This window comes from Misgurnus anguillicaudatus, chromosome 10 (genome assembly GCF_027580225.2).
Source record: "Misgurnus anguillicaudatus chromosome 10, ASM2758022v2, whole genome shotgun sequence".
In the NCBI taxonomy this organism is placed as follows: Eukaryota; Metazoa; Chordata; class Actinopteri; order Cypriniformes; family Cobitidae; genus Misgurnus; species Misgurnus anguillicaudatus.
The window spans coordinates 7,549,501-7,823,101 of record NC_073346.2 but is presented as its reverse complement, the minus strand read 5'-3'; the positions used below and the strand labels follow the sequence as shown (position 1 = coordinate 7,823,101).

The 273,601-nt window shown below is 40.6% G+C and overlaps 173 non-coding genes across 173 annotated transcripts; 76 read left to right on the top strand and 97 right to left on the bottom strand.

The window, feature by feature from the left end:
- Positions 1–128,169: 128,169 nt before the first annotated feature.
- Positions 128,170–128,284, bottom strand: LOC129449375 (U5 spliceosomal RNA). The gene has a single exon (XR_008646123.1). It is a non-coding gene; the product is annotated as a U5 spliceosomal RNA (small nuclear RNA).
- Positions 128,285–129,203: 919 nt separating this feature from the next.
- Positions 129,204–129,275, bottom strand: trnag-ucc (transfer RNA glycine (anticodon UCC)). The gene has a single exon. It is a non-coding gene; the product is annotated as a tRNA-Gly (tRNA).
- Positions 129,276–129,476: 201 nt separating this feature from the next.
- On the top strand, positions 129,477–129,548 carry trnad-guc (transfer RNA aspartic acid (anticodon GUC)). The gene has a single exon. It is a non-coding gene; the product is annotated as a tRNA-Asp (tRNA).
- Positions 129,549–130,014: 466 nt separating this feature from the next.
- LOC141367530 (U5 spliceosomal RNA) lies at positions 130,015–130,129 on the bottom strand. The gene has a single exon (XR_012371882.1). It is a non-coding gene; the product is annotated as a U5 spliceosomal RNA (small nuclear RNA).
- Positions 130,130–131,054: 925 nt separating this feature from the next.
- Positions 131,055–131,126, bottom strand: trnag-ucc (transfer RNA glycine (anticodon UCC)). The gene has a single exon. It is a non-coding gene; the product is annotated as a tRNA-Gly (tRNA).
- A 201-nt stretch (positions 131,127–131,327) lies between these two features.
- Positions 131,328–131,399, top strand: trnad-guc (transfer RNA aspartic acid (anticodon GUC)). Its single transcript has one exon. It is a non-coding gene; the product is annotated as a tRNA-Asp (tRNA).
- Positions 131,400–132,250: 851 nt separating this feature from the next.
- Positions 132,251–132,365, bottom strand: LOC141367529 (U5 spliceosomal RNA). The gene has a single exon (XR_012371881.1). It is a non-coding gene; the product is annotated as a U5 spliceosomal RNA (small nuclear RNA).
- Positions 132,366–133,290: 925 nt separating this feature from the next.
- trnag-ucc (transfer RNA glycine (anticodon UCC)) lies at positions 133,291–133,362 on the bottom strand. Its single transcript has one exon. It is a non-coding gene; the product is annotated as a tRNA-Gly (tRNA).
- Positions 133,363–133,563: 201 nt separating this feature from the next.
- On the top strand, positions 133,564–133,635 carry trnad-guc (transfer RNA aspartic acid (anticodon GUC)). Its single transcript has one exon. It is a non-coding gene; the product is annotated as a tRNA-Asp (tRNA).
- An 874-nt stretch (positions 133,636–134,509) lies between these two features.
- LOC141367528 (U5 spliceosomal RNA) lies at positions 134,510–134,624 on the bottom strand. Its single transcript, XR_012371880.1, has one exon. It is a non-coding gene; the product is annotated as a U5 spliceosomal RNA (small nuclear RNA).
- A 925-nt stretch (positions 134,625–135,549) lies between these two features.
- Positions 135,550–135,621, bottom strand: trnag-ucc (transfer RNA glycine (anticodon UCC)). Its single transcript has one exon. It is a non-coding gene; the product is annotated as a tRNA-Gly (tRNA).
- Positions 135,622–135,822: 201 nt separating this feature from the next.
- Positions 135,823–135,894, top strand: trnad-guc (transfer RNA aspartic acid (anticodon GUC)). Its single transcript has one exon. It is a non-coding gene; the product is annotated as a tRNA-Asp (tRNA).
- Positions 135,895–136,745: 851 nt separating this feature from the next.
- On the bottom strand, positions 136,746–136,860 carry LOC141367527 (U5 spliceosomal RNA). The gene has a single exon (XR_012371879.1). It is a non-coding gene; the product is annotated as a U5 spliceosomal RNA (small nuclear RNA).
- Positions 136,861–138,058: 1,198 nt separating this feature from the next.
- On the top strand, positions 138,059–138,130 carry trnad-guc (transfer RNA aspartic acid (anticodon GUC)). Its single transcript has one exon. It is a non-coding gene; the product is annotated as a tRNA-Asp (tRNA).
- Positions 138,131–138,981: 851 nt separating this feature from the next.
- LOC141367544 (U5 spliceosomal RNA) lies at positions 138,982–139,095 on the bottom strand. The gene has a single exon (XR_012371896.1). It is a non-coding gene; the product is annotated as a U5 spliceosomal RNA (small nuclear RNA).
- A 926-nt stretch (positions 139,096–140,021) lies between these two features.
- On the bottom strand, positions 140,022–140,093 carry trnag-ucc (transfer RNA glycine (anticodon UCC)). The gene has a single exon. It is a non-coding gene; the product is annotated as a tRNA-Gly (tRNA).
- Positions 140,094–140,294: 201 nt separating this feature from the next.
- On the top strand, positions 140,295–140,366 carry trnad-guc (transfer RNA aspartic acid (anticodon GUC)). The gene has a single exon. It is a non-coding gene; the product is annotated as a tRNA-Asp (tRNA).
- Positions 140,367–141,217: 851 nt separating this feature from the next.
- Positions 141,218–141,328, bottom strand: LOC141367573 (U5 spliceosomal RNA). Its single transcript, XR_012371925.1, has one exon. It is a non-coding gene; the product is annotated as a U5 spliceosomal RNA (small nuclear RNA).
- A 703-nt stretch (positions 141,329–142,031) lies between these two features.
- trnad-guc (transfer RNA aspartic acid (anticodon GUC)) lies at positions 142,032–142,103 on the top strand. Its single transcript has one exon. It is a non-coding gene; the product is annotated as a tRNA-Asp (tRNA).
- Positions 142,104–142,221: 118 nt separating this feature from the next.
- trnag-ucc (transfer RNA glycine (anticodon UCC)) lies at positions 142,222–142,293 on the bottom strand. Its single transcript has one exon. It is a non-coding gene; the product is annotated as a tRNA-Gly (tRNA).
- Positions 142,294–142,494: 201 nt separating this feature from the next.
- Positions 142,495–142,566, top strand: trnad-guc (transfer RNA aspartic acid (anticodon GUC)). Its single transcript has one exon. It is a non-coding gene; the product is annotated as a tRNA-Asp (tRNA).
- Positions 142,567–143,417: 851 nt separating this feature from the next.
- LOC141367543 (U5 spliceosomal RNA) lies at positions 143,418–143,531 on the bottom strand. Its single transcript, XR_012371895.1, has one exon. It is a non-coding gene; the product is annotated as a U5 spliceosomal RNA (small nuclear RNA).
- A 926-nt stretch (positions 143,532–144,457) lies between these two features.
- Positions 144,458–144,529, bottom strand: trnag-ucc (transfer RNA glycine (anticodon UCC)). Its single transcript has one exon. It is a non-coding gene; the product is annotated as a tRNA-Gly (tRNA).
- A 201-nt stretch (positions 144,530–144,730) lies between these two features.
- Positions 144,731–144,802, top strand: trnad-guc (transfer RNA aspartic acid (anticodon GUC)). Its single transcript has one exon. It is a non-coding gene; the product is annotated as a tRNA-Asp (tRNA).
- An 851-nt stretch (positions 144,803–145,653) lies between these two features.
- LOC141367572 (U5 spliceosomal RNA) lies at positions 145,654–145,764 on the bottom strand. The gene has a single exon (XR_012371924.1). It is a non-coding gene; the product is annotated as a U5 spliceosomal RNA (small nuclear RNA).
- Positions 145,765–146,467: 703 nt separating this feature from the next.
- trnad-guc (transfer RNA aspartic acid (anticodon GUC)) lies at positions 146,468–146,539 on the top strand. The gene has a single exon. It is a non-coding gene; the product is annotated as a tRNA-Asp (tRNA).
- Positions 146,540–146,657: 118 nt separating this feature from the next.
- Positions 146,658–146,729, bottom strand: trnag-ucc (transfer RNA glycine (anticodon UCC)). Its single transcript has one exon. It is a non-coding gene; the product is annotated as a tRNA-Gly (tRNA).
- A 201-nt stretch (positions 146,730–146,930) lies between these two features.
- Positions 146,931–147,002, top strand: trnad-guc (transfer RNA aspartic acid (anticodon GUC)). Its single transcript has one exon. It is a non-coding gene; the product is annotated as a tRNA-Asp (tRNA).
- Positions 147,003–147,861: 859 nt separating this feature from the next.
- On the bottom strand, positions 147,862–147,976 carry LOC141367398 (U5 spliceosomal RNA). The gene has a single exon (XR_012371751.1). It is a non-coding gene; the product is annotated as a U5 spliceosomal RNA (small nuclear RNA).
- Positions 147,977–148,711: 735 nt separating this feature from the next.
- On the top strand, positions 148,712–148,783 carry trnad-guc (transfer RNA aspartic acid (anticodon GUC)). The gene has a single exon. It is a non-coding gene; the product is annotated as a tRNA-Asp (tRNA).
- Positions 148,784–148,901: 118 nt separating this feature from the next.
- On the bottom strand, positions 148,902–148,973 carry trnag-ucc (transfer RNA glycine (anticodon UCC)). Its single transcript has one exon. It is a non-coding gene; the product is annotated as a tRNA-Gly (tRNA).
- Positions 148,974–149,174: 201 nt separating this feature from the next.
- Positions 149,175–149,246, top strand: trnad-guc (transfer RNA aspartic acid (anticodon GUC)). Its single transcript has one exon. It is a non-coding gene; the product is annotated as a tRNA-Asp (tRNA).
- Positions 149,247–150,097: 851 nt separating this feature from the next.
- On the bottom strand, positions 150,098–150,208 carry LOC141367571 (U5 spliceosomal RNA). The gene has a single exon (XR_012371923.1). It is a non-coding gene; the product is annotated as a U5 spliceosomal RNA (small nuclear RNA).
- A 703-nt stretch (positions 150,209–150,911) lies between these two features.
- On the top strand, positions 150,912–150,983 carry trnad-guc (transfer RNA aspartic acid (anticodon GUC)). The gene has a single exon. It is a non-coding gene; the product is annotated as a tRNA-Asp (tRNA).
- A 118-nt stretch (positions 150,984–151,101) lies between these two features.
- Positions 151,102–151,173, bottom strand: trnag-ucc (transfer RNA glycine (anticodon UCC)). Its single transcript has one exon. It is a non-coding gene; the product is annotated as a tRNA-Gly (tRNA).
- Positions 151,174–151,374: 201 nt separating this feature from the next.
- On the top strand, positions 151,375–151,446 carry trnad-guc (transfer RNA aspartic acid (anticodon GUC)). The gene has a single exon. It is a non-coding gene; the product is annotated as a tRNA-Asp (tRNA).
- Positions 151,447–152,297: 851 nt separating this feature from the next.
- On the bottom strand, positions 152,298–152,412 carry LOC141367525 (U5 spliceosomal RNA). The gene has a single exon (XR_012371877.1). It is a non-coding gene; the product is annotated as a U5 spliceosomal RNA (small nuclear RNA).
- A 735-nt stretch (positions 152,413–153,147) lies between these two features.
- trnad-guc (transfer RNA aspartic acid (anticodon GUC)) lies at positions 153,148–153,219 on the top strand. The gene has a single exon. It is a non-coding gene; the product is annotated as a tRNA-Asp (tRNA).
- Positions 153,220–153,337: 118 nt separating this feature from the next.
- Positions 153,338–153,409, bottom strand: trnag-ucc (transfer RNA glycine (anticodon UCC)). Its single transcript has one exon. It is a non-coding gene; the product is annotated as a tRNA-Gly (tRNA).
- Positions 153,410–153,610: 201 nt separating this feature from the next.
- trnad-guc (transfer RNA aspartic acid (anticodon GUC)) lies at positions 153,611–153,682 on the top strand. Its single transcript has one exon. It is a non-coding gene; the product is annotated as a tRNA-Asp (tRNA).
- An 851-nt stretch (positions 153,683–154,533) lies between these two features.
- Positions 154,534–154,648, bottom strand: LOC141367524 (U5 spliceosomal RNA). Its single transcript, XR_012371876.1, has one exon. It is a non-coding gene; the product is annotated as a U5 spliceosomal RNA (small nuclear RNA).
- A 735-nt stretch (positions 154,649–155,383) lies between these two features.
- On the top strand, positions 155,384–155,455 carry trnad-guc (transfer RNA aspartic acid (anticodon GUC)). Its single transcript has one exon. It is a non-coding gene; the product is annotated as a tRNA-Asp (tRNA).
- Positions 155,456–155,573: 118 nt separating this feature from the next.
- On the bottom strand, positions 155,574–155,645 carry trnag-ucc (transfer RNA glycine (anticodon UCC)). Its single transcript has one exon. It is a non-coding gene; the product is annotated as a tRNA-Gly (tRNA).
- Positions 155,646–156,769: 1,124 nt separating this feature from the next.
- On the bottom strand, positions 156,770–156,884 carry LOC141367534 (U5 spliceosomal RNA). Its single transcript, XR_012371886.1, has one exon. It is a non-coding gene; the product is annotated as a U5 spliceosomal RNA (small nuclear RNA).
- A 925-nt stretch (positions 156,885–157,809) lies between these two features.
- Positions 157,810–157,881, bottom strand: trnag-ucc (transfer RNA glycine (anticodon UCC)). Its single transcript has one exon. It is a non-coding gene; the product is annotated as a tRNA-Gly (tRNA).
- A 201-nt stretch (positions 157,882–158,082) lies between these two features.
- On the top strand, positions 158,083–158,154 carry trnad-guc (transfer RNA aspartic acid (anticodon GUC)). The gene has a single exon. It is a non-coding gene; the product is annotated as a tRNA-Asp (tRNA).
- Positions 158,155–159,005: 851 nt separating this feature from the next.
- Positions 159,006–159,116, bottom strand: LOC141367570 (U5 spliceosomal RNA). The gene has a single exon (XR_012371922.1). It is a non-coding gene; the product is annotated as a U5 spliceosomal RNA (small nuclear RNA).
- Positions 159,117–159,824: 708 nt separating this feature from the next.
- On the top strand, positions 159,825–159,896 carry trnad-guc (transfer RNA aspartic acid (anticodon GUC)). Its single transcript has one exon. It is a non-coding gene; the product is annotated as a tRNA-Asp (tRNA).
- A 118-nt stretch (positions 159,897–160,014) lies between these two features.
- On the bottom strand, positions 160,015–160,086 carry trnag-ucc (transfer RNA glycine (anticodon UCC)). The gene has a single exon. It is a non-coding gene; the product is annotated as a tRNA-Gly (tRNA).
- Positions 160,087–160,287: 201 nt separating this feature from the next.
- trnad-guc (transfer RNA aspartic acid (anticodon GUC)) lies at positions 160,288–160,359 on the top strand. Its single transcript has one exon. It is a non-coding gene; the product is annotated as a tRNA-Asp (tRNA).
- Positions 160,360–161,210: 851 nt separating this feature from the next.
- Positions 161,211–161,321, bottom strand: LOC141367569 (U5 spliceosomal RNA). Its single transcript, XR_012371921.1, has one exon. It is a non-coding gene; the product is annotated as a U5 spliceosomal RNA (small nuclear RNA).
- Positions 161,322–162,024: 703 nt separating this feature from the next.
- Positions 162,025–162,096, top strand: trnad-guc (transfer RNA aspartic acid (anticodon GUC)). The gene has a single exon. It is a non-coding gene; the product is annotated as a tRNA-Asp (tRNA).
- Positions 162,097–162,214: 118 nt separating this feature from the next.
- Positions 162,215–162,286, bottom strand: trnag-ucc (transfer RNA glycine (anticodon UCC)). Its single transcript has one exon. It is a non-coding gene; the product is annotated as a tRNA-Gly (tRNA).
- Positions 162,287–162,487: 201 nt separating this feature from the next.
- On the top strand, positions 162,488–162,559 carry trnad-guc (transfer RNA aspartic acid (anticodon GUC)). The gene has a single exon. It is a non-coding gene; the product is annotated as a tRNA-Asp (tRNA).
- An 851-nt stretch (positions 162,560–163,410) lies between these two features.
- On the bottom strand, positions 163,411–163,525 carry LOC141367523 (U5 spliceosomal RNA). Its single transcript, XR_012371875.1, has one exon. It is a non-coding gene; the product is annotated as a U5 spliceosomal RNA (small nuclear RNA).
- Positions 163,526–164,260: 735 nt separating this feature from the next.
- trnad-guc (transfer RNA aspartic acid (anticodon GUC)) lies at positions 164,261–164,332 on the top strand. The gene has a single exon. It is a non-coding gene; the product is annotated as a tRNA-Asp (tRNA).
- Positions 164,333–164,450: 118 nt separating this feature from the next.
- trnag-ucc (transfer RNA glycine (anticodon UCC)) lies at positions 164,451–164,522 on the bottom strand. The gene has a single exon. It is a non-coding gene; the product is annotated as a tRNA-Gly (tRNA).
- Positions 164,523–164,723: 201 nt separating this feature from the next.
- Positions 164,724–164,795, top strand: trnad-guc (transfer RNA aspartic acid (anticodon GUC)). The gene has a single exon. It is a non-coding gene; the product is annotated as a tRNA-Asp (tRNA).
- Positions 164,796–165,646: 851 nt separating this feature from the next.
- Positions 165,647–165,761, bottom strand: LOC141367522 (U5 spliceosomal RNA). The gene has a single exon (XR_012371874.1). It is a non-coding gene; the product is annotated as a U5 spliceosomal RNA (small nuclear RNA).
- A 1,198-nt stretch (positions 165,762–166,959) lies between these two features.
- trnad-guc (transfer RNA aspartic acid (anticodon GUC)) lies at positions 166,960–167,031 on the top strand. The gene has a single exon. It is a non-coding gene; the product is annotated as a tRNA-Asp (tRNA).
- Positions 167,032–167,882: 851 nt separating this feature from the next.
- On the bottom strand, positions 167,883–167,997 carry LOC141367532 (U5 spliceosomal RNA). Its single transcript, XR_012371884.1, has one exon. It is a non-coding gene; the product is annotated as a U5 spliceosomal RNA (small nuclear RNA).
- Positions 167,998–168,922: 925 nt separating this feature from the next.
- Positions 168,923–168,994, bottom strand: trnag-ucc (transfer RNA glycine (anticodon UCC)). The gene has a single exon. It is a non-coding gene; the product is annotated as a tRNA-Gly (tRNA).
- A 201-nt stretch (positions 168,995–169,195) lies between these two features.
- On the top strand, positions 169,196–169,267 carry trnad-guc (transfer RNA aspartic acid (anticodon GUC)). Its single transcript has one exon. It is a non-coding gene; the product is annotated as a tRNA-Asp (tRNA).
- Positions 169,268–170,118: 851 nt separating this feature from the next.
- LOC141367521 (U5 spliceosomal RNA) lies at positions 170,119–170,233 on the bottom strand. The gene has a single exon (XR_012371873.1). It is a non-coding gene; the product is annotated as a U5 spliceosomal RNA (small nuclear RNA).
- Positions 170,234–171,158: 925 nt separating this feature from the next.
- trnag-ucc (transfer RNA glycine (anticodon UCC)) lies at positions 171,159–171,230 on the bottom strand. The gene has a single exon. It is a non-coding gene; the product is annotated as a tRNA-Gly (tRNA).
- A 201-nt stretch (positions 171,231–171,431) lies between these two features.
- trnad-guc (transfer RNA aspartic acid (anticodon GUC)) lies at positions 171,432–171,503 on the top strand. Its single transcript has one exon. It is a non-coding gene; the product is annotated as a tRNA-Asp (tRNA).
- Positions 171,504–172,354: 851 nt separating this feature from the next.
- Positions 172,355–172,469, bottom strand: LOC141367520 (U5 spliceosomal RNA). The gene has a single exon (XR_012371872.1). It is a non-coding gene; the product is annotated as a U5 spliceosomal RNA (small nuclear RNA).
- A 925-nt stretch (positions 172,470–173,394) lies between these two features.
- On the bottom strand, positions 173,395–173,466 carry trnag-ucc (transfer RNA glycine (anticodon UCC)). Its single transcript has one exon. It is a non-coding gene; the product is annotated as a tRNA-Gly (tRNA).
- A 201-nt stretch (positions 173,467–173,667) lies between these two features.
- On the top strand, positions 173,668–173,739 carry trnad-guc (transfer RNA aspartic acid (anticodon GUC)). The gene has a single exon. It is a non-coding gene; the product is annotated as a tRNA-Asp (tRNA).
- An 851-nt stretch (positions 173,740–174,590) lies between these two features.
- Positions 174,591–174,705, bottom strand: LOC141367519 (U5 spliceosomal RNA). The gene has a single exon (XR_012371871.1). It is a non-coding gene; the product is annotated as a U5 spliceosomal RNA (small nuclear RNA).
- Positions 174,706–175,630: 925 nt separating this feature from the next.
- trnag-ucc (transfer RNA glycine (anticodon UCC)) lies at positions 175,631–175,702 on the bottom strand. Its single transcript has one exon. It is a non-coding gene; the product is annotated as a tRNA-Gly (tRNA).
- A 201-nt stretch (positions 175,703–175,903) lies between these two features.
- Positions 175,904–175,975, top strand: trnad-guc (transfer RNA aspartic acid (anticodon GUC)). Its single transcript has one exon. It is a non-coding gene; the product is annotated as a tRNA-Asp (tRNA).
- Positions 175,976–176,826: 851 nt separating this feature from the next.
- LOC141367518 (U5 spliceosomal RNA) lies at positions 176,827–176,941 on the bottom strand. Its single transcript, XR_012371870.1, has one exon. It is a non-coding gene; the product is annotated as a U5 spliceosomal RNA (small nuclear RNA).
- A 925-nt stretch (positions 176,942–177,866) lies between these two features.
- On the bottom strand, positions 177,867–177,938 carry trnag-ucc (transfer RNA glycine (anticodon UCC)). The gene has a single exon. It is a non-coding gene; the product is annotated as a tRNA-Gly (tRNA).
- Positions 177,939–178,139: 201 nt separating this feature from the next.
- Positions 178,140–178,211, top strand: trnad-guc (transfer RNA aspartic acid (anticodon GUC)). The gene has a single exon. It is a non-coding gene; the product is annotated as a tRNA-Asp (tRNA).
- An 851-nt stretch (positions 178,212–179,062) lies between these two features.
- LOC141367517 (U5 spliceosomal RNA) lies at positions 179,063–179,177 on the bottom strand. The gene has a single exon (XR_012371869.1). It is a non-coding gene; the product is annotated as a U5 spliceosomal RNA (small nuclear RNA).
- A 735-nt stretch (positions 179,178–179,912) lies between these two features.
- Positions 179,913–179,984, top strand: trnad-guc (transfer RNA aspartic acid (anticodon GUC)). Its single transcript has one exon. It is a non-coding gene; the product is annotated as a tRNA-Asp (tRNA).
- Positions 179,985–180,102: 118 nt separating this feature from the next.
- Positions 180,103–180,174, bottom strand: trnag-ucc (transfer RNA glycine (anticodon UCC)). The gene has a single exon. It is a non-coding gene; the product is annotated as a tRNA-Gly (tRNA).
- Positions 180,175–180,375: 201 nt separating this feature from the next.
- Positions 180,376–180,447, top strand: trnad-guc (transfer RNA aspartic acid (anticodon GUC)). The gene has a single exon. It is a non-coding gene; the product is annotated as a tRNA-Asp (tRNA).
- An 851-nt stretch (positions 180,448–181,298) lies between these two features.
- On the bottom strand, positions 181,299–181,413 carry LOC141367516 (U5 spliceosomal RNA). The gene has a single exon (XR_012371868.1). It is a non-coding gene; the product is annotated as a U5 spliceosomal RNA (small nuclear RNA).
- A 735-nt stretch (positions 181,414–182,148) lies between these two features.
- trnad-guc (transfer RNA aspartic acid (anticodon GUC)) lies at positions 182,149–182,220 on the top strand. Its single transcript has one exon. It is a non-coding gene; the product is annotated as a tRNA-Asp (tRNA).
- A 118-nt stretch (positions 182,221–182,338) lies between these two features.
- On the bottom strand, positions 182,339–182,410 carry trnag-ucc (transfer RNA glycine (anticodon UCC)). The gene has a single exon. It is a non-coding gene; the product is annotated as a tRNA-Gly (tRNA).
- A 201-nt stretch (positions 182,411–182,611) lies between these two features.
- Positions 182,612–182,683, top strand: trnad-guc (transfer RNA aspartic acid (anticodon GUC)). The gene has a single exon. It is a non-coding gene; the product is annotated as a tRNA-Asp (tRNA).
- Positions 182,684–183,534: 851 nt separating this feature from the next.
- LOC141367514 (U5 spliceosomal RNA) lies at positions 183,535–183,649 on the bottom strand. The gene has a single exon (XR_012371866.1). It is a non-coding gene; the product is annotated as a U5 spliceosomal RNA (small nuclear RNA).
- Positions 183,650–185,770: 2,121 nt separating this feature from the next.
- LOC141367545 (U5 spliceosomal RNA) lies at positions 185,771–185,885 on the bottom strand. The gene has a single exon (XR_012371897.1). It is a non-coding gene; the product is annotated as a U5 spliceosomal RNA (small nuclear RNA).
- Positions 185,886–186,810: 925 nt separating this feature from the next.
- trnag-ucc (transfer RNA glycine (anticodon UCC)) lies at positions 186,811–186,882 on the bottom strand. The gene has a single exon. It is a non-coding gene; the product is annotated as a tRNA-Gly (tRNA).
- Positions 186,883–187,083: 201 nt separating this feature from the next.
- On the top strand, positions 187,084–187,155 carry trnad-guc (transfer RNA aspartic acid (anticodon GUC)). Its single transcript has one exon. It is a non-coding gene; the product is annotated as a tRNA-Asp (tRNA).
- An 851-nt stretch (positions 187,156–188,006) lies between these two features.
- On the bottom strand, positions 188,007–188,121 carry LOC141367513 (U5 spliceosomal RNA). Its single transcript, XR_012371865.1, has one exon. It is a non-coding gene; the product is annotated as a U5 spliceosomal RNA (small nuclear RNA).
- Positions 188,122–189,046: 925 nt separating this feature from the next.
- On the bottom strand, positions 189,047–189,118 carry trnag-ucc (transfer RNA glycine (anticodon UCC)). Its single transcript has one exon. It is a non-coding gene; the product is annotated as a tRNA-Gly (tRNA).
- A 1,124-nt stretch (positions 189,119–190,242) lies between these two features.
- LOC141367538 (U5 spliceosomal RNA) lies at positions 190,243–190,357 on the bottom strand. Its single transcript, XR_012371890.1, has one exon. It is a non-coding gene; the product is annotated as a U5 spliceosomal RNA (small nuclear RNA).
- Positions 190,358–191,087: 730 nt separating this feature from the next.
- trnad-guc (transfer RNA aspartic acid (anticodon GUC)) lies at positions 191,088–191,159 on the top strand. The gene has a single exon. It is a non-coding gene; the product is annotated as a tRNA-Asp (tRNA).
- Positions 191,160–191,277: 118 nt separating this feature from the next.
- Positions 191,278–191,349, bottom strand: trnag-ucc (transfer RNA glycine (anticodon UCC)). The gene has a single exon. It is a non-coding gene; the product is annotated as a tRNA-Gly (tRNA).
- A 1,124-nt stretch (positions 191,350–192,473) lies between these two features.
- Positions 192,474–192,588, bottom strand: LOC129435423 (U5 spliceosomal RNA). The gene has a single exon (XR_008641300.1). It is a non-coding gene; the product is annotated as a U5 spliceosomal RNA (small nuclear RNA).
- Positions 192,589–193,513: 925 nt separating this feature from the next.
- trnag-ucc (transfer RNA glycine (anticodon UCC)) lies at positions 193,514–193,585 on the bottom strand. The gene has a single exon. It is a non-coding gene; the product is annotated as a tRNA-Gly (tRNA).
- A 201-nt stretch (positions 193,586–193,786) lies between these two features.
- On the top strand, positions 193,787–193,858 carry trnad-guc (transfer RNA aspartic acid (anticodon GUC)). Its single transcript has one exon. It is a non-coding gene; the product is annotated as a tRNA-Asp (tRNA).
- Positions 193,859–194,709: 851 nt separating this feature from the next.
- LOC141367512 (U5 spliceosomal RNA) lies at positions 194,710–194,824 on the bottom strand. The gene has a single exon (XR_012371864.1). It is a non-coding gene; the product is annotated as a U5 spliceosomal RNA (small nuclear RNA).
- Positions 194,825–195,559: 735 nt separating this feature from the next.
- trnad-guc (transfer RNA aspartic acid (anticodon GUC)) lies at positions 195,560–195,631 on the top strand. Its single transcript has one exon. It is a non-coding gene; the product is annotated as a tRNA-Asp (tRNA).
- A 118-nt stretch (positions 195,632–195,749) lies between these two features.
- On the bottom strand, positions 195,750–195,821 carry trnag-ucc (transfer RNA glycine (anticodon UCC)). The gene has a single exon. It is a non-coding gene; the product is annotated as a tRNA-Gly (tRNA).
- A 201-nt stretch (positions 195,822–196,022) lies between these two features.
- trnad-guc (transfer RNA aspartic acid (anticodon GUC)) lies at positions 196,023–196,094 on the top strand. Its single transcript has one exon. It is a non-coding gene; the product is annotated as a tRNA-Asp (tRNA).
- Positions 196,095–196,945: 851 nt separating this feature from the next.
- Positions 196,946–197,060, bottom strand: LOC141367558 (U5 spliceosomal RNA). Its single transcript, XR_012371910.1, has one exon. It is a non-coding gene; the product is annotated as a U5 spliceosomal RNA (small nuclear RNA).
- Positions 197,061–197,795: 735 nt separating this feature from the next.
- trnad-guc (transfer RNA aspartic acid (anticodon GUC)) lies at positions 197,796–197,867 on the top strand. Its single transcript has one exon. It is a non-coding gene; the product is annotated as a tRNA-Asp (tRNA).
- Positions 197,868–197,985: 118 nt separating this feature from the next.
- On the bottom strand, positions 197,986–198,057 carry trnag-ucc (transfer RNA glycine (anticodon UCC)). Its single transcript has one exon. It is a non-coding gene; the product is annotated as a tRNA-Gly (tRNA).
- A 201-nt stretch (positions 198,058–198,258) lies between these two features.
- On the top strand, positions 198,259–198,330 carry trnad-guc (transfer RNA aspartic acid (anticodon GUC)). Its single transcript has one exon. It is a non-coding gene; the product is annotated as a tRNA-Asp (tRNA).
- Positions 198,331–199,181: 851 nt separating this feature from the next.
- Positions 199,182–199,296, bottom strand: LOC129435418 (U5 spliceosomal RNA). Its single transcript, XR_008641294.2, has one exon. It is a non-coding gene; the product is annotated as a U5 spliceosomal RNA (small nuclear RNA).
- Positions 199,297–200,031: 735 nt separating this feature from the next.
- Positions 200,032–200,103, top strand: trnad-guc (transfer RNA aspartic acid (anticodon GUC)). Its single transcript has one exon. It is a non-coding gene; the product is annotated as a tRNA-Asp (tRNA).
- Positions 200,104–200,221: 118 nt separating this feature from the next.
- trnag-ucc (transfer RNA glycine (anticodon UCC)) lies at positions 200,222–200,293 on the bottom strand. Its single transcript has one exon. It is a non-coding gene; the product is annotated as a tRNA-Gly (tRNA).
- Positions 200,294–200,494: 201 nt separating this feature from the next.
- trnad-guc (transfer RNA aspartic acid (anticodon GUC)) lies at positions 200,495–200,566 on the top strand. The gene has a single exon. It is a non-coding gene; the product is annotated as a tRNA-Asp (tRNA).
- Positions 200,567–201,417: 851 nt separating this feature from the next.
- Positions 201,418–201,532, bottom strand: LOC129435421 (U5 spliceosomal RNA). Its single transcript, XR_008641298.1, has one exon. It is a non-coding gene; the product is annotated as a U5 spliceosomal RNA (small nuclear RNA).
- A 735-nt stretch (positions 201,533–202,267) lies between these two features.
- Positions 202,268–202,339, top strand: trnad-guc (transfer RNA aspartic acid (anticodon GUC)). The gene has a single exon. It is a non-coding gene; the product is annotated as a tRNA-Asp (tRNA).
- Positions 202,340–202,457: 118 nt separating this feature from the next.
- Positions 202,458–202,529, bottom strand: trnag-ucc (transfer RNA glycine (anticodon UCC)). Its single transcript has one exon. It is a non-coding gene; the product is annotated as a tRNA-Gly (tRNA).
- Positions 202,530–202,730: 201 nt separating this feature from the next.
- trnad-guc (transfer RNA aspartic acid (anticodon GUC)) lies at positions 202,731–202,802 on the top strand. The gene has a single exon. It is a non-coding gene; the product is annotated as a tRNA-Asp (tRNA).
- Positions 202,803–203,653: 851 nt separating this feature from the next.
- On the bottom strand, positions 203,654–203,768 carry LOC129435422 (U5 spliceosomal RNA). The gene has a single exon (XR_008641299.1). It is a non-coding gene; the product is annotated as a U5 spliceosomal RNA (small nuclear RNA).
- Positions 203,769–204,503: 735 nt separating this feature from the next.
- On the top strand, positions 204,504–204,575 carry trnaa-ggc (transfer RNA alanine (anticodon GGC)). The gene has a single exon. It is a non-coding gene; the product is annotated as a tRNA-Ala (tRNA).
- Positions 204,576–204,693: 118 nt separating this feature from the next.
- trnag-ucc (transfer RNA glycine (anticodon UCC)) lies at positions 204,694–204,765 on the bottom strand. The gene has a single exon. It is a non-coding gene; the product is annotated as a tRNA-Gly (tRNA).
- Positions 204,766–204,966: 201 nt separating this feature from the next.
- On the top strand, positions 204,967–205,038 carry trnad-guc (transfer RNA aspartic acid (anticodon GUC)). The gene has a single exon. It is a non-coding gene; the product is annotated as a tRNA-Asp (tRNA).
- An 851-nt stretch (positions 205,039–205,889) lies between these two features.
- Positions 205,890–206,004, bottom strand: LOC141367511 (U5 spliceosomal RNA). Its single transcript, XR_012371863.1, has one exon. It is a non-coding gene; the product is annotated as a U5 spliceosomal RNA (small nuclear RNA).
- Positions 206,005–206,739: 735 nt separating this feature from the next.
- trnad-guc (transfer RNA aspartic acid (anticodon GUC)) lies at positions 206,740–206,811 on the top strand. Its single transcript has one exon. It is a non-coding gene; the product is annotated as a tRNA-Asp (tRNA).
- Positions 206,812–206,929: 118 nt separating this feature from the next.
- trnag-ucc (transfer RNA glycine (anticodon UCC)) lies at positions 206,930–207,001 on the bottom strand. Its single transcript has one exon. It is a non-coding gene; the product is annotated as a tRNA-Gly (tRNA).
- A 201-nt stretch (positions 207,002–207,202) lies between these two features.
- trnad-guc (transfer RNA aspartic acid (anticodon GUC)) lies at positions 207,203–207,274 on the top strand. The gene has a single exon. It is a non-coding gene; the product is annotated as a tRNA-Asp (tRNA).
- Positions 207,275–208,125: 851 nt separating this feature from the next.
- Positions 208,126–208,240, bottom strand: LOC141367559 (U5 spliceosomal RNA). The gene has a single exon (XR_012371911.1). It is a non-coding gene; the product is annotated as a U5 spliceosomal RNA (small nuclear RNA).
- Positions 208,241–208,974: 734 nt separating this feature from the next.
- On the top strand, positions 208,975–209,046 carry trnad-guc (transfer RNA aspartic acid (anticodon GUC)). The gene has a single exon. It is a non-coding gene; the product is annotated as a tRNA-Asp (tRNA).
- Positions 209,047–209,164: 118 nt separating this feature from the next.
- Positions 209,165–209,236, bottom strand: trnag-ucc (transfer RNA glycine (anticodon UCC)). The gene has a single exon. It is a non-coding gene; the product is annotated as a tRNA-Gly (tRNA).
- A 201-nt stretch (positions 209,237–209,437) lies between these two features.
- trnad-guc (transfer RNA aspartic acid (anticodon GUC)) lies at positions 209,438–209,509 on the top strand. Its single transcript has one exon. It is a non-coding gene; the product is annotated as a tRNA-Asp (tRNA).
- An 851-nt stretch (positions 209,510–210,360) lies between these two features.
- LOC141367510 (U5 spliceosomal RNA) lies at positions 210,361–210,475 on the bottom strand. Its single transcript, XR_012371862.1, has one exon. It is a non-coding gene; the product is annotated as a U5 spliceosomal RNA (small nuclear RNA).
- A 733-nt stretch (positions 210,476–211,208) lies between these two features.
- On the top strand, positions 211,209–211,280 carry trnad-guc (transfer RNA aspartic acid (anticodon GUC)). Its single transcript has one exon. It is a non-coding gene; the product is annotated as a tRNA-Asp (tRNA).
- Positions 211,281–211,398: 118 nt separating this feature from the next.
- Positions 211,399–211,470, bottom strand: trnag-ucc (transfer RNA glycine (anticodon UCC)). The gene has a single exon. It is a non-coding gene; the product is annotated as a tRNA-Gly (tRNA).
- Positions 211,471–211,671: 201 nt separating this feature from the next.
- Positions 211,672–211,743, top strand: trnad-guc (transfer RNA aspartic acid (anticodon GUC)). The gene has a single exon. It is a non-coding gene; the product is annotated as a tRNA-Asp (tRNA).
- Positions 211,744–212,594: 851 nt separating this feature from the next.
- On the bottom strand, positions 212,595–212,709 carry LOC141367509 (U5 spliceosomal RNA). Its single transcript, XR_012371861.1, has one exon. It is a non-coding gene; the product is annotated as a U5 spliceosomal RNA (small nuclear RNA).
- A 735-nt stretch (positions 212,710–213,444) lies between these two features.
- On the top strand, positions 213,445–213,516 carry trnad-guc (transfer RNA aspartic acid (anticodon GUC)). The gene has a single exon. It is a non-coding gene; the product is annotated as a tRNA-Asp (tRNA).
- A 118-nt stretch (positions 213,517–213,634) lies between these two features.
- trnag-ucc (transfer RNA glycine (anticodon UCC)) lies at positions 213,635–213,706 on the bottom strand. Its single transcript has one exon. It is a non-coding gene; the product is annotated as a tRNA-Gly (tRNA).
- A 201-nt stretch (positions 213,707–213,907) lies between these two features.
- trnad-guc (transfer RNA aspartic acid (anticodon GUC)) lies at positions 213,908–213,979 on the top strand. Its single transcript has one exon. It is a non-coding gene; the product is annotated as a tRNA-Asp (tRNA).
- An 851-nt stretch (positions 213,980–214,830) lies between these two features.
- LOC141367508 (U5 spliceosomal RNA) lies at positions 214,831–214,945 on the bottom strand. The gene has a single exon (XR_012371860.1). It is a non-coding gene; the product is annotated as a U5 spliceosomal RNA (small nuclear RNA).
- A 734-nt stretch (positions 214,946–215,679) lies between these two features.
- On the top strand, positions 215,680–215,751 carry trnad-guc (transfer RNA aspartic acid (anticodon GUC)). Its single transcript has one exon. It is a non-coding gene; the product is annotated as a tRNA-Asp (tRNA).
- A 118-nt stretch (positions 215,752–215,869) lies between these two features.
- On the bottom strand, positions 215,870–215,941 carry trnag-ucc (transfer RNA glycine (anticodon UCC)). The gene has a single exon. It is a non-coding gene; the product is annotated as a tRNA-Gly (tRNA).
- A 201-nt stretch (positions 215,942–216,142) lies between these two features.
- trnad-guc (transfer RNA aspartic acid (anticodon GUC)) lies at positions 216,143–216,214 on the top strand. The gene has a single exon. It is a non-coding gene; the product is annotated as a tRNA-Asp (tRNA).
- Positions 216,215–217,065: 851 nt separating this feature from the next.
- LOC141367506 (U5 spliceosomal RNA) lies at positions 217,066–217,180 on the bottom strand. Its single transcript, XR_012371858.1, has one exon. It is a non-coding gene; the product is annotated as a U5 spliceosomal RNA (small nuclear RNA).
- A 735-nt stretch (positions 217,181–217,915) lies between these two features.
- trnad-guc (transfer RNA aspartic acid (anticodon GUC)) lies at positions 217,916–217,987 on the top strand. Its single transcript has one exon. It is a non-coding gene; the product is annotated as a tRNA-Asp (tRNA).
- A 118-nt stretch (positions 217,988–218,105) lies between these two features.
- On the bottom strand, positions 218,106–218,177 carry trnag-ucc (transfer RNA glycine (anticodon UCC)). Its single transcript has one exon. It is a non-coding gene; the product is annotated as a tRNA-Gly (tRNA).
- A 201-nt stretch (positions 218,178–218,378) lies between these two features.
- On the top strand, positions 218,379–218,450 carry trnad-guc (transfer RNA aspartic acid (anticodon GUC)). Its single transcript has one exon. It is a non-coding gene; the product is annotated as a tRNA-Asp (tRNA).
- An 851-nt stretch (positions 218,451–219,301) lies between these two features.
- LOC129435424 (U5 spliceosomal RNA) lies at positions 219,302–219,416 on the bottom strand. The gene has a single exon (XR_008641301.1). It is a non-coding gene; the product is annotated as a U5 spliceosomal RNA (small nuclear RNA).
- A 735-nt stretch (positions 219,417–220,151) lies between these two features.
- trnad-guc (transfer RNA aspartic acid (anticodon GUC)) lies at positions 220,152–220,223 on the top strand. The gene has a single exon. It is a non-coding gene; the product is annotated as a tRNA-Asp (tRNA).
- Positions 220,224–220,341: 118 nt separating this feature from the next.
- On the bottom strand, positions 220,342–220,413 carry trnag-ucc (transfer RNA glycine (anticodon UCC)). Its single transcript has one exon. It is a non-coding gene; the product is annotated as a tRNA-Gly (tRNA).
- Positions 220,414–221,536: 1,123 nt separating this feature from the next.
- On the bottom strand, positions 221,537–221,651 carry LOC129449366 (U5 spliceosomal RNA). Its single transcript, XR_008646115.1, has one exon. It is a non-coding gene; the product is annotated as a U5 spliceosomal RNA (small nuclear RNA).
- Positions 221,652–222,386: 735 nt separating this feature from the next.
- On the top strand, positions 222,387–222,458 carry trnad-guc (transfer RNA aspartic acid (anticodon GUC)). The gene has a single exon. It is a non-coding gene; the product is annotated as a tRNA-Asp (tRNA).
- Positions 222,459–222,849: 391 nt separating this feature from the next.
- On the top strand, positions 222,850–222,921 carry trnad-guc (transfer RNA aspartic acid (anticodon GUC)). The gene has a single exon. It is a non-coding gene; the product is annotated as a tRNA-Asp (tRNA).
- An 851-nt stretch (positions 222,922–223,772) lies between these two features.
- LOC129449367 (U5 spliceosomal RNA) lies at positions 223,773–223,887 on the bottom strand. Its single transcript, XR_008646116.1, has one exon. It is a non-coding gene; the product is annotated as a U5 spliceosomal RNA (small nuclear RNA).
- Positions 223,888–224,622: 735 nt separating this feature from the next.
- trnad-guc (transfer RNA aspartic acid (anticodon GUC)) lies at positions 224,623–224,694 on the top strand. The gene has a single exon. It is a non-coding gene; the product is annotated as a tRNA-Asp (tRNA).
- Positions 224,695–225,085: 391 nt separating this feature from the next.
- On the top strand, positions 225,086–225,157 carry trnad-guc (transfer RNA aspartic acid (anticodon GUC)). The gene has a single exon. It is a non-coding gene; the product is annotated as a tRNA-Asp (tRNA).
- An 851-nt stretch (positions 225,158–226,008) lies between these two features.
- Positions 226,009–226,123, bottom strand: LOC129449368 (U5 spliceosomal RNA). Its single transcript, XR_008646117.1, has one exon. It is a non-coding gene; the product is annotated as a U5 spliceosomal RNA (small nuclear RNA).
- A 735-nt stretch (positions 226,124–226,858) lies between these two features.
- Positions 226,859–226,930, top strand: trnad-guc (transfer RNA aspartic acid (anticodon GUC)). The gene has a single exon. It is a non-coding gene; the product is annotated as a tRNA-Asp (tRNA).
- A 118-nt stretch (positions 226,931–227,048) lies between these two features.
- trnag-ucc (transfer RNA glycine (anticodon UCC)) lies at positions 227,049–227,120 on the bottom strand. Its single transcript has one exon. It is a non-coding gene; the product is annotated as a tRNA-Gly (tRNA).
- A 201-nt stretch (positions 227,121–227,321) lies between these two features.
- Positions 227,322–227,393, top strand: trnad-guc (transfer RNA aspartic acid (anticodon GUC)). Its single transcript has one exon. It is a non-coding gene; the product is annotated as a tRNA-Asp (tRNA).
- An 850-nt stretch (positions 227,394–228,243) lies between these two features.
- LOC129449390 (U5 spliceosomal RNA) lies at positions 228,244–228,358 on the bottom strand. Its single transcript, XR_008646135.2, has one exon. It is a non-coding gene; the product is annotated as a U5 spliceosomal RNA (small nuclear RNA).
- Positions 228,359–229,093: 735 nt separating this feature from the next.
- Positions 229,094–229,165, top strand: trnad-guc (transfer RNA aspartic acid (anticodon GUC)). The gene has a single exon. It is a non-coding gene; the product is annotated as a tRNA-Asp (tRNA).
- A 378-nt stretch (positions 229,166–229,543) lies between these two features.
- trnad-guc (transfer RNA aspartic acid (anticodon GUC)) lies at positions 229,544–229,615 on the top strand. Its single transcript has one exon. It is a non-coding gene; the product is annotated as a tRNA-Asp (tRNA).
- Positions 229,616–230,465: 850 nt separating this feature from the next.
- On the bottom strand, positions 230,466–230,580 carry LOC129449357 (U5 spliceosomal RNA). Its single transcript, XR_008646107.1, has one exon. It is a non-coding gene; the product is annotated as a U5 spliceosomal RNA (small nuclear RNA).
- A 735-nt stretch (positions 230,581–231,315) lies between these two features.
- On the top strand, positions 231,316–231,387 carry trnad-guc (transfer RNA aspartic acid (anticodon GUC)). The gene has a single exon. It is a non-coding gene; the product is annotated as a tRNA-Asp (tRNA).
- Positions 231,388–231,505: 118 nt separating this feature from the next.
- On the bottom strand, positions 231,506–231,577 carry trnag-ucc (transfer RNA glycine (anticodon UCC)). Its single transcript has one exon. It is a non-coding gene; the product is annotated as a tRNA-Gly (tRNA).
- A 1,124-nt stretch (positions 231,578–232,701) lies between these two features.
- On the bottom strand, positions 232,702–232,816 carry LOC129449358 (U5 spliceosomal RNA). Its single transcript, XR_008646108.1, has one exon. It is a non-coding gene; the product is annotated as a U5 spliceosomal RNA (small nuclear RNA).
- A 735-nt stretch (positions 232,817–233,551) lies between these two features.
- trnad-guc (transfer RNA aspartic acid (anticodon GUC)) lies at positions 233,552–233,623 on the top strand. The gene has a single exon. It is a non-coding gene; the product is annotated as a tRNA-Asp (tRNA).
- Positions 233,624–233,741: 118 nt separating this feature from the next.
- trnag-ucc (transfer RNA glycine (anticodon UCC)) lies at positions 233,742–233,813 on the bottom strand. Its single transcript has one exon. It is a non-coding gene; the product is annotated as a tRNA-Gly (tRNA).
- A 201-nt stretch (positions 233,814–234,014) lies between these two features.
- Positions 234,015–234,086, top strand: trnad-guc (transfer RNA aspartic acid (anticodon GUC)). Its single transcript has one exon. It is a non-coding gene; the product is annotated as a tRNA-Asp (tRNA).
- An 849-nt stretch (positions 234,087–234,935) lies between these two features.
- Positions 234,936–235,050, bottom strand: LOC129449356 (U5 spliceosomal RNA). Its single transcript, XR_008646106.2, has one exon. It is a non-coding gene; the product is annotated as a U5 spliceosomal RNA (small nuclear RNA).
- Positions 235,051–235,785: 735 nt separating this feature from the next.
- Positions 235,786–235,857, top strand: trnad-guc (transfer RNA aspartic acid (anticodon GUC)). Its single transcript has one exon. It is a non-coding gene; the product is annotated as a tRNA-Asp (tRNA).
- A 118-nt stretch (positions 235,858–235,975) lies between these two features.
- trnag-ucc (transfer RNA glycine (anticodon UCC)) lies at positions 235,976–236,047 on the bottom strand. Its single transcript has one exon. It is a non-coding gene; the product is annotated as a tRNA-Gly (tRNA).
- A 1,124-nt stretch (positions 236,048–237,171) lies between these two features.
- On the bottom strand, positions 237,172–237,286 carry LOC129449299 (U5 spliceosomal RNA). The gene has a single exon (XR_008646054.2). It is a non-coding gene; the product is annotated as a U5 spliceosomal RNA (small nuclear RNA).
- Positions 237,287–238,021: 735 nt separating this feature from the next.
- Positions 238,022–238,093, top strand: trnad-guc (transfer RNA aspartic acid (anticodon GUC)). The gene has a single exon. It is a non-coding gene; the product is annotated as a tRNA-Asp (tRNA).
- A 118-nt stretch (positions 238,094–238,211) lies between these two features.
- On the bottom strand, positions 238,212–238,283 carry trnag-ucc (transfer RNA glycine (anticodon UCC)). The gene has a single exon. It is a non-coding gene; the product is annotated as a tRNA-Gly (tRNA).
- A 201-nt stretch (positions 238,284–238,484) lies between these two features.
- Positions 238,485–238,556, top strand: trnad-guc (transfer RNA aspartic acid (anticodon GUC)). Its single transcript has one exon. It is a non-coding gene; the product is annotated as a tRNA-Asp (tRNA).
- An 851-nt stretch (positions 238,557–239,407) lies between these two features.
- Positions 239,408–239,522, bottom strand: LOC129449371 (U5 spliceosomal RNA). Its single transcript, XR_008646119.2, has one exon. It is a non-coding gene; the product is annotated as a U5 spliceosomal RNA (small nuclear RNA).
- A 13,927-nt stretch (positions 239,523–253,449) lies between these two features.
- trnag-ucc (transfer RNA glycine (anticodon UCC)) lies at positions 253,450–253,521 on the bottom strand. Its single transcript has one exon. It is a non-coding gene; the product is annotated as a tRNA-Gly (tRNA).
- Positions 253,522–254,644: 1,123 nt separating this feature from the next.
- LOC141367548 (U5 spliceosomal RNA) lies at positions 254,645–254,759 on the bottom strand. Its single transcript, XR_012371900.1, has one exon. It is a non-coding gene; the product is annotated as a U5 spliceosomal RNA (small nuclear RNA).
- Positions 254,760–255,494: 735 nt separating this feature from the next.
- Positions 255,495–255,566, top strand: trnad-guc (transfer RNA aspartic acid (anticodon GUC)). Its single transcript has one exon. It is a non-coding gene; the product is annotated as a tRNA-Asp (tRNA).
- Positions 255,567–273,601: the final 18,035 nt, after the last annotated feature.

Here is a 273,601-nt window from a genome sequence, read left to right as displayed (position 1 = left end):
TAAGCTTTTCTCCAAACCTCTGATAGACACCATATATCAAGCCTATGCTTTGGCATACACCTCTGACCTGAACAGTGGATCAGGCATTTTGCAGTCTGTTGACACACTGCAAATGTTAAGAAAATACCCTCCATCCACGAATGACAAAACTACTTGCCAAACGTTCTCTTAAGAGCAAGGACGCCTAATGCACTGTACTCCTTCAGTGGCAGATGTTTCTTTAGGATGGGGGTGCCCAAAACTTTTCCTACCAAAGGCCAAAAATTAAACCTAACTAAAATTAAAGTTGCCCTGATTCTCCTTGTTTATTTTTTTAAATATTAGAAAATTATAAATAAGCAAACATTGCTTTGTTTATACATAACTAATGGAGTTTTATCTTCAAAGATAACTTTTCATAGTTTTTTCAATGAATTTCAATGAAACATTCAAACATTGTAAAATGTATACTGTAAAGTACAAAGCACAATGAAAACATAAAAAGTGCTATTTGAAGTACACTAGGAGTTAATGCAGTTTTTTCAAAGGTAACTTATTTTCATTGTTTGAAAGTTACACTGAAAATTAATTGAAAAAACAATGTAAAATGTATAAAATACAAAGCACAATGCAAACATTTAAAAATGCTATTTAAAGGTGCTCTAAGCGAATTCACGCGTTTTAGATCATAAAACATTTTTTGTTACATACAGCAAACATCTCGTCACTATCTGCTTGCTTCCTGTCCGCTGATCAAACTGTAAAAAAACCGTGATCTCTGTAAACAGCCCAGGCTCCACAAACTGCAATAATAACAAACTGGCCAAACCTACACAGAAACCATAACAAAGTATTCTAAACAATAAACGCCAAAAAAGGATTTTAGGGTGGGGTTTGGGCGCATTCATGAAAGCACGGAAGGGAGGGGTAGGAGTTAATTACGCTCAGTTTGTTTGAAAACACATTTCAAAAATCAACACACAGATCCGCTTAGAACGCCTTTAAAGTACAGTAGGAGTTAATGCCTTTTGTCACAATCGGCTCAAGTCATGACAAAAAGGAGAATGCAGTGAAAACCAAATGAACATTTAATCTTTTACTTAAAGGAAGTGAATAATTAAACTGAGCTTTGATAAGGTTTTTAGCAGTTTGAACAAACAATGTATTTGAGAACACAAATGGAAAAATATACTTACAAAATAAAGAAGAAACTAAACACAAAATAACCAAACAAAACCAAAGCGGAACACATTCAACACCAACTTTAATAATGAGCGATAACAAGCAACAAGTGCACACGATTTAGCAGTACAGCTCCACCCACTGACCGGACGTAGCTGGGAAGCAGGAGACCCGTCACACTTCTTTAAAGGGTAAGTTGTTTTCATTTGTTTTTTTTATGAATTTTTAGTGCAACTTTCAAACAATGTAAAGGTATAAAATACTAAGCACATTGAATACATTGATACAGCTATGCAAGCTATGAACAATGCAGCCAATGCCCTCTAATGTGAAACATGAAGCTGGTCCTTACATCCAAACTGGGTTGCAGCTGACTTAATGACAAAGTCAGGATATTTTGAAGGTGACAGTCAGTTAGTTTGCTTCTCGGTTAAACCTACTTTAGTTCAGCAGACTGAAAGTCTGCTCACAGAAGTAGGTACTGCCAAACATAGACAACATCACTTTTGCCTGTTTGCTGATCTTTGAGTACCTGTTTTCTGGAAAGTCTTTCAAGGGAAGGGAGCTGAACTTGTGTTTAAGTTCTGAATCAGACTAAAAGGTCCATCTGAAGTTGATCACTGACTGTGTCCACACTGATGGTGAAGGGTTGAGAAAACAACTCAAGTCATTTGCATTGTGTCTGAAGTCCCCAAAGCGATTGTCAAACTCCTGGATAAGGTTGCTGAGAACAGCATCGTACTTGAGTACCTTCTCTTCCACCATGCCTGCCTCCTTAAATGTCTTTACAGAGCTCCAGCGAAACAGGTTAAAAGGCACTAAATGGAATCCGTTCCTTTGATATCTTAGAGAGAGCAGTGGATTGAGGATGTGTTAGATCTCAACTTGACAGTTTTTTCATTAAAAATGTACAAACATGATCACACAAGGCTGTCGAGGGAACGGGAAAGATGTTTACAGATGGGCTAAGTCAATCACAGAGAAAATTATCTGAGACTTAGGTTATTATCAATAAGATCTTATAAATACTTTGCCTTCACAGCCTTGACTGCCCTCTGATATACGTGTGTTGAGTCTCTCCAAATTTCATAAGAAACCTGTAACTTATCCTTGCCCCATTTTCGCTCAGCTTTCCTACAGTCTTTTTTCAGTGATCGTGTTCCATCAGTAAGCCAAGGCTGAGGTTTGGTAACAGTACATTTAGGTGTTAGTGGAGTAGTGAGATTTAAGGCTATCAAACATTTTTGATTAAAATAAGATGATTCACATCCAACTTAGGTGACAGTACAGGCAGTGGATGACCAGTTGAAACCTATGCAGAAGCAAAAGTCTCACTTGACTGGGTAGAGTATGCTCTTCATACTTGTAACTGGGGGGGGGCAGCAGCCACCAATCCGGGCAATTGAGCAGAAAATAGAACTGGCTTGTGATCGTAAAAGCATATTTCATTGATTTTCATATCAGATATGTCAAAAACATGAGAAAGTATCAGATTTAACCTGTGTTCATGAATGTGGGTTGGCCTTTGCACCCACTGCATAAGGTCCAGTGACTCTATGATTAGGGTTGCCAACCGTTCCGTAGGGAAGACCGGGGTTGGTTGTCACAATTTTTACTCATGCATAAATTGCTCATCTTCAAAAAATCTTTCAGCAGTAATTCCTACATGAAATGAAACCTTGAGGTCTTGGCTTTAAATGTGTATACTTTTTACTTTTATAATGTATTGTAACAGGAAGTAATTAACCATCAAAGACACTCTGACAAAATTACTCTGACACCATTACGGGGTTGGTTGTCACGGGGTATGGGGTTGGTTGTCCCTATAGATGTCAGGAACTGTGGTCGAATGAACCCAAACGCAAACGATGTCGGGGAGAACAAAAACACTTTATTAACTGACAAGAAACAAAAAACCCACGAGGGGGTACACAACATGAAACACTTAACAGATACACTAAACTTGACAAGATATTTGAATGACTTCCACACATAACACGGGAACAGCACAAAATGAACCAGCACAGGACCAAGGATACAAAGGGATTAAATAGCAGAGACTAAACAAGATAACAAGGGGAGAACAGGTGATTGGAATAAACTAATGATTAACCGTTAACAGGGAGAACAAGAGGGCGGGGTAATGAGACGAGACACCGAAGGCACAAGATCATGAGCCTTCACATTAGACATGGGACTGTCAGAATCCAGCCATCATGACAAGACATAATATTAAACATGATACCATGGCCGGACCCCGACAATAGAGGTTCTATAGGATTTCAGTGATAAATTAGGATATGAAAAAATAATTTGTAACTTTTTCATTTTTTAAGCTAGAAACTGCAAATAAGTTTTAATATGAATAACACCCCTATGATAGTTGTCATCAATGCCCCTTATGTTTAAACAATGAGATTAAAGTGGGTGATCAGTTACTTGAATTGTCTACTGTGTTGAGAAATAAAATGAAATAATTTTTAGTGCTAAACCTTTTTATTATCGTTTCATTATATAAGTTGCCTAACAGCAAATAAAAATTAAACAAACAGAGAAACAGTCTTAAAAGGTCTACATGTCCAATACTCACATGTGACAACCAACCCCGCAAGCTATGTGACAACCATCCCCAACTGACTTTTTGACAAATATGCTAAGCTTGCTGCCACATTGCTTTAACTTTAATTTACTCTGACCCATGAAAATTAAAAATTGTCTCCTCACCCCAATATTTTGTGTCTGCTCAGCAAAATTACAAGTGCAAATGAGTAAACTATTAAAGGCTAACAGATTGATATTAAAATTGTACCACAGCGCCATGTAGTATGTCTGGAATAAGCCGTGTGACAACCAACCCATGAGACAACCAGCCCCGGTCTCTCCTATAATACGGAATCGTCCCGTATTTGACACATAAAATTCTTGTTCCGTATTGAACTGATAGGGAACACAGTTTGTTCCGTATTTTATGAAAATTATTCAGTGCAAATACATGACAGACACATAGCTTATAATATGTCAGCCATGAACGAAGACCGCATCATTTGTATAAGAAAACCCTGACGGTGCGGTAATTTCTCCCTCTGTTTGTCTATGATCAGCGTAGCGTTTTAACATCTTGCAGCCCCATCAGGGAATGCCCTTTTAATTGGTCGTGTCAGTCACTGTGATGTCACGTATTACAGCAACGATGACGACAAGTGACAACAGCAGGAAATGTAAAAATGACTGCATCCGAGCAGCCGGCGAAAAAGAAACGAGCACAAAAATATAGAATTGATGGGAAAATGACTCCCCGTGGCTGAAATGCGTGAGGCACAATGAATACAAGGCCAATTGTACCATATGCCGTCGCGTTTTTTCTGTTTGTCACGGCGGAGTGTGTGATATAAAGCAACACGCATGAGGAGATAATCACAAGAGGAGCGAGAGGCTGCGGGCACAGGATGGAGCAATGTCAAGGTTCATTGTCCATCAGTGGTCTCCAGAGGTATGTAATAATATGGATTTTTAAAACTCATAGTTGATAAGAAAGTGATTATAATTAAAGAGATAGTACAGGTTTAGCCTAACAATCCACATATATATCTCTCCAGTGCTCTCCCTCTGTTCCTGTGTCCCGCTCCCTCCCATCTCATAATGTGTCAATCATTTCTGATGGGTTTCTTATTAAATAATTATGGATTTAGATAGCTCAAGGTTTAAAAAGGGGTGGGGTCTTTGAAGAGGGCGTATTATAAACTTAAATAAAACCATGGTTCATTGTTGGCAAAATGATCATGATAGCCTTTATATTTCACATCTATGTGGTTCAGTCTTGTATACTTATTAGGCATACTTTGCTATTCATTAAATATTTATGCCTAGCAAGTTGTATGAAATATATTTATCTAAATGTTTAAATTAGTTTCCACTATTTTCACCAGAAGTCTTTATTTCAGGGGTTATTTTTTTCAAAATTCTCTTCCGTGGGGGCATGTCACCGGACCCAGGCAAATCCCTGGTTGTGTTAAATTACATTTAAGTATGTGAGCCTGATAGTTCCAGAGATTTTTATGAGAAGTCCCGCTTTCTTCCCTCATCTCCTGCGATGCCTTCTCCATGTTATATCAAAAGACTGTCTCAGCAGGAAGTCAGGAATATTTGAGGTAGGTGGCGGTGAGCGTTCATGGGATGCAGTCCACACTTCGTAAGGCGAGTTGGAAATAGAAATACTGATGTCAAGTAGAGATTGACAATTGTAGATTAAATGTAAAGTATCCACCAAATTAAAAACTGTTGTTAAAATAGCCAACAAACACAAACACAAGAAGACAAACACGAGCTGATCAGATGGCAGGCAACACACATCGGTCCCATCTTGACTCCCTTTCTCTTTTAGTTCTTGGGTTGTAGTTTACGTGAATTAAAATAAAAATGTGAAATATTCCACTATCTTACACTCAAATTTAATACACAACCTTGATGTGCGAGTGTGTGTCACCCCCCCCCCCAAAAAAAAAGTTAAAAAGTCAGACTGTATGTATGTGTACTTAGTTTACAGGAAAATTCCTGTATTATTTTTGTTCAGTAAATAGGTTTCAACAGGATATGGATTTACAGGTGGTCAGAATGAAGAGTGCCCAGGGGCAGATTTAGTGATTTGGGGGTCCAAGGCAAATCCGTGTATCAGGGCCCCAACTATGCTCCCTTTGCCTACAGTTATGCAACCCTTTCTGTATTTTACTCTCTCACTCTCAAGGCACACAAGCTTTTTCTAGAGGTTACCCAAGTTTAACTTGAGGTTGAGATTTAAACATATATATTTTTTAAAAAGTGGTCCAAAGCAAGCACATTTTGACCAACTTTAAAGGTTCTGATCCTTGATTGTTTTGGATTTTGGGCACACTGCCTATTTTGCACCTAGCAACATGTGAGGTTTGAGTAAGTCCAAGCGTGAGCGAAGACATCTTCCCATATCAAGTGAAAAGTGGGAAATTGACCTGTAGTTGCGTGAGCAGAGTTCCTGTAGGCCAATAGGAAGTTTGCAGTCTTTACTTGTAGTGGTACTCTCTCCCCTTCTGAGGAATATTAACCTGAGATGGTCTGGCATCCAAAAGCTGTCTGACGTAACTTCTTGCAAAGCTTTTAATTTTAACAACTTCTAGATGTCCTTTATGGAGGGCAGAATGGACCTTAGCTTGTAACTTAGGTGGCACCACCACCCAGATCCCCCAAATGATACATCCTTACTGTACATCCAAATGTTACTGAAAGCTGCTCACGGCGATTTGAATCATCAGGAAGTTGTGGATCACCTTTAACTGGCAATCCTTTCAAAGTTCACAATCACTGTTTCCCCCATTCCCTAAAACTGTGGTTCCAAAACCCACACGTACAGAGAGCATATCATTACAGTAATTTACGTTTGCTTGAATGACTTGCCGAAAGTAACGTTTATGCCTATCAATTTTTGCCTTCTAATGATGGAGTAAATAAAGAGCTGTCCAGCCTCACGGAAGCCATAGTAGTCATCCTATGGTGATTCCAAATCTCGACCGCATCCAGGTGATGAATAACTTTCAGTTTTAATAAATATTTTTTACTTTATCCAATAGCAATATTGTCATTATTTCATGAATGTTTAAATGCAAACGAGTGTAACAGCCATCAAACAAGTAGTTCATCATCAAACAAGCTTTAATGAATTTAAGGGGTTTTGACCAGCGAATATGGAACATGTTTTTTTCCAACATTGGAATGAGTGCTTCTGAGTCAGTAGAAAGCAGCATAAGTAAAAAAAACGCTTACTTGATTAAGTCATTTACATTAAGGCTGCCTAATCTTTATAATGTAATCTTTATAAAGCATATAGTAGAGCCCTGCGCTGGCTAGCTGTTTTCCCAATCCCACCCGTTCTCAGTGAACTGTTTACCATTACCGCGCATCTGTTCCACTCCCGCCCGCACCCGGGCAAAAAATTTAGTCACGGACGCAACCCCTGTGCACTTTTGATTGACAGATAATCCATGCGCTCTTCGTATGTTTTATCAGCAAATTTCCTTCTTGCATCTACTTTAACAGCACTTCCTTTTTAAATATCCTTGACAACCAGATTTCAAAAAGTCAGGTGGTGGATCTGCAACATCACTCACTGAAAGATATTCATGAGGACATATTCAGAAAGGACACAAAATCTTGTCCATCGAGGAAGACCTGATGGACATAAATACTAACCTGGCATGCTGAACACACCCTTCTTGTGCAAATCCATAATCACCACAGCTGGGTGGTCTCCACAGTTGACACATGAGAAATTAGTTATGTGCTGACAGGGCCTCGAAACGGAGATAACCATGCAAAATTGCATTACGGTTGCCATATTTTTGTTTGTTGGTTTGCTCAAAAATGTCCAGCTGCCTGCCAACTGCGGTGTGATTTTAAAGGAAAAAAGAATAAAAGTCACCTGCACTGATTGTTGTAACAAAAGGCATAGAAGAATAGAGAGGATCATATGATTGTCAAAGTTATGAAGCCCCTCAGTCCATTCCTGATTTCGGAAGAAGCTCCCACAGACCCCACACTTTTTACAGTATGTGGTAACATCTGAAAAAAAAAAGACAGGGCTCTTGCAGGTTTCAGTAAGTTAAATGTAAGACCTTTTTAAACCTCTTAAGAAGACCATTATGTGTGGAATTTAAGACCAACATGATGCATTACTAATAGAAATGTAGAACAAACTGTTCATACACACCTCCCAAAATCCCTGTGAAGGTAGCTATTTTTGCCTTTTGAGTGATAACAAAAGACTCCGAAAAGGGTACTTTGCATCGATGGCAAAATGTCTCAAGTGGATCAAGGTGCCGAGGGAAGTCTACTGTCTGTGGCGTGGTGACATCTTTGGGCAAGTCCGATGGAATGTTTTTGAATTTAAGCAAGTACTTAATTAGTGAGGCCAATGCCTTTCCCTCTGGAGGATATTTGTCTTGGTTCTGTATTGGTTTACTCTGTCTGATAATGGTATTGATCAGATCATCAGTGTTTTGAGTATTTTTGAATAGCCCTTTTATGTGTATGACTGAGGTGCCATTTTGCTGTGGCACTGCAGAAGACTGCGGACTGGGGCCTTGTGGACCATTTGGAGACTGGCTGTGCGTGTGGCTGGAGGAAGACTGCAGACTGGGGCTGTCTGGGCACTTTTTCAGATGATTTATAAAAAGATTTGTCCGAATTATTATTTTAGAACAAAAACAGTGATAATGGGAAAGTAAAAAAAACTTACAAGCCATTCGCCATTTCTACTTTGTGTGGTGAGCATGACTGCTCCAAAAAAAGTGTACATGATATAAAAACATGTATTTATTATTATTTTGATCACAATTAACCCAGTCACAGGTTTTGTTTGTTTATGCCATGAAATGCACTGAAAATTACCATTGTGCTTCACAGCCGACTGTTCATGTGTCTGCACATGAGCTACCATAGAAGCGTAACTGCCCTGCTTACAGCATACATAGCTCCAATATGAATCGTTGCCGACTGTAACAGGTTGCATGACTCCTCTGTCGGGACAAATTGTGGCATGGAACTGGAATGACAGAGATATGTTAGTGGTGCAAATTATGCAGGCCATATGGACAGGTGATACATTTATGGCCATACCCTTATTGGCAAATAGGTGCATACTGTTAATTAAAAATGTTCCAAAGTTCATGGTGAATATGGTTACGTTGTTAGTAGGAAATGTTAAACAGTAGCACAACCACAAGTAGTCTTCCCCATTTCTAGAGTTTATTTTAAGCTTGTAAAAACAAAACATTAATTCTTGTTAATCCACTTCTTTTTACTTAATGACATCATCTTAACTTCCGAGATGTACTTCGAATTCGAGGAAGAGCTCACATGATGCGTGAACTGTGATTTAGAAGAGTTTTTTTTACTGCGAAAGTGGACCGCATTTTAGAAAAGTACAAGACACACCTCCAACTACAAGTTACGCCTACTATAACTTAAGCCTCCATCTTGCAGGATGCAGACAGACCTGACTCCCATGAAGAGTCACATGCAGATCGTTGTTACATTCAATAACAGGTAAATAAAAATGTTTGAAGCATAGAGATAATAAACACGTTTAAGAGTATATATGGTTTATCTGTGTTTTTCACGCTATATCTGGGATTTTTATAACAGTACTGTATATTTATAATGTTATGCTAATTGAGCATAAGATACAGCATGAATGGGTCATTCTACAGAAAGGGTGGAATTCAGCCGATGGAAATTTGTTTAAATGAACTTCTTTCAACATACCCAAAACTTCTTTAATAGTATTAATTAACTTGTTAAATCTATGGATCCGCAAAACGGGGAGCTTAATCTATTTTTAACTTTTTAATACATTTTAATAAAGAATCCATGAGTCATTTATTTGTCATTGGTGTTATCTGTTATTTAAACAACATTAATATTGATACAAAATATTTTTTCTCATTACAGCTTGTGTATTTAGTTAAAGTTTGAGTAGAGGAATGATAACAGCAAGAATAATAATTGATTATTATTATTTGTTTAATTAAATTCTTCATCTTTACCCAGTATTGTATGAAATTATTTGATTCTCAGTTTGACTTTTTTCTTTAAAACCAACAAAAACAAAAATATTCAACCAAAAAGGCTTTGATGCAAAGACTGAAATATCAACTGTCTTACATCCCATATCAACAACAAAATATTACTAGAAAGTACAGGAAAATACATTCATAACACAAAAACTTGGTTTAACACCAATGACACAATGTAACACCAATGACACAATGTAACACCAATGACACAATGTAACACCAATGACAAAATTAGAATATAATAATAGATAATGAATATGATAAAACTTATAAACTTTCATAAAATGTTCCATCTTGTTTTGTTTTTATACTTTTATGTTGGTCAGTTAAAGGAATAGTGCTTAGGAAGTACTCATTGGAGAAGTAACACTAATGACGGTAACACCAATGATGGTAACACCAATGACAATTTACAGAAAAAACTAATATTTTAACAAAATGGCTGCCATTAGCCATGTGCCATTTCATCAGAGATGTAACAATCACATACTTATTCAGTATAATGTGTTTTTACGTAAAGATTTTAACACTCCCAGCTATAAAAAAAAGTAACACTAATGACATCCAAAAAATCTTAGATATATCATGATATTTTAGACAAATAAGGCAATACATCTCACAAACCTTTTGCCTTTCTCCACTGCACTTCTTTCACTGACCTCTTGACCCATAAAAAACTTCAAAGAGCTGATGCATTGTTCCAAAATAAAAGTGCTTTGGGTAGGGTAACAACAATGACATAAATTTGGGGGACAAATATTTATTTGATATTATTCATATTAATAGTGTATTTTTACAATTTTAGTGTTGTAGTAAATTCATACAGGGTTAAAGGTAAATTTGATTTGTTTTACAAAAAACATGGTTTAAATAAGTACACAGTTCAACTTCCATGTATGATCAAAGGGACAGGGCAATTTTCAGGACCAGACATTAAAAAAAGGGGGGGGGAGATGTTATAAAGTGAGTTTTATTATAAATCCCTTTATTTGTCATGTTTTGATGGTGTGCTAAGCTAACGTAATAGCTGTTCTGTAAACACCTGCTGTCTGGAGATATGAGATATGTTTTAGAAATAATTTTGACTGGTAAATCTTCTTTAAGGTAATTTTCTTTTGTAAGAAAGGCATTTAATAAAAATAGTGAATTGAGACTTGATCAAAGAAAGGAGGGATTAAAACACTAAATAAAATGTGTGTGTGAGTAATTAATAATAGATTAAATATTTAGACAGCTATATCACGGATTAAGAGTTGTTAATGACTTATCGGGATGCTTATTTAACCCTCTGGGATCGGACCATTTTAGGACACTGTCAGAGGTTCTGAAATGCTCTTACATTTGGTCTTTTTTCAGTTGCTTTAAACATATTAATGGCAAGTGTCTCATAACACTGCGTTCAGCACAAACTGGGCTAAAATATTATATGAGCTAGATGTATGTACATGTTTGTATTTTTGATAGAAAAATGTTTATGCGTGGTTTTTAAAAAAGCGAAATTTTTAAGTCACTGATATAAGTCCACAAAACTCATTCTAAACATGTTTTAACAAGACTTTTCTAAACAGGATCTAGTAGTCTAGAGTTTTTTCTTTAAAATGATGTGAAAATCATTCTGCCTACTCATTCACATAAAACAATATATTGATTTAGAAATTGTAAGACACTTTTTGCAAACCTGTAAGAGAGTTATAAACAGCTGTTAGCATAAATTGTCCACAGAAATACCCTTACATACATAACTGATGGGTAAATATCACTGATCACAGGACTACATTCAGATAAACTATCATGTACATAAACTAAATTCAGAACATCTCAGATTCTACCGAATTCGTGCAAATTGCTGTCCCGGAACCAAAAAACGAATTTAAAAAGCAATAATGTAGGAAAATGTTTGATAATAAAAAAATATAAGCAAATACCAATCAAAACCCAAAGTAATATTTGAGGTAGCGGCAGGCTTTATATATAAAATATCATCATTTATATGGTGCTTTCAATTGAGAGATGGTTGTCCCAAACCCCAAGGTCTGAATTTCAACATAGGAAAAAAATATGAAATAATTTTTGTAATTTTTTTTATCATTATTTTAAGAAGTATCATTTTGAATACTTTTGTTAATTAAAACCAAAAATATATTTATTGGATATTTTCAGTAAAAATCATGTAAAATCATAAAAAAAACACTGTCCCGCATTTTCACGTCACTACCGAAACATTGCATAGTTTGGTAAATAATATAATAATGCTTTAAGCCACTCCCCTCCATTTTGAACCAGAAACTTTGTCTGTGCCTCTCTCCCTTGTGGTGACATGGTGAGTAGATCAGTCCCATGGTTTTGAAGTAAATGTGATCAAAAGTTTGGAAATCAGTGTGTGACATTTATGAATGTCACTACTGATCACAGGTTTTCAATGATTAATTAAGTTTTTTTTTATTTTTTCTACTGGTCATTTAGGTTTTACTCATGTTTCAATGTTGAGAACTGTGCTAGCTAACTACGTACTGATTAGTATCTTAGCAGTAGGATCAAAGTTAGCTTAAATCGTCACTACCGAAACAGTCACAACCGAAACATTTGTTGACATTTCGGTTGTGACGTGATTGTTTCGGTAGTGACAAAATTACACTTATTTCTTTATTTTAATAAATAAATAGAAACTTTCATGTGCACATATATTCTTTTTCAGTACAAATAATTTGTTAGTCATATTTCTGTAATGTTGTACGTGATTTGACTAGGACTACAAACTAAGATAAAATGAACTAGGCCAGATTAATTTAATGAATTCATACAGTAGAAGCTTGACTCATTATTGATATGAATGAAGGCTATATGATTCTACCTCTGGTCTTTAGGAAAACTTTCTGCGCTAATTTAGCGGGACTTTGATACTGATAAGTGCTATCTGTTATGTCATTTATATAAAGCAATCAGTCATTGTAAATTGACATGTCATTGTTAAGTGTAGACAGGGCAGGCTCACACTAATAATGTAAATGTAAATATCTTTGGTTAATTTGTAGAGATAGCTACAGAGAGAGAGGAATCACCAACATGAACGGAAAGATGAAAGTAGAGCGGACAGACTGAGAGAGCCTATTTTCTTGAGCCGATACTTCTTTTGCTCACTTAGTTTACTTGTAACATTTGGCATCATCGTGTCATTTTTATAAGTCTCAATTTAAAAAAGTAACATTTATTGAACTTAAAAAACTATATTTCTGTCTGTAAATAATGCCGGAAAAACTCTGTGAACACAGCAGCCACTAATCGGCCAATGCAAATACACATGAAACTTGCAAAAATCGGCCGATATATCGGGCTATCACTAGTTCTTTTATATAAAAATTTATAAAACCTACCTCAAATCAAATAAAAAATTAAGTTTACTTCAAACTCAAAAAAGTCAAACTCAGCAACAAGAGAATCAGTTAAGGAGGTTTAGAGAAGTTAGAATGTGTAATGGAAAAACAGGCACACATGTGTACAGCAACATTACAGATGGACATGGGTGCACACACACCAAATTCTGTAGTTTATACTGTGGGTCTGAAGTTTTATATGGACATACATTGTCATCTTTTTCTCAAGAGATGTGAAAATCAACACAGCATCTTGCATCTCTTCAAGGTCTGAACTATCTGCCATCTCTTCAGCGTAATTTCAGTGCAAAGTGCTTTTATGTGGTGTTGCGTTAGATATTCTTTGTTCTGTATGTTTTGACTGCATAATGCCAACCATTTTTGACTAACTAATGACTTTTTTTTACACAAAATATGGACAATCCAATATGGTCATCACTACCGAACATTTGATGTCACGACCGAAACAAATAATGTTCTGGAAAAATAAAATAGGTTTTGTTATCAGAAAAGATTTACTTAGTTAGATAAAAATTTAAACTAATGAATCCTTGAATTTGAAAACTGTATCAGTGCATGTATGGCAATTACAGGGAAATATTGCTTTCAAAATGCATTTAATTTGATGAGCCACTCTTATAGTTTTGTTAAAATAATATTTCTAATCAATATAACCATGACACTGTCTTTAAAAAAATGTAAAAAAATATATTTATAAGGTTAATGTAAAGAAAATCAGAATAGGCTATTAAAAACCAAATTTTTATATCAAATGTTGTTGTGTTTCGGTAGTGACAAATTTTGGGAGAGAGAAAACATTTCAAAACGGTATAAAAACATGCTAGGAAACTAAAGTGTCCAATCAGTAGATTAGTGTTCCTTAGATGTTCTACTATGTTTATGACTACAAAGCTTGCAGGAAAAAACACACTTTTTTCAAGAAGTTTTGAAGTGTCAATTTGCACCAATTCGGTAGAATGGCCCATAAACATCTGCAGTGATTAGTTTTATAAAAAGCTGTTTTCAGATGCCAAAAGTCTGATCGTCTAGCTTTTGTTGTTTTAATTCGTTTCTGTAAGCTCGTATGAACTTTAAAAACACATTGCATATGGCATCTTTGTGACGTCATTAATGATATCTTAAATGGAATTACCACTAGATATCTTGAATCGGAGTTATTACTAGCCAAATTATAGTTGAAGATATCTTTTATTATCATTCTGACTAGTCAAATTATGATTATGACTGGTCAAAATGCAACTGTAGATATCTAAAAAATAATTAAGGATAGTCAAATCTATATTTTAAATGCAACTTTTGCCATAGTTCCACACGCGATGACTTGAGCGCGTGGGTTTTATGATGTCACAATACCAAAGCGTTGTGCCTTGGTGACCTTGACAACAGAAATGCCTTGGTCAAGAGGTTACAAACATTAGCTCTTTACCCGCCACTGCCTAGTTATCTGATCAATTAAGAGTAACATATATGCAGTAAGTGGCGCTGTTACCCATCTCATAAAGAGCAAATTAAGTCACAAGGTCATTACTTGTGTGAAGCATACTGGATATTTATTTTCTCTTAAGCCCGGGATACACTGCACGATTATTGGCTGTCCCTGACGAAATATTGCCATCGTGAAACAATCGTTGCGATTTCTGTGATCGTGGCTCTTCATCGGTGGTCCTATGTCGTACAATGAGAGAAAGGTTCAAAGATGGACGTTTTCCCGGCCTTGCGTCCAAAGACAGCCTACAATAGTTTTCTGACAGTGTCAGAAATTCGGCATGATCACCGCACAGTGTGTTTGCTGCTACGACCTGCGCACTGGTATTTGTTTACCACAAGCGCATGCTGGTGACGTTGCGCAACGTGTGACGCTGCCGCCGAAGCTTCCGTGTCATCATCGTACAGTCTACATGCCTCTTGTACCTGAGTTTAAACGATACATGTCGCACAGTGTTATAAGTTAATGATCTTATAAGAGGGCAAAAATCCTGCAGTGTATTCCGGGCTTTACATTTATACTATATTATTGCTACGAAACTAATATGTTGGACTACAATATAATGAGAGAAATTAATTGGTTAAGTTTGGTTTGAGACTACCCTAAAATGTAGCTTTAATAAATTGATTGCAACCACTTACATTAAAAAACTGTAAATTCAATTAATCATTTTCTTCAGTGTATTTAATGGTGGACTGGTCGGTTAAATGTTTTAATTTGTTTTATCTATTTACATACAATATTGCAAAAAACACTTTCTTATCCTACTGAAAATTCCAGCTAAGACCAGCATAAGCTGGTTTTAGCTGGTCTCCCAGCTTGGTTTTAGCTAGTTTTGCTGGTGTAGCAAGCTGGTCTAGCTGTGCTTTGATCACTTTTTAAACTGGTCTAGCTGGACTTAGCTGGCTGACCCACCAGCTTGATCAGCTTTGCCAGTCTGGGAGGATCAGCTTAAACCAGTGTAAACCATCTGCCATCTTACGCTGGTCTTAGCTGGATTTTTCAGTAAGGTTAGTATTTTTGTCTTGTTTTCAGTAGAAATATCTAAGAATTCTTTAACCCTTATGTGTTGTTGTGGCCATTTTTGTTATTTATTTTAGTCTTAATTTGGCCACAACTTTCAACACGAACAACACGAAAGGGTAGTGTATTGGAACAATGCACAAGGATTAAGTAAGATGTATTTTCTTGATGAGCAAAACGACCAAAAAAGATATGTCTAATTTTTAGACCAATATATAAATTTTAAGTAAATTAGTGCTTAAAAGGAGCATTTATTGAAAGTGCATCATATTTGTAGTTGAAATGTAACATACATTTTGAATTTGGTGCCTATTTGACAGAGAAAAGGGGTGTTTGTAGTCTTACCCCTTCCACAAAGATATTGGACTTCCTGCTTTCAATCATGCAAAATTATGATTTTTACATCATTGAAAGAAGGAAGTGCAAGACTGAAATCTGTTTTTCACCTGTCTCAGCAGAAACTGAGGAAATGATGCACGACCATTCAAAAACATGACTGGGGTTCTAACTATACAAAGCTTAATGCAAATGGGTGAAGTGTCCCTTTAAAACAAGCATTGCTGACGCGTTCCAATTGTTCTTTGATCCGATTTATTGATGAGACATTCATGTTGTACATGCATACGAAAACAACAGACTTATAAACAAAAAAGCATACGATGTTGCAGAACACTAAAGACAAACTTGTTAACTAATGCTGAAGTCCATGTAAAGCCACATTAAAATAGACCAATAAAGTTTACGGTCAACAGAAAGTAAGCTTTCCCACTTACTTCCCCCCTCTTCCCAAACACGCTAACAAACAGGAAATGGAGTGAGATACTTATGCAGGTGAGCCCATAGACAGTAAAAGAAATGGACACAGTGACCCCATTGGATTCAACGGAGACAAGTGAAGTTAATTAGAAGCCTGCACTTCCTGGGGGGAGCGTACTGCGCAGACTCAAACTGAGCTCAATGACGTAGATGTCACGTGAGCAACCTGTCTGACAATTGTAAGTCTTCTAATAGCCGTGCCAAGAGAAATTTGAATCACCCACCGAATCTTGCAGAGACGGCGAGCGTGAACAGGAGCAAATTTTGGTAAGTATTCTGATTAATAATCTCCCTTGACTTTATGCCTTCACGTCCACCCGATTGCCTCATAGACAGTAAAATATTGCCTGCGAGCTTCTCTCCCAGTCCATACGGTAATTTCTATACTGTGCGACAGAGTAGCAGGTTATGATGCAATGGTTAGCCTATTTTTACAAAAACTGCTTCTACTTGGCCATAACGTAAGATACATGGTAATGGAGCCTTTTATACATTTTTGTGTTTCTTTAGAAATAATTAATGGACAAATGGACTCTTTAAACGCCTCAGATGTAAAGTTATTCGCTGTCAAAGTGACGCCAAAATGATTGGGAGTCAATGGGATGCTAACAGCAGGTTCGCTAAGCAATGGCGGCGCCCGGGGAAGCTTCAATAAAATATGAAACCCTGCCCCCCTGGGTGAACCCAGTGAAAGACCATGACCCGGAAGTGCATTAAAAAAAATACAAAATAAAAGTTCAAACATATAGTGCACTTACAAACCCTAAATACCATAAAATATAAATAACATGTACATTTGGCACTAGTGAGCAAGAAAACATTAAAGTTTCTATAAGTTTTCAGTCAAACCATTATATTTAATGATATTTGCAAATTACAATACCTTGTCATTTGTATTATTTACCACGTCACCGCGGTCGCCGTCATGGAGTACCATGAACGAGCCTGTAGCGTCTTCTTCGCAGATCTTTTTAGTCAGTATGTCAGTCGTGCTGGCCGAGTCTGTAGCATTTTTATGTCTTTAGTCTTTATTTCAGTCATGCTAAAGACTCACGTCACCGTGATCACCGTCATGGAGTACCACGGCCGAGCCTGTAGCGTCTTCTTCGCAGATCTTTTTAGTCAGTATGTCAGTCATGCTAGAGACTCACGTCACCGTGGGCGCCCTCATGGAGTACCATGGCCGAGCCTGTAGCGTCTTCTTCACAGATCTTTTAAATCTTTATGTCAGTCGTGCTAGAGACTCACGTCACCGTGGTCGCCGTCATGGAGTACCACGGCCGAGTCTGTAGCGTCTTCTTCGCAGATCTTTTTAGTCAGTATGTCAATCGTGCTGGCCGAGTCTGTAACATCATCTTCGCAGATCTTTTAAGTCTTCATGTCAGTCATGCTAGAGACTCACGTCACTGTGGTCGTCTTCATGGAGTACCACGGCTGAGCCTGTAGCATCTTCTTCGCAGAATTGTTTAGTCTGTTTTTCAGTTGTGCTAGAGACTACTGTCACCGTGGCTGCCGTCATGGAGTACCGCGGCTGAGCCTCTAGCATCTTTTTGTGCATTGCTATAATCTACATGTTAATCATGTGTGGCCAGATGGCAGAGGGAAGGTATGAATTAAATAAACTTAAATGAATTAAGAACCCAAAGGGTTAACAATGCCTGACTACGCCACCCTGGGAATCTCACCCAAGGAATTTATTGAAAACAATATGCACAGGTTCCCCACTTTGTGGCAAATAGACAATGGAGACAGAGGTATTGGTATAAAAATAGAATATTTATTTTGAATTTAATGACAGAAGAAATGTAAGATGCATTCACGTAATAAGATGCATAAAAATGGGACCACAATCACACAAATGGTCCAAAAAGACAACACGAGGAGCTGCAGCCTCGGCTAAATGGCCAGCCGTACAGGCCTTTACTCTACGTACACTGCAAACTCACACCACTCCAAAAGCCCCAGTGCACACGGCAAATCACAGCACTCTGTGAGGAAACACCATCACCACCTAAAGAAAGACTTTAGCCCTGCTCTTCATAAAAGGTCTGCAGCTCCTGTAAAACAGAATAACAGAGCACACACACACACACACACTCAAACAGAAACAAAAATGATTAACAAAATTTAGGCAGGCAACACAGCTGACACTTAATGCCTGTCAAACACACAATAACAAAATTAACCAAATTAAATCAAATTAAAGAATAAAGAAACAAAACCAATTGTCACTGAAATGCTCACACAAAAATCGCTGCAAAAGATGCTTTCCAACAGGTTTTATCGTAGTTTTTGCCAACTCCATTGACTTGTATTAGATGTGCTGTGAGGTACGATATTACTCCGCGCCGGGAACTTTGTTTCTATTCTTGCAATTGGCAATGGCGGATTAGCGCCACCACCTGGGCTGGAGTGTTTATTATTCAAGCTCTAAGCAGAAGAATGTACGGGTGTGAGGCGTTTGGAAAAATAGGTACACAAGTTAACAACTAATGCTAAAACAGCTGTTGGAAAGCATCTTTTGCAGCGACTTTTGTGTGAGCATATCAGTGAACACCCCTGACCACTCTGTGAGTTTCACGTCTTTGTAAACGAAAGTTTAATGCATTTTTAGGAAGGATTGTTCCAGTACACCATTAAACCCATTGTAGAGGTGTGAGGTGAAACACAAACACCAGAACATTCTCAGGGCAGCCGCATATGTCGAAATTTTAGTCAAAACCGTTCTATTTCACCATAAACAAACTGAAAACAGGGCTTTAAGTGTAAAATACCGAACTTGTCCTTTAATTTTAATTAATGTTTTGTTGATAAGTTTTGTGAATATAAATAAATAAGAAACCCTGTGCAACTTGTTGATGCATTTCAAATACAAATATGTTGTAGGGGGGTGATAGAACAATATAAAACTCAACGTTTGCCCATATCACACAGCCCTAGACTGCATACATGCGCTAAAGGTAAGCTATTATTAGAATAATAAGTTATTTTACACATTTATGCGCATGCCCAGTGTGTGTGAATGGTCATGCTTCATGTGTTTATGGTTGTGTATAATGTGGACGAAAATATTTTTTTTAAATTCCAGTATAGACGAGGATAATTTTCATTTTAAAATGCCTATTTAAACCGCATATGCTTTCTAATGTAAACATGGCCTATATAGCCCTTTCTGTGGGTGGGTTCAAATTTAGCCATCATTCTGCGCCACAGAAAACAATTTACCTCGTGTCAATGAACGTTGCAGGCAGAGGTCGTGTTAACCAGACATTTACATTTATGTTTTTAATATGTTGTATTAATTACTTTGATTTTTTTTATATTTGCACTTTTCTTCTAACAGTAGATTAAAAAATTATGTGATTATAAACAGGGTTGCCAGATATGCAAAACAGATCCACACGCATACAAACTCGGAAAAAAATCCATCCATGCTGTTTGAGTGAGATACAGGTTTCTGAATATCCTCTGCCTTGAGTCTCAGATTGCACGAGTTTAAACTCAGCTCCGAAGTGACGTAACTAGCCGTTTCGTCACATTCCGTTTGAATTTTCCCACCCACCACCCCACTCACAGGTCTCCACCCACCAGGTAGCTAGAGAGCACAGAGCAGTCACTTCCCTGATATCCTCTATACTGTTATCATGTCTCACGGAAATAACAGCGCTATTTGGATATTATGGATTATACTCCCGCCTACTTTTAAAAATAAAGTTTTAACGCGTGTTTATTTAAACCTAAAATGTGATCTCATATACAGTGTGTAATGACGCAAATAGTCCTCAGATTGTAGGCGATAAGACGTTCATGCGAAATCTGATGTAAACAACAGACTATATATCTATATTTCACGGATTATACACATTTGTGGACAAAAAATGAATGGATCATTCACACATCTGAAACAGACTTGATTCAATTCGCGATCGTTATATCAACACAAAAGGTAAGAAGTCACGTTATATTTTGCATGTTGTCATCTTCTGTCACAAAATACTACATTTATGATGCAAGAGCATCTGTATCTCAAAACAGAGATCATACATTGATGCTAGTCCCGTAAATTATACCTTTTAAATGTATAGTGATGTTAATATTGTTTGCAGACAGTAAGTTAGGCTATATAGATATTTTTTGCAGGCTATATAGTTTGCAGCGTGGTTTCGAAAGTTAAAATAAATATTTAACGGCTTTATTTTACAATTCTACAAGAACTAAGTAATAGTGCTTTGCCAAACTAAAAGTGTTTTGCCAAACTAACCGAGACCGGGCCTTACCGACCCGGCTTTTCTGACGATGCTAACGCACCCCCGAGTCTCTTATAACTTTACGGTCCGGACCTCCGGCTAGCTTCTAGCAATTAGCACGCGGTCCACAAGCAGTATACATCCCCCGCCGGGTCTTAATTTCTGTAATTTGCGAAAATAATGCATTTGAAAATGTTTTATAACGGGAATATGTTAGCATTGTCCAGGGAAAACGAGTGTATTGTTGAAACTGCTACATCACAATTGACTCTGGAATCATTGTGTGTCATAAGTTTCTTCTCATGTAGTGTACTTATTAGTGATACTTTTCTGCTTGATTTGTCTGTTGGCAACATAAACCATTAATAATAATATATATAAATAATAACACAGTATGGTCTGTACTGCTCACGATATCACTGAGCATGCGGTGGGGCGTGGCCAAAGGAGCAGCAGCTCATAAATATGTAATGACCACCTCAAAACGGCACAATCTGAAATGCACTGAAACAGAGGCTACTAGAGATGGGTAACAATCTTTTCCTACAAGCTAATTCCAGCAATCAACTTTTGAAACATGTTTATGGAACTCATACACCTATTTAACTTGTGGAAAAGTAGTCATAATATGGGCACTTTAAAATGCCTATTACATTAATAAATGTTTTTACTTATTACAGTTTTCTCAGTCTCTTTGGAGCATTTCTCAGATTAGAAATTAATTTTCAAAACAATTTGTTCAACCTTGACATCATCAAGTCAGTTGTGCACAACATAAAAGCAAATTCTCATTGTTTAGGACAAATTGCAAATGCTTTAACACAATCATGCAGATTATTATACAATTGTCCAATATACAATTTAGCATTAAAAATGGTAAAAAGGTGAATTCATCACAGTTTACATCAGAAAATACTGACACTTATAATTGTGTAGGTACACTTGGTATATTGACAACATTTGACTATACATTTTGACTGTCTTGTTCATGAACAATGACACACGGATTTGTATTTTGATGGCACTGACATGTTCACTGATGTAAAATTAAGCAATAAGCCCCGCGAAGCAGTGTGTTACCAATGCATCTTATAACAGCTAAGGCGCGTTGTTAGGCACGACGCAAAGCGGAGTGCCTAAAACCCCCTTAGCTGTTATAAAATGCACTGTAACCCCACTGCTTCGTGGGGTTTATTGCATTTATAAAACGGTTACTTCATATGCATAGCAGGGTTTCACAAAATGAAACACAAATAAGTTGTAATTATATTAGTACAAATATTACTCTTCCGCCAAACAAAGTAGTTCCTCAGAATCAAGTGTGGCTGCAACAGAGCGATCCCAACCAACACAGACACAGCAAAGACACAATGAAAATATAATTTAAAACTGTGGTGTTTATTTTTATAAATCAACGTTAATCTAAAAGATACATTAACATTTATATCGTGCAACTGTTGAAGTGATGATCAAATATGCTTGGAAGCATGCTTAACTCTTTCCCCGTCAGCGTTTTTTTTTTAAGTTGCCACCCAGTTTTAGTTTAATGCCTTACCGAAAAATTATCTTCTTTAAATAAACATAAAATATCAAATGAAAGTACAGACTATCCGCTTTCCAACAACAAAAAAAACCTTTTCATCCTACCTTCATTTGTTCTCTTATCAGTTATCACGTCTCAGATAATTACATTTTTGTGAAGAACTTTTGTAAGAGATTAGATTCAGAGCCATCAAAACTTACACCTCACACTAAATCCACCACAACGCTGTTGTGTCGAGTGAATGCGTCAGTGTTTAAGTTGTGTAAGATTGCCATCTAGTGGATAATAGCGGAAATATCAATTTAATACAAAAACAACTCAGAGAATGTTTTCTCTTTATTGACGAAATGACTCAACAATATTTATTGACATTTATCTGGATATCGCCATAAGTGTGCAAATGTAGAAAAATAATTTTTTTTTAAAGACTGGTGTTTATTTTCATAAATCAGTACGCAGCAACAGTGGCGCAGTGATACTTGTAATGCGGTCTGAACCGTGGGTTTACTGGGGTATTTTATCACGGCTTAGAATGCGTTTCAACCAATCAGAATGAAGAACCAGAACGAGCTGTTTTATAAATTTACTTTTGAGAGATGAACTAAGGATTTTGAACAAGTTACAGGACATCCATAATGTTTATACAGATTGTTCTGATTTTAAGGTTCAAAGCAACTGAGAAAAACTGTAATTAATGCACCATGAACTAACATTAATAACTGTATTGATATTAAGTAACATTAACAAGAATTAATACATGCTGAAAAAAGATAGTTAATTGTTTGTTCATGTTAGTTAATGTATTTACTAATGTTAATGTGTTATCAAATATTCAATAAAAATTAGAGATGAGCGAGTACAGCATTATCTGTATCTGTTAACCACATGAATTATCTGTATCTGTACTCGGAGTGGGTGTGGCCTAACCCGGAAGTAGGCGGGGTTTGTCTTGAAATGGGCGTGCTTTAACTGGTATGTTATTTTAAGCATGCAATTAATATATGGGTTGATCAGAAATTGTTATATTTATTGCGGATTAGAAAAATATTTACAGGACAGCATCAGGATTGAGCTTCAGATCAATGGTTTTGATCACAATAGCAAACAAACTATATTACACAACAAGTTTTGCAACAATGAAATCAAAACAATGCAGTGCTGCAGTATGCAATTATGAAGTAAAATGTAATGAACAACATAACTTTCTTTTTTAACTTTTAATTTTTTTATGATCAGTGTTATATATTTATTTTTTTTATTTCCACACCAGGTGTGTGTGTGTGTGTGTGTGTGTGTGTGTGTGTGTGTGTGTGTGTGTGTGTGTGGTTGTGTGGCTTAATAATTAATTTGTAATATTTATAACACTAGCTTAATACCTTTATTTTTTATGAAATACAGCAAAAACGTGTCAGACACTCAGCCCTTGTTTACATTAGAGCATTTGCGTTTTAAAACGGAATTTTAAAATGAAAACAAACCGCCGTTTATACTGCTATTTTAAAAAGAATCTTTATCCACACTATACACGACCATAAACGCACGAAACATGACCAATCACATAACTGGGCATGCGCATAAAAGTGTAAAATAACATATTACTCTAATAATAGCTTACCTTTGCGAATTTATGCAGCCTAGGGGTGTGCAATATTGACAAAAATCCATACCTGGATCCTTTGCCGGCAACTACAACAGACACTATTTTTGAACCTATAAAAATGTGTTTGGGAAAGTCTTCAGCTCCTCCTACAACAACATATTAATATGATTATTAAATGTTGATGTGAACCAAACAGAAAGGTGTTTATGATTTAAAAAGGAAGCATTCATGTGAACAGTACTACACAGTAGCGAACTTGAAGCAAAAATAAATTTCAGCAAATGCAGCAAATTCAGAAGATACTTATCTTCCCTTATCTGTCGCTGTTCAGTGTCCAACTAATAAATAAAAATTTATATGACGTTAATTTTTAAAAGTATGTGAGGTCCGTGCACGTCCTCCGCTAGCAACACAGAAATAGCAAAAGGCGCAATCGGCTAAACGAGCATTAAATATTAATATGACGTTGATTTTATTGTTTTTAATTTATATTCACAAAACGTATCAACAAAACATCAATTAAAATTAAGAGACAAATTATATGAAACGAAATTCATTTTAAAGTAGCAAACAAAACTTAAATTAAACTCAAAAATAATGTCTGACCCATTACAATTCTCCCTTCATATTGGCCTTTACAACGCCCTATCTTTCGTAATAAGCTAACTAAATTTAAACAAAACAACAACAACATTACAACAATATTCAAACCTAACAATACTTAAATATAAATACATAAATATAAAACAGACATTATCTATAAGGATACATGTTAAAACAAACATCTACCAACCAGCTATTATAAACGCTATATCAGATTACTATTTTTGGCAAAACCTCCGTTGCAAACCTTCATTTACCTGAATAAAAATAATTTGTACTTTTAAAATGTCACGTTAACATCAGCTGTTTGTTTACATAAGACTCCGTCTATGTTCATTTACACTGCAGCGCAACGTCTGAATTAACTAAAACAGGGTCTGCAGCGTTTGCGAACTAATCCGTTTATGAGGGTCGAAAACGGTGGTGTAGTGTAAATGAAAGGCGTAAACGTAGCAAAAGTAGCGCGTTTTAAAAGATAAACGCATTAATGTAAACATAGCCTGAGGGAGAGAGACAGAGAGCTGTTCTGTGTGTGAGTGAGCGAGCAGAGCGGGACACAGCAACACAATACAGTAGGGGAGGGGCTTTGTTACTACTAGCCTATCACAGAACGCTGACACAATCAGCTACCCAATGATGATTCTCATTTAATCCGAGCAGATATTGACTCGTATTACTCGTATAGTACTCGTACCCGGCAAAAGTGCTTTATCCGTACCGGATACTCGTTTCAGCCGAGTATCCGGCTCATCTCTAATAAAAACTTTACTTTGACATTAAATCGTGTGAATTACAATGTTTTTTCTTTGAAATGTAATAATTTTTACTCACGGCAACTCAGCTATCATCTAGAACTTAATGCAGAAACACTCAACATCAATAAAAATACAACATAATTCACTATAGGACTGGTTTCATTATCAATAAGATGAAGTTTTTATTTTTAAATGTTTTTAAAAAATTTTCCTGACAGTTTTAATACACTGACAATATTTTGATTATCTAATAGGACTAAGGCCTAGTCCTGGCTTAAGGTAATCTCTGTCTGGTAAACCACCCGTCTATGTTTTCTATACTGAAGGTTCATAATTTTACAAATCTGTTGTGCCTATTAAGCAGAAATAAACTTAAAAAATACACCCCATATCAATCACTGTATTAGTACTTATATGAATTTATGGGAAAATGCTAGCTTTTTGTTCATGTTCATTTTAACCATGAATTGAACCAATGCAGCATCATTTAATGGCGGGTATGCACAGGGATGAGCAGCATTTGAAATATAATTGCTAATAATAAGTTTCACTTCAGCACACTGTACCAGATCATAACTAATTCAGTAATTACGTTGTAAGACCTTTATAATTACTAACATCATGACCTTCACTTACCGAATTACAGAGTACCATGAAATTTTCTGTAAATCAAAATTGTAATATTCACTTGAAAGCAATTAATCAATTCACTTTACAAAAGACAAAAAAAAACTATGGAAAAATGCTTACATTAACAGATTATTACAAAAAGGTCAACCATTCTGCATTGCATGCCTTGTATCATGAACTAATGTCTAAATATTTAAAGATATAAAAATATTTAACAGAAACCAGGAATAATGTATTTTGATGAAATGACTAAAAATGTAGGAAACAGCAAACAATTGTAAATGAATCATCTGCTTGATTGTACCAAAGCATTTGCAACTTGTCCAAAACAGTGAGAATCAGAAAATTAATTCTCCAAAGCAACTGAGAAAAACTATTAATCATATTTTACAGTACAAATACAACATAACAAAACAAAACACGAAAGCTTCACTGTATAATGTGAAAAAATCTCAACTCAAAATTTACTCCTGATGTCCCAGGCAGTAAGCCAGATTCTTATCCACAATCACATTAGATATCTTTCCTCGCAACGTACCAAATAATCACGCAGAAGGTCTTATACAGTCATCTTCACACAATCATTCCCATTCAGCAATTTATCAATTCAATTCACACAAAAACTCAACCATTTATTATCACAAAAAGATCAACCATTCTGCAAGTCGTGACTTATGTGGTGGACTAATTTCTAAATGTTTTGAGATGTAAGACTATTCAACAGAAACCAGTATAATGTATTTTGTCAGAAAAATTGCATAAGCAATAAAAAATGTAGCAAACAGCAGACAAGTTTACATGATCAAATGCATTGTTGTACCAAAGCATTTACAATTTGTCCAAAACAACAGGAATTTGCTTGTATGTTGTGCAGAACTGACTTTATGTTGTGAAGGTTGAACAACGTGTTTTAAAAAATATATTTCTGATCTGAGAAATGCTCAAAAGAGACTGAGAAAAACTGTAATTCATTTGTTATTATCCCTACTCAATAATCCAGCTAAGACCAACATTAGCTGGTGTTTAAGATGGCAGTAGCTGGTTTTTAGCTGGTCCTTCCAGTCTGGCAAAGCTGGTCGGGGCAGCTGGTCTTCCAGCCTGACCAGTTATGTCCAGCTAAACCAACTTAAAATGTGACCAAAACACAGTTAGACCAGCTTGCTACACCAGCAAAACCAGCTAAAACTAGCCCACCTGCTTATGCTGGTTTTAGGAGTTTTTTCAGTAGGGATGTATGGTACAATACAAACAATAAACCCTAACCATTAGTGTATTTTTTAGTGTTTAGCTTTTATAATGGATGTTGTTTATTAATAAGTCATTTATTGTCAATAAGTTTTATTGTGTCTGTGCTGCCATCTAGTGACTCAAATTGCGCAGAAAATTGTTTAAAAATGAGTTTGCTGTAATCACTTAGCGAAAAGCGAATTTACTTTGACATTGTACATAATATTGATTGACTTTTTGTTAAAAAAAAGTATTTTAATGTTGATGTTTATATTGTTTTTTATGTTTTCACTTAGATGCTGTGTTAAAAAAGCAACCAGGACACCACATCTGCAGCGACAGGATGGGGGAAGAATCAGAAGGTCCAGAAGATAATATCAACTGGTGCCCCTGAGAAGATTAATATTGTTTTGTTTCTTTTGTTGTTTTATGTGGTTTTGTTAAATAACAGAAATTCCATTCACATGTTTTGCACATCATTTTCTGTATTTTACTTCCATGTATTTATACCCAGGGTGCCTATTTATTGCTCACATGTTGCCCACACTTTGCCCAGTGCCCAATGTGCCCACAGTAAGCCCATACTATGCCCATAGTTTGCCAAATGTGCCCACAGCTAGCCCATGCTTTTCCCAATGTGCCCACAGTAAGCCCACACTTTCCCTGTGTACCCACACCCAGCCCACACTTTGCCCAGTTAGCCCACAACTAGCCCAACTGGGCCCGCTACCAGAATGAAATGCGGGGCACGTGTGGGCCCCACACTATGCGTTTTTGGACCCCAGGGGGTTAAAGGATGCTTGTGAGATATATATAAACAAACATTAGCTTAGCATTTTTGCTGTTTTCTCTAAATAAATGTACATGACATTGGTCATTTTATAAAATGCAGAGTTTTAAAGGTATCATCTTCAGATTTAAAACAGAACATGGTCATACAGTACCTGTGGCTTTATCTGCAGTGCATTTCTAGATTGCTCCAAGGCCAGATTCAGTTAGTTTTTCATAAAAATATTTCATATATGTTGTGTCCAATTATTAAACATTTATAATGTAACTTTTTTCATTATGACAGTAACTTATTTTGACTTCTTAATAAACTTCCAAGTGTCTGCTTTCAAATGAGACCAAACTTATGCTTTCAGTGCAAAGGCTTCATAAACTGTATCTATTTTAGTTTGGCTATGACATTTTTTTGTAGTGGGGGCTCAAAAAATGGGGATTCAGGTTAACCCCAAACCAAACTTAAGCCATCCTGATAAATTTTAGCATAAATGTGTTCTGCACATATGGCACAGGCCGTGCCTTGTGAAATTTTTCCGGCACATCACTTTTGATTGGAAGCTTTGCTTTAATGTGCTACAGTGTTCCAATGCCGCCTTCAAAAACTTGTGGGTACTGTGTGTTTCAGTTTGAAGTACTGTTTGTAATTCTTGTGTGATATTATTGAGAGTGCAAATCCTGTGTTCCATTTTTAATTTGACCCCTTCAATGACTGGTTAAACACAGAAAATTTTGCAGTCTGTGTCCTTCAGAGAGTGCAGCTCTAAAAATGACACGCCTGCTGTATCAGCATTTTCTGAATCTGATTAATTTAGTTCTTTTATCTATGTATTTCTTTTTGCAATTGGCTTTCTCTTTTTCTCAGTTTGTTTCGTTTTACACATTTTCTGTATGTTTCCCTTTTTGTGACACGGTCTGGCCTCTTTCTCTTTAAACTAACATTCAGCTGAATCATGTGACTTTTTACCACAACTGCAACATACTGAACTTTTTCTACTTTGTTGTGTTGCAAGTTTATTTACATGACATTCTGCTGTCACTTTACTTTGCAATTCCAGAGCATCTTATTGATTAGCAGCTCACACGAGGGTGAGCTCTCTCACAGTAAGAAGCCTATCATAATGCATCAGACAGCCCTTCGCTGAATTTGCAGTGTTCTGCAAGCCTCAGAAGCTTTGCTATGTACTCCAATACTGATTCTGTCTTATGTTGTTTACGCTTATGAAAGCGAAAACTCTTTGCGATTACTAAGGGCTTTGGATTTAAATACGTTTGCAGTACATCAACTATTTCTTTAAATGTATTTTCCGCTGTATGTTTTTGCCCCCATTACACTCAAGAGAACAGGTACTATCTGTCATCTTTTTACTGGCTAAACAATACTGTTCAACTCTCTAAACTCTGACATATGTTGCCCAATCTTCCACGGTACTGTCAAAAGCATCCATTCGCCCGACACACGCAGCCATAACTACTTAGAATGTGCATTCCAGTTAATATCAATCGAACTGCAGTTGGTTTGTTTTGATTCAGGTCCTCATAACTAAAACAAATACAGCTAAGTAGCACAATAAAACACAATAAAAACATGATAACATAATAATAAACATGTTTTGAGAAAAAATTTATCTTGAGTTATCTAGATTTGGAAGCAAACTCTTTATATTATTTTTGCATGACAGGTCCCTTTTAAAACTCAAGGCCAATTTAGTTATATTTTTGCACTTACATAACAGAAAAAAAACACTCTTAATGAAGCTCTCTCTAGAACAGGGGTTTTCAAACCTGTCCTGGAGGTCACTAGTACTGCACAATTTGCATGTCTCCCTCATTAGACACACCTGGTTTAAATCTTCAGCTCATTAGTAGAGACTGTAAGACCTAGGCTGTTTCTCAATATGCGTTCGTGTCCTCGCTCTACGTCATCATAAACAGTTAAAGTTCAATTCTAGTTCTCAAGAACGCAAGTACAGAGGACGCGGTTGAGTTCTTGATATTGAGGATGCATCGAGTGCAGACTTGCACGTTGAAATCCGAGGAGGTCACGTGACCAACAGGAAGATCGCACACATCTCAATTCTCACAAGAGCGTTCTGTGTTCTCGCGACCTTCTGAGTTCGTTCTTCCAAGGTCGCCTGGCAAGACCAGTCTCCACGAGAACGCAAGTCTGTTTTTTGCGTTCTTAGAATTGAGAAAAAGCCCTGAACTGGGTGTGTAAGGTAACTTAATGAGGTGTGTCACAAAAAAACATGCAAAATGTGCAGTACTAGTGGTCCTCCAGGACAGGTTTGAAAACCCCTGCTCTAGAACACGTTATTGCAACTCTTGGATACAACACAAGAGGGTGCATGTGCAAACTCATCTTAATTTGGTATTGGCTTAAAATACAACAACACAAATTAGCTTTTTATAGCTTTCCATTTGAAACTTGAGGGTTTTGTTATACATTTCTGTTTAAAATTGTCTAATCTCTCCTCATCCATGTTTGGCTATTAATATTCACAATGTGTAGAACTTTCATTAAATGTAATCTCTGTACAGGCATAGCTGTCAGCCACGGCATCGCAGGAACGTTTCTAAACGCATGCTTGACACGGCATTGTGATTAGGACAAAAAACTTTGATCACATGTTATGCAAAGCCTTAACATCAAATCCAGGAGATAAGTCAGCAATTTTGAAAAAAAAAAAATACAGGGTTTGCTTATCCCATGCAAATGGGCCACACAAAGCTCAGATGTAGGGGGTAGTTTTTAAATTACATAAGGTCCCCAGATAATACTAATCCTGTGTGAATAATTCTTAAGTGAAATAAGTGATCCTAGCTGTCAATCACTGCTTACCTGCTTTACCAAGGTTTAGCTCCATGTAAATACCATTTCCAAAACATTTACTTTAAACGTCAAAATTAACAACTCCATGTAGAATTAAAATATTAAAAGAGCTCGTTCTATAGGATTGTGAGTAGCAGTGGGGTTAAGAAGCAAAAAATGTCTTGGTGCGCTTGATGAGAATAGGGCAAGACAGCAGAAGAGGATGGGTCAGATAAGCTCAGACTCACGCTCCTGCTACTTACAAGCATCCAATCCACTCCTATCTAATAGCTGTCAGAGGCCGGCCACAAAATGGAATTGACTATTGATCTCCTACTTAGTACAGGTCAGTGTTGATGGCAGTGCATGTTGGGAAGGGCGTGAAAGGGAGGACAGCCAAAATAGAACACAGAGAAACAAGACTGAGGAAACATTACAGTTTTATTAACCATATCAGATCCACAAAGCACTAACAAAGAGAGAGAGAGAGAGAGAGAGAGAGAGAGAGACGGAGAAAGACTAAGGCTGAAGGACATTTGGAAAGGCCTAATCAGATTTATATGATGGCTGGCTGTACAGAATGACCTATTTCACAAATGACAGTTTGACTACAGACAGTTTGATCAGACATACGCATTTTGCCATGGTCTGTATGTGTTTATCTGTGTTTATACGTGTTTTTTACATGAGAGAGAGAGAGAGACGGGGAAAGACTAAGGCTGAAGGACATTTGGAAAGGCCTAAGCAGATTTATATGATGGCTGGCTGTACAGAATGACCTATTTCACAAATGACAGTTTGACTACAGACAGTTTGATCAGACACACGCATGTTGCCATGGTCTGTATGTGTTTATCTGTGTTTATACGTGTTTTTTACCAAAAGTTTGGAGTGAGATTACATCTGTTAGCAGAAGGGCCACTCATGTATTTGCAACAACGGCCCCTAGGCCCCACCCAATTCTCTCAAGTTATGGCTAGCAGTTTAATTTTACCTACGTTTAAAATTGACCAGCACAAATAAAAAATTATAACAACTGGTAAGTCTGATAAAACACAAGACAAATTCATCCAAATAAATAAATGGTTTTATAACTTAAAAAAATACAAATGTATCAAAATTTAAATGAAATCTGGATCCACATGGCCCCAGCTGTGCTCAATGTACACACAAGTGGAAAAGTAGTACATTCTCATAAATGGTCTATTTTTGTACTTCTAATGCTGCGTTTACACCAGCCGCGGTAGAGGCGGCAAAAACGCGCTATTCGCGTGTAGTTGGACGCTTAAACATTTGAGTTACTCGCTTCATTCACACGCGTGAAATTCTAGTCATTCACGTGGAAATTCGCGTCATGGTAGGGGCTTCTGCGACTCTGCTGAGACTCCGCTCGCTTCCTGTAAACACCTCACTACTACAGCAAGGTCCTGATTGGTTACCGAGGCGCGGAAATCCGCCGAAGTTCAGATTTTTCAACTCGCCTGTTTCCCGCGGCAACGTCAATTCGCGCAGAACGCGCCACACCACCTTTGCATTGACTTAACATGTAAATCACCCGCACTTGCCGCCTCTACCGCAGCTGGTGTAAACCCAGCATAAGGGGTGGTTTTTAAGGGCACTGATGTATTTTAACTCATTCACCGCCATTGACGAGTTATCTCGTCATTTATGAGTTCATATTTAACTTAATAAAAATGCCTTTCTGGACGAATTTCAAAGTGAAAGTGTAATACCGCTTTTATCCACCAGATGGCGCCAAAACGAATTTATCAAAAACGGATGTAAAAAAGATTTTAAGATTTTTTTAAATGCCTTTATGTTTGATAGTCATTCTGAGTCTGATCTCTAACATAAATTCCTTTAAAAAAACGCAATTTTTTAAGCTTTTTGCTCAAAATGTTGTATTTTTGAAGAGAAATATCCATATTTCAGTGGTTAAATTAAGTGGAAAAAGTAAATATATAATGAAACGTTTTTTCCCCATTTTGTTTGTTTGTTTGTTTGTTTATTGTTTGTTTGAAAGCAGAGGGTGTGTTCTTTAATTTGATATAATTTGTATGTTTATATATTTATAAAAAATAATTTTTCCTGCAAGGAATTTTGTGAAAATTTTGTTAAAATCACAAAAATGCAGGTGAGCAACTTTTCTCAAAAAGGCTGGCAGTAAATGAGTTAAGATATGTCAGTGCAAGTTGTTTTCAGTTCTTACATTTATTGTAGTCTAGGATTAGTCTTATCCCTGTCCGGGAAACCGCTCTTAATGCTGGGTACACACCAAAAGATTTTTTACATCTTATAAGATTTTCTAAATGTGATAGACCACAAACATGAGAAAAAAAAATCCTAGATTTAACTGTTTTGCTCCTATAGTGTGTGGTGTGCCATGATGTGTAAAAGACACACACGAACAGAATTTCATCCAGAGTCTCGACTGTGAACACAGGAAATATTGCGAGACTTCAGAATAAGCATGGTGGAAGATATGCAGGAAGAAAAGACAAGGGTTTGGGTGAAGTCATGGAGACAGCGGGAACATTTTCTGTACAAGTTCACTTTGCATCAACTTCACTTTGTGCTGCGCCATGACTGCTCTGTCTTCCATCATCTCGCTTTCTGATTGAATATTGTTTAGTTTCACGTGATATTCTCAAGAGCGTGCACGTGTTTGTCCTCTGGGCTCCCCACACACATCAGGATTTCTGATTTACATATTCACGATCAGGGTGGCTCCTACGTTCTTCCGATCAGGTTCGGACACTCTTAACATACCAAGGGAAAATCTGATAAAATAATCTTTTTGGGGCGGTTTCCCGGACCAGAATTAGCTTAATCCAGGACTAGGCCTTAGTTTTATTAGGAAATATAACTAGTTTTAACAAACATGCCTTACTAAAAACATTACCTGTGTGCATTTCGAGGTAAAACAAAAGGCACTGATGTATTTTAACTAGGGCCGGGACTCGATTAAAAAAATTAATCTAATTAATTAGAGGCTTTGTAATTAATTAATCTAAATTAATCGCATTTTAATCTCATATAAATATTTGACCTGAGAACATTAAGAAGTATTTTTACATGGATTTTTATGAATAATGACTGAATACATAAGCTTAACAAAATATTGTTTATTTTTGTTCAACCAAGTCGTTGTACCCGGAGTCGGGCTAATGTTCAAGCTAGCTGCTGTATGTTTTGCATTGAGATTATACTTGAGGCTCGATGTGCTGCGGTGATATGTGAATTCCTTGTTGCATATCTTACACACAACCATGCTCTTATCGACGCTTACCAGTGATGCGCGGGTCAATGTATAAACAACCCGCCCGCAACTCGGACCGCAAAGAAAAATATATATATATTATACCCGACCCGCATTTCTTAAAGCAGTTTGTTTAATATTGCAGGGTTCGGGACTTCTCAGGTTTTGATGTGTTCTGGTACCTATGTGCGCGGATGCCCCACCTCGCGTATAAAAACAACAAAACATAATATAGCCTATTTTAAAATTAAAATATATAAAAATGTGCATAATATATTTTTTAAGTTGCACATCGTTTATAGGTTTCTTAAGTGGGATTCGGATGTGAAAAGCGCTGCATAATGTACGCGCCTTTAGTGTTACCATTGAAACTTAACTACATTAAAAAAAATAAGAGGTGATATATAGCTTTAGCCTACATAAATGCTTATTGCTTTAATGTTGCGAGTTCCTCTTCAGCTTTTCTTGCTGTTATGTTTATAATAGTTCATTGTTCAGAGTTCATATTGATGATCTTATAGTCAATTTAAAAATGTTCTTACAAACTGACTCTATTCGTTTAACTTTTTTCCTTTACCTGCCGTCGCTGTTCTCTGTGCGTGTCCTCCGTCAAAGTAGCCTATTAAAATTAATATGAAGTTGAAAGTTTTAAAAGTCTTAAGCACACCGCAAATCAAACGTGCTGCTACAGTATGCTCTAAATGCGCGTGTAAATTTAACTTCTGGGCACTGCCAGGGTGATTTTTTGAAAAGTAAGTGATATAGGCTACTCACTGCATGTTTTGGCATTCGGTAGCATATGCATCAATGAGATGCACAGTGTTGCTTTTAATGTTCTTTTTAATTTATATTCACAAAACCTAACAACAAAACATTGTTTATAATTACGAGACAAATTATTTGAAACGAAATTTGTTTTAAAGTAGCAAACAAAACTTAAATTAAACTGGTAATAAACTAATTAAATTGAAACAAAACAACATTACAACAATATTTAAACCCAACAATACTCAAACATTAACATATAACAGACATTAGGATACATGTTAAAATAATCTGTAGTTTGTTGTTAGATGTTTATTGGGCAAAACCTCCGTTGCAAACCTCCATTTACCAGAATAAATCATTTTTACTTTGAAATTGATGCGTTGTCACGTTAAAATCAGCTGTTCGTTTAGGTTCCGTCTACTTTTATTTACACTGCATCACAACCCCGGAGTTCTCGAACTAAAACAGGGTCTGCAGCATTTACGAATGACTCTATTAATAAGTGCGATTAAAATACGTTAAAATGTTTAACGCGTTATTTTTTGTGTAATTAATTAATCTTAATTAACGCGTTAAAGTCCCGGCCCTAATTTTAACATATGTAAGTGCAAGTTGTTTTCAGTTTGGAGAGCTCTTAAAAGTGTTTAAGTCTAGGACTAGTCTAATCCCTGTCCGGGAATCCGCCCCTTGGTGTGTACCCAGCGTTAGTGTTCCTGTCTGTGCAATTTTGAGACACATACCTTATAAATCTGTACCTTAGTGTAAATCACCTGTACACAGCTTAAATACATCTAGTGACTTCATAATTACATATAGGAAAACACAGAAATATAACGTTGTGACATTGCCACATAAAGCTCATTTTAACCAATATATATTACGGTTCTATGTATGTTTTATTATAAATGCTTTAAAATATATTTCAAAATATGGCCAAAAATGTATTGGTGAAAAATACATTTGTGTAAACATATTTCAAAATATATATTTTGCATATATATTTTTGGACATTTTCTGTATATTTTGAAACAAACATATTTAGATAAAAAAGAGAGGTCCCGCACACTATCCACTTGCAAAAAATTTGAAAAGATTTATTGCAACGTTTCGATCTTTCGATCTTCTTCAGGCATCAAAACATCTATTACATACATTTGTCACTTCCGTGTATTTAAAAAGATTATCGTGACCAATCACATTGTCAAGGTCGAAACTAAACCAATCACAATGAGCAATAAAAAATCATCATAAGCTCATCACAACCAATCACAGTGAATGGAAAAATACATCATCATAAACTCATCACATTACAATAAATGGTAGAACTAATAAACTCATCATATTACAGTGAATAATAGAATATAATCTCATAAACTCGTCATATCACAATAGATAGTAGAACACATCCTCACAACAAAGGTCAATGAATGGTAGAATACATCTTCATACAGTCACCATCATAATAAATAATGTTTCATCATACATTTAAGATTATAACATTACATTATAAAGTGCCTCATCATTCATCCCGAAAGGAGATAACGTGTTTAAAGTAAAAATCCAAAAGAGTTCTCGTCTCTGTAAGAGCAATTCAATGTTTCCGCCTCTAGGTGGCATTCTGACTACCTCTATCCCACAAAACCGTAAGGTTGACACATCATGATTATGAGATAGAAGGTGTGCCGCGACTGGATAATTTAAATCTTTTCTCCTGATGGTGCTTTTATGTTCACTGATTCTTTGCTTTAGTTGACGTGAAGTTTTGCCAACATACCCCAGTCCGCAAGGACAACGAATCAAATATACAACATGTGTAGAGACACAGGTAATCACAGACTTAATCATGAATTTTTTTCCCGTTCTGGGATGACAAAAGAATGATGTTTTTGTGGTGTTGTTACATTGAGCGCAATTACCACACCGATAATTGCCACTTGGTAAAGGACTCAATAATCTTTGTGACGGAATGGAAGTATCACCTTGAAATCGTGCATGAACTAATAGATCTTTTAAATCCTTCGCCCGTTTATATACAATCAGTGGAGGATGTTGAAAAACCGTACTGAGTTCAGGATCTGAAGATAACAAATGCCAATATTTTTTGAAAACAGATCTCATGGCAAAAGAATTAGAAGAGTAGGTCGTAATGAATGAAAAAGAATGTTTCTTTACTTTTTTTGTTCTCTTTTTTAATAATTCAGCACGTGTCTTATTTAATGTGATATTAAAAGCCTCCTCGATCCATTCAAACGGATACCCTCTTTCTAAGAATCTCTTCCTCATAATTGTCGATTTTTCAATAAAATCTGTGTCTGAATGACAGATTCTTCTCAATCTGAAAAATTGACTCTTAGGTAGGCCTTTTTTGAGAGGGGTAGGATGAAAGCTAGTCGCTAATAACAGCGTGTTCCGATCGGTATCTTTAGTGTATAAAGTAGTGCTCAAATGTCCATCATTCTTTTGGATCCACATATCTAGAAAATTGACTTTTTCATCATCAACCTCTAGAGTGAATTCCAAACTGTCAACAAAACCATTCAAAATAGACACAAAATCACAAACCTCATCTTTTTCTCCCACAAAAATACCAAATATGTCATCAATATACCTGTACCATTTAATGATACGAGAATAGAAAGGATTGGTTACAGAATTAAAGACATAACATTTCTCAAAAAAACCAATATACAGATTGGCATAATTCGGGGCAAAAATCGAGCCCATTGCCGTACCACTTATCTGGAGATAGAAGTCTTTGTCAAAATTGAAATAATTGTATTTCAGCACATATGAGGCCATCTCGATCAAAAAATCCGTAGGCGGTGTAGTTTCCCCACGTCTAGAAAGATAATATCTTAGGGCATCAAGACCCCTCTCATGTGAGATGTTAGTATATAAACTTGTAATGTCCAGAGTCAATAATAGGGCATTATCAGGTAGATCGCAGATTTCAGAAATTTTGTTCACAAAATCCGTAGAATCCCTAATGTAAGTGGGTAAATCCTGTACAAACGGTTTAATAAAAAAATCCACATAGTGGGACAAAGGAGATAAAAGAGAGTTTGTCTGTGCCACAATTGGTCGGCCAGGTGGATCGACCAGATTTTTATGTATCTTAGGAAGAGTGTAGAATACAGGTTTAATGGGATATTGACAGTACAGAAATTGAAATTCTGATTGTGATATCCAACCCCGTGCTTTTGCATTCTCTAAAAAAGCAAGGATATCAGTTTGGTACACATTGGTCGGATCATTTGGCAGTTTTTTATAAAATCTCGGGTTTTGTATTTGCGAAAGGATTTCTTGCTGATATTTGCTCTTATCCTGTACTACAATAGCCCCTCCTTTGTCTGCTGGTTTTATAATAATTAATTATATATAATTATATAATTAATAATAATTAATTAACTCCGTCAAGGCTTTTTTCTCATTTAATGAGAGGTTCTGCGGACTATAGTTAGTCAAAGTGCAAGTCTTCATAACGTCTTGCTCGACCAAACGACAGAATGTATGTATCGTATGGTTAGACACTTGTGGACAAAAAGTACTTTTTGGTCTAAAAGGGGAGCAAGTGGAGACCGACACAGATTTTGAAAAGAAATATCGTAATTTCATTTGTCTAAAGCACTTGAATAAATCCACCTTTAGCCCAAAAGCATTGACGCCACTACAAGGAACAAATGACAGTCCTTTAGACAACACACTTGTTTGTTCATCAGTAAGTTCTTTCGCAGAAATGTTAATTACCGTTTTTTTGAGAAGCTCCGTGTCGATGGGCGTGAGTTTCTTGGAGGCTCTGGACCCTCGTCGGCATTTCTTTTTCTGTAACGACTGCGTGTCGGAATGTGCTTGCCCAAAAAAGACATAGAGCCATGAGCACTCGAGTCGCTGTCCATCATCAGTTCACTTTCCGTGGAATCACTAGTTCCCTGGTGTGGGTCTCTTCCTCTCGTGAATCTCTGAGCGCGAGACATACCTCCAGTGCGTCCCCGGGTTGCCCGGACAGTTGGATAAGAAACTCTCTGTTGAGATTCATTGGTGGCTGCTGGTGACGTTAGACCGATATCCCAAGAATAAACCTCATTCCGGAGATAGTCCTCTATATCCCGCTTGTATTTCTTGAGTTTTATCTCCTTCAGATACTCTCTATATTTATCAGTCGAAGACTTGATGAAAGAAAGAGTAACGTCGTAATCAATTTGCGGGGTCGATTTAATCTTATCCTCCAATTCCACAATGTTTGCATGAGTCTCATTCACATCAGCAGACACTTGCTCAATAATTAAGAGCATCAAGTCCATAGAGCACTTGTTAAGAATCTCGCTCCATCTCGTTAAAAATACCTTGTTCTCTTTACACAATGTGGGGGGCTTTTGAATTCTCAACCCTCGTGGAATTTTCTTGTTCCTCCAGTATTCACTTAAAGTGGAGCCATGCATTTTCAGGCGTGTTTCCTTGTGATATAGTTTTTCAAGTTGTACTGTATGTTCGTCCTGTGAAAGGTTGAAATCAGAGTCTGAAGCTGGAAAAAGAATCTTTTCCGCATCTTCTAACGAAAATGCCAATGTATTGGCGCAATTTTCAGTCAAACTATTAATTTCTTGAAACGAAGACATGATCTCTTGGTAGCAAGCCAGAGGGTGCGTTAACGTATAGTTCTCTCAATCAGCAAACCAATGAGTGAACAAAATTCAATCACTTTAAACGTCGCACACCTGTGTGCGATAGGTGCGTAGGAAAAAAAGGACTCGAAAGTCCAAATAGACAGATAAAAAAGAGAGGTCCCGCACACTATCCACTTGCAAAAAATTTGAAAAGATTTATTGCAACGATTCATGCACGATTTCAAGGTGATACTTCCATTCCGTCACAAAGATTATTGAGTCCTTTACCAAGTGGCAATTATCGGTGTGGTAATTGCGCTCAATGTAACAACACCACAAAAACATCATTCTTTTGTCATCCCAGAACGGGAAAAAAATTCATGATTAAGTCTGTGATTACCTGTGTCTCTACACATGTTGTATATTTGATTCGTTGTCCTTGCGGACTGGGGTATGTTGGCAAAACTTCACGTCAACTAAAGCAAAGAATCAGTGAACATAAAAGCACCATCAGGAGAAAAGATTTAAATTATCCAGTCGCGGCACACTTTCTATCTCATAATCATGATGTGTCAACCTTACGGTTTTGTGGGATAGAGGTAGTCAGAATGCCACCTAGAGGCGGAAACATTGAATTGCTCTTACAGAGACGAGAACTCTTTTGGATTTTTACTTTAAACACGTTATCTCCTTTCGGGATGAATGATGAGGCACTTTATAATGTAATGTTATAATCTTAAATGTATGATGAAACATTATTTATTATGATGGTGACTGTATGAAGATGTATTCTACCATTCATTGACCTTTGTTGTGAGGATGTGTTCTACTATCTATTGTGATATGACGAGTTTATGAGATTATATTCTATTATTCACTGTAATATGATGAGTTTATTAGTTCTACCATTTATTGTAATGTGATGAGTTTATGATGATGTATTTTTCCATTCACTGTGATTGGTTGTGATGAGCTTATGATGATTTTTTATTGCTCATTGTGATTGGTTTAGTTTTGACCTTGACAATGCGATTGGTCACGATAATCTTTTTAAATACACGGAAGTGACAAATGTATGTAATAGATGTTTTGATGCCTGAAGAAGATCGAAAGATCGAAACGTTGCAATAAATCTTTTCAAATTTTTGCAAGTGGATAGTGTGCGGGACCTCTCTTTTTTATCTGTCTATTTGGACTTTCGAGTCCTTTTTTTCCTACGCACCTATCGCACACAGGTGTGCGACGTTTAAAGTGATTGAAACAAACATATTTAAAATTACAGTTAAAATATATTTTTTGCCGTATGGGTTGCCATAACAAGCCGAGATGGCGACGCATAATGAACAGCAGGTTTTAGTTTTGAAAAGAGTTTCTACATTATTAAATGTCACGGCTGCTGGGTTAGACTCATACACGGGTCTAGAAATGAGAGTAGCACCTGCCCCAAAACTGGTGATGTTAATCCGGTAAAGAAGCACGATTTGAAAGCATAATACCTGTGTTTTATAACCTCAAACTGTATTAGGTATTGCAATGTTTTACAAATCCAATAGCATTTTCTTTGCTAAATGACTGTTCTCATTACAAATATATTCCAAAGAAAACATATAAATGATTTTGGCATTAGTTGGCAATACAGAGAAGATTAGGTATATGTCAGGATCCTGCCATAGGAGTCTTGTTTTATATTTGTTTTATCATGATGGCAGGGTTCTGACAGCCTCATGTTCTATGTGGAGGCTCATGGCCTTGTATATAGGGTCATGTGCCTCTGGTGTCTCGTTTCTAGTCCGCCCCGCCGAAGGCAGCGCATCCAGCTTTGCCGAAGCCAGCGCGGCCGGAGCCGCCCAAGCCAGCGCGGTCGGTCGCAGCTGTGCCCAAGGACTTTAGCCCATGGACATTGTTTTTGTTTCTCCATGGACTCATGTTTAGTTAGTTTAGTTTAGTTTTGTCTTGTGTGTTTCCCTGAGGAGTGTCTGGTCCCGCCCGGAGTCACTCATTCAACCTGAAGGAACGCTTGATATTGTCCAAAGCAGTCACCCAGAGCTATACGACACAAGTTCTTATTTCTATAGAGACAGGAATAAAAAGGACCTCGCTTGGAAGAGTGTCAGTGAGGACAACCTGGTAAGTTATAAATACACATTTCACTTTTGAGTCATGTGGTGTTTATCGACCCGCCCCGGTTATTTTCCCCCTATAGTAAGGTTACCAAATAGAAACCAGTAACTCTCTCGATAAATGCACAATCAACATCAGTCATCTTGCAAACAGACAACCACATAGCACTTGCCCCTCCCACAAGAAGCGGATTTTGCCTCTGACGCGCGTCAAATGCTTGCTTTTTCTGCGCGTGTACTCCGCTCTACACACGCGAATGCATTCAAACTGTTCAAGCGGCAAACTAGGCGCGGTAGACGATTTTGACTCCTGAAACGCGGTTGGTGTAAACGCACCATTATGCTACGGGGGGAGTTGTGTCACTTGCTTTTCCCGTCCACTACACTTGTCAGTGGGACACAACAGCTGAGACCTATCGGCAGTGTTGGGCAAGCTACTTGGAAAATGTAGTGAGCTAAGCTACCAGTTACTTCACATTAAATGAAGCTTCACTACACTGAAGCTACCCCCCTGGGAAATGTAGCAAGCTAAGCTACATCAATAGTAGCTTGCTACATCCAAGCTACTTTTTTATTTTTATCCAGTTTTATTATGTAATTTTTTATTCAGTTTCAATTTAGCATTTTCGTAATTATAGACAATACAAGCATGATGTAGGCCTAGGTTTTTCACATTATGGGGCGGTTTCCTAGACAGGTCTTATCCTACTCCCAGATTAAAATGCATGTTTGAGCTGCCTTAATTTAAAAACACCTTGCCTTGACATATCTTAACACAGGGGTCTCCAACGTGGTGCCCGCGGGCAGCAGGTAGCCCGCACAGAGTCTGTGAGGTGCCCGCCAAAGCACATTCTATTAATAGTTTTAATTGTAATATTTATTTCATGTTTTTATATTAGCTTGGCTTGGTGACATAACCCAGTCAGTGGTAGAGCACGAGTCTTCACAGAATGCGAGTGGTAATGTTTTGTATGAATGAAGGCTGCACAACTTGAAAATACGGGACAAATGACATCCTGTGTCGATTCAAAATGACACCGATTAAACTATCCAACAGTATGTAAAATTAACCAACCTTAGTAATATGTCACAGGTCGGAGCAGACCACCAATGTCGTGAGTCTCGCCCCTCCCTTAGCTTCCACCTCGAGGAGGTCCCAAAAACACCCCAATGACCAGACACATGAGAGAGAGTAAGTAAATTAAAACAATCTTTATTAAATTATTTAAAAGGTAAGTGGGGAAGGGGAAAGGGATGACTAAAATTCAGCTCTCTGGGCCAGAGAGCGTCAGTCCTGAGTCGCTTCTGACTCTCACTGGGATTTATGGGTAGGTCGTCCGACTCCCTCTTAAGTAGATAGGTAAGTACCTTAATTAGGCGACCTTAACGGATACGTGGTACACTGGCTCAAATCTTAGGCGTCCAGAAGGTCCATGAGTGCGTCTCTGAGGTTAGGGTAGGAGATGCCTAAAAGGTACAGAAGTAAGTACACTGGATATCCAATTGCATCCACTAGCTTAGCCTTGGGCTAGGACCCTGGTTGTGCAGGTAAGTCTGTGAAAGTATACTAGGCTGGGTACCGGACTCTTGGCTTGGGGCGTAGAGATGAGTAAACAAAGAGTTACGCTGGTAAGTACAGGTGAGTATGCAGGGAAAGTACACTGGGCTCTTAGCTTTGGGCGTACAGGTGAGTATGCGGCAAAGTACACTGGGCTATTGGCTTTGGGCATACAGGTGAGTATGCAGGGAAAGTACACTGGACTCTAGGCTTTGGACGTACAGGTGAGTATGCAGGGAAAGTACACTGGGCTCTTGGCTTTGGGCGTACAGGTGAGTATACACTCTTAGCTGGAACGAATATGACTCACCGACCCGGAGGTAAGCGGACGTCAAGGTTTAGCTCTTTGAGGCTTCGGTGACTGGAGAGGACGTAGTTGCACACACAAACTTCTAGCCCTCCTCACTAGGATGGACTTTTAAAGAAACACTTGGACATGGACTTCCAACACGCAGTGAAACAGTCCCACTTCGACACAGAGCCCTTGGCTCAAACCTGCAGACTGGCAGCAGACAAACACACAGAGTCTCTTGAACAATATATTACTTCAGTGACATGTAGGGAGAACTACAACACCTATTGACTTGAACAGGAGAGCAGATGGAGGCACATACCAAGGCTGCTGCAGGTTGGGCCTTCCACGGCCACAGATGGGATCACAAACGGTGGGTAGAATGGAATAGGGCACCACACCAGAAGATGTACTGTTCGAGTAGGCCGATCGCTTCCCTCTCCTCTCTTCCAACAACGTGACAAGAGATCTAGACAGGGGCGAGCATCTGAAAACACTCAACAGGCGTATGATCATACACAAAGGCAGCCCGTCCACTTTCTTCCACGCAGCAGCCAATTAACTCTCCCTCCTTCAGTCACTCCACACACTATTCACAACAAATTCTTACTTCTTGCACCACCAGGTGGGGGAAGGAATTACGAGTCACAGTCAGGATGTATATAGATGTATCAGTCGTCCACAGACACCAGCCCACTTCCTTTAATCCAGGGCTCTCCTCTTCGGCCCACTGCACTCCACACACCCACTGCACTCCACACACTCCACGCCCACCGATCGCTCCGTCTCACCCACAACATTAACCGGAATAAACAACACGCACGCGTCTTCGCAGCCACCGTGGTTTTCCTCCACCTCGCTCTTCCGCGAGCGTCGGACCAAACGGGGCCGTTTCACTCCTTCTTTGAAGGTTACTCTTTTTCTGCCATTGGCTTCCTTCTCGGCTTTTCCCCCTCTCACAGCAACCCAGCGAGCTCCCCAAAGCGGCGCACGGAACAACTCCCCTCATTGTTCTCCGGATGCTTTATTTATATGCCTCCCCTCCATGGAATTGCCCAATCACCACTCGCCACATTGGCTTACACACCTGCTCTCAATAAAGTCCTAATTTAGTTGCCCGGAGTTACCGGAAGTGACGGGGTGTTTCACGGACAATCGTCCGGGCGGAACTATCTTCGCCATTTTTAGGTTCCGCCATCTCAAGTCACTACGTGGCAAATATCCAAAAGCAAAACGCAACAAGCACAATAATGCAGCAATAATATTAATTCACATCACTAAAACATCTTTTTTAATTGTAAAACCGTGACAAGGACCTTTAATTTGCAAAATATACACTTTTATTTAACTACAGTTCTGTTTATTTAAAAATACCCAGACGTCACGGGCCCGCATTGAATCTTGGGATAGCCAAGGCTGTGAAGGATACATCTATGGATCCTTGGTTTCAGGGGGAAAAATGCCACATTTGAGGCTTGCATGTGAAGAAACCTTCAAAGTGGGACAGCCTTCATCGCAGCCTGGTGACATAATTTGCCTTCAAAAACAGCCTTGGAAGGCCGCAGCCCCTGAATTGGGATGAACTCAACAACTCCTCATCCTCTGTTTCTGACTGCAGCTGCCCACTCACTGTGTTTACTGATTTGTTGCGACATACTGCCATCCAGTGGCTTGGTTTGTGACAGTAGGAACAGAAAGAGGCTTTAGCTGGACATTTTCCTTGATTTCCATACTGCTGTGAGTATTTGCCACAACTTGAACAGTTTTTCAAATGGTTTGCATGCATTTCTTTTTGTTTAGATTTTTTTATCATTTTTATGTTTGCAATTTGGTATTTTGCTTTCACTTTTACTGCTTGCACTAGAGATTCCTTCTTCTATTACGACTGTGATCGTTGAAACTGCTGGGCAATTTCAAATGCTTTTGGTAGCATTAAATCTTCTCCTTTGTCTAGGAGTCTCTCTTGGATGTGCTTCTCTCTGACATCTGCGATTATCACATCAGTTAACATGTAATCTAAATCAGAATACTTATCAATAAAGTTATCAATGCCTTCAAGTGACTCTTTTGTTTAAAATGGTGCCTGACTATTTTCTTATTTTTCCTCGGCTTACACAGTTGGCAAATTTATCTAAAACTGAGTCATCCTCACCTTCTCCCAAGCACAACGTCTTATATATCACTCTGCCTTGCTCGCCGATCCATGTGCCCAGCCCGCCTGCTTTGCCATTGCTTCGATTAAGTGCCATCAAAGTTGAATGTGACGTGGCTATAAAATCTCTAGAATTCAGAAAACCGTAGAGGCAGACTGATTACAGACTGCTGATTGCTCACTCAGCACACGTGTGCTATTTGGATTAAAGGTCACATATTGTCAAATCTGAAATTTTGTGGCTTTTTTCATGATAACTGAGGTCTAGGAGCTATGCAAGTACCATATAAGTTTCAAAGTTTCAGTGTCATTTAAGAGTCAAATGCACACAGCCTGCTTGAAGTAGCTAAAACGGTTAAAACAGTTCATTTGTATTTCCGTAAAGTTGCTATTTCACCAAAACACAGTCCAGCGCCCACCCCCTTTTTGCCAAACAAACCCCTAATATCACACCATGTGAGAAACTGCTGTTCAATTGATAGATGTCAGGAAACTAAATCATTGCACAGGCTTCTGACAAACATTAATATACGAGAACAATGTTCATTTATTCAGAAATTCCTCAACAATTAGTTCAACTTTAATCGTCTGTTCTAAACATTTCACTCGTGACTGCTTCAGTGTGGCAGTTCAATGCTGGTTTCTCCAGGACTCATCAAAGATGTTGTAGTCCTTACTTTGTTGGGTCTGACCTCAAATCCACAACCTGTAAGTACATTTTAAATAGGGCTGCACGATAACTTGCACGCGATTGTCACGTGCCCCTTAAGAAAATTAACCATGGTTTTACTACAGTTAAAACCATGGTTACCACAAAATAACCATGGTTTTCAAAAACCATAGTTAAACCATGGTTAGTGTAGTAAAACTATGGTTTTGCTTATAGTAATCAATACACCAAAAAACCATGGTTACTACAATTTTACCACAATAAAACTATAGTTAATTTTCATAAGGGGCATCTCGTTGATTAGTAGTAAAGCGGCATCACCTGCTTTCAGAACCAGCTGCCGGTTGCCGGTTCTGAAAGCAGCTGATGTTGATTTACTACTAATCAATTTACTACTAATTACTTAAGAGGTGCACGAGACAATCGCATACGACTTATCATGCAGTTTTTACGTTACATTTTGGAGCCAGAGAAAACTGAAATTATATCCGTTTCGAAAATTAACCATAGTTTTATTGTGGTAAAAGTGTAGTAACCATGGTTTTTTGGCGTATTGATTACTATATCAGCAAACCCATTGTTTACTACATTAACCATGGTTTAACTATGATTTTTGAAAACCATGGTTGTCATAACCATGGTTATTTTGTGTAAACAGTTATGCAATGCTAACGTAACTAGATGCTTACGTGTTGTTTTGTAACGTTAAAGTCTTTGGTAGCCACCGGTTTTGGTAGAATATCTGTTGAAAGTCAGACATTTGTTTTTTTAAGTTACAGACACTGGCCCTGTTGGTTTGTTTATTGAGTTAAACATGGTAAGGTTAAAATCTCTTAGTCTCTGTGTCTGTCGATTTACTAACTTAACATGTATTAGTGTACAGAAACTAACACTTGTATACTTCCATGGGTAACGTTATTTCAACGGCGTATTTCACTCATAAAACCACAGGCCTATCAGAAGAGAGGTTCATGAATATTACTTATTACAGGCCAAAATGACCTGTTTTTAGCAGAGCTCCTGAAAGAGGTGCTGTGAAAAATACATAAAGCTTGTTTTTGGCACTTAAACTGCAAATACCGTAAAACTTCAAATAATAGACGCCTTTCTCTTTTAGACGCCTGGTGTGACGACAGGTTTGGGTAAATAAACGCCTGCCTCAAATAAAGGCCTGGTCTGTTTTTTAGTTTCGGGTTGTATTTAATCTTCTAAAACCCGTCAGATAGTCTGTTTAAGACAGTTCTGTGGTGCAGATTGAACATGCTAAAGTTTTTTTTGCTTACCGGTAGATGTCACGTGACAGACGCAGTCGTTCCTTTACTCATCACTATGACAACACAACAAGCTTTGTCGCCAGGATTGAGGTGATGATGACAGTAGCGAAGTGGCAATCGGAAAAGTCAGGACTTTTCCCGATGGGCCGGTAGTGTTTTGAGGCCGCTGATTATAGCCGAGCTTTCAGTCTTTTGTCATGCATGCACTCCCGCCACACATTTTATTTCTCACTCGGAAACACTATTTATCATATTTAATATGCTGCAGCGCCTAAAATGTATCTGGCCGCACTGCTCTCTCTCTCTATCAAGCCCGTCTTCCCAAGAGTTCTAGTCGAGCGAGCCAATACAAAAAAAAGAAAGAGGCTACACAATAGCCAATCAGAAAATAGCACTGTTGTATCTGGGTAAGATTTCACGCAACAACCAATAAAAAAACATATCATTGTTTGCTTTATTTATACTGCCAATAATTTAAGACTGTTGTTATTACACAAACTAATTTGTTAAACACATTAAAATTAAAAATAAAACGTAATATGTGGTAACCTCCTGCTGTCATGCTGGAACAATTAAATTAAAAGCCTGTCTCCTATAGACGCCTGTCTCTTTTAGACGCCTGGTGTGATGATAGGTTTGGGAAAATAAAAGCCCGGGCTATTATTTGAAGTTTTACGGTATATATTCTTAAGGACATCATAACCTAAAATATAACCCTAAAAAGCCTTGAAATATGTGACCTTTAAAACTAATTTGTATGCAAGTAATGAACTGTTATGTGATACTTTTATAAAGTAAACATTATGTTGTGATATTCAGCTGTGAACATCAAATGAAACATTAAATACATTTATATTAAAACTAAAAACAAAAGTAATTTAGGACTAAATCAGAATCTTGCATTTTAAGCTATGGAGTTGACATCACCTTATGATAAGAGTCCAGACAACAGATATAAATCATCTATACTCAAGTTTCCATATTAGATGAGTGTACTGTAACATGCATGTGTTTTGGATGTGACAAAAAAGGACACTGGTTTTGGGAGACAACTTACGCTATAGGAATTCTGTAAATTAAAAGGCACAACCAGACCCAATAATGTCACAGGTGAGAAGCGGACCTCCCCTGTGGCGAGTCACGCTCCTCCTTCCGTTTCCACCCCGAGGAGGTCCCAAAACACCCCAATGACCAGACAAACAAAGAAAATAAAATGTAACAAGTTTTATTAAATATTTAAAAACAATATAGGGGGGATTTAAATACTAAAAAGTCTTCACCCTTTGGGCACACACAGGGGAGGGGCATTCAGGTCGGGGTGCAAGGAAGTCTACAAGTAAGTACACCGGGGTCTTGGCTTTGGGGCGTGCAGGTGAGTATACAGGTAGGTACACTGGGCTCTGGGCACACAGGTGGGTGTACAGGGAGGTACACTGGCTCTGGGCTTTGGGCGTACAGGCGAGTATACAGGTGAGTACACTGGGGTCTAGGCTTCGGGCATACAGGGGGATACACAGGTGAATTTGCTCAGTTCCTGGCTTTGGGCATACAGGGAGATACACGGGGCTCCGGGCGTTGGCTGGCACTCTCCACAGCCACAACGCCACTCCAGGCGAGGAGGGAGGTCGACAGGTCTCAGTCGTGTAGGTATAATAGAGTGGCCGCCCAGCGTCACCACTTCACTCTTCGATTACAGGGCTCTTTCGTCAGCCTAAGAAGTGATCACTGACAACACAGACATCAGTACAGCACTACAAATGCCCATGTGTACATGCTTCAAAAAGACTCACCCACAGTACTCCACACACTCATAGTGACTTAGGGTCAGTGTCACATCGTTTTGGCCGAGCCTGTAGCCCTGAAATAGACAGATGACTGGGACAGAGGACAGCTGGAATGTAACGTGGATGTCACGATCCTTAAGCTCCTCCTTCCTCTTCTCACTGGGTTCCAACACTTTGAAATAACAGAGATGAACTGAGCTGACAGTATTAACACACAGCAGTATAGCAGGGCAACAGCAGAACAAATTCCAAACACAGCACAATGTTCCTTTAAACACTGATTACTTCCCTTTCTCTTGCATCCAAGATTTCACATACATCGAGTGCTTCGGTGGTAAGTTCTCCCTGCCACTCCGTTTCCTGTGTTCTTCTAACACACAGTCACAACGATAACAGTCACTTCATAGATGCATGAATTATTACACTTAGCTTGGTTATACTGCAGTCTAATTTCTCCGTCTTGCGTTTCATGCCCAGCCTGCTAATCCACATCAATGCGTCTCTCCAAACACAACAGCCAGTTCCGTCTTGCCGCAGCATCCGCCGGATTAAACTTCTCCACAAATCTCGTCTCTTCAGCCCCGTACTCTCTCCTCTTCGCTTCTTTGAGACCGCCGGATCAACGGGGCTTTACGACTCCTCCTTTGAAGGTTTACATTTCATCTGCCATTGGCTTCTCTTTGTACAGACCCTCGTTGTACTCAAGGCTTCAGCTTCTGGCTTTCGTTCACCCGTCCCCTTTTCACCGCATCCCAGCGGCCTCCCAGCGCGAGCTGCGGAACAGGACCTCCGAAACAACTGCTCCCTTCTGTTTCTTCCACGGCCTTTTTATGGGCCTCCTCTCCTCTCCAACACCCAATCATCAATCGCCACACTCGATTTACACACCTGATATTCATATCACTTGATTTGTTTTGCCCGGAGTTGGCCGGAACCGGCCTGGTGTTGCATTAAAATCCATCCGGGCGGAACGATCGTCGCCCTTTTCGTTCCGCCGGTAAAAGTCACTCCGTGACAATAATACCCCAAAAAATTGGGGAAAAATGGCTCTTTAATGAACATGATATTTATTTAACAATTTGTATGCACATTTATGAGGAAAAAATAGAATTACAGATGTGACAATTTCGAATTTTTTTTTGAAAATATTAAAGTATGGGGTGAACCTTTTAACAGACATTGCATGCACATATATTCTATAAAATATTATTGCACTACAGATATTTTGCATAGAATATATTGTTAATAATACTATTGTACACACAACCAACTTTATTTATTTATTATCACTGTCAATACATTGCTGCTGTTCGGAATGTACATATGAAAAGTTTCGTTGCAAAACGAGATAAATCCATTTTTAACATTTTTGTCAAAACATTTTTATTATTATGTTATCATGTTATTATTTTGTTTTATGGTGCTACTTAGCTGTATTTTTTAAGTTTTGAAGGTTTAAATCAAAACAAAACAACTGCAGTTGAATTGATATTATTTAGAATGCACAACCAAAAAATGAGATTTCTGAAAAATTTAAAAAACTGAGTTATCTCGTTTTGCAACGAAACTCGATGCTATCTGCATTTCATTGGCTTTGTACTCATTCTCTGCATAATGACAATAAAGTTAAATCTAATCTAATATCTAATGGGTATTTAAACCATGTATAAATTGACTAATGAGATACTATTGTAATTAAGAACTTTACTTTTCAGTAAAAAGTTGACATTTGCAAGGATATACAAATCAGCAACAGTGAAATAATGAAGAATCCACAATTTAACAAATTTTTGCTGTTTTTGAGTAAAAACAAAAAACATCTTATACTATATAAACAACACACATGAACTGTACATGACCACAAGTGTTAAAGTAAAGCCACACACACCCACACAGCACTATTCTGTCTATGAAGCAATCCCAGTAGCCAGGGTGGTAATCTAAGGAGTAAAACCCCAAAAGCACTACCACATTGTCCATTTCCCCAGAAGCCAGCTACATAGTCTTTTAAAACTGGCAGCATTGAAGGCAGCTGTACCTAGAGATGGAGTACGGTTTTCTAAACATTTAACAGTGTCTCTATGAGAGCCTATTCCAATTCACTACAACTGTTCGGTATCAAAACACAACCATAACAGCACATTCATTTAAACAATAATTTAACAAATCTTTAACTTTCAAAAGTGTCAAATTAGGGAAATGAAAGGAAGTGTGATTAACATAGCCTAATTGTTATCTACCCACAAAAAAAAAAAAACAAGATGGGGCAACCACACTTATTGAACTCACTATTAAGGCAGCTGAAGTGTGCCTCCTGCTAAAAATGCTCCTGGCCGTCAATGTTGTTGAATCTCTGTCATGTTAAAGCCAGCCTAAGGATTGCAGACCAGGCGTCTTCTAGAACAACAAAGACAAGGATCCTCTGGAGAATATCATCTGGCAACTGTAGATATGAAACATGATGTATTATAGAGACATTACAAGCAATTTTTATCAACATTAAAGTGATATGAACACGTGCCTGCTAAATGTCAGTCGCCACTGAGCCATCCTCTGGAACCCTTGTCATTTGTGCTGGAGTGTAGGTACCTTCAAAAACAAAAGACAATTCATTTATGAAACAGCTGCACATTTATACATGCTACTTTCACTACTTTTATCTAAAATATTACCAAAGTGCTTTAACTCTTTTTCCTAGTGACACGAAAGACAGGCTGCAGACTTCCATCCCCCATCTTCCTGCCTTCCTGTGTAAAATGTGCAAATCTTCGACCATGTTTGTAATTGACATTAACCAAATCTGCATCATGCTTTCCACAAAAATGTTACTTGTAAAGAAGTGAGAAATTAAAGGGATAGATAATTTTAAAATGAAATTTTTATAAGTTTACCCCCAGGCCATCCAAGACTTTGGTTTTTCAGTAGAACACAAAAGTAGATTTTTAACTCCAACCATTTCAGTTTGTCAGTCGTATAATGCAAGAGGATGGTAACAAAATCTGATAGAGAAAAAATCATGCACAGACAAATCCAAATTAAACCCTGTGGCTTTGATGTCCTAAGACACGAAACGATCAGCTTGCCTTATATATACGTTAGCCTATATATTTTTTTACCTCTAATACAACACTATTCCCAAAGCAATATGCGTGTTCACATCACTGTCTTATTCTTGTAATGTTTAATGGCAGGTTGCGAAACTTCATAGGTGTATACTGCCACCTTCTTTATCGGATGCTGGTATGAGGGCACTTATACACTATACAGAGCTCCCGATACAGCAGGTGGCGGTATGCATCTATGAAATTGTTTCGCAACCCGCCATTAAACATTACAAGAATAAGATGGTCAACTTTGATCAAATATGTTGTTGTTCTAAGCAAAGAACTTCAAGCAAGGCTCCCAGACAGTCTTGAAATCTTATGAAACATGCCCCTGTTCAGTGTTAAGGAAACTCAAAAAAAGCAACACGAATTGTAAATGTAGCTGAGCTACTGGGGAAATGACCCAGACAATTGACAAAATTGTTTCACAATGGAGAAACATACATTTCTTAATGTGGGAATCAACTGAAAATACCATTGAGTTTTAGGGAAAAGTGTATAACTACACAGACGCTTCTGGGTCAAAACGATTCAAAGAACTGTGGAAAGCTGCACTGGCTGCCCTTTCCTTGCCACACTCAAATGCAGAGGTTGAACGACTGTTCAGACAAATGAGTATGGTCCAGTAAAAATTAAGAAAGAGACACACTCTTTGTGCTACTCCTTGTGCAGTATGGGCTGAAGCTGGCTGACATTCTACAACAGTTTGTCACCACTGCAGCATACAGTTTTCAAGCCATGCCATCCTCTTCTTCTGACACCAGCTCATTGACAGAGCAGCTAGACAGTGAAGATGAAGATATACCTTGTTATTAGCATGTATAAATAATTAATTAAAATAACATGTTGTTCATTTATGTAACATTACCTACACAGCAAAATCACCAGTGTTAAATCAACACTGCTGGTGTATATATGGGGACCACCAGGTCTGGTGTTACTCATATAAACATCAGCAGTGTTGATTTTGCTGTGTAGCAATACAGTGCTTTAATTGTTGTTTAATTGTTGATAATTGTTAATTTTACAAGTTAAAAAGAAAATAGACTAGATAAACTGTGATTTTACAAAAGAGTGTAGCTGTTCAGTATCAGAATTATATTTAATCTGATTTATCTGATGATCAAAAATGTCTTGTGTTTGTATTACGTTTACAAATAGCCTACCATACCAATATATATATATATATATATATATATATATATATATATATATATATATATATATATATATATATATTCAAACAAATCTAAATTAACATATTTTAAATCATGTTTTTGCTGAGATGGCATGTCAATTCAAACTCATTGTGTATTTTGTATATTACATAAAGATGCTGTTTTGCATTGATATTCTGACGTCATCACACAGCGTCATTTAGCAACTTTTAGCAACAAATCATTCCGCCTTTAGCAACTTCCTCTAAAAAAAAGTTGGCAACAGTGGACAATAGTCCAAAATCTCTACCGGTTGACTATTTTCTACCAGTTTATCGTACCAACCGGTTTATCGCCCACCCCTACCCAGGAACATATGTAAGGATGCTGTTTGTGGGCTTAAGTTCCGCTTTAAACACCATCATCCCCAGCAGAATGTTCACCAAACTGCTTAACCTGGGTGTTAGTGATAACATCTGTTTCTGGATGGAGAACGTCCTAAAAAAACCACACACAGTCTGTTAGTGTCTTGCACCTGTTTCACACATACACCATGTGCAGTGCGTTGCATATTGCAGTACGTATGCGGTGGGATCTGTCTAGCATCCGTCTAGCATCCGTTGTGCTTTCACACATACTCCGGTTGCAGTGCGCTTCTGACCCGCTGCTTTTGTGTATCAAATGGTCATGTGATTGACACTTTTTGTGGAAAAGTGACTCCTCGATAAACGATATAACAGCCTACTGTGTTTTACCCACATAACAATATACTTTAAGGATTAAGGATGTTTAAAATCTCTAGCCTGGTGGTCAGGACACATGAATGGAAGAGAATATGTAGGTGCAGGCAAGGTTGTATAAGGTTTTACAGTATACCACATAATACATTTCCTACTAAATGCAAATTATAGACGAGAGTATTCATATAACGGCAATGAACGTCTCAAATGGCAATAAATATTCTCACATAACTTAACAGTATACTGTACAAAGACATCAGCTACCGGTGCTCGTATACTGTACTTCTCCACTATCAAGCTCAAGGGGCCTGCCATCTGGGGCCAGGGCATGACAGGGAAAGCAGGCTCAGGTAGGCCAGGACCTGAAGTTATGGGGGGAACAGAAGTAAACAAGGCATGGTTCAAGGGCAGAGAAGGGGCCAGAAATGGAACAGGAAGGGAAAATCCAGGGCTGACTGGGCAGGGAAGGGAGTTCAGGGAGGACATTGATCAGGTAGAGGGGCAGGGTGATAAGGGTGTCGTCATCCTCATTATATTAAGGAAGTTAAAGGACATCCTTCTCACCTGCCAGCCATTCGGTCTGAAATCCATAACTGACTGCCACAAAGTTGCACAAACTGGTCTATTTAACCAACATATGAAATATATATTTCATAAAAGGCAATGCCAAAAACAAGTTTCTTAAACTGGTTGATCTCACTCAGACAATGAGACAGAGCTCAGTTCCTTAGCACAGCCAAATAAAGGACCAAGCAGACTGATAACAATCCTCTGCCCACAGCCAGCCTTTCACGCTCTCCCACACAACATTCCGTCTAACATATGGTGATGAATGGCTATGCTATTGCATATTCACTCTTTAAAGAAAACATAGTTAATTGCTTCACTTTGTTCTGTCAGTTACTGTTACATTTGCACTTAGGAGAAAGGTTTAAACCCAGCTTGCTTTTCATGGCAATTGATTTATGAACTGCTCAGCATAACCTTTTTCATCCACCAAATTTATCATTTGTTATTTCTTATTCTCTGAAAAGGCCTTTCAGGTAGATATGCACGTCTGGAGGGGTGTGAGGCAAAGAGCGCATTAATTAATCAAATCCACAAACGCCCTCTTATATGAACTTCACAATTTCAGGTTGTAAGCATATTTGTTCTATATGAGATTGTGGGCTTGTCATGGAATCACAACAATACAGACAAATTGTCCAGTTGTTACTGCACCATAAAACGAAACTGTTGGAGAAGTGTGAAATGTGAGGTTATCGTAACACATAGGACTACACAAAGACTATGAGAATGAGACTTTTTGTCCATGAAAAGTTAATTCACTGCTCTTGATAGAACACTTCAGGCTCCTCTTAAATGTTGAATACAAATAAACTCACAAAGCAATTTACTGTAAACCTCTTAAAATATGCCAGTGTAGTAGATAATGGATATTATTATTATTGAAATCTTACCAATTATTTGTTTTGATACCCAGTTTTGGGAAGGTTACTTTGGAAAAGTAATAGATTACAAATTACCCTATTCAAAATGTAATAAGTAGTTAAACTATTTAAATTCTTAAATTGCAAGTAACTGATTACATTTGGTTACTTTTCTAAATTTATTATGAATGTTTTCAACTGTAAATCATAGGGATGTAACAGTATTTTTTTGTGGTATTGCGGTGTCAAATTTCCCCGGTACCATCGTGGTCACATGCAGTCTACAAATGCGACCTATGGATGCTGCAGACTTCCGATGGGGAAACGCCCCTGTATTGAGTGAGCTGACCTCAGCTCTAGGCCCAGCTACAATAAGTAAGCTATTTTAATTTTTACTGGGTTGTTTTTGTTTTCAGGAATTGACCCATAAACCCATCATCTTTTCTTGATTCTACAATCACAACTGTTGCTTTCATAGGAGTACCAAGCATTAGCGTTAATAATAATAAAAAAACCTAGGTCAATTGAGGGAGTGACTCAATTCCTAAAACAGGACTGATTGGGAATTGTTTAAAGTTGACAAACTAAACTGAAACTTTATTTTTTTATTTTATTACATGGCCTAATTATTTTTGTCCTTTTTATGAAAATTGTAAACACTACACTACACTACACTACACTACACTTTGTACATTGTAATGTTCAGTCTTGTTTAATAAACACTTATGGCAGTTATTCCAAGTCTTCATTTGTTTTTTCCTTCCTGTAAATGGTTCAATAATTACTGAACCGTGGGCATCATACCGAAATGTGACCAGTCACGGAAAGTAGGGACACAAGTCGGATCTGGGCCATTTTGAGTTATTCACCCATTCTGAAAGTGCAGTTTCTAAGCTTTCTAACGATGGGTATCACATGGAAATCTGATAAGATTTGGAGAAGTTGTGGCCATTTGAATTTAGGAACTCAGAAAAACTCAAACCGAGAAAATAGAGACGAAAGGGACTCAATTTTACAGTGGGGGGAGACAATATGGCTCATTTACATCTCATTTAGCTAAGCCATACACCCTGTAAAGCTGTTTTGAGATACAGATGTTCTAGCATCATATGTAGTATTTTGTGACAGAAGTCCTGATGACAACATGCTAAAATGAACATGACTTTTTACCTTTGTGTTGATCACAAGTCGAATCCAGTCTGTTTCAGATGTGTGAATCATCCAATGACCATTTTTGTCCACAAATGCGTATAATCCATGAAATATAGATATATAGTCTATTGTTTACATTAGAGCTGTAATCGGGCCTTAAAAGTTAGGCCCGAAATGACCGAAGCCCGAAAGAATTCAGCCCGAACCCGAAAGTACATTTTGATTGACAGCTTTTTAAAAGCCCGAACCCGTTTACAGCCCGACATTATTTAAATGTGTGCACGTACACAGCTTTTGTCAAGAATGAGTAATTTACACAGGTTTTAACATTATTCATTTATGACTAACGAGGCTACGCAACTTGGAACTTAAAACAAATAAATAAAATAATTAATCTGTAACATCGTAACACCCTAAATAGGCTTATGCAATACACTATAAATAGGCCAACATGCCAATAAAAATTATTATTTCTTAACGAATTAAATAAAGATAATACATTCTGAAGATGGGTATTTGGCAATAATGAAATTAAGATAAAGGCTCCGCGGGATTTGCGTCGGCACTTCTCTCCATTAATGCCAATAGTCTATATCCTCTGTCTAAATTATGTATTTAAGACTCAATTAATATTTAGTTATACATTTAAAAACCTTTACACATAAAGATTACGCTACATGTTTTTGTTGAGGAAAATTACTAAATTCACTGTAAATGGCTTCAGTGCGGTACTGCACTTACTGATCCTGCGCTGCATCCAGCAGCATTGAACTTGACCGCTCATTTACTGCGCAAAGCCGGAGCGCAAGCCCGAGCCCGGCCCGAGCCTGTGTAAAATGTTAGAAATGAAGCCCGAACCCGAACAAAGATCTTCAGTTCTAGTTTACATCAGATTTCGCATGAATGTCAAAGTACCGTGAGAGTGAGTCGAAATTAAACTAATCCGTAAGATTTTTTTTCCAGTTATCTCCCTTCGGACTGCATTACCAACCATCGTCACCTGCCAGCTATCATCCTCATTGCTAATTAAGTTGTTCAAGTGTGTTGAAGTAGGGTTGGAACTAAAATACCCCTCGGACAGGCACCCCTTTATGAACAACATAGGAGAATCATGATTTAAAGTGTGTTTCCTTGCTAGTCTGTCTGTTCCCTATTGCCAGCCCAGTGTTGCCTTTGTCTTTTGTCAGTCGTTGCTTATGTCTATGTCACAGGCAGAGGCGGACCACAGACTTTGTGCGTCACGCCCCTTCTTAAGTTCCACCTCGAGGAGGTCCCCAAAGTACCCCAATGACCAGACACACGAGTGAGATAAGTAAAAATATGACAATCTTTATTAATTTACTTAAAATCAGTTGGGAGGGGGAAAGGGGAATTTAAAATAACTGGTTATCTCTCTCTTTTCTCCTCCAGGAGACAACGGGGGTCCCGAGAGCAAGGGGAGTCTAGCCGGGTAGGTAGTCCCAGGGAAAGGACAGGACGGAGCTCCTTCGTCCCTGCCCACTTCCTGTGGTGTAAGTTATCCCCGTGGCGCCCTTCGTTCCTCCTGAAGGCAGAAATCAAGCACACGATAAGTAATAGGAGGAGAGGGGGAAGAGACAACACTACCTGAGACATCACAGGGGAGGGCTGATTCGGTTCCACTCCACAGGGGCTTCTCCGAGCCCTCGACTCCAACGGCCGTACTAGGCCCTGAGATGACTACGGCTGGAATGGAAGGTACAGGTGAGTACAAGATTTGCTTCAACCCCTAAAGCCGATGTCCCTATCTTCCCTAATTCTACGTCTCCTCCACAGGTTCCTCCCTTTAACGTAGAACTACTTCGAGGTAAGTATCACTGACGAACACAGGTTTCTGATTCAGCGTGAGGGTTTCTCCTCGGTGAGTATAGCGTTTAGCTAGAGGGCGGTAAGTATCACTGACAATCACAGATTTCGGATTCAGCGTGAGAGCTTCTTCTAGGTTAGTATAGCGTTTAGCTAAAGGGCGGTAAGTTTCACTGACAATCACAGGTTCCTGTTTGAGCGTGAGGGTTTCTCCTAGGTGAGTATAGCGTTTAACTAGAGGGCGGTTTCACCCCACTTCCGGGTCTCGACTCACCGCTCACTCACCGCAGACTTTTCCAAATCGTGTCCCCTTTTCCTACATCTTCACACTCTTTATATACTCCTCCTCACCCTCCGATCCATCCAATCAGTAATCGCTGCATCAGATTGCACACCTGCTGCGAATTCCCGTGATTTGGGGCTTCCCCGGGGATACCTGGAAGTGCCGGTGTTTGAACTACATGTCAACCCAATTCATATGTTTATACGTTCAATTTAGTTATATTCTAAAAAATATTTGTAAAGTATTTATTAAAGGTGTTTGTATATAGTTCAATTACTGCATGTAGGAGGTTATCTATCAGTAAGTTGATAAATATGTCGAGAAACGTTTCAAGCACTTTTGGTCTTCTGAAGCATGACATTTTATTCCTATTGTTTCTCCACATTAATAGGAATAACGATAAAGCTTACTTGAAACTTGATTTGTTTATTAATAGCATAGTTGGGTTTATGTGGTTTGTCATTAATCTTTGGCATCCCGTCTGTGTTTGCTGATACATTTCTTTCCCTTCACTGTCATCTGTCATCTGACTAGATAACCTGCTGGGGTCTGTATGTTATAATTTCATTAGTAATATATAGCAGTAAATATACCAGGCAAATGATGCTGCTGACATACACGTGCGCACACACATGGTCGTGCACACACACATTATATTTAAGGATTAGATTTAAATATTGTTATATTTAAATAAAATCATATTTGAGACTTTTGGTAATATCACTATACAAACCCCAAAGCAAAACTATTATGCTGCTCTAGCCAATACAAAACCTTTAACTCCATCTTTAGTTAATGCATTTCTGTTTCTGCTGTATTATGGTAATAGAAACCATCACACTACAGTGGCTTGCAGTGGAACTATACTAAACCAATTCATGAGGCAGGGTGTCCCTTGTTGATTAAATGTCACAGCATAAATGTGTTCAAATAATATTTATTCAGAATAGAAAAACAGAACTAAAGCAACACATATATTTTCCAGTCTCAGCAGATATCAGGGCACATTACATTTTAATTTCGATGAACATAACAGCTCTGGAAGGCTCACACGTTGCATAATTAATGTTAAATGAGTTACTGAAAATGTTTTTCTAACTGCTTTCACACATACAGTTATTACTAGTAAATTGCAGTTAAGAGATTATGTGTATGAACAAGACCATTTTAAAAATAGGAGAGGTTGTAAGATTAGCAGTAATTTACTGGTACAATGCCATGTGTGAACAGAGAAAAGTATTACCGGTATGAGCATGTACAGTACAAAGTCAGAATGTGCTGACAACTTCAGACCAATCATAACATTGAACACTGATGACCCCACACTGTTTACAGAATCTCTCTCCACAGGTTGCTTGAAGTCAAACACATGTACAGTGCTAAATCAGCCAAATCTCATCATCAGAGTTGTTAGAAAAGCACGTTCTCTGTGATGCCTTTATTATGAGACGCAGGTTGCGACTCTTTTTCCTACAGTTTAGTTTAAAGACATCAAATACAATGGTCAGGAGCAACTGCATGACTGTCAGCATGCGCCACAGAAGTAGAAAAACCACATAAAAGCGCGAATATAAAGACAACACATCCTTGTTTATAAGAAACATTAATGTGTGCGAGCAACCAACTGAGAGATTGGGAGATGTAAGCAAGCAACCAACTGGGAGATGGGGAGACGTGAGCGAGCAACCGAATGAGAGATGGGGAGACATGCGCGAGCAACCGACTGAGAGATGGGGAGGCGCGAGCAACCAACCGAATGAGAGATGGGGAGACATGCGCGAGCAACCGACTGAGAGATGGGGAGACGTGAGCGAGCAACCGACTGATAGAAGGGGAGACGTGAGCGAGCAACCGACTGAGAGATGGGGAGGCGCGAGCAACCAACCGACTGAGAGATGGGAAGATGCGAGTAGGCAACCAACTGAGAGATGGGGAGACGTGGGCAAGCAACCGACTGAGAGATGGGGAGACATGGGCAAGCAACCGACTGAGAGATGGGGAGACGCGAGCAAGCAAGCAACCGACTGAGAGATGGGGAGACGTGAGCGAGCAACCGACTGAGAGATGGGGAGATCCGAGCGAGCAACCGACTGAGAGATGGGGAGACGCAAGCGAGCAACCAACCGACTGAGAGATGGGGAGTTGCGAGCAAGCAATGACTGAGAGATGGGGAGACATGCACGAGCAATAGGGGTGGCACGGTTCACAAAACCCTCGGTTCGGTTCGTATCACGGTTCTATGGTCACGGTTCTCGGTTCAGTACGGTTCTTGTTGTTATTTTTTTTATACTCCAGAAATGTATTATCTTATTAATGTATTAATTATCCATAATTTAGGATACAGTATTAAAAAAAGTTATATCATGTAATCATGCACAAACTGAATTTGACTTTAAGCACATTATTGGGAACATCCCTGAGGAAAGCCAGGCGAGATTTTGACACAGCGAGAGGGAAGACATTGATGATTTCAACATGCTTTTCATTTATTTGGCAAAAAAGAGAATGTGTATTGCCATCTACATGAACCTTGTGTGCATTTTTAGCACACAAAGATAACTTTTTTAGCATTTATCAAAATACCAAATTCAGTGTAGCTTTAAGATTTATTACTGAGAGGCTGCTTAAATACTGCTGAGAGAATATGTGAAAGAGAGAGAAACATAACGTTTACACCTGTAATATTTAAATCTGTCTCTTTTGTCCACTTTTGACCATTTCTGTCCTGATTACTTTAAGGGGCAGTTTATGAAATAAGATCGCGCAACTTTCACACGCTAGCAAAATGAAACTACGCGGAAATCAGCCGCTTTCGTTTTATCAACGAAAGGCTAAAAATAGCGCTGAATATGAAAAGACATAAAACAGTGTTCATTACCTCAGATTAGATAAATGGTCGGAGAGAAGGCTGTTGCGTGTGGCTGTATCTATTGTTTTATTTCCGCTGTCATCATAGGTAACATGAAATAAAAAAAATTCCACACACCAAACTTATACGACGCTGGCGCATCCTCCAACTGCGGGCAGACTTCTTTTTCTCTCCCTCTTGCCATTTCTACACGTAACATGACCGGCAGCACTCACTCTCTACACCAGTCACCTCTTCTTTCGCGTTATTCGCGAAAGGGGAACACGCTATCTGAGGTCACGTACAGGGCACGAGGCTACATACATTGCGCATGCCATGAACCATTGAACCGTACGACACACACGCGCTCCGAACCGAGACAAGCGAACCGAACGGTTCGGATTTTTTTCATGAACCGTGCCACCCCTAACGAGCAACCAACTGAAAAATGGGGAGACACGCATGAGCAACCTACTGAAAGGAGGGGAGACGTGAGTGAGCAACTGACTAAGTGATGGGGAGATGTAAGCAAGCAAACAACTGAGAGATGGGGAGACGTGTGCAAGTAACCGACTGAGAGATGGGGAGACGCGAGCGAGCGACCATCTGAGAGATGGAGAGACGCGATCAGGCAACCAACTGAGGGATGGGGAGACACGGGCAAGCAACCGACTGAGAGATGGGGAGATGCAAGTGAGCAACCAACCAACCGACTGAGAGAAGGGAAGACACGAGCGAGCTACTAACTGAGAGATGGGGAGACATTGGCAAATAAACAACTAAGAGATGGAGAGATGCAAGCGAGCAACCAACCAACTGAGAGATGGGGATATACGAGCAAGCAACCGACTGAGATATGGGGAGACACGCACAAGCAACCGACTGAAAGATGGGGAGATGCGAGCGAGCAACCGACTAAGAGAAGGGGAGATGCTAGAGAGCAACCGACTGAGAGATGGGAAGATGCCAGCGAGCAACTGACTGAGAGATGGGGAGACGCAAGCGAGCAACCAACTGAGAGATGGGGAGATATGAGCGAGCAACCAACCAACTGAGAGATAGGGAGACGCGAGCGAGCAACCGACTGAGGGATGGGGAGACATGGGAGCAACCGACCGAGAGATGGGGTGACGAGAGTGAGCAAACAACTGAGAGAAGGGGAGACGCGAGCAAGCAACCAACCGACTGAGAGATGGGAAGATGCCAGCGAGCAACTGACTGAGAGATGGGGAGACGCAAGCGAGCAACCAACTGAGAGATGGGGAGATATGAGCGAGCAACCAACCGACTGAGAGATAGGGAGACGCGAGCAAGCAACCGACTGAGGGATGGGGAGACATGGGAGCATTTTATGCATTGATGCTGTAATCGTTCACCTTAACATGGCAATTAGGGATATTGCAGTGACAAAATTTTCCCACCAGTTAATCAGCATGTGACAAACCCAGTAAAATATGGTATCAATGGGTTGTAGGGGCTTATAAATGCAGATGCAGCTTTGCGCATTTTGCTTTTTGAATTAGATTAGCGCTTATGTACACTGCATTAAATCGTTTATTAATTCGCGTGCAATTCAAGAGCAACAAATTGTTTTAGTTTAATGCGTACCAATGTGCGCAGGTACCAAGCTAAGCAACCAGCTCTTTCTCAATTTAAACAGCTGTTTGAATGATGGGCTTACTGTTATTTTTAATGAAAAATAATACAATCTCGCTTTTGGATAATGTTTTTATATTTAACATTATATGTATATTATAACAAAACAAGAAAGCATGAGGCTTTTGACGTCGTAATTGTCAGTCAGATGGCCTCACACACTCTGACAGTAATAACTAACTACTGGAAATGGAGTCCGGATTAGAATTCGGGGGAGTGAGAGTGCTGAGTACCGGGAGTATTAATACTGACATCCGTAACAGAGCCCCCCCACGAGCGGCTCCATACGCGGGCAGGTTTCTTTCGAGGATGACCTCAGGCTCGAGGGGCCGGCTTTTCAAGATGAGTTTTGTGAAAGTCAGAGATGAGATTTGGGTCCAAGATGTTATTGGCATCCTCCCAGGACCTTTCCTCTGGATAATACCCCTCCCAGTCAACGAGATATTGGATGGTGGAGCCATACGAGGGCGGGTTTCTTTCGAGGATGACCTCAGGCTCGAGGGGCCGGCTTTTCAAGATGAGTTTTGTGAAAGTCAGAGATGAGATTTGGGTCCAAGATGTTATTGGCATCCTCCCAGGACCTTTCCTCTGGATAATACCCCTCCCAGTCAACGAGATATTGGATGGTGGAGCCTCGATGTCTGGAGTTCAGCAACTCGCGGACCAGGTAGGCATCCTCTCCTCCTACGATGATAGGAGGAGGCTCCGTCCGACCAAAATACACAGCCGCCCCCGGATCCTTAGCGGGTTTGATTAATGATACATAGAAAGTGTAAGAAATATGATAGTTAGCAGGAAGCTGTAACCGATATGATACAGGAGTGATTTGTTTAATGATTTTGAATGGACCGACATCCCAAGGACTCAACTTCTTGCAAGGGAGCCGGAGTCTAAAATCTTTGGTGGAAAGCCATACTAGTTGCCTGGGCTCATAGACAGGTTCTGGGCATCTGTGGCGATCAGCTTACTTTTTTGAGCTCTTCATTGCTCTGGATAAGTGGATGTGAGCTTGGTCCCAAACTTCTTGGCTTTTGATGAACCAGGCATCAATAGTGGGGACATTTGTGGTGACGTCATCCCAGGGAAGCATGGGTGGTTGAAACCCGAGGACACATTGGAAACTGCTTTTTTTTCATGTAATTTTGAGCATATTCCCAAGGTAGGAAGCGGCACCAGTCATTCTGGTTCTGTTGGCAATGGTTAGTTCTTGGTTCAGACGTTCAACCTGACCATTGGACTTGGGGTGGTTACCGGATGTGAGACTGAAATTAATGTTAAGTACTTTAAGAAACGCTTTCCATACCTTGGACGTAAACTGGGGGCTACGATCAGACACAATGTTCTCAGGAAGACCATAATAACGAAATACACACTGTAGAAGCTTCTCAGCAGTTTCAAGGGTTGACGGGAGATTAGGTAACGGGATAAACCTACAGGCCTTGGAAAAGCAATCAATAGAGATAGAATTACAGTATTACCCTCAGATATGGTAAGATCTGTAACAAAGTTGATGGCTATCTGAGACCACGGTCTCTGTGGAATCTTAAGGGGTTGGAGGAAGCCTGCTGGGGCTTGGCAAGGGGATTTGTTGGCCCCACAGATAGCGCATGCATTGAGCAGAGAGCTTACATCGGGATACATTGACTGGTACCAAAACTTATTCTTCAACAGTAGATCTATAGCACAGTCGCTGGGTTGATGTGGTGGGAGTTGGGTTTCAGTTACGTGAGTTACACGGCTGGCGCCTAGGGGGCGTCTGTCTAGCGCTGCGATGGAAAAAGTAGGTACACAGGAAATCAGAAATATTTTGTTTAAAGTCAATAAAATTTCCAGCAGCACCCGAATCAAGTAATGCTCTTGAGATAATGGACTGGTTACAGGTTTTCAGAGTGACTGGTACTTCCAGACAATCAAATGCAGTAGTGGGAAAGCAGGCAAAGATGGCAAGTGTGAGTCCCAGGTTAAATAGACCCGGTGATACGGAACAGGTGGGGAAAAAAGAAAACAACCAAGATTTCAGTAAAGAAAACATTCAACCTGGAGTCAAGCCTACTGAGTCTTACTGTTAATGTTCACTATCTGTTTAAAAATTCAGAGACGTATCTGCCAGGACAGAATAGGGACCATATACAAATTAAAGCGGTGCAAGAATTGAGCCCTGTGGGAGTCCACATGTCATAGATGTCCACTCAGAGTTATGGTTACCTATGTTCACATAGTAACCTCTCCCTTTTAGGTATGACCCATTTGTTTTGTTTTCGGCCACATACATTCAGCTTTTCTGCATGTTCTTTTCATGCTCTGTACTGCTGTTATGTTTCTCCAAGGTGCTTTACGTTTGTCAGTGATCATCCTGCCCTTTACTAGAGCTATACCCTCAATAGCATCATAGCATTTTAAATTTTAAGTTACAATTTTCAAGAAGAACATCAAAAGAGTCTGCTGATATGCTTGGTAACATTGAAATGCCTCACTGGAGTTCTCATTTATGAACCTTTTTTTGACATAGACAGATCTAGCATCAGTGGCAGGACAGATCAGTAAAACAAAGTAAACACAGTAATGGTCGGATAGCGCCAGAGATGGGCATAAATACATGGAAATGTATTTCAAATACAAATACAAAATACTGTGTCGAAAAATGTATTTAAATACAAATACAAAATACTGTGAAGAAAATGTATTTAAATACAGTATTTTGTATTTTGAAAATACAGAAAATACATGTGAAATTGGTGATTCAGTGCAAGTATCCCTTGGCTGAAATCTATCTGGGTCTATTTCTGAATGCCAAAAAGCATTTAGATGTGTGCAACTGCTTAGAAACTTTCATTTTATTTTACGTACCTCTTGCTTTCCCCTGCCCTGTAGGAAATAAAAAACTAGAAAAAAACTTGGTAACACTTTACTTGAAGGGGTGTTCATAAGACTGACATGACACCTTCCTAATCATGACATGACGTGTGTCATGAACGTGAAGAAGATTTTGTGCACATTTATGACAACTGACATTAAGTGTCATTTACTCAATTGTGTCATGTTTAATGCGAAGATGACATTGTTTGAGATATCTTTGTTATGACAACTTGACACATAAACCAATACCACAGAACTTATAAATTATAAATCATAAACAATAATTATCAAACTTAAGAAACTACCTAGCTTTGTGGGTTAACATTACATTAAACTGTCATTTAAATTTCATTAAGTGTTAATACTATTTCAAATATTATTAATACTCGGTCAAATAAACATTATAAAGTGAGGAATATTCATGATGCTGTTATAAAACTATTTAACAGAGTATTAACACTTAATGACATTTTAATGACAAATTCAATTTGTATCACTGGTAAAAAGTGGTCAGTTATGTTGTCTTGGTTAATGTCAAGTTGTCATGACAAGCTATGATGTATGGGTTATCTCAAACAATGTCATCTTTGCAGTAGAAGTGACATAATTGAACAAATGACACTTAATGACAGTTGTCATAAACGTCCATAAAATCTACTTCATATTCATTAAATGTGTCATGTCATGATTATGAATGTGTCATGTCGGCCTTATGAACACCCCTTCAAGTAAAGTCATGTTTTATAAAAACATCATAAAAACTTTCTAATGTGTCGTCGACCAACAACCTAAACAGTATGTAAAGAAATCCATGTATTTACTTCTCACGAGACTTCTCACAAATTATTTGGCAAACTTTCTCTCATTGTTGCTTTTTGATGGTTTTGAGAACAATTACTCACGAGTCGCCCTCTGTCATTTCACAGAATTATACAACGGAGAGCACGTCAAGCATAAAAGTCTTGTAGGTTAACTGAGGAGCCTGCAGGTTCAGCAGTTTCACGCTGTAGAGTAGAGCCATGCATGCGAATTGCAAAAGTGTAAACAAGGCTTCAACTGCACAAAGCTAAAAAGAAATCAGCAACTGTGTGCTGATTCCACCACTTGCCGCGTCACGTGTGAAAGAGCCTTTAAAGGAAAACACCACAGTTTTTCGGTATTTTACTATGTTCTTACCTCAACTTAGATGAATGAAAACATGCCTATCTTTCATCTTTGCACAGCGTGTCATGAATGTGTTAGCATTTAGCCTAGTCCTATTTATTCCTTAGGATCTAAACAGGGAAGAATTTAGAAGCCACCAAACACTTGCATGTTTTCCCCATTCAAAGACTGTTACATAGTTACGCGAGTAAGTATGGTGGCACAAAATAAAACGTGTAGATTTTTAAGTGGATAAAAATGAAAACTATATTGTATGGCGGAAGAGCACCTAGCTTGCAGCACCTGAACCTCCGGCGCAGCAACATCATCACTCCTGTGAAGATGTTACTGCGCGCTAAGGTCGAAATGCTGCAAACTAAGTGCTATTCCTCCATGCATTGAGAATACATAGTTATGTATTGATTTGTCTAGGTTGTGGTAAGAACATAGTGAAATGTTAAAAAATTGTGGTTTTCCTTTAAGTCAAACGTGTAGGCCTATTTGTCAGCGTTCCACACTCTGTCTCAGGCATGCATTAAACTGCCTGCCAACGTGCAAGTGTGAATTTGAATTTCCTTTCGCGACAGTTATAATAAAACAAATCACATCACACCCAATAATTCAATCGCTCTTGCTTTTTTCCCACTCCAACATTTTAATTATTGCCCACTAAAAGCTGCACAGATATATTTGCTTACCTGAACTCTGGTGTCTGGTCTGAACTAGTTGATGCATGAAAACAGCACCCTGACTGCACTGTAAAAAATGATTGATGCAAAAAGTTGTACAAATGAGGAAATACATGTTGGCTCAACATATAATGGTTGTGTCAAAAAATAAATATATGTTTGGTCAATGATTGCATGATTTCCATGACTGTACTACAAAATGTTAATCTAGAGAAAATAAATAATCGTTCACGGAACTTTTAACGTTGCACAAAAAATATGACGTTGGCTGAGCAAAAGGGACCAGCGTCAAACGTCTGAGCATGCACAGAAGAGTTCTACCAGGCTGCGGGAATTTTCAAGCACGAGGCACGACGTTGAAGAGGTGAGCGTTTCAAAGTTAGCTCCGTCTTTGTGCTGCGGGGTAATTAGCAAATTTAGGTTAAGAATATATCTATTGTCTATCAACAAAGTTTTAACTAGCTATATTGTGAGCACATACAGTGATTAGCAGTGCTGGCAAATGACTAGCATTCCTTTCCGACTGGCATGTGGTTTTAATGTTGACCCAAACGGTTATCGCTACATTGCATGTTCTCGTTTAGTTTTTTTAAGGTCAATATTTTCAAATTCGGTTTGCATTTTGGCTTATGATATGTATGATAATTGACGGCTACAGCTAATCTTAGCAACTAAGTTAGCGCTTTTATTATCACAGAGTGACTGATCAGATTGGCTGGTGCTACATTGCACGTTTTAGTCTGACATGGTGTCATTTACTCTGTTTCACAGGACACTGAGGCACTGGGGCCACACACAAAGGCCATGAAAATGGGGATCCTGGAAGTTACTGACAGTTCTACTAGCTCAGGACCATATCCCACAGTGGTCAATGTCGCTGTGGTACTGGAGAAGGAAGTTGTCATGGACAATCTGGGAGACTTCACAAATGCCTTCATGATGCTCTTTGGTCTGCTTTATGCTCTAAATATGGAGTATCCTAAGGAGTTAAGGTACACATTCGAGGCAGTCCAGAAGATTATCTTAAACCTGGGAAATGAGTGCACAGCAAGGATACAGTCCTTCAAAACAAAGTTATTACAGGTGTAATGGCACTGACATGTTAATTGTCAGTTATTGAGGTATTTCCAGGTTTAAAAAGGTTTCGTGCAAATGTTTGTTTTTGTTGAATGTTTATAACTGTTCTGGAACTTGTCTGAAGTAAGACAATGGTAAATCATTTTTGACCCATTTTTACATTTTGCTTATGTGTTTGTTCAAAAACATTACAATTTGTGGGGAGCAGTGCTTACCTTGTCCACAGTCAATCTTTTTGATTACTTTCCCCCACGCAGTTTAAGTTTGTTTCAACGATATCTGACTTTATACTGATATGATTTGTAAAGCAGTCATATGTTTCATTTTTAAAGGTTGTATCAGCGATTTCAGGCCCAAACATAAATTATCACATTCATCTAATCTTTCCTAAAGCTAGCTGCCCACCCCATAAGCAGGCCGTCAAAAAAAACACATCTCTGTAAGCAGCCTAGGCTCTAAGATCTGCACACAAAAACAATTTGATTCACCAACCACTCAAGACCAAAATAAATTGTTCCAACCAATCACCGACAGGGGTGGCTGTTGTGAGGTTTTGCGCTCGTGCACGGCTGCACGCGAAGTCGGAACTGAAGAAGCACTGAAGAAGCCTCACAAGACCCACCCCCTGTCGGTGATTGGTTGGAACACTTTATTTTGGTTTATAGTGGTTGGTGAAACCAATTGTTTTTGTGTGCAAATCTCAGAGGATAGACTGTCTACAGAGAGGCAGATTTTTTGACGGCCTGCTTATGGAACGGGCAGCTAGCGGATCTTAAGGAAAGATTGAATGTGATAATTTATATTTGGTCCTGAAATTGCTGATACAACCTTTAAAGCAGAGTTTTTTCTAATAGAACTTGGAAAATGGTTACCATTGTAACCTGAAACTTTTATTTTTTTGTAATGTTACATTACACTAAGTGTTCCTAACAGACTTAAATGTTCACAGTCAAAGCAGTTTTCATGTTTTACTGAGTTTTATTTTGTAAAACAGATATGTTTTAACTGTCAGATCTTACATGCCTAATAGGCAAGTTCATATTTACATAAAGAAATTGTATTTTATCAGAGCTTGGTTACCATTGTAACCTGAAACCTTTATTTTTGTGTAGTTATTTTATCAGAGCATAGTGTGTAATTTATTTGACATGACAAAAAGTTTTTTTGGCCAACAAGAATGAAAAATACACTTTGGCCAACATGAAATATTTAATTAATACATTTTATTTTAATTTGGCCCAACAAGCCATGTTTAGTCAACAGAGAATATTTAATTGACACAACATTCTATTTTAATTTGGCCCAACAAGCCATGTTTAGTTAACAGAGAATATTTAATTGACACAACATTCTATTTTAATTTGGCCCAACAAACCATGTTTAGTCAACAGAGAATATTTAACTGACACAACATTCTATTTTAATTTGGTCCAACAAGCCATGTTTAGTCAACAGAGAATATTTAATTGACACAACTTTTTATTTCAAGTTCAGCCTAGATGCTGGGGTAGTTGGCACAATACAAAAAAGTTAGTTTCCACAATTTAAATTGGGCCAACTAAAAATTTTAGATGCAACGGGTCACTAGAAATTTTTATGTTGGAGAGGCATATTTTTTTACAGTGTGGTTGACTGGCTCAAAGTAATTTGAGTATTTTAAAAATACAAAAATACTCATCTTAAATGTATTTAAATACAAATTACATTTCATTTTTTTTAAAGGGTTTAAAATACAAAATACTATTTTGTATTTCAAATACGTATTTTAAATACATGTATTTGAAATACTGCCCATCCCTGGATAGCGCTATATCCTTAATGACAGTGGATGAAATATTTAGACCCTTGCCAATGAGCAGATCGAGTGTGTCCCCAATTGTGTGTAGGACCTTGGGTGCTGGGTCAGATCAAAAGTGTTTAAAACATTTAACAGTTCAATAGCAGTATTGTTTTCTGAATTGTCTACATGAATATTAAAATCTCCAGCTGGGGTGTATTTGGGAGGCCTATAAATAAATGACTAAACAGAATGCATGGTAAACGTGTAGTTTTTGGTCAAATGAGTTTGAGGACCCACGTAAGACCGCATACTCTCGCCTATTGATCTAATGTAATGTACTGAAAACAATGTTTTAGCATAGGTCATGTCTTTTATCACAGACCCACAATGTTTAGTGCAATCTTTAGGCTTTCATTGATAAAACTAAAGCGGCTGCTCTCCCCCTCTTTCATTTGTTTCATTTTGCGAGCGTGTGAAGTTGCTCAAGTTTATATCATTGCTCTGAAATATCAGAGAAAGCTCTTACATATTGTTATGATCACCACAGTGGCTCCCTCTGCTGGACTTCAGAGGCTTTACCTACACATCACCCTCATTACTTCATTGCACATCATCCACTGCACTGCACTGACTACTGCCAAACCTGCCATTCATTATCTTGACTATTTAAACCCTGCTCTCTGTCATTGTGAGGTCTTGTTTGTTGTATCACTGGAATTCTGAGTGTTTTCCCTGGATCCCCGTACTCTGGTGTTTTTGATCAATTCCCGTTCTCTGGATTATTCTAAACCTGTGTTTAAAACCATTGTTTCTCCTGCATTAAAGAGAAAGCAGAGGGACTCGCCCACAGACCACCCTGAGTAATCTGGACACAAGCGGTCGAAAGTAGACAACAGAGACTTCAAATACCAGGTGTAAACATCAATGTGTCTCTTTTGTCCATTTGTAATGGGATCATCCAAAATACCTCTTAATGCAAGGTATAAACAGCTCCTCAGATGCAGAACAAGGCCTCATGACCATGGCAACCCATCGAGATTAGAGGTTTACAACCTCAAAAGAATGTGGGAAGATCACTCTCTCTTTATCCACTTTGGGACAGACATAGCTACTTTTTTTTAGTCATCCATGTATTCATTTATAAATGTATAATGGGGATGTTCTAATCAAATATTCATTATCTTCTCATTTATTATGTTCTTGGTGTTTATGTTATGTCAGTACATCAACCCAAACTAGTTTAAATTAATGTTTTACTATTACTTGCGTCATCAAAATCATAAGTAGACCATGTTTTGTATATTGGAGTTGCATTTTTGATTTCCTGAATCATAAAATCCATTATGTTTTGGCAACTTTTCATATTAACCCTCTGGGGTCTAAGGGGTTTTTAGGGCCCTGGGGAAGTTTTGACATGAACTGACATTTGTGCTTTTTTCAGTTCCTTAAAAACATATTAATGCCAAAAGTCTCATAACACTGTGTTCAGCACAAACTGGGCTACAATTTTATATGACAACATGTATGTACATGTTTCTTTATTCTTTTCTCTACTTCAACTTTAACCTTCTTTCAATGCAGAAGTGTATGTATATATGTGTGCGTGTTTGTATGTTTAGAGTATTTGTTCAGTCAGTCAAAAAAGTCTGTTTTGTATCACATTATGTTGTTGTAGTTTAGGATGTTCATCTCGTTAGCAAAGACAGCTACATCCTTATACAATCTATAGTGACTTACAGACAGATCTGAGATTCAAGATTTCCTCCAATCATTTATTTGATCCTCATACTTATAATTAATCACCAATAGGCTTCAATCGTGAAGCAAACATGAATTCCCCCATAGCGTCAGCTACTGATGCAATGTGAAGTGAAACATATTAAAAGAAACCAATACTTTCACACGGAGAACATACAAACTCCACAGAGTCTCTAACCAGGGATCCTCTTGCTGTGAGACAGTGCTCACCCACTGTGCCAGCCTGTTATGTGGTCACTCTGTAATGTTGAGAAGAGGACCAGATGCTGGGTCAGGTCACAGCCCACCACCAGTTAACTGAGAGACACTGATAGATGTCCACTGACCATCTGGCATTTGGAGATACTGAACAGGACATCCATTGATATATGTCATGTCTGTGGACCTGGGGTGGGTCTGCTAATGTCTTGTGTAAGAATCATTTTTGAACCATTTGTGATCAGAATGCAAACAGCAACAATCAGTATTTGGACAGTGTGTACAATTTAAGAAAGTTGATTAATTACACTAATTAGAAACAGGAATGTTGGCACAGCATGGAAGCATAAGTATCTATAGCATACTCTTTTGCCTCAGGCTTTAGATATATTCCCCATTTTACATATTAAACTATGTTATTACCATAAGTAAGAAGAGTTGATACATACCTCTATCATCTGTGTGCGTGCACGTAAGCATCGTGGCACCCTGCGACACTTCGATAGCATTTAGCTTAGCCCCATTCATTCAATGGTACCAAACAGAGATAAAGTTAGAAGTGACCAAACACATCAACGTTTTTCCTATTTAAGACGAGTAGTTATACGAGCAAGTATGGTGGTACAAAATAAAACGTAGCGCTTTTCTAAGCGGATTTAAAATAGGAACTATATTTTATGGCGGAATAGCACTTTTGGGAGTACTTTGACTCGCCTGAAAACTCCACTCCCCTTCTCCCTCTCATAATGGGAGAGGGAGAGTGTTACTGCGCCGAGTCAAAGTACTCCCAAAAGTGCTATTCCGCCATACAATATAGTTACCCGTTTAAATCCGCTTAGCAAAGCGTTACGTTTTAATTTGTGCTACCAGACTTGCTCGTATAACTACTCGTCTTAAATAAGAAAAATGTTGATGCGTTTGGTCACTTCTAACTTTATCTCTGTTTGGTACCATTGAATGAATGGGGCCAAGCTAAATGCCATCGAAGTGTCGCAGCGCGCCCCAGCACCTACGTGCACGCACCAAGATGATAGAGGTATGTATCAACTCTTCTTAGGTAAGGTAATAACATAGTTTAATATGGAAAATGGATAGACTATTCCTTTAAACCGTATTACCACAACAAATCATATTACAAAAACACAACACAGCTTTGATTCCTTTTACCAATTATTTTTAAAGGAGTAGTAAGGAAGGTGGCTTGGAAGAATCATATTTGCTAAAATTGTTACTAGTATTATGACAATTAATGTAACGACAAAATTTGCAAGAAAAATTAATAAGGCAAGAATATGTGATCAGTAAGCAGTTAACCTTGATTGTAATTTACAAAACTTTTAGACTTTCGACTTTAAACTCTAAAGCTACAGGAATGCAGCTCTACTGACAGCTTGCCCTGTTCCTATTTTAGATGTATGCTGTGTGTGTTTTCCATCTAAAAAATGTAACATCAATGCCCCACATCACAAACCATAAGAAAACTGTTCTTTCAAAACGGCATTTATTTTCTATGAATGCAGATAATCTCATAGCATTGTTCACGAGGGGTTTCCAAGAGGAACGCTGTGGATAAATGATACTGAGAGCATTATAATAAATAACATGGGGGATTATTTTTTCTGTGATATTCACACAGAGAGCTGGAAACTTTCTGGGGAGCTTCATTTGGCATCAGAAACAGACGGTTACCCTCACAGTAGGCTGCTGCAAAGCGTTCGTAATGTTTCTGCCTCCAACCGCTTGTATAAAGTGCCAATTTGGCAAATGGTGCAGATGTTTCACTTTTATTGTCATCACTAACATTATTCTGTTTATTTCTCTGCCTATCTGTCTAAACATGAAAATGACATTTGGAAAGAAATGTTCGGAGAAACCTGTGCTCATATTTGAGTTGAGCATTTTTTGACCTGCCATGCAGTGTGTGTTCAACATTTCACACTCCTGAGAAGCTCCAAATTCTCAGAACAGGGACACTTAACAGTTTTCTTTAACAAGCTACTTGAGTTCAAACTCCAACCCAGCTCAACTGAACAAACAGGACTGTCAAAAACAGTGAATAAAACTGTGCCTATCACACACATACATGCGTGTGTGTATTGTCTGTGTGTGTGTGTGTGTTTTATATTGTCTGTCTCCTGTCTCTCTCTCTGTGTGTGTTTGTGTCAATTCCTTTGCAATTAAGCATCACAAACGCCTGCCTTAAGATGACACTCACCAAATGGAAAGTCACAGAACGTTTTGCTCATTTTTCTGTGGCATTCTCAAGGATTGGTTACTCAACTGTTTTGTCCAATTTTCTTACCATTGTCGCTTCGGTTTATGGTTAGATCTACATAAAATGACATCCTTACCCAAACCCAACTCTAACCCCAATGCCAGGTGACAATTGTTTAAAGTTTAGAAAATATAAAAGAATAAATCTGAAAAATAGTATAAACCAATACTTAAAGTGACATATTAACGCAAACACCAAATCTAACCTAAACCGAAGAGACAATGGTTTGAAAATAGTAAAAAGCAGTTGAATAACCAATCCGTGAGAATGCCACGGAAAAAGACAGCCACGGAAAAATGTGGAGATCCGTGAGAATGCCACCGAAAAATGAGTAAAAAATTCTGTGAGTAAAAAATTCTGTGACTATCCCACTGAAATTCGTGAGATCATGTTGAATATGATTATGAGTTGATGAAAACTCTAGCGTCTCTGTATCTTCGTGAATTATTTTCAGAATACAATCCGTTGTGTATATTGCGGCTCGATCAAGACACAGTCGATCAATTTAAAGGTATGGTTTTTAGGGTTGGGTACCGAAACGCATATGGGCGGTACCTACCGGACCGAATCAGAACACAGATTTCGGTGCCTCATTTCGGTGCCTCTTAATGCATGAACGGTTGACTGAAGTATTTTGCTCTCTGTAGTGCAAAAAGCATAATCACACAAGCACAGCACAATCGCTAGTTAAATTATACTGCACTCATATGGTGTAAATAATTTCCTCACTTACAAAATTCACGTGAATGTGAAAGTCGGAAAGATTTGATAATACAGAGGATTCAAATTTGATTTCTTCGCTTAACTTAGGTGAGTTTGTTCATATTTTACATTATTGTAGTTTTATATTGATAAAAAAACGGAAACCAATCATTTGTTTTGAAAAATCTAAGGATCTTATATTTATTTATGTTATAGGGCGGATAAAATGTTTACCGTCTATTCGTTTTTGTTAAACGTTAAGCGAGTCATTTTACATTTTTATTGTTGTTCTGTTTTAATAAAAAAATTATAATGAACAAATAAGCATTCGTAGTAATGAAAATTATGTCAATTAAATCTTTCATTTATTTGTGTTTTAACGCATTTGTGTGAGATCCTCAAAGGAGCGCGTGAATGCCGCAATTGATCTGACGGCAGCTTATTTTATATTTATATGGTTTATAAGAAAAGGGAATATCCCGCACACTATTAACTTGCAAAAATCATAATTTTGCAAGTTAATAGTGTGCGGGATATTCCCTTTTTTTATAAATGTTTGGTGGACTTCATTATCTCTTCATCCAACGCACCTAACCGGAACTAACAGGTGTGCGACATTGTTCTTCTATTAAATATTTTATATGGAAACATTCCTTCAGAGAATTTGCTAAAACGTATTACCTCACTAATGTTTTTATTAGTACTTCGGCTGATATTGGCCTGAGATGGGCCGCGGCAGTCACGAGTGTCAAGTTCAACGGAGACAAGCAGAAAGCGTCAAAACGTGAATGGTTTTACAAGCCGATAAGAAAATATTTTGGGTGAATTCCAAATGCCGTTTTGCGCCATTGAAGGGCACTTCACGAAGAGGATTTCGCATGAACAGTCGATCCAAATAAAGAGAAAAAGACGCTGTATTTTATTGCTCTATTTGCCAAGTGTGTTTAATTAGCCACACTATGAGACACACAATTGTGCAACTTTCTCTAGAGTTCAAGAGATCTGATCTTCGAAGGGAATAGGACATAGGGAGGATCACTTTCGATTAGAACTCGCCCTTTATCTTTTTGTGAGCGGCAGCCGCGTAGGCTTTAACCAATCATTGAACAGATTATTAACAACCAATCATAGAACATTTTTCTGAGCTCAAAGTGGAGTGTTGAGAAGATTTTATTTAATTCACAAATCAAAAATTTCTTAAAAAAGAAATCAAGAATGCAGGTCTTAAAAGATGATGGTGCTTTAGGCAAATCATTAATAAACAAATGACAAACAGAGAAGAATTTTCATAGTGTTTTATGCTGTACTTTCATCTACCATCTTTCTGTGACTCTTTTTTTCAAAGTACCGCTTTAGGCACCGTTTAGGCACCGGAACCGTTGTAAAAGTATCGATTTGGCACTGGTATCGACCCAAACAATACCCATCCCTAAGTTTCACATTTTGAAAAATGCTAACGGTAGCCGCATAGCAATGAAATAACGATCCCACCCTCCATTTAAATAGCCGTCAAAGTCATGCCTCTTTCAAAACACATGAACACACACAGATCAGACGGTCACATCTCATGTCTCATTCAGCAGTGAGAAAACTTTGCAGTACAAAGTGAATAACACTTCCAAAATAACCAACATAAACAACTGGTTTACATCAGAATTAGTTAAAGCACACTTTCGGTTGTGTAGACGTAGTAACTATATCATTACGCTAATCCGTAAACGAACACAAATTTCATAAGCAACACAATGTTTCATCAAAGTAGAATATCTGAATCAATCTCAAAACAAACATATCGCGTACCTACCCTACCAAAATAAACAGTGCAATGACCCTTTAAGACCCTTTGCCTCCTGCAGCTGTTTGCATCTCGTGGTTGCCGATGTTAATTTGGGTTTTTGCTCTTGCTGATCCAGGCAGTTTTTTATGTTGTTGTTATAAAAGATGTCTTTCGTTTTGTGGCTCCTATGCAGGTTGTCAATTCAGCAGAAAAGTTTGCCATTCTCGCTGTTTACAAACAGGAGGTGAACGCACGTGAACGCACCGATGACATATGGTGTCTGCGTGTACAAGTTGCGCAGTGGGCATTCAAATTATGCTAACGTATAAGGGACTAAAAAGGCAACGTCCGTTTGGACCGAAATCTATGATTGGTTGAACATTTTTTGGTCCTACGCCTTTCACAGATGACAAATTTCTACAAATACATTTAAACAACTTAACACAGTTATTGCTATCAGGATGTGTGGAGACTTTTAACCAGCATAACTAAAAATGTTTCAGGATCAAATCTGTTATCCTACCTTTAAGTCTAAACTAAAGACATACAGTATATCTTTAACAATGCATTCACATAACTTGTCTTGTAAATATACTTATGCCGCAATAGTTAGCTTGTTCTGAACCAAGCACACATTCTTTCATTATACTGTATGACACTCGCAATATACAGTATGTAAGGGACCCCTATGGTAATAGGATTTTGTTCCTCTCTCCCTGTCTTGTCCTCAAACCTGGGGCCTCATTTGTAAAACTGTGCCTAGGATCCTTACCAAAAGTCTACCTACGCACAAAAGCCAAAAATAGCGTATGCAAAAAAATATTTTGATTTAAAACCATGTGTACGCACACCAGCAAGCAATGTTCCTTTTATAAAATCACAGATCACCTGAAAGTGTGCGTATGTGAATCTGCCTCATATCCTGCCCTATAGATGCCCATTTTTAACCATAATAAATAGTCAATGCAAATCACCTCCTAAATGCTAATCCTCATATTAATGAGACTGGCATCCAATTGTTAGTTCATAAGCTAAATGCGCCCGGCCAATAAACACAAGCCATTGTCGTAATCCTCCAGCATTGCAATAGTGCATCATTACACACGGGAATCAGCATTTGTAATATTTTTACAGTGATTGTATTGTGCACCTTGCCAAAATCACAGCATAAATGAGAGGTATCACTAAAATTAAATAAATACTTGTGCACGCGTTTCTATGCAGTCTGTTCTCCAGCCGCACAAGCTTTCTCCTCTGCTCTACAAGGAGCAAAAATATAAAAATGTATAATTTAAAAACATACATAGTAATATATTTTTACCTAACAGACTTGCATTAACTTGAACAAGTGTGAGTAAATATTTATTTTAGTGTAACAGGCGAACAAATGTTTCTTCATGCTGGTTTTGTTATGAACATCATAATTAGGACTATTATAATGATAACATAGAGAGAAACCATTATCCGGGAACTTGATGTATTTCCACACTTTGACATTTGATGATAAAAAATGCACAGTAATTAAGGAAAATATTTGGTTATTTACACTGTGTTCTTCAGTTATCTAATGGATGCGTATTTGATGCTATCCATCTGTTGGTTCATCTTGCACTCCCGTAGTGGACATTGTGATGTCAAATCCCATTAATTGTCTCCAGAATGTCCATACGCATGGTTCAGAGTTTGCTTACAGGTGTGCACATTCTGCCGTAAAGTTTTTTTTATAGATCACAACATTTGCGTGGGAAGTTGCATACGCATGTTTTCAGACCCATTTTGTGCGTACGCACACTTTATAAATGAGGCCCCTGGTGACACTGATGCCCCATTCATACAGCCAGCGGCGTTATCTCTGCTTGTCACCGCTGACTGGTGGTTGAGGCCGCTTGTGGGCGTTTTCACTTCTGGTTGCGTAGTAACGACATTCAATGTGACGTTACCCCATGTTGTAAACAACGAATCAGTTCTTTTGCCGCTAAAAACAAACTTTTGAGAGGGAAATACAATATAAATAATAATATATATGGAATCAATACATAAAGCGCTTCATATATGAACAATGATCAAGGAACAACGCATGCTTTTTGCCATTGCGGCTATATATCTTTGGTGAAACTGCAAATGCCGGACTATCTGGGTTCACAAAACCATTCAGCCTCGGAATCAGCACGGCAGGAACCACGGGCTGGTGCAGGAGCTGTGACTGGATGAATCCTGGTTCCAGCAGTACTTCAGACCGGACAGGACCCAATTTGATGAGCTGCTGCGGAGGGTGGATCCTCTTGATTGAAAAAGAGAACACAAACTACTGGCAATTTGTTTACATCTATGTATTTTACAATAGCTTTTGATTTAAATGTAAATAACATAATGTAGTGTTTATAACCTTGATATCTTTAATATTGACCAAGGTAATGTCAAAAATTTAAACCAGTGAGTAAAATCAAACTCTTATGATCCTATTCTCATCTTTAGATAATATATATTTACTGGTTAATATTATATTTAATGGGCAACATTCATCACATGTTTTCATTTAGAATGCCTATGGCATGTGTGTGTTTTACAGTTAAGCATGTTTAATATATACAGAGCTACTTCTTAAATGTATAATTATATGAGTCATTAAAGTAAAAACTCATATTGTGTATTGTATACTTCTGTAGGTTCTTGGCAACATCATACCGCACTACTGCCTTCAGCTACCGGGTTGGGCACAGAACTGTAGCTGGTATTGGGCAGAGGTCATAAAGGGAATTTGGGACTCCCTGGTGGATGACTACATGACTGGCGGGATATTGTAGCAGAGTTCCACCATTGCTGGAACTTACCAAACTGTGTAGGATCTATTGATGGAAAGCATGCAGTGATCCAGGCCTCCAACCAGTCTGGCTCACTATTCTACAACTACAGTATAAAGGGACATACTCTATTGTCCTTTTAGCAGTTGCAGATGCCAAATATTGCTTTCACATCATTGATGTTGGCAGTTATGGGAAGACAAGTGATGGTGGGACTCTGTCAAATAGCACGTTTGGTAATAATCTTTGCCGTTGCACCCTTGGCTTACCTAAAGAAACACTGCTGCCAGGAGCAGAGCACCTGGGGCCCCAGCCTCACGTCTTCGTGGCAGACAAAGCCTTCCCTCTCCACAGAGAATTGATGAGACCTTTTTCCTGTTACCACCCTTCCCAGTAGACACGGGGTGATTAACTACAGGCTTTCACGGCAAGGCTGACTGTTGAGAATTGGTCTGGTAAACTTGCAGCACAGTGGTGAATGTACAGGAGTGTAATTGGAGTCAGTCCTTCCAATGTGGAAGCCCATGTGAAGCCCACCTGTGTTCTACAGAACTTCATACGGAGGACAACGAGGACTGTGTGGGACCCACTAAGCCATGTTAGTGCAGAGAATGTTCTGCACTGCATAACATAAGCAAAGTAGGGAGCAACAATGCTGCATGGGAAGCAATGCGTGTGAGACTTTTTGCTGAGAGTGCAGCTCCTTGGCAGCTACAGGCATAAAGGTTCTTCTAAGAACCAAACCAAAGGCTCTTTTAAGAGTGACCCACATTTGAATAAAAGAAAAATCTTCAATTAGTCATTTTATTCTCACTATACATATGCCCATGCAAACACATCTACACAAATGCATAAAGTATGAATATACATGCTTGACCATAACACCCACTATGTAGTATGGTAAATAAAAGGCTATGAAATTTTATATAAACTATATAAATAGTAAATATTTTAATACATGAAATCAAAAAATAATTTTTACAACTTATACATTTCAACAAAACTGGCCTTTGGAGTAATATAATATAAAATATAATTAGTATGTATGACCTTGTAGTAATATTTTTTACAGTATAAGCGTGTTGTACACCAACATTTCAACAATATAAACACTAACTGCTCTCTTCTTAACAGTTTTACTTTTTTAAATGAAGATAACAATATGAATATTTACAGTATGTGAAGTGAGTAAGCAAGTTTAACAACACATAACAGTTTTCGTTTGTTTAAACAAAGATATCAAAAAAGATTAACAATATGAACCCTGAATGCATGTATGGGACATGAAGGTAAGAAAGTTTCCTGCCACCCCTCATGGCTTTGTCAGCTCTATCTGTCTCTCCTCATCCTCTTGGCTGCAACTGGCCTCATAGAGTAGTCTGTGAATTTCAAACTTTACCATCTCCTTTTTTCTTGGTTTTAGCAATTTAATCTGGGGTATTAAGCTTCGAACAAACAGTTCATCTGGATCATTTGATGGTGTACAACTGTGTGTGGATGGTGCCTCTGCACTTTTTAATGCAGTCAGGAGCTTTTTTCAAATACTCAAATAAAACACCTTTGTGTCTTTTAAGTGCTGGGTCTTCCTGATTGGTCACTGGGTTTGCCTGGTTGAATGTTGCGTCTGCCCCTGGTTGAATGCCGGGTCTTCCTGTTTGGTTGTTGGGTCTTCCTGTCTGGTTGCTGGGTCTGCCTGACTGAATGCTGGGTCTGCCTGACTGAATGCTGGGTCTGCCTGACTGAATGCTGGGTCTGCCTGGTCTTTTTGGATACTCGGGACTTGTTTTCTTTAATTTGCCATCATGGGCTCCCAAACCCTTTCAGGCATGTTTCTACTGGTTGCTCTTGCCTCCATAAAAGGGTTGAGAAAGCCCATGTTGGCAGAGTACTTCCACTGCTTGTGACTCTCTGCAGCAGACCCACTTCTCTTATGTTCTTTAATTTTATTTACCTCCCGCCTATATGTGTCATTGATATTCTTCCATTTTTTTCCTGCAGTCCTCAACTAAAAATACAAAACACGAACACAAACCCAATCATTAGAATTGCAGACCTGCCAATCTGTATGCATTTTGCGTCGCAGGTACGTATTTTGACCTCATAGTACACTGGTACAATTTGTCACTGTAAACTACGCAAAAACTTGGTAATGCCTCTGCTGCGCACTGTACTTAAGACAAGCAACAAAAAATATAAAAATACGTCCAAGCTTAGCACAGGGTTCATCCACCAAATAGAAAGCAAGGATGATTGACAAGTCGTATAGCCTATCAAATAACAAAAGTCTGCAATCGACGGAACCACAAAATTCTGTATGATCTGCTTCCACCCGCACTTTCTGACAATTTTTTTAAGCTGCGAGAGGACATCCAGTTTTGGTCAAAATAAAAATGTCGAGTTCTCAGTGAAGGGAATCTGCCTGACATTCGAACGGAGCGGAATGAATGTGCTGCTCTGCAAAAATGCGCTCTTGATAATTGTCAATAAAATAGAATGTAATATATAGTACTGAACAAACACGTCTGGCTCTGTCTACCAGAGTCCTATGTTTTGTTCTACCTTGGACTTTTTCACACATGTTTTTCCTCCTAGGAGTTTTTTTGTAACCCCTTGGGAGTCAGCTGACATTAGCTTTCTTCTATGCATTACATTATTACTCCAACCACTAGTACAGTTTAATCTTAGCCCCTGTATTTGCTACTTTTGTTGTCCTCTGATTTTTCTTTGTTTTCTCTTGTTTTTATTAATGTAAAGCTGCTTTGGGACGACTGAGCAATTGTGAAAAGTGCTATATAAATAAAATTGAATTGAATTGCATGTATCTATGTAGAAATGGGCAAATGAATATGAAGAAAACGTAAACAGATCATTTAAAGCTGAACATCTTTCATGTCTACGTGAAACAGCTGCAGAAAGCCTTTCTGTCTTTTCTGGGGTAATTACACATGAGGATTAAAGGAGAAATTCCAGGAAAGGCATCAGCAATTAGAACTCTGGAGCCCGGCGAGGTACGTAATTATAGGCAATGTGAGTGATTAAGGAAAGAGGTTCAATAAATTGCATTAACATACTTTAAAAGTCAGAGAGAGATCCCACTAGGAAGCTAAAAGAGGCTAAAGACCGATGCAAGTATTGATTTCACATTCCTAATGGAAATTTATTTGGTGACTACAGAGGAACGTTTCACAGTCGGAGACGCACAAACTGAAGACTTCAGTCAGTCAAGAGTAGTAATTGGATCATAAGGGGAAAAGTGCACAGTGACTGTAGCAAGGAAAGACACAATTAGAACATAGATTACAAGACTGCTTGGTTTTACATACAACATTAATGATCCATGGAGAAGCACGACAGTATACAGAAAGCACTTCTGAAACTACAACCCACATCTAATTTAGTGCATATTCATTCTAGTCATTGCACGCTCAGACATGCCTGTTCTTTGTCCATACTTCACTTTGATATCCTTGACGGTAATTTTCTCAGGCAAACCAGGTGTGCTCTTTAATGAGCCATTAAGTCATAAATGCATTCAGTGGCAGAAAACCTCAGAGAAGTTGGCTGTTATTGATGGGACAAGCCATGGGTGCATAGCAGGGCTCATTTCTGAAAGGTGATTAAGGAATGTTGCCTTGGTGCACTTCTGGCTTTGGCTCCCTTTAGATCCCTGGACGATTGCCCCAGCTCCTTGAAATCAAAAAGGAGAAAGAGGGATGGGAGATCAGGGATAAGGTGGTGGGGGGCACTGCGGCAAACGCCTGGCACAGCCTGAAACACAGCTGCTGGCTTTAATCGACTTTTTGGTTGGGAAAGAGTTTCTCATCCAAGGACTCACACCCTCAAATCAGCTTAGAGGTCTCCTGGCACAGGCCGCCATTCCCACAGTCCAAGGGTATATTTTAACCTGCATGCTAATGAATGGGGCTGGGATGTCTGTAGTAAGGTACCGAAACTGATGCTGTTCTTTTGAGGTGATTGGAATGAGGAATGCAATTGGTTTCATTGAAAAAAGCAAACCACACAGGGTCATTTCCAGCAAAAGTGGAAGATGTAAAGGTGGACTTTTAGGCTTAGACTTTATTTTTATTGGTACTCAAGCGTAGTAACCAACCTTTGAGAAGTCTTTAAAGGTAAAAAATAAAGCCCAAAAGAGAACACATCAATACCACTTTTCAATTGATATGTGTACTATTTATAGGTATGAGTTTAAGTAAAATGGTCATTTTTGTTATATTGTATCAACTACAAAAAAAACACTTCTGCCCAAAAATAATATTTTTTTGCACGTATTTACTGAAAATTTTAATTTAGATGTTGAATAGGCTTACTGCAAAGAAACAAGTTCAAAGTTTTTAACAACACAGTACTAATGTTTTAACATTTATTTTAGGAACAATTCAACAGTGAATATTTGATGGAATAACCCTGATTTTTTACATTTGCTATTGGGTGACTTTAGGTCACTTCTGAGGTTTGCCTTTGTTGGAATTGAACAATTATGATGTAAGGCAAAACTGGAGTGGTCTCAAAAATTTTTCGGCAGCTGTATTCAAAATGATTTCTACTTGTACACAATACATGCAATGAATTAAAGTTGTCTTTACTTGACGTACAAACCAAACAACTGAAAGTATCTTGCACATCAAATGACGCTGAAGGGGGAAGCCCTGAGCAACAGAAAGTGATGTGGAATGCACATCAAAAAGTGGCGCTAAAGTAGGAGATATCCAGTGCATTAAAAATTGACCCAACATTGAGGCTTTTGCTTCTTTTCAGGGTATGAAATACCAAAGACACAGGGGAGTGCAGCGGACAGCTAGATACCCCTAGTGTGTTCGACTTTTAAATGTAGTGCAATGTGGACGTGCAGTTTGCGACCCCCTTAATGCAATGTTATTGCATCTGAATGAACGTGTTCTTTCCGATGTTGTGATGTGATTGCTGCAAACATAATTCAAAAACATCATATGCAGTACTGTTCACTGCATATTAATTTTCCATTTTGTTTTTACTTGTATTCTAAATTAGCCAGTGATTTGTGTTGTGTTTTAGAAGTAAAGAAAATATCCTAAAACATAAATGCTACTTATACTTTTAAGGAAATTCATTTTATTATAAAATAATGCATTTTAACCATCTGCCAATGATGTCTTACTAACCATGACATAAAACACACCTCATCCAGCAAATCAAGGTCTTGCTAGGCAGACTAGAAACTTTCAGGCAGGTGTGTTAAGGGAAGTTTCAGCTAAACTCTCCAGGACACTGGCCCTCAGGTTAAACCTGAGGCTTTGACTTTGTTGTGTTTTTGTGTCAGATCTGAGAGGGAGGTGCCCTTGAGCAAAACTCAAACCTGTACCCCATTGTTTCCTGGGCACTGCAGTGATAACTGCCCACTGTGTGTGTTCACGACTTGGAATGTGTGTGTTTACTTCTCACTAGGATATAGACCCCTTCAAGGTTTGTAAACATTGAATGACTATCGGGTGCGCGCGCAGCACGGGGTCGAACTGTTCATACCATTTAGGCTTTATAATTTAATCTAACAGTGCTGAAAAATGATGACTTACCTCAAATGAAGTGAGCACTACAAACACAAGCCTCTTTGATCTTTGCATTGTCCCAGTTTGCACGTTAATTGCTTGCAGACGCAGATGTTGTATTTTTTTGTTTTTGAGATTCTGCATGAATCGCGAAAACTTAACGGAAGACCTCGTGCGATTTTCACAGCCCACGACGTAAGTAGGCATTTTTGACGATACTGAATAATACGCAAGTCAATCAGCTGTAATGACTTTTCTGACCCCGACATGCGCAGTGGGAACAGCCTGTGACGTGAACCGTGAAGGGGTCTATTGGTTAAATTCAGATCTCAATTCATTCAACTATAGGCTAGACCAAGGGTCAAACCGAAATTGTCCGTTGTGTTAATCAGCGTTAATTTTGACAGCCCTTATATATTATATATATATATATATATATATATATATATGGTTGACTCTAAGTTCTTAAGAGATATTTAAAGGGAGCAAAAACGCATGTTGGAATTTTCCTTTATAATAAAAACAAACTGCATGTTGTGTTTACTTGTGTTATCTTTAATTCAAATTTACATTTGTTTCATAATCTCAAACATTAAAGTGTGACAAACATGCAAAAAATAAATAAAATAAGGCAGGGGGCTAAGACTTTTTCACACCACTGTAATATGAAACACAGCATACAAAAGACAAAGCCAAAAATACATTGCATGGGTAAGAATTATCGATTTTTCTTTTATGCCAAAACTAATTAGTGTACTATGTAAATATTATGTTCCATGAAGAAATGTACATTTTCTACCATAAATATTTAAAACTTTATTTTTGTGAGAGTATGCCGCAAAATCTCCAACATAATTGGTCAGAAACAGGCCTTCAAGTGTAGCATGTCTGGACCGGACACCCTCACCCACAAGGACCACACAACCATCCTTAGCTTAGAAAACTGAAAGGTTTGCTAAGATGCGAGGGGATGTAAAGCTGGGTATCATTAGCATAGAGGTAGCATGTATAACAAGAAAAGGATAGGGCCTAGAGCTGACCCCTGCGGTACACCATATTTAACCTGAGAGAAACATGACTTTTCATCATTAACATAAACAAAGTGATAGCGGTCGGTTAAATAGAATCTAAACCAGGCTAACGCCTCACCACCACTGTTGGGGGTAACGCATTACAAGCTATGTGCATTACTTAATATTACTTTTCTGTAGTAATGAGTAAAGTAACACATTACTTTATAAATGTACACATTATTATTTAGGTTACTTTTTTAAAAAAGTAATGCAAGTTACTTTTCAGAATAGTGTACTTTATTAACCCTCTGGGGTCCGACCATTTTAGGACACTGTAAGAGGTTCTGACATGCTCTTACATTTGGTCTTTTTTCAGTTGCTTTAAAACATAATAATGGCAAGTGTCTCATAACTCTGCATTCAGCACAAACAGGACTACAATATTATATGAGCTACATGTATGTACATGTTTGTATTTTTGAGAGAAAAATGTTTGTGCATGGTTTTTGAAAAAGCAAACTTTTTAAGTCACTGATATAAGTCCACAAAACCCATACTAAACATGTTTTAACAAGACTTTTCTAAACAGAATCTAGTAGTCTAGAGTTTTTTCTTTAAAATGATGTGAAAATCATTCTGCCTACTCAATCACATAAAACATTATATTGTTTTAGAAATTGTAAGACACTTTTTGTTTAGAGGGATGGTATGCGAGAAGGATTGATTAACAGCTGAGAAACAAAAGAATCGCATAATGAGCTGCATAATGAGCCTTTAGGCAGGAATAAGAGAGGGAACTACAGTAAAGAATGTAGAGGACAAAAGGAATATATACATGTTTGTTTGTGGTTTATTAAGAAGTTAAAAATATAATCAAAATAGAAATGAAGGTCAGTGGGACATTTTCAGTTTATTTGGAAACAAACCCTATTCAAAAACTTAACTTGTATAAACTAAGAAACAGAGAACAGAGCTATGTGGCTCATGTTACCATATAACTTTATGTCCAAAAAGTGTGAATATGTTTTTCCACTTCATAATTTTGTGCTGATAAGAGGGATGCAGACCTGTAAGAGTCTAACCCTAAAAAGCTGTTTAGCATAAATTGTCCACAGAAATACCATATAACTGATGGGTAAATATCACTGATAGCACTACATTCAGATATATACTATCATGTACATAAACTTAATTCAGAACATTTTAGATAAACCTCTGCAGTGATTAGAATAAAAAGCTGTTTCCAGATGACTTTTTTCAGATGCCAATCGACTGATCGTCTAGTTTCTGTTGTTTTAATGTGTTTATGTAAACGCGTATGAACTTTAAAAACACATTGCATATGGCGACCATGTGCGTGAGTACTCGCGTCTCTGCGTAAACAGCGCGGCACTCATAAAAAACAGTGTCGCGTGTTAAGCACATTAAATGGAATTGCGTTGCACGTAAACAATATATGGAATCATATTACAGCACACTTAAAAAATCTTGCAATGCAGCCTTACTGAAAGTTGCCATGAATGATACAAAAGTGTATTACTGTGTCTAACACTGTACGACATGTAGTTATCCGCCATTACGTGAGATCACGTGTCCTCGTAAACAATGCGAACGTTTTTCAATCCGAAGCGTGCAGTCTGCTGAGGTCGCTTGTGTAGGCTGAACTGCACAAGCCATAAGCATATTACATGATAGCAAATATAAATGAGGATAAATTACTTAATTTCTGGAATACATCCTCCTCCATTGCGTCTTCTATTGTTCTTCTTCTTAGGTAACGTTAAAGATAAACGCTTCTCTTCCTCAATGTCCAGACTTAAATGAAGATACCTCATGTGTGTGTATAAAGTTTATCATCCAAACATGCGGTAAAGTCTTTAAATCTGATAAAACTTTACGCTTTGTTTGTTATTGTTTGAACTGTTCATCTGTGCATTACCATGTGAACAGCGGATACCGCCTGTGGGCGTAACTGCATTAAAGATAATGAAGCAAAAATAACTAGTAAAAGACAAAGCAAAAGTAACTTAAAAGTAACGTATGCATTGCTTTCTATTTAACCTCTCGACGTACACTAGCTCGGGGGCGGAAAGACGTCAGTTTTTTTTAACGCTGCTAACAATATCTATATTACCGAGCCCGTCTCATTAACATGACGCTTAACGCATAAATACAGTGCTTAAAGATCAAGTTTACTATATACCTTATTAATGAGTCATACTTCATATACAGTTTTATTAATTCCTGTGCAGAATAAAAAAAACCTTAACACAACCTTAGGGACATTAACATGACGCTTAATGCATGCAAATGCATTAAATACAGTGCTATTAAGATCAAAATCACTTTATTAATAAGTCATATACATATTCCGTTTTATTTATTCCTGCCCAGAATTAAAAAACATATTGGGACATTAACGTGACGCAGTAATACATTTTGTCATTTATTTTGGTTTGTCCAGCTAAAAAATCACCCAAGTGACATACAGAGATTTTAAGTTATTTTATTTTAGTGATATTTAAGCCACTGAATTATTTAGTTTAATTAATAACTGTGTCATGTTTATGTCCCAATATGTTTTTTTAAATTCTGGGCAGGGATAAATAAAACGGAATATGCATATGACTTATGAATAAGGTAGTGATTTTGATCTTTTACTGTATTTAATGCATTAGCATGCATTAAGCGTCAGGTTAATGTCCCTAAGGTTGTGTTAAGTTTTTTTTTATTCTGCACAGGAATTAATAAAACTTTATATGAAGTATGACTCATTAATAAGGTATATAGTAAACTTGATCTTTTAATAGCACTGTATTAATGCGTTAAGCGTCACATTAATGTCCCTACGTTTTAATAGCCTACTGGGCACGAATTAATAAAACTGTATAAGACCCAAGGTGTATGAATTTGATCCTTATATAGCACTGTATCATGAGTCAGCTCACGTTAATGTCCCAAATATGTTTTTTAATTCTGGGCAGGAATAAATAAAACGGAATATGTATATGACTTTTTAATAAAGTGATTTTGATCTTAATAGCACTGTATTTAATGCATTAGCATGCATTAAGCGTCATGTTAATGTCCCTAAGGTTGTATTAAGTTTTTTTTTATTCTGCACAGGAATTAATGAAACTGTATATGAAGTATGACTCATTAATAAGGTATATAGTAAACTTGATTTTTAAATAGCACTGTATTTATGCGTTAAGCGTCATGTTAATGTCCCAATGTTTTTTTTTTTATTCCGGGCAGGAATTAATAAAACGGTTTAAGACCCAAGATGTATGAATTTGATCCTTATATAGCACTGTATCAATGTGTTAGCTCACGTTATGTCCCAATGTTTTTTATGAAATTCTGGGAAGGAGTTAATAAAACTGTATATATACACGAGCCATAAGGTGTATGAATTTTATACTTAATAGCAATGTATTAATGCATTGATCTGCGATAAGCGTCACTATTCCGAGGATTTTAATGAAATTCTTGGCAGGAATTTATAAAACTGCATTTAGTATGCGTCATTAATAATGTCTATAGTGAATTTGTTCTTTTAATTAGCATTGTGTTAATGTCCCGATGGTTTAAATAAAATTCTGGGCACTAATTCATAAAAAGTGGCCACGATTTAACTTAAACGAGGGAACGAATTACTAAAACGTGGGCACGATTTAGCTTAAATGAGGGAACGAATTACTAAAACGTGGGCACGATTCAGCTTAAACAACCCATCCTCACCCCACGTCGTCAATATTTGACGACACTTGACCATTCGTCAATATGTGACGGGGAGGGTATACCTTTTGCGTCATTTTTTGACGAACTGGGGACTTCAATACAATTACGTCCGTTGCATTCTCTTTCCTATTTTCTTACCATTTTCGCGTCGGTTTAGGGTTAGATTTACATAATGACATCCCTACCCAAACCTAACTCTAACCCCAACGCCAGGTGACAACTGTCGTACCTAACTCTAACCCCAACGCCAGGTGACAACTGTTTAATTTCGCGTACACTGTTTAATTTTGCGTAATCTAACCCTAAACCGACGCGAAAATGGTAAGAAAATAGGAAAGAGAATGCAACGGACGTAATAGTATTGAAGTCCCCAGTTCGTCAAAAAATGACGCGAAAGGTATACCCTCCCCGTCACATATTGACGACTGGTCAAGTGTCGTCAAATATTGACGACATGGGGTGAGGATGTGTTGGGCTTAAACGAGGGAACGAATTACTAAAATGTGGGCACGATTTAGCTTAAACGAGGGAACGAATTACTAAAACGTGGCCACGATTTAATAATTTGTGGGAACGAATTGCTAATTTGTGGCTACGATAAAAAAAAAAAACGTTTTACCATGTCATGAGACGGGCTCCGTACTATATAGCCTACTGTCTACAAACACGAATAATATTAACATTACTATACATCGTTTAAAAGGTCTACGGGTTTAGCATCAGTGTATGGTCCCTGTTTTGAGATACAGATGCTCTAGCATCATATATATAGTATTTTGTTACAGAAGTCCAGATGACAACATGCAAAATATAAACTGGACTTCTTACCTTTGTGTTGGTATAACGATCGCGAATCGAATCCAGTCTGTTTCAGATGTGTGAATAATCCAATAAAATACATCCAATGACCACTTTTGTCCACAAATGCGTATAATCCGTGAAATATAGATATATTGTCCATTGTTTACATCAGATTTCACATAACCGACTAGTAATAGAATGTAATATACAATCTGAGGACTATTTACATCGTAACACTTGTATATGAGATTACACTCGCGTTCAAACCCGCGGTCAAACTTCATTTATAAAAGTAGGCGTGAGTATAATACATAATATCCAAACAGCGCTGTCAAATATCGTGATGTCATCTGACTCGCTCGTTCCTCCAATGACTTCATGGAAAATATTGAGAAAAGGGTCTGAATCCTGATTTCTGATACTTTTTTTCACTAATAATGTGCTAAGTTGGCTAGCCACTATGTTATTAAATATTTTAGGGGAAAAAATAGATTGAAATTGGTTTAAAATTATTAAACTCTCCCTGGTCGAGGTGTGGCATTTTAATGAGGGGTCTAATTACTGCCAGTTTGAAAGCTGTTGGAATGTATCCTAGTTCTAGCGATGAGTTCATGATATTTAGTAACAGTTCTGACACTTCAAGGAATACACTTTCAGTAATTTTGTGGGAAAAGGATCTAATATTCACGATGACAATTTGTATAATTTTATTAAAGTCAGAGGTGTAAAGTACTTGAGTAATTTTACTTGATTACTGTACTTAAGTATTATTTTGGGGGATTTTTTACTTTACTTGAGTAAAATTAAAAATCAATACTTTTACTTTTACTTAATTACATATTTTAAGAAAAAAAGTACTTTTTACTCCTTACAATTTTATTTACAGTCAAAAAGTACTTCTTTTTTAGAGATTACTTCATTCGATTTTCCCTGGATCTTACCAAACCAATTGAATTGCGCTGATGGCCAGTTTAATTTAAATGTTATTTATACTGGAGCCTTTGGACCACACTAAGGAATTGTCCAACAGTTTATCTGATGATGAAGTTTTTTCCGGTTCCTTGAAACCGACAACACATGAAGTGTGTTCCCATGTGACACGTTCTCTATCAAGACTTGAGGCAAAAGCTGTTGGAACGTATCCTAGTTCTAGCGATGAGTTCATGATATTTTAGCCTGACGTTGTCATACTCAATTCTAGTCAGAATTTGAGTCTGATACCGCTCAATTGAGTTAAAATTATGAGGCGTGTCTCAACCGAAAAATGCCTCTGCACTCAATTGGATAGACATACGACCAATCAGAGCAACAGAGTGTGTGATGTTGAAATGGCGTCTTTAGCAGCCTGACCGAACTGCTAGTAATTTCGCTACAATGATACTAACATCATTGTAATTATACTAAGTCTGAGTTAGCGAATGTACATCAACACCTACTATGTTTACAACATTTCATTTATATCACAACATTAAGTATTTACTAAGTCATAGAGTAAGACTATCTCTTACCATTTGTACGTTAGGTGAACTTCATCCACGACGATAGCTACCCATTACGTTGGCTTGAAAAATATCGGAGCCTAGCATGTCCCTCCACTTATTCAGCAGTCACGATTCCAGGCTTCCGAAAAGAAGCTGGCAACGGCCGCTAATTATATCCATCTCGTCGTGCACGCCGAGTTGCATCGCCATGATACCCATTTCAGTTGCTTCTTTAACTTTGTCCTCCATAGGAAGGAAGGCGAAAACATAAACAAATGCCTTCGCGTTTCTCTGTTCCTCTTTTTAAATCAATGCTCTGTCGATATCTTTTAGAACAGACTCAATGTCAGAATCCACACATCTGAATTCACCAGCGGCAGCCATTTCATTGTAAACAGATTGAACACACGCGCTCTTTGGTGACGTGGTTGATACGTTACTGTTGATCATCTGTCCATCATCGTATAAAGCCCGCCCTCACAATTTGATTCGTCGGCCGGTTTTGGTATTCGCATAGTAGCTCCTCAACGGTGAATCCCCAGACCGATCTTCCCCGTTTTCAAATCGTGGTGGGCAGGGCTAAGATCGGCTGGCACCCAGGCTAATGATATTTAGTTCACTTTCAGTAATTTTGTGGGAAAAGGATCTAATATTCACGATGACAATTTGTATAATTTTATTAAAGTTACATTAAAATCCCTTGGTGTCTCGAAAGGAAGTTCAGAGGTTTGTTTGTTTGTTTGTTTGTCTTTTGCATAGTTGTTTTGAAAAAATCTGTCACAGCCAAAGCCCTTCACTTCACACATGCAGGTAAACCATCCACACAAGTACTCTAAATGACTTCAACATGATAATAATTAATGAATTAATCGCATGCGTTAATGCTGACAGCCCTAGATTTAACATTAAATGAAGTTCCTTTCGAGAGCAGCAAGCCAAGTCATTTAATTGTCAAGACTGAATGGGCAGGCGAACTAGTGAATTTACATAATTTTCAGTGATTCCTCTGCAGCCCTCCGAGGATCACTAGTCTTTGAGAACCACTGACATGGCCTATTGGTTCGTCACGTGTGAAGGATTGAATGGACACAACGACCCAGGAGGTGAACTGATCAATTCTCTTTCCAGCACAGAACCTAAAGGATCTTGCACATGTCCGGAAACACAAACTGAATGGATCACTATCTGAGACAACTCGTTATTCCTGAGTCATTTTAAAAGATTTGTTCAAAATGAATGAATCATTCATGAATGACCCATTAATAATCTACACTGTCGGAGTGGAAAAGTGGACTGTTATTTCAGTCGTGCTTGTTGGTACAGTAGAGCTAATGTCTGGGACATAAACGTTTGTGGAATGGTCATTCAACACAGCGGGTCTGATTAAATTTATGGTTTTGAATTCCTTGAAATTACAGTTCTCTCCCTGTGATTCTAAATCAGATTCTATCTCATGCTTTGAAAGGTATGGGTTATGGATGGAAAATTTAGGGATTTTGAGATTTTTGCTAATATAGCTTTGAGTACCAAGGACTGACAGACAGCTTATTTAACAGCTTAAAATGAACCATAAAGATTGATTCAAGGCACAGGCTAATCAATGCAATGTGTCATAATGATGTTAAGTGTGTAAATTATGCCAGTGCTATGCTTGCTGGAGTGCCACTCTGTGTAGTTTTGACAGCTGTCTTATTGAGTTCGCTTCAGCTGGGAGCACAGCAAACTGTGTGCTGATTATTAATCACTTCAACATTTTAATATTTCATTTTAATCAAGAATGATTTAATTAAGTGAGAGCTTTTCATAATGCTCAGTATAAGCAAGACTACCTCAGATATAATGCTTGTACTTTGAGTATTTTTCTTTAAGTTTACTAGTTAGCTTTGTTGAAAACAACAAATGCACCAGACAAATTAACAAAGTGGTTCCCAAACTTTTTTCACTAGGCCACCCTTTTGTACAGAATTTTTTTTCAAGCCCGCCCATCCATAAAGACAAATATTAAGATAAATATTTTGCCTGCAAACTCCATATAGGGTGTATTTAATGCAGTAGTAAATCAAATAATCAATTTTAACTTGATTATTTGTTATATAAGAGGTCATCATACTTAACGAACATCCTGCAAGATTCAGAACTGAAAACGTTACTGAAAACTTGTTACTGAAACATAAAATTTTTGGCAGTCTAGAATGTACAAATTTATGAAGTTGTTGAGATTTTAAACACCACCTACAAATGAAAATTTCGAAGCCCCGCCCACAGATTCGCATGTAAGGAAGTAACTCATGTGTTTGAAGCAAACAATGCCTGATCCAACCAGACTCGCGTACATTCGTTTAATTTGTACAGAGAGTCTGGCCACGCTCCATTGCAAAGCGTTACTTCCATTAAGGAGGGTCCTCTGTTGAAGTTTAAAACTATTGGATCTGCCCAGAGTCACTCAGGATCTGCCATAGGCGATCGCTAACGTGTGGTCGTGACGTATATCATGCGACGAAACCGGGCGGAAACAACAAGTCCGAATAAACAGACCAACAAAAATTAGCAAAACATTGTTCTTGCTCCGGCTTTAACTTCTGTATTTTTGGCAGTTTTGCAACAACAGACCGAAAAGCTTTTCTCACGTCTTTCTCCGCTGCCATTACTGAACTACAACTCAAACTGACGCACAACCTCAACGTCATCGTTCTTAGCCACCCCCCTCTGTTCGCTGATTGGACCTGCAGATTTTTGCAGTAGAAAACGAAACTCTACACAGCAGTTCCAGACGTAGTACTGAAGTGAAATGAAAATTAAGCAGAAGCACGTAGGAGGGCGGAGCCAGGCTACAAACAATCAGCAAACGTGGAAGAACAAAGTCGCTGTATAACCTTCCCTCGTGACCAAACATTAGGAATGTTTTTAAAGTGTATTTTGGGAGTACTTCGACTCAGCGCAGTAACACCCTCCCTCCCATTATGAGAGTGAGAAGGGGAGCAGACTTTTCAGGCGAGTCGAAGTACTCCCAAAAGTGCTATTACGCCATAAAATATAGTTCCTCTTTTAAATCCGCTTAGAAAAGCGCTACGTTTTATTTTGTACCACCAAACTTGCTCATATAACTACTCGTCTTAAATAGGAAAAACGTTGATGTGTTTGGTCACTTCTAACTTTATCTCTAAATGGTACCATTGAATGAATGGGGCTAAGCTAAATGCTATCGAAGCGTCGCAGCGCGCTCCAGTGCTTACGTGCACACACACAGATGATAGAGGGATGTATCAACAATTCTTAGTTAAGGTAATAACATATTTTAATATTGAAAATGAGTAGACTATTCCTTTAAACTTCCTGGTAAAAAACCTGCATTGAGCAAGCTATTGATGGCAAAACAGTTAAATGCTGTTTCTTTTTTTATAAAAAAAAAAGGCAGAATAAACAACTGGTGGTCCTGCATCTTCATTTGATGTCCTGGCAGGAGTGATGTCTCTAAACTGATTGATTGTACAGATCATCTTTTTGAATTGTAGTTATTATAAGATGGTGTTTTCCCCTCTTTTGTGCAGTTGTAGATAAAACACCAACACTTTCTGCAGTTCCCAAGAATGGGTAAATGAAGTATGATGTGCAGTAAGTGAATGCTAATGTTATTCTACATCATAAGATGTAGAATATGGTCACTTATGTTAAATGTACATGACATTAAAGAAATCCTCTCAGATAACAGTCCTTTAGAGAATCTACCTGCCTAATTAAGTTTATTTCAATCAAATTATTCTCATATAACTGATTTCTGACTGCACTAATATTAGCAAGAGTCCACATTAACTGAAACTACATCTGCTGGGTCTGCACAGAAAAGTGTAAAGAAGATAAAATATGTGAAAATATGTAGAGAAAAACTTAATTGGTTATTGGCATTTTGTCACATAGGCCTAATGTGAGTTTATTGATCCAGAAAAGGGACAGGGTAACATCGTAAAATAGAATAGTTACAAATTACTAAGCAAACCTTTCATGCATGACATTGTACTTGACAATCTAAAGACAAAACTAAAATTGGTGATGAATTGATTTAAAGGGAACATCAAGTAATATTTTTGTTGTATATAACATCTATTATTGCTGGTTAAAGATTGCTGTCTTTTATACATGAAAATTAAAATAAACTTGAATGTGGTCAAAAGCATGTTTGTTTTGTATTTCATTCAATAAAAATAATCAAAACACCTGCTCCACAAAAACAAGTTGCAATAGTACAGGAATTTTTTTTACTAATGGATTCAATTTATTCTTTTTTTATTACATGTTAAATATGAAAAGCTCTTTATATTAATTGTGCATCTTTCGCTCGTTAGAAGATGTGACTGCACCAGACTTTCCATATTAGCTCCACTTTAAAAGGTGCAATATAATTTTGTTTACATGTAATAAGCCTGCTTGTTATGTTGTTTATGTTTTGTTTAAATTTAGTTAACTTATTACGAAAGATAGACTGTAATTTTAAACGCCATATAGGGCATTGTAAAGGCCAATATGAATGTCATGATTCTGCCCTCTTGTCCTTGTTTTAGTATTAGTCATGAGGCAGAATCATGACAGGCCCATGTTTTGTGTTTTGTTGCGTCCGAAACCGCATACTGTATAGTAGGTACTGAATTAGATGAAGTACCTACTTACTTGGCGTTAAAACAGTAGGTACTGTATAGTATGAATCCTGGTAGTATGAATGAGATTCGGACGTACTACATCCGCCATGTTGCTACATCAATCAATCAATCAATCAAATTCTTTTATTCAGCCATGATATTGTTACAAACACAAAATAATCTCATACACAACTAAATAATATCTTCAAATGCTGAATAGGAGCATGAGGAAGACATCGTCTTATAAATTCATGCCCCTTTTTCCAAATATCTAGTCTAGCACAGAATATATAGCTCGTATTGCTCCCATTCTCTATATCAAAGTGCAAATTTACTTCACATGTATATAATTAACAATTTCATATTTATCAAAAATTTATTCTTATATTTCACTTTCTTCATATTTTCGAAATACCTTTTTTATATATATTTTTTTAAATTGAACAATCGTATAGCATGATCTTTCCTCATTATCCAAATAGTTCCATAATTTGATCCCAATTACCATAAACGCTTTTTGTTTTTTTGAGGTACGTGAATATGGTACACAAAAGTTGCCTTTTCTTCTATTTTTACTATCTATAATTAACTTAAATTTTTTTTGAATATGTATTGGCACCATATTATTTTTCACTCTCCACATAATTTGCAATATTTTAAATTTGACCAACTCATAAAATTTCAAGGTCTGCAATTTGATAAACAATTTATTAGTGTGGTCCCGAACACCTTTGTGCGTCACATTTCTTATTGCTTTCTTCTGGAGTAAGCACAACCTTTCTGTATAACTGGTGCCTGCATTACCCCACACCTCAGTACAATATGTTAGTTATGGGACAATTAAAGTTAAGTATAAAAGCTTTAATGAGGCTTCATCCAGTATATATTTAACTCTATAAAGAATACCAATGTTTTTACTTATTTTACTTTTGATATGATCTATATGAGACTTCCAACTAAGTTTACTGTCTAAAATAACCCCTAAGAATTTGATTTCTGAAACACGTTCAATGTTTACATCCTGAATAACTAAATTTGTACATTCTTGTTTTCCCTTATTTCCAAAAACCATATAATTTGTCTTATCCCAATTCAAAAACAATTTATTATAATCAAACCATTTCTTTAATTTTGTCATTTCTCTTTCAATAGTAACCATTAATTTATTTAAATCTGCCCCTGTCTTAAACACTGTTGTGTCATCTGCAAACAATAAATTCATGTCTTTGGAGGCCTCAAATATATCATTAATAAACAATATAAAAAGCTTAGGACCAATTACCGAACCCTGAGGAATTCCACATACCACAGTTTTATGATTTGAATTATAGTTTTTAAATTGTAGATCCTGACTTCTATTACTTAAATAACTTTCAAGCCATTTATATACCCGACCCCTTAATCCATATTGTTGTAATTTTGACAACAATAAATTATGGTTGACAGTATCAAACGCTTTCTGTAAGTCCAGGAATATACTTACAAGATACTGCTTTTTTTCCATTGCAGCTAGAATTTCATCTGTTAAATGAATTAATGCAACAGCGGTAGATCTATTAGAACGAAATCCGTATTGATACTCAAAAAGTAAATTATTTTTTTCCAAAAATAAATCCAATTTATAAATAAACAATTTTTCTATTATTTTTGAAAACTGTGAAAGTATTGAAACAGGTCGATAATTATTAAACTCGTGTTTGTCACCCTTCTTAAAAATAGGTATTATCTTCGCAGTCTTCATCTTTTGAGGATAAACACCTGAACTAAAGGAAAGATTAAAGATATAAATTAAAGGTTGAAGTATACAATCTATCGTTTTTTTTACAATGGTCATATCTATTCCATCCCCATCACAAGAGGTTTTAGTTTTACACTTCCTCACAATGTCTAAGATTTCAGTTTCAGTTATTTCGTCAAGAAACATTGACTGTAAGATTCTACTACCTCCTGTCATACTATTACCTGCATGATTGGAATTTTCAAGTCTTTTCGCAATATTGGGTCCGACATTGACAAAGAAGGAATTAAACTCATTTGCAATATCTATTCCATTTTTAATAACCTTACCTTTGTGCTCAAAATACTCCGGTAAATTATTGTTCTGAGAGTTTGGCTTCATAACCTTATTTAAAATTTTCCAAGTTTCTTTAATATTAGTCTTGTGTTCATACAATTTATTTTTATAATAATCTTTTTTTGCCTGTCGCATTATAGTTGTTAACTTATTCTTGAATCTTTTATATTTAATTTCATGATCACGAGACTTATATTTAATAAAATCTCGGTATAGTTTGTTTTTCTTTTTACAGGCCTTCTGTAACCCGCTTGTTATCCATGGTTTTTTTTCAAACTTATTTAATTTACCCATTTTTAAGTGACAATTTTTATTATAAAGGGTTACAAATATATTCAAAAATGCCTCATAAGCCTTATTAACATCCTCAACCAAAACTTTACTCCAATCGTAATTAATCAAATCCTTCCTAAATGAGTCTATTTCCTTCTCCGTCCGACTACGAATATATTTAACTTTATCAACCTCTCTTGTTTTCTTACCAAGTTTTAGGTCACAGACCATGAAAACTGGTAAGTGGTCACTAATATCACATAAGAGCAAACCACTATAAAAGGTAATATCAATATTATTAAAAAAAATATTATCTATCAATGTTGAAGTTGTCCTTGTCACTCTACTGGGTTGTATTATCACTGGAAACATACCTTTACTATACATTTCGTTTAAAAAATCATTAGTTGCTGGTTGGCCTTTTGTCTTCATTAAATCCACATTAATATCACCACATAACCACATAGTCTTTTTTAACATTGAACAATCCACAAGTGCAGTGAGTTTATCCTTAAATACTTCTACATTTGAACCTTGTGCTCTATACACACAAGCGATAATTATTCCTTGCTTTGTTTCCAACTCTATCTCCACTGCTACACATTCTAGAAGTCCTTCTATAGCCACAGACATTCTTTCAACAATCGTACTTCTGTATGTTTCCTTAACAAACACTGCCACACGTCATCACGTCGTGTCATTTCAGCGCGAAAACAGCCGCGTGCCTCTTCTTCTTCGTTGGATAACTCCTCGTCCGGGGCATCATGGGATAGTGTAGCGTCCATCGTATGCACACTGCAAAATCTAACCGGAAGTAGTAGGTCATCCGGGTACTTTTCGCATACTGTTTTTCGAATACTATGTATTCGGACATACTACTCGCCTCGCCTACTGCTTTTCGCGTACTATATAGTATGTAGTAGGCGGTTTCGGACGCAGCATCTGTCTCGTCTCCTGACACCGCCCCCTTGTTTCCTCAATTATCCCATTATTGTTTGATTCATGTCACTTGTTCCCCTCTTGATTTGCTCCCCTATTTAATGCCCTTGTGTTTGCTGTCTTGTGCAGATTCATTGTGTTTTAGCCTGTATGTACCTGTGTTTCTGAAGTCTAGAGTATTTGTCTAGTTTATGATTCTATTTTACTGTTTATATCCAAGTCTTTTTCCAGTCCTTGTTAGTATCGTCTTGTTCATCATTGTCTTAGTCATTGCCTTGTTTTACCCCCTCGTGGGTCTTTTGTTTTGTGTGTCTTGTTAATAATAAAAGTTTTGAGTTTATCTACCCCTGCGCCTGGGTTCTCTTCCTCTCTTATTTTGGAGAGAATCCTGACAATGAAGGAAGAATTGTAGCCTAATGGGTCAGACATTATTTTCGAGTTTAATTTAAGTTTTGTTTGCTACTTTAAAATGAATTTTGTTTCATATAATTTGTCTCTTAATTTTAATTGTTTTGTGAATATAAATTAATAAAAACAATAAAATCAATGTCATGTTAATATTTAATGCTCGTTTAGCCGATTGCGCTTTTTGCTATTTCTGTGTTGCTAGTGGAGGACAAGCATGGACCTCGCACGCTTTTAAAAATTAACGTCATATTAACTTTTAATAACCTACTTTAGCCGGCCACGCTTTTTTGTCTGAGACAAACACACGCACTGAACAGCAACAGGTAAAGGGAAGATAAGTTATTTGGTGTTTTTCTGAAGAATACAGTCAGTTTGTACGAACATTTTCAAATGGGATAAGATCATAAATATGAACTGCGAACAATTAACTATTATACTATTAGTATACTAACTATTATATATATAACTGTGAAATGGCTGAAGAGAAACTGGCCTAAATTATAGCAATAAGCATTTATAATGTTTGATTGAAGTTTGCATTTGCTGAAATTTATTTTTGCTTCAAGTTCGCTACTGTTTAGTATTGTTCACTTGAATGCTTCCTTTTTAAATCATAAAGACCTTTCCGTTTCGTTTTTAAGACTTTCCCAAACACATTTTTATAGGTTCAAAAATAATGTCTGTTGTAGTTGCCGGCAAACGTATGAATTTTTGCACACCCCTAGGCTGCATAAAGGCGCAAAGGTAAGCTATTATTAGAATAATAAGTTATTTTACACTTTTATGCGCATGCCCAGTTACGTGATTGGTCATGTTTCATGCGTTTATGGTCGTGTATAGTGTTGATGAATATTGTTTTTAAAATGCCAGTATAAATGAGGATCGTTTTCATTTTAAAATGCCATTTTAAAACGCAAATGCTCTAACGTAAACAGGCCCTTACATGACTACAGCATATTATTTTCCATGTAATGTTAACAAGTTAGAGCATTCACACTATACAAGTGATCAACACATGCTCACGTCGAAGGAGTGGTATTGCAACATCAGTCTAGTTTCAGATAGATTGCACTTCTCATACTCAAAATGATCATGGATTTATGTAAAAAAATACCAGTTATACTGTACCATAAAATCATGGGGCATTATCCTATTATGTCAAGTATTAAGTGAACCCTTATCTTTACATTTAGAGCAACAGAGAAAGCACAATGGGCTTTTATATCGGTCTAAACCAGTGGTCTTCACTTTTTTTCATAAGAGAGTCAATAGGAGATCCTATTACGCGGTTGTGAGGTAGGCCTATCTGAAAAAATAGTTCCACTATAGCAAATAAAACGGATTGAAATCGTACATTGCGCCGATATATTTGTTTTTAATTATCAACGAACACCACAAACCATTCGGTGAGTAGCACTGTTTTGAAAATGAACGTTAAGTGTTGTTTTAATGACATGTTTGTGCATGGCCCTTGACTTCCATTCTGAAGCAGTCAAGAGACGCTTCTAAACGAGTCAAAAAGTTAAGACACAACCCATTGTCAAAATTTCAGTGTCCATCACTGTAGTTTATCCAAAACAAACAAGAAATAAGACTCAAAGTGTTAAATACCGGAATTATCCTTTTAATGACAAAAAAGGATTTCCTTAATGCTAAGCATTCTTATAATGTACCCCCCCACACACACAAAACACCAGGGCAGCACGTTTCTTTTAATTTTATTCAGCGCAGCACAGAACGATTGCAGTGACCGAAAAAACGAATGCCTGCATGATCATTTCACAGTATTATTTACTGCCATGCGAGCCACAAATTAAAGGTTGCCGAGCCGTATGAGGCTCACCAGCCGCACAATGACTAACATTGGTCTAAACCTTGCATGCACTACATGGATCAGAAACAGCACCAAAACAATGTGGATAAAACAGTTTAGAGAAGTTATGCAAACTACACTGTCAGTGAAATATGCTCCTTGAACAGTTTTTTCCCCGAAAATGCGTGTAAAAAATACAGTGTGAATGTGTGATTGTTGTATTGGTGGTACACAGACAGCTGCAGTTCACACATGCTGTAAAACGCTGCTGGTGTGAAAGGACAATTGGCACATGCAGCAAACACCATCCATAAGCGCTACTCAAGCGCCCAGTGTGAAACCGTCCTAATGAACATCAGCTGACCACCCACAGTGCATGTATTATATGAATTATTTATAAAAGGTTGCGTTTTTTACACCACTAAAATTGATCTAACAATGTGCAGAAATGTGAATCATCTGTATGATCGTGTCTAATCTGCATAGTGCCTTTAAAGATGGCAGTGAATTAAATTTGAGAAGATCTGATACACCCAGAGCTGATCCTAGACTTCTGGTGGGCCTGTTAGCGTGTTCATAAACCCCATTTATTTTCTCTGCTTAAACATAGCTATAAACAAAATGTTAACTAAAAACATGTTGTATTATCTTAGTTGTACAGTTTTACCATATGGACATTACTGTGACAGAATCTTTCTAAATATAACATTGAAATGTGAAAATTCCTGTAACAATGGTATTTAGAAAAAAAGGTCTACTGCCAAATATATTCTTTAAGAGATTTAAAATATCAGGGGAAAAAAATCTAATTATTTGTAAAATTAAACCAAAACAACTGTTAGAAAAACTACAACAAACAACTCAAAAAGATTTCCCAATTTGCTAAAAACTCAAGCATGATCAATATTTTCTTCAGAGGTAAATGTACCAAAATACATCATAATTTCGCATAATTACCCATTTAGAGAACATAATTCTCTAAGGGCCACATTTACTAACAGCTTGCGTCAGCGCAAACCATCATTTTCCTGTTAAATAACGATGTCGGGATTTACTAAAGAAATGCAATTAGCACTGAAAAGGTGTGATTTAGTTATTTTTGCGACTGACCTTATTGCATATTCTAGGAGTTACCCTTTCAGACGCAAAATCTATGGAAGGAGATTATTTGGTTACACTTTATTTTATGGCGTCACTGTTACAGTGTAATTATATATTTAAGTACTAAGTAATAATTATCAACAACATGTACTTACTATATGGTTGGGGTTAGGTTTAGGGTTTGGATTAGTGGCATGTAATTTTGCATAATTAACTGTTTATTACTATAATAATTACATGTAACATGTGTAACAAAGACACCGTAAAATAAAGTGTTACCGATTATTTAAATGATTCACACAATGCAATTTACTTATGTTTGTGCGTGTAATATGACTGGTATTTGCGCCATTATTTAACATCAAAAAGCATGTCTTAAATTACTTTGCGCTTGATATGGCTGCAATTATTGCTAAAAAAGAGGCATCACAGAAATGCAGAGGATTATTTTAACATGTAACAGTTTCTTTGGAATGCCAGAGGAACATATTATTCAAAAATATTGTTTGCCAAGCCATGTTATTTTTTATTGGCTGAAGGAAAAAAGAGGAGTCACTCAATAGTCACACAATACTTACACAATAAGACATTTCAAACCTTAATCTTTTGTCATCCAAGTTTTTTCAGCTTCATTAGCTGGGACACACCCCAAACTATCACTACTAAACTACAAAAACTCCTAAAAGAGCACAAATTAAATAACACAGGTGCAACAGCTGATTTCTACGGAGCCCCTAAGGGGACATGGAGCAAAAATTAAATAAAGTTTAGTTTCAAAAATCCACCGCTCCAGATTCATCTGGTCCAATCAGCGCAGGGCTGTGTAAAATCTGCCTGTCAATCACAGTTCCTGCACACGCCACAGATCCACTCTCCCACCTCACATGCGTTACAATAGGATTGTTCAACTTCATGCGGCACCGCAAGAACGACAGTCCAATGACGTAAAAGTACAGCGAGAGTGATTCAAGAAATCTGACAAAGTAGTCTAATTTTGACTCGCTCTCGCAGTACTTTGACATCATCCGCCTGTCAGTTCTTGCAGTACCGCATGAAGTCGAACACACCTATTATCACATGCATCCACCTGAAGTTCACAGGTGTGTTGGATTGAATGCAGCGAGATGGCGGAGAGAACAAACTTCCGATTCCTCAGTTAACAACCAGAGCTAGGACAACAACTAAGGAAATGAAGGAGACAAAGATAAAAAGTGACCTTGCCCGTAATAAAACTAGGATCAATATCGGCCTGGCATTTGAATCAGGATCTATAAGATTCTAAAGTGTTCAAGCTGCCGCATTTCTGCCACAGGTAATTGTGCTTTGTCAACCATTGATTGTATTTCTGAGTGTTATGTAAGTAATGTAAATATGCTTGCCTAAATGGGTTGGTCTGCTGGATATACCAAAATAACAATATGAGCGATTTAGTCAGACAATGTTTATGTCACAGGTCAGAGAGGACCACCACTATCGTGAGTGTCGCTCCTCCCTCAGTTTCTACCCCGAGGAGGTCCCAAAAACACCCCAATGACCAGACGGACGAGGCAAGTAAAATAAAACAATATTTATTCATTTAAAAAGGTAAGGGGAAAGGGGTTCTTAAAATAAACAGCTCTCTGGGACTGGAGAGCTTTATATCCGAGTCGCTTCTGACTCTCATGGGGATTTACAGGTAAGTCTTCCCGATTTCCTCTCTCTCTCTCTTTATCCACACGTGAATTGCAGGTGAGTATTCTCATCTTTCCTCCTTGTGTCTTCAAGATGGACTACAGGTGAGCACTCCAACCTCCCTTCCTGGACACAAAGAGCAGATACAGGTAAGCACACTGGTGAGTGGAAAGGTAAGTACCTTAACTGGCAGCCTTAGGCGTGTAGGGGGCACGCTGGGCTTGCAGCTTGGGCATCCAGAAGGTATACAGGTGCGTGCCTGGTCTTGGAGCTGGAGACGTCTGGGCTTGGAGCTCTGGCTTTGGGCGTACAGGTACGTATACCAGGGAGTACACTGAGCGTAGACTTTAGGTGTGCAGGTGGAGATACAGGGGAATACACTGGGCTTGGAGCTTTGGGCGTACAGGTAAGTATACCAGGGAGTACACTGGGCATAGACTTTGGGTGTACAGGTGAGTATACAGGGGAATACACTGGACTTGGAGCTTTGGGCTTACAGGTAAGTATACCAGGGAGTACACTGGGCATAGACTTTGGGTGTACAGGTGAGTATACAGGGGAATACGCTGGACTTGGAGCTTTGGGCGTACAGATAAGTATACAGGGGAATACACTGGGCTTGGAGCTTTGGGCGTACAGGTAAGTATACCAGGGAGTACACTGGGCATAGACTTTGGGTGTACAGGTGACTATACAGGGGAATACACTGGCTTGGAGCTTTGGCGTAAAGGTAATTTTACAGGTGAGTATACAGGGAAATACACTGGGCTTGGAGTTTAGGCGTACAGGTAAGGTTACAGGTGAGTATCTTAGGCTTTTAGCTTGAACGGATTCAACTCACAGATACGTGGATAAGCGTACGTCAGACTTTAGCTCTCCGAGGCTCAGGTGGCTGGAGAGGACATATATGCACACAGCAAACTTCTAGCCTTCGTCACTAGAACAGACTTCTGAGGAACACTTTGGCGTTGACTTCCCAACATGTAGTGGAACAATCCCACGATGACAAAGAGCCCTTGGCTTAAACCTGCAGACAGGCAGCAGAAACACACACAGATTCCCTTTAACAGTATAATACTCCAGTGAACATTTAGGGAGAGATACAACACCTCTTTACTTCGGCCAAGGAAGGCAGATGGAGGTACAGGTCAAGGCTGCTGCAACGTTGGGCCTAGCACGCCCACCGATGGTATCACAAAGGTGGGTAGGTTGAGGTAAGGCGCCACACCATATGATGTACTGCCCGAGTGGGCCAGTCGCTTCCACTCTCCTCTCTACCAGACACGGGGCAAGAAGTCTAGACGTGGGCGGGCATCTGGAAGCACTCAACAGATGTATGATTATACCCAAAGACAGTACGTATGTTTTTTCCATGCAGTAGCCAATTACAAGTTTTTCCTCTTTCGATATTCCACACAATAGTCACAACAAATCCTTCCTTCATACAGTTGCCACGCCACCACCAGGCGGGGAAAGGAGGTTAATTGGTCGCAGTCAGGTGTATATATATATATATATATATATATATATATATATATATATATATATAGAACAGCCGCCCAATGTCACCAATCCACTCTTCTAAGACAGGGCTCTCTCTTCGGCCTGGAAGTGATCGCTGACAACATGGACACAGCACAACACTACAATTTCTCAGGTGTACTCACTGTGAATTAAGGTCAGAATCACAATGTTGGGCCTGGGGTATAGTCCTGGATAGTTGAAAGGGCCGGTGCAGAGGATGACCGTGTGAGGACGTCGAGACCACAATCTTTAAGCCAACTCCTGAAAATTGTAAACATTCAAAATCATCTCAGTCCTCTAGAGTTGCAGACTGTAGCTTTAATACTGTAGCAACCCTGCCTAGAAGTGGGCGCACAGCCAAGATGACTCCTAAGGTACAATGCAGAATAATCAATAAAGTAAAGAAGAACCCACAAGTATCAGCTAAAGGCTTGAAGACATCACTGGAACTGGCACACATCTCTGTTCACTAGTCTACCATACGTAAGTCTTTGAACAGGCACTTTGTCTATGGCAGAACACCAAGGAAGATGCCGCTGCTCTCCCGAAAAATATTGCTGTGAGCCTGAAGTTTGCAAAAGAGCACCTTGGCAAACCCTAGTGCTGGGAAAATATTTTATGGACCGATGAAACAAAAGTTGAATTGTTCAGGAAAAAATACTATGGCGCAGGGAAGTATGGTGGAGGGAACATCGTGATTTGGGCATGGTTTGCTGCCTCAGGGCCTAGACCACTGCCATCATCGAGGGAAAAATGAATTCCCAAGTTTAACAAAAATATCCTACAGGATATTGTCAAGGTGGCTGTCTGCCAGTTGAAGCTCAGTAGAAGTTGGTTGATGCAGCAGCACAATGACCTTAAGCATCGAAGTAAATCCACCACAGACTGGCTTAAGAAAAACAAAATGCACCATTTAGAGTGGCCTAGTCCAGCGCTTCCCAATCCAGGTCCTCGAGGCCCCCCTCCCAGAAAGTTTTAGATGTCTCCTTATTTAACACACCTGATTTAACTCATCAGCTTGTTAGGGAGACATAATTACCATTTTGGAAAAAGGGCTGATAAGTTGAATACGGTGTTTTAAATAAGAAGACATCTAAAACTTTCTGGCATGAGGGCCTCGAGGACCAGGATTGGGAAGCACTCGCCTAGTCAAAGCCCAGACCTTAACCTCATAGAAATGACCTCAAGAGAGCGGTTCACACCAGACATCTCTACAAATGTGTCTGAGTTGAAGCGGTTTTGTAAAGGGGAATGGGTAAAAAATTCTTCTGAAAGATGTGCAGGTCTGATTCAAAACTACTGAAAGGGCTTGCTTGAAGTAATTGCTGCCAAAGGAGGTTCAACAAGCTATTAAATCCAAGGGTTTACTTAAAATTTCCTCCAGCACTGTGAATGTTTAATGGGTGTTTTCAAAAAAGACACAATATACTAAAACTATTTGTGTGTTGTCAGCTCATGCACATTGTGTTTGTCTGTTGTGACCTAGATGAGGATCACATTTTAAGGCAAATCACTGAAGAAAATCAGTTTATTCAGATACTAGGGATTCACATACTTTTTAAACACTGTACTGTATGCAGGTTAAAACTAAATATATGAAGAGTTTGGTTCCAAAACCCGTTTTAATTTTTTTTGTAATTTTATTGTGCTACTTAGCTGTATTTTTTTAGTTATGAAGGATTAAAACAGCAGTTTGATTGATATTAATTGGAATGCACATTCAAAAAAATTTATTTAAAAAAATAAAAAACAGAGTTATCTCGTTTGGTTTGTTTCGTTAACTCTTCATTTTCCTAATTAAAAATATATATTCAATTAAGCATTATTTTCTACAAAATGTATTTAATTTTTTTTTTTTGCCTTATGGGAACAGGAAACTTCCACATCCACAATACAAAATCTTTATTGTTTTGAGTTACTATAAGTGTGCAATGGAACAGATAGTTGTCATGCATTTAAAATATGGATTTATCCATTTATTTATCTTTCCATTAATTCATTTTTTTGCTTTTAAGATGGTTGTGAAACATTTTGGGACACAACGCTTTCCCCCACTTTCACCAGCAGATGTCCTCGTCGAGCTCTAATTTGAAAAGCTCTGAGTAATGACTCTTTTTCTGATTCAATTCTGCTAAAAGCTTCCCTTCTCCATCACTACTTCATTGTAGTCCAAAAAAAGAGATTTTAGTTGGAGATGATAACTTGTGTCATCATAGTCTTTGGGATTTGTATCTTTGCATATCATTAACATGTACTAACACACAATTAATAAACAAACTAAGCAGTAGCTGAATCTGCCATTTTAAATCTTTATTTACCTACTCAGTAGACTGATGCATTTCACAAGAAAAGAAAGCAAGTTCTTTGCAGATCATTCATAATGCATTCAGCCATTTAATTTCCAGTATAATTAGACGATGACAACACGTAACAACAACAGTGTTGTGATGGTGTTGCTTTGGATTTCTCAGTTTCCAAACAACTTATTCACAGACTGTGTTCCATTATGTCTGGCAATGTTTCGCTTGTTAAATGTCAAAGGATGAAACTTTTGATTATTTAAGTGCGTGTTTAATTCACATTAACAGAAGTGGAGCTCAGTGGTCTATCAGAATCCCTGCAGGAGCTGTGAATGTGAATCTCAGATGTGTCAGTAGAGAAGTTATTTAATTCACCATCCAAGATGTTAAATGTAAATTTGCTACAGTAAAAGAGCAGCTGACATGACATTTTAAGCTGCTTTAGCAATGTCATGTGGTTTTTTGGATAGATGTTTAGGTGTTATTCAGTTCTTACAAAATACTTAGATGCCATTTTCATGAGCTTAGAATAAAGAAATATTTTAAATTGTATCATACAAATTTAACTTGAACTAGTGTTGGGTGTTTTACATTTAAATGCTACTCAATCTAGTGTCAAAATAAAGGTTACTGAATAATTGTCAAAGTTCCTATGTGATGACATCTTTGTGTTGGTTTGCCTTTGTGTTTTGCTATGTTGAGCACATGGCTGTTGTTTAATTAATTGATTAATGTGTATCTCTTTCCTGCAAAAAAAACAGCATCAAACCAGCATGGACCCGCATGGGAATTATGCTGGTCTATGCTGGTTTAGCCGGTGGTCCCAGCATACCAGCACCAAAACACAACATATGCTGGTATGACCAGCATGGGATGCTGGTGCTAATGCTGGTTTAGCTGGCGCTAATGCTGGTTTGGTGCTGGTTTAGCTGGTGCTAATGCTGGTGCTGGTTTAGCTGGTGTTCACTAGCAAACCAGCACCAAAACACAACATATGCTGGTCTTGCTGGTATGCTGTTTTTTTCAGCAGAGTTTTTCTTCGTACTGCAGCTTGTTCGATCTTGCCAGGCGCAGAATATGTTCTTTTACTTGGTAGTGGTGTAGTCGAACAATAAGTGCCCATGACCGGCCATCTCTTGGGGGTTGTAGCGAATGGTGTGCCCTGTCGATCTGTATTGGTCGGTAAAAGATTCGTCACAAACTTGGTAGGTTTACCCTTTTCTGCACCTTCTTTTACACCAACGGTTCGGATGTTTTGTCTCCGAGACCTTTACTCTAGTTCGCAGGTCTTTTCCTTAAGCTTCTCACATTCGGCCTCCAAAAGGTGTATATAACTTCTCCAATGATTCAATGCGGGTTTCGTGAACTTTGACTGCTTCTTGTTTGTGAGTGCTTCTTTCATCTCTGATAAAGTAGATGAGAGGACCTCAAGTTTTGTATCAAATGAGCCATTCAATTTCGTTATTGCTTCCATAATGTTTGTATTTGTTGGCGTCGTCATTTTACCGCTAGCTAGATTAGCATTAGCTGACTGTTGCTCGGTGATGTTTCCTGAAGATTCCGCCTCTTTGGTATTCGATTTTTCAGCTTTTTTGTGTTTTGGCATTGTTCTATTGTTTCAGTAGAAACTTGTGGTATTTGGATGATTTGTGGAGAGCTTTGTAAAACATGTTTACTCCATACAGTGTCGATACAAGTTGTAGTTAAAAAAATATAGTCAGTCATACATTTTAACTCAAATATAAAGGAGCTAAATATACACTGAACTGCCAAACAGTCTATTTTATTGTCAAAAGCATTGTTTTTTTTTTTTTACAATACATTAAAATGAAATTAATGCATATTGACCCTAGGGAAAATAAATATTCCTTTTTTTCCATTTCAAATATATTTCACAGTAAATTTCAAAAATACTAACAATGACACTTTCATGATGAGTTTTTACGGTAATCTATAATTCCACTATTATCCATTAGGGGGCGCTTTTACCCAACATATAAAAACTGAAGCAAAAACCAAAGGTGTTTTCACACTGACACTGTTTTGGTCGGCCCAAATGAGTTTTCGGTCCGAGTATGGTTCCTTTGGGCCGGTGTGAACACAACAGCCGCACTCTCTCGCAAATAAACACTGTGATAAAGCGAACACCACCAGTTCACTTTGAGTCCCAAAACCCCCCAAAATGATGGCTCAGACCACAAGAGTTCTTTTGTACTTAGTGAAGTTTATTTACAGTGAAATATGGAAAAGACCAAATGTGGTATATTTATATTTACAAATGCATATAAAAACCCAAAGTTTTAAAGAAGCAACAAATCACAAAAAGTAAATATCCACAATCAATTTCTTTAACTGCTTTCGACACCCCAAGTCCACACTCAGATAGACTTGGTAAACAAGTAAAGTACGTTAGTCTGGCCTTCTCCTTTATAGGGCCAGACTCCTCCCCCATAGCAGATCTTTTAACAGGTAAGGATTTTTTTTGTATAAAAAACAACTCCATTCTCTTAGGGTTAAAATATATTAATTACCTCATAATCCAGCAATAACCTTTATATCTTAACATATGAACACATACAATTTACACAAAAACAAATGCATTAAACCTTTAACATTAACACACTTAAAACCACATCCCCTACTAACAAACACAAATGAACTTGCTTACCTTCAGGTGTACTGCCCCAACGCGGCATTCCCCATAATGTCAAAACCCAGCGGCGCTCAATCGGTCGGGTTTGCCGGTGCAGCGTGTCAGCCAGGAAGGCTGGCTAACAAAACAAACAAACAAAAACAGCGTAACAACAAAGACAATGTGTGTGGAAGGTCTGAGTTTATGGAGGTTAACAGAGGGGAAGAGCGATATACAAATTGTCCGTGTGCCATCGGATTGCGTGTGCACCTGACAGTGGAATATGAGAGAGAAACAGGATGGAGTATGAAAAGATATGTAACTGTGGTGTGTGTTTGTGTGTGTGTGCCAGTGTAGAATGCCCAATGAGGTTGGCTAGCCCTGCTTCATCACAAACACCTTTCCGTCACCCAGTTACCAGCCTCCATCCCTTGGTACATCCAGGTCAGTGTTGCCAAGCTGTCTAAGGCACTTTTGGGACCCCTTACTCAGTTTGAGTGCATTGACCAATATAACATTTGGTGTCAGAAGTTTTTGTGTATTTTTGTACCGCTGAGGTGATGTGAATTTTTTCATCCAGTCATGCCTCCAAAAACAAAGAAAGCAGCCTGATAAAACCACTGTTCCAAATGTGGAACAGGGTGCAATGGAGCAAAGTCCTTAACAAGGAGCGTAGACAATGACTGTTCATTTGGCTGGAACTGATGCTCCTATCACCACGTTGTCTGAAATGTTCAAGTCTTTTTATAGAGTTTTAAAAGGAACATGATAATTGTTATGAGAGAGAACAGTGAGATTAGAACAACAATTTAAAGTGCTCATCACCATGTCTCCCAGATGCAACTTGATATGGAGCGCATTCGCCTTGGAGCCAGTCCAGATAAGCCAGTGCATAGTGTGGTAGACCGGGAGCCTCGTCTAGACTTGAGGACACGAATGACATTGAGCACTATTTATTAACATTTATAAGACTGGCAAAGGTGTATCAATGGCCTAAAGTAGACTTGGGTATACATCTGATACCACTGCTTACTTGTAGGGCCAAATCTGCATTTTTTGCAATAGATCTTGTGCGCACAAATGTATGATGCTGTGAAGCCTGCAATGCTTAAGAAGTATGAGATCAATGATGAGACTTACAGACAGAGATTTTGTAACCTAAATACTTCTACTGACGAATCATCTCAAGATATGTTGCAAGTGGATTAACAACTCTACTAGTACTAAGGAGGATATAATAGAGACCCTTGTGCTGGAGCAGTACCTATGAGTCTTGTATCCAGAGGTGAGGACATGGGTCAAAGAGCATGGTCCAGCTACTGCTGAAGAAGCTGCTGGCCTTGTGGAGTCATATATCTCTGCCCATAAAAGAGCAGGCAGTTTCCGCAAGCAAGCATCCTGTCTTCGACCAGAGGTAAGTCTGAGGGGTTTATGGCGTGTTCAAACTCTTAACCTAAAATCCTTTAGGTTACACATGCTAAACCCAATACATCTGATACAACTTTGAAAAGTGCAGCTAAGGAGGATGTTATGTGTTTTCATTGTGGTCACCCAGGCCATACTAGACCTCTCTGCCCGCTTAAGAAACCCAAAACAGCAAGTCTTTGTTATGTTTCCCGTCCAGTTCAGTCATTCCGTGTCCAGCAATCGACAGTTGAAAACATCATGTCAGACCCACTTATCATCTCTAAAGGTGTGCCTCAAGGCTCTATCCTGGTCCCAACCTCTTTTTCTATCTACATTAATGATATAGCCAAAGCTGTTGCACCTCTCCACTTCACGTTTATGCCGATGACACCATTTTGTACTCACCTCTATAGAGCAGTTTTTTGATAATTTGCACTTATGTATTAACACCAGTAAGACAAAATGCATCATCCTTAGCCGAAAACCTGTTACCAAGACTGCTTACAATCACCTGCATGAATGGCTTTGAAATAAGTAAAAACATATAAATACATACATAAGCACTTTACTTTTTTCTCTTTTCTTCTTTGCTGTCTACTTTAATGGCTTGTCCTATGTATTATGTCTATGACTTCAGTATGTATAGTTGTACAGTATGTTTTTATTTGTTTCTGTAGCCTCTTGGCCAGGTCATGTTTGTAAATGAGAAGTGGTTCTCATCCAGACTACAGAGAGAAGATACAACTCTGGTCTGGCTGTGTGTTTTAATCGGGTTAAACAGAATGATGGCACTAATGTTGTTTCTGATGAACCTTTCCTTTTAAAACATACATTTCTGGATAAGCAGACTAAGCAGGGAGATCCTCAGTTGGTGTTACCTAAAGCACAGAGAGCATAGGTGCTAGGTCATTCCATCCCTTGGTCAGGTCATTTAGGATTCACTAAGATATGCCTAAAATTGTATTAAGAAAAATCTCTAAAAGATTGTATTGGCCCAGAGTGTACAAATACATTAAAGAATATTGCCAGACATGCCCAGAATGCCAGCGCACTACTAGTCATGTTCCTACATATGCACCCCTCATTCTTTTACCTGTAGTGGCTGTATCCTTTGGAAGAATATCGGTAGATGTTGTTGGACCCGTTGAAAGGATTCAGGCAGGAAACCTGTTCATTCGGGTAATTTCAGATTATGCCACAAGATACCCTAAAGCATACCCTTTAAGAGATGTCACTGCTAAGTAGATAGCTTCTACTTTGTTAAGATTCTTTTCTCAAGTCGGCATACCAAAAGAAGTTCTAACAGACAAAGGTACCAAGTCGTACAAGAGTCATACTCTTTACAAGTTTACCAGCTGTTAGGTATTAGGCAAGTAAGAACAACCCAATATCAGTCTCAGACTGATGGTCTTGTTGAACGCTTCAAAGAAACTGTAAAGACTGTGTTGAAGTTTGTTTCAGAATGAGGCAAAGACTGAGACAAATGTCTGCCTTACCTCCTGATTGCCTACAGAGAAGTTTATTTAAATTGAAAGATATGTGATTGCTTAATCCCCACTGGCACTGACACTGTGTGCCCCCCCCCAGTGCAAGAGTCATAGCCCCCCATTCAAACGTTCTGGCGGCACCCGGGCTGGGCCTGACAAGGGGAACAAGGAGAGAATGAGGAAATCAAGGTGGAGCTCAACCGATGTAAAAGCAGGCTCAAAGATTTACCCGACTGCCTGGAATACAGTTAGGCAATGTACACTCATTACGCTATAAATTGAATAAAATTAAAATTATTAACAAAAGACATACAAGAAAAACTAAAAACACTACTAAATTATATTAAAGTGTAAGGATATAAAGATAGAAACTAAACTGCAAAGAATAGAAAATAGAAGAGCCAGAGTTTAACTTATGATAAAATATGTTCTGTTTTTAACCCTCTTGGGTCTTTAAATATATTGGCCCCCTTAAGAAGTTTTGACCTGACATTTGTGCTTTTTTTCAGTTGTTTAAAAACATAATAATGGCAAAAGAGAAAATTTTTGAGAAAAAAATGGAAACTGATGGAAACCCTAAAATATAAAACTAAGCAAAGAAAAGAATCATAGGATACAAAAGACAAGATCAAACAATAAAATCATTTAAAGGTATTCAGACTTTTATATGGGCTTTAAAAAGAGAAAATGAATGCAGCTGGCAAATGTGCCTTGGTAAGGAGTTAAACTTAAAGCCAGACAACCTAAAATTAAGAACAGACAGTAAGTCCGCACAGAAAGATCTCAGAGAGTGTGAAGGAATAAACAAGTGAATGAGATCTGAGAGATATTGTTGGTCCAAGTTATGAAGAGCTTTATAAGTAGTAACATTTTGAAATGTATCCGGTAACAGACAGGAAGCCAGTGCAGTTGAAAAAGGATTGGAGATATGACATCAGAGATACATGATTGAGTGACAATCCTAGCTGCTAAATACTGGATTAACTGTAATTGATGGAGTTGTTTTCCATGGATGCCAAATTAAAGAGAATTGCAATAATCAATTCGGATGTAACCAGTGCATGGATAAGAATGTCAGTATTATGTTTAGAAAGTGAAGAACGGAGTCCAGCAATATTATGTAAATGAAAATATGCAGAATGTGAAATATTACTAATATGAGAATATAATGTGCAGTCCAAAGCATAAAATGAGGCAGGATCTAAATGCAGATTGGGAAATTTAATATAATCCAATAAACATAATTCATGGTATAAAAGACGATAACAAAACCCAGAAACATAAACAAGAATAACCATGGTATGAAATGACACAAAGACAGAACATACAACTACATTAAATAACCAAGGAGTTGTGTTGAAACACACATGCAGGAAAATTAATCTGTAATTTAAAGATTTTCTTGGCCTTTATTGTGCTGAAGGCAGGCTCCTATTTTAGGGTTGTTGACAGGAGATACACTCCATGTTCATACAGGAGCCATTACTCCAATCACATTGACATTGATAAGAAGCAGCCTTATCAGATGCTGTAGTCTGGCATGCAGCTGATTAATGATCAGCTGATACAATAGACACAGTAAGGAAGTAAGCCATCTATCTGCTGACAGATAGCATTATGAAGGTGAGATTTCAGAATATTGTGATACACTTTCATATTAATACCACACAGGGTGATATTTACATATAGATGATGGGGCTATAAAAGTGCCTGCCAAATGCAAATGTTAAATGTAAAGAACATGGCACATCATTGTATGTTCATTAGCAGTTTGTTAAACCTGATGATTTGTTGTAGCATGTCCTGCCATTTTTGCTAGTTTCAGTTGCTTATAAACATATTAATGGTTGAAGTCTGCACTTTATTCAGCACAAACTGTGCTACAATAACATGCAACCTACGCTATCAGCAGTCATTTCTCTGCACCACTGCTTCTTGCACATTCTCAAACTCCTGATGCATGCTCCTATCCTTTTCTCTCCTATCTGCAGTGGATATTTCCAAGGTCTTTACTTCTAACCACCTGACTACCTGCCTGCTAGATCCAATCCCCACTCATCAACTTCGGGCCATCTCTCCATCGGTTATCCCTGCTCTCACCCACATTATCAACTTATGTCTCTCCACTGGTACATTCCCCACAGCTTTTAAAGAGGCCTGCTGCTAAAGAAACACACACTTAATCCTGCAATGTTAGAAAACTACATACTTTCCTATCTGAGCATGCTAACCAAGTCCTTGTGCAGGCTCTTGTCCTGGCCAGACTGGACCCAGCCTGTACAACCAAAACTCTACCAATGATCCAGTATGCAGTGGCAAGAGTGATTTTTAATAAGCCGAAGGGGGCACATTTCACTCCCTTTTCAAGTTACATTGGCTTCCTGTAGTCAATAGGTTAGAAATATATATATGCAGTGCACAGCATAAATGAGTACACCCCCTTTGAAAATTAAGATTTTTCTCCATTTGTTAAACATTTATTTTTATTAACAAAAGAGTGAAAGTCACTGACCATCTTTATGATTAAAAAAATAACTAATTTAAATCAAATGAGGTGATGCAAAAATGAGTACAGGAATTCACTAAGAAATGATGAATATAAATAATCATCACACAGGTGGCCACAGGAAAACTGGCAATTGAGAGTGATATTTAAGAGAGAAAGTCCACTCTCAACTAAAGGTGACAGAATAGCACCACATGGTAAAGAAATGTCTCAAGACATGAGAAATAAAAGAATTTCTTTGCACAAAATGGTCAAGGTTTCAAGATTATTAGTTAAGCATGGCTAATAAGTTTGAATACTGTCACAAAAGGGATCCAAAAATTAAAAAAGGATGGACTTGCTCTCTGTGATGTCCAGGACCTCCACTGAAATTAACACCTCGTCAAGAGCGTTTTGTGGTGAGAGATGTTGAAAAAAGTCATCATGCAAGTTCAGCACAGTTGGCTAAATCATTAGAAAGTCAAGCTGGGTTGTTTCCTGTGACACCATACAGCGGCTGTACGGTGTAAAGGAGAGGCATGCATGGTTGTCATCTACAGAGAAAGCCACTGGTAAAGCCAATGCACAAAAAAACTTTTGCTAGAGCTCATATTGAGGAAGGTAAAGACTATTGGGTCTCTAGCTCTCTATACTTTGGAGAAATTAGACAAAGATTAATCTTTGTGGCTCTGAGGTGTTTCAAACTGTATGGTGTGGCAAGGGTGAGGAGTACAATGAAAATTACATGGTACCAAAAGTAAAGCATGGTGGTGGCAGTGCTCTTCTGTGGGCTTGTATGAGTGCTGCAGGTGTTGGAGAGTTGAATTTTAAAGGTGGCATCATGAATACACAGATGTACTGTGAAATATTTAAAGAGAAGATGCTACCATCACTCTGTGCCATTGGTCACTGGGCAATCTTTTAACATGATTGTGATCCAAAACACACATCTAAGGTCAATAATTCATTTTAGAAGAAGCACAGGGTAAAAGTGAGTAAGACCTCAACCCCAGGTTGAGTTATGGGGAGTTCTAAAAAGACAAGCAGAACATCACTTTTCCATCCAGGATCTGAAAGAGGTTATTGTTCAAGAATGGAGAATAAAACATGTAACTGTATGTTGTCATCTTCGTTATTCAATGTCTAGAATAATTAGTGCTGCTTAAAAAAAATAATAAAAAAGGCCATACAAAGTCTAAGATTGTTTTTTATAAAACTGGTGTAAAAAAAATGGGCTTTAACTTTGGCAGACAAGGAGGTTTTACAGGTGAGTATTCAAGTAAACTTAACTTACGGCAAGCAGGTGGATGCACCGGGCTCGAGCTCTTCAAAGCACAGACGGGTGGAGGAAACGTGTGTGGCCACAACCAAATCGTAGCGTTCCGCTTGCAAGCAGACTTACGGAGAACTTTCAGACACTTTCACTTCCCAACGGTCAGTGGAAACAGTCCCACGTCGATACGAGCCCTTGGCTCTGGACCTGTAGGCTGGTAGCAGAAAACACACTTCACTCACGTTTATCAACTCCACTAGATATACAGCAGAACATACGACACCTCTTTATACAGGCATAGGAGGGTGAAACCGGTCCTTTGATCGTGTACAGGTTTGAAACAGCCGTCCTCGTACTCGGCTCCTCGTACACAGGGCTCATTTCTCGCATAGGATGTGATTACTGACAAACACTGAAGACAGCACAGCATGACAATTCTCCACGTGTATGTCACGGAGTGACTTTTAGGGCGGAACCAAAAATGGAGAGGAGAGGTTCCGCCCGGACCAAATTTTTAAAACGCCCGTTTACTTCCTGGTTCTCCATGGTGACAACATCAAGCTAAATTCATTACAGATGCGCAAATGAGGGAGCGATCACTGACTGGGCGGTCCCTATGATTGATAGGGACATAAAAGGTGGACTGAAGATGCAGAAAGGGAGTCGATTTCGGGCGAGTCAACTTCTGCCTTGGGCAGCATAACAAACATCAGCCTCTGAAGAGACCGCAGGCCCTGCTGATCCGGCGACCGCTAGGAAGCGGGCGGAAAGAGTGCGGGGCTGGTCTGGGCGAAAGGACGGCATGGTTGTTTGTAGGAAGTTGGAGTGTTTGGTTGCGTTGGACAGGCGCTGTGAGCATCTGCTGGGTCGAGACTCTGAGTACAGGAAGTCAGCATTGAGCAAACGCTCTAGGATCTGTGTAAGAGAGAAACAGCTTAAAGACAAGAAGGGGTGAGCACCGGAGTTGTATGAACATATTAATACCCCTGTTACCGTTGTGTTTACACGAAGGTCTGGGGGAGTCGTACCAACGGAGCTGTTTACATTGGAGGACGCTATGGAGGAGGAGGAAGTGGAAAGAGAGGCCGATTAGAGACACCCCAGTCGTGAGTAACCGAAAGCATTGGTGTATGAGAGAAACTTACAGTGTTAAAGGAGAGTGCGTTTTGTTTATGAGCGGCCCCACAAGGTGTAGATGACAGGTGGGCGAGCCGGAAGACGTGTGTTGTGTTAACACTGGACAGCAAGGCCTTCAAGCCCGGTTGGGACACCGCTCGCCGTAGCGATCCAGACCTTTGTCCCTTACCCAGAGCTGGTCCCGCCACGAGAGGAGTACGGACCTTAACTATTCACTGGAGTGTGTGCTGTACAACGAGTGAGTGATATATATTGAGTACGCCAAAGCTTTGTAGTGTTGTGCCGTGTCCTTGACGTTTGTACTCACCTCAGGATGGGTCAGACCTCTGTGGAGACCACCGGGAGCCGCCACGACTGTGCATGCCCAGCCAAATCAAACACGCCACGTGACCGTGTCCAGCAGGAGTCAAACGGAGCCACAAAGTGAGGTACTGTGATGAATACAGTAGTTTACTCGACCACCTAGCGGCAGGGGAGCTGCTAAGGGGGACAGAGGGTCCGGGCGCCGTATATACGCTGGATGTGACAAATGCATGTTAAAGACTGCTCTTTCGTCTAGATCTTCGCCTGCCTAGGAGAAAGGGAAGAGGACTTGCGGTCTCTGCCATTCTGAATTCCCATTCATCGAGACGCCGCCGCGTCGGCCACAGCTAAGCGCCAGAAGGGCGCCGGATGGTGGTGGTGATGTATGGTTTCAGTTCTGTAGTACGCCAGTGCCTAGTTGATGACACTCTTACTTCGCAATCTCTGAAAACCTGTAGAAAGAGGAAGATACTTACTGTGTCACGAGCTAAAGCTAAACTTACCCAGCAACGACTTGCAAGTCTAGAACACCTGTAAAGAAGAAGATACCAAGGAAGGAGACACTGTTCTGATTTAAGCCCAATGCCATACTTACCTTGTGTTTACTTTACCCTCAGGAGAACAAGGAGCAACGAGGAGTCCTTCAACGCAGGAGGTGGGCCGAGGACGAAGGAGCTCCGCCCGGCCCTTGCCCTGCTATCCCCTGGCCTCACGGAACAGACTTCTCCCCTCCAACGTCCCCTGCCCTGTAGTTCCCCCTGAGGGCGAGAAGAGATATTTTAGACTCCCTTCCCCATCCCCCCTTCTGATTTTAATTAATTTAAATAAAGTTACAGTTTTATATTTTACTCATCTCCCGTTTGCTTGGTCATTGGGGTGCTTTTGGGACCTCCTCGAGGTGGAACTTTGGGAGGAGCGTGACGCACATAGTCTGTGGTCTGCTCCGGCCTGTGACATGTACTCACTTCAATACAATCACCCACCACAATCTTCACACTCACAGTGCACTAGGGTCAGTATCACAGCTTCGGCGGGATCGGAGACCTGGATGAACAGACGACAGAGGCAGGAGAACAGCATGTGAAGGCGTAGATGCCACGATCCCAGGACTCCGCCTTCTCCTCTACTATTCCCACACACACAGTGACTGAAACAGACTGGGGGGATGAATAAGCACTTGATGCTACTACACAGACGAACTCAGACAGTGGTAGGGCAGAGATAAGGATAGCAGTACATCACAGAAGGGGTTCTGATAGATCACACTGTTTCTCTCTGTGCACAGTACCTCATAACAGATGTTTTAATCCTCCATCTCCGCTTCCTCTCTCTAAACTCACTTGTTACGTCCATTCGACATCTCCAGTTCCTTAAATACACTTAACAGGAACACAACAACACTGCAGCATGTATGATCTTCCACTTATCTCTGAATTGAGTTCAGCCCAATATCCGTAGTTCCTTCACCCAGCCTGTAATCCACATAAAACGTCTCCTTCACACCAGCCCTACCACCAAAATCCCAACACACACCGGAACAACAACTTCACGCTTCTGATCTCTTTGCTGCCCTATTTATGAGCCTCCTCTTCTTCTGAAAGCCAATCGCCACATTCACTTTACACACCTGATCGATATAAATCTTGATTGTTCTTGCCCGGAGTAGCCGGAACCGGTCGGGTGTTTGTGGAAATCGATCCTGGCGGAACTATTTCCGCCATTTTTCGTTCCGCCTGCATTTGGTCACTCCGTGACAAACATTTTTCTCTATAGACACTTAAAACTAAAGATATTTCTTAAGATTTAACTTCACTTTAAACTATTGAATTACTAATATTTAGTTGCATAACCATTGTTGTTGATAACCGATGCACATCTGTGTCAAATCGAGTCAACCAACATCTGTCACCTAGAAACATATTTTAGCCCAGGATCCACAGTTCTTATCAAAGTTTAGGTTTTGCTTCAGAAACTGCATTTTTGTCACCCCACACATTTTTAATGGGGTATATGTCAGAGGATTAAGCTGGACACTTTATAACCTCAATAATTTTTGTCTGGAACCAAGACAAGACATTTTGCCCTGTTGCTTGTGTGTTTGGGGTTGTTGTCTTGTTGAAACACCCATTTTAGTGGAATTTCCTCTTCTGCAAAGGGCAACATAATCTCTTCAAGTATTCTGATGTATTCAAACTGATTCATGTTCCCTTGTATACAATAAATAGGCCAAACATGGTAGTATAAAAAACATCCCCATACTATGACTTTTGTACTATCTTGTTTAACTATTTTTACAGTGTACTGTTGCTTGAATTCAGTGTCTGGGGGTCCCTGAGGTCCTGTCGATAACCACTAGAAGAAAAAAAGAACAATTTTACTCTCATCAGGCCACAAAATGTTGTGCCATTTGTCTTTGGGCCAGTTGGTGTGTTGATGTGTTGATCGGATTCTGTCCTTGCCTTTTATCAACAATATGTCAGGCGAGTGAAAACGGGATCCAATAGCAAGTTACAAGTTCATTAAGTGTTTTGTGTTTTGACAGCCTTCACGTGCACGTCTGTCACTTGGGCGCTCCTCCTCCCGCTTCATTCCTTTCACCTGCGTTCAACACCTGATGCCAATTTGCTCTCCCCCTGTTTGCTATTTAGTTCCCTTCCTCGCCTCCTGCTGGTGTCTGTAACTTGATAACCACAGAATCCCAAGAGTAATCTTTCGAAGGGGAGGTACAGAAATGTAAAATATGACATATATGTCCCTATATCAAAACCGATCTTGGCATATATGTTACATATATATGCAATATATTAATATCACATATATAGATCCTCTGGATATATGAATATATAGGTTTAAAACATATATGAAATACTCATATTAAAATGTATATAAATACATATATTAATATCACATATATAGATACTCTTGATATATGAAGATATATGTTTTAAACCTATATGAAATACTCATATTAAAATGTATATAAATACATATATGAATATCACATATATAGATACTCTTGATATATGAGATATATGTTTTAAACCTATATGAAATACTCATATTAAAATGTATATAAATACATATAATAATATAACATATATAGATACTCTTGATATACGAAGAGATATGTTTTAAACCTATTTGGAATACTCATATTAAAATTTATTTAAATACATATATTTAAAATATGTATATTTTATATGTTTATAATTCTTATATGGGTTTGTATTTTACAACCATATAAGATGGATTTTTACATGATACTGTATGCTCCAACCATATGATATCAATATGTTTTATGTCTAGATTTCTAAAACAACATAGCCTATATAGGTCTGTAAATATATTGTTTAAAAATTATTAGGGTCACAACATTATAACCCTGCCTAGTTTCAAACTGCATGCATTTGGCACCGCAATGCGGGGTTAATCCCACAAAAACAGGGCTAACCGTGCTTCTGAGGAGTGTTTCATAACCCTGGGTTAATTTCAGGGATAACCCTGCTTCTAAATTACAAATGTGAAATGCTCCTTAACCTAGGGTTAAAAGTGGGGTTTAGAGAGAACCATGGTTTTAATACAGGAACCATGGTTTTTGGTTTTAACTGTAGTAAAACCATGGTTAGTGATCGTAAGGGTAGGGTTTAGGAATGCACAGTGAAATGTCAGATTATGAATACCCAGGGTTTTGTAGTTAAACCATATTAACCACAAATGTATCATTGTCTCACTATAATCAAAATATAATAAACCATGTGAAAAAATACTAGTTATTTTAGTAAACTGCAGTCTCAGAAGAAAAGCTGTCACTAGGTACAGATATGAATACATGTTGGTTCATGTGGTATAGTACTAATATGTACATTTAATTATACTAATACCACGCACAAATAGGGTGTAAGTTACTTTTTGAAAAACCACCTCAGTGGCATTTGTACTTTTTTTCTGAGTGTGTACATTTCACTGACAATCCCCACTATATGCTTTATACTATAGTATGCTAAACTTTTCAAACTTATTAAACCATACTATACAACATTGGCCTACTATTGTGCACTATAGTTTTAGTTATAATATTTAGGCTAAATCAACCTGTAGAAAACATGGTTATTATATGGTTATATTCATTAGAGATGAAAGCCGTCTCTTTTCTGTCTCAATATGCGATAAACACTGCAAAAATTCATGTGATCGTGTCAATTTACCAGATCATAAAGTCATAAAGTAGCCTATTACTGGATCAGGATGATTTTAAAACACACTCGCACGCACGTATGTGCACAAATACACACACAATACTATACTTTTATTATGGAGTTGTACTCCATGGGGGCGGTTAAAACAACATAGCCTATATAGGTCTGTAAATATATTGTTTAAAAATTATTAGGGTCACAACATTATAACCCTGCCTAGTTTCAAACTGCATGCATTTGGCACCGCAATGCGGGGTTAATCCCACAAAAACAGGGCTAACCGTGCTTCTGAGGAGTGTTTCATAACCCTGGGTTAATTTCAGGGATAACCCTGCTTCTAAATTACAAATGTGAAATGCTCCTTAACCTAGGGTTAAAAGTGGGGTTTAGAGAGAACCATGGTTTTAATACAGGAACCATGGTTTTTGGTTTTAACTGTAGTAAAACCATGGTTAGTGATCGTAAGGGTAGGGTTTAGGAATGCACAGTGAAATGTCAGATTATGAATACCCAGGGTTTTGTAGTTAAACCATATTAACCACAAATGTATCATTGTCTCACTATAATCAAAATATAATAAACCATGTGAAAAAATACTAGTTATTTTAGTAAACTGCAGTCTCAGAAGAAAAGCTGTCACTAGGTACAGATATGAATACATGTTGGTTCATGTGGTATAGTACTAATATGTACATTTAATTATACTAATACCACGCACAAATAGGGTGTAAGTTACTTTTTGAAAAACCACCTCAGTGGCATTTGTACTTTTTTTCTGAGTGTGTACATTTCACTGACAATCCCCACTATATGCTTTATACTATAGTATGCTAAACTTTTCAAACTTATTAAACCATACTATACAACATTGGCCTACTATTGTGCACTATAGTTTTAGTTATAATATTTAGGCTAAATCAACCTGTAGAAAACATGGTTATTATATGGTTATATTCATTAGAGATGAAAGCCGTCTCTTTTCTGTCTCAATATGCGATAAACACTGCAAAAATTCATGTGATCGTGTCAATTTACCAGATCATAAAGTCATAAAGTAGCCTATTACTGGATCAGGATGATTTTAAAACACACTCGCACGCACGTATGTGCACAAATACACACACAATACTATACTTTTATTATGGAGTTGTACTCCATGGGGGCGGTTTCCCGGACAGGGATTAGACTAGTCCTAGACTAAAACATTTTTAAGAGCTGTCCAAACTGAAAACAACTTGCACTGACATATCTTAAAATACATCAGGGCCCTTTGTTTTGCCTCAAAATGCATACAGGTAATGTTTTTAGTAAGGCATGTTTGTTAAAACTAGTTATATTTCCTAATTAAACTAAGGCCTAGTCCTGGATTAAGATAATCCCTGTCCGGGAAACAGCCCCCATATTACTCAATGTACAAGCTAGAAATTAAGCTCTGCACAGCACAGGTCTACTAAAGGGTTAATGGTGCCACATGGTGATCAACAGTAAAAATGACAAATTTGACCTCTTTGCAAAAGTAAAAAACACCAACATTAAAAAATGCATGATAACAAGGTGTCTTTGCTCTGCAATCAAAAAATGTGGTTATAATGGAAGTCAATGGGGCAAAAACAGCCACTAACAATAAATGAGGAAGAAAACAATAATCAAAAGCCAATGTTTTTACTTTATATTTGACATGCCCAAGACTGCGAAAAAGGTTAAAAAAGATCCAGTCTACAATCACTTTTTGTATTGAAAATTTGTCATTTAGTTTTTCCCCAAATCCACTTATGAACTTGGCAACTAAAGAGTTAAAATCATGGAATTTTTGTAAAAATTTGGTAGTTTTGATCAGTACTGACTAAAAAATTTATGCAAAAAAGTGAAAAAATAATCTGATACATTTTTACAGATGTTTAATTTAGTGGATCAATTAAATTTGAACAATGCACTAGGGCTAAATTTGCACTGTGTACCCCTGCATAAAATGAAAACAGGAGGAATAATAAAACGAACACTGTAAAATACAAGCTAAACAGCGCCTACTTCAGTAACACACAAATAGCTTAAGTTGTAAGCCCCTCCCATCCAACGACTGGGTGAATCAGTGGATAGTGAAGGTGATTTTCAACGTGAGGACCCGGGTTCGAGGCCCGACTGGACTCATCAGGTACATCACAAATAATAAATTGTGTTTCTGTGTTAAGTTGTGTGAATGGGTTGTACGTCCTACCTGTGGTCTGAAACATGCAAAAAGTAGATAAAAACCACGGTTCAAATTTAATTATTTTATGATATATGATAAGTATATGTATGCAACATACATTAGACATATACAGTATGTGAAGTCATGCATGTCACATATATAAATAATTATATAGATGACATAAATGTCTATGTATGTTTTTTGCACACATATACATATATTTGTATGGGATAGACATATATGTCAATATATGAAATTGTTCCATTTTCGAATAGGTGTCATATATAGTTGTACATATATGTACATATATGTTTCTACTTTATATTACCATATATTTCATATAGGGATATTTCATATATTCACATATATTACATTTCCGTATGGGGTTGGTTGGCGTGATGCCCATGCAGAAAGAGGAGTCCTCGTTAGTATAGTGGACAGTATCTCCGCCTGTCACGCGGAAGACCGGGGTTCAATTCCCCGACGGGGAGGTTTGCTTTGTTTCTGGAGTGCCGATTGAAATGCAAGAGTTACGGCACGAGCTGAGCGCTGCTGTTGGTTTGCCGTTTTCGCACCTCTCGCCGTCCCTGTGTTGGAGTCACAAGTCGCCTTTGTTTAAAGCCACTGAACACTGGTGATGGGAGAAACAAAACTTTTCGAAGCTTCGAATCGATTGAAGCTTCGGAAATTGATTCAGTTCTTCGAAGCGTTCGAAACATCACACTCGCTGGCGACACCTGCTGGTCAAAATAGTGTTAAAGCAGATCTTTCCAAACATTTTACACTTTATTTTACAAAATAATAGCAAGATTTGTATTAAAACATGTTTAAAAAAATTATTTAACCTTATTAAGACATAATTAAAAGTGTATTGTGTGTTTTTCAGTTGTATTTAGGGCAAACAAATCATTAAAACCATCTCCCCTTTTAATTATGCACATTTTTGTCATTAAATCTGTCTATAAACAAAAAGTAAACAAAATGGTAGTGTTACTAGCCAGAAGGATGCATGTTTTATGAACTTGCGTAATAAAACTGACCCGAGTTTACCTGACCATATTAGACACTGGTCATTTGTGACCAACTCCCCCTAGTGGTGATCCATCGGATTTTCGAAACGTTTCGAAAGAGTTATGACGTAATGAAGCCTCGTTTGCTAAAATCACGTGACTTGGCCAGTTTGAAACAAGCTCCGAGCAAATTGATTCGAAACGAGAGATTTTGAAAAGTTTCGAAGCCTCATAAAGCGGTGCTTCGGAAGCGACCATCGTTACTGAACACCTCGCGACAAACCAGACCATAATGAAAGATTTTCTGCAATTGACCAAAGTTACGCAGCTCTGCTGTGAGCAGAGCACCCAAAAATACAATAAACTCACAACGTCCTCCTCCACGGAAATCTTTAGTAAAAGGCGAAAGATTTATACGTAGTTGAAGGAAAACTTGAGTTATGTCCAACAAACCTCGACCCAGTGTGCTCCCTGTGCCACACCATAATGTTCAAAAAGGGTAATTTCTGGTTCAGGATCCACACAGACCCTTCCACCTGGGAGGAGCAAAAGAGGTAGAAATACGTTCCTGCGCAAAATAAAGACACAGGCTACTAACATGTCACAGTGGGATCTTTTGCTGAGAGGTTTTGGGGAATGAAACTCTGTGCACATTACACAGAGGATGCACCGGCACAGGTTATCTCCAATCTCCATCCCATTAATTTCCATAGCCTCTAGGGAAAATAAGGAAAAAGAAAGGGCCCCAACAGAAGAACAAGGTCTAAGACCTTCAGCTTAATAGATCATTTTCACTTCAAAAATTCTTTTTGGGATTATGATAGCTGGTGTTAGGGCAGGGTGTAGTTTATGGTTAATTTATTTCAGGTAAATAGTAAAAAAGCAAGGGGATGGATTGAGGTTCAGAATGGGGTAGGGTTGTCCTTTTAAAGTACCGATCTAAGGGGTTTACTGATTTTGGGGTAAGGAAGGTAGTTGGCTGGGGCAGAGGCAGGGAATGCTTTTTAAAAAAGAAGGTAAAGAAACTTTTTAAAATATAAACAAGCAGACAAAATAAACAAAAATACAGGGGGAATAAACAGGAAGGCTGTCCTCACAAATGGGGAGCGTGTGCTATATGCTGCGTTTTGGATTGGGGATCCGGCTCGACGACTCACCCTGGGCGTAAGATCCTCGTTAGTATATTGGACAGTATCTCCGCCTGTCACGCGGAAGACCGAGGTTCGATTCCCCGACGGGGAGACGTCCTTTTCGTTTGACTTCTCAAACAACTTGCACGAGCCACCTTTACGCATCAAAATCGGCTGAAGAAGTGCGCTGCGTTGCTCTCGTTCTCACGATGTGGTCGAGCAAAAAGCAATGCGTTGGCCGGGAATCGAACCCGGGTCAACTGCTTGGAAGGCAGCTATGCTCACCACTATACCACCAACGCAGGCAGAAAGGTGTTGCTCAACAGGACCTGTGAATGTCCTGAACCAACTGTTGTTTTAGAGCTGCACTGAATTGATCATGGATTCAGTCGATTCCCTTCCTCGCCTCCTGCTGGTGTCTGTAACTTGATAACCACAGAATCCCAAGAGTCCTCTTTCGAAGGGGAGGTTGGCCGGCGTGATGCCCGTGCGAGAGAGAGAAGTCCTCGTTAGTATAGTGGACAGTATCTCCGCCTGTCACGCGGAAGACCGGGGTTCGATTCCCCGACGGGGAGGTTTGCTTTGTTTCTGGAGTGCCGATTGAAATGTAAGAGTTATGGCTTGAGCTGAGCGCTGCTGTTCGTTTGCCGTTTTCGCACCTCTCGCCGTCCCTATGTTGGAGGCACAAGTCTCCTTTGTTTAAAGCCACTGAACACTGGTGATGGGAGCAACGAAACTTTTCGAAGCTTCGAATCTATTGAACCAATCGCTTCGGAAATTGATTCAGTTCTTCGAAGCGTTCGAAACACCACACTCGCTGGCGACACCTGCTGGTCAAAATAGTGTTAAAGCAGATCTTTCCAAACATTTTACACTTTATTTTACAAAATAATAGCAAGATTTGTATTAAAACATGTTTAAAAAAATTATTTAGTTTCGAAGCCTCATAAAGCGGTGCTTCGGAAGCGACCATCGTTACTGAACACCTCGCGACAAACCAGACCATAATGAAAGATTTTTTGCAATTGACCAAAGTTACGCAGCTCTGCTGTGAGCAGAGCACCCAAAAATACAATAAACTCACAACGTCCTCCTCCACGGAAATCTTTAGTAAAAGGCGAAAGATTTATACGTAGTTGAAGGAAAACTTGAGTTATGTCCAACAAACCTCGACCCAGTGTGCTCCCTGTGCCACACCATAATGTTCAAAAAGGGTAATTTCTGGTTCAGGATCCACACAGACCCTTCCACCTGGGAGGAGCAAAAGAGGTAGAAATACGTTCCTGCGCAAAATAAAGACACAGGCACAGGCTACTAACATGTCACAGTGTGATCTTTTGCTGAGAGGTTTTGGGGAATGAAACTCTGTGCACATTACACAGAGGATGCACCGGCACAGGTTATCTCCAATCTCCATCCCATTAATTTCCATAGCCTCTAGGGAAAATAAGGAAAAAGAAAGGGCCCCAACAGAAGAACAAGGTCTAAGACCTTCAGCTTAATAGATCATTTTCACTTCAAAAATTCTTTTTGGGATTATGATAGCTGGTGTTAGGGCAGGGTGTAGTTTATGGTTAATTTATTTCAGGTAAATAGTAAAAAAGCAAGGGGATGGATTGAGGTTCAGAATGGGGTAGGGTTGTCCTTTTAAAGTACCGATCTAAGGGGTTTACTGATTTTGGGGTAAGGAAGGTAGTTGGCTGGGGCAGAAGCAGGGAATGCTTTTTAAAAAAGAAGGTAAAGAAATTTTTTAAAATATAAACAAGCAGACAAAATAAACAAAAATACAGGGGGAATAAACAGGAAGGATGTCCTCACAAATGGGGAGCGTGTGCTATATGCTGCGTTTTGGATTGGGGATCCGGCTCGACGACTCACCCTGGGCGTAAGATCCTCGTTAGTATATTGGACAGTATCTCCGCCTGTCACGCGGAAGACCGGGGTTCGATTCCCCGACGGGGAGACGTCCTTTTCGTTTGACTTCTCAAACAACTTGCACGAGCCACCTTTACGCATCAAAATCGGCTGAAGAAGTGCGCTGCGTTGCTCTCGTTCTCACGATGTGGTCGAGCAAAAAGCAATGCGCTGGCCGGGAATCGAACCCGGGTCAACTGCTTGGAAGGCAGCTATGCTCACCACTATACCACCAACGCAGGCAGAAAGGTGTTGCTCAACAGGACCTGTGAATGTCCTGAACCAACTGTTGTTTTAGAGCTGCACTGAATTGATCATGGATTCAGTCGATTCCCTTCCCCGCCTCCTGCTGGTGTCTGTAACTTGATAACCACAGAATCCCAAGAGTCCTCTTTCGAAGGGGAGGTTGGCCGGCGTGATGCCCGTGCGAGAGAGAGAAGTCCTCGTTAGTATAGTGGACAGTATCTCCGCCTGTCACGCGGAAGACCGGGGTTCGATTCCCCGACGGGGAGGTTTGCTTTGTTTCTGGAGTGCCGATTGAAATGTAAGAGTTATGGCTTGAGCTGAGCGCTGCTGTTCGTTTGCCGTTTTCGCACCTCTCGCCGTCCCTATGTTGGAGGCACAAGTCTCCTTTGTTTAAAGCCACTGAACACTGGTGATGGGAGCAACGAAACTTTTCGAAGCTTCGAATCTATTGAACCAATCGCTTCGGAAATTGATTCAGTTCTTCGAAGCGTTCGAAACACCACACTCGCTGGCGACACCTGCTGGTCAAAATAGTGTTAAAGCAGATCTTTCCAAACATTTTACACTTTATTTTACAAAATAATAGCAAGATTTGTATTAAAACATGTTTAAAAAAATTATTTAACCTTATTAAGACATAATTAAAAGTGTATTGTGTGTTTTTCAGTTGTATTTAGGGCAAACAAATCATTAAAACCATCTCCCCTTTTAATTATGCACATTTTTGTCATTAAATCTGTCTATAAACAAAAAGTAAACAAAATGGTAGTGTTACTAGCCAGAAGGATGCATGTTTTATGAACTTGCGTAATAAAACTGACCCGAGTTTACCTGACCATATTAGACACTGGTCATTTGTGACCAACTCCCCCTAGTGGTGATCCATCGGATTTTCGAAACGTTTCGAAAGAGTTATGACGTAATGAAGCCTCGTTTGCTAAAATCACGTGACTTGGCCAGTTTGAAACAAGCTCCGAGCAAATTGATTCGAAACGAGAGATTTTGAAAAGTTTCGAAGCCTCATAAAGCGGTGCTTCGGAAGCGACCATCGTTACTGAACACCTCGCGACAAACCAGACCATAATGAAAGATTTTTTGCAATTGACCAAAGTTACGCAGCTCTGCTGTGAGCAGAGCACCCAAAAATACAATAAACTCACAACGTCCTCCTCCACGGAAATCTTTAGTAAAAGGCGAAAGATTTATACGTAGTTGAAGGAAAACTTGAGTTATGTCCAACAAACCTCGACCCAGTGTGCTCCCTGTGCCACACCATAATGTTCAAAAAGGGTAATTTCTGGTTCAGGATCCACACAGACCCTTCCACCTGGGAGGAGCAAAAGAGGTAGAAATACGTTCCTGCGCAAAATAAAGACACAGGCACAGGCTACTAACATGTCACAGTGTGATCTTTTGCTGAGAGGTTTTGGGGAATGAAACTCTGTGCACATTACACAGAGGATGCACCGGCACAGGTTATCTCCAATCTCCATCCCATTAATTTCCATAGCCTCTAGGGAAAATAAGGAAAAAGAAAGGGCCCCAACAGAAGAACAAGGTCTAAGACCTTCAGCTTAATAGATCATTTTCACTTCAAAAATTCTTTTTGGGATTATGATAGCTGGTGTTAGGGCAGGGTGTAGTTTATGGTTAATTTATTTCAGGTAAATAGTAAAAAAGCAAGGGGATGGATTGAGGTTCAGAATGGGGTAGGGTTGTCCTTTTAAAGTACCGATCTAAGGGGTTTACTGATTTTGGGGTAAGGAAGGTAGTTGGCTGGGGCAGAAGCAGGGAATGCTTTTTAAAAAAGAAGGTAAAGAAACTTTTTAAAATATAAACAAGCAGACAAAATAAACAAAAATACAGGGGGAATAAACAGGAAGGCTGTCCTCACAAATGGGGAGCGTGTGCTATATGCTGCGTTTTGGATTGGGGATCCGGCTCGACGACTCACCCTGGGCGTAAGATCCTCGTTAGTATATTGGACAGTATCTCCGCCTGTCACGCGGAAGACCGAGGTTCGATTCCCCGACGGGGAGACGTCCTTTTCGTTTGACTTCTCAAACAACTTGCACGAGCCACCTTTACGCATCAAAATCGGCTGAAGAAGTGCGCTGCGTTGCTCTCGTTCTCACGATGTGGTCGAGCAAAAAGCAATGCGTTGGCCGGGAATCGAACCCGGGTCAACTGCTTGGAAGGCAGCTATGCTCACCACTATATCACCAACGCAGGCAGAAAGGTGTTGCTCAACAGGACCTGTGAATGTCCTGAACCAACTGTTGTTTTAGAGCTGCACTGAATTGATCATGGATTCAGTCGATTCCCTTCCTCGCCTCCTGCTGGTGTCTGTAACTTGATAACCACAGAATCCCAAGAGTCCTCTTTCGAAGGGGAGGTTGGCCGGCGTGATGCCCGTGCGAGAGAGAGAAGTCCTCGTTAGTATAGTGGACAGTATCTCCGCCTGTCACGCGGAAGACCGGGGTTCGATTCCCCGACGGGGAGGTTTGCTTTGTTTCTGGAGTGCCGATTGAAATGTAAGAGTTATGGCTTGAGCTGAGCGCTGCTGTTCGTTTGCCGTTTTCGCACCTCTCGCCGTCCCTATGTTGGAGGCACAAGTCTCCTTTGTTTAAAGCCACTGAACACTGGTGATGGGAGCAACGAAACTTTTCGAAGCTTCGAATCTATTGAACCAATCGCTTCGGAAATTGATTCAGTTCTTCGAAGCGTTCGAAACACCACACTCGCTGGCGACACCTGCTGGTCAAAATAGTGTTAAAGCAGATCTTTCCAAACATTTTACACTTTATTTTACAAAATAATAGCAAGATTTGTATTAAAACATGTTTAAAAAAATTATTTAAAACATGTTTAAAAAAATTATTTAACCTTATTAAGACATAATTAAAAGTGTATTGTGTGTTTTTCAGTTGTATTTAGGGCAAACAAATCATTAAAACCATCTCCCCTTTTAATTATGCACATTTTTGTCATTAAATCTGTCTATAAACAAAAAGTAAACAAAATGGTAGTGTTACTAGCCAGAAGGATGCATGTTTTATGAACTTGCGTAATAAAACTGACCCGAGTTTACCTGACCATATTAGACACTGGTCATTTGTGACCAACTCCCCCTAGTGGTGATCCATCGGATTTTCGAAACGTTTCGAAAGAGTTATGATGAATGAAGCCTCGTTTGCTAAAATCACGTGACTTGGCCAGTTTGAAACAAGCTCCGAGCAAATTGATTCGAAACGAGAGATTTTGAAAAGTTTCGAAGCCTCATAAAGCGGTGCTTCGGAAGCGACCATCGTTACTGAACACCTCGCGACAAACCAGACCATAATGAAAGATTTTTTGCAATTGACCAAAGTTACGCAGCTCTGCTGTGAGCAGAGCACCCAAAAATACAATAAACTCACAACGTCCTCCTCCACGGAAATCTTTAGTAAAAGGCGAAAGATTTATACGTAGTTGAAGGAAAACTTGAGTTATGTCCAACAAACCTCGACCCAGTGTGCTCCCTGTGCCACACCATAATGTTCAAAAAGGGTAATTTCTGGTTCAGGATCCACACAGACCCTTCCACCTGGGAGGAGCAAAAGAGGTAGAAATACGTTCCTGTGCAAAATAAAGACACAGGCACAGGCTACTAACATGTCACAGTGTGATCTTTTGCTGAGAGGTTTTGGGGAATGAAACTCTGTGCACATTACACAGAGGATGCACCGGCACAGGTTATCTCCAATCTCCATCCCATTAATTTCCATAGCCTCTAGGGAAAAAAAGGAAAAAGAAAGGGCCCCAACAGAACAACAAGGTCTAAGACCTTCAGCTTAATAGATCATTTTCACTTCAAAAATTCTTTTTGGGATTATGATAGCTGGTGTTAGGGCAGGGTGTAGTTTATGGTTAATTTATTTCAGGTAAATAGTAAAAAAGCAAGGGGATGGATTGAGGTTCAGAATGGGGTAGGGTTGTCCTTTTAAAGTACCGATCTAAGGGGTTTACTGATTTTGGGGTAAGGAAGGTAGTTGGCTGGGGCAGAAGCAGGGAATGCTTTTTAAAAAAGAAGGTAAAGAAACTTTTTAAAATATAAACAAGCAGACAAAATAAACAAAAATACAGGGGGAATAAACAGGAAGGCTGTCCTCACAAATGGGGAGCGTGTGTTATATGCTGCGTTTTGGATTGGGGATCCGGCTCGACGACTCACCCTGGGTGTAAGATCCTCGTTAGTATAGTGGACAGTATCTCCGCCTGTCACGCGGAAGACCGGGGTTCGATTCCCCGACGAAGAGACGTCCTTTTCGTTTGACTTCTCAAACAACTTGCACGAGCCACCTTTATGCGTCAAAATCGGCTGTAGAAGTGCGCTGCGTTGCTCTCGTTCTCACGATGTGGTCGAGCAAAAAGCAATGCGTTGGCCGGGAATCGAACCCGGGTCAACTGCTTGGAAGGCAGCTATGCTCACCACTATACCACCAACGCAGGCAGAAAGGTGTTGCTCAACAGGACCTGTGAATGTCCTGAACCAACTGTTGTTTTAGAGCTGCACTGAATTGATCATGGATTCAGTCGATTCCCTTCCTCGCCTCCTGCTGGTGTCTGTAACTTGATAACCACAGAATCCTAAGAGTCCTCTTTCGAAGGGGAGGTTGGCCGGCGTGATGCCCGTGCGAGAGAGAGAAGTCCTCGTTAGTATAGTGGACAGTATCTCCGCCTGTCACGCGGAAGACCGGGGTTCGATTCCCCGACGGGGAGGTTAGCTTTGTTTCTGGAGTGCCGATTGAAATGTAAGAGTTATGGCACGAGCTGAGCGCTGCTGTTCGTTTGCCGTTTTCGCACCTCTCGCCGTCCCTATGTTGGAGGCACAAGTCTCCTTTGTTTAAAGCCACTGAACATTGGTGATGGGAGCAACGAAACTTTTCGAAGCTTCGAATCTATTGAACCAATCGCTTCGGAAATTGATTCAGTTCTTCGAAGCGTTCGAAACACCACACTCGCTGGCGACACCTGCTGGTCAAAATAGTGTTAAAGCAGATCTTTCCAAACATTTTACACTTTATTTTACAAAATAATAGCAAGATTTGTATTAAAACATGTTTAAAAAAATTATTTAACCTTATTAAGACATAATTAAAAGTGTATTGTGTGTTTTTCAGTTGTATTTAGGGCAAACAAATCATTAAAACCATCTCCCCTTTTAATTATGCACATTTTTGTCATTAAATCTGTCTATAAACAAAAAGTAAACAAAATGGTAGTGTTACTAGCCAGAAGGATGCATGTTTTATGAACTTGCGTAATAAAACTGACCCGAGTTTACCTGACCATATTAGACACTGGTCATTTGTGACCAACTCCCCCTAGTGGTGATCCATCGGATTTTCGAAACGTTTCGAAAGAGTTATGACGTAATGAAGCCTCGTTTGCTAAAATCACGTGACTTGGCCAGTTTGAAACAAGCTCCGAGCAAATTGATTCGAAACGAGAGATTTTGAAAAGTTTCAAAGCCTCATAAAGCAGTGCTTCGGAAGCGACCGTCGTTACTGAACACCTCGCGACAAACCAGACAATAATGAAAGATTTTCTGCAATTGACCAAAGTTACGCAGCTCTGCTGTGAGCAGAGCACCCAAAAATACAATAAACTCACAACGTCCTCCTCCACGGAAATCTTTAGTAAAAGGCGAAAGATTTATACGTAGTTGAAGGAAAACTTGAGTTATGTCCAACAAACCTCGACCCAGTGTGCTCCCTGTGCCACACCATAATGTTCAAAAAGGGTAATTTCTGGTTCAGGATCCACACAGACCCTTCCACCTGGGAGGAGCAAAAGAGGTAGAAATACGTTCCTGCGCAAAATAAAGACACAGGCACAGGCTACTAACATGTCACAGTGTGATCTTTTGCTGAGAGGTTTTGGGGAATGAAACTCTGTGCACATTACACAGAGGATGCACCGGCACAGGTTATCTCCAATCTCCATCCCATTAATTTCCATAGCCTCTAGGGAAAAAAAGGAAAAAGAAAGGGCCCCAACAGAAGAACAAGGTCTAAGACCTTCAGCTTAATAGATCATTTTCACTTCAAAAATTCTTTTTGGGATTATGATAGCTGGTGTTAGGGCAGGGTGTAGTTTATGGTTAATTTATTTCAGGTAAATAGTAAAAAAGCAAGGGGATGGATTGAGGTTCAGAATGGGGTAGGGTTGTCCTTTTAAAGTACCGATCTAAGGGGTTTACTGATTTTGGGGTAAGGAAGGTAGTTGGCTGGGGCAGAAGCAGGGAATGCTTTTTAAAAAAGAAGGTAAAGAAACTTTTTAAAATATAAACAAGCAGACAAAATAAACAAAAATACAGGGGGAATAAACAGGAAGGCTGTCCTCACAAATGGGGAGCGTGTGTTATATGCTGCGTTTTGGATTGGGGATCCGGCTCGACGACTCACCCTGGGCGTAAGATCCTCGTTAGTATAGTGGACAGTATCTCCGCCTGTCACGTGGAAGACCGGGGTTCGATTCCCCGACGGAGAGACGTCCTTTTCGTTTGACTTCTCAAACAACTTGCACGAGCCACCTTTACGCATCAAAATCGGCTGAAGAAGTGCGCTGCGTTGCTCTCGTTCTCACGATGTGGTCGAGCAAAAAGCCACGCGTTGGCCGGGAATCGAACCCGGGTCAACTGCTTGGAAGGCAGCTATGCCCACCACTATACCACCAACGCAGGCAGAAAGGTGTTGCTCAACAGGACCTGTGAATGTCCTGAACCAACTGTTGTTTTAGAGCTGCACTGAATTGATCATGGATTCAGTCGATTCCCTTCCTCGCCTCCTGCTGGTGTCTGTAACTTGATAACCACAGAATCCCAAGAGTACTCTTTCGAAGGGGAGGTTGGCCGGCGTGATGCCCGTGCGAGAGAGAGAAGTCCTCGTTAGTATAGTGGACAGTATCTCCGCCTGTCACGCGGAAGACCGGGGTTCGATTCCCCGACGGGGAGGTTTGCTTTGTTTCTGGAGTGCCGATTGAAATGTAAGATTTAATGCAAGAGCTGAGCGCTGCTGTTCGTTTGCCGTTTTCGCACCTCTCGCCGTCCCTATGTTGGAGGCACAAGTCTCCTTTGTTTAAAGCCACTGAACACTGGTGATGGGAGCAACGAAACTTTTCGAAGCTTCGAATCTATTGAACCAATCGCTTCGGAAATTGATTCAGTTCTTCGAAGCGTTCGAAACACCACACTCGCTGGCGACACCTGCTGGTCAAAATAGTGTTAAAGCAGATCTTTCCAAACATTTTACACTTTATTTTACAAAATAATAGCAAGATTTGTATTAAAACATGTTTAAAAAAATTATTTAACCTTATTAAGACATAATTAAAAGTGTATTGTGTGTTTTTCAGTTGTATTTAGGGCAAACAAATCATTAAAACCATCTCCCCTTTTAATTATGCACATTTTTGTCATTAAATCTGTCTATAAACAAAAAGTAAACAAAATGGTAGTGTTACTAGCCAGAAGGATGCATGTTTTATGAACTTGCGTAATAAAACTGACCCGAGTTTACCTGACCATATTAGACACTGGTCATTTGTGACCAACTCCCCCTAGTGGTGATCCATCGGATTTTCGAAACGTTTCGAAAGAGTTATGACGTAATGAAGCCTCGTTTGCTAAAATCACGTGACTTGGCCAGTTTGAAACAAGCTCCGAGCAAATTGATTCGAAACGAGAGATTTTGAAAAGTTTCGAAGCCTCATAAAGCGGTGCTTCGGAAGCGACCATCGTTACTGAACACCTCGCGACAAACCAGACCATAATGAAAGATTTTCTGCAATTGACCAAAGTTACGCAGCTCTGCTGTGAGCAGAGCACCCAAAAATACAATAAACTCACAACATCCTCCTCCACGGAAATCTTTAGTAAAAGGCGAAAGATTTATACGTAGTTGAAGGAAAACTTGTGTTATGTCCAACAAACCTCGACCCAGTGTGCTCCCTGTGCCACACCATAATGTTCAAAAAGGGTAATTTCTGGTTCAGGATCCACACAGACCCTTCCACCTGGGAGGAGCAAAAGAGGTAGAAATACGTTCCTGCGCAAAATAAAGACACAGGCACAGGCTACTAACATGTCACAGTGTGATCTTTTGCTGAGAGGTTTTGGGGAATGAAACTCTGTGCACATTACACAGAGGATGCACCGGCACAGGTTATCTCCAATCTCCATCACATTAATTTCCATAGCCTCTAGGGAAAAAAAGGAAAAAGAAAGGGCCCCAACAGAAGAACAAGGTCTAAGACCTTCAGCTTAATAGATCATTTTCACTTCAAAAATTCTTTTTGGGATTATGATAGCTGGTGTTAGGGCAGGGTGTAGTTTATGGTTAATTTATTTCAGGTAAATAGTAAAAAAGCAAGGGGATGGATTGAGGTTCAGAATGGGGTAGGGTTGTCCTTTTAAAGTACCGATCTAAGGGGTTTACTGATTTTGGGGTAAGGAAGGTAGTTGGCTGGGGCAGAAGCAGGGAATGCTTTTTAAAAAAGAAGGTAAAGAAACTTTTTAAAATATAAACAAGCAGACAAAATAAACAAAAATACAGGGGGAATAAACAGGAAGGCTGTCCTCACAAATGGGGAGCGTGTGTTATATGCTGCCTTTTGGATTGGGGATCCGGCTCGACGACTCACCCTGGGCGTAAGATCCTCGTTAGTGTAGTGGACAGTATCTCCGCCTGTCACGCGGAAGACCGGGGTTCGATTCCCCGACGGGGAGACGTCCTTTTCGTTTGACTTCTCAAACAACTTGCACGAGCCACCTTTACGCATCAAAATCGGCTGAAGAAGTGCGCTGCGTTGCTCTCGTTCTCACAGTGTGGTCGAGCAAAAAGCAATGCGTTGGCCGGGAATCGAACCCGGGTCAACTGCTTGGAAGGCAGCTATGCTCACCACTATACCACCAACGCAGGCAGAAAGGTGTTGCTCAACAGGACCTGTGAATGTCCTGAACCAACTGTTGTTTTAGAGCTGCACTGAATTGATCATGGATTCAGTCGATTCCCTTCCTCGCCTCCTGCTGGTGTCTGTAACTTGATAACCACAGAATCCCAAGAGTCCTCTTTCGAAGGGGAGGTTGGCCGGCGTGATGCCCGTGCGAGAGAGAGAAGTCCTCGTTAGTATAGTGGACAGTATCTCCGCCTGTCACGCGGAAGACCGGGGTTCGATTCCCCGACGGGGAGGTTTGCTTTGTTTCTGGAGTGCCGATTGAAATGTAAGATTTAATGCACGAGCTGAGCGCTGCTGTTCGTTTGACGTTTTCGCACCTCTCGCCGTCCCTATGTTGGAGGCACAAGTCTCCTTTGTTTAAAGCCACTGAACACTGGTGATGGGAGCAACGAAACTTTTCGAAGCTTCGAATCTATTGAACCAATCGCTTCGGAAATTGATTCAGTTCTTCGAAGCGTTCGAAACACCACACTCGCTGGCGACACCTGCTGGTCAAAATAGTGTTAAAGCAGATCTTTCCAAACATTTTACACTTTATTTTACAAAATAATAGCAAGATTTGTATTAAAACATGTTTAAAAAAATTATTTAACCTTATTAAGACATAATTAAAAGTGTATTGTGTGTTTTTCAGTTGTATTTAGGGCAAACAAATCATTAAAACCATCTCCCCTTTTAATTATGCACATTTTTGTCATTAAATCTGTCTATCAACAAAAAGTAAACAAAATGGTAGTGTTACTAGCCAGAAGGATGCATGTTTTATGAACTTGCGTAATAAAACTGACCCGAGTTTACCTGACCATATTAGACACTGGTCATTTGTGACCAACTCCCCCTAGTGGTGATCCATCGGATTTTCGAAACGTTTCGAAAGAGTTATGACGTAATGAAGCCTCGTTTGCTAAAATCACGTGACTTGGCCAGTTTGAAACAAGCTCCGAGCAAATTGATTCGAAACGAGAGATTTTGAAAAGTTTCGAAGCCTCATAAAGCGGTGCTTCGGAAGCGACCATCGTTACTGAACACCTCGCGACAAACCAGACCATAATGAAAGATTTTCTGCAATTGACCAAAGTTACGCAGCTCTGCTGTGAGCAGAGCACCCAAAAATACAATAAACTCACAACGTCCTCCTCCACGGAAATCTTTAGTAAAAGGCGAAAGATTTACAACAAACCTCGACCCAGTGTGCTCCCTGTGCCACACCATAATGTTCAAAAAGGGTAATTTCTGGTTCAGGATCCACACAGACCCTTCCACCTGGGAGGAGCAAAAGAGGTAGAAATACGTTCCTGCGCAAAATAAAGACACAGGCACAGGCTACTAACATGTCACAGTGTGATCTTTTGCTGAGAGGTTTTGGGGAATGAAACTCTGTGCACATTACACAGAGGATGCACCGGCACAGGTTATCTCCAATCTCCATCCCATTAATTTCCATAGCCTCTAGGGAAAAAAAGGAAAAAGAAAGGGCCCCAACAGAAGAACAAGGTCTAAGACCTTCAGCTTAATAGATCATTTTCACTTCAAAAATTCTTTTTGGGATTATGATAGCTGGTGTTAGGGCAGGGTGTAGTTTATGGTTAATTTATTTCAGGTAAATAGTAAAAAAGCAAGGGGATGGATTGAGGTTCAGAATGGGGTAGGGTTGTCCTTTTAAAGTACCGATCTAAGGGGTTTACTGATTTTGGGGTAAGGAAGGTAGTTGGCTGGGGCAGAAGCAGGGAATGCTTTTTAAAAAAGAAGGTAACTTTTTAAAATATAAACAAGCAGACAAAATAAACAAAAATACAGGGAGAATAAACAGGAAGGCTGTCCTCACAAATGGGGAGCGTGTGTTATATGCTGCGTTTTGGATTGGGGATCCGGCTCGACGACTCACCCTGGGCGTAAGATCCTCGTTAGTATAGTGGACAGTATCTCCGCCTGTCACGCGGAAGACCGGGGTTCGATTCCCCGACGGGGAGACGTCCTTTTCGTTTGACTTCTCAAACAACTTGCACGAGCCACCTTTACGCATCAAAATCGGCTGAAGAAGTGCGCTGCGTTGCTCTCGTTCTCACGGTGTGGTCGAGCAAAAAGCAATGCGTTGGCCGGGAATCGAACCCGGGTCAACTGCTTGGAAGGCAGCTATGCTCACCACTATACCACCAACGCAGGCAGAAAGGTGTTGCTCAACAGGACCTGTGAATGTCCTGAACCAACTGTTGTTTTAGAGCTGCACTGAATTGATCATGGATTCAGTCGATTCCCTTCCTCGCCTCCTGCTGGTGTCTGTAACTTGATAACCACAGAATCCCAAGAGTCCTCTTTCGAAGGGGAGGTTGGCCGGCGTGATGCCCGTGCGAGAGAGAGAAGTCCTCGTTAGTATAGTGGACAGTATCTCCGCCTGTCACGCGGAAGACCGGGGTTCGATTCCCCGACGGGGAGGTTTGCTTGGTTTCTGGAGTGCCGATTGAAATGTAAGATTTAATGCACGAGCTGAGCGCTGCTGTTCGTTTGCCGTTTTCGCACCTCTCGCCGTCCCTATGTTGGAGGCACAAGTCTCCTTTGTTTAAAGCCACTGAACACTGGTGATGGGAGCAACGAAACTTTTCGAAGCTTCGAATCTATTGAACCAATCGCTTCGGAAATTGATTCAGTTCTTCGAAGCGTTCGAAACACCACACTCGCTGGCGACACCTGCTGGTCAAAATAGTGTTAAAGCAGATCTTTCCAAACATTTTACACTTTATTTTACAAAATAATAGCAAGATTTGTATTAAAACATGTTTAAAAAAATTATTTAACCTTATTAAGACATAATTAAAAGTGTATTGTGTGTTTTTCAGTTGTATTTAGGGCAAACAAATCATTAAAACCATCTCCCCTTTTAATTATGCACATTTTTGTCATTAAATCTGTCTATAAACAAAAAGTAAACAAAATGGTAGTGTTACTAGCCAGAAGGATGCATGTTTTATGAACTTGCGTAATAAAACTGACCCGAGTTTACCTGACCATATTAGACACTGGTCATTTGTGACCAACTCCCCCTAGTGGTGATCCATCGGATTTTCGAAACGTTTCGAAAGAGTTATGACGTAATGAAGCCTCGTTTGCTAAAATCACGTGACTTGGCCAGTTTGAAACAAGCTCCGAGCAAATTGATTCGAAACGAGAGATTTTGAAAAGTTTCGAAGCCTCATAAAGCGGTGCTTCGGAAGCGACCATCGTTACTGAACACCTCGCGACAAACCAGACCATAATGAAAGATTTTCTGCAATTGACCAAAGTTACGCAGCTCTGCTGTGAGCAGAGCACCCAAAAATACAATAAACTCACAACATCCTCCTCCACGGAAATCTTTAGTAAAAGGCGAAAGATTTATACGTAGTTGAAGGAAAACTTGTGTTATGTCCAACAAACCTCGACCCAGTGTGCTCCCTGTGCCACACCATAATGTTCAAAAAGGGTAATTTCTGGTTCAGGATCCACACAGACCCTTCCACCTGGGAGGAGCAAAAGAGGTAGAAATACGTTCCTGCGCAAAATAAAGACACAGGCACAGGCTACTAACATGTCACAGTGTGATCTTTTGCTGAGAGGTTTTGGGGAATGAAACTCTGTGCACATTACACAGAGGATGCACCGGCACAGGTTATCTCCAATCTCCATCACATTAATTTCCATAGCCTCTAGGGAAAAAAAGGAAAAAGAAAGGGCCCCAACAGAAGAACAAGGTCTAAGACCTTCAGCTTAATAGATCATTTTCACTTCAAAAATTCTTTTTGGGATTATGATAGCTGGTGTTAGGGCAGGGTGTAGTTTATGGTTAATTTATTTCAGGTAAATAGTAAAAAAGCAAGGGGATGGATTGAGGTTCAGAATGGGGTAGGGTTGTCCTTTTAAAGTACCGATCTAAGGGGTTTACTGATTTTGGGGTAAGGAAGGTAGTTGGCTGGGGCAGAAGCAGGGAATGCTTTTTAAAAAAGAAGGTAAAGAAACTTTTTAAAATATAAACAAGCAGACAAAATAAACAAAAATACAGGGGGAATAAACAGGAAGGCTGTCCTCACAAATGGGGAGCGTGTGTTATATGCTGCCTTTTGGATTGGGGATCCGGCTCGACGACTCACCCTGGGCGTAAGATCCTCGTTAGTGTAGTGGACAGTATCTCCGCCTGTCACGCGGAAGACCGGGGTTCGATTCCCCGACGGGGAGACGTCCTTTTCGTTTGACTTCTCAAACAACTTGCACGAGCCACCTTTACGCATCAAAATCGGCTGAAGAAGTGCGCTGCGTTGCTCTCGTTCTCACAGTGTGGTCGAGCAAAAAGCAATGCGTTGGCCGGGAATCGAACCCGGGTCAACTGCTTGGAAGGCAGCTATGCTCACCACTATACCACCAACGCAGGCAGAAAGGTGTTGCTCAACAGGACCTGTGAATGTCCTGAACCAACTGTTGTTTTAGAGCTGCACTGAATTGATCATGGATTCAGTCGATTCCCTTCCCCGCCTCCTGCTGGTGTCTGTAACTTGATAACCACAGAATCCCAAGAGTCCTCTTTCGAAGGGGAGGTTGGCCGGCGTGATGCCCGTGCGAGAGAGAGAAGTCCTCGTTAGTATAGTGGACAGTATCTCCGCCTGTCACGCGGAAGACCGGGGTTCGATTCCCCGACGGGGAGGTTTGCTTTGTTTCTGGAGTGCCGATTGAAATGTAAGATTTAATGCACGAGCTGAGCGCTGCTGTTCGTTTGACGTTTTCGCACCTCTCGCCGTCCCTATGTTGGAGGCACAAGTCTCCTTTGTTTAAAGCCACTGAACACTGGTGATGGGAGCAACGAAACTTTTCGAAGCTTCGAATCTATTGAACCAATCGCTTCGGAAATTGATTCAGTTCTTCGAAGCGTTCGAAACACCACACTCGCTGGCGACACCTGCTGGTCAAAATAGTGTTAAAGCAGATCTTTCCAAACATTTTACACTTTATTTTACAAAATAATAGCAAGATTTGTATTAAAACATGTTTAAAAAAATTATTTAACCTTATTAAGACATAATTAAAAGTGTATTGTGTGTTTTTCAGTTGTATTTAGGGCAAACAAATCATTAAAACCATCTCCCCTTTTAATTATGCACATTTTTGTCATTAAATCTGTCTATCAACAAAAAGTAAACAAAATGGTAGTGTTACTAGCCAGAAGGATGCATGTTTTATGAACTTGCGTAATAAAACTGACCCGAGTTTACCTGACCATATTAGACACTGGTCATTTGTGACCAACTCCCCCTAGTGGTGATCCATCGGATTTTCGAAACGTTTCGAAAGAGTTATGACGTAATGAAGCCTCGTTTGCTAAAATCACGTGACTTGGCCAGTTTGAAACAAGCTCCGAGCAAATTGATTCGAAACGAGAGATTTTGAAAAGTTTCGAAGCCTCATAAAGCGGTGCTTCGGAAGCGACCATCGTTACTGAACACCTCGCGACAAACCAGACCATAATGAAAGATTTTCTGCAATTGACCAAAGTTACGCAGCTCTGCTGTGAGCAGAGCACCCAAAAATACAATAAACTCACAACGTCCTCCTCCACGGAAATCTTTAGTAAAAGGCGAAAGATTTACAACAAACCTCGACCCAGTGTGCTCCCTGTGCCACACCATAATGTTCAAAAAGGGTAATTTCTGGTTCAGGATCCACACAGACCCTTCCACCTGGGAGGAGCAAAAGAGGTAGAAATACGTTCCTGCGCAAAATAAAGACACAGGCACAGGCTACTAACATGTCACAGTGTGATCTTTTGCTGAGAGGTTTTGGGGAATGAAACTCTGTGCACATTACACAGAGGATGCACCGGCACAGGTTATCTCCAATCTCCATCCCATTAATTTCCATAGCCTCTAGGGAAAAAAAGGAAAAAGAAAGGGCCCCAACAGAAGAACAAGGTCTAAGACCTTCAGCTTAATAGATCATTTTCACTTCAAAAATTCTTTTTGGGATTATGATAGCTGGTGTTAGGGCAGGGTGTAGTTTATGGTTAATTTATTTCAGGTAAATAGTAAAAAAGCAAGGGGATGGATTGAGGTTCAGAATGGGGTAGGGTTGTCCTTTTAAAGTACCGATCTAAGGGGTTTACTGATTTTGGGGTAAGGAAGGTAGTTGGCTGGGGCAGAAGCAGGGAATGCTTTTTAAAAAAGAAGGTAACTTTTTAAAATATAAACAAGCAGACAAAATAAACAAAAATACAGGGAGAATAAACAGGAAGGCTGTCCTCACAAATGGGGAGCGTGTGTTATATGCTGCGTTTTGGATTGGGGATCCGGCTCGACGACTCACCCTGGGCGTAAGATCCTCGTTAGTATAGTGGACAGTATCTCCGCCTGTCACGCGGAAGACCGGGGTTCGATTCCCCGACGGGGAGACGTCCTTTTCGTTTGACTTCTCAAACAACTTGCACGAGCCACCTTTACGCATCAAAATCGGCTGAAGAAGTGCGCTGCGTTGCTCTCGTTCTCACGGTGTGGTCGAGCAAAAAGCAATGCGTTGGCCGGGAATCGAACCCGGGTCAACTGCTTGGAAGGCAGCTATGCTCACCACTATACCACCAACGCAGGCAGAAAGGTGTTGCTCAACAGGACCTGTGAATGTCCTGAACCAACTGTTGTTTTAGAGCTGCACTGAATTGATCATGGATTCAGTCGATTCCCTTCCTCGCCTCCTGCTGGTGTCTGTAATTTGATAACCACAGAATCCCAAGAGTCCTCTTTCGAAGGGGAGGTTGGCCGGCGTGATGCCCGTGCGAGAGAGAGAAGTCCTCGTTAGTATAGTGGACAGTATCTCCGCCTGTCACGCGGAAGACCGGGGTTCGATTCCCCGACGGGGAGGTTTGCTTGGTTTCTGGAGTGCCGATTGAAATGTAAGATTTAATGCACGAGCTGAGCGCTGCTGTTCGTTTGCCGTTTTCGCACCTCTCGCCGTCCCTATGTTGGAGGCACAAGTCTCCTTTGTTTAAAGCCACTGAACACTGGTGATGGGAGCAACGAAACTTTTCGAAGCTTCGAATCTATTGAACCAATCACTTCGGAAATTGATTCAGTTCTTCGAAGCGTTCGAAACACCACACTCGCTGGCGACACCTGCTGGTCAAAATAGTGTTAAAGCAGATCTTTCCAAACATTTTACACTTTATTTTACAAAATAATAGCAAGATTTGTATTAAAACATGTTTAAAAAAATTATTTAACCTTATATAAAAGTGTATACATAATTAAAAGTGTATTGTGTGTTTTTCAGTTGTATTTAGGGCAAACAAATCATTAAAACCATCTCCCCTTTTAATTATGCACATTTTTGTCATTAAATCTGTCTATCAACAAAAAGTAAACAAAATGGTAGTGTTACTAGCCAGAAGGATGCATGTTTTATGAACTTGCGTAATAAAACTGACCCGAGTTTACCTGACCATATTAGACACTGGTCATTTGTGACCAACTCCCCCTAGTGGTGATCCATCGGATTTTCGAAACGTTTCGAAAGAGTTATGACGTAATGAAGCCTCGTTTGCTAAAATCACGTGACTTGGCCAGTTTGAAACAAGCTCCGAGCAAATTGATTCGAAACGAGAGATTTTGAAAAGTTTCGAAGCCTCATAAAGCGGTGCTTCGGAAGCGACCATCGTTACTGAACACCTCGCGACAAACCAGACCATAATGAAAGATTTTCTGCAATTGACCAAAGTTACGCAGCTCTGCTGTGAGCAGAGCACCCAAAAATACAATAAACTCACAACGTCCTCCTCCACGGAAATCTTTAGTAAAAGGCGAAAGATTTATACGTATTTGAAGGAAAACTTGAGTTATGTCCAACAAACCTCGACCCAGTGTGCTCCCTGTGCCACACCATAATGTTCAAAAAGGGTAATTTCTGGTTCAGGATCCACACAGACCCTTCCACCTGGGAGGAGCAAAAGAGGTAGAAATACGTTCCTGCGCAAAATAAAGACACAGGCACAGGCTACTAACATGTCACAGTGTGATCTTTTGCTGAGAGGTTTTGGGGAATGAAACTCTGTGCACATTACACAGAGGATGCACCGGCACAGGTTATCTCCAATCTCCATCCCATTAATTTCCATAGCCTCTAGGGAAAAAAAGGAAAAAGAAAGGGCCCCAACAGAAGAACAAGGTCTAAGACCTTCAGCTTAATAGATCATTTTCACTTCAAAAATTCTTTTTGGGATTATGATAGCTGGTGTTAGGGCAGGGTGTAGTTTATGGTTAATTTATTTCAGGTAAATAGTAAAAAAGCAAGGGGATGGATTGAGGTTCAGAATGGGGTAGGGTTGTCCTTTTAAAGTACCGATCTAAGGGGTTTACTGATTTTGGGGTAAGGAAGGTAGTTGGCTGGGGCAGAAGCAGGGAATGCTTTTTAAAAAAGAAGGTAAAGAAACTTTTTAAAATATAAACAAGCAGACAAAATAAACAAAAATACAGGGGGAATAAACAGGAAGGCTGTCCTCACAAATGGGGAGCGTGTGTTATATGCTGCGTTTTGGATTGGGGATCCGGCTCGACGACTCACCCTGGGAGTAAGATCCTCGTTAGTATAGTGGACAGTATCTCCGCCTGTCACGCGGAAGACCGGGGTTCGATTCCCCGACGGGGAGACGTCCTTTTCGTTTGACTTCTCAAACAACTTGCACGAGCCACCTTTACGCATCAAAATCGGCTGAAGAAGTGCGCTGCGTTGCTCTCGTTCTCACGATGTGGTCGAGCAAAAAGCAATGCGTTGGCCGGGAATCGAACCCGGGTCAACTGCTTGGAAGGCAGCTATGCTCACCACTATACCACCAACGCAGGCAGAAAGGTGTTGCTCAACAGGACCTGTGAATGTCCTGAACCAACTGTTGTTTTAGAGCTGCACTGAATTGATCATGGATTCAGTCGATTCCCTTCCTCGCCTCCTGCTGGTGTCTGTAACTTGATAACCACAGAATCCCAAGAGTCCTCTTTCGAAGGGGAGGTTGGCCGGCGTGATGCCCGTGCGAGAGAGAGAAGTCCTCGTTAGTATAGTGGACAGTATCTCCGCCTGTCACGCGGAAGACCGGGGTTCGATTCCCCGACGGGGAGGTTTGCTTTGTTTCTGGAGTGCCGATTGAAATGTAAGATTTAATGCACGAGCTGAGCGCTGCTGTTCGTTTGCCGTTTTCGCACCTCTCGCCGTCCCTATGTTGGAGGCACAAGTCTCCTTTGTTTAAAGCCACTGAACACTGGTGATGGGAGCAACGAAACTTTTCGAAGCTTCGAATCTATTGAACCAATCGCTTCGGAAATTGATTCAGTTCTTTGAAGCGTTCGAAACACCACACTCGCTGGCGACACCTGCTGGTCAAAATAGTGTTAAAGCAGATCTTTCCAAACATTTTACACTTTATTTTACAAAATAATAGCAAGATTTGTATTAAAACATGTTTAAAAAAATTATTTAATCTTATTAAGACATAATTAAAAGTGTATTGTGTGTTTTTCAGTTGTATTTAGGGCAAACAAATCATTAAAACCATCTCCCCTTTTAATTATGCACATTTTTGTCATTAAATCTGTCTATAAACAAAAAGTAAACAAAATGGTAGTGTTACTAGCCAGAAGGATGCATGTTTTATGAACTTGCGTAATAAAACTGACCCGAGTTTACCTGACCATATTAGACACTGGTAATTTGTGACCAACTCCCCCTAGTGGTGATCCATCGGATTTTCGAAACGTTTCGAAAGAGTTATGACGTAATGAAGCCTCGTTTGCTAAAATCACGTGACTTGGCCAGTTTGAAACAAGCTCCGAGCAAATTGATTCGAAACGAGAGATTTTGAAAAGTTTCGAAGCCTCATAAAGCGGTGCTTCGGAAGCGACCATCGTTACTGAACACCTCGCGACAAACCAGACCATAATGAAAGATTTTCTGCAATTGACCAAAGTTACGCAGCTCTGCTGTGAGCAGAGCACCCAAAAATACAATAAACTCACAACGTCCTCCTCCACGGAAATCTTTAGTAAAAGGCGAAAGATTTACAACAAACCTCGACCCAGTGTGCTCCCTGTGCCACACCATAATGTTCAAAAAGGGTAATTTCTGGTTCAGGATCCACACAGACCCTTCCACCTGGGAGGAGCAAAAGAGGTAGAAATACGTTCCTGCGCAAAATAAAGACACAGGCACAGGCTACTAACATGTCACAGTGTGATCTTTTGCTGAGAGGTTTTGGGGAATGAAACTCTGTGCACATTACACAGAGGATGCACCGGCACAGGTTATCTCCAATCTCCATCCCATTAATTTCCATAGCCTCTAGGGAAAAAAAGGAAAAAGAAAGGGCCCCAACAGAAGAACAAGGTCTAAGACCTTCAGCTTAATAGATCATTTTCACTTCAAAAATTCTTTTTGGGATTATGATAGCTGGTGTTAGGGCAGGGTGTAGTTTATGGTTAATTTATTTCAGGTAAATAGTAAAAAAGCAAGGGGATGGATTGAGGTTCAGAATGGGGTAGGGTTGTCCTTTTAAAGTACCGATCTAAGGGGTTTACTGATTTTGGGGTAAGGAAGGTAGTTGGCTGGGGCAGAAGCAGGGAATGCTTTTTAAAAAAGAAGGTAACTTTTTAAAATATAAACAAGCAGACAAAATAAACAAAAATACAGGGGGAATAAACAGGAAGGCTGTCCTCACAAATGGGGAGCGTGTGTTATATGCTGCGTTTTGGATTGGGGATCCGGCTCGACGACTCACCCTGGGCGTAAGATCCTCGTTAGTATAGTGGACAGTATCTCCGCCTGTCACGCGGAAGACCGGGGTTCGATTCCCCGACGGGGAGACGTCCTTTTCGTTTGACTTCTCAAACAACTTGCACGAGCCACCTTTACGCATCAAAATCGGCTGAAGAAGTGCGCTGCGTTGCTCTCGTTCTCACGGTGTGGTCGAGCAAAAAGCAATGCGTTGGCCGGGAATCGAACCCGGGTCAACTGCTTGGAAGGCAGCTATGCTCACCACTATACCACCAACGCAGGCAGAAAGGTGTTGCTCAACAGGACCTGTGAATGTCCTGAACCAACTGTTGTTTTAGAGCTGCACTGAATTGATCATGGATTCAGTCGATTCCCTTCCTCGCCTCCTGCTGGTGTCTGTAACTTGATAACCACAGAATCCCAAGAGTCCTCTTTCGAAGGGGAGGTTGGCCGGCGTGATGCCCGTGCGAGAGAGAGAAGTCCTCGTTAGTATAGTGGACAGTATCTCCGCCTGTCACGCGGAAGACCGGGGTTCGATTCCCCGACGGGGAGGTTTGCTTTGTTTCTGGAGTGCCGATTGAAATGTAAGATTTAATGCACGAGCTGAGCGCTGCTGTTCGTTTGCCGTTTTCGCACCTCTCGCCGTCCCTATGTTGGAGGCACAAGTCTCCTTTGTTTAAAGCCACTGAACACTGGTGATGGGAGCAACGAAACTTTTCGAAGCTTCGAATCTATTGAACCAATCGCTTCGGAAATTGATTCAGTTCTTCGAAGCGTTCGAAACACCACACTCGCTGGCGACACCTGCTGGTCAAAATAGTGTTAAAGCAGATCTTTCCAAACATTTTACACTTTATTTTACAAAATAATAGCAAGATTTGTATTAAAACATGTTTAAAAAAATTATTTAACCTTATTAAGACATAATTAAAAGTGTATTGTGTGTTTTTCAGTTGTATTTAGGGCAAACAAATCATTAAAACCATCTCCCCTTTTAATTATGCACATTTTTGTCATTAAATCTGTCTATCAACAAAAAGTAAACAAAATGGTAGTGTTACTAGCCAGAAGGATGCATGTTTTATGAACTTGCGTAATAAAACTGACCCGAGTTTACCTGACCATATTAGACACTGGTCATTTGTGACCAACTCCCCCTAGTGGTGATCCATCAGATTTTCGAAACGTTTCGAAAGAGTTATGACGTAATGAAGCCTCGTTTGCTAAAATCACGTGACTTGGCCAGTTTGAAACAAGCTCCGAGCAAATTGATTCGAAACGAGAGATTTTGAAAAGTTTCGAAGCCTCATAAAGCGGTGCTTCGGAAGCGACCATCGTTACTGAACACCTCGCGACAAACCAGACCATAATGAAAGATTTTCTGCAATTGACCAAAGTTACGCAGCTCTGCTGTGAGCAGAGCACCCAAAAATACAATAAACTCACAACGTCCTCCTCCACGGAAATCTTTAGTAAAAGGCGAAAGATTTATACGTAGTTGAAGGAAAACTTGAGTTATGTCCAGCAAACCTCGACCCAGTGTGCTCGCTGTGCCACACCATAATGTTCAAAAAGGGTAATTTCTGGTTCAGGATCCACACAGACCCTTCCACCTGGGAGGAGCAAAAGAGGTAGAAATACGTTCCTGCGCAAAATAAAGACACAGGCACAGGCTACTAACATGTCACAGTGTGATCTTTTGCTGAGAGGTTTTGGGGAATGAAACTCTGTGCACATTACACAGAGGATGCACCGGCACAGGTTATCTCCAATCTCCATCCCATTAATTTCCATAGCCTCTAGGGAAAAAAAGGAAAAAGAAAGGGCCCCAACAGAAGAACAAGGTCTAAGACCTTCAGCTTAATAGATCATTTTCACTTCAAAAATTCTTTTTGGGATTATGATAGCTGGTGTTAGGGCAGGGTGTAGTTTATGGTTAATTTATTTCAGGTAAATAGTAAAAAAGCAAGGGGATGGATTGAGGTTCAGAATGGGGTAGGGTTGTCCTTTTAAAGTACCGATCTAAGGGGTTTACTGATTTTGGGGTAAGGAAGGTAGTTGGCTGGGGCAGAAGCAGGGAATGCTTTTTAAAAAAGAAGGTAAAGAAACTTTTTAAAATATAAACAAGCAGACAAAATAAACAAAAATACAGGGGGAATAAACAGGAAGGCTGTCCTCACAAATGGGGAGCGTGTGTTATATGCTGCGTTTTGGATTGGGGATCCGGCTCGACGACTCACCCTGGGCGTAAGATCCTCGTTGGTATAGTGGACAGTATCTCCGCCTGTCATGCGGAAGACCGGGGTTCGATTCCCCGACGGGGAGACGTCCTTTTCGTTTGACTTCTCAAACAACTTGCACGAGCCACCTTTACGCATCAAAATCGGCTGAAGAAGTGCGCTGCGTTGCTCTCGTTCTCACGGTGTGGTCGAGCAAAAAGCAATGCGTTGGCCGGGAATCGAACCCAGGTCAACTGCTTGGAAGGCAGCTATGCTCACCACTATACCACCAACGCATGCAGAAAGGTGTTGCTCAACAGGACCTGTGAATGTCCTGAACCAACTGTTGTTTTAGAGCTGCACTGAATTGATCATGGATTCAGTCGATTCCCTTCCTCGCCTCCTGCTGGTGTCTGTAACTTGATAACCACAGAATCCCAAGAGTCCTCTTTCGAAGGGGAGGTTGGCCGGCGTGATGCCCGTGCGAGAGAGAGAAGTCCTCGTTAGTATAGTGGACAGTATCTCCGCCTGTCACGCGGAAGACCGGGGTTCGATTCCCCGACGGGGAGGTTTGCTTTGTTTCTGGAGTGCCGATTGAAATGTAAGATTTAATGCACGAGCTGAGCGCTGCTGTTCGTTTGCCGTTTTCGCACCTCTCGCCGTCCCTATGTTGGAGGCACAAGTCTCCTTTGTTTAAAGCCACTGAACACTGGTGATGGGAGCAACGAAACTTTTCGAAGCTTCGAATCTATTGAACCAATCGCTTCGGAAATTGATTCAGTTCTTCGAAGCGTTCGAAACACCACACTCGCTGGCGACACCTGCTGGTCAAAATAGTGTTAAAGCAGATCTTTCCAAACATTTTACACTTTATTTTACAAAATAATAGCAAGATTTGTATTAAAACATGTTTAAAAAAATTATTTAACCTTATTAAGACATAATTAAAAGTGTATTGTGTGTTTTTCAGTTGTATTTAGGGCAAACAAATCATTAAAACCATCTCCCCTTTTAATTATGCACATTTTTGTCATTAAATCTGTCTATAAACAAAAAGTAAACAAAATGGTAGTGTTACTAGCCAGAAGGATGCATGTTTTATGAACTTGCGTAATAAAACTGACCCGAGTTTACCTGACCATATTAGACACTGGTCATTTGTGACCAACTCCCCCTAGTGGTGATCCATCGGATTTTCGAAACGTTTCGAAAGAGTTATGACGTAATGAAGCCTCGTTTGCTAAAATCACGTGACTTGGCCAGTTTGAAACAAGCTCCGAGCAAATTGATTCGAAACGATAGATTTTGAAAAGTTTCGAAGCCTCATAAAGCGGTGCTTCGGAAGCGACCATCGTTACTGAACACCTCGCGACAAACCAGACCATAATGAAAGATTTTCTGCAATTGACCAAAGTTACGCAGCTCTGCTGTGAGCAGAGCACCCAAAAATACAATAAACTCACAACGTCCTCCTCCACGGAAATCTTTAGTAAAAGGCGAAAGATTTATACGTAGTTGAAGGAAAACTTGAGTTATGTCCAACAAACCTCGACCCAGTGTGCTCCCTGTGCCACACCATAATGTTCAAAAAGGGTAATTTCTGGTTCAGGATCCACACAGACCCTTCCACCTGGGAGGAGCAAAAGAGGTAGAAATACGTTCCTGCGCAAAATAAAGACACAGGCACAGGCTACTAACATGTCACAGTGTGATCTTTTGCTGAGAGGTTTTGGGGAATGAAACTCTGTGCACATTACACAGAGGATGCACCGGCACAGGTTATCTCCAATCTCCATCCCATTAATTTCCATAGCCTCTAGGGAAAAAAAGGAAAAAGAAAGGGCCCCAACAGAAGAACAAGGTCTAAGACCTTCAGCTTAATAGATCATTTTCACTTCAAAAATTCTTTTTGGGATTATGATAGCTGGTGTTAGGGCAGGGTGTAGTTTATGGTTAATTTATTTCAGGTAAATAGTAAAAAAGCAAGGGGATGGATTGAGGTTCAGAATGGGGTAGGGTTGTCCTTTTAAAGTACCGATCTAAGGGGTTTACTGATTTTGGGGTAAGGAAGGTAGTTGGCTGGGGCAGAAGCAGGGAATGCTTTTTAAAAAAGAAGGTAAAGAAACTTTTTAAAATATAAACAAGCAGACAAAATAAACAAAAATACAGGGGGAATAAACAGGAAGGCTGTCCTCACAAATGGGGAGCGTGTGTTATATGCTGCGTTTTGGATTGGGGATCCGGCTCGACGACTCACCCTGGGCGTAAGATCCTCGTTAGTATAGTGGACAGTATCTCCGCCTGTCACGCGGAAGACCGGGGTTCGATTCCCCGACGGGGAGACGTCCTTTTCGTTTGACTTCTCAAACAACTTGCACGAGCCACCTTTACGCATCAAAATCGGCTGAAGAAGTGCGCTGCGTTGCTCTCGTTCTCACGGTGTGGTCGAGCAAAAAGCAATGCGTTGGCCGGGAATCGAACCCGGGTCAACTGCTTGGAAGGCAGCTATGCTCACCACTATACCACCAACGCAGGCAGAAAGGTGTTGCTCAACAGGACCTGTGAATGTCCTGAACCAACTGTTGTTTTAGAGCTGCACTGAATTGATCATGGATTCAGTCGATTCCCTTCCTCGCCTCCTGCTGGTGTCTGTAACTTGATAACCACAGAATCCCAAGAGTCCTCTTTCGAAGGGGAGGTTGGCCGGCGTGATGCCCGTGCGAGAGAGAGAACTCCTCGTTAGTATAGTGGACAGTATCTCCGCCTGTCATGCGGAAGACCGGGGTTCGATTCCCCGACGGGGAGGTTTGCTTTGTTTCTGGAGTGCCGATTGAAATGTAAGATTTAATGCACGAGCTGAGCGCTGCTGTTCGTTTGCCGTTTTCGCACCTCTCGCCGTCCCTATGTTGGAGGCACAAGTCTCCTTTGTTTAAAGCCACTGAACACTGGTGATGGGAGCAACGAAACTTTTCGAAGCTTCGAATCTATTGAACCAATCGCTTCGGAAATTGATTCAGTTCTTCGAAGCGTTCGAAACACCACACTCGCTGGCGACACCTGCTGGTCAAAATAGTGTTAAAGCAGATCTTTCCAAACATTTTACACTTTATTTTACAAAATAATAGCAAGATTTGTATTAAAACATGTTTAAAAAAATTATTTAACCTTATTAAGACATAATTAAAAGTGTATTGTGTGTTTTTCAGTTGTATTTAGGGCAAACAAATCATTAAAACCATCTCCCCTTTTAATTATGCACATTTTTGTCATTAAATCTGTCTATAAACAAAAAGTAAACAAAATGGTAGTGTTACTAGCCAGAAGGATGCATGTTTTATGAACTTGCGTAATAAAACTGACCCGAGTTTACCTGACCATATTAGACACTGGTCATTTGTGACCAACTCCCCCTAGTGGTGATCCATCGGATTTTCGAAACGTTTCGAAAGAGTTATGACGTAATGAAGCCTCGTTTGCTAAAATCACGTGACTTGGCCAGTTTGAAACAAGCTCCGAGCAAATTGATTCGAAACGATAGATTTTGAAAAGTTTCGAAGCCTCATAAAGCGGTGCTTCGGAAGCGACCATCGTTACTGAACACCTCGCGACAAACCAGACCATAATGAAAGATTTTCTGCAATTGACCAAAGTTACGCAGCTCTGCTGTGAGCAGAGCACCCAAAAATACAATAAACTCACAACGTCCTCCTCCACGGAAATCTTTAGTAAAAGGCGAAAGATTTATACGTAGTTGAAAGAAAACTTGAGTTATGTCCAACAAACCTCGACCCAGTGTGCTCCCTGTGCCACACCATAATGTTCAAAAAGGGTAATTTCTGGTTCAGGATCCACACAGACCCTTCCACCTGGGAGGAGCAAAAGAGGTAGAAATACGTTCCTGCGCAAAATAAAGACACAGGCACAGGCTACTAACATGTCACAGTGTGATCTTTTGCTGAGAGGTTTTGGGGAATGAAACTCTGTGCACATTACACAGAGGATGCACCGGCACAGGTTATCTCCAATCTCCATCCCATAAATTTCCATAGCCTCTAGGGAAAAAAAGGAAAAAGAAAGGGCCCCAACAGAAGAACAAGGTCTAAGACCTTCAGCTTAATAGATCATTTTCACTTCAAAAATTCTTTTTGGGATTATGATAGCTGGTGTTAGGGCAGGGTGTAGTTTATGGTTAATTTATTTCAGGTAAATAGTAAAAAAGCAAGGGGATGGATTGAGGTTCAGAATGGGGTAGGGTTGTCCTTTTAATGTACCGATCTAAGGGGTTTACTGATTTTGGGGTAAGGAAGGTAGTTGGCTGGGGCAGAAGCAGGGAATGCTTTTTAAAAAAGAAGGTAAAGAAACTTTTTAAAATATAAACAAGCAGACAAAATAAACAAAAATACAGGGGGAATAAACAGGAAGGCTGTCCTCACAAATGGGGAGCGTGTGTTATATGCTGCGTTTTGGATTGGGGATCCGGCTCGACGACTCACCCTGGGCGTAAGATCCTCGTTAGTATAGTGGACAGTATCTCCGCCTGTCACGCAGAAGACCGGGGTTCGATTCCCCGACGGGGAGACGTCCTTTTCGTTTGACTTCTCAAACAACTTGCACGAGCCACCTTTACGCATCAAAATCGGCTGAAGAAGTGCGCTGCGTTGCTCTCGTTCTCACGATGTGGTCGAGCAAAAAGCAATGCGTTGGCCGGGAATCGAACCCGGGTCAACTGCTTGGAAGGCAGCTATGCTCACCACTATACCACCAACGCAGGCAGAAAGGTGTTGCTCAACAGGACCTGTGAATGTCCTGAACCAACTGTTGTTTTAGAGCTGCACTGAATTGATCATGGATTCAGTCGATTCCCTTCCTCGCCTCCTGCTGGTGTCTGTAACTTGATAACCACAGAATCCCAAGAGTCCTCTTTCGAAGGGGAGGTTGGCCGGCGTGATGCCCGTGCGAGAGAGAGAAGTCCTCGTTAGTATAGTGGACAGTATCTCCGCCTGTCACGCGGAAGACCGGGGTTCGATTCCCCGACGGGGAGGTTTGCTTTGTTTCTGGAGTGCCGATTGAAATGTAAGATTTAATGCACGAGCTGAGCGCTGCTGTTCGTTTGCCGTTTTCGCACCTCTCGCCGTCCCTATGTTGGAGGCACAAGTCTCCTTTGTTTAAAGCCACTGAACACTGGTGATGGGAGCAACGAAACTTTTCGAAGCTTCGAATCTATTGAACCAATCGCTTCGGAAATTGATTCAGTTCTTCGAAGCGTTCGAAACACCACACTCGCTGGCGACACCTGCTGGTCAAAATAGTGTTAAAGCAGATCTTTCCAAACATTTTACACTTTATTTTACAAAATAATAGCAAGATTTGTATTAAAACATGTTTAAAAAAATTATTTAACCTTATTAAGACATAATTAAAAGTGTATTGTGTGTTTTTCAGTTGTATTTAGGGCAAACAAATCATTAAAACCATCTCCCCTTTTAATTATGCACATTTTTGTCATTAAATCTGTCTATAAACAAAAAGTAAACAAAATGGTAGTGTTACTAGCCAGAAGGATGCATGTTTTATGAACTTGCGTAATAAAACTGACCCGAGTTTACCTGACCATATTAGACACTGGTCATTTGTGACCAACTCCCCCTAGTGGTGATCCATCGGATTTTCGAAACGTTTCGAAAGAGTTATGACGTAATGAAGCCTCGTTTGCTAAAATCACGTGACTTGGCCAGTTTGAAACAAGCTCCGAGCAAATTGATTCGAAACGAGAGATTTTGAAAAGTTTCGAAGCCTCATAAAGCGGTGCTTCGGAAGCGACCATCGTTACTGAACACCTCGCGACAAACCAGACCATAATGAAAGATTTTCTGCAATTGACCAAAGTTACGCAGCTCTGCTGTGAGCAGAGCACCCAAAAATACAATAAACTCACAACGTCCTCCTCCACGGAAATCTTTAGTAAAAGGCGAAAGATTTACAACAAACCTCGACCCAGTGTGCTCCCTGTGCCACACCATAATGTTCAAAAAGGGTAATTTCTGGTTCAGGATCCACACAGACCCTTCCACCTGGGAGGAGCAAAAGAGGTAGAAATACGTTCCTGCGCAAAATAAAGACACAGGCACAGGCTACTAACATGTCACAGTGTGATCTTTTGCTGAGAGGTTTTGGGGAATGAAACTCTGTGCACATTACACAGAGGATGCACCGGCACAGGTTATCTCCAATCTCCATCCCATTAATTTCCATAGCCTCTAGGGAAAAAAAGGAAAAAGAAAGGGCCCCAACAGAAGAACAAGGTCTAAGACCTTCAGCTTAATAGATCATTTTCACTTCAAAAATTCTTTTTGGGATTATGATAGCTGGTGTTAGGGCAGGGTGTAGTTTATGGTTAATTTATTTCAGGTAAATAGTAAAAAAGCAAGGGGATGGATTGAGGTTCAGAATGGGGTAGGGTTGTCCTTTTAAAGTACCGATCTAAGGGGTTTACTGATTTTGGGGTAAGGAAGGTAGTTGGCTGGGGCAGAAGCAGGGAATGCTTTTTAAAAAAGAAGGTAAAGAAACTTTTTAAAATATAAACAAGCAGACAAAATAAACAAAAATACAGGGGGAATAAACAGGAAGGCTGTCCTCACAAATGGGGAGCGTGTGTTATATGCTGCGTTTTGGATTGGGGATCCGGCTCGACGACTCACCCTGGGCGTAAGATCCTCGTTAGTATAGTGGACAGTATCTCCGCCTGTCACGCGGAAGACCGGGGTTCGATTCCCCGACGGGGAGACGTCCTTTTCGTTTGACTTCTCAAACAACTTGCACGAGCCACCTTTACGCATCAAAATCGGCTGAAGAAGTGCGCTGCGTTGCTCTCGTTCTCACGATGTGGTCGAGCAAAAAGCAATGCGTTGGCCGGGAATCGAACCCGGGTCAACTGCTTGGAAGGCAGCTATGCTCACCACTATACCACCAACGCAGGCAGAAAGGTGTTGCTCAACAGGACCTGTGAATGTCCTGAACCAACTGTTGTTTTAGAGCTGCACTGAATTGATCATGGATTCAGTCGATTCCCTTCCTCGCCTCCTGCTGGTGTCTGTAACTTGATAACCACAGAATCCCAAGAGTCCTCTTTCGAAGGGGAGGTTGGCCGGCGTGATGCCCGTGCGAGAGAGAGAAGTCCTCGTTAGTATAGTGGACAGTATCTCCGCCTGTCACGCGGAAGACCGGGGTTCGATTCCCCGACGGGGAGGTTTGCTTTGTTTCTGGAGTGCCGATTGAAATGTAAGATTTAATGCACGAGCTGAGCGCTGCTGTTCGTTTGCCGTTTTCGCACCTCTCGCCGTCCCTATGTTGGAGGCACAAGTCTCCTTTGTTTAAAGCCACTGAACACTGGTGATGGGAGCAACGAAACTTTTCGAAGCTTCGAATCTATTGAACCAATCGCTTCGGAAATTGATTCAGTTCTTCGAAGCGTTCGAAACACCACACTCGCTGGCGACACCTGCTGGTCAAAATAGTGTTAAAGCAGATCTTTCCAAACATTTTACACTTTATTTTACAAAATAATAGCAAGATTTGTATTAAAACATGTTTAAAAAAATTATTTAACCTTATTAAGACATAATTAAAAGTGTATTGTGTGTTTTTCAGTTGTATTTAGGGCAAACAAATCATTAAAACCATCTCCCCTTTTAATTATGCACATTTTTGTCATTAAATCTGTCTATAAACAAAAAGTAAACAAAATGGTAGTGTTACTAGCCAGAAGGATGCATGTTTTATGAACTTGCGTAATAAAACTGACCCGAGTTTACCTGACCATATTAGACACTGGTCATTTGTGACCAACTCCCCCTAGTGGTGATCCATCGGATTTTCGAAACGTTTCGAAAGAGTTATGACGTAATGAAGCCTCGTTTGCTAAAATCACGTGACTTGGCCAGTTTGAAACAAGCTCCGAGCAAATTGATTCGAAACGAGAGATTTTGAAAAGTTTCGAAGCCTCATAAAGCGGTGCTTCGGAAGCGACCATCGTTACTGAACACCTCGCGACAAACCAGACCATAATGAAAGATTTTCTGCAATTGACCAAAGTTACGCAGCTCTGCTGTGAGCAGAGCACCCAAAAATACAATAAACTCACAACGTCCTCCTCCACGGAAATCTTTAGTAAAAGGCGAAAGATTTACAACAAACCTCGACCCAGTGTGCTCCCTGTGCCACACCATAATGTTCAAAAAGGGTAATTTCTGGTTCAGGATCCACACAGACCCTTCCACCTGGGAGGAGCAAAAGAGGTAGAAATACGTTCCTGCGCAAAATAAAGACACAGGCACAGGCTACTAACATGTCACAGTGTGATCTTTTGCTGAGAGGTTTTGGGGAATGAAACTCTGTGCACATTACACAGAGGATGCACCGGCACAGGTTATCTCCAATCTCCATCCCATTAATTTCCATAGCCTCTAGGGAAAAAAAGGAAAAAGAAAGGGCCCCAACAGAAGAACAAGGTCTAAGACCTTCAGCTTAATAGATCATTTTCACTTCAAAAATTCTTTTTGGGATTATGATAGCTGGTGTTAGGGCAGGGTGTAGTTTATGGTTAATTTATTTCAGGTAAATAGTAAAAAAGCAAGGGGATGGATTGAGGTTCAGAATGGGGTAGGGTTGTCCTTTTAAAGTACCGATCTAAGGGGTTTACTGATTTTGGGGTAAGGAAGGTAGTTGGCTGGGGCAGAAGCAGGGAATGCTTTTTAAAAAAGAAGGTAACTTTTTAAAATATAAACAAGCAGACAAAATAAACAAAAATACAGGGGGAATAAACAGGAAGGCTGTCCTCACAAATGGGGAGCGTGTGTTATATGCTGCGTTTTGGATTGGGGATCCGGCTCGACGACTCACCCTGGGCGTAAGATCCTCGTTAGTATAGTGGACAGTATCTCCGCCTGTCACGCGGAAGACCGGGGTTCGATTCCCCGACGGGGAGACGTCCTTTTCGTTTGACTTCTCAAACAACTTGCACGAGCCACCTTTACGCATCAAAATCGGCTGAAGAAGTGCGCTGCGTTGCTCTCGTTCTCACGGTGTGGTCGAGCAAAAAGCAATGCGTTGGCCGGGAATCGAACCCGGGTCAACTGCTTGGAAGGCAGCTATGCTCACCACTATACCACCAACGCAGGCAGAAAGGTGTTGCTCAACAGGACCTGTGAATGTCCTGAACCAACTGTTGTTTTAGAGCTGCACTGAATTGATCATGGATTCAGTCGATTCCCTTCCTCGCCTCCTGCTGGTGTCTGTAACTTGATAACCACAGAATCCCAAGAGTCCTCTTTCGAAGGGGAGGTTGGCCGGCGTGATGCCCGTGCGAGAGAGAGAAGTCCTCGTTAGTATAGTGGACAGTATCTCCGCCTGTCACGCGGAAGACCGGGGTTCGATTCCCCGACGGGGAGGTTTGCTTTGTTTCTGGAGTGCCGATTGAAATGTAAGATTTAATGCACGAGCTGAGCGCTGCTGTTCGTTTGCCGTTTTCGCACCTCTCGCCGTCCCTATGTTGGAGGCACAAGTCTCCTTTGTTTAAAGCCACTGAACACTGGTGATGGGAGCAACGAAACTTTTCGAAGCTTCGAATCTATTGAACCAATCGCTTCGGAAATTGATTCAGTTCTTCGAAGCGTTCGAAACACCACACTCGCTGGCGACACCTGCTGGTCAAAATAGTGTTAAAGCAGATCTTTCCAAACATTTTACACTTTATTTTACAAAATAATAGCAAGATTTGTATTAAAACATGTTTAAAAAAATTATTTAACCTTATTAAGACATAATTAAAAGTGTATTGTGTGTTTTTCAGTTGTATTTAGGGCAAACAAATCATTAAAACCATCTCCCCTTTTAATTATGCACATTTTTGTCATTAAATCTGTCTATCAACAAAAAGTAAACAAAATGGTAGTGTTACTAGCCAGAAGGATGCATGTTTTATGAACTTGCGTAATAAAACTGACCCGAGTTTACCTGACCATATTAGACACTGGTCATTTGTGACCAACTCCCCCTAGTGGTGATCCATCGGATTTTCGAAACGTTTCGAAAGAGTTATGACGTAATGAAGCCTCGTTTGCTAAAATCACGTGACTTGGCCAGTTTGAAACAAGCTCCGAGCAAATTGATTCGAAACGATAGATTTTGAAAAGTTTCGAAGCCTCATAAAGCGGTGCTTCGGAAGCGACCATCGTTACTGAACACCTCGCGACAAACCAGACCATAATGAAAGATTTTCTGCAATTGACCAAAGTTACGCAGCTCTGCTGTGAGCAGAGCACCCAAAAATACAATAAACTCACAACGTCCTCCTCCACGGAAATCTTTAGTAAAAGGCGAAAGATTTATACGTAGTTGAAGGAAAACTTGAGTTATGTCCAACAAACCTCGACCCAGTGTGCTCCCTGTGCCACACCATAATGTTCAAAAAGGGTAATTTCTGGTTCAGGATCCACACAGACCCTTCCACCTGGGAGGAGCAAAAGAGGTAGAAATACGTTCCTGCGCAAAATAAAGACACAGGCACAGGCTACTAACATGTCACAGTGTGATCTTTTGCTGAGAGGTTTTGGGGAATGAAACTCTGTGCACATTACACAGAGGATGCACCGGCACAGGTTATCTCCAATCTCCATCCCATTAATTTCCATAGCCTCTAGGGAAAAAAAGGAAAAAGAAAGGGCCCCAACAGAAGAACAAGGTCTAAGACCTTCAGCTTAATAGATCATTTTCACTTCAAAAATTCTTTTTGGGATTATGATAGCTGGTGTTAGGGCAGGGTGTAGTTTATGGTTAATTTATTTCAGGTAAATAGTAAAAAAGCAAGGGGATGGATTGAGGTTCAGAATGGGGTAGGGTTGTCCTTTTAAAGTACCGATCTAAGGGGTTTACTGATTTTGGGGTAAGGAAGGTAGTTGGCTGGGGCAGAAGCAGGGAATGCTTTTTAAAAAAGAAGGTAAAGAAACTTTTTAAAATATAAACAAGCAGACAAAATAAACAAAAATACAGGGGGAATAAACAGGAAGGCTGTCCTCACAAATGGGGAGCGTGTGTTATATGCTGCGTTTTGGATTGGGGATCCGGCTCGACGACTCACCCTGGGCGTAAGATCCTCGTTAGTATAGTGGACAGTATCTCCGCCTGTCACGCGGAAGACCGGGGTTCGATTCCCCGACGGGGAGACGTCCTTTTCGTTTGACTTCTCAAACAACTTGCACGAGCCACCTTTACGCATCAAAATCGGCTGAAGAAGTGCGCTGCGTTGCTCTCGTTCTCACGGTGTGGTCGAGCAAAAAGCAATGCGTTGGCCGGGAATCGAACCCGGGTCAACTGCTTGGAAGGCAGCTATGCTCACCACTATACCACCAACGCAGGCAGAAAGGTGTTGCTCAACAGGACCTGTGAATGTCCTGAACCAACTGTTGTTTTAGAGCTGCACTGAATTGATCATGGATTCAGTCGATTCCCTTCCTCGCCTCCTGCTGGTGTCTGTAACTTGATAACCACAGAATCCCAAGAGTCCTCTTTCGAAGGGGAGGTTGGCCGGCGTGATGCCCGTGCGAGAGAGAGAAGTCCTCGTTAGTATAGTGGACAGTATCTCCGCCTGTCACGCGGAAGACCGGGGTTCGATTCCCCGACGGGGAGGTTTGCTTTGTTTCTGGAGTGCCGATTGAAATGTAAGATTTAATGCACGAGCTGAGCGCTGCTGTTCGTTTGCCGTTTTCGCACCTCTCGCCGTCCCTATGTTGGAGGCACAAGTCTCCTTTGTTTAAAGCCACTGAACACTGGTGATGGGAGCAACGAAACTTTTCGAAGCTTCGAATCTATTGAACCAATCGCTTCGGAAATTGATTCAGTTCTTCGAAGCGTTCGAAACACCACACTCGCTGGCGACACCTGCTGGTCAAAATAGTGTTAAAGCAGATCTTTCCAAACATTTTACACTTTATTTTACAAAATAATAGCAAGATTTGTATTAAAACATGTTTAAAAAAATTATTTAACCTTATTAAGACATAATTAAAAGTGTATTGTGTGTTTTTCAGTTGTATTTAGGGCAAACAAATCATTAAAACCATCTCCCCTTTTAATTATGCACATTTTTGTCATTAAATCTGTCTATCAACAAAAAGTAAACAAAATGGTAGTGTTACTAGCCAGAAGGATGCATGTTTTATGAACTTGCGTAATAAAACTGACCCGAGTTTACCTGACCATATTAGACACTGGTCATTTGTGACCAACTCCCCCTAGTGGTGATCCATCGGATTTTCGAAACGTTTCGAAAGAGTTATGACGTAATGAAGCCTCGTTTGCTAAAATCACGTGACTTGGCCAGTTTGAAACAAGCTCCGAGCAAATTGATTCGAAACGAGAGATTTTGAAAAGTTTCGAAGCCTCATAAAGCGGTGCTTCGGAAGCGACCATCGTTACTGAACACCTCGCGACAAACCAGACCATAATGAAAGATTTTCTGCAATTGACCAAAGTTACGCAGCTCTGCTGTGAGCAGAGCACCCAAAAATACAATAAACTCACAACGTCCTCCTCCACGGAAATCTTTAGTAAAAGGCGAAAGATTTATACGTAGTTGAAGGAAAACTTGAGTTATGTCCAACAAACCTCGACCCAGTGTGCTCCCTGTGCCACACCATAATGTTCAAAAAGGGTAATTTCTGGTTCAGGATCCACACAGACCCTTCCACCTGGGAGGAGCAAAAGAGGTAGAAATACGTTCCTGCGCAAAATAAAGACACAGGCACAGGCTACTAACATGTCACAGTGTGATCTTTTGCTGAGAGGTTTTGGGGAATGAAACTCTGTGCACATTACACAGAGGATGCACCGGCACAGGTTATCTCCAATCTCCATCCCATTAATTTCCATAGCCTCTAGGGAAAAAAAGGAAAAAGAAAGGGCCCCAACAGAAGAACAAGGTCTAAGACCTTCAGCTTAATAGATCATTTTCACTTCAAAAATTCTTTTTGGGATTATGATAGCTGGTGTTAGGGCAGGGTGTAGTTTATGGTTAATTTATTTCAGGTAAATAGTAAAAAAGCAAGGGGATGGATTGAGGTTCAGAATGGGGTAGGGTTGTCCTTTTAAAGTACCGATCTAAGGGGTTTACTGATTTTGGGGTAAGGAAGGTAGTTGGCTGGGGCAGAAGCAGGGAATGCTTTTTAAAAAAGAAGGTAAAGAAACTTTTTAAAATATAAACAAGCAGACAAAATAAACAAAAATACAGGGGGAATAAACAGGAAGGCTGTCCTCACAAATGGGGAGCGTGTGTTATATGCTGCGTTTTGGATTGGGGATCCGGCTCGACGACTCACCCTGGGCGTAAGATCCTCGTTAGTATAGTGGACAGTATCTCCGCCTGTCACGCAGAAGACCGGGGTTCGATTCCCCGACAGGGAGACGTCCTTTTCGTTTGACTTCTCAAACAACTTGCACGAGCCACCTTTACGCATCAAAATCGGCTGAAGAAGTGCGCTGCGTTGCTCTCGTTCTCACGATGTGGTCGAGCAAAAAGCAATGCGTTGGCCGGGAATCGAATCCGGGTCAACTGCTTGGAAGGCAGCTATGCTCACCACTATACCACCAACGCAGGCAGAAAGGTGTTGCTCAACAGGACCTGTGAATGTCCTGAACCAACTGTTGTTTTAGAGCTGCACTGAATTGATCATGGATTCAGTCGATTCCCTTCCTCGCCTCCTGCTGGTGTCTGTAACTTGATAACCACAGAATCCCAAGAGTCCTCTTTCGAAGGGGAGGTTGGCCGGCGTGATGCCCGTGCGAGAGAGAGAAGTCCTCGTTAGTATAGTGGACAGTATCTCCGCCTGTCACGCGGAAGACCGGGGTTCGATTCCCCGACGGGGAGGTTTGCTTTGTTTCTGGAGTGCCGATTGAAATGTAAGATTTAATGCACGAGCTGAGCGCTGCTGTTCGTTTGCCGTTTTCGCACCTCTCGCCGTCCCTATGTTGGAGGCACAAGTCTCCTTTGTTTAAAGCCACTGAACACTGGTGATGGGAGCAACGAAACTTTTCGAAGCTTCGAATCTATTGAACCAATCGCTTCGGAAATTGATTCAGTTCTTCGAAGCGTTCGAAACACCACACTCGCTGGCGACACCTGCTGGTCAAAATAGTGTTAAAGCAGATCTTTCCAAACATTTTACACTTTATTTTACAAAATAATAGCAAGATTTGTATTAAAACATGTTTAAAAAAATTATTTAACCTTATTAAGACATAATTAAAAGTGTATTGTGTGTTTTTCAGTTGTATTTAGGGCAAACAAATCATTAAAACCACCTCCCCTTTTAATTATGCACATTTTTGTCATTAAATCTGTCTATAAACAAAAAGTAAACAAAATGGTAGTGTTACTAGCCAGAAGGATGCATGTTTTATGAACTTGCGTAATAAAACTGACCCGAGTTTACCTGACCATATTAGACACTGGTCATTTGTGACCAACTCCCCCTAGTGGTGATCCATCAGATTTTCGAAACGTTTCGAAAGAGTTATGACGTAATGAAGCCTCGTTTGCTAAAATCACGTGACTTGGCCAGTTTGAAACAAGCTCCGAGCAAATTGATTCGAAACGAGAGACTTTGAAAAGTTTCGAAGCCTCATAAAGCGGTGCTTCGGAAGCGACCATCGTTACTGAACACCTCGCGACAAACCAGACCATAATGAAAGATTTTCTGCAATTGACCAAAGTTACGCAGCTCTGCTGTGAGCAGAGCACCCAAAAATACAATAAACTCACAACGTCCTCCTCCACGGAAATCTTTAGTAAAAGGCGAAAGATTTTTACGTAGTTGAAGGAAAACTTGAGTTATGTCCAACAAACCTCGACCCAGTGTGCTCCCTGTGCCACACCATAATGTTCAAAAAGGGTAATTTCTGGTTCAGGATCCACACAGACCCTTCCACCTGGGAGGAGCAAAAGAGGTAGAAATACGTTCCTGCGCAAAATAAAGACACAGGCACAGGCTACTAACATGTCACAGTGTGATCTTTTGCTGAGAGGTTTTGGGGAATGAAACTCTGTGCACATTACACAGAGGATGCACCGGCACAGGTTATCTCCAATCTCCATCCCATTAATTTCCATAGCCTCTAGGGAAAAAAAGGAAAAAGAAAGGGCCCCAACAGAAGAACAAGGTCTAAGACCTTCAGCTTAATAGATCATTTTCACTTCAAAAATTCTTTTTGGGATTATGATAGCTGGTGTTAGGGCAGGGTGTAGTTTATGGTTAATTTATTTCAGGTAAATAGTAAAAAAGCAAGGGGATGGATTGAGGTTCAGAATGGGGTAGGGTTGTCCTTTTAAAGTACCGATCTAAGGGGTTTACTGATTTTGGGGTAAGGAAGGTAGTTGGCTGGGGCAGAAGCAGGGAATGCTTTTTAAAAAAGAAGGTAAAGAAACTTTTTAAAATATAAACAAGCAGACAAAATAAACAAAAATACAGGGGGAATAAACAGGAAGGCTGTCCTCACAAATGGGGAGCGTGTGTTATATGCTGCGTTTTGGATTGGGGATCCGGCTCGACGACTCACCCTGGGCGTAAGATCCTCGTTAGTATAGTGGACAGTATCTCCGCCTGTCACGCAGAAGACCGGGGTTCGATTCCCCGACGGGGAGACGTCCTTTTCGTTTGACTTCTCAAACAACTTGCACGAGCCACCTTTACGCATCAAAATCGGCTGAAGAAGTGCGCTGCGTTGCTCTCGTTCTCACGATGTGGTCGAGCAAAAAGCAATGCGTTGGCCGGGAATCGAACCCGGGTCAACTGCTTGGAAGGCAGCTATGCTCACCACTATACCACCAACGCAGGCAGAAAGGTGTTGCTCAACAGGACCTGTGAATGTCCTGAACCAACTGTTGTTTTAGAGCTGCACTGAATTGATCATGGATTCAGTCGATTCCCTTCCTCGCCTCCTGCTGGTGTCTGTAACTTGATAACCACAGAATCCCAAGAGTCCTCTTTCGAAGGGGAGGTTGGCCGGCGTGATGCCCGTGCGAGAGAGAGAAGTCCTCGTTAGTATAGTGGACAGTATCTCCGCCTGTCACGCGGAAGACCGGGGTTCGATTCCCCGACGGGGAGGTTTGCTTTGTTTCTGGAGTGCCGATTGAAATGTAAGATTTAATGCACGAGCTGAGCGCTGCTGTTCGTTTGCCGTTTTCGCACCTCTCGCCGTCCCTATGTTGGAGGCACAAGTCTCCTTTGTTTAAAGCCACTGAACACTGGTGATGGGAGCAACGAAACTTTTCGAAGCTTCGAATCTATTGAACCAATCGCTTCGGAAATTGATTCAGTTCTTCGAAGCGTTCGAAACACCACACTCGCTGGCGACACCTGCTGGTCAAAATAGTGTTAAAGCAGATCTTTCCAAACATTTTACACTTTATTTTACAAAATAATAGCAAGATTTGTATTAAAACATGTTTAAAAAAATTATTTAACCTTATTAAGACATAATTAAAAGTGTATTGTGTGTTTTTCAGTTGTATTTAGGGCAAACAAATCATTAAAACCATCTCCCCTTTTAATTATGCACATTTTTGTCATTAAATCTGTCTATCAACAAAAAGTAAACAAAATGGTAGTGTTACTAGCCAGAAGGATGCATGTTTTATGAACTTGCGTAATAAAACTGACCCGAGTTTACCTGACCATATTAGACACTGGTCATTTGTGACCAACTCCCCCTAGTGGTGATCCATCAGATTTTCGAAACGTTTCGAAAGAGTTATGACGTAATGAAGCCTCGTTTGCTAAAATCACGTGACTTGGCCAGTTTGAAACAAGCTCCGAGCAAATTGATTCGAAACGAGAGATTTTGAAAAGTTTCGAAGCCTCATAAAGCGGTGCTTCGGAAGCGACCATCGTTACTGAACACCTCGCGACAAACCAGACCATAATGAAAGATTTTCTGCAATTGACCAAAGTTACGCAGCTCTGCTGTGAGCAGAGCACCCAAAAATACAATAAACTCACAACGTCCTCCTCCACGGAAATCTTTAGTAAAAGGCGAAAGATTTATACGTAGTTGAAGGAAAACTTGAGTTATGTCCAACAAACCTCGACCCAGTGTGCTCCCTGTGCCACACCATAATGTTCAAAAAGGGTAATTTCTGGTTCAGGATCCACACAGACCCTTCCACCTGGGAGGAGCAAAAGAGGTAGAAATACGTTCCTGCGCAAAATAAAGACACAGGCACAGGCTACTAACATGTCACAGTGTGATCTTTTGCTGAGAGGTTTTGGGGAATGAAACTCTGTGCACATTACACAGAGGATGCACCGGCACAGGTTATCTCCAATCTCCATCCCATTAATTTCCATAGCCTCTAGGGAAAAAAAGGAAAAAGAAAGGGCCCCAACAGAAGAACAAGGTCTAAGACCTTCAGCTTAATAGATCATTTTCACTTCAAAAATTCTTTTTGGGATTATGATAGCTGGTGTTAGGGCAGGGTGTAGTTTATGGTTAATTTATTTCAGGTAAATAGTAAAAAAGCAAGGGGATGGATTGAGGTTCAGAATGGGGTAGGGTTGTCCTTTTAAAGTACCGATCTAAGGGGTTTACTGATTTTGGGGTAAGGAAGGTAGTTGGCTGGGGCAGAAGCAGGGAATGCTTTTTAAAAAAGAAGGTAAAGAAACTTTTTAAAATATAAACAAGCAGACAAAATAAACAAAAATACAGGGGGAATAAACAGGAAGGCTGTCCTCACAAATGGGGAGCGTGTGTTATATGCTGCGTTTTGGATTGGGGATCCGGCTCGACGACTCACCCTGGGCGTAAGATCCTCGTTAGTATAGTGGACAGTATCTCCGCCTGTCACGCAGAAGACCGGGGTTCGATTCCCCGACAGGGAGACGTCCTTTTCGTTTGACTTCTCAAACAACTTGCACGAGCCACCTTTACGCATCAAAATCGGCTGAAGAAGTGCGCTGCGTTGCTCTCGTTCTCACGATGTGGTCGAGCAAAAAGCAATGCGTTGGCCGGGAATCGAACCCGGGTCAACTGCTTGGAAGGCAGCTATGCTCACCACTATACCACCAACGCAGGCAGAAAGGTGTTGCTCAACAGGACCTGTGAATGTCCTGAACCAACTGTTGTTTTAGAGCTGCACTGAATTGATCATGGATTCAGTCGATTCCCTTCCTCGCCTCCTGCTGGTGTCTGTAACTTGATAACCACAGAATCCCAAGAGTCCTCTTTCGAAGGGGAGGTTGGCCGGCGTGATGCCCGTGCGAGAGAGAGAAGTCCTCGTTAGTATAGTGGACAGTATCTCCGCCTGTCACGCGGAAGACCGGGGTTCGATTCCCCGACGGGGAGGTTTGCTTTGTTTCTGGAGTGCCGATTGAAATGTAAGATTTAATGCACGAGCTGAGCGCTGCTGTTCGTTTGCCGTTTTCGCACCTCTCGCCGTCCCTATGTTGGAGGCACAAGTCTCCTTTGTTTAAAGCCACTGAACACTGGTGATGGGAGCAACGAAACTTTTCGAAGCTTCGAATCTATTGAACCAATCGCTTCGGAAATTGATTCAGTTCTTCGAAGCGTTCGAAACACCACACTCGCTGGCGACACCTGCTGGTCAAAATAGTGTTAAAGCAGATCTTTCCAAACATTTTACACTTTATTTTACAAAATAATAGCAAGATTTGTATTAAAACATGTTTAAAAAAATTATTTAACCTTATTAAGACATAATTAAAAGTGTATTGTGTGTTTTTCAGTTGTATTTAGGGCAAACAAATCATTAAAACCATCTCCCCTTTTAATTATGCACATTTTTGTCATTAAATCTGTCTATAAACAAAAAGTAAACAAAATGGTAGTGTTACTAGCCAGAAGGATGCATGTTTTATGAACTTGCGTAATAAAACTGACCCGAGTTTACCTGACCATATTAGACACTGGTCATTTGTGACCAACTCCCCCTAGTGGTGATCCATCGGATTTTCGAAACGTTTCGAAAGAGTTATGACGTAATGAAGCCTCGTTTGCTAAAATCACGTGACTTGGCCAGTTTGAAACAAGCTCCGAGCAAATTGATTCGAAACGAGAGATTTTGAAAAGTTTCGAAGCCTCATAAAGCGGTGCTTCGGAAGCGACCATCGTTACTGAACACCTCGCGACAAACCAGACCATAATGAAAGATTTTCTGCAATTGACCAAAGTTACGCAGCTCTGCTGTGAGCAGAGCACCCAAAAATACAATAAACTCACAACGTCCTCCTCCACGGAAATCTTTAGTAAAAGGCGAAAGATTTATACGTAGTTGAAGGAAAACTTGAGTTATGTCCAACAAACCTCGACCCAGTGTGCTCCCTGTGCCACACCATAATGTTCAAAAAGGGTAATTTCTGGTTCAGGATCCACACAGACCCTTCCACCTGGGAGGAGCAAAAGAGGTAGAAATACGTTCCTGCGCAAAATAAAGACACAGGCACAGGCTACTAACATGTCACAGTGTGATCTTTTGCTGAGAGGTTTTGGGGAATGAAACTCTGTGCACATTACACAGAGGATGCACCGGCACAGGTTATCTCCAATCTCCATCCCATTAATTTCCATAGCCTCTAGGGAAAAAAAGGAAAAAGAAAGGGCCCCAACAGAAGAACAAGGTCTAAGACCTTCAGCTTAATAGATCATTTTCACTTCAAAAATTCTTTTTGGGATTATGATAGCTGGTGTTAGGGCAGGGTGTAGTTTATGGTTAATTTATTTCAGGTAAATAGTAAAAAAGCAAGGGGATGGATTGAGGTTCAGAATGGGGTAGGGTTGTCCTTTTAAAGTACCGATCTAAGGGGTTTACTGATTTTGGGGTAAGGAAGGTAGTTGGCTGGGGCAGAAGCAGGGAATGCTTTTTAAAAAAGAAGGTAAAGAAACTTTTTAAAATATAAACAAGCAGACAAAATAAACAAAAATACAGGGGGAATAAACAGGAAGGCTGTCCTCACAAATGGGGAGCGTGTGTTATATGCTGCGTTTTGGATTGGGGATCCGGCTCGACGACTCACCCTGGGCGTAAGATCCTCGTTAGTATAGTGGACAGTATCTCCGCCTGTCACGCAGAAGACCGGGGTTCGATTCCCCGACAGGGAGACGTCCTTTTCGTTTGACTTCTCAAACAACTTGCACGAGCCACCTTTACGCATCAAAATCGGCTGAAGAAGTGCGCTGCGTTGCTCTCGTTCTCACGATGTGGTCGAGCAAAAAGCAATGCGTTGGCCGGGAATCGAACCCGGGTCAACTGCTTGGAAGGCAGCTATGCTCACCACTATACCACCAACGCAGGCAGAAAGGTGTTGCTCAACAGGACCTGTGAATGTCCTGAACCAACTGTTGTTTTAGAGCTGCACTGAATTGATCATGGATTCAGTCGATTCCCTTCCTCGCCTCCTGCTGGTGTCTGTAACTTGATAACCACAGAATCCCAAGAGTCCTCTTTCGAAGGGGAGGTTGGCCGGCGTGATGCCCGTGCGAGAGAGAGAAGTCCTCGTTAGTATAGTGGACAGTATCTCCGCCTGTCACGCGGAAGACCGGGGTTCGATTCCCCGACGGGGAGGTTTGCTTTGTTTCTGGAGTGCCGATTGAAATGTAAGATTTAATGCACGAGCTGAGCGCTGCTGTTCGTTTGCCGTTTTCGCACCTCTCGCCGTCCCTATGTTGGAGGCACAAGTCTCCTTTGTTTAAAGCCACTGAACACTGGTGATGGGAGCAACGAAACTTTTCGAAGCTTCGAATCTATTGAACCAATCGCTTCGGAAATTGATTCAGTTCTTCGAAGCGTTCGAAACACCACACTCGCTGGCGACACCTGCTGGTCAAAATAGTGTTAAAGCAGATCTTTCCAAACATTTTACACTTTATTTTACAAAATAATAGCAAGATTTGTATTAAAACATGTTTAAAAAAATTATTTAACCTTATTAAGACATAATTAAAAGTGTATTGTGTGTTTTTCAGTTGTATTTAGGGCAAACAAATCATTAAAACCATCTCCCCTTTTAATTATGCACATTTTTGTCATTAAATCTGTCTATCAACAAAAAGTAAACAAAATGGTAGTGTTACTAGCCAGAAGGATGCATGTTTTATGAACTTGCGTAATAAAACTGACCCGAGTTTACCTGACCATATTAGACACTGGTCATTTGTGACCAACTCCCCCTAGTGGTGATCCATCAGATTTTCGAAACGTTTCGAAAGAGTTATGACGTAATGAAGCCTCGTTTGCTAAAATCACGTGACTTGGCCAGTTTGAAACAAGCTCCGAGCAAATTGATTCGAAACGAGAGATTTTGAAAAGTTTCGAAGCCTCATAAAGCGGTGCTTCGGAAGCGACCATCGTTACTGAACACCTCGCGACAAACCAGACCATAATGAAAGATTTTCTGCAATTGACCAAAGTTACGCAGCTCTGCTGTGAGCAGAGCACCCAAAAATACAATAAACTCACAACGTCCTCCTCCACGGAAATCTTTAGTAAAAGGCGAAAGATTTATACGTAGTTGAAGGAAAACTTGAGTTATGTCCAACAAACCTCGACCCAGTGTGCTCCCTGTGCCACACCATAATGTTCAAAAAGGGTAATTTCTGGTTCAGGATCCACACAGACCCTTCCACCTGGGAGGAGCAAAAGAGGTAGAAATACGTTCCTGCGCAAAATAAAGACACAGGCACAGGCTACTAACATGTGACAGTGTGATCTTTTGCTGAGAGGTTTTGGGGAATGAAACTCTGTGCACATTACACAGAGGATGCACCGGCACAGGTTATCTCCAATCTCCATCCCATTAATTTCCATAGCCTCTAGGGAAAAAAAGGAAAAAGAAAGGGCCCCAACAGAAGAACAAGGTCTAAGACCTTCAGCTTAATAGATCATTTTCACTTCAAAAATTCTTTTTGGGATTATGATAGCTGGTGTTAGGGCAGGGTGTAGTTTATGGTTAATTTATTTCAGGTAAATAGTAAAAAAGCAAGGGGATGGATTGAGGTTCAGAATGGGGTAGGGTTGTCCTTTTAAAGTACCGATCTAAGGGGTTTACTGATTTTGGGGTAAGGAAGGTAGTTGGCTGGGGCAGAAGCAGGGAATGCTTTTTAAAAAAGAAGGTAAAGAAACTTTTTAAAATATAAACAAGCAGACAAAATAAACAAAAATACAGGGGGAATAAACAGGAAGGCTGTCCTCACAAATGGGGAGCGTGTGTTATATGCTGCGTTTTGGATTGGGGATCCGGCTCGACGACTCACCCTGGGCGTAAGATCCTCGTTAGTATAGTGGACAGTATCTCCGCCTGTCACGCAGAAGACCGGGGTTCGATTCCCCGACGGGGAGACGTCCTTTTCGTTTGACTTCTCAAACAACTTGCACGAGCCACCTTTACGCATCAAAATCGGCTGAAGAAGTGCGCTGCGTTGCTCTCGTTCTCACGATGTGGTCGAGCAAAAAGCAATGCGTTGGCCGGGAATCGAACCCGGGTCAACTGCTTGGAAGGCAGCTATGCTCACCACTATACCACCAACGCAGGCAGAAAGGTGTTGCTCAACAGGACCTGTGAATGTCCTGAACCAACTGTTGTTTTAGAGCTGCACTGAATTGATCATGGATTCAGTCGATTCCCTTCCTCGCCTCCTGCTGGTGTCTGTAACTTGATAACCACAGAATCCCAAGAGTCCTCTTTCGAAGGGGAGGTTGGCCGGCGTGATGCCCGTGCGAGAGAGAGAAGTCCTCGTTAGTATAGTGGACAGTATCTCCGCCTGTCACGCGGAAGACCGGGGTTCGATTCCCCGACGGGGAGGTTTGCTTTGTTTCTGGAGTGCCGATTGAAATGTAAGATTTAATGCACGAGCTGAGCGCTGCTGTTCGTTTGCCGTTTTCGCACCTCTCGCCGTCCCTATGTTGGAGGCACAAGTCTCCTTTGTTTAAAGCCACTGAACACTGGTGATGGGAGCAACGAAACTTTTCGAAGCTTCGAATCTATTGAACCAATCGCTTCGGAAATTGATTCAGTTCTTCGAAGCGTTCGAAACACCACACTCGCTGGCGACACCTGCTGGTCAAAATAGTGTTAAAGCAGATCTTTCCAAACATTTTACACTTTATTTTACAAAATAATAGCAAGATTTGTTATAAAACATGTTTAAAAAAATTATTTAACCTTATTAAGACATAATTAAAAGTGTATTGTGTGTTTTTCAGTTGTATTTAGGGCAAACAAATCATTAAAACCATCTCCCCTTTTAATTATGCACATTTTTGTCATTAAATCTGTCTATAAACAAAAAGTAAACAAAATGGTAGTGTTACTAGCCAGAAGGATGCATGTTTTATGAACTTGCGTAATAAAACTGACCCGAGTTTACCTGATCATATTAGACACTGGTCATTTGTGACCAACTCCCCCTAGTGGTGATCCATCGGATTTTCGAAACGTTTCGAAAGAGTTATGACGTAATGAAGCCTCGTTTGCTAAAATCACGTGACTTGGCCAGTTTGAAACAAGCTCCGAGCAAATTGATTCGAAACGATAGATTTTGAAAAGTTTCGAAGCCTCATAAAGCGGTGCTTCGGAAGCGACCATCGTTACTGAACACCTCGCGACAAACCAGACCATAATGAAAGATTTTCTGCAATTGACCAAAGTTACGCAGCTCTGCTGTGAGCAGAGCACCCAAAAATACAATAAACTCACAACGTCCTCCTCCACGGAAATCTTTAGTAAAAGGCGAAAGATTTATACGTAGTTGAAGGAAAACTTGAGTTATGTCCAACAAACCTCGACCCAGTGTGCTCCCTGTGCCACACCATAATGTTCAAAAAGGGTAATTTCTGGTTCAGGATCCACACAGACCCTTCCACCTGGGAGGAGCAAAAGAGGTAGAAATACGTTCCTGCGCAAAATAAAGACACAGGCACAGGCTACTAACATGTCACAGTGTGATCTTTTGCTGAGAGGTTTTGGGGAATGAAACTCTGTGCACATTACACAGAGGATGCACCGGCACAGGTTATCTCCAATCTCCATCCCATTAATTTCCATAGCCTCTAGGGAAAAAAAGGAAAAAGAAAGGGCCCCAACAGAAGAACAAGGTCTAAGACCTTCAGCTTAATAGATCATTTTCACTTCAAAAATTCTTTTTGGGATTATGATAGCTGGTGTTAGGGCAGGGTGTAGTTTATGGTTAATTTATTTCAGGTAAATAGTAAAAAAGCAAGGGGATGGATTGAGGTTCAGAATGGGGTAGGGTTGTCCTTTTAAAGTACCGATCTAAGGGGTTTACTGATTTTGGGGTAAGGAAGGTAGTTGGCTGGGGCAGAAGCAGGGAATGCTTTTTAAAAAAGAAGGTAAAGAAACTTTTTAAAATATAAACAAGCAGACAAAATAAACAAAAATACAGGGGGAATAAACAGGAAGGCTGTCCTCACAAATGGGGAGCGTGTGTTATATGCTGCGTTTTGGATTGGGGATCCGGCTCGACGACTCACCCTGGGCGTAAGATCCTCGTTAGTATAGTGGACAGTATCTCCGCCTGTCACGCAGAAGACCGGGGTTCGATTCCCCGACGGGGAGACGTCCTTTTCGTTTGACTTCTCAAACAACTTGCACGAGCCACCTTTACGCATCAAAATCGGCTGAAGAAGTGCGCTGCGTTGCTCTCGTTCTCACGATGTGGTCGAGCAAAAAGCAATGCGTTGGCCGGGAATCGAACCCGGGTCAACTGCTTGGAAGGCAGCTATGCTCACCACTATACCACCAACGCAGGCAGAAAGGTGTTGCTCAACAGGACCTGTGAATGTCCTGAACCAACTGTTGTTTTAGAGCTGCACTGAATTGATCATGGATTCAGTCGATTCCCTTCCTCGCCTCCTGCTGGTGTCTGTAACTTGATAACCACAGAATCCCAAGAGTCCTCTTTCGAAGGGGAGGTTGGCCGGCGTGATGCCCGTGCGAGAGAGAGAAGTCCTCGTTAGTATAGTGGACAGTATCTCCGCCTGTCACGCGGAAGACCGGGGTTCGATTCCCCGACGGGGAGGTTTGCTTTGTTTCTGGAGTGCCGATTGAAATGTAAGATTTAATGCACGAGCTGAGCGCTGCTGTTCGTTTGCCGTTTTCGCACCTCTCGCCGTCCCTATGTTGGAGGCACAAGTCTCCTTTGTTTAAAGCCACTGAACACTGGTGATGGGAGCAACGAAACTTTTCGAAGCTTCGAATCTATTGAACCAATCGCTTCGGAAATTGATTCAGTTCTTCGAAGCGTTCGAAACACCACACTCGCTGGCGACACCTGCTGGTCAAAATAGTGTTAAAGCAGATCTTTCCAAACATTTTACACTTTATTTTACAAAATAATAGCAAGATTTGTATTAAAACATGTTTAAAAAAATTATTTAACCTTATTAAGACATAATTAAAAGTGTATTGTGTGTTTTTCAGTTGTATTTAGGGCAAACAAATCATTAAAACCATCTCCCCTTTTAATTATGCACATTTTTGTCATTAAATCTGTCTATAAACAAAAAGTAAACAAAATGGTAGTGTTACTAGCCAGAAGGATGCATGTTTTATGAACTTGCGTAATAAAACTGACCCGAGTTTACCTGATCATATTAGACACTGGTCATTTGTGACCAACTCCCCCTAGTGGTGATCCATCGGATTTTCGAAACGTTTCGAAAGAGTTATGACGTAATGAAGCCTCGTTTGCTAAAATCACGTGACTTGGCCAGTTTGAAACAAGCTCCGAGCAAATTGATTCGAAACGAGAGATTTTGAAAAGTTTCGAAGCCTCATAAAGCGGTGCTTCGGAAGCGACCATCGTTACTGAACACCTCGCGACAAACCAGACCATAATGAAAGATTTTCTGCAATTGACCAAAGTTACGCAGCTCTGCTGTGAGCAGAGCACCCAAAAATACAATAAACTCACAACGTCCTCCTCCACGGAAATCTTTAGTAAAAGGCGAAAGATTTATACGTAGTTGAAGGAAAACTTGAGTTATGTCCAACAAACCTCGACCCAGTGTGCTCCCTGTGCCACACCATAATGTTCAAAAAGGGTAATTTCTGGTTCAGGATCCACACAGACCCTTCCACCTGGGAGGAGCAAAAGAGGTAGAAATACGTTCCTGCGCAAAATAAAGACACAGGCACAGGCTACTAACATGTCACAGTGTGATCTTTTGCTGAGAGGTTTTGGGGAATGAAACTCTGTGCACATTACACAGAGGATGCACCGGCACAGGTTATCTCCAATCTCCATCCCATTAATTTCCATAGCCTCTAGGGAAAAAAAGGAAAAAGAAAGGGCCCCAACAGAAGAACAAGGTCTAAGACCTTCAGCTTAATAGATCATTTTCACTTCAAAAATTCTTTTTGGGATTATGATAGCTGGTGTTAGGGCAGGGTGTAGTTTATGGTTAATTTATTTCAGGTAAATAGTAAAAAAGCAAGGGGATGGATTGAGGTTCAGAATGGGGTAGGGTTGTCCTTTTAAAGTACCGATCTAAGGGGTTTACTGATTTTGGGGTAAGGAAGGTAGTTGGCTGGGGCAGAAGCAGGGAATGCTTTTTAAAAAAGAAGGTAAAGAAACTTTTTAAAATATAAACAAGCAGACAAAATAAACAAAAATACAGGGGGAATAAACAGGAAGGCTGTCCTCACAAATGGGGAGCGTGTGTTATATGCTGCGTTTTGGATTGGGGATCCGGCTCGACGACTCACCCTGGGCGTAAGATCCTCGTTAGTATAGTGGACAGTATCTCCGCCTGTCACGCGGAAGACCGGGGTTCGATTCCCCGACGAGGAGACATCCTTTTCGTTTGACTTCTCAAACAACTTGCACGAGCCACCTTTACGCATCAAAATCGGCTGAAGAAGTGCGCTGCGTTGCTCTCGTTCTCACGATGTGGTCGAGCAAAAAGCAATGCGTTGGCCGGGAATCGAACCCGGGTCAACTGCTTGGAAGGCAGCTATGCTCACCACTATACCACCAACGCATGCAGAAAGGTGTTGCTCAACAGGACCTGTGAATGTCCTGAACCAACTGTTGTTTTAGAGCTGCACTGAATTGATCATGGATTCAGTCGATTCCCTTCCTCGCCTCCTGCTGGTGTCTGTAACTTGATAACCACAGAATCCCAAGAGTCCTCTTTCGAAGGGGAGGTTGGCCGGCGTGATGCCCGTGCGAGAGAGAGAAGTCCTCGTTAGTATAGTGGACAGTATCTCCGCCTGTCACGCGGAAGACCGGGGTTCGATTCCCCGACGGGGAGGTTTGCTTTGTTTCTGGAGTGCCGATTGAAATGTAAGATTTAATGCACGAGCTGAGCGCTGCTGTTCGTTTGCCGTTTTCGCACCTCTCGCCGTCCCTATGTTGGAGGCACAAGTCTCCTTTGTTTAAAGCCACTGAACACTGGTGATGGGAGCAACGAAACTTTTCGAAGCTTCGAATCTATTGAACCAATCGCTTCGGAAATTGATTCAGTTCTTCGAAGCGTTCGAAACACCACACTCGCTGGCGACACCTGCTGGTCAAAATAGTGTTAAAGCAGATCTTTCCAAACATTTTACACTTTATTTTACAAAATAATAGCAAGATTTGTATTAAAACATGTTTAAAAAAATTATTTAACCTTATTAAGACATAATTAAAAGTGTATTGTGTGTTTTTCAGTTGTATTTAGGGCAAACAAATCATTAAAACCATCTCCCCTTTTAATTATGCACATTTTTGTCATTAAATCTGTCTATAAACAAAAAGTAAACAAAATGGTAGTGTTACTAGCCAGAAGGATGCATGTTTTATGAACTTGCGTAATAAAACTGACCCGAGTTTACCTGACCATATTAGACACTGGTCATTTGTGACCAACTCCCCCTAGTGGTGATCCATCGGATTTTCGAAACGTTTCGAAAGAGTTATGACGTAATGAAGCCTCGTTTGCTAAAATCACGTGACTTGGCCAGTTTGAAACAAGCTCCGAGCAAATTGATTCGAAACGAGAGATTTTGAAAAGTTTCGAAGCCTCATAAAGCGGTGCTTCGGAAGCGACCATCGTTACTGAACACCTCGCGACAAACCAGACCATAATGAAAGATTTTCTGCAATTGACCAAAGTTACGCAGCTCTGCTGTGAGCAGAGCACCCAAAAATACAATAAACTCACAACGTCCTCCTCCACGGAAATCTTTAGTAAAAGGCGAAAGATTTATACGTAGTTGAAGGAAAACTTGAGTTATGTCCAACAAACCTCGACCCAGTGTGCTCCCTGTGCCACACCATAATGTTCAAAAAGGGTAATTTCTGGTTCAGGATCCACACAGACCCTTCCACCTGGGAGGAGCAAAAGAGGTAGAAATACGTTCCTGCGCAAAATAAAGACACAGGCACAGGCTACTAACATGTCACAGTGTGATCTTTTGCTGAGAGGTTTTGGGGAATGAAACTCTGTGCACATTACACAGAGGATGCACCGGCACAGGTTATCTCCAATCTCCATCCCATTAATTTCCATAGCCTCTAGGGAAAAAAAGGAAAAAGAAAGGGCCCCAACAGAAGAACAAGGTCTAAGACCTTCAGCTTAATAGATCATTTTCACTTCAAAAATTCTTTTTGGGATTATGATAGCTGGTGTTAGGGCAGGGTGTAGTTTATGGTTAATTTATTTCAGGTAAATAGTAAAAAAGCAAGGGGATGGATTGAGGTTCAGAATGGGGTAGGGTTGTCCTTTTAAAGTACCGATCTAAGGGGTTTACTGATTTTGGGGTAAGGAAGGTAGTTGGCTGGGGCAGAAGCAGGGAATGCTTTTTAAAAAAGAAGGTAAAGAAACTTTTTAAAATATAAACAAGCAGACAAAATAAACAAAAATACAGGGGGAATAAACAGGAAGGCTGTCCTCACAAATGGGGAGCGTGTGTTATATGCTGCGTTTTGGATTGGGGATCCGGCTCGACGACTCACCCTGGGCGTAAGATCCTCGTTAGTATAGTGGACAGTATCTCCGCCTGTCACGCGGAAGACCGGGGTTCGATTCCCCGACGGGGAGACGTCCTTTTCGTTTGACTTCTCAAACAACTTGCACGAGCCACCTTTACGCATCAAAATCGGCTGAAGAAGTGCGCTGCGTTGCTCTCGTTCTCACGGTGTGGTCGAGCAAAAAGCAATGCGTTGGCCGGGAATCGAACCCGGGTCAACTGCTTGGAAGGCAGCTATGCTCACCACTATACCACCAACGCATGCAGAAAGGTGTTGCTCAACAGGACCTGTGAATGTCCTGAACCAACTGTTGTTTTAGAGCTGCACTGAATTGATCATGGATTCAGTCGATTCCCTTCCTCGCCTCCTGCTGGTGTCTGTAACTTGATAACCACAGAATCCCAAGAGTCCTCTTTCGAAGGGGAGGTTGGCCGGCGTGATGCCCGTGCGAGAGAGAGAAGTCCTCGTTAGTATAGTGGACAGTATCTCCGCCTGTCACGCGGAAGACCGGGGTTCGATTCCCCGACGGGGAGGTTTGCTTTGTTTCTGGAGTGCCGATTGAAATGTAAGATTTAATGCACGAGCTGAGCGCTGCTGTTCGTTTGCCGTTTTCGCACCTCTCGCCGTCCCTATGTTGGAGGCACAAGTCTCCTTTGTTTAAAGCCACTGAACACTGGTGATGGGAGCAACGAAACTTTTCGAAGCTTCGAATCTATTGAACCAATCGCTTCGGAAATTGATTCAGTTCTTCGAAGCGTTCGAAACACCACACTCGCTGGCGACACCTGCTGGTCAAAATAGTGTTAAAGCAGATCTTTCCAAACATTTTACACTTTATTTTACAAAATAATAGCAAGATTTGTATTAAAACATGTTTAAAAAAATTATTTAACCTTATTAAGACATAATTAAAAGTGTATTGTGTGTTTTTCAGTTGTATTTAGGGCAAACAAATCATTAAAACCATCTCCCCTTTTAATTATGCACATTTTTGTCATTAAATCTGTCTATAAACAAAAAGTAAACAAAATGGTAGTGTTACTAGCCAGAAGGATGCATGTTTTATGAACTTGCGTAATAAAACTGACCCGAGTTTACCTGACCATATTAGACACTGGTCATTTGTGACCAACTCCCCCTAGTGGTGATCCATCGGATTTTCGAAACGTTTCGAAAGAGTTATGACGTAATGAAGCCTCGTTTGCTAAAATCACGTGACTTGGCCAGTTTGAAACAAGCTCCGAGCAAATTGATTCGAAACGATAGATTTTGAAAAGTTTTGAAGCCTCATAAAGCGGTGCTTCGGAAGCGACCATCGTTACTGAACACCTCGCGACAAACCAGACCATAATGAAAGATTTTCTGCAATTGACCAAAGTTACGCAGCTCTGCTGTGAGCAGAGCACCCAAAAATACAATAAACTCACAACGTCCTCCTCCACGGAAATCTTTAGTAAAAGGCGAAAGATTTATACGTAGTTGAAGGAAAACTTGAGTTATGTCCAACAAACCTCGACCCAGTGTGCTCCCTGTGCCACACCATAATGTTCAAAAAGGGTAATTTCTGGTTCAGGATCCACACAGACCCTTCCACCTGGGAGGAGCAAAAGAGGTAGAAATACGTTCCTGCGCAAAATAAAGACACAGGCACAGGCTACTAACATGTCACAGTGTGATCTTTTGCTGAGAGGTTTTGGGGAATGAAACTCTGTGCACATTACACAGAGGATGCACCGGCACAGGTTATCTCCAATCTCCATCCCATTAATTTCCATAGCCTCTAGGGAAAAAAAGGAAAAAGAAAGGGCCCCAACAGAAGAACAAGGTCTAAGACCTTCAGCTTAATAGATCATTTTCACTTCAAAAATTCTTTTTGGGATTATGATAGCTGGTGTTAGGGCAGGGTGTAGTTTATGGTTAATTTATTTCAGGTAAATAGTAAAAAAGCAAGGGGATGGATTGAGGTTCAGAATGGGGTAGGGTTGTCCTTTTAAAGTACCGATCTAAGGGGTTTACTGATTTTGGGGTAAGGAAGGTAGTTGGCTGGGGCAGAAGCAGGGAATGCTTTTTAAAAAAGAAGGTAAAGAAACTTTTTAAAATATAAACAAGCAGACAAAATAAACAAAAATACAGGGGGAATAAACAGGAAGGCTGTCCTCACAAATGGGGAGCGTGTGTTATATGCTGCGTTTTGGATTGGGGATCCGGCTCGACGACTCACCCTGGGCGTAAGATCCTCGTTAGTATAGTGGACAGTATCTCCGCCTGTCATGCAGGAGACCGGGGTTCGATTCCCCGACGGGGAGACGTCCTTTTCGTTTGACTTCTCAAACAACTTGCACGAGCCACCTTTACGCATCAAAATCGGCTGAAGAAGTGCGCTGCGTTACTCTCGTTCTCACGATGTGGTCGAGCAAAAAGCAATGCGTTGGCCGGGAATCGAACCCAGGTCAACTGCTTGGAAGGCAGCTATGCTCACCACTATACCACCAACTCAGGCAGAAAGGTGTTGCTCAACAGGACCTGTGAATGTCCTGAACCAACTGTTGTTTTAGAGCTGCACTGAATTGATCATGGATTCAGTCGATTCCCTTCCTCGCCTCCTGCTGGTGTCTGTAACTTGATAACCACAGAATCCCAAGAGTCCTCTTTCGAAGGGGAGGTTGGCCGGCGTGATGCCCGTGCGAGAGAGAGAAGTCCTCGTTAGTATAGTGGACAGTATCTCCGCCTGTCACGCGGAAGACCGGCGTTCGATTCCCCGACGGGGAGGTTTGCTTTGTTTCTGGAGTGCCAATTGAAATGTAAGATTTAATGCACGAGCTGAGCGCTGCTGTTCGTTTGCCGTTTTCGCACCTCTCACCGTCCCTATGTTGGAGGCACAAGTCTCCTTTGTTTAAAGCCACTGAACACTGGTGATGGGAGCAACGAAACTTTTCGAAGCTTCGAATCTATTGAACCAATCGCTTCGGAAATTGATTCAGTTCTTCGAAGCGTTCGAAACACCACACTCGCTGGCGACACCTGCTGGTCAAAATAGTGTTAAAGCAGATCTTTCCAAACATTTTACACTTTATTTTACAAAATAATAGCAAGATTTGTTATAAAACATGTTTAAAAAAATTATTTAACCTTATTAAGACATAATTAAAAGTGTATTGTGTGTTTTTCAGTTGTATTTAGGGCAAACAAATCATTAAAACCATCTCCCCTTTTAATTATGCACATTTTTGTCATTAAATCTGTCTATAAACAAAAAGTAAACAAAATGGTAGTGTTACTAGCCAGAAGGATGCATGTTTTATGAACTTGCGTAATAAAACTGACCCGAGTTTACCTGACCATATTAGACACTGGTCATTTGTGACCAACTCCCCCTAGTGGTGATCCATCGGATTTTCGAAACGTTTCGAAAGAGTTATGACGTAATGAAGCCTCGTTTGCTAAAATCACGTGACTTGGCCAGTTTGAAACAAGCTCCGAGCAAATTGATTCGAAACGAGAGATTTTGAAAAGTTTCGAAGCCTCATAAAGCGGTGCTTCGGAAGCGACCATCGTTACTGAACACCTCGCGACAAACCAGACCATAATGAAAGATTTTCTGCAATTGACCAAAGTTACGCAGCTCTGCTGTGAGCAGAGCACCCAAAAATACAATAAACTCACAACGTCCTCCTCCACAGAAATCTTTAGTAAAAGGCGAAAGATTTATACGTAGTTGAAGGAAAACTTGAGTTATGTCCAACAAACCTCGACCCAGTGTGCTCCCTGTGCCACACCATAATGTTCAAAAAGGGTAATTTCTGGTTCAGGATCCACACAGACCCTTCCACCTGGGAGGAGCAAAAGAGGTAGAAATACGTTCCTGCGCAAAATAAAGACACAGGCACAGGCTACTAACATGTCACAGTGTGATCTTTTGCTGAGAGGTTTTGGGGAATGAAACTCTGTGCACATTACACAGAGGATGCACCGGCACAGGTTATCTCCAATCTCCATCCCATTAATTTCCATAGCCTCTAGGGAAAAAAAGGAAAAAGAAAGGGCCCCAACAGAAGAACAAGGTCTAAGACCTTCAGCTTAATAGATCATTTTCACTTCAAAAATTCTTTTTGGGATTATGATAGCTGGTGTTAGGGCAGGGTGTAGTTTATGGTTAATTTATTTCAGGTAAATAGTAAAAAAGCAAGGGGATGGATTGAGGTTCAGAATGGGGTAGGGTTGTCCTTTTAAAGTACCAATCTAAGGGGTTTACTGATTTTGGGGTAAGGAAGGTAGTTGGCTGGGGCAGAAGCAGGGAATGCTTTTTAAAAAAGAAGGTAAAGAAACTTTTTAAAATATAAACAAGCAGACAAAATAAACAAAAATACAGGGGGAATAAACAGGAAGGCTGTCCTCACAAATGGGGAGCGTGTGTTATATGCTGCGTTTTGGATTGGGGATCCGGCTCGACGACTCACCCTGGGCGTAAGATCCTCGTTAGTATAGTGGACAGTATCTCCGCCTGTCACGCAGAAGACCGGGGTTCGATTCCCCGACGGGGAGACGTCCTTTTCGTTTGACTTCTCAAACAACTTGCACGAGCCACCTTTACGCATCAAAATCGGCTGAAGAAGTGCGCTGCGTTGCTCTCGTTCTCACGATGTGGTCGAGCAAAAAGCAATGCGTTGGCCGGGAATCGAACCCGGGTCAACTGCTTGGAAGGCAGCTATGCTCACCACTATACCACCAACGCAGGCAGAAAGGTGTTGCTCAACAGGACCTGTGAATGTCCTGAACCAACTGTTGTTTTAGAGCTGCACTGAATTGATCATGGATTCAGTCGATTCCCTTCCTCGCCTCCTGCTTGTGTCTGTAACTTGATAACCACAGAATCCCAAGAGTCCTCTTTCGAAGGGGAGGTTGGCCGGCGTGATGCCTGTGCGAGAGAGAGAAGTCCTCGTTAGTATAGTGGACAGTATCTCCGCCTGTCACGCGGAAGACCGGGGTTCGATTCCCCGACGGGGAGGTTTGCTTTGTTTCTGGAGTGCCGATTGAAATGTAAGATTTAATGCACGAGCTGAGCGCTGCTGTTCGTTTGCCGTTTTCGCACCTCTCGCCGTCCCTATGTTGGAGGCACAAGTCTCCTTTGTTTAAAGCCACTGAACACTGGTGATGGGAGCAACGAAACTTTTCGAAGCTTCGAATCTATTGAACCAATCGCTTCGGAAATTGATTCAGTTCTTCGAAGCGTTCGAAACACCACACTCGCTGGCGACACCTGCTGGTCAAAATAGTGTTAAAGCAGATCTTTCCAAACATTTTACACTTTATTTTACAAAATAATAGCAAGATTTGTATTAAAACATGTTTAAAAAAATTATTTAACCTTATTAAGACATAATTAAAAGTGTATTGTGTGTTTTTCAGTTGTATTTAGGGCAAACAAATCATTAAAACCATCTCCCCTTTTAATTATGCACATTTTTGTCATTAAATCTGTCTATAAACAAAAAGTAAACAAAATGGTAGTGTTACTAGCCAGAAGGATGCATGTTTTATGAACTTGCGTAATAAAACTGACCCGAGTTTACCTGACCATATTAGACACTGGTCATTTGTGACCAACTCCCCCTAGTGGTGATCCATCGGATTTTCGAAACGTTTCGAAAGAGTTATGACGTAATGAAGCCTCGTTTGCTAAAATCACGTGACTTGGCCAGTTTGAAACAAGCTCCGAGCAAATTGATTCGAAACGAGAGATTTTGAAAAGTTTCGAAGCCTCATAAAGCGGTGCTTCGGAAGCGACCATCGTTACTGAACACCTCGCGACAAACCAGACCATAATGAAAGATTTTCTGCAATTGACCAAAGTTACGCAGCTCTGCTGTGAGCAGAGCACCCAAAAATACAATAAACTCACAACGTCCTCCTCCACGGAAATCTTTAGTAAAAGGCGAAAGATTTATACGTAGTTGAAGGAAAACTTGAGTTATGTCCAACAAACCTCGACCCAGTGTGCTCCCTGTGCCACACCATAATGTTCAAAAAGGGTAATTTCTGGTTCAGGATCCACACAGACCCTTCCACCTGGGAGGAGCAAAAGAGGTAGAAATACGTTCCTGCGCAAAATAAAGACACAGGCACAGGCTACTAACATGTCACAGTGTGATCTTTTGCTGAGAGGTTTTGGGGAATGAAACTCTGTGCACATTACACAGAGGATGCACCGGCACAGGTTATCTCCAATCTCCATCCCATTAATTTCCATAGCCTCTAGGGAAAAAAAGGAAAAAGAAAGGGCCCCAACAGAAGAACAAGGTCTAAGACCTTCAGCTTAATAGATCATTTTCACTTCAAAAATTCTTTTTGGGATTATGATAGCTGGTGTTAGGGCAGGGTGTAGTTTATGGTTAATTTATTTCAGGTAAATAGTAAAAAAGCAAGGGGATGGATTGAGGTTCAGAATGGGGTAGGGTTGTCCTTTTAAAGTACCGATCTAAGGGGTTTACTGATTTTGGGGTAAGGAAGGTAGTTGGCTGGGGCAGAAGCAGGGAATGCTTTTTAAAAAAGAAGGTAAAGAAACTTTTTAAAATATAAACAAGCAGACAAAATAAACAAAAATACAGGGGGAATAAACAGGAAGGCTGTCCTCACAAATGGGGAGCGTGTGTTATATGCTGCGTTTTGGATTGGGGATCCGGCTCGACGACTCACCCTGGGCATAAGATCCTCGTTAGTATAGTGGACAGTATCTCCGCCTGTCACGCAGAAGACCGGGGTTCGATTCCCCGACGGGGAGACGTCCTATTCGTTTGACTTCTCAAACAACTTGCACGAGCCACCTTTACGCATCAAAATCGGCTGAAGAAGTGCGCTGCGTTGCTCTCGTTCTCACGATGTGGTCGAGCAAAAAGCAATGCGTTGGCCGGGAATCGAACCCGGGTCAACTGCTTGGAAGGCAGCTATGCTCACCACTATACCACCAACGCAGGCAGAAAGGTGTTGCTCAACAGGACCTGTGAATGTCCTGAACCAACTGTTGTTTTAGAGCTGCACTGAATTGATCATGGATTCAGTCGATTCCCTTCCTCGCCTCCTGCTTGTGTCTGTAACTTGATAACCACAGAATCCCAAGAGTCCTCTTTCGAAGGGGAGGTTGGGCGGCGTGATGCCCGTGCGAGAGAGAGAAGTCCTCGTTAGTATAGTGGACAGTATCTCCGCCTGTCACGCGGAAGACCGGGGTTCGATTCCCCGACGGGAAGGTTTGCTTTGATTCTGGAGTGCTGATTGAAATGTAAGATTTAATGCACGAGCTGAGCGCTGCTGTTCGTTTGCCGTTTTCGCACCTCTCGCCGTCCCTATGTTGGAGGCACAAGTCTCCTTTGTTTAAAGCCACTGAACACTGGTGATGGGAGCAACGAAACTTTTCGAAGCTTCGAATCTATTGAACCAATCGCTTCGGAAATTGATTCAGTTCTTCGAAGCGTTCGAAACACCACACTCGCTGGCGACACCTGCTGGTCAAAATAGTGTTAAAGCAGATCTTTCCAAACATTTTACACTTTATTTTACAAAATAATAGCAAGATTTGTATTAAAACATGTTTAAAAAAATTATTTAACCTTATTAAGACATAATTAAAAGTGTATTGTGTGTTTTTCAGTTGTATTTAGGGCAAACAAATCATTAAAACCATCTCCCCTTTTAATTATGCACATTTTTGTCATTAAATCTGTCTATAAACAAAAAGTAAACAAAATGGTAGTGTTACTAGCCAGAAGGATGCATGTTTTATGAACTTGCGTAATAAAACTGACCCGAGTTTACCTGACCATATTAGACACTGGTCATTTGTGACCAACTCCCCCTAGTGGTGATCCATCGGATTTTCGAAACGTTTCGAAAGAGTTATGACGTAATGAAGCCTCGTTTGCTAAAATCACGTGACTTGGCCAGTTTGAAACAAGCTCCGAGCAAATTGATTCGAAACGAGAGATTTTGAAAAGTTTCAAAGCCTCATAAAGCGGTGCTTCGGAAGCGACCATCGTTACTGAACACCTCGCGACAAGCCAGACCATAATGAAAGATTTTCTGCAATTGACCAAAGTTACGCAGCTCTGCTGTGAGCAGAGCACCCAAAAATACAATAAACTCACAACGTCCTCCTCCACGGAAATCTTTAGTAAAAGGCGAAAGATTTATACGTAGTTGAAGGAAAATTTGAGTTATGTCCAACAAACCTCGACCCAGTGTGCTCCCTGTGCCACACCATAATGTTCAAAAAGGGTAATTTCTGGTTCAGGATCCACACAGACCCTTCCACCTGGGAGGAGCAAAAGAGGTAGAAATACGTTCCTGCGCAAAATAAAGACACAGGCACAGGCTACTAACATGTCACAGTGTGATCTTTTGCTGAGAGGTTTTGGGGAATGAAACTCTGTGCACATTACACAGAGGATGCACCGGCACAGGTTATCTCCAATCTCCATCCCATTAATTTCCATAGCCTCTAGGGAAAAAAAGGAAAAAGAAAGGGCCCCAACAGAAGAACAAGGTCTAAGACCTTCAGCTTAATAGATCATTTTCACTTCAAAAATTCTTTTTGGGATTATGATAGCTGGTGTTAGGGCAGGGTGTAGTTTATGGTTAATTTATTTCAGGTAAATAGTAAAAAAGCAAGGGGATGGATTGAGGTTCAGAATGGGGTAGGGTTGTCCTTTTAAAGTACCGATCTAAGGGGTTTACTGATTTTGGGGTAAGGAAGGTAGTTGGCTGGGGCAGAAGCAGGGAATGCTTTTTAAAAAAGAAGGTAACTTTTTAAAATATAAACAAGCAGACAAAATAAACAAAAATACAGGGGGAATAAACAGGAAGGCTGTCCTCACAAATGGGGAGCGTGTGTTATATGCTGCGTTTTGGATTGGGGATCCGGCTCGACGACTCATCCTGGGCGTAAGATCCTCGTTAGTATAGTGGACAGTATCTCCGCCTGTCACGCGGAAGACCGGGGTTCGATTCCCCGACGGGGAGAGGTCCTTTTCGTTTGACTTCTCAAACAACTTGCACGAGCCACCTTTACGTATCAAAATCGGCTGAAGAAGTGCGCTGCGTTGCTCTCGTTCTCACGATGGGGTCGAGCAAAAAGCAATGCGTTGGCCGGGAATCGAACCCGGGTCAACTGCTTGGAAGGCAGCTATGCTCACCACTATACCACCAACACAGGCAGAAAGGTGTTGCTCAACAGGACCTGTGAATGTCCTGAACCAACTGTTGTTTTAGAGCTGCACTGAATTGATCATGGATTCAGTCGATTCCCTTCCTCGCCTCCTGCTGGTGTCTGTAACTTGATAACCACAGAATCCCAAGAGTCCTCTTTCGAAGGGGAGGTTGGCCGGCGTGATGCCCGTGCGAGAGAGAGAAGTCCTCGTTAGTATAGTGGACAGTATCTCCGCCTGTCACGCGGAAGACCGCGGTTCGATTCCCCGACGGGAAGGTTTGCTTTGTTTCTGGAGTGCCGATTGAAATGTAAGATTTAATGCACGAGCTGAGCGCTGCTGTTTGTTTGCTGTTTTCGCACCTCTCGCCGTCCCTATGTTGGAGGCACAAGTCTCCTTTGTTTAAAGCCACTGAACACTGGTGATGGGAGCAACGAAACTTTTCGAAGCTTCGAATCTATTGAACCAATCGCTTCGGAAATTGATTCAGTTCTTCGAAGCGTTCGAAACACCACACTCGCTGGCGACACCTGCTGGTCAAAATAGTGTTAAAGCAGATCTTTCCAAACATTTTACACTTTATTTTACAAAATAATAGCAAGATTTGTATTAAAACATGTTTAAAAAAATTATTTAACCTTATTAAGACATAATTAAAAGTGTATTGTGTGTTTTTCAGTTGTATTTAGGGCAAACAAATCATTAAAACCATCTCCCCTTTTAATTATGCACATTTTTGTCATTAAATCTGTCTATAAACAAAAAGTAAACAAAATGGTAGTGTTACTAGCCAGAAGGATGCATGTTTTATGAACTTGCGTAATAAAACTGACCCGAGTTTACCTGACCATATTAGACACTGGTCATTTGTGACCAACTCCCCCTAGTGGTGATCCATCGGATTTTCGAAACGTTTCGAAAGAGTTATGACGTAATGAAGCCTCGTTTGCTAAAATCACGTGACTTGGCCAGTTTGAAACAAGCTCCGAGCAAATTGATTCGAAACGAGAGATTTTGAAAAGTTTCGAAGCCTCATAAAGCGGTGCTTCGGAAGCGACCATCGTTACTGAACACCTCGCGACAAACCAGACCATAATGAAAGATTTTCTGCAATTGACCAAAGTTACGCAGCTCTGCTGTGAGCAGAGCACCCAAAAATACAATAAACTCACAACGTCCTCCTCCACGGAAATCTTTAGTAAAAGGCGAAAGATTTATACGTAGTTGAAGGAAAACTTGAGTTATGTCCAACAAACCTCGACCCAGTGTGCTCCCTGTGCCACACCATAATGTTCAAAAAGGGTAATTTCTGGTTCAGGATCCACACAGACCCTTCCACCTGGGAGGAGCAAAAGAGGTAGAAATACGTTCCTGCGCAAAATAAAGACACAGGCACAGGCTACTAACATGTCACAGTGTGATCTTTTGCTGAGAGGTTTTGGGGAATGAAACTCTGTGCACATTACACAGAGGATGCACCGGCACAGGTTATCTCCAATCTCCATCCCATTAATTTCCATAGCCTCTAGGGAAAAAAAGGAAAAAGAAAGGGCCCCAACAGAAGAACAAGGTCTAAGACCTTCAGCTTAATAGATCATTTTCACTTCAAAAATTCTTTTTGGGATTATGATAGCTGGTGTTAGGGCAGGGTGTAGTTTATGGTTAATTTATTTCAGGTAAATAGTAAAAAAGCAAGGGGATGGATTGAGGTTCAGAATGGGGTAGGGTTGTCCTTTTAAAGTACCGATCTAAGGGGTTTACTGATTTTGGGGTAAGGAAGGTAGTTGGCTGGGGCAGAAGCAGGGAATGCTTTTTAAAAAAGAAGGTAAAGAAACTTTTTAAAATATAAACAAGCAGACAAAATAAACAAAAATACAGGGGGAATAAACAGGAAGGCTGTGCTCACAAATGGGGAGCGTGTGTTATATGCTGCGTTTTGGATTGGGCATCCGGCTCGACGACTCACCCTGGGCGTAAGATGCTCGTTAGTATAGTGGACAGCATCTCCGCCTGTCACGCGGAAGACCGGGGTTCGATTCCCCGACGGGGAGACGTCCTTTTCGTTTGACTTCTCAAACAACTTGCACGAGCCACCTTTACGCATCAAAATCGGCTGAAGAAGTGCGCTGCGTTGCTCTCGTTCTCACGGTGTGGTCGAGCAAAAAGCAATGCGTTGGCCGGGAATCGAACCCGGGTCAACTGCTTGGAAGGCAGCTATGCTCACCACTATACCACCAACGCAGGCAGAAAGGTGTTGCTCAACAGGACCTGTGAATGTCCTGAACCAACTGTTGTTTTAGAGCTGCACTGAATTGATCATGGATTCAGTCGATTCCCTTCCTCGCCTCCTGCTGGTGTCTGTAACTTGATAACCACAGAATCCCAAGAGTCCTCTTTCGAAGGGGAGGTTGGCCGGCGTGATGCCCGTGCGAGAGAGAGAAGTCCTCGTTAGTATAGTGGACAGTATCTCCGCCTGTCACGCGGAAGACCGGGGTTCGATTCCCCGACGGGGAGGTTTGCTTTGTTTCTGGAGTGCCGATTGAAATGTAAGATTTAATGCACGAGCTGAGCGCTGCTGTTCGTTTGCCGTTTTCGCACCTCTCGCCGTCCCTATGTTGGAGGCACAAGTCTCCTTTGTTTAAAGCCACTGAACACTGGTGATGGGAGCAACAAAACTTTTCGAAGCTTCGAATCTATTGAACCAATCGCTTCGGAAATTGATTCAGTTCTTCGAAGCGTTCGAAACACCACACTCGCTGGCGACACCTGCTGGTCAAAATAGTGTTAAAGCAGATCTTTCCAAACATTTTACACTTTATTTTACAAAATAATAGCAAGATTTGTATTAAAACATGTTTAAAAAAATTATTTAACCTTATTAAGACATAATTAAAAGTGTATTGTGTGTTTTTCAGTTGTATTTAGGGCAAACAAATCATTAAAACCATCTCCCCTTTTAATTATGCACATTTTTGTCATTAAATCTGTCTATCAACAAAAAGTAAACAAAATGGTAGTGTTACTAGCCAGAAGGATGCATGTTTTATGAACTTGCGTAATAAAACTGACCCGAGTTTACCTGACCATATTAGACACTGGTCATTTGTGACCAACTCCCCCTAGTGGTGATCCATCGGATTTTCGAAACGTTTCGAAAGAGTTATGACGTAATGAAGCCTCGTTTGCTAAAATCACGTGACTTGGCCAGTTTGAAACAAGCTCCGAGCAAATTGATTCGAAACGAGAGATTTTGAAAAGTTTCGAAGCCTCATAAAGCGGTGCTTCGGAAGCAACCATCGTTACTGAACACCTAGCGACAAACCAGACCATAATGAAAGATTTTCTGCAATTGACCAAAGTTACGCAGCTCTGCTGTGAGCAGAGCACCCAAAAATACAATAAACTCACAACGTCCTCCTCCACGGAAATCTTTAGTAAAAGGCGAAAGATTTATACGTAGTTGAAGGAAAACTTGAGTTATGTCCAACAAACCTCGACCCAGTGTGCTCCCTGTGCCACACCATAATGTTCAAAAAGGGTAATTTCTGGTTCAGGATCCACACAGACCCTTCCACCTGGGAGGAGCAAAAGAGGTAGAAATACGTTCCTGCGCAAAATAAAGACACAGGCACAGGCTACTAACATGTCACAGTGTGATCTTTTGCTGAGAGGTTTTGGGGAATGAAACTCTGTGCACATTACACAGAGGATGCACCGGCACAGGTTATCTCCAATCTCCATCCCATTAATTTCCATAGCCTCTAGGGAAAAAAAGGAAAAAGAAAGGGCCCCAACAGAACAACAAGGTCTAAGACCTTCAGCTTAATAGATCATTTTCACTTCAAAAATTCTTTTTGGGATTATGATAGCTGGTGTTAGGGCAGGGTGTAGTTTATGGTTAATTTATTTCAGGTAAATAGTAAAAAAGCAAGGGGATGGATTGAGGTTCAGAATGGGGTAGGGTTGTCCTTTTAAAGTACCGATCTAAGGGGTTTACTGATTTTGGGGTAAGGAAGGTAGTTGGCTGGGGCAGAAGCAGGGAATGCTTTTTAAAAAAGAAGGTAAAGAAACTTTTTAAAATATAAACAAGCAGACAAAATAAACAAAAATACAGGGGGAATAAACAGGAAGGCTGTCCTCACAAATGGGGAGCGTGTGTTATATGCTGCGTTTTGGATTGGGGATCCGGCTCGACGACTCACCCTGGGCGTAAGATCCTCGTTAGTATAGTGGACAGTATCTCCGCCTGTCACGCGGAAGACCGGGGTTCGATTCCCCGACGGGGAGACGTCCTTTTCGTTTGACTTCTCAAACAACTTGCACGAGCCACCTTTACGCATCAAAATCGGCTGAAGAAGTGCGCTGCGTTGCTCTCGTTCTCACGATGTGGTCGAGCAAAAAGCAATGCGTTGGCCGGGAATCGAACCCGGGTCAACTGCTTGGAAGGCAGCTATGCTCACCACTATACCACCAACGCAGGCAGAAAGGTGTTGCTCAACAGGACCTGTGAATGTCCTGAACCAACTGTTGTTTTAGAGCTGCACTGAATTGATTATGGATTCAGTCGATTCCCTTCCTCGCCTCCTGCTTGTGTCTGTAACTTGATAACCACAGAATCCCAAGAGTCCTCTTTCGAAGGGGAGGTTGGCCGGCGTGATGCCCATGCAAGAGAGAGAAGTCCTCGTTAGTATAGTGGACAGTATCTCCGCCTGTCACGCGGAAGACCGGGGTTCGATTCCCCGACGGGGAGGTTTGCTTTGTTTCTGGAGTGCCGATTGAAATGTAAGAGTTATGGCACGAGCTGAGCGCTGCTGTTCGTTTGCCGTTTTCGCACCTCTCGCCGTCCCTATGTTGGAGGCACAAGTCTCCTTTGTTTAAAGCCACTGAACACTGGTGATGGGAGCAACGAAACTTTTCGAAGCTTCGAATCTATTGAACCAATCGCTTCGGAAATTGATTCAGTTCTTCGAAGCGTTCGAAACACCACACTCGCTGGCGACACCTGCTGGTCAAAATAGTGTTAAAGCAGATCTTTCCAAACATTTTACACTTTATTTTACAAAATAATAGCAAGATTTGTATTAAAACATGTTTAAAAAAATTATTTAACCTTATTAAGACATAATTAAAAGTGTATTGTGTGTTTTTCAGTTGTATTTAGGGCAAACAAATCATTAAAACCATCTCCCCTTTTAATTATGCACATTTTTGTCATTAAATCTGTCTATCAACAAAAAGTAAACAAAATGGTGGTGTTACTAGCCAGAAGGATGCATGTTTTATGAACTTGCGTAATAAAACTGACCCGAGTTTACCTGACCATATTAGACACTGGTCATTTGTGACCAACTCCCCCTAGTGGTGATCCATCGGATTTTCGAAACGTTTCGAAAGAGTTATGACGTAATGAAGCCTCGTTTGCTAAAATCACGTGACTTGGCCAGTTTGAAACAAGCTCCGAGCAAATTGATTCGAAACGAGAGATTTTGAAAAGTTTCGAAGCCTCATAAAGCGGTGCTTCGGAAGCAACCATCGTTACTGAACACCTAGCGACAAACCAGACCATAATGAAAGATTTTCTGCAATTGACCAAAGTTACGCAGCTCTGCTGTGAGCAGAGCACCCAAAAATACAATAAACTCACAACGTCCTCCTCCACGGAAATCTTTAGTAAAAGGCGAAAGATTTATACGTAGTTGAAGGAAAACTTTAGTTATGTCCAACAAACCTCGACCCAGTGTGCTCCCTGTGCCACACCATAATGTTCAAAAAGGGTAATTTCTGGTTCAGGATCCACACAGACCCTTCCACCTGGGAGGAGCAAAAGAGGTAGAAATACGTTCCTGCGCAAAATAAAGACACAGGCACAGGCTACTAACATGTCACAGTGTGATCTTTTGCTGAGAGGTTTTGGGGAATGAAACTCTGTGCACATTACACAGAGGATGCACCGGCACAGGTTATCTCCAATCTCCATCCCATTAATTTCCATAGCCTCTAGGGAAAAAAAGGAAAAAGAAAGGGCCCCAACAGAACAACAAGGTCTAAGACCTTCAGCTTAATAGATCATTTTCACTTCAAAAATTCTTTTTGGGATTATGATAGCTGGTGTTAGGGCAGGGTGTAGTTTATGGTTAATTTATTTCAGGTAAATAGTAAAAAAGCAAGGGGATGGATTGAGGTTCAGAATGGGGTAGGGTTGTCCTTTTAAAGTACCGATCTAAGGGGTTTACTGATTTTGGGGTAAGGAAGGTAGTTGGCTGGGGCAGAAGCAGGGAATGCTTTTTAAAAAAGAAGGTAAAGAAACTTTTTAAAATATAAACAAGCAGACAAAATAAACAAAAATACAGGGGGAATAAACAGGAAGGCTGTCCTCACAAATGGGGAGCGTGTGTTATATGCTGCGTTTTGGATTGGGGATCCGGCTCGACGACTCACCCTGGGCGTAAGATCCTCGTTAGTATAGTGGACAGTATATCCGCCTGTCACGCGGAAGACCGGGGTTCGATTCCCCGACGGGGAGACGTCCTTTTCGTTTGACTTCTCAAACAACTTGCACGAGCCACCTTTACGCATCAAAATCGGCTGAAGAAGTGCGCTGCGTTGCTCTCGTTCTCACGATGTGGTCGAGCAAAAAGCAATGCGTTGGCCGGGAATCGAACCCGGGTCAACTGCTTGGAAGGCAGCTATGCTAACCACTATACCACCAACGCAGGCAGAAAGGTGTTGCTCAACAGGACCTGTGAATGTCCTGAACCAACTGTTGTTTTAGAGCTGCACTGAATTGATCATGGATTCAGTCGATTCCCTTCCTCGCCTCCTGCTTGTGTCTGTAACTTGATAACCACAGAATCCCAAGAGTCCTCTTTCGAAGGGGAGGTTGGCCGGCGTGATGCCCATGCAAGAGAGAGAAGTCCTCGTTAGTATAGTGGACAGTATCTCCGCCTGTCACGCGGAAGACCGGGGTTCGATTCCCCGACGGGGAGGTTTGCTTTGTTTCTGGAGTGCCGATTGAAATGTAAGAGTTATGGCACGAGCTGAGCGCTGCTGTTCGTTTGCCGTTTTCGCACCTCTCGCCGTCCCTATGTTGGAGGCACAAGTCTCCTTTGTTTAAAGCCACTGAACACTGGTGATGGGAGCAACGAAACTTTTCGAAGCTTCGAATCTATTGAACCAATCGCTTCGGAAATTGATTCAGTTCTTCGAAGCGTTCGAAACACCACACTCGCTGGCGACACCTGCTGGTCAAAATAGTGTTAAAGCAGATCTTTCCAAACATTTTACACTTTATTTTACAAAATAATAGCAAGATTTGTATTAAAACATGTTTAAAAAAATTATTTAACCTTATTAAGACATAATTAAAAGTGTATTGTGTGTTTTTCAGTTGTATTTAGGGCAAACAAATCATTAAAACCATCTCCCCTTTTAATTATGCACATTTTTGTCATTAAATCTGTCTATAAACAAAAAGTAAACAAAATGGTAGTGTTACTAGCCAGAAGGATGCATGTTTTATGAACTTGCGTAATAAAACTGACCCGAGTTTACCTGACCATATTAGACACTGGTCATTTGTGACCAACTCCCCCTAGTGGTGATCCATCGGATTTTCGAAACGTTTCGAAAGAGTTATGACGTAATGAAGCCTCGTTTGCTAAAATCACGTGACTTGGCCAGTTTGAAACAAGCTCCGAGCAAATTGATTCGAAACGAGAGATTTTGAAAAGTTTCGAAGCCTCATAAAGCGGTGCTTCGGAAGCGACCATCGTTACTGAACACCTCGCGACAACCAAGACCATAATGAAAGATTTTCTGCAATTGACCAAAGTTACGCAGCTCTGCTGTGAGCAGAGCACCCAAAAATACAATAAACTCACAACGTCCTCCTCCACGGAAAACTTTAGTAAAAGGCAAAAGATTTATACGTAGTTGAAGGAAAACTTGAGTTATGTCCAACAAACCTCGACCCAGTGTGCTCCCTGTGCCACACCATAATGTTCAAAAAGGGTAATTTCTGGTTCAGGATCCACACAGACCCTTCCACCTGGGAGGAGCAAAAGAGGTAGAAATACGTTCCTGCGCAAAATAAAGACACAGGCACAGGCTACTAACATGTCACAGTGTGATCTTTTGCTGAGAGGTTTTGGGGAATGAAACTCTGTGCACATTACACAGAGGATGCACCGGCACAGGTTATCTCCAATCTCCATCCCATTAATTTCCATAGCCTCTAGGGAAAAAAAGGAAAAAGAAAGGGCCCCAACAGAACAACAAGGTCTAAGACCTTCAGCTTAATAGATCATTTTCACTTCAAAAATTCTTTTTGGGATTATGATAGCTGGTGTTAGGGCAGGGTGTAGTTTATGGTTAATTTATTTCAGGTAAATAGTAAAAAAGCAAGGGGATGGATTGAGGTTCAGAATGGGGTAGGGTTGTCCTTTTAAAGTACCGATCTAAGGGGTTTACTGATTTTGGGGTAAGGAAGGTAGTTGGCTGGGGCAGAAGCAGGGAATGCTTTTTAAAAAAGAAGGTAAAGAAACTTTTTAAAATATAAACAAGCAGACAAAATAAACAAAAATACAGGGGGAATAAACAGGAAGGCTGTCCTCACAAATGGGGAGCGTGTGTTATATGCTGCGTTTTGGATTGGGGATCCGGCTCGACGACTCACCCTGGGCGTAAGATCCTCGTTAGTATAGTGGACAGTATCTCCGCCTGTCACGCGGAAGACCGGGGTTCGATTCCCCGACGGGGAGACGTCCTTTTCGTTTGACTTCTCAAACAACTTGCACGAGCCACCTTTACGCATCAAAATCGGCTGAAGAAGTGCGCTGCGTTTCTCTCGTTCTCACGGTGTGGTCGAGCAAAAAGCAATGCGTTGGCCGGGAATCGAACCCGGGTCAACTGCTTGGAAGGCAGCTATGCTCACCACTATACCACCAACGCAGGCAGAAAGGTGTTGCTCAACAGGACCTGTGAATGTCCTGAACCAACTGTTGTTTTAGAGCTGCACTGAATTGATCATGGATTCAGTCGATTCCCTTCCTCGCCTCCTGCTGGTGTCTGTAACTTGATAACCACAGAATCCCAAGAGTCCTCTTTCGAAGGGGAGGTTGGCCGGCGTGATGCCCGTGCGAGAGAGAGAAGTCCTCGTTAGTATAGTGGACAGTATCTCCGCCTGTCACGCGGAAGACCGGGGTTCGATTCCCCGACGGGGAGGTTTGCTTTGTTTCTGGAGTGCCGATTGAAATGTAAGATTTAATGCACGAGCTGAGCGCTGCTGTTCGTTTGCCGTTTTCGCACCTCTCGCCGTCCCTATGTTGGAGGCACAAGTCTCCTTTGTTTAAAGCCACTGAACACTGGTGATGGGAGCAACGAAACTTTTCGAAGCTTCGAATCTATTGAACCAATCGCTTCGGAAATTGATTCAGTTCTTCGAAGCGTTCGAAACACCACACTCGCTGGCGACACCTGCTGGTCAAAATAGTGTTAAAGCAGATCTTTCCAAACATTTTACACTTTATTTTACAAAATAATAGCAAGATTTGTATTAAAACATGTTTAAAAAAATTATTTAACCTTATTAAGACATAATTAAAAGTGTATTGTGTGTTTTTCAGTTGTATTTAGGGCAAACAAATCATTAAAACCATCTCCCCTTTTAATTATGCACATTTTTGTCATTAAATCTGTCTATCAACAAAAAGTAAACAAAATGGTGGTGTTACTAGCCAGAAGGATGCATGTTTTATGAACTTGCGTAATAAAACTGACCCGAGTTTACCTGACCATATTAGACACTGGTCATTTGTGACCAACTCCCCCTAGTGGTGATCCATCGGATTTTCGAAACGTTTCGAAAGAGTTATGACGTAATGAAGCCTCGTTTGCTAAAATCACGTGACTTGGCCAGTTTGAAACAAGCTCCGAGCAAATTGATTCGAAACGAGAGATTTTGAAAAGTTTCGAAGCCTCATAAAGCGGTGCTTCGGAAGCGACCATCGTTACTGAACACCTAGCGACAAACCAGACCATAACGAAAGATTTTCTGCAATTGACCAAAGTTACGCAGCTCTGCTGTGAGCAGAGCACCCAAAAATACAATAAACTCACAACGTCCTCCTCCACGGAAATCTTTAGTAAAAGGCGAAAGATTTATACGTAGTTGAAGGAAAACTTGAGTTATGTCCAACAAACCTCGACCCAGTGTGCTCCCTGTGCCACACCATAATGTTCAAAAAGGGTAATTTCTGGTTCAGGATCCACACAGACCCTTCCACCTGGGAGGAGCAAAAGAGGTAGAAATACGTTCCTGCGCAAAATAAAGACACAGGCACAGGCTACTAACATGTCACAGTGTGATCTTTTGCTGAGAGGTTTTGGGGAATGAAACTCTGTGCACATTACACAGAGGATGCACCGGCACAGGTTATCTCCAATCTCCATCCCATTAATTTCCATAGCCTCTAGGGAAAAAAAGGAAAAAGAAAGGGCCCCAACAGAAGAACAAGGTCTAAGACCTTCAGCTTAATAGATCATTTTCACTTCAAAAATTCTTTTTGGGATTATGATAGCTGGTGTTAGGGCAGGGTGTAGTTTATGGTTAATTTATTTCAGGTAAATAGTAAAAAAGCAAGGGGATGGATTGAGGTTCAGAATGGGGTAGGGTTGTCCTTTTAAAGTACCGATCTAAGGGGTTTACTGATTTTGGGGTAAGGAAGGTAGTTGGCTGGGGCAGAAGCAGGGAATGCTTTTTAAAAAAGAAGGTAAAGAAACTTTTTAAAATATAAACAAGCAGACAAAATAAACAAAAATACAGGGGGAATAAACAGGAAGGCTGTCCTCACAAATGGGGAGCGTGTGTTATATGCTGCGTTTTGGATTGGGGATCCGGCTCGACGACTCACCCTGGGCGTAAGATCCTCGTTAGTATAGTGGACAGTATCTCCGCCTGTCACGCGGAAGACCGGGGTTCGATTCCCCGACGGGGAGACGTCCTTTTCGTTTGACTTCTCAAACAACTTGCACGAGCCACCTTTACGCATCAAAATCGGCTGAAGAAGTGCGCTGCGTTGCTCTCGTTCTCACGATGTGGTCGAGCAAAAAGCAATGCGTTGGCCAGGAATCGAACCCGGGTCAACTGCTTGGAAGGCAGCTATGCTCACCACTATACCACCAACGCAGGCAGAAAGGTGTTGCTCAACAGGACCTGTGAATGTCCTGAACCAACTGTTGTTTTAGAGCTGCACTGAATTGATCATGGATTCAGTCGATTCCCTTCCTCGCCTCCTGCTGGTGTCTGTAACTTGATAACCACAGAATCCCAAGAGTCCTCTTTCAAAGGGGAGGTTGGTCGGCGTGATGCCCGTGCGAGAGAGAGAAGTCCTCGTTAGTATAGTGGACAGTATCTCCGCCTGTCACGCGGAAGACCGGGGTTCGATTCCCCGACGGGGAGGTTTGCTTTGTTTCTGGAGTGCCGATTGAAATGTAAGATTTAATGCACGAGCTGAGCGCTGCTGTTCGTTTGCCGTTTTCGCACCTCTCGCCGTCCCTATGTTGGAGGCACAAGTCTCCTTTGTTTAAAGCCACTGAACACTGGTGATGGGAGCAACGAAACTTTTCGAAGCTTCGAATCTATTGAACCAATCGCTTCGGAAATTGATTCAGTTCTTCGAAGCGTTCGAAACACCACACTCGCTGGCGACACCTGCTGGTCAAAATAGTGTTAAAGCAGATCTTTCCAAACATTTTACACTTTATTTTACAAAATAATAGCAAGATTTGTATTAAAACATGTTTAAAAAAATTATTTAACCTTATTAAGACATAATTAAAAGTGTATTGTGTGTTTTTCAGTTGTATTTAGGGCAAACAAATCATTAAAACCATCTCCCCTTTTAATTATGCACATTTTTGTCATTAAATCTGTCTATAAACAAAAAGTAAACAAAATGGTAGTGTTACTAGCCAGAAGGATGCATGTTTTATGAACTTGCGTAATAAAACTGACCCGAGTTTACCTGACCATATTAGACACTGGTCATTTGTGACCAACTCCCCCTAGTGGTGATCCATCGGATTTTCGAAATGTTTCGAAAGAGTTATGACGTAATGAAGCCTCGTTTGCTAAAATCACGTGACTTGGCCAGTTTGAAACAAGCTCCGAGCAAATTGATTCGAAACGAGAGATTTTGAAAAGTTTCAAAGCCTCATAAAGCGGTGCTTCGGAAGCAACCATCGTTACTGAACACCTCGCGACAAACCAGACCATAATGAAAGATTTTCTGCAATTGACCAAAGTTACGCAGCTCTGCTGTGAGCAGAGCACCCAAAAATACAATAAACTCACAACGTCCTCCTCCACGGAAATCTTTAGTAAAAGGCGAAAGATTTATACGTAGTTGAAGGAAAACTTGAGTTATGTCCAACAAACCTCGACCCAGTGTGCTCCCTGTGCCACACCATAATGTTCAAAAAGGGTAATTTCTGGTTCAGGATCCACACAGACCCTTCCACCTGGGAGGAGCAAAAGAGGTAGAAATACGTTCCTGCGCAAAATAAAGACACAGGCACAGGCTACTAACATGTCACAGTGTGATCTTTTGCTGAGAGGTTTTGGGGAATGAAACTCTGTGCACATTACACAGAGGATGCACCGGCACAGGTTATCTCCAATCTCCATCCCATTAATTTCCATAGCCTCTAGGGAAAAAAAGGAAAAAGAAAGGGCCCCAACAGAAGAACAAGGTCTAAGACCTTCAGCTTAATAGATCATTTTCACTTCAAAAATTCTTTTTGGGATTATGATAGCTGGTGTTAGGGCAGGGTGTAGTTTATGGTTAATTTATTTCAGGTAAATAGTAAAAAAGCAAGGGGATGGATTGAGGTTCAGAATGGGGTAGGGTTGTCCTTTTAAAGTACCGATCTAAGGGGTTTACTGATTTTGGGGTAAGGAAGGTAGTTGGCTGGGGCAGAAGCAGGGAATGCTTTTTAAAAAAGAAGGTAAAGAAACTTTTTAAAATATAAACAAGCAGACAAAATAAACAAAAATACAGGGGGAATAAACAGGAAGGCTGTCCTCACAAATGGGGAGCGTGTGTTATATGCTGCGTTTTGGATTGGGGATCCGGCTCGACGACTCACCCTGGGAGTAAGATCCTCGTTAGTATAGTGGACAGTATCTCCGCCTGGCACGCGGAACACCGGGGTTCGATTCCCCGACGGGGAGACGTCCTTTTCGTTTGACTTCTCAAACAACTTGCACGAGCCACCTTTACGCATCAAAATCGGCTGAAGAAGTGCGCTGCGTTGCTCTCGTTCTCACGATGTGGTCGAGCAAAAAGCAATGCGTTGGCCGGGAATCGAACCCGGGTCAACTGCTTGGAAGGCAGCTATGCTCACCACTATACCACCAACGCAGGCAGAAAGGTGTTGCTCAACAGGACCTGTGAATGTCCTGAACCAACTGTTGTTTTAGAGCTGCACTGAATTGATCATGGATTCAGTCGATTCCCTTCCTCGCCTCCTGCTGGTGTCTGTAACTTGATAACCACAGAATCCCAAGAGTCCTCTTTTGAAGGGGACGTTGGCCGGCGTGATGCCCGTGCGAGAGAGAGAAGTCCTCGTTAGTATAGTGGACAGTATCTCCGCCTGTCACGCGGAAGACCGGGGTTCGATTCCCCGACGGGGAGGTTTGCTTTGTTTCAGGAGTGCCGATTGAAATGTAAGATTTAATGCACGAGCTGAGCGCTGCTGTTCGTTTGCCGTTTTCGCACCTCTCGCCGTCCCTATGTTGGAGGCACAAGTCTCCTTTGTTTAAAGCCACTGAACACTGGTGATGGGAGCAACGAAACTTTTCGAAGCTTCGAATCTATTGAACCAATCGCTTCGGAAATTGATTCAGTTCTTCGAAGCGTTCGAAACACCACACTCGCTGGCGACACCTGCTGGTCAAAATAGTGTTAAAGCAGATCTTTCCAAACATTTTACACTTTATTTTACAAAATAATAGCAAGATTTGTATTAAAACATGTTTAAAAAAATTATTTAACCTTATTAAGACATAATTAAAAGTGTATTGTGTGTTTTTCAGTTGTATTTAGGGCAAACAAATCATTAAAACCATCTCCCCTTTTAATTATGCACATTTTTGTCATTAAATCTGTCTATAAACAAAAAGTAAACAAAATGGTAGTGTTACTAGCCAGAAGGATGCATGTTTTATGAACTTGCGTAATAAAACTGACCCGAGTTTACCTGACCATATTAGACACTGGTCATTTGTGACCAACTCCCCCTAGTGGTGATCCATCGGATTTTCGAAACGTTTCGAAAGAGTTATGACGTAATGAAGCCTCGTTTGCTAAAATCACGTGACTTGGCCAGTTTGAAACAAGCTCCGAGCAAATTGATTCAAAACGAGAGATTTTGAAAAGTTTCGAAGCCTCATAAAGCGGTGCTTCGGAAGCGACCATTGTTACTGAACACCTCGCGACAAACCAGACCATAACGAAAGATTTTCTGCAATTAACCAAAGTTACGCAGCTCTGCTGTGAGCAGAGCACCCAAAAATACAATAAACTCACAACGTCCTCCTCCACGGAAATCTTTAGTAAAAGGCGAAAGATTTATACGTAGTTGAAGGAAAACTTGAGTTATGTCCAACAAACCTCGACCCAGTGTGCTCCCTGTGCCACACCATAATGTTCAAAAAGGGTAATTTCTGGTTCAGGATCCACACAGACCCTTCCACCTGGGAGGAGCAAAAGAGGTAGAAATACGTTCCTGCGCAAAATAAAGACACAGGCACAGGCTACTAACATGTCACAGTGTGATCTTTTGCTGAGAGGTTTTGGGGAATGAAACTCTGTGCACATTACACAGAGGATGCACCGGCACAGGTTATCTCCAATCTCCATCCCATTAATTTCCATAGCCTCTAGGGAAAAAAAGGAAAAAGAAAGGGCCCCAACAGAACAACAAGGTCTAAGACCTTCAGCTTAATAGATCATTTTCACTTCAAAAATTCTTTTTGGGATTATGATAGCTGGTGTTAGGGCAGGGTGTAGTTTATGGTTAATTTATTTCAGGTAAATAGTAAAAAAGCAAGGGGATGGATTGAGGTTCAGAATGGGGTAGGGTTGTCCTTTTAAAGTACCGATCTAAGGGGTTTACTGATTTTGGGGTAAGGAAGGTAGTTGGCTGGGGCAGAAGCAGGGAATGCTTTTTAAAAAAGAAGGTAAAGAAACTTTTTAAAATATAAACAAGCAGACAAAATAAACAAAAATACAGGGGGAATAAACAGGAAGGCTGTCCTCACAAATGGGGAGCGTGTGTTATATGCTGCGTTTTGGATTGGGGATCCGGCTCGACGACTCACCCTGAGAGTAAGATCCTCGTTAGTATAGTGGACAGTATCTCCGCCTGTCACGCGGAAGACCGGGGTTCGATTCCCCGACGGGGAGACGTCCTTTTCGTTTGACTTCTCAAACAACTTGCACGAGCCACCTTTACGCATCAAAATCGGCTGAAGAAGTGCGCTGCGTTGCTCTCGTTCTCACGATGTGGTCGAGCAAAAAGCAATGCGTTGGCCGGGAATCGAACCCGGGTCAACTGCTTGGAAGGCAGCTATGCTCACCACTATACCACCAACGCAGGCAGAAAGGTGTTGCTCAACAGGACCTGTGAATGTCCTGAACCAACTGTTGTTTTAGAGCTGCACTGAATTGATCATGGATTCAGTCGATTCCCTTCCTCGCCTCCTGCTGGTGTCTGTAACTTGATAACCACAGAATCCCAAGAGTCCTCTTTCGAAGGGGAGGTTGGCCGGCGTGATGCCCGTGCGAGAGAGAGAAGTCCTCGTTAGTATAGTGGACAGTATCTCCGCCTGTCACGCGGAAGACCGGGGTTCGATTCCCCGACGGGGAGGTTTGCTTTGTTTCTGGAGTGCCGATTGAAATGTAAGATTTAATGCACGAGCTGAGCGCTGCTGTTCGTTTGCCGTTTTCGCACCTCTCGCCGTCCCTATGTTGGAGGCACAAGTCTCCTTTGTTTAAAGCCACTGAACACTGGTGATGGGAGCAACGAAACTTTTCGAAGCTTCGAATCTATTGAACCAATCGCTTCGGAAATTGATTCAGTTCTTCGAAGCGTTCGAAACACCACACTCGCTGGTGACACCTGCTGGTCAAAATAGTGTTAAAGCAGATCTTTCCAAACATTTTACACTTTATTTTACAAAATAATAGCAAGATTTGTATTAAAACATGTTTAAAAAAATTATTTAACCTTATTAAGACATAATTAAAAGTGTATTGTGTGTTTTTCAGTTGTATTTAGGGCAAACAAATCATTAAAACCATCTCCCCTTTTAATTATGCACATTTTTGTCATTAAATCTGTCTATAAACAAAAAGTAAACAAAATGGTAGTGTTACTAGCCAGAAGGATGCATGTTTTATGAACTTGCGTAATAAAACTGACCCGAGTTTACCTGACCATATTAGACACTGGTCATTTGTGACCAACTCCCCCTAGTGGTGATCCATCGGATTTTCGAAACGTTTCGAAAGAGTTATGACGTAATGAAGCCTCGTTTGCTAAAATCACGTGACTTGGCCAGTTTGAAACAAGCTCCGAGCAAATTGATTCGAAACGAGAGATTTTGAAAAGTTTCGAAGCCTCATAAAGCGGTGCTTCGGAAGCGACCATCGTTACTGAACACCTTGCAACAAACCAGACCATAATGAAAGATTTTCTGCAATTGACCAAAGTTACGCAGCTCTGCTGTGAGCAGAGCACCCAAAAATACAATAAACTCACAACGTCCTCCTCCACGGAAATCTTTAGTAAAAGGTGAAAGATTTATACGTAGTTGAAGGAAAACTTGAGTTATGTCAACAAACCTCGACCCAGTGTGCTCCCTGTGCCACACCATAATGTTCAAAAAGGGTAATTTCTGGTTCAGGATCCACACAGACCCTTCCACCTGGGAGGAGCAAAAGAGGTAGAAATACGTTCCTGCGCAAAATAAAGACACAGGCACAGGCTACTAACATGTCACAGTGTGATCTTTTGCTGAGAGGTTTTGGGGAATGAAACTCTGTGCACATTACACAGAGGATGCACCGGCACAGGTTATCTCCAATCTCCATCCCATTAATTTCCATAGCCTCTAGGGAAAAAAAGGAAAAAGAAAGGGCCCCAACAGAACAACAAGGTCTAAGACCTTCAGCTTAATAGATCATTTTCACTTCAAAAATTCTTTTTGGGATTATGATAGCTGGTGTTAGGGCAGGGTGTAGTTTATGGTTAATTTATTTCAGGTAAATAGTAAAAAAGCAAGGGGATGGATTGAGGTTCAGAATGGGGTAGGGTTGTCCTTTTAAAGTACCGATCTAAGGGGTTTACTGATTTTGGGGTAAGGAAGGTAGTTGGCTGGGGCAGAAGCAGGGAATGCTTTTTAAAAAAGAAGGTAAAGAAACTTTTTAAAATATAAACAAGCAGACAAAATAAACAAAAATATAGGGGGAATAAACAGGAAGGCTGTCCTCACAAATGGGGAGCGTGTGTTATATGCTGCGTTTTGGATTGGGGATCCGGCTCGACGACTCACCCTGAGAGTAAGATCCTCGTTAGTATAGTGGACAGTATCTCCGCCTGTCACGCGGAAGACCGGGGTTCGATTCCCCGACGGGGAGACGTCCTTTTCGTTTGACTTCTCAAACAACTTGCACGAGCCACCTTTACGCATCAAAATCGGCTGAAGAAGTGCGCTGCGTTGCTCTCGTTCTCACGATGTGGTCGAGCAAAAAGCAATGCGTTGGCCGGGAATCGAACCCGGGTCAACTGCTTGGAAGGCAGCTATGCTCACCACTATACCACCAACGCAGGCAGAAAGGTGTTGCTCAACAGGACCTGTGAATGTCCTGAACCAACTGTTGTTTTAGAGCTGCACTGAATTGATCATGGATTCAGTCGATTCCCTTCCTCGCCTCCTGCTGGTGTCTGTAACTTGATAACCACAGAATCCCAAGAGTCCTCTTTCGAAGGGGAGGTTGGCCGGCGTGATGCCCGTGCCAGAGAGAGAAGTCCTCGTTAGTATAGTGGACAGTATCTCCGCCTGTCACGCGGAAGACCGGGGTTCGATTCCCCGACGGGGAGGTTTGCTTTGTTTCTGGAGTGCCGATTGAAATGTAAGATTTAATGCACGAGCTGAGCGCTGCTGTTCGTTTGCCGTTTTCGCACCTCTCGCCGTCCCTATGTTGGAGGCACAAGTCTCCTTTGTTTAAAGCCACTGAACACTGGTGATGGGAGCAACGAAACTTTTCGAAGCTTCGAATCTATTGAACCAATCGCTTCGGAAATTGATTCAGTTCTTCGAAGCGTTCGAAACACCACACTCGCTGGCGACACCTGCTGGTCAAAATAGTGTTAAAGCAGATCTTTCCAAACATTTTACACTTTATTTTACAAAATAATAGCAAGATTTGTATTAAAACATGTTTTAAAAAATTATTTAACCTTATTAAGACATAATTAAAAGTGTATTGTGTGTTTTTCAGTTGTATTTAGGGCAAACAAATCATTAAAACCATCTCCCCTTTTAATTATGCACATTTTTGTCATTAAATCTGTCTATAAACAAAAAGTAAACAAAATGGTAGTGTTACTAGCCAGAAGGATGCATGTTTTATGAACTTGCGTAATAAAACTGACCCGAGTTTACCTGACCATATTAGACACTGGTCATTTGTGACCAACTCCCCCTAGTGGTGATCCATCGGATTTTCGAAACGTTTCGAAAGAGTTATGACGTAATGAAGCCTCGTTTGCTAAAATCACGTGACTTGGCCAGTTTGAAACAAGCTCCGAGCAAATTGATTCGAAACGAGAGATTTTGAAAAGTTTCGAAGCCTCATAAAGCGGTGCTTCGGAAGCGACCATCGTTACTGAACACCTTGCAACAAACCAGACCATAATGAAAGATTTTCTGCAATTGACCAAAGTTACGCAGCTCTGCTGTGAGCAGAGCACCCAAAAATACAATAAACTCACAACGTCCTCCTCCACGGAAATCTTTAGTAAAAGGCGAAAGATTTATACGTAGTTGAAGGAAAACTTGAGTTATGTCAACAAACCTCGACCCAGTGTGCTCCCTGTGCCACACCATAATGTTCAAAAAGGGTAATTTCTGGTTCAGGATCCACACAGACCCTTCCACCTGGGAGGAGCAAAAGAGGTAGAAATACGTTCCTGCGCAAAATAAAGACACAGGCACAGGCTACTAACATGTCACAGTGTGATCTTTTGCTGAGAGGTTTTGGGGAATGAAACTCTGTGCACATTACACAGAGGATGCACCGGCACAGGTTATCTCCAATCTCCATCCCATTAATTTCCATAGCCTCTAGGGAAAAAAAGGAAAAAGAAAGGGCCCCAACAGAACAACAAGGTCTAAGACCTTCAGCTTAATAGATCATTTTCACTTCAAAAATTCTTTTTGGGATTATGATAGCTGGTGTTAGGGCAGGGTGTAGTTTATGGTTAATTTATTTCAGGTAAATAGTAAAAAAGCAAGGGGATGGATTGAGGTTCAGAATGGGGTAGGGTTGTCCTTTTAAAGTACCGATCTAAGGGGTTTACTGATTTTGGGGTAAGGAAGGTAGTTGGCTGGGGCAGAAGCAGGGAATGCTTTTTAAAAAAGAAGGTAAATAAACTTTTTAAAATATAAACAAGCAGACAAAATAAACAAAAATACAGGGGAATAAACAGGAAGGCTGTCCTCACAAATGGGGAGCGTGTGTTATATGCTGCGTTTTGGATTGGGGATCCGGCTCGACGACTCACCCTGAGAGTAAGATCCTCGTTAGTATAGTGGACAGTATCTCCGCCTGTCACGCGGAAGACCGGGGTTCGATTCCCCGACGGGGAGACGTCCTTTTCGTTTGACTTCTCAAACAACTTGCACGAGCCACCTTTACGCATCAAAATCGGCTGAAGAAGTGCGCTGCGTTGCTCTCGTTCTCACGATGTGGTCGAGCAAAAAGCAATGCGTTGGCCGGGAATCGAACCCGGGTCAACTGCTTGGAAGGCAGCTATGCTCACCACTATACCACCAACGCAGGCAGAAAGGTGTTGCTCAACAGGACCTGTGAATGTCCTGAACCAACTGTTGTTTTAGAGCTGCACTGAATTGATCATGGATTCAGTCGATTCCCTTCCTCGCCTCCTGCTGGTGTCTGTAACTTGATAACCACAGAATCCCAAGAGTCCTCTTTCGAAGGGGAGGTTGGCCGGCGTGATGCCCGTGCGAGAGAGAGAAGTCCTCGTTAGTATAGTGGACAGTATCTCCGCCTGTCACGCGGAAGACCGGGGTTCGATTCCCCGACGGGGAGGTTTGCTTTGTTTCTGGAGTGCCGATTGAAATGTAAGATTTAATGCACGAGCTGAGCGCTGCTGTTCGTTTGCCGTTTTCGCACCTCTCGCCGTCCCTATGTTGGAGGCACAAGTCTCCTTTGTTTAAAGCCACTGAACACTGGTGATGGGAGCAACGAAACTTTTCGAAGCTTCGAATCTATTGAACCAATCGCTTCGGAAATTGATTCAGTTCTTCGAAGCGTTCGAAACACCACACTCGCTGGCGACACCTGCTGTTCAAAATAGTGTTAAAGCAGATCTTTCCAAACATTTTACACTTTATTTTACAAAATAATAGCAAGATTTGTATTAAAACATGTTTAAAAAAATTATTTAACCTTATTAAGACATAATTAAAAGTGTATTGTGTGTTTTTCAGTTGTATTTAGGGCAAACAAATCATTAAAACCATCTCCCCTTTTAATTATGCACATTTTTGTCATGAAATCTGTCTATAAACAAAAAGTAAACAAAATGGTAGTGTTACTAGCCAGAAGGATGCATGTTTTATGAACTTGCGTAATAAAACTGACCCGAGTTTACCTGACCATATTAGACACTGGTCATTTGTGACCAACTCCCCCTAGTGGTGATCCATCGGATTTTCGAAACGTTTCGAAAGAGTTATGACGTAATGAAGCCTCGTTTGCTAAAATCACGTGACTTGGCCAGTTTGAAACAAGCTCCGAGCAAATTGATTCGAAACGAGAGATTTTGAAAAGTTTCGAAGCCTCATAAAGCGGTGCTTCGGAAGCGACCATTGTTACTGAACACCTCGCGACAAACCAGACCATAATGAAAGATTTTCTGCAATTGACCAAAGTTACGCAGCTCTGCTGTGAGCAGAGCACCCAAAAATACAATAAACTCACAACGTCCTCCTCCACGGAAATCTTTAGTAAAAGGCGAAAGATTTATACGTAGTTGAAGGAAAACTTGAGTTATGTCCAACAAACCTCGACCCAGTGTGCTCCCTGTGCCACACCATAATGTTCAAAAAGGGTAATTTCTGGTTCAGGATCCACACAGACCCTTCCACCTGGGAGGAGCAAAAGAGGTAGAAATACGTTCCTGCGCAAAATAAAGACACAGGCACAGGCTACTAACATGTCACAGTGTGATCTTTTGCTGAGAGGTTTTGGGGAATGAAACTCTGTGCACATTACACAGAGGATGCACCGGCACAGGTTATCTCCAATCTCCATCCCATTAATTTCCATAGCCTCTAGGGAAAAAAAGGAAAAAGAAAGGGCCCCAACAGAAGAACAAGGTCTAAGACCTTCAGCTTAATAGATCATTTTCACTTCAAAAATTCTTTTTGGGATTATGATAGCTGGTGTTAGGGCAGGGTGTAGTTTATGGTTAATTTATTTCAGGTAAATAGTAAAAAAGCAAGGGGATGGATTGAGGTTCAGAATGGGGTAGGGTTGTCTTTTTAAAGTACCGATCTAAGGGGTTTACTGATTTTGGGGTAAGGAAGGTAGTTGGCTGGGGCAGAAGCAGGGAATGCTTTTTAAAAAAGAAGGTAAAGAAACTTTTTAAAATATAAACAAGCAGACAAAATAAACAAAAATACAGGGGGAATAAACAGGAAGGCTGTCCTCACAAATGGGGAGTGTGTGTTATATGCTGCGTTTTGGATTGGGGATGCGGCTCGACAACTCACCCTGGGCGTAAGATCCTCGTTAGTATAGTGGACAGTATCTCCGCCTGTCACGCGGAAGACCGGGGTTCGATTCCCCGACGGGGAGACGTCCTTTTCGTTTGACTTCTCAAACAACTTGCACGAGCCACCTTTACGCATCAAAATCGGCTGAAGAAGTGCGCTGCGCTGCTCTCGTTCTCACGATGTGGTCGAGCAAAAAGCAATGCGTTGGCCGGGAATCGAACCCGGGTCAACTGCTTGGAAGGCAGCTATGCTCACCACTATACCACCAACGCAGGCAGAAAGGTGTTACTCAACAGGACCTGTGAATGTCCTGAACCAACTGTTGTTTTAGAGCTGCACTGAATTGATCATGGATTCAGTCGATTCCCTTCCTCGCCTCCTGCTGGTGTCTGTAACTTGATAACCACAGAATCCCAAGAGTCCTCTTTCGAAGGGGAGGTTGGCCGGCGTGATGCCCGTGCGAGAGAGAGAAGTCCTCGTTAGTATAGTGGACAGTATCTCCGCCTGTCACGCGGAAGACCGGGGTTCGATTCCCCGACGGGGAGGTTTGCTTTGTTTCTGGAGTGCCGATTGAAATGTAAGATTTAATGCACGAGCTGAGCGCTGCTGTTCGTTTGCCGTTTTCGCACCTCTCGCCGTCCCTATGTTGGAGGCACAAGTCTCCTTTGTTTAAAGCCACTGAACACTGGTGATGGGAGCAACGAAACTTTTCGAAGCTTCGAATCTATTGAACCAATCGCTTCGGAAATTGATTCAGTTCTTCGAAGCGTTCGAAACACCACACTCGCTGGCGACACCTGCTGGTCAAAATAGTGTTAAAGCAGATCTTTCCAAACATTTTACACTTTATTTTACAAAATAATAGCAAGATTTGTATTAAAACATGTTTAAAAAAATTATTTAACCTTATTAAGACATAATTAAAAGTGTATTGTGTGTTTTTCAGTTGTATTTAGGGCAAACAAATCATTAAAACCATCTCCCCTTTTAATTATGCACATTTTTGTCATTAAATCTGTCTATCAACAAAAAGTAAACAAAATGGTAGTGTTACTAGCCAGAAGGATGCATGTTTTATGAACTTGCGTAATAAAACTGACCCGAGTTTACCTGACCATATTAGACACTGGTCATTTGTGACCAACTCCCCCTAGTGGTGATCCATCGGATTTTCGAAACGTTTCGAAAGAGTTATGACGTAATGAAGCCTCGTTTGCTAAAATCACGTGACTTGGCCAGTTTGAAACAAGCTCCGAGCAAATTGATTCGAAACGAGAGATTTTGAAAAGTTTCGAAGCCTCATAAAGCGGTGCTTCGGAAGCGACCATCGTTACTGAACACCTCGCAACAAACCAGACCATAATGAAAGATTTTCTGCAATTGAGCAAAGTTACGCAGCTCTGCTGTGAGCAGAGCACCCAAAAATACAATAAACTCACAACGTCCTCCTCCACGGAAATCTTTAGTAAAAGGCGAAAGATTTATACGTAGTTGAAGGAAAACTTGAGTTATGTCAACAAACCTCGACCCAGTGTGCTCCCTGTGCCACACCATAATGTTCAAAAAGGGTAATTTCTGGTTCAGGATCCACACAGACCCTTCCACCTGGGAGGAGCAAAAGAGGTAGAAATACGTTCCTGCGCAAAATAAAGACACAGGCACAGGCTACTAACATGTCACAGTGTGATCTTTTGCTGAGAGGTTTTGGGGAATGAAACTCTGTGCACATTACACAGAGGATGCACCGGCACAGGTTATCTCCAATCTCCATCCCATTAATTTCCATAGCCTCTAGGGAAAAAAAGGAAAAAGAAAGGGCCCCAACAGAACAACAAGGTCTAAGACCTTCAGCTTAATAGATCATTTTCACTTCAAAAATTCTTTTTGGGATTATGATAGCTGGTGTTAGGGCAGGGTGTAGTTTATGGTTAATTTATTTCAGGTAAATAGTAAAAAAGCAAGGGGATGGATTGAGGTTCAGAATGGGGTAGGGTTGTCCTTTTAAAGTACCGATCTAAGGGGTTTACTGATTTTGGGGTAAGGAAGGTAGTTGGCTGGGGCAGAAGCAGGGAATGCTTTTTAAAAAAGAAGGTAAAGAAACTTTTTAAAATATAAACAAGCAGACAAAATAAACAAAAATACAGGGGGAATAAACAGGAAGGCTGTCCTCACAAATGGGGAGCGTGTGTTATATGCTGCGTTTTGGATTGGGGATCCGGCTCGACGACTCACCCTGAGAGTAAGATCCTCGTTAGTATAGTGGACAGTATCTCCGCCTGTCACGCGGAAGACCGGGGTTCGATTCCCCGACGGGGAGACGTCCTTTTTGTTTGACTTCTCAAACAACTTGCACGAGCCACCTTTACGCATCAAAATCGGCTGAAGAAGTGCGCTGCGTTGCTCTCGTTCTCACGATGTGGTCGAGCAAAAAGCAATGCGTTGGCCGGGAATCGAACCCGGGTCAACTGCTTGGAAGGCAGCTATGCTCACCACTATACCACCAACGCAGGCAGAGAGGTGTTGCTCAACAGGACCTGTGAATGTCCTGAACCAACTGTTGTTTTAGAGCTGCACTGAATTGATCATGGATTCAGTCGATTCCCTTCCTCGCCTCCTGCTGGTGTCTGTAACTTGATAACCACAGAATCCCAAGAGTCCTCTTTCGAAGGGGAGGTTGGCCGGCGTGATGCCCATGCAAGAGAGAGAAGTCCTCGTTAGTATAGTGGACAGTATCTCCGCCTGTCACGCGGAAGACCGGGGTTCGATTCCCCGACGGGGAGGTTTGCTTTGTTTCTGGAGTGCCGATTGAAATGTAAGAGTTATGGCACGAGCTGAGCGCTGCTGTTCGTTTGCCGTTTTCGCACCTCTCGCCGTCCCTATGTTGGAGGCACAAGTCTCCTTTGTTTAAAGCCACTGAACACTGGTGATGGGAGCAACGAAACTTTTCGAAGCTTCGAATCTATTGAACCAATCGCTTCGGAATTTGATTCAGTTCTTCGAAGCGTTCGAAACACCACACTCGCTGGCGACACCTGCTGGTCAAAATAGTGTTAAAGCAGATCTTTCCAAACATTTTACACTTTATTTTACAAAATAATAGCAAGATTTGTATTAAAACATGTTTAAAAAAATTATTTAACCTTATTAAGACATAATTAAAAGTGTATTGTGTGTTTTTCAGTTGTATTTAGGGCAAACAAATCATTAAAACCATCTCCCCTTTTAATTATGCACATTTTTGTCATTAAATCTGTCTATCAACAAAAAGTAAACAAAATGGTAGTGTTACTAGCCAGAAGGATGCATGTTTTATGAACTTGCGTAATAAAACTGACCCGAGTTTACCTGACCATATTAGACACTGGTCATTTGTGACCAACTCCCCCTAGTGGTGATCCATCGGATTTTCGAAACGTTTCGAAAGAGTTATGACGTAATGAAGCCTCGTTTGCTAAAATCACGTGACTTGGCCAGTTTGAAACAAGCTCCGAGCAAATTGATTCGAAACGAGAGATTTTGAAAAGTTTCGAAGCCTCATAAAGCGGTGCTTCGGAAGCGACCATCGTTACTGAACACCTCGCGACAACCAAGACCATAATGAAAGATTTTCTGCAATTGACCAAAGTTACGCAGCTCTGCTGTGAGCAGAGCACCCAAAAATACAATAAACTCACAACGTCCTCCTCCACGGAAATCTTTAGTAAAAGGCGAAAGATTTATACGTAGTTGAAGGAAAACTTGAGTTATGTCCAACAAACCTCGACCCAGTGTGCTCCCTGTGCCACACCATAATGTTCAAAAAGGGTAATTTCTGGTTCAGGATCCACACAGACCCTTCCACCTGGGAGGAGCAAAAGAGGTAGAAATACGTTCCTGCGCAAAATAAAGACACAGGCACAGGCTACTAACATGTCACAGTGTGATCTTTTGCTGAGAGGTTTTGGGGAATGAAACTCTGTGCACATTACACAGAGGATGCACCGGCACAGGTTATCTCCAATCTCCATCCCATTAATTTCCATAGCCTCTAGGGAAAAAAAGGAAAAAGAAAGGGCCCCAACAGAACAACAAGGTCTAAGACCTTCAGCTTAATAGATCATTTTCACTTCAAAAATTCTTTTTGGGATTATGATAGCTGGTGTTAGGGCAGGGTGTAGTTTATGGTTAATTTATTTCAGGTGAATAGTAAAAAAGCAAGGGGATGGATTGAGGTTCAGAATGGGGTAGGGTTGTCCTTTTAAAGTACCGATCTAAGGGGTTTACTGATTTTGGGGTAAGGAAGGTAGTTGGCTGGGGCAGAAGCAGGGAATGCTTTTTAAAAAAGAAGGTAAAGAAACTTTTTAAAATATAAACAAGCAGACAAAATAAACAAAAATACAGGGGGAATAAACAGGAAGGCTGTCCTCACAAATGGGGAGCGTGTGTTATATGCTGCGTTTTGGATTGGGGATCCGGCTCGACGACTCACCCTGGGCGTAAGATCCTCGTTAGTATAGTGGACAGTATCTCCGCCTGTCACGCGGAAGACCGGGGTTCGATTCCCCGACGGGGAGACGTCCTTTTCGTTTGACTTCTCAAACAACTTGCACGAGCCACCTTTACGCATCAAAATCGGCTGAAGAAGTGCGCTGCGTTGCTCTCGTTCTCACGGTGTGGTCGAGCAAAAAGCAATGCGTTGGCCGGGAATCGAACCCGGGTCAACTGCTTGGAAGGCAGCTATGCTCACCACTATACCACCAACGCAGGCAGAAAGGTGTTGCTCAACAGGACCTGTGAATGTCCTGAACCAACTTTTGTTTTAGAGCTGCACTGAATTGATCATGGATTCAGTCGATTCCCTTCCTCGCCTCCTGCTGGTGTCTGTAACTTGATAACCACAGAATCCCAAGAGTCCTCTTTCGAAGGGGAGGTTGGCCGGCGTGATGCCCGTGCGAGAGAGAGAAGTCCTCGTTAGTATAGTGGACAGTATCTCCGCCTGTCACGCGGAAGACCGGGGTTCGATTCCCCGACGGGGAGGTTTGCTTTGTTTCTGGAGTGCCGATTGAAATGTAAGATTTAATGCACGAGCTGAGCGCTGCTGTTCGTTTGCCGTTTTCGCACCTCTCGCCGTCCCTATGTTGGAGGCACAAGTCTCCTTTGTTTAAAGCCACTGAACACTGGTGATGGGAGCAACGAAACTTTTCGAAGCTTCGAATCTATTGAACCAATCGCTTCGGAAATTGATTCAGTTCTTCGAAGCGTTCGAAACACCACACTCGCTGGCGACACCTGCTGGTCAAAATAGTGTTAAAGCAGATCTTTCCAAACATTTTACACTTTATTTTACAAAATAATAGCAAGATTTGTATTAAAACATGTTTAAAAAAATTATTTAACCTTATTAAGACATAATTAAAAGTGTATTGTGTGTTTTTCAGTTGTATTTAGGGCAAACAAATCATTAAAACCATCTCCCCTTTTAATTATGCACATTTTTGTCATTAAATCTGTCTATCAACAAAAAGTAAACAAAATGGTGGTGTTACTAGCCAGAAGGATGCATGTTTTATGAACTTGCGTAATAAAACTGACCCGAGTTTACCTGACCATATTAGACACTGGTCATTTGTGACCAACTCCCCCTAGTGGTGATCCATCGGATTTTCGAAACGTTTCGAAAGAGTTATGACGTAATGAAGCCTCGTTTGCTAAAATCACGTGACTTGGCCAATTTGAAACAAGCTCCGAGCAAATTGATTCGAAACGAGAGATTTTGAAAAGTTTCGAAGCCTCATAAAGCGGTGCTTCGGAAGCGACCATCGTTACTGAACACCTAGCGACAAACCAGACCATAATGAAAGATTTTCTGCAATTGACCAAAGTTACGCAGCTCTGCTGTGAGCAGAGCACCCAAAAATACAATAAACTCACAACGTCCTCCTCCACGGAAATCTTTAGTAAAAGGCGAAAGATTTATACGTAGTTGAAGGAAAACTTGAGTTATGTCCAACAAACCTCGACCCAGTGTGCTCCCTGTGCCACACCATAATGTTCAAAAAGGGTAATTTCTGGTTCAGGATCCACACAGACCCTTCCACCTGGGAGGAGCAAAAGAGGTAGAAATACGTTCCTGCGCAAAATAAAGACACAGGCACAGGCTACTAACATGTCACAGTGTGATCTTTTGCTGAGAGGTTTTGGGGAATGAAACTCTGTGCACATTACACAGAGGATGCACCGGCACAGGTTATCTCCAATCTCCATCCCATTAATTTCCATAGCCTCTAGGGAAAAAAAGGAAAAAGAAAGGGCCCCAACAGAAGAACAAGGTCTAAGACCTTCAGCTTAATAGATCATTTTCACTTCAAAAATTCTTTTTGGGATTATGATAGCTGGTGTTAGGGCAGGGTGTAGTTTATGGTTAATTTATTTCAGGTAAATAGTAAAAAAGCAAGGGGATGGATTGAGGTTCAGAATGGGGTAGGGTTGTCCTTTTAAAGTACCGATCTAAGGGGTTTACTGATTTTGGGGTAAGGAAGGTAGTTGGCTGGGGCAGAAGCAGGGAATGCTTTTTAAAAAAGAAGGTAAAGAAACTTTTTAAAATATAAACAAGCAGACAAAATAAACAAAAATACAGGGGGAATAAACAGGAAGGCTGTCCTCACAAATGGGGAGCGTGTGTTATATGCTGCGTTTTGGATTGGGGATCCGGCTCGACGACTCACCCTGGGCGTAAGATCCTCGTTAGTATAGTGGACAGTATCTCCGCCTGTCACGCGGAAGACCGGGGTTCGATTCCCCGACGGGGAGACGTCCTTTTCGTTTGACTTCTCAAACAACTTGCACGAGCCACCTTTACGCATCAAAATCGGCTGAAGAAGTGCGCTGCGTTGCTCTCGTTCTCACGATGTGGTCGAGCAAAAAGCAATGCGTTGGCCGGGAATCGAACCCGGGTCAACTGCTCGGAAGGCAGCTATGCTCACCACTATACCACCAACGCAGGCAGAAAGGTGTTGCTCAACAGGACCTGTGAATGTCCTGAACCAACTGTTGTTTTAGAGCTGCACTGAATTGATCATGGATTCAGTCGATTCCCTTCCTCGCCTCCTGCTTGTGTCTGTAACTTGATAACCACAGAATCCCAAGAGTCCTCTTTCGAAGGGGAGGTTGGCCGGCGTGATGCCCATGCAAGAGAGAGAAGTCCTCGTTAGTATAGTGGACAGTATCTCCGCCTGTCACGCGGAAGACTGGGGTTCGATTCCCCGACGGGGAGGTTTGCTTTGTTTCTGGAGTGCCGATTGAAATGTAAGAGTTATGGCACGAGCTGAGCGCTGCTGTTCGTTTGCCGTTTTCGCACCTCTCGCCGTCCCTATGTTGGAGGCACAAGTCTCCTTTGTTTAAAGCCACTGAACACTGGTGATGGGAGCAACGAAACTTTTCGAAGCTTCGAATCTATTGAACCAATCGCTTCGGAAATTGATTCAGTTCTTCGAAGCGTTCGAAACACCACACTCGCTGGCGACACCTGCTGGTCAAAATAGTGTTAAAGCAGATCTTTCCAAACATTTTACACTTTATTTTACAAAATAATAGCAAGATTTGTATTAAAACATGTTTAAAAAATTATTTAACCTTATTAAGACATAATTAAAAGTGTATTGTGTGTTTTTCAGTTGTATTTAGGGCAAACAAATCATTAAAACCATCTCCCCTTTTAATTATGCACATTTTTGTCATTAAATCTGTCTATAAACAAAAAGTAAACAAAATGGTAGTGTTACTAGCCAGAAGGATGCATGTTTTATGAACTTGCGTAATAAAACTGACCCGAGTTTACCTGACCATATTAGACACTGGTCATTTGTGACCAACTCCCCCTAGTGGTGATCCATCGGATTTTCGAAACGTTTCGAAAGAGTTATGACGTAATGAAGCCTCGTTTGCTAAAATCACGTGACTTGGCCAGTTTGAAACAAGCTCCGAGCAAATTGATTCGAAACGAGAGATTTTGAAAAGTTTCAAAGCCTCATAAAGCGGTGCTTCGGAAGCGACCATCGTTACTGAACACCTCGCGACAAACCAGACCATAATGAAAGATTTTCTGCAATTGACCAAAGTTACGCAGCTCTGCTGTGAGCAGAGCACCCAAAAATACAATAAACTCACAACGTCCTCCTCCACGGAAATCTTTAGTAAAAGGCGAAAGATTTATACGTAGTTGAAGGAAAACTTGAGTTATGTCCAACAAACCTCGACCCAGTGTGCTCCCTGTGCCACACCATAATGTTCAAAAAGGGTAATTTCTGGTTCAGGATCCACACAGACCCTTCCACCTGGGAGGAGCAAAAGAGGTAGAAATACGTTCCTGCGCAAAATAAAGACACAGGCACAGGCTACTAACATGTCACAGTGTGATCTTTTGCTGAGAGGTTTTGGGGAATGAAACTCTGTGCACATTACACAGAGGATGCACCGGCACAGGTTATCTCCAATCTCCATCCCATTAATTTCCATAGCCTCTAGGGAAAAAAAGGAAAAAGAAAGGGCCCCAACAGAACAACAAGGTCTAAGACCTTCAGCTTAATAGATCATTTTCACTTCAAAAATTCTTTTTGGGATTATGATAGCTGGTGTTAGGGCAGGGTGTAGTTTATGGTTAATTTATTTCAGGTAAATAGTAAAAAAGCAAGGGGATGGATTGAGGTTCAGAATGGGGTAGGGTTGTCCTTTTAAAGTACCGATCTAAGGGGTTTACTGATTTTGGGGTAAGGAAGGTAGTTGGCTGGGGCAGAAGCAGGGAATGCTTTTTAAAAAAGAAGGTAAAGAAACTTTTTAAAATATAAACAAGCAGACAAAATAAACAAAAATACAGGGGGAATAAACAGGAAGGCTGTCCTCACAAATGGGGAGCGTGTGTTATATGCTGCGTTTTGGATTGGGGATCCGGCTCGACGACTCACCCTGGGCGTAAGATCCTCGTTAGTATAGTGGACAGTATCTCCGCCTGTCACGCGGAAGACCGGGGTTCGATTCCCCGACGGGGAGACGTCCTTTTCGTTTGACTTCTCAAACAACTTGCACGAGCCACCTTTACGCATCAAAATCGGCTGAAGAAGTGCGCTGCGTTGCTCTCGTTCTCACGATGTGGTCGAGCAAAAAGCAATGCGTTGGCCAGGAATCGAACCCGGGTCAACTGCTTGGAAGGCAGCTATGCTCACCACTATACCACCAATGCAGGCAGAAAGGTGTTGCTCAACAGGACCTGTGAATGTCCTGAACCAACTGTTGTTTTAGAGCTGCACTGAATTGATCATGGATTCAGTCGATTCCCTTCCTCGCCTCCTGCTGGTGTCTGTAACTTGATAACCACAGAATCCCAAGAGTCCTCTTTCAAAGGGGAGGTTGGTCGGCGTGATGCCCGTGCGAGAGAGAGAAGTCCTCGTTAGTATAGTGGACAGTATCTCCGCCTGTCACGCGGAAGACCGGGGTTCGATTCCCCGACGGGGAGGTTTGCTTTGTTTCTGGAGTGCCGATTGAAATGTAAGATTTAATGCACGAGCTGAGCGCTGCTGTTCGTTTGCCGTTTTCGCACCTCTCGCCGTCCCTATGTTGGAGGCACAAGTCTCCTTTGTTTAAAGCCACTGAACACTGGTGATGGGAGCAACGAAACTTTTCGAAGCTTCGAATCTATTGAACCAATCGCTTCGGAAATTGATTCAGTTCTTCGAAGCGTTCGAAACACCACACTCGCTGGCGACACCTGCTGGTCAAAATAGTGTTAAAGCAGATCTTTCCAAACATTTTACACTTTATTTTACAAAATAATAGCAAGATTTGTATTAAAACATGTTTAAAAAAATTATTTAACCTTATTAAGACATAATTAAAAGTGTATTGTGTGTTTTTCAGTTGTATTTAGGGCAAACAAATCATTAAAACCATCTCCCCTTTTAATTATGCACATTTTTGTCATTAAATCTGTCTATAAACAAAAAGTAAACAAAATGGTAGTGTTACTAGCCAGAAGGATGCATGTTTTATGAACTTGCGTAATAAAACTGACCCGAGTTTACCTGACCATATTAGACACTGGTCATTTGTGACCAACTCCCCCTAGTGGTGATCCATCGGATTTTCGAAACGTTTCGAAAGAGTTATGACGTAATGAAGCCTCGTTTGCTAAAATCACGTGACTTGGCCAGTTTGAAACAAGCTCCGAGCAAATTGATTCGAAACGAGAGATTTTGAAAAGTTTCAAAGCCTCATAAAGCGGTGCTTCGGAAGCGACCATCGTTACTGAACACCTCGCGACAAACCAGACCATAATGAAAGATTTTCTGCAATTGACCAAAGTTACGCAGCTCTGCTGTGAGCAGAGCACCCAAAAATACAATAAACTCACAACGTCCTCCTCCACGGAAATCTTTAGTAAAAGGCGAAAGATTTATACGTAGTTGAAGGAAAACTTGAGTTATGTCCAACAAACCTCGACCCAGTGTGCTCCCTGTGCCACACCATAATGTTCAAAAAGGGTAATTTCTGGTTCAGGATCCACACAGACCCTTCCACCTGGGAGGAGCAAAAGAGGTAGAAATACGTTCCTGCGCAAAATAAAGACACAGGCACAGGCTACTAACATGTCACAGTGTGATCTTTTGCTGAGAGGTTTTGGGGAATGAAACTCTGTGCACATTACACAGAGGATGCACCGGCACAGGTTATCTCCAATCTCCATCCCATTAATTTCCATAGCCTCTAGGGAAAAAAAGGAAAAAGAAAGGGCCCCAACAGAACAACAAGGTCTAAGACCTTCAGCTTAATAGATCATTTTCACTTCAAAAATTCTTTTTGGGATTATGATAGCTGGTGTTAGGGCAGGGTGTAGTTTATGGTTAATTTATTTCAGGTAAATAGTAAAAAAGCAAGGGGATGGATTGAGGTTCAGAATGGGGTAGGGTTGTCCTTTTAAAGTACCGATCTAAGGGGTTTACTGATTTTGGGGTAAGGAAGGTAGTTGGCTGGGGCAGAAGCAGGGAATGCTTTTTAAAAAAGAAGGTAAAGAAACTTTTTAAAATATAAACAAGCAGACAAAATAAACAAAAATACAGGGGGAATAAACAGGAAGGCTGTCCTCACAAATGGGGAGCGTGTGTTATATGCTGCGTTTTGGATTGGGGATCCGGCTCGACGACTCACCCTGGGCGTAAGATCCTCGTTAGTATAGTGGACAGTATCTCCGCCTGTCACGCGGAAGACCGGGGTTCGATTCCCCGACGGGGAGACGTCCTTTTCGTTTGACTTCTCAAACAACTTGCACGAGCCACCTTTACGCATCAAAATCGGCTGAAGAAGTGCGCTGCGTTGCTCTCGTTCTCACGATGTGGTCGAGCAAAAAGCAATGCGTTGGCCAGGAATCGAACCCGGGTCAACTGCTTGGAAGGCAGCTATGCTCACCACTATACCACCAATGCAGGCAGAAAGGTGTTGCTCAACAGGACCTGTGAATGTCCTGAACCAACTGTTGTTTTAGAGCTGCACTGAATTGATCATGGATTCAGTCGATTCCCTTCCTCGCCTCCTGCTGGTGTCTGTAACTTGATAACCACAGAATCCCAAGAGTCCTCTTTCAAAGGGGAGGTTGGTCGGCGTGATGCCCGTGCGAGAGAGAGAAGTCCTCGTTAGTATAGTGGACAGTATCTCCGCCTGTCACGCGGAAGACCGGGGTTCGATTCCCCGACGGGGAGGTTTGCTTTGTTTCTGGAGTGCCGATTGAAATGTAAGATTTAATGCACGAGCTGAGCGCTGCTGTTCGTTTGCCGTTTTCGCACCTCTCGCCGTCCCTATGTTGGAGGCACAAGTCTCCTTTGTTTAAAGCCACTGAACACTGGTGATGGGAGCAACGAAACTTTTCGAAGCTTCGAATCTATTGAACCAATCGCTTCGGAAATTGATTCAGTTCTTCGAAGCGTTCGAAACACCACACTCGCTGGCGACACCTGCTGGTCAAAATAGTGTTAAAGCAGATCTTTCCAAACATTTTACACTTTATTTTACAAAATAATAGCAAGATTTGTATTAAAACATGTTTAAAAAAATTATTTAACCTTATTAAGACATAATTAAAAGTGTATTGTGTGTTTTTCAGTTGTATTTAGGGCAAACAAATCATTAAAACCATCTCCCCTTTTAATTATGCACATTTTTGTCATTAAATCTGTCTATAAACAAAAAGTAAACAAAATGGTAGTGTTACTAGCCAGAAGGATGCATGTTTTATGAACTTGCGTAATAAAACTGACCCGAGTTTACCTGACCATATTAGACACTGGTCATTTGTGACCAACTCCCCCTAGTGGTGATCCATCGGATTTTCGAAACGTTTCGAAAGAGTTATGACGTAATGAAGCCTCGTTTGCTAAAATCACGTGACTTGGCCAGTTTGAAACAAGCTCCGAGCAAATTGATTCGAAACGAGAGATTTTGAAAAGTTTCAAAGCCTCATAAAGCGGTGCTTCGGAAGCGACCATCGTTACTGAACACCTCGCGACAAACCAGACCATAATGAAAGATTTTCTGCAATTGACCAAAGTTACGCAGCTCTGCTGTGAGCAGAGCACCCAAAAATACAATAAACTCACAACGTCCTCCTCCACGGAAATCTTTAGTAAAAGGCGAAAGATTTATACGTAGTTGAAGGAAAACTTGAGTTATGTCCAACAAACCTCGACCCAGTGTGCTCCCTGTGCCACACCATAATGTTCAAAAAGGGTAATTTCTGGTTCAGGATCCACACAGACCCTTCCACCTGGGAGGAGCAAAAGAGGTAGAAATACGTTCCTGCGCAAAATAAAGACACAGGCACAGGCTACTAACATGTCACAGTGTGATCTTTTGCTGAGAGGTTTTGGGGAATGAAACTCTGTGCACATTACACAGAGGATGCACCGGCACAGGTTATCTCCAATCTCCATCCCATTAATTTCCATAGCCTCTAGGGAAAAAAAGGAAAAAGAAAGGGCCCCAACAGAACAACAAGGTCTAAGACCTTCAGCTTAATAGATCATTTTCACTTCAAAAATTCTTTTTGGGATTATGATAGCTGGTGTTAGGGCAGGGTGTAGTTTATGGTTAATTTATTTCAGGTAAATAGTAAAAAAGCAAGGGGATGGATTGAGGTTCAGAATGGGGTAGGGTTGTCCTTTTAAAGTACCGATCTAAGGGGTTTACTGATTTTGGGGTAAGGAAGGTAGTTGGCTGGGGCAGAAGCAGGGAATGCTTTTTAAAAAAGAAGGTAAATAAACTTTTTAAAATATAAACAAGCAGACAAAATAAACAAAAATACAGGGGGAATAAACAGGAAGGCTGTCCTCACAAATGGGGAGCGTGTGTTATATGCTGCGTTTTGGATTGGGGATCCGGCTCGACGACTCACCCTGGGCGTAAGATCCTCGTTAGTATAGTGGACAGTATCTCCGCCTGTCACGCGGAAGACCGGGGTTCGATTCCCCGACGGGGAGACGTCCTTTTCGTTTGACTTCTCAAACAACTTGCACGAGCCACCTTTACGCATCAAAATCGGCTGAAGAAGTGCGCTGCGTTGCTCTCGTTCTCACGATGTGGTCGAGCAAAAAGCAATGCGTTGGCCGGGAATCGAACCCGGGTCAACTGCTTGGAAGGCAGCTATGCTCACCACTATACCACCAACGCAGGCAGAAAGGTGTTGCTCAACAGGACCTGTGAATGTCCTGAACCAACTGTTGTTTTAGAGCTGCACTGAATTGATCATGGATTCAGTCGATTCCCTTCCTCGCCTCCTGCTGGTGTCTGTAACTTGATAACCACAGAATCCCAAGAGTCCTCTTTCGAAGGGGAGGTTGGCCGGCGTGATGCCCGTGCGAGAGAGAGAAGTCCTCGTTAGTATAGTGGACAGTATCTCCGCCTGTCACGCGGAAGACCGGGGTTCGATTCCCCGACGGGGAGGTTTGCTTTGTTTCTGGAGTGCCGATTGAAATGTAAGATTTAATGCACGAGCTGAGCGCTGCTGTTCGTTTGCCGTTTTCGCACCTCTCGCCGTCCCTATGTTGGAGGCACAAGTCTCCTTTGTTTAAAGCCACTGAACACTGGTGATGGGAGCAACGAAACTTTTCGAAGCTTCGAATCTATTGAACCAATCGCTTCGGAAATTGATTCAGTTCTTCGAAGCGTTCGAAACACCACACTCGCTGGCGACACCTGCTGGTCAAAATAGTGTTAAAGCAGATCTTTCCAAACATTTTACACTTTATTTTACAAAATAATAGCAAGATTTGTATTAAAACATGTTTAAAAAAATTATTTAACCTTATTAAGACATAATTAAAAGTGTATTGTGTGTTTTTCAGTTGTTTTAGGGCAAACAAATCATTAAAACCATCTCCCCTTTTAATTATGCACATTTTTGTCATTAAATCTGTCTATCAACAAAAAGTAAACAAAATGGTAGTGTTACTAGCCAGAAGGATGCATGTTTTATGAACTTGCGTAATAAAACTGACCCGAGTTTACCTGACCATATTAGACACTGGTCATTTGTGACCAACTCCCCCTAGTGGTGATCCATCGGATTTTCGAAACGTTTCGAAAGAGTTATGACGTAATGAAGCCTCGTTTGCTAAAATCACGTGACTTGGCCAGTTTGAAACAAGCTCCGAGCAAATTTATTCGAAACGAGAGATTTTGAAAAGTTTCGAAGCCTCATAAAGCGGTGCTTCGGAAGCGACCATCGTTACTGAACACCTAGCGACAAACCAGACCATAATGAAAGATTTTCTGCAATTGACCAAAGTTACGCAGCTCTGCTGTGAGCAGAGCACCCAAAAATACAATAAACTCACAACGTCCTCCTCCACGGAAATCTTTAGTAAAAGGCGAAAGATTTATACGTAGTTGAAGGAAAACTTGAGTTATGTCCAACAAACCTCGACCCAGTGTGCTCCCTGTGCCACACCATAATGTTCAAAAAGGGTAATTTCTGGTTCAGGATCCACACAGACCCTTCCACCTGGGAGGAGCAAAAGAGGTAGAAATACGTTCCTGCGCAAAATAAAGACACAGGCACAGGCTACTAACATGTCACAGTGTGATCTTTTGCTGAGAGGTTTTGGGGAATGAAACTCTGTGCACATTACACAGAGTATGCACCGGCACAGGTTATCTCCAATCTCCATCCCATTAATTTCCATAGCCTCTAGGGAAAAAAAGGAAAAAGAAAGGGCCCCAACAGAAGAACAAGGTCTAAGACCTTCAGCTTAATAGATCATTTTCACTTCAAAAATTCTTTTTGGGATTATGATAGCTGGTGTTAGGGCAGGGTGTAATTTATGGTTAATTTATTTCAGGTAAATAGTAAAAAAGCAAGGGGATGGATTGAGGTTCAGAATGGGGTAGGGTTGTCTTTTTAAAGTACCGATCTAAGGGGTTTACTGATTTTGGGGTAAGGAAGGTAGTTGGCTGGGGCAGAAGCAGGGAATGCTTTTTAAAAAAGAAGGTAAAGAAACTTTTTAAAATATAAACAAGCAGACAAAATAAACAAAAATACAGGGGGAATAAACAGGAAGGCTGTCCTCACAAATGGGGAGTGTGTGTTATATGCTGCGTTTTGGATTGGGGATCCGGCTCGACAACTCACCCTGGGCGTAAGATCCTCGTTAGTATAGTGGACAGTATCTCCGCCTGTCACGCGGAAGACCGGGGTTCGATTCCCCGACGGGGAGACGTCCTTTTCGTTTGACTTCTCAAACAACTTGCACGAGCCACCTTTACGCATCAAAATCGGCTGAAGAAGTGCGCTGCGTTGCTCTCGTTCTCACGATGTGGTCGAGCAAAAAGCAATGCGTTGGCCGGGTCAACTGCTTGGAAGGCAGCTATGCTCACCACTATACCACCAACGCAGGCAGAAAGGTGTTGCTCAACAGGACCTGTGAATGTCCTGAACCAACTGTTGTTTTAGAGCTGCACTGAATTGATCATGGATTCAGTCGATTCCCTTCCTCGCCTCCTGCTTGTGTCTGTAACTTGATAACCACAGAATCCCAAGAGTCCTCTTTCGAAGGGGAGGTTGGCCGGCGTGATGCCTGTGCGAGAGAGAGAAGTCCTCGTTAGTATAGTGGACAGTATCTCCGCCTGTCACGCGGAAGACCGGGGTTCGATTCCCCGACGGGGAGGTTTGCTTTGTTTCTGGAGTGCCGATTGAAATGTAAGATTTAATGCACGAGCTGAGCGCTGCTGTTCGTTTGCCGTTTTCGCACCTCTCGCCGTCCCTATGTTGGAGGCACAAGTCTCCTTTGTTTAAAGCCACTGAACACTGGTGATGGGAGCAACGAAACTTTTCGAAGCTTCGAATCTATTGAACCAATCGCTTCGGAAATTGATTCAGTTCTTCGAAGCGTTCGAAACACCACACTCGCTGGCGACACCTGCTGGTCAAAATAGTGTTAAAGCAGATCTTTCCAAACATTTTACACTTTATTTTACAAAATAATAGCAAGATTTGTATTAAAACATGTTTAAAAAAAATATTTAACCTTATTAAGACATAATTAAAAGTGTATTGTGTGTTTTTCAGTTGTTTTAGGGCAAACAAATCATTAAAACCATCTCCCCTTTTAATTATGCACATTTTTGTCATTAAATCTGTCTATCAACAAAAAGTAAACAAAATGGTAGTGTTACTAGCCAGAAGGATGCATGTTTTATGAACTTGCGTAATAAAACTGACCCGAGTTTACCTGACCATATTAGACACTGGTCATTTGTGACCAACTCCCCCTAGTGGTGATCCATCGGATTTTCGAAACGTTTCGAAAGAGTTATGACATAATGAAGCCTCGTTTGCTAAAATCACGTGACTTGGCCAGTTTGAAACAAGCTCCGAGCAAATTTATTCGAAACGAGAGATTTTGAAAAGTTTCGAAGCCTCATAAAGCGGTGCTTCGGAAGCGACCATCGTTACTGAACACCTAGCGACAAACCACACCATAATGAAAGATTTTCTGCAATTGACCAAAGTTACGCAGCTCTGCTGTGAGCAGAGCACCCAAAAATACAATAAACTCACAACGTCCTCCTCCACGGAAATCTTTAGTAAAAGGCGAAAGATTTATACGTAGTTGAAGGAAAACTTGAGTTATGTCCAACAAACCTCGACCCAGTGTGCTCCCTGTGCCACACCATAATGTTCAAAAAGGGTAATTTCTGGTTCAGGATCCACACAGACCCTTCCACCTGGGAGGAGCAAAAGAGGTAGAAATACGTTCCTGCGCAAAATAAAGACACAGGCACAGGCTACTAACATGTCACAGTGTGATCTTTTGCTGAGAGGTTTTGGGGAATGAAACTCTGTGCACATTACACAGAGGATGCACCGGCACAGGTTATCTCCAATCTCCATCCCATTAATTTCCATAGCCTCTAGGGAAAAAAAGGAAAAAGAAAGGGCCCCAACAGAAGAACAAGGTCTAAGACCTTCAGCTTAATAGATCATTTTCACTTCAAAAATTCTTTTTGGGATTATGATAGCTGGTGTTAGGGCAGGGTGTAGTTTATGGTTAATTTATTTCAGGTAAATAGTAAAAAAGCAAGGGGATGGATTGAGGTTCAGAATGGGGTAGGGTTGTCTTTTTAAAGTACCGATCTAAGGGGTTTACTGATTTTGGGGTAAGGAAGGTAGTTGGCTGGGGCAGAAGCAGGGAATGCTTTTTAAAAAAGAAGGTAAAGAAACTTTTTAAAATATAAACAAGCAGACAAAATAAACAAAAATACAGGGGGAATAAACAGGAAGGCTGTCCTCACAAATGGGGAGTGTGTGTTATATGCTGCGTTTTGGATTGGGGATCCGGCTCGACGACTCACCCTGGGCGTAAGATCCTCGTTAGTATAGTGGACAGTATCTCCGCCTGTCACGCGGAAGACCGGGGTTCGATTCCCCGACGGGGAGACGTCCTTTTCGTTTGACTTCTCAAACAACTTGCACGAGCCACCTTTACGCATCAAAATCGGCTGAAGAAGTGCGCTGCGTTGCTCTCGTTCTCACGATGTGGTCGAGCAAAAAGCAATGCGTTGGCCGGGAATCGAACCCGGGTCAACTGCTTGGAAGGCAGCTATGCTCACCACTATACCACCAACGCAGGCAGAAAGGTGTTACTCAACAGGACCTGTGAATGTCCTGAACCAACTGTTGTTTTAGAGCTGCACTGAATTGATCATGGATTCAGTCGATTCCCTTCCTCGCCTCCTGCTGGTGTCTGTAACTTGATAACCACAGAATCCCAAGAGTCCTCTTTCGAAGGGGAGGTTGGCCGGCGTGATGCCCGTGCGAGAGAGAGAAGTCCTCGTTAGTATAGTGGACAGTATCTCCGCCTGTCACGCGGAAGACCGGGGTTCGATTCCCTGACGGGGAGGTTTGCTTTGTTTCTGGAGTGCCGATTGAAATGTAAGATTTAATGCACGAGCTGAGCGCTGCTGTTCGTTTGCCGTTTTCGCACCTCTCGCCGTCCCTATGTTGGAGGCACAAGTCTCCTTTGTTTAAAGCCACTGAACACTGGTGATGGGAGCAACGAAACTTTTCGAAGCTTCGAATCTATTGAACCAATCGCTTCGGAAATTGATTCAGTTCTTCGAAGCGTTCGAAACACCACACTTGCTGGCGACACCTGCTGGTCAAAATAGTGTTAAAGCAGATCTTTCCAAACATTTTACACTTTATTTTACAAAATAATAGCAAGATTTGTATTAAAACATGTTTAAAAAAATTATTTAACCTTATTAAGACATAATTAAAAGTGTATTGTGTGTTTTTCAGTTGTATTTAGGGCAAACAAATCATTAAAACCATCTCCCCTTTTAATTATGCACATTTTTGTCATTAAATCTGTCTATCAACAAAAAGTAAACAAAATGGTAGTGTTACTAGCCAGAAGGATGCATGTTTTATGAACTTGCGTAATAAAACTGACCCGAGTTTACCTGACCATATTAGACACTGGTCATTTGTGACCAACTCCCCCTAGTGGTGATCCATCGGATTTTCGAAACGTTTCGAAAGAGTTATGACGTAATGAAGCCTCGTTTGCTAAAATCACGTGACTTGGCCAGTTTGAAACAAGCTCCGAGCAAATTGATTCGAAACGAGAGATTTTGAAAAGTTTCAAAGCCTCATAAAGCGGTGCTTCGGAAGCGACCATCGTTACTGAACACCTCGCGACAAACCAGACCATAATGAAAGATTTTCTGCAATTGACCAAAGTTACGCAGCTCTGCTGTGAGCAGAGCACCCAAAAATACAATAAACTCACAACGTCCTCCTCCACGGAAATCTTTAGTAAAAGGCGAAAGATTTATACGTAGTTGAAGGAAAACTTGAGTTATGTCCAACAAACCTCGACCCAGTGTGCTCCCTGTGCCACACCATAATGTTCAAAAAGGGTAATTTCTGGTTCAGGATCCACACAGACCCTTCCACCTGGGAGGAGCAAAAGAGGTAGAAATACGTTCCTGCGCAAAATAAAGACACAGGCACAGGCTACTAACATGTCACAGTGTGATCTTTTGCTGAGAGGTTTTGGGGAATGAAACTCTGTGCACATTACACAGAGGATGCACCGGCACAGGTTATCTCCAATCTCCATCCCATTAATTTCCATAGCCTCTAGGGAAAAAAAGGAAAAAGAAAGGGCCCCAACAGAAGAACAAGGTCTAAGACCTTCAGCTTAATAGATCATTTTCACTTCAAAAATTCTTTTTGGGATTATGATAGCTGGTGTTAGGGCAGGGTGTAGTTTATGGTTAATTTATTTCAGGTAAATAGTAAAAAAGCAAGGGGATGGATTGAGGTTCAGAATGGGGTAGGGTTGTCCTTTTAAAGTACCGATCTAAGGGGTTTACTGATTTTGGGGTAAGGAAGGTAGTTGGCTGGGGCAGAAGCAGGGAATGCTTTTTAAAAAAGAAGGTAAATAAACTTTTTAAAATATAAACAAGCAGACAAAATAAACAAAAATACAGGGGGAATAAACAGGAAGGCTGTCCTCACAAATGGGGAGCGTGTGTTATATGCTGCGTTTTGGATTGGGGATCCGGCTCGACGACTCACCCTGGGCGTAAGATCCTCGTTAGTATAGTGGACAGTATCTCCGCCTGTCACGCGGAAGACCGGGGTTCGATTCCCCGACGGGGAGACGTCCTTTTCGTTTGACTTCTCAAACAACTTGCACGAGCCACCTTTACACATCAAAATCGGCTGAAGAAGTGCGCTGCGTTGCTCTCGTTCTCACGATGTGGTCGAGCAAAAAGCAATGCGTTGGCCGGGAATCGAACCCGGGTCAACTGCTTGGAAGGCAGCTATGCTCACCACTATACCACCAACGCAGGCAGAAAGGTGTTGCTCAACAGGACCTGTGAATGTCCTGAACCAACTGTTGTTTTAGAGCTGCACTGAATTGATCATGGATTCAGTCGATTCCCTTCCTCGCCTCCTGCTGGTGTCTGTAACTTGATAACCACAGAATCCCAAGAGTCCTCTTTCGAAGGGGAGGTTGGCCGGCGTGATGCCCGTGCGAGAGAGAGAAGTCCTCGTTAGTATAGTGGACAGTATCTCCGCCTGTCACGCGGAAGACCGGGGTTCGATTCCCCGACGGGGAGGTTTGCTTTGTTTCTGGAGTGCCGATTGAAATGTAAGATTTAATGCACGAGCTGAGCGCTGCTGTTCGTTTGCCGTTTTCGCACCTCTCGCCGTCCCTATGTTGGAGGCACAAGTCTCCTTTGTTTAAAGCCACTGAACACTGGTGATGGGAGCAACGAAACTTTTCGAAGCTTCGAATCTATTGAACCAATCGCTTCGGAAATTGATTCAGTTCTTCGAAGCGTTCGAAACACCACACTCGCTGGCGACACCTGCTGGTCAAAATAGTGTTAAAGCAGATCTTTCCAAACATTTTACACTTTATTTTACAAAATAATAGCAAGATTTGTATTAAAACATGTTTAAAAAATTATTTAACCTTATTAAGACATAATTAAAAGTGTATTGTGTGTTTTTCAGTTGTTTTAGGGCAAACAAATCATTAAAACCATCTCCCCTTTTAATTATGCACATTTTTGTCATTAAATCTGTCTATCAACAAAAAGTAAACAAAATGGTAGTGTTACTAGCCAGAAGGATGCATGTTTTATGAACTTGCGTAATAAAACTGACCCGAGTTTACCTGACCATATTAGACACTGGTCATTTGTGACCAACTCCCCCTAGTGGTGATCCATCGGATTTTCGAAACGTTTCGAAAGAGTTATGACGTAATGAAGCCTCGTTTGCTAAAATCACGTGACTTGGCCAGTTTGAAACAAGCTCCGAGCAAATTTATTCGAAACGAGAGATTTTGAAAAGTTTCGAAGCCTCATAAAGCGGTGCTTCGGAAGCGACCATCGTTACTGAACACCTAGCGACAAACCAGACCATAATGAAAGATTTTCTGCAATTGACCAAAGTTACGCAGCTCTGCTGTGAGCAGAGCACCCAATAATACAATAAACTCACAACGTCCTCCTCCACGGAAATCTTTAGTAAAAGGCGAAAGATTTATACGTAGTTGAAGGAAAACTTGAGTTATGTCCAACAAACCTCGACCCAGTGTGCTCCCTGTGCCACACCATAATGTTCAAAAAAGGTAATTTCTGGTTCAGGATCCACACAGACCCTTCCACCTGGGAGGAGCAAAAGAGGTAGAAATACGTTCCTGCGCAAAATAAAGACACAGGCACAGGCTACTAACATGTCACAGTGTGATCTTTTGCTGAGAGGTTTTGGGGAATGAAACTCTGTGCACATTACACAGAGGATGCACCGGCACAGGTTATCTCCAATCTCCATCCCATTAATTTCCATAGCCTCTAGGGAAAAAAAGGAAAAAGAAAGGGCCCCAACAGAAGAACAAGGTCTAAGACCTTCAGCTTAATAGATCATTTTCACTTCAAAAATTATTTTTGGGATTATGATAGCTGGTGTTAGGGCAGGGTGTAGTTTATGGTTAATTTATTTCAGGTAAATAGTAAAAAAGCAAGGGGATGGATTGAGGTTCAGAATGGGGTAGGGTTGTCTTTTTAAAGTACCGATCTAAGGGGTTTACTGATTTTGGGGTAAGGAAGGTAGTTGGCTGGGGCAGAAGCAGGGAATGCTTTTTAAAAAAGAAGGTAAAGAAACTTTTTAAAATATAAACAAGCAGACAAAATAAACAAAAATACAGGGGGAATAAACAGGAAGGCTGTCCTCACAAATGGGGAGTGTGTGTTATATGCTGCGTTTTGGATTGGGGATCCGGCTCGACGACTCACCCTGGGCGTAAGATCCTCGTTAGTATAGTGGACAGTATCTCCGCCTGTCACGCGGAAGACCGGGGTTCGATTCCCCGACGGGGAGACGTCCTTTTCGTTTGACTTCTCAAACAACTTGCACGAGCCACCTTTACGCATCAAAATCGGCTGAAGAAGTGTGCTGCGTTGCTCTCGTTCTCACGATGTGGTCGAGCAAAAAGCAATGCGTTGGCCGGGAATCGAACCCGGGTCAACTGCTTGGAAGGCAGCTATGCTCACCACTATACCACCAACGCAGGCAGAAAGGTGTTACTCAACAGGACCTGTGAATGTCCTGAACCAACTGTTGTTTTAGAGCTGCACTGAATTGATCATGGATTCAGTCGATTCCCTTCCTCGCCTCCTGCTGGTGTCTGTAACTTGATAACCACAGAATCCCAAGAGTCCTCTTTCGAAGGGGAGGTTGGCCGGCGTGATGCCCGTGCGAGAGAGAGAAGTCCTCGTTAGTATAGTGGACAGTATCTCCGCCTGTCACGCGGAAGACCGGGGTTCGATTCCCTGACGGGGAGGTTTGCTTTGTTTCTGGAGTGCCGATTGAAATGTAAGATTTAATGCACGAGCTGAGCGCTGCTGTTTGTTTGCCGTTTTCGCACCTCTCGCTGTCCCTATGTTGGAGGCACAAGTCTCCTTTGTTTAAAGCCACTGAACACTGGTGATGGGAGCAACGAAACTTTTCGAAGCTTCGAATCTATTGAACCAGTCGCTTCGGAAATTGATTCAGTTCTTCGAAGCGTTCGAAACACCACACTTGCTGGCGACACCTGCTGGTCAAAATAGTGTTAAAGCAGATCTTTCCAAACATTTTACACTTTATTTTACAAAATAATAGCAAGATTTGTATTAAAACATGTTTAAAAAAATTATTTAACCTTATTAAGACATAATTAAAAGTGTATTGTGTGTTTTTCAGTTGTATTTAGGGCAAACAAATCATTAAAACCATCTCCCCTTTTAATTATGCACATTTTTGTCATTAAATCTGTCTATCAACAAAAAGTAAACAAAATGGTAGTGTTACTAGCCAGAAGGATGCATGTTTTATGAACTTGCGTAATAAAACTGACCCGAGTTTACCTGACCATATTAGACACTGGTCATTTGTGACCAACTCCCCCTAGTGGTGATCCATCGGATTTTCGAAACGTTTCGAAAGAGTTATGACGTAATGAAGCCTCGTTTGCTAAAATCACGTGACTTGGCCAGTTTGAAACAAGCTCCGAGCAAATTGATTCGAAACGAGAGATTTTGAAAAGTTTCAAAGCCTCATAAAGCGGTGCTTCGGAAGCGACCATCGTTACTGAACACCTCGCGACAAACCAGACCATAATGAAAGATTTTCTGCAATTGACCAAAGTTACGCAGCTCTGCTGTGAGCAGAGCACCCAAAAATACAATAAACTCACAACGTCCTCCTCCACGGAAATCTTTAGTAAAAGGCGAAAGATTTATACGTAGTTGAAGGAAAACTTGAGTTATGTCCAACAAACCTCGACCCAGTGTGCTCCCTGTGCCACACCATAATGTTCAAAAAGGGTAATTTCTGGTTCAGGATCCACACAGACCCTTCCACCTGGGAGGAGCAAAAGAGGTAGAAATACGTTCCTGCGCAAAATAAAGACACAGGCACAGGCTACTAACATGTCACAGTGTGATCTTTTGCTGAGAGGTTTTGGGGAATGAAACTCTGTGCACATTACACAGAGGATGCACCGGCACAGGTTATCTCCAATCTCCATCCCATTAATTTCCATAGCCTCTAGGGAAAAAAAGGAAAAAGAAAGGGCCCCAACAGAACAACAAGGTCTAAGACCTTCAGCTTAATAGATCATTTTCACTTCAAAAATTATTTTTGGGATTATGATAGCTGGTGTTAGGGCAGGGTGTAGTTTATGGTTAATTTATTTCAGGTAAATAGTAAAAAAGCAAGGGGATGGATTGAGGTTCAGAATGGGGTAGGGTTGTCCTTTTAAAGTACCGATCTAAGGGGTTTACTGATTTTGGGGTAAGGAAGGTAGTTGGCTGGGGCAGAAGCAGGGAATGCTTTTTAAAAAAGAAGGTAAAGAAACTTTTTAAAATATAAACAAGCAGACAAAATAAACAAAAATACAGGGGGAATAAACAGGAAGGCTGTCCTCACAAATGGGGAGCGTGTGTTATATGCTGCGTTTTGGATTGGGGATCCGGCTCGACGACTCACCCTGGGCGTGAGATCCTCGTTAGTATAGTGGACAGTATCTCCGCCTGTCACGCGGAAGACCGGGGTTCGATTCCCCGACGGGGAGACGTCCTTTTCGTTTGACTTCTCAAACAACTTGCACGAGCCACCTTTACGCATCAAAATCGGCTGAAGAAGTGCGCTGCGTTGCTCTCGTTCTCACGATGTGGTCGAGCAAAAAGCAATGCGTTGGCCGGGAATCGAACCCGGGTCAACTGCTTGGAAGGCAGCTATGCTCACCACTATACCACCAACGCAGGCAGAAAGGTGTTGCTCAACAGGACCTGTGAATGTCCTGAACCAACTGTTGTTTTAGAGCTGCACTGAATTGATCATGGATTCAGTCGATTCCCTTCCTCGCCTCCTGCTGGTGTCTGTAACTTGATAACCACAGAATCCCAAGAGTCCTCTTTCGAAGGGGAGGTTGGCCGGCGTGATGCCCGTGCGAGAGAGAGAAGTCCTCGTTAGTATAGTGGACAGTATCTCCGCCTGTCACGCGGAAGACCGGGGTTCGATTCCCCGACGGGGAGGTTTGCTTTGTTTCTGGAGTGCCGATTGAAATGTAAGATTTAATGCACGAGCTGAGCGCTGCTGTTCGTTTGCCGTTTTCGCACCTCTCGCCGTCCCTATGTTGGAGGCACAAGTCTCCTTTGTTTAAAGCCACTGAACACTGGTGATGGGAGCAACGAAACTTTTCGAAGCTTCGAATCTATTGAACCAATCGCTTCGGAAATTGATTCAGTTCTTCGAAGCGTTCGAAACACCACACTCGCTGGCGACACCTGCTGGTCAAAATAGTGTTAAAGCAGATCTTTCCAAACATTTTACACTTTATTTTACAAAATAATAGCAAGATTTGTATTAAAACATGTTTAAAAAAATTATTTAACCTTATTAAGACATAATTAAAAGTGTATTGTGTGTTTTTCAGTTGTATTTAGGGCAAACAAATCATTAAAACCATCTCCCCTTTTAATTATGCACATTTTTGTCATTAAATCTGTCTATCAACAAAAAGTAAACAAAATGGTAGTGTTACCAGCCAGAAGGATGCATGTTTTATGAACTTGCGTAATAAAACTGACCCGAGTTTACCTGACCATATTAGACACTGGTCATTTGTGACCAACTCCCCCTAGTGGTGATCCATCGGATTTTCGAAACGTTTCGAAAGAGTTATGACGTAATGAAGCCTCGTTTGCTAAAATCACGTGACTTGGCCAGTTTGAAACAAGCTCCGAGCAAATTTATTCGAAACGAGAGATTTTGAAAAGTTTCGAAGCCTCATAAAGCGGTGCTTCGGAAGCGACCATCGTTACTGAACACCTAGCGACAAACCAGACCATAATGAAAGATTTTCTGCAATTGACCAAAGTTACGCAGCTCTGCTGTGAGCAGAGCACCCAAAAATACAATAAACTCACAACGTCCTCCTCCACGGAAATCTTTAGTAAAAGGCGAAAGATTTATATGTAGTTGAAGGAAAACTTGAGTTATGTCCAACAAACCTCGACCCAGTGTGCTCCCTGTGCCACACCATAATGTTCAAAAAGGGTAATTTCTGGTTCAGGATCCACACAGACCCTTCCACCTGGGAGGAGCAAAAGAGGTAGAAATACGTTCCTGCGCAAAATAAAGACACAGGCACAGGCTACTAACATGTCACAGTGTGATCTTTTGCTGAGAGGTTTTGGGGAATGAAACTCTGTGCACATTACACAGAGGATGCACCGGCACAGGCTATCTCCAATCTCCATCCCATTAATTTCCATAGCCTCTAGGGAAAAAAAGGAAAAAGAAAGGACCCCAACAGAAGAACAAGGTCTAAGACCTTCAGCTTAATAGATCATTTTCACTTCAAAAATTATTTTTGGGATTATGATAGCTGGTGTTAGGGCAGGGTGTAGTTTATGGTTAATTTATTTCAGGTAAATAATAAAAAAGCAAGGGGATGGATTGAGGTTCAGAATGGGGTAGGGTTGTCCTTTTAACCCCCTGGGGTCCAAAAACGTGGGGCCGCGTTTTGACGCATTTTTTCCTGTTTCCTGTGACATCCACTTAAAATACTCCGTCATTCATAATCATACACATACATGTAATACATCATTCGAAACTGTGAAGTCTCTACTTTAATGTGAGTGCCTTCATAATAACAACAAAACTGTGTGCTTTTGGCAAATAAAGAAAATAAACAGGGAGTGCATTTCGACATCTCTGTCTCCTTGACCATTTTCCTCAAACACATTTCAAACATGAACTGATAACTCCGCCAATACTTGTCACACGAACATGATACATATGTCTAAAGAAAGCCTGAAATGTCTACTTTTACATTATGTAATTAAAATCTGAATAACTCATTGTCTGTTTGTGTAATCGACATGTAAGTAAAGAGAGGTAAAGTTTTTCTGGCTCGACCTCATTAGCGCTAATGTGATCCCACCTACCGTGTGCGCGCCATTCATATGGAAATTACCTAATGCGGGCTATGCAAACAAGATCAACGCCCCCAAACAATGCTTTAAGAAGCAGTGAGTTTTGACAGTTTCATCCACTTATCAACGCGCTGGGAAGATGACACGCTTTACAGGTGAGGAAGCTATACAGATGCTCCTGGACAGCGAGGAAGAGTTCACTGTTTCTTCAGACGAAGAGCAGGACTCTGATGATGAACGTTTGTATTTTGAAGAGCGACTTGATCCAGCTGAGGAAATAATTTCTGAAGAGTAAGTTTTACCTACATTTGTTGAAATGTTGTGTGATGTAAACTTTTATATACTGTATACTGACTATTTGCATGCAGATATTCATTATGACTTTATAGAAACGTCTCGTAATTGGCAACTTGTTTACATTAAAATGATAGTTCTTACATTAAACCGTATGCTGATTAGTGTAATGTGAATATGTTATAAAGCAATATCACTACTATAACTATAGTGTCCATGCCGACTTATCAATAAGGCTTCTTTATTTGCTCGGGTGTAACATTGTGCTGTAAATGAGCCCGGAGATATGTCATGCGTTAAACAGTATGATTGTATGGTGTGATGTAAATATACAATATGTCATAAAACAATATCACTGTTTAGAATATATTTTGACTAGTGTTTATCCCTTAGCAAGTCTTGTTTACGCGACTATCTGTTCGGGTGTAAATGTATCGATGTAGTATCGATGTGCTGTAAATGTGTCCGGAGATATGTAATGTGTTAATGTTTAGCCATAAATATGTCCGGTAATGGCCCGTTAACAAAGATATACCGCATCTATTGTTGGACTTTAAGGCGTCCATCTGCATGTTCATAATTGGAGGAAAGACACAAATATCTAAATTGAATATTTATTGATCAGATATGAAAAAGTTTACAGCGCCGGGTTGTCTCAAGTCTTAACAGCAAGATTCGACCAACAACAACCAGCTCAGGACAAAAACATGTGTAACCCAGGCTCAAAAACATTTGTAGTCTGAGGTAGTGATAAAATAAATAATTGTATTAAATGATAAATGAACAAAGACATTTCTAGTAGTGAAATGAAGATAAAGTTTTCTATCAGTGATGGTTTATTTACAATATAAGTAAAAACAAAGGAAAAAAAAACTAAAGAAAAAGTTTTTGTTGTAAACTTGTTCTGATTTGTGATATTGATCTGCACTGCACAACTGGGCAGCCAGTTGTATGTAAGTAGGTCACGCTGACTCCGCCCTAGGCAGAAGCTGCTGGAAAGGGGAAAGATAGAGAGCATGAGAACTGAAGCATGAGCCACATGTTGCTCAAATCTTTGATAAAGTTTGGATTTTTGAGAGGTTTATTCGAGAAATACACCTGGAAGATAAAACTGTAAGTTATTTTGTCATTATTTTGTTGAAAAATAAAATGTAACAGATCTTAGTAGAACTTACCTTTTGTTTTGTTATCCACGTGCTGTTTTCGTGTTGAAATCCTATGATGTAGGCCATCCGGTCATCATCCGGTGAAAATCTGAAGGAGATTAAAATATATTTTTGTTATATGAGGGAATCGGTGAGTTTTGTATGATTATTTTGAGCATATATGTGAAAATGTATGATTTAATACTATGTTCATGTGTTAAAGGATAAATGTTCTGTTTATATTGAATAAATGTGTGTATTATATGAAAGTAGATATGTATAAAAGTTTAAAGTGTATGTATAATGAGAGATGCATGTGATGTATACATTGATTAAGTGTGTATCCTGTGTGTTGTGCACAGGCCAGTTTTGTTATCTGAGAAATCAGATTCTGGATCTCTTTACTGTGGACTGCATTAATCTGGAACTTCGAATGTGCATAGTGTGAGATGGCGAGCCACCATGAGACACCTACTTTTCTTCTGTTGATATCTGCGTTGCAATTTCTACAAATCGTTTCACTGGATTATTGAAGGTTTGATTATTGAAGCACTGGAACATTCATTCTAAGGAACTAAAGAAAGAGAAATTATTAATCTCATTTGAACTGATATACTTGAACTTTGTTGAACTATATATTCTAAGGAGATTTTTTGCACTTGAGTCTATATTGTTTATTATACGAATTGTTACTCTACTTTTAGAGTTGGTTTGCTTTCTTTTACATTCCTTTTATTTTAATTTGTTTATATTGTGATATTGTCATACTTAAATTTGCTTTTCTTTGGTAACAATTATAACACAACATACATAAACATTTACATTCAAACTATATATATACGTGTGTGTGTGTGTGCCATTGCCTCCTACGAACCGTGTTGTCTTCTGATCTATCTGGCCTAATATATAGCTACATTTCAGTGAGTAGTCATCCCTAAGAAGCCTCATAGGGGCTACATATTCGTGGCGAGCCAGCCAGGAGGCAAAGGAAAACACACACACACTTACTAATGATCATTTAAAGTTCCCATTTTTTTAGTGAGGGAGTTAGCCATTTTGAAAACAGTTGTAGAAGAAGTGAAAAAACAAAAACAAATGGAGGTTGTAGAGAAAGAGGGCGTGAAAGTTCCAAATGCTGTTTTAATTAGCGGCATAACTGATACTGAAGTGGATGAAGAAATATTAGACTTCCTGGCGCAGTATGGGTCAATTATTAGATCCATCCCAGTGATTGATCCTAGCTTAGAGTCAAAGAAGTCTTTAATAGTTGAATTCAGCTCTGGACTAGCAGTTCAAAACCTCCAGGAAAAGCTTCCCTATGTTCAGCAAGCAGAAGATAATCCTGACATCTCTTTTCATGTAACAGCTCTATCAGACACTTATATTCAGAAGCTGGGAAAAACCACAACCCAAAGTTATCTCAATGATCTGAAAGAATTAGCGAGTCGTAGTGGGGAAAGCTTTGAGGATGTTCTGAAGGGCATGCTAGATCATATTCAGGAGACAATTATCCAAAAGCCATGTCTTGAACCTACCCCTGTAGGAGCTGACGAGTCATTACCTGTTCATTCAGCAGATCCGCCCCAGACTGAGTTCACCTTTAAGCAGTCTCAAGTGCCAATAAATGCTGCACAACATCATACTGTTCCACCAGCATCTGCAGCCGCAAGCCCAAGGTCCCCATCATTCACTGTAAGTGACTTAAACCCACCTGCAGTGCAAAAAGTTGTAGTGGAGCACCTTGTACGCACAAGTGACTTTGCAATGTCTGGGAATTCACCATTGCGGCTCCGTGCTTTCTCCGGGCGAGTTCCCCACCCACCCAATGAGGCTGATTATGAAACTTGGCGCACCAGTGCTGAACTTCTCTGTCAAGACCCAACAGTATCTGATTTCCACAGAGTTCGTAGAATCTGTGAAAGTCTTTTGTCCCCAGCAGCAGACATTGTGAAATCTCTTAGTCCCACAGCAACGCCTTCAGCTTACATTCAGCTACTTGACTCTGCTTTTGCTCCCATTGAGGATGGTGATGAATTATTCGCCAAATTTCTAAATACATTCCAGAACCCAGGTGAAAAGCCATCTGCGTACTTACAACGACTGCATGTGGCATTGCAGACTACCATGCGACGTGGTGGAGTACTTAGTTCAGAGGTCGACAAACATCTGCTTAAACAGTTTTGCAGGGGATGTTGGGAAAGCCCCTTGCTTCTAGAGTTGCAATTAGAGCAGAAAAAGAACTCACCTCCGTCCTTTGCTGAACTGATGACAATGTTACGTACTGAGGAGAGCAAACAAGCTTCAAAAAATGTACGGATGAAACAACACTTAGGTAATCCTAAGCCACGTGTTGTGGTAAATTCTCAAACAGCCATTAGTGATGATGTGACCCAGTTACATTCCGTCACTGCTCAGTTAGCAAGCCAAATAACGCAGCTCCAAAAGCAGCTCGCAGTGCTAACTTCAAAACAGTCCAAAGAGAAGCAAAACCCAAAGATTAGTGCTGTCAAACCTGAGAGTAGTCAGGACACGTGTAGTTCTAAGAGAAAAGACAAAATTTCAGACAAATCACAGCCAGCTAGACCTAAGCCAGGTTACTGCTTTAGGTGTGGAGAGGAGGGGCATATTGCCAGCTCCTGCTCAAATGATCCTAATCCCATGTTAGTAGCAGAAAAAAGAGAACAACTCAAAAAGCGTCAAAGCGAATGGGATTTGCAGTATGGCAACCTTAAGCCGCAGTCAAACTAAAAGCAGTTCCTGCTGCTGGACAAACCGGAACTGGAACCAAATCAATGTGTCCCAAACCACAAAAAGTGTTGATAGCTCGAGCACAGAGTAATTCACGACAACCAATGTTACCCAGAGGATTAATTGGAGCCAGATGCACCACCCAAGTGAACATAGCAGGAGTAACGTGTGACTGTTTGCTCGATACTGGTTCACAAGTTACCACCATCACGCAGTCTTTCTACAATAAAAACCTAAGTGACCAACAAATTCATTCTTTAGGTAATTTACTTGAGGTTGAGAGTGCCAACGGTCAAAATGTCCCCTACCTTGGTTACGTCGAACTCACCATCACCTTTCCCAGAGAATTTGTTGGAGTCAACATGGATGTACCTACCTTAGCTCTTGTTATTCCTGATCTTCCATCTGCCTTTCAGCCATCTGTATTGATTGGCACAAATACCTTGGATGAGCTTTATAAGGACTTTTCACATCAAAAACCTCGTTACTTTTCACCCTCTTATGGGTACAAGCAAGTTCTTAAAATCCTAGAGTTGCGTCAAAACCAGGCTGTGGAAGGAAATGTCGGGCTGGTGCGTTTACCTGAGAAGCAACCCCAAGTAATTCCAGCTGGTCAAAGCACAGTTCTTTGCGGAACAGCATCTGTTCAAAGAGTGTACCCTGACAAATGGGTAGTTGTTGAACACCCAACCTTTTCTTCCTTACCTGGTGGCTTGATTGTAAAGACATGCATAGCTACCCTTGGGGAGTTAAACCCTTGTTACTTACCTGTGGTGATTTCCAATCCCACCACTCATGACATCACCATTCCTTCCAGATGTATTGTGGCTGAACTAAAGGCTGTTCAGTCTGTGAATCCTAGTAAACAGTCAGCCAGTGAGGTTGATACAGAACCCACTCTGAAGTCTTCTCTTGAATTCAATTTTGGAGATTCGTCCATTCCGCCAGAATGGAAAGACAGGCTTACCAGTCGGTTAAGGGAAATGCCAGAAGTTTTTTCTTTACATTCTCAAGATTTCGGGTGCACTGACAAAGTTAAACATAAAATCAACCTTACAGACGAGACCCCTTTTAAACACCGGGCCAGGCCTATACATCCAGAGGATATGGAAGCAGTAAAGAAACATCTACAGGAGTTGCTCGATGCAGGAGTCATACGAGAATCTGTGTCCCCTTATTCCTCACCAATTGTCGTTGTGAAAAAGAAAAGTGGCGATGTCAGATTATGTATAGACTATCGGAAACTGAACCAACGAACCATAAAAGATGCTTATGCACTTCCAAAACTGGAGGATACCTTCATGGCTTTGACAGGATCCAAGTGGTTCTCGGTACTTGACCTGAAGTCTGGATTTTACCAAATTGAGGTCGAGGAGAAGGATAAGGCAAAGACCGCGTTTGTGTGTCCCTTGGGATTCTACGAATTTAACCGTATGCCACAAGGGGTCACTAATGCACCAAGCACTTTTCAGAGAATCATGGAGAAGTGCATGGCAGACATTAATCTCCGTGAAGTTCTCGTGTTTATTGATGATATAATTGTGTTCTCCAAAGACTTGGACGAGCATGAAGAAAGGCTATTCAGGGTCTTAAACAGGCTCAAGGAATATGGTTTAAAACTTGCTCCAGAGAAATGCATCTTTGCACAGTCCTCAGTCAGGTACCTTGGACATATAGTGTCCGACAAAGGTGTGCAGACCGATCCAGACAAAGTGGCAGCTGTCAAAACCTGGCCGGTTCCTAGGAATCTGAAAGAACTTCGTTCCTTTCTAGGATTTGTAGGTTATTACCGCCATTTTGTCAGAGATTTCTCAAAAAAAGTCAAGCCCCTAAATGACTTAACTTCAGGATACCCCCCTGCTCGTCGGGACACAAAGCCAAATAAAAGTGGACAGTATTGGAACCCGAAGGATTCTTTCAGCAGTAGATGGACAACTACTTGCCAAAGAGCATTTGATCAAATAATTGAGGAACTCACTACTGCTCCCGTATTAGCATTCGCTAACCCAAAATTACCATATGTTCTGCACACAGATGCTAGCACATCAGGGCTAGGTGCCGCTTTATACCAAGAGCAGGACGGGCAAATGAGGGTAGTTGCTTATGCAAGTCGGGGACTCTCATCCAGCGAATCCAAGTATCCCGCCCATAAATTAGAATTCCTAGCGTTAAAATGGGCGGTCACAGAGAAATTCCATGATTTCCTTTATGGCAGCACCTTCACAGTAGTGACAGATAGTAACCCCCTAACCTATGTCCTTTCCACTGCCAAGCTTGATGCAGCAGGGTATAGGTGGTTAGCTGCGCTCTCTACTTATGACTTTAAGCTGCAGTACAGGTGCGGGAGGCAAAACATTGACGCTGATGGATTGTCTCGCCGACCTCATACAAACCTTTCTGTAGATGATGCCTCTCACAATGAACAGAACCAAATACTTACCTTTGTTGAACGGCTCACTGAAGAGGCAGGAGAGAGAAAAATTAGCAGTGAAGTAGTGAGAGCCATATGTGACAGTCGTCTTACCCAACAGTCAGAGTATGTGCACGACTTACCTGTTACCTTCATTAGTTCTCTGACAATGCAGATGGCTGCAGTGCCTGATGATTACTCACAAGAAGACCATTGTGGGGGATTACCAAGTATTCCCCATCTATCTTCTTTAGAGATCCAAAGAGCTCAACTGGCCGATCCCTGTATCAGAGAAGTTATCACCCAAATTCAGACTGGAGAATCTCCTTCAAGAACTGTCCGTGACGCTCTTCCTAGGTTACCTTACCTTCTCAGAGAAAAGGAACGGTTGGAGTTCCATGATGGAGTTCTCTATCGAAGGAGAAGTGTATCTGATAAGACAACATATCAGTTGGTTCTGCCGGAAGAATTTCATTCCGACGTCCTTAAATATCTACATGATGACCTTGGTCATATGGGAATTGACCGTACTTTAGAGTTGGTGCGGAACCGTTTCTATTGGCCCAAAATGGCTTCGGACATAGAGTATAAGATCAGAACATGTGGTCGATGTATACGGCGAAAGGTCCTACCTGAAAAGGCTGCACCACTAGTGAACATTACAACCAACCGGCCTTTACAGTTAGTATGCATGGATTTTCTTACACTTGAGCCTGATCGCAGCAACACTAAGGATGTGTTGGTAATAACAGATCACTTTACTAAATATGCCCTGGCTATTCCTACTCCAAACCAAAAAGCCAAGACTGTTGCGAAGTGTCTGTGGGAGCAGTTCATATGTTACTATGGCTATCCAGAACGCCTTCACAGCGATCAAGGCCCTGATTTTGAGTCACAGCTAATTAAGGAATTGTGTGACATTGCTGGAGTGCGGAAAGTCAGGACAACCCCATACCATCCGAGGGGAAACCCAGTTGAAAGATTCAACAGGACCTTGCTAAACATGCTTGGAACTTTGGAAGCCAAGAAGAAAAGTTGCTGGAAAGAGTTTGTAAAGCCACTCGTACACGCTTACAACTGTACCAGAAATGAGACCACCGGGTTTAGCCCTTATGAGCTAATGTTTGGGCGACAACCTAGGCTTCCAGTAGATCTAGCATTTGGATTACCCATAAAAGACAAGATGGATGTGACACACTCTCAGTATGTAAAGAACCTAAAGTCAAACCTCAAGGAAAGTTTTCGGATCGCAGTCGAAATTTCCAAAAAGATGGCTGGAAAAAAATAAAGCTCACTATGATAGACATGTTGTTGCATCAGTATTGGAAAAAGGTGACAGAGTTCTCGTGAGAAACGTCAGATTGAGAGGAAAGAATAAACTTGCCGACAAATGGGAAGAAATGGTCTACGTTGTGATTGATCAACATGGTGATTTACCTGTGTACAAAGTGTGTCCTGAGTTTCAAACCGGGCCCATTCGGACTTTACATCGTGACTTACTACTTCCTTGCGGAACCCTCTCTTCTGATGTAAAAGAGCTTGAGTTACCAAGTCCAGTTCCAAAGCGTAAAACTCGTAGTAGAGCAGTCTGTGAAGATTCTGAAAATATTCCTGACTCAGATGAGGAGGTTTACTATTTAGGACCCCAATTAGATGTTGTACATGAGTCTTACACACTTCACACTTCTGAAGTTACGCAACCTGAGAGGAATACTGTTAAATTCTTGAAGGCGAGCTCAGAGAATGAAACCCCAAATGGTGAGGTTCAGCTTGAAGAAAACTTACCTGGAGATCCTGAAGAAAACTTACCTGGAGATCCTGAAGAAAACTTACCTGGAGATCCTGAAGAAAACTTACCTGGAGATCCTAAAGAAAACTTACCTGGAGATCCTGAAGGAAGCTTACCTCTGAGTCTTGAAGTCGAACCTGAAAGAGAGAACACAGTCCAGCTAACTCATTCAGCTACCTCGGTGGCAAGTGAATCAAGTGTTCATAGAGAATTACCCATGGATAGATCTGGTTCAGCTGGAGAGGAATCAAACAATGTTAAAGTTGCTGAAACTTGTACAGGAGTCCAAGAGCCTGAAGAGATCATAGATGGAAATGAGCTAAGAAGATCTACCAGAATTAGAGAGAAACCCAAGGTCTTGACTTACCCTAAATTAGGAAATCCTCTGATTACAATAGTTCAGTCCCTTCTTCAAGGTCTGAATGATGCTTTTTCAGAGTCCTTGCAAGAACATTCCCAATTGAGTTGTCCTGTGTCTCAAGAGTATGTACTCACTAAGGATGTGCAAAGGGACTTGCAAGATTTTAAGGGGGGAGGGTGTAACCCAGGCTCAAAAACATTTGTAGTCTGAGGTAGTGATAAAATAAATAATTGTATTAAATGATAAATGAACAAAGACATTTCTAAGTAGTGAAATGAAGATAAAGTTTTCTATCAGTGATGGTTTATTTACAATATAAGTAAAAACAAAGGGAAAAAAACTAAAGAAAAAGTTTTTGTTGTAAACTTGTTCTGATTTGTGATATTGATCTGCACTGCACAACTGGGCAGCCAGTTGTATGTAAGTAGGTCACGCTGACTCCGCCCTAGGCAGAAGCTGCTGGAAAGGGGAAAGATAGAGAGCATGAGAACTGAAGCATGAGCCACATGTTGCTCAAATCTTTGATAAACTTTGGATTTTTGAGAGGTTTATTCGAGAAATACACCTGGAAGATAAAACTGTAAGTTATTTTGTCATTATTTTGTTGAAAAATAAAGTGTAACAGATCTTAGTAGAACTTACCTTTTGTTTTGTTATCCACGTGCTGTTTTCGTGTTGAAATCCTATGATGTAGGCCATCCCGTCATCATCCGGTGAAAATCTGAAGGAGATTAAAATATATTTTTGTTATATGAGGGAATCGGTGAGTTTTGTATGATTATTTTGAGCATATATGTGAAAATGTATGATTTAATACTATGTTCATGTGTTAAAGGATAAATGTTCTGTTTATATTGAATAAATGTGTGTATTATATGAAAGTAGATATGTATAAAAGTTTAAAGTGTATGTATAATGAGAGATGCATGTGATGTATACATTGATTAAGTGTGTATCCTGTGTGTTGTGCACAGGCCAGTTTTGTTATCTGAGAAATCAGATTCTGGATCTCTTTACTGTGGACTGCATTAATCTGGAACTTCGAATGTGCATAGTGTGAGATGGCGAGCCACCATGAGACACCTACTTTTCTTCTGTTGATATCTGCGTTGCAATTTCTACAAATTGTTTCACTGGATTATTGAAGGTTTGATTATTGAAGCACTGGAATATTCATTCTAAGGAACTGAAGAAAGAGAAATTATTAATCTCATTTGAACTGATATACTTGAACTTTGTTGAACTATATATTCTAAGGAGATTTTTTGCATTTGAGTCTATATTGTTTATTATACGAATTGTTACTCTACTTTTAGAGTTGGTTTGCTTTCTTTTACATTCCTTTTATTTTAATTTTGTTTATATTGTGATATTGTCATACTAAAGTTTTCTTTTCTTTGGTAACAATTATAACACAACATACATAAACATTTACATTCAAACTATATATATACGTGTGTGTGTGTGTGTGTGTGCCATTGCCTCCTACGAACCGTGTTGTCTTCTGATCTATCTGGCCTAATATATAGCTACATTTCAGTGAGTAGTCATCCCTAAGAAGCCTCATAGGGGCTACACATGGGTATTTATCGTCGTTCTTTCTTCAACATTCTCCTCCCCCAGATGGCTGTTTTCCTTATCAGATTCCATCACCACATACCTGTGGGGGGTTGCATAGCAAACAGACAGAAAGACATACACAGACCATTCTGTTCCCTGGGGCATTATGTCCTTATTTGGACATCTTTGTAACTTTGTAAAACATAATTATTCAACAACACAACAATACTCCATTGTTCATAAATTGGTTAAATGCATTCATTAGTTAAACACACTAATTTTCACTTTCTCTAAATGTAACACAGTTATAAAGCAAGCAACTTGTTTATTGAAACCATCTGTTCTGGGTGTTTTCCCTCCAGGGCTTTTTACAGCCCCCCGGCTCCCACACACACACACACACACACACACACATCAGCCACTTTGTGCCCTCGAGCATTTCATCCCTACATGTCAATGTCTTATTACAGGGCAATCTTCTACATTATTCATGGGCACAAAGGCATAATCATTTATATATTTTAACACATTAATATTCATAGCAACATGTAATTTTATAAATCCAAACACCTCTACATGTAACAATCTGGAAATGAATGATTGCCAGTGAACTAATATCAAAAGCATGCACTTCTTTGTCTGTGTGTTTTCTCCTTAAAGCTTTGCTCTTATCTCGGCCATCACCAGCTGGAAATTCCTTCACTCAAGCTACCTCCCCCCAATAACCCTCCACACACAGACAGCTCTCTTGTACTCAGCACAGAAATCATTGTTTTAAAAATACACATGAATTAAGATTATAAACAGCACGACTAATAAAATAAAATCAAATCCCACACTATGTACCCAATTATCTTATCTCAACTATGCTTTACCGCCTTAGTATTGCTTTATAAGTTTGTTACTGTGGAGAATACATTATATTAATTATTAAAAACTTTTGTAGGAATGTGGCAGCATCACTCTCCTCTTCAGCGGGCATTTGCAGAAATGCGACGGACATTCATAAAGGTTAAGTCACATTTGCGGGCTTTTCTGTTTTATTAGTAGACTTTTACTGATGTTTTGCGTAGTAATTTGGAAAATACAAGATGTATATATATATATATATAAACATATCTGTATTTTCCGAAAATACATGATACAAATATTTTTTTTTTAGTAACGTGGCTTCATCGTCATTTACTCGCACGGGGCATGCAGAAACGAACCCGAAATTCATAAAGTGTAAGTTACATTTACCGGCTTTTCTGTTCTCAATATTAGTATTACTGATGTGTTGCTTGATTTTTTAATGCATAAAACTATGCATAAACATAGAACTTATGCATTCACAATATTTGTATTACTGACATGTTGCTTACATGATAACAGTAAATGTGCCCGGAGATTGTCATCATGCTCAAATATGCATGTATCTGTTCGGGTGTAAATGTTTCGATGTAGCCTAGTATTGATGTGCTGTAAATGTGCCCGGAGATGTCATGTGTTAATTTTTAGCTATAAATATGTCCGGTAATGGCCCGTTAACAAACATATACAGCGCATCTCTGTACCCAATTATTTTCTGCTTTACTGCCTGAGTTATATAACAGTATATATTGGACTGTGGATGCATTTATATATTTTTTTTAAGGTAAAATGTAAGGCAACATTTGTTTAATTATTCCTCATAACATTTTAATGCCACGATCTACAGAACATCACACAAAAAACATTTTGAGAACTAAACCTAAAAAATAACAATGGTGATCCTGCCTTGGAAACCCCGGCTACAATTTAGTATTTTTATTTAATTTGGAGATTAAGCGCGTCAAAGCCATGACCAAAAAAAAGACAAATGACAAATAATTTGTGATTGTTACTGTAAATGATAAAAACTAAGCTTTGTATACAATTCATTAAACGTTAATTTATAACAAGAAAAACACTGAAATTAATGATTTTATAGACACTACGCGTTATTGTTTAGCACAGAAATGCTTGCTTGCTTTGACTTTGATCATCTCTGTATTCACTTTAGATACAGAAAGACCTGATGATATTATTTATTTCAGGAATCTCTTTGCTATCATTTGAAAGTGAACACCGACCATAATAGATAACCACTCGGTTTTAAATACATTTTAAAACGTATACCCGTCGAAAAACATCCGTTTTGTAATGTTTAGTTCGATGAACTTCTAAATATGAGACGCAGAGCACCTAGCACTTTCGGCTAAATTGCATGCGCAAACATGGCCAGAACGCAATAGCGCAACGTCGATAGAACGAAAAACAATCCAAAATGTACAGACAATTATATCAGAATTTACGTTTATAATAAATACATTTTTTAAATAAAATAAGGTCAGAAGTAACAACGTGCAGAACAAATGTGCAAAATGCCTCAAGTGCACGGAAACAAAACACAAGCCAAATAGATAAATCAGATAACCCAGAGTGATTTATAATCCGGGATCCGGCTCGACGACTCACCCTGGGCGTAAGATCCTCGTTGGTATAGTGGTCAGTATCTCCACCTGTCACGCGGAAGACCGGGGTTCGATTCCCCGACGTGGAGATGTCCTTTTTGTTTGACTTCTCAAACAACTTGCACAAGCCACCTTTACGCATCAAAATCGGCTGAAGAAGTTCGCTGCGTTGCTCTCGTTCTCACGATGTGGTCGAGCAAAAAGCAATGCGTTGGCCGGGAATCGAACCCGGGTCAACTGCTTGGAAGGCAGCTATGCTCACCACTATACCACCAACGCAGGCAGAAAGGTGTTGCTCAACAGGACCTGTGAATGTCCTGAACCAACTGTTGTTTTAGAGCTGCACTGAATTGATCATGGATTCAGTCGATTCCCTTCCTCGCCTCCTGCTGGTGTCTGTAACTTGATAACCACAGAATCCCAAGAGTCCTCTTTCGAAGGGGACGTTGGCCGGCGTGATGCCCGCGCGAGAGAGAGAAGTCCTTGTAGTATAGTGGACAGTATCTCCGCCTGTCTCGCGGAAGACCGGGGTTCGATTCCCTGATGGGGAGGTTTGTTTTGTTTCTGGAGTGCCGATTGAAATGCAAGAGTTATGGCACGAGCTGAGCGCTGCTGTTCGTTTGCTGTTTTCGCACCTCTCGCCGTCCCTATGTTGGAGGCACAAGTCTCCTTTGTTTAAAGCCACTGAACACTGGTGATGGGAGCAACGAAACTTTTCGAAGCTTCGAATCTATTGAACCAATCGCTTCGGAAATTGATTCAGTTCTTCGAAGCGTTCGAAACACCACACTCGCTGGCGACACCTGCTGGTCAAAATAGTGTTAAAGCAGATCTTTCCAAACATTTTACACTTTATTTTACAAAATAATAGCAAGATTTGTATTAAAACATGTTTAAAAAAATTATTTAACCTTATTAAGACATAATTAAAAGTGTATTGTGTGTTTTTCAGTTGTATTTAGGGCAAACAAATCATTAAAACCATCTCCCCTTTTAATTATGCACATTTTTGTCATTAAATCTGTCTATAAACAAAAAGTAAACAAAATGGTAGTGTTACTAGCCAGAAGGATGCATGTTTTATGAACTTGCGTAATAAAACTGACCCGAGTTTACCTGACCATATTAGACACTGGTCATTTGTGACCAACTCCCCCTAGTGGTGATCCATCGGATTTTCGAAACGTTTCGAAAGAGTTATGACGTAATGAAGCCTCGTTTGCTAAAATCACGTGACTTGGCCAGTTTGAAACAAGCTCCGAGCAAATTGATTTGAAACGATAGATTTTGAAAAGTTTCGAAGCCTCATAAAGCAGTGCTTCGGAAGCGACCATTGTTACTGAACACCTCGCGACAAACCAGACCATAATGAAAGATTTTCTGCAATTGACCAAAATTACGCAGCTCTGCTGTGAGCAGAGCACCCAAAAATACAATAAACTCACAACGTCCTCCTCCATGGAAATCTTTAGTAAAAGGCGAAAGATTTATACGTAGTTGAAGGAAAACTTGAGTTATGTCCAACAAACCTCGACCCAGTGTGCTCCCTGTGCCACACCATAATGTTCAAAAAGGGTAATTTCTGGTTCAGGATCCACACAGACCCTTCCACCTGGGAGGAGCAAAAGAGGTAGAAATACGTTCCTGCGCAAAATAAAGACACAGGCACAGGCTACTAACATGTCACAGTGTGATCTTTTGCTGAGAGATTTTGGGGAATGAAACTCTGTGCACATTCCACAGAGGATGCACCAGCACAGGCTATCTCCAATCTCCATCCCATTAATTTCCATAGACTCTAGGGAAAAAAAGGAAAAAGAAAGGGCCCCAACAGAAGAACAAGGTCTAAGACCTTCAGCTTAATAGATCATTTTCACTTCAAAAATTCTTTTTGGGATTATGATAGCTGGTGTTAGGGCAGGGTGTAGTTTATGGTTAATTTATTTCAGGTAAATAGTAAAAAAGCAAGGGGATGGATTAAGGTTCAGAATGGGGTAGGGTTGTCCTTTTAAAGTACCGATCTAAGGGGTTTACTGATTTTGGGGTAAGGAAGGTAGTTGGCTGGGGCAGTAGCAGGGAATGTTTTTTAAAAAAGAAGGTAAAGAAACTTTTTAAAATATAAACAAGCAGACAAAATAAACAAAAATACGGGGGGAATAAACAGGAAGGCTGTCCTCACAAATGGGGAGCGTGTGTTATATGCTGCGTTTTGGATTGGGGATCCGGCTCGACGACTCATCCTGGGCGTAAGATCCCCGTTAGTATAGTGGACAGTATCTCCGCCTGTCATGCGGAAGACCGGGGTTCGATTCCCCGATGGGGAGATCTCCTTTTCGTTTGACTTCTCAAACAACTTGCACGAGCCACCTTTACGCATCAAAATCGGCTGAAGAAGTGCGCTGCGTTGCTCTCGTTCTCACGATGGGGTCGAGCAAAAAGCAATGTGTTGGCCGGGAATCCAACCCGGGTCAATTGCTTGGAAGGCAGCTATGCTCACCACTATACCACCAACGCAGGCAGAAAGGTGTTGCTCAACAGGACCTGTGAATGTCCTGAACCAACTGTTGTTTTAGAGCTGCACTGAATTGATCACGGATTCAGTCGATTCCCTTCCTCCCTCTGTTTCCCTGCGAGTTTATTATGTTATGTGCTTCGTCGTTCAAGTCTTGTCCAGTTTTTGTTTGTTCCTTTATCCAGTTTTATTTTTCGTAGTTTATTTTGTCATCTGTGTGCTCTGCTGTTTGCTCTATGCTGCCTGGTGTGCTCTGCGTGTTTTCTCTGCCCTCAGGATTACTTCACCACGGGCTCCCGCTGCTTCGGACAATCTCTCCGCCTCTTCAGTACTGTCGCTGTCCAGCGGTGTAAGCTGACCATCTGCGGCGTTTTACAGAACTCTACAGCCTGCATAGCTGTCATCATCGCACCCTGTCTTTGTACAGCGGAATCATCACCCTGTCATCGTACAGTGGAATCTTCACCCTGTCATCGTTCAGTGGAATCATCACCCTGTCATCGCACGTACAGTGGAGCCTCTCTCAGTCTACACTCATCGGAGGTCATCACATCGCAGAATCTTCACTCTGTCATTGTGCAGCGGAAACTTCACCCTGTCTACGTACAGCGGACATCTCGTCTAGAATCTAAGCAGCCTGTTTTGTCCGGCTGTTTTCTCACCCTGTCACCTAGCAGCAGAACGCACACTCTATTATCTAGCAGTGGAACTCTCACCCTGTCACCAAGCAGTGGATCTCTTTCTGTCTTCTATCAGCATTCTCCTCTCTCTCTCTCCTTATTATGCAAATAAAAGCCATATCTGCATTTGGATCCGTGTTAGTGTTTCTTACCCTGATAAGTCTCTAGTGAATATCATGACTAGGCGGTTAGTGTCTAGTCTGGTGGATACCCCTCTGGTTTCTGTACTGGCAGCTGGTGTTCCAAGTGTGGGGGTGTCTAGTTCTTGGGCCCTGTTGCATCTGAGGTATGGCTGGCCTAAGCTGGTTGGCTGGTTTTAGCTGGTTAAAGATAGAAATACCTGGTTTTAGCTGGTCTCCCAGCATGGTCAAGTTGGTCTCCCAGCCTGGCCTCCCAGGCTGGTCTCACAGGCTGGTCAAGCTGGTCTCCCAGCCTGGCCAGGCTGGTTAAGCTGGCCTCCCAGGCTGACCAAGCTGATCTCCCAAGCTGGTAAGCCTGACCAGCCACCCTGGCCAGCTTAAACCAGCCAAGACCAGCCTGACCAGCTTAAACCAGCCTGGCCATCTTAAACCAACTAAAACCAGCCACCCTGACCAGCTAAGACCAGCCTGGCCAGCTTAAATCAGCTAAAACCAGCCTGACCAGCCATTCTGACCAGCTAAAACCAGCCTGACCAGCAAAGACCAGCCAGTCTGACCAGCTTAAACCAGCCTGACCAGCTAAAAACGTGCTCAACACCCCTTTAACTAGCGTGGTAAACCAGCTATGATCAGGCTATGATCAGTTTAAGCTGGTTTTAGCTGTTTTTCAGCAGGGGTATCTTCTTTACCGACTGAAGGGTATGAACTGGAGTGTCCTGTATCTAATTTCACAGTTGAAGGGTCTGAACCAGAGTCTCCTGAACTTTCTATCACGTCTGAAGAGGATAAACCTGAGTGCCCAAGTTCCCTGTCATGACCATGTGGGCTGAGTCTCTTATGTCAGCCACAATGGTTAATTTTGATTTCGCTGTTTCCTGTGGGTAGGCCCCTATGGGTAGATAGGAGTTTTCCTTACTCAAACATGTTCTGAGGGCAGAAAGAATGTGATTGGTTCACAAAAACGACCAATCAAAATGCTCGTTACTGGTTTAAGCCCTCAGCGGAGCCTTCAAGGCAGCTTCTGCAGTGAAGCAGTTCGAGCTCACCGTTGGTTAGATGAGTAGCGCAGATATGGTAAGATATGGTTTTTGAATTCAGCTCGAAACGTTTTGAGCATTTAAGTGACGCGCTTTCACGTGTCCGTGGCACGACTTTCTTTTTCGTGCCAGTTTCACGGATTGGTTACTCAATTTATTTTCCTTTTTTCAAACCATTGTCGATTGGGATTGGGGTTAGATTTGTGGTTTTCGTCACATTTTAAAACTATTATCGTGCGAGGATAAAGTTGGGTTTGGGTTAAAATGACATTGTTTATACATTTATTTGTCAGAAAATTAAATTGTTCTTGCTTGGAGTTGGGGTTAGAGTTGGGTTAGGGTGAGGATGTCATTTTATGTAACAGAAAGTTGTTCTAACCCCAATCCCAAGCGACAATGGTAAGAAAATAGGAAAAACAATTGAGTAACCAATACGTGAAACTGGCACGAAAAAGAAAGTCGTGCCACGGACACGTGAAAACGCGTCACTTAAATACTCAAAACGTTTCGAGCTGAATTCAAAAACAGTCTCATTCCTATCTTACCATATCTGCGCTACTCATCTGACCAACGGTGAGCTCGAACTGCTTCACTGCAGAAGCTGCCTTGGAGGCTCCGCTGAGGGCTTAAACCAGTAATGAGCATTTTGATTGGTCGTATTTGTGAACCAATCACATTCTTTCTGCCCTCAGAACATGTTTGAGTAAGGAAAACTCCTACGTGCCCAGTGCACGGTTGCTCACAAACTTTCTAGACTCTGGCTGAATCCAAAATCGCATACTTACTGTGTAGGTACTGAATTTCATTGGGTACCTACTTAACGTGCGCTAAGGCAGTATGTACGTTCGCGTTAAGTATGTACAGCATTCGCCATGTTGACGTTATCATGTGACATATGACGTAGTAGACTTGTTCGAGTTCATGCGGAACCACAAGAACCGACAGGAGGTTGACATCACAATACCGCGAGAGCAACTCGAAATCAGACTTCTCCGTGTGATTTCTGGAATCGCTCTCACGGTACTTTGATGTCATCCAGCTGTTGGCTCTTACAGCGGTGCATAAACTCGAACAAACCTAATAACAGATATGAAAACGTATGCGTGTGTATGAGGGACAGGTGCACTAACACCTGATTGCATCAGTAACTTGATCTGTAACAGTGTTACAGATATATTACACATTATTTTGTAGGGGACAAAATAAGTAAAACAAGCAGATTGTAATTTAATATCTATTGTCAGATGACAGCTGTGCTTGAATACAAACAATGCAGGCAATGTGATTATATACATTTTAGTGAAGCAATCTCTTGTATTTACTTAAAACGACAGGAAACATGAATAAAAAATGAACGAATAAAACCATCACAATACATGAAAACGTATTGAAGTGAATCCCATATGAAACAAAACTTTATTCAAATGTATTTTTCTAACAAACCATCACATATTTACTGTCAGCTCAACATAGCTGTGACAATTCTACAGCTTTATTTTCATGAATCAGCTGAAAACTTTGTGGTATATCCTGGGTCTGTGCGTGAAGTCAGGGTGCTGAGGAACAGTCCTGTGTAACGTATCAAAATCACCCGATTGGTTAGTCTCCGGTCGATTGCTTTGCTTTCCCGTGGCATCATGGGAAAGCTGGGATAGAAGTGTCCATCCGATGCACGCTTCAGAATCGGGGCGGACTCAGTAGGGCATCCGGGGATTTCTCGCCTACTGATTTTATGGATACTGAGGATTCGGACGTACTACTCTGTTCACGTGCTGTTTCCCCTACTACATTTTCAGTAAGTAAGCGGTTTCGGACAATACTTAAGTACACGTGCCTCTGAATCTCGCGAGAAATAGTCCAAAATCCCGCTAATTCTCGCCTACCCTTTTACGTATACTGAGGTTTCGGACATACTATTCGTTCGCCTACTGCTTTTTGCCTACTATATAGTATGGCAGTATGCGGTTTCGGATTCAGCCTGTCTGTCCTCACAAAGATGGCTGTGCCTAAGTTCCATAGACTACTGGCTGAGAAGCAGGAACATCATACCAATGTTTTCCACAGCGTTTTTTCAACTAAGTGTTTGTACCAAAACTGTCATGTTAGACAGAGGTATAGACCCCTTCAAGGTTTGTAAACATTGAATGACTATCGGGTGCGTGCGCAGCATGGGGTCAAACTGTTCATACCATCCAGGCTTTATGATTTAATCTAACAGGGCTGAAAAATTATGACTTACCTCAAATAAAGTGAGCACTACAAACACAAGTCTCTTTGATATTTGCATTGTTCCAGTCTGCACGTTAATTGCTTGTTTTTGAGATTCTGCATGAATCGCGAAAACTTAATGGAAGACCTGGTGCGATTTTCACAGCCCACGACGTAAGTAGGCATTTTTGATGATACCGAATAATATGCAACTCAATCTGCTGTAATGGCTTTTCTGACCTGTGCAGTGGGAACCGCCTGTGATGTGAACCATGAAGGGGTCTATAGTGATAAACGCAATGTGCAAACATCTATTTGTGGTGGTCAATTTTGAATTTGTGGCAATCCCTCCAACTCTGAAGTGCTATGGAACTCAATGGAAACGCTAACCAAGCCAAATTACGGTGAGCTGACACGACCTGGCCGTAGGGTAAAATGCAATGGAAAATCGCCATTGCATTTATAGTAACAGAACTTGCCTCAAAACCACAAAACACCAGGTTGAAAATTAGATGAGCATTTTTTTACAATTGCTCAGTTGTCTTTCAAGTAAATCAAGCAAAAAAAAAATCAAAATGGGGAAGCAATTAAAAGTTTAGGAGGTTGGAAAAGCCCAAAATAACAAACAAAACAACCCTCTGACTAGTTGAGTTTAGATTTCCTAAACAAACTGCAGAAAATAAAATAATCAACAAAAGTATACACCGCCTCCCTAACTTTTTGTAAAATATGTTTTACAAAAAGGAATAAGCACGCACCCACGCCCTTAGAGCTTCCAGGAGCATTAACTCATTCACCGCCAGAAATAATACCTTTCTTAAATAAGTGTTTTTTAGGAAAAAGGGCTTATCATTATTTTACTATTATATATATTATGTTTTCTATTAATATTATTCTATGTATTTTGTCTTTTACTTTTGTATGTTTCTAAAGTTGGTTGATGGATATGTGATATGTGAGTTCTTGTGTTTACTTCATGTTGTACAAACGTTTTGTACTTTAAAATAGATGGTTGTGTTTTATATCATATTTCATATGAGTATATGTCACCGGTCGGCGCGGACCACAAACGTTGTGAGTCACGCCCCTTCCTAACTTCCACCTCGAGGAGGTCCCAAGCGCACCCCAATGACCAGACACACGAGAAGGATAAGTATAATTAAAACAAACTTTATTTAAATAGTTAAAACTAATTGGGAAAGAGGGAAGGGGAATCTAAAATAAATCTCTCCTCGTCCACAGGAGGAGTCTGGGCCTGGGAGAACGGGGCGTCGAGGTTGAGTGCCCATGGGGGTGAGGGGCGGGACGGAGCTCCTTCGTCCCTTCCACCAATCTCTTCACTGTTCCTGCTTATGGTTCTTGTTTCCTCGTGGCGCCCTTCGTTTCTCCTGAAGGCAGAATGAAACACACTATGAGTCATGGGGGGAGGACAGAGAGCGACAACCTGCCACTGGTGAGTAGTTTGTTCCTCAAGCCTAGCTTCGCCGGCTCCCAGACAACACCCGCCGCGCTCGTGGGCGTTGCAGTGACTGGGCGTTCCTGGAGACACAGGTGAATACCAAAGGTAAGTATGCTTCAAGGAGCCCTCTAGATCCGCTTGGGGCCGGATGGTCGGGTACGACGGGCCGGTGACTCCTTCGGCCGCTAGACTGGTTGCTGGACACACAGGGAGGATACAAGGTAAGTGTTCTATAATGTCTCAAAATCTTCTCTTAGAGTTTTGCAGGACTTAAGCGGGGTAAGTAGCACTTAGCTCGGTCTCTCAGGTAAGTGTTCTACAATGTCTCTGACTCTTCTCCTAGGGCTTTACAGAACTTAAGTGGGGTAAGTAGCACTTAGCTCGTTCTCTCAGGTAAGTGTTCTATAATGTTTCAGACTCTTCTCTTAGGGCTGTACAGGACTTAAGTGGGGTAGGTAGCACTTAGCTCGTTCTCTCAGGTAAGTGTTCTACAATGTACCACTTCGGCAGTCACCCCCGCAACAGCTTACGGCCTCTCCAACAGGGCTCTTCTCGACCTGGAGGGCGAGTACAGACAGCAAAGGACACGGCACAACACTGCAAAACTTCAGGTGCACACACGTCAAAGACAGATTCACCCACTGCACTATACACACTTCAGTGACTTTAATAAGGTCAGTACTCCACACCCGGTTGATGACTTGCCCCAGAGGGGAATTCGGTCGCTGGCACGGACAGTGATCCAACTGAGGTCGTTGTGGCCGCCAATAATGTCCATCTGCCCCACTAGACTTCGGCTCACCCACTCGTTCTTCCACGATGGGGCCGCTAGACAGCTGTACACACTTAACACAACGTTATACATTCATCCTCAACGATAACACCAAGGTAAGTATTCCACTTACTCACTGTGCTGACGATCTTAATCCTCCTTCCTCTTCGTTTCTTTCTCTTGACATAAGCTCCCCATAAAACCTTTAGTGCAACACACACCACTGGTAAGTACACCTTTCATCAAACTTTGTTTTTCCCCAAACCTGTTTGGATGTTCACAAGGCCGGTCCTGGGCATAGGCGGAATAGGCAAATGCTAAGGGCGCCGCCGACCCCTTGGGGCGTCTGTGCGCCCAAATTATTTTTTTTATGTATATACACATTTAACTATAAATATTTAATTTTGCACAAGAAAACAACACTTATTAATGAATTATTAGTAGCATAGTATCTCAGGAGATTGTGCTCGTTAAATAGCTGTGGCTATACTGCACTGAAGCAGCAGTTTAAAATATAAACCCAGAATTCAGCGAACGTCAAGAAAACGAAAACAACAATCAGACCGAGACGCAGAATTTACATAATGTTACACAGACCATGTTTAAATTTCAATGTTTATGGACAACTTGTTCACTTTGTTTGGTATTAATAAGCTGCGCACTGGAGTGCTGGCTGCTGGCCGCTGCGCTGACGGAGTACTGGTGGCACTTATGCACAGATATTTACGTGCAACCTATTGTAAACTATTATTCATTATTATATAATTATTATTCGTTATTTTACTTTATTATTTCCACTTAAGAAGAGTTATGGACTTTTTATTTTAATATTTCTCTTTATATAAATAGGCTACTATTTTGTTCTTAAATCTATAATTTCGTTATTTTACTAACCCAACTCATCTGTGCTTTCTGAACGTTGCACGTAAGGGGAAAAGTATAGCTTTCTTCCCCACACAGTAAAATCCCCAGTGTTAAATTAACACTGCTCTGTGTTTATATAATCCACACCAAGATTGGTGTTAAAAAAACACTAAATCAGTGTTAAAGTTAATAAGATAATGAAGTGATTGAGTCATTCATAGTGAACACCTGCTGGTCATTCCGTGTCAAATCAACAAAATTTTGGAATTGTTCCTGTCTTAAAATATTTATTTTGTTGACTTTTTCTGGAGAAAGTAATACTAAAATGAGAAAGAAAGCCAAATTATTAAATGCAATAGATGAAATCCCCATAGTTAAATGAACACTATCATCATCTCTGTTTGAAAACTAAAATTACAACTTGCTTGCAGAGTTACATGGATGATAGGTTTAACTTTGATACAACTGCTGTAAATCTGGTTACTAAAGTTAGTCACCATTGTGCCGATTAGTGTTTCCTTTAGTTGGGAACTTGGGTCTTGAAGTTAAGTGTTAGTTTTCTTCTGCTCATTGTGGTAGTGTGTTTATAAAACACATCTGTTAAAGCAGAGGAAGATGAGAGAAATGAAGTCTATAACTCTTACTATGTTAATTAGTATGAAAGTATAAGTCTTGGGATTCAAAGATATCATAAAAAAGAAATCCCAAACGACAATGGTAAGACATTAGGAAAAACAATTGAGTAAACATTACGTGAACCTGGCACGAAAACGAAAGTCGTGCCACGGACACGTGAAAACGTGGTAACACGTAACTTAAACGCTCGAAACATTTCGAGCTGAATTCAAAACAGTCACATTCCTATCTAACCATCTGCGCTACTCACCTGACCAACGGTGAGCTCGAACTGCTTCACTGCAGAAGCTGCCTTGAAGGCTCCGGTTGAGGACTTTCATTGGTCATTTTTGTGAACCAATCAAATTTCTTTCTGCCCCGGAGCTCATGTTTAAGTAAAACTCCTATCTGAACTGGTTTGGGGAAAAAATCACGCCCCGGGCTTACCCGGAAGTGACGGGTGTTTGCGCAAATCGGTCCGGGCGGAACTTTTCCTCCCACTTTTCTTTCCGCCCTAGAAGTCACTCGTGACATCTATTTTCATATTCTGTCATATTTCTTTATTTCAATACATAAAAATAGGAATAGCCAGGGTTGCATGTATTATTATTATTATTATTTTTATTGTATTATCAGTTAGACTGAATGACAACCTCAAGTACTCTGCTATTCCATTTGCAAAATAACTGGACTCGTGTCCTCCCATCCTCGAAGGATTCATATTGAACTTGCAAGTCCAAACTTGCCGTTCTTGGTATCAAGAAAAATTAACAAAATTAACCATGGTTTTACTACAGTTAAAAAAAACATGGTTACTGTAGTAAAACCATGGTTACCACAAAATAACCATGGCTTTGACAACCATGGTTTTCAAAAACCATAGTTACACCATGGTTACTGTAGTAAAACCATGGTTTTGCTGGTAGTATTCAATACACCAAAAAAAAACATGGTTACTACACTTTTACCACAAAAAAACATGGTTAATTTTCAGAAGGGCAAGTCTTTTTTGAAGGACGAATCCTTCAAATTGGGACACAGCTTCTCTTTCTCTCTGCAGGTTTGTTCTAAGTTGGTTGACCCTCTCTGTAAATTAGCAGCAGGTGGTGCCAGCAAGTAGTGCAACTATCTCTCTCCTGATGGGAGTCACAGCAGAAAGAACAGGGAACAGAGAGAAAACAAAAACAATACACACAGGCACACAACCGTATAAACAACCATAACATTAAAATGAAAACAAACAAATACGTTTGTGAGATTGTAACAACTTCTGAATACAACAGTACAACATGATTATAGATGTATTTAACTACTGTTCACTTAATGAGAACTAGTATGAAATACATTGTATGGTTGGGAGTCTTTATGTGAAATTACTTTTTTTTATCTTTACATTTAAAGATACTTAAAATGTTAAGTACACATATACAGCACATATGCACACTGTGCAAATTTTCCCTATGTACATGTATAGTAGTTAAAGGTATCTAATATAAAGTGGGACCAATATAACTTCAAAATATTAGAGGATTCAATATATCCTTGCTTTTCTAAATAGTTTCTATGCTAGAATGTTTCAGTGTCCTTGAAAAGAAATCTCTCGTTCCTCAGTATGTCACTCAAACCCCCCCAATCACAGTGGGCAGATTTTCTAATATCCATTACTTCTGTATCGAGGTCAGTTCAATCCCACTGGGTCTGACAAAAAATTGGCAGGTGCCGATAAGAGCCTTCACTCTAGACACTGTTATAAGTTAACAAATACAGCTCGCCCAGAATCCCTGGCACATCTATTCCATGAAGCCATTAAAAACAGCTGGTGTCAGGAGTGAGGAAGCACAACACATGCTAAGTCTTACATGTCTGGGAGATGGATCCTAGATAAGCAATACGCAAGATTTAAAGCAGTGTTCATTTTGTTTAATAATTTTTGTCATAGTTTTCGTTAACCATGTGTTTTTACTGACGAAAACGAGTTGATAACTAAATAAAAACTCAACTATGAAAAAATCTATTGACTTTACACCAACAAATAAAAACGTGAGGAAAGTGTCAGGAAGTGAGGGATAGAATCTCTGTGTGGTCGGAAGGTTAGAAGCACACACCAAACTGAAAGACTTTATGCGAAATTATGCAGGTCGATCAGATGAAATCAAGGTACTGCGAGAGCGAATCAAAAGTATATGGAGTAGTCTCGCGGTACTTTGATGTCAAACGCCAAAAGGCTTGTGTAGAGCCACCATAGCGCAAAATATAACACAGGTAAAAATCTACGCGTATGTCATAAACTGTATAGAAAATTGAATGTCTGGTCTGAGAGAAGAGATAAAGAACCGACATATGGATGCACATTATATTTGACTTTTTTTAAGGGTTCCTTTGTTAAACTTGTGATGCTACAATCAAAACAAACATGAAGCGCGATTGCTGAGTCATCCCGCAACTCAGAAGCAAGCACAAAGTTTTATATATGCTAATGCTACTTGATCAGCTAACCTAAGCTGGTTTATAACTTGATATACTATATAAACCAGCCATGTCCTGTACTGATTGCCTGTGTAAGATGGTACATTATAAGATTGATTGACATAAAGATAATGGCCCTCATTTATCAAAAATGCGTACACCAAATTTCCAACGTACACCTGGCGTACACCCAAAACCACGGTGACTTTGAGATTTATCAATATGGACGTTGGCGTACGGCACGCTCAAATCCTACGCCAGCTCAGGAGGTGGTGTACGCACGTTTGAGTTAGTGCAGAAATTTGCAAACAATTCCTAACACCACAAAACGCACTGACAAACTAAAATATATAATATATTATGACCCACTGTAAAAAAACAACATAGTAATTATAAACTTAGGTGTTTTTTGTGCAACATGAACTTCAATGTTTAATTTGTGTGACTTCACCAAAGCATTTGATTTGTAGGCATATGTATTCCTTCAGTTACGAGCCTGTGCGCTTTACCTGACGTTTGCAGAGCATGTGAGCGGAGCAGAGCGTTGAGCGGTGCGGTAATATTACCATCAGAGCGCCTTTCCGCAAAATCCGCTCGCTCAGCACCGCTCGTTGAATCCAGAACGCCCTTTGATAATTTGGTAGTTCGAGAATCTGTAAAAAACATCTAGCAATAAGTTATGGAATTCAAGCCTTATACATAAATGTAAAGTAAAAATCAAAGTTAAGATTGGACAGGAAGACAAAATTGAAAGGGAGTGCGGAGAGCAGACATAGAATTTAGATGTAGGCAACAGTAAATAATAATAATAAATAATTATTCTTCTAAATATCAATAAGCGTCATTAATAATAAAAATAATAATAAAAATATTACAAAATGTCATGCAATTATTAATGTGTCTTTAATCCCACTCTTTAAACTCCCAAATAAAACTATTTTGTTTCTTTCCACTTCCCCGGTTTCTCTTCTTTGCCGTCTTCCGTTTGTCAATGTCGTAAAATGAGGGCGTGGGGGAAGTGTAAACTTGAATTTATATGGGCGTGTTATTCTAATGACGATCGTTTTAAGCCGCGGCATTTATGAAGGGCAGGTATTGCGTACACCTGAATATCAACGGTACGCACAGTTTCATAAATTAGACGGTGAGAGGAGTGTAAGCATAATCTTACGTCAACATATACGGCCGTTTCTACGAATGATAAATGAGGGCCAATAAGTGTACAATTACAGTGTCCTCACATTGAATCAAGTATGATACAGTATATATGTACTATAAACAGGGATGCATGACTGAAGAAATGTAGTAATATGAGATAGTGGTGTTATGTACTACATCTGTCTTTTTAAAAGAATCTTACAAGTGAACGACTTTGTGATCTTAATATGCATTACCTCATACAGTATTTCTCATTCACTGAAGTCTTTCCCTCTTTGGCCATGGATGCACGAACCGATAGCATTTTCGAGTGCGAGCCTTGACAGATCATCGGTTGAATATACTGAACAAACACACCCTTCACTGAACAAGCTTAAATAATTTGAATACTCTGATACTGTCTATCATAGTCCAGTGTCCCCTGTCTGTGTATAAAAACAATGCATGGTAAATTCAGGCATTGAGATGAATGTAAGAAGTGTCCTAATCAACCTGAATACTTAATGGACTCTAATTACTGGACTTTTCTGAAATATTAAGGTTATGAGTTAAGAATACTTAATTTAAACATATTCAATTTTATTCCACTAAATCTAATGTAGATTTCATTGACTAAAATCTTTGCATTTAGGGTCAGATTTACTAACAGCTACCAGTGCAAACCATCATTTTGTCAGTAAATAATGACTGCCAAGATTTACTAAAGACACAAAGATTATTAGCGCTGAAAAGGTGTGGTCTAGTTATTTTTGCAACTGACCTTATTGCATATGCATTTATAGGAGTTTCCCTTTCAGATGCAAAATTTATGGGAGGAGCTTATTTAAATGATTTGCGTAACCCGATTTACTAATGTTTGCGCGTCTGATATTATGTGTATTTGCTTCATTATTTAACTGAAAAAAGCATGTGTCAAAGGAGACATTTCATGAAAACATCATAAACACATTATTTAAAAATAGTGTTTCAAAACCTCTTGTAAACCTTAATTTTTGTCCTTCAGTTCTTGCCAGTGTACTATGGCTTCATTAGCTACACTGTAAAAAAAATCCGTAGAAATTGCAGCTGGGTTGCCAGTAACTTACCGTAGATTTAAATGTATGTTTTTAGTGGCAACATTTTGTTCAAGTTAAATGAACATTAAACATTTACAAGTCTTTGTCTTTATGGAGTAAAACTTAAAAAACAGCATCAAGCAAAACATTCTGGGAAACAAAATCTGAAGCAAAAAACAGAAAAAGGTTGATGATGATTTATGGTTCCCAGAATGCTTTGCATGAGGCTGTTATTGTATAGTTTTATTCTGTAAAGATAACGACTTGTTAATATTTAAAATTTATTTAACTTTGAACAAACTCTTGCCAGTAAATAACATAAACCCAAATCCAGGGTAAATTACCAACAACCCAGCTGCAATAACATTGTAATTTCTACAGATTTTTTTTACAGTGTAGGATTTTACATCCCGAATATTGAGCTGTGATGTCCGTGGTGCTAAACTCAAGCGCATCAGGAGTAAATCACCCGCACCTGAGGACCATCAGCTCTGCTTATTTGTGACCCTTAACTAATATGCGCTGCTCTTAGTAGACTGCGTTTGTCATTATGGAAATTGTAGAGATTCTATTTCATCTATTAGGGGAGAGCGGGGTAAGTTGTCACACGGGTAAGTTGTCACACTGTTAATAACTCCAACACTAGAGGCTATATCTCAAAAATCAAATAGCCACTTTATGTGACTTCTTCTTCTATAGTCAACTTCCTGTTCACATGTGGTCAAGATCACTGTAATCTGAGGTTAGCACAATTTTCTTATTTTTCTGCTTAAAAAGTAAAAAAAAATCACTTTACATTTTATGCAATACAACTTTGTTAGGTGTGAATGTTTAAAATGATTATTTTGCACAAAATAGAGGAGACCGTAAAGTGTCTTTTGATACTTTAGCTAAAGTGATATGATGAGCTAAACTTGAGATTTAGACAACATTAGCACACAAGTAAGTATGGGGCAAGTTGTCTCAATGACTTTGGGGCAAGTCGTCACATCTGACAACTTGCCCCTGTACAAACAAACACATCGAACATGCTCAGAAAACATGATATAGAAAAGAATAAGCCTCAATCTAGCAAAAAGCTGTTTCAAAAGAAAGGGAAGCAGAAATCTGGACCTATGAAAAACAAGGCAGCTAAAAGAAGAAAAATCATGCAAGAGTCATCATCAGATGATGAAGAGTGCTTCTGCCTCGTCTGTGTAGAGCCATTTTCAAAGAGTCGTCCAAAGGAGACCTGGGTAAAATGTGTAAAATGCAACAATTGGGCCCATGATGCTTGCACCTCAGGCCAGGCAATTTATGTGTGTCAGAATTGTGATTCTGGAGATGAGTCCTATTAGTCATACAGGGCATCTGTTTTGTTCAGAGGTTAAACATGTTAAGTTAAGCAAGTTATCTGCAGCGTTCCATTCAGTTATCTGGTTTTATGTGAAAGCCATAGAACATTTGAACCAAAGTTCAAAGTAAAGTGGTCTTGCCACTTAATTGAAATGTGCATTATTTGGATTGAAATAATTGTTTTTCCAGATTCTCCAGGCACGGATGTTTATATTTCCAGTTTGGTTTGAGTTTAAAAATTAAAATCAATATTCACAATTAAGTAGTTGTGTTCTTATTTTTAAATAATTGACTGGAGTCATTATTCCTCTTATACCATGGTTACCACAGACATTGCTCTGGCGGTTATTTTAAGACATTTGACATGTATCATTTACTTATATTCTTATTTTTGTTATTCTTTATGTAAGGAATAATTAATAATGGGCTATTCATTTGAAAATAATACACACCCAAGGTGGTAATGCGGAACAACTCAAAGCAGAGTTACACCACGGGTGTGCATTATTTTTAAATAATTGACTGGAGTCATTATTCCTCTTATACCATGGTTACCACAGACATTGCTCTGGCGGTTATTTTAAGATATTTAACAGGTCAGGTTTGCGTTTTGCAGAAAACAGTTTTCAACCAATCAGAATAAAGCATTCAACAGCCCTATGGTATACATATATTTAACTTAATTTCATCTAGTCATTCTATTCTACATTATACTGTTGTCATTAGAATGTCGTGAAACAGTAAAAAACACCTGCTAAATTCATTAGAATTTTTCCCTGACATAAGAGAGGTCTAGTGACCTATATCTAAATTTGGATCAGTGGTATCTAACAATTTTAGACGTAGCCGTAGTTGGATCTATAATTTTGGAGTTGTTGGAAGAATAAAAGTTGTCAGGATCTCTTAACACTAAAATGGAAATTCTGTCATCATGTACTCCCCCTCGTGTTGTTCTAAACCTGTATGAGTTTCTTTATTCTGTTAAACACACAATGATGATAAGTATACAGTCGACGGCACCCATTGACTTCTATTCTATTTGTTTTCTCTACTATAAAATAGACATGGGGCCATCAACTGGGTGCTAACATCATTTGTAACACCGCCTGTAAACTCTGGCTAAAGTCACATAATCAAATTTTTGTAGATTTAGAGCTTTAAAGTTGCATTGACCATAAAAATGACGGAAATATGTAATTTGTGATTATTGCTGTAAATGACATTAACAACTAAGCCTTCAATATATAATAGTTAAACTTTTATTCATAGCATGAAAATACTGAAATTGATTTTATTAACACTATGCTATATTATTCTGTGCAAAAACGTGTACTTGGCTTGCTACAACATTGACTTTCATCGTCTCCGTGTTCACTTCAGGCACAGAAACACCTGATGATTCTTATATCATTCGTGTTGAAAAAAAAAACATTTTTTGGATGCTGGTGCATGATGAAATCTGAGTCTGATAATGACACACAGCATCTAAAGCACTCAACCCGGTACAATGATTTGAATGTTGCTCTGCTTTTTTTAAATCATGAACATCATATAAATAAATGTTTTACAAGTCTTGTAAAATAAATGTTCTATACATGTGTCATGTATTTCTGAAAATGGGAGAATATCAGCTTTCATGTGCATGACGACACATAGACATGCAAATTATGGTACAATTGTGATAGAAGTGTTAAATATACACACTGTAAAAAACAATTTGTTGAGTTAACTTAAAAAACTTTGTTACCCCGCTGCCTTAAAAGTTTTTAAGTTAACAATATTTTTTTTGTTGAAATAACTTGCCCTTAAAGTGGAGTCAACCTTTAAAAATAAGTCAATTTGATGGACTTTCCCAAGTTGCCTTAAGTATTATTTTCTATTCCAGACAACAAATGTTTTTTTTGTTATAACCCATGAAAATGTGTGTTATTTTAACTAAACAATTTGTGTTGATTAAACTAAAAAAACATTTGTAACCCCACTGCCTTACAATTTCTAGTTAAGATAAACGTTTTTGTGTTGTGTTAACTTGATTAAGATGTTTTCTGCAAATTAGCTTTTAGAAATAACAGTTTACAACACATACCAAAACTAGTTTATTGTACCATTTAATATGAATTAAACAAAGTGTTTCAATATCATGAAGTGCATAAATTAATTTTTTAAAGGTGCAGTGTGTAATTTTTAGAAGGATGTCTTGACAGAAATGCAATATAATATACAAAACTACATTAGTATGGGTGTATAAAGACCTTTTTATAATGAATCATTATTTTTCTATTACCTTAGAATGAGATGTTTTATCTACATGCACGAGGGTCCCCTTACATGGAAGTTGCCATTTTGTGCCACGTTTCTACAGAAGCCCTTAACGGAAAAACATTTTTGTCTCCGATGATGACGTGTTTTTCCGGTGGCGGCTACTGTAGCTTCTCTATGCGTTTCGAAAGCAAGGGGTGAGCAGTGGGCTGAGGCGTTGGTTGCAATTCGTAAACTCACCACTAGATGCCACTAAAATTTACACATTGCACCTTTAAATATCACAACTTGACACAGAGAATTTGCACAAAAAGCAACTTGTTGCAAAGACCATAAATACTGAAAAGCTGCTTCCACCAATTTCATTAGTTTTTGTAAATCCTTAAAGGTTTACTACTATTTAAACTAAACAGTTAAACTACATCCATTAGGAGTCCGAATTCCTTGGGTACATTTAACATTGTTCATATTGAAGTCTGGTATTCACTGACTCAAAGTGTATGAAGTGCGTAAAGAGAATAAAATATTTTAAAGTCACAACTTGACACAAACATTACAAAATTTGCAAAAAGGCACACAACAGCCTAGAGGTACTCCAAAAAAGCTACTTTTTACATAGCAAATTGTTGCGAAAACAATAAACACAAGAAGAACAGCTGCTTCCATAAGGGGCAGTCAATGTTAACAGTGTAAAGAAGACCCGTTAGCAGTCCATATACCTTGGGGACATCCGAGATATCAGTAAATACAAGATGTAAAGATGAACATTAAAGGACAAGTTCGGCACTTGACACTTAAAGCCCTGTTTTGAGATTGTTTATGATGAAATAGAACGGTTTTGACTGAAATTTGGACATATGCGGCTGCCCCGAGAATTTTTGGGTGTTGTTTCACCTCACACCTCCACAACGGGTGCACAGGTGCACAGGAACAGTCCCTCCCAAAATGCATTAAACTTTTGTTTACAAAGACCTGAAACTCACCAAGTGGTCAGGGGTGGTCACTGATATGCTCACACAAAAATCGCTGCAAAAGATACTTTCCAACAGGTTTTATCATAGTTTTTGTCCAACTCCATTGACTTGTATTAGATGTGCTGTGAGGTACAGTATTACTCCGCGCCGGGACTTTGTTTGTATTCTTGCAATTGGCAAAGGCGGATTATCACAAACACAAACATTACAAAATTAGCTAAAGGCACATAAGAGCTTAGAGGTTCTTCAAAAAAGCTACTTTTTGCATAGCAACTTGTTGCGAAGACCATGCACACGTGAAGAACAGCGGCTTCCACCAATGTTCATTAGAAGTTTTTGTAGGGCCTCAAAGGTGTACTTCATGTGTTTGGGGTAGTCAATGTTAACGGCGTAAAGCAAAACCATTAGCAGTCCATATGCCTTGGGGACATCCGAGATTTCAATAACCACCAGACGTTCTTCTAAAATGAGCGATATGTGTCAATTATTTCCTTTGGAAGCACGTCTCAACATGGCTCCTCACTTACGATTAAAATGCCCGTATGAGTGCCTTTTAGGATGTCTTCAATTTCATCTGATGGCTGAAATTACAAAGATAAAAATAACAAATTAGTAAATTCAGTAAGGTTCCAGTATGTATTCAGAAAAACATTAAAGAATTCTATCACTGACTGCAATTCAGTTTGTAATTATTAAATACTGGTTACATTTCTCTTATCGCTACAAGATGGAGTAAATAGAATTTTTGAAAACACTTTCTATCCATTTGTAGTGTATTGTAAGGGCATTTGCATAATGTTGGAGTATTACCTTATAGAAAGTTTA